This window comes from Crotalus tigris, unplaced genomic scaffold (genome assembly GCF_016545835.1).
Source record: "Crotalus tigris isolate CLP2741 ecotype Arizona unplaced genomic scaffold, ASM1654583v1 scf7180000017950.1190679, whole genome shotgun sequence".
Lineage (NCBI taxonomy): Eukaryota > Metazoa > Chordata > Lepidosauria > Squamata > Viperidae > Crotalus > Crotalus tigris.
In genome coordinates, this window is record NW_024096740.1 from 902281 (window position 1) to 1190638 (window position 288358).

The window sequence follows — 288358 nt, forward strand, 5'->3', positions numbered from 1 at the left end:
TACTAGCTTTCTAAAAGAATACAAATTGCACAGTAAGGTAAAAGAAATAGAATTCAGAGTGCCACTCCTTTACTATTTTTTATTTGGCGGGAAAATGACTCGTGAACAAGGAACTTTTTTTTATAATACGTCTCCATATCAAGATTTTATTGTAGGCACCCCTGTAGTTATCTCTGAAACCTAATTCTGTCTGGAAAGGGGAATGTCAGGTTCGAAATTCCAGGGCCACCCGTTAAGTTCCAATTAAATTGATTTATTGCTCATGCCTATGCAGAGGAATCTAGTCAAGTAACAGGATAGCACTATTTTGGCACTAGATAAGGGTTGGAGGGTCCTCAGATGGGGACTACAGCCAAGAAATTAAAAGACGCTTGATCCTGGGGAGGAAAGCTATGGCAAATCTAGACAGCGTACTAAAAAGCAGAGACATCACCCTGCCAACAAAAGTGCCTATAGTCCAGGCCATGGTTTTCCCAGTTGCAATGTATGGCTGTGAAAGTTGGACCATAAGAAAGGCTGAGCGCCAAAGAACTGAGGCCTTTGAACTATGGTGCTGGAGAAGACTCCTGCGAGTCCCTTGGACTGCAAGGCGTTCAAACCGGTCAGTCCTAGAAGAGATCAACCCCGACTGCTCTTTAGAAGGCCAGATCCTGAAGTTGAAACTCAAATACTTTGGCCACCTAATGAGAAGGAAGGACTCACTGGAGAAGGGCCTAATGCTGGGAAAGATTGAGGGCAATAGAAGAAGAGGACGACAGAGAATGAGATGGCTGGATGGAGTCACTGAAGCAGTAGGTGTGAACTTAAATGGACTCCAGAAGATGGTAGAGGACAGGAAGACCTGGAGGAACGTTGGCCATGGAGTCGCGATGGGTCGGACACAACTTCGCAATTAACAACAACAACAACAAGGGTTGGAGGAGAAGAGTTGGACTTGAGACTATTTGTGGCAATATAGAGATTCTAGGCTGATTCCTCTTTTGGCTCCGTCCTCACATTCTGCCATTCCTTCTCCAACAGGGGAAAAAAATCTAAGTCAGTTAGTTCTGGGTAGGAACAGGGATTCTTCATTCCCCCAAACTCCTGGATTTTAAGAGTATGTTCAGAAAGCTTGCTCACCAAACAGGACAACACTTAGCTCAGTGATGGCGAACTTTTTAGAGACCGAGTGCCCAAAACCTCCCCCCTGCCCCTGCTCTGCCTCCCGCCCTGCCTGCCCCAGCCCTGCCCTACCTGCCCAGCCCCGCCCGCCCCCTGCCTCGCCCGCCCACCCACCTGCAGGACCACCCACCACCTCCATGGCCCACCACAGATCACCCAGGCGGCTCTGCAGCGCCATGCAACCACACCCTCCGCCCACACCCCGCAACATCATCTGCACATGATGGGGCACGAGGGTGGAGTCTTGTCCCTGCTGTCCGGCCTGCCATGTCCTTGGCTGCGCTGCTCCATGCAGGATGGGGCCACGGGGGGAGGCGGGGCTGGGGCGACAGCGCGCGTGCCCACAGAGTGGGCTCCAAGTGCCGCCTCTGGCACGCGTGCCATAGGTTCGCCACCACTGACTTAGCTCATTCGGAAAGAGGTGGAAAAACATGGCAAGGACTCCCGGTAAATCCGATGAAGAAGGGCTGAAAAAAGCAAAAGCTACAGAGAGACATCAGTCTTGCAATATTCGATGGGAAGAAGGTTGGGGTTAATTTTCCACCGTGCCCAAGGACAAACTTGGCTAAAAGGTTGGACCAGAAAACCCTTAAGGTCTCTTCGAATCGTAGGATTCTGCTGAGCAACTTCCAGGATATTACATCAGCCAATTAGATGGCTAGGAAAGGAGCTGTAACCCAACAGATCTGGAAGCAGAAGAAACAAAACCCAGAGATTCTTACCGAGAGAGGTCACATGTTCATAATTCTCCTGCATCACCTCCTTGTACAAGACTCTCTGACTGGGATCCAAGAGGGACCATTCTCCTTCGGAGAAGCAGACAGCGACCTCCTCAAAGGAAACGGGCTAGAAGGAAACAACCAGAAGCTTATTCAACCAGGGGAGAAACCAGGCAAAAATGAGTCATTCCATCAAAAGAAGCACCAATGTGGCGGATTGAGAGAGGTGGCCAATTAGAGACAAGCACTCACTGCATTCCCAAGCTTGCTGATAGGTCTACCTGGGAAATCAACTAGACTAGAGAGCTCCATGTTCAGGCAAGTGGGGGCAGCAAGACTTCCTGAAAATAGAAAAGGGACCACCCACAAACCTTCTGCAGTTCCAGCCATCCCATCTTTTGTCCTTTGAGTTGCCCGGAAGTTGAGATGGGAGAAAAGTCAATCTGGAGAGCAGATGTTGGAGCAGCACTAAAGCCTCCCTGGGGGAAAGGTACATAGAGTCCTCAAAGCAAAACAGCATGAGGGGGCCCAGCAATCTGGTGGCTCCAAGGATGCTCTCCAAGCGATACTTGACGAGGCAGCTGGAGAGTGTGGAAATGAAGAGAAGGCTCTCATAATAACAATAATAATAAAAGTTGGAACTTGGAGGTCATCTAGTCCAACCCCCTGCTCAGGCAGGAAACCCTACACCATTTCAGACAAATGGCTGTCCAGTCTCTTCTTAAAAACTTCCAGTGTTGGAGCATTCACAGCTTCTGGAGGCAGGTTGTTCCACTGGTTACTTGTTCTAACTGTCAGGAAGTTTCTCCTTAGTTCTAGGTTGCTTCTCTCTCCTTGATTAGTTTCCATCCAAAGTTTTTAGGAAGAGACTGGACAGCCATAATAATAATGTCCGAAAAGTTGTAGGGTTTCCTGCCTGAGCAGGGGGTTGGACTCGATGACCTCCAAGGAACCTTCCAACTTTTTCCTTCTTCTTCTTCTTCTTCTTCTTCTTCTTCTTCTTCTTCTTCTTCTTCTTCTTCTTCTTCTTCTTCTTCTTCTTCTTCTTCTTCTTCTTCTTCTTCTTCTTCTTCTTCTTCTTCTTCTTCTTCTTCTTCTTCTTCTTCTTCTTCTTCTTCTTCTTCTTCTTCTTCTTCTTCTTCTTCTTCTTCTTCTTCTTCTTCTTCTTCTTCTTCTTCTTCTTCTTCTTCTTCTTCTTCTTCTTCTTCTTCTTCTTCTTCTTCTTCTTCTTCTTCTTCTTCTTCTTCTTCTTCTTCTTCTTCTTCTTCTTCTTCTCCTTCTTCTTTCTTCTTCTTCTTCTTCTTCTTCTTCTTCTTCTTCTTCTTCTTCTTCTTCTTCTTCTTCTTCTTCTTCTTCTTCTTCTTCTTCTTCTTCTTCTTCTTCTTCTTCTTCTTCTTCTTCTTCTTCTTATTCTTCTTCTTCTTCTTCTTATTCTTCTTATTCTTCTTCTTCTTCTTCTTCTTCTTCTTCTTCTTCTTCTTCTTCTTCTTCTTCTTCTTCTTCTTCTTCTTCTTCTTCTTCTTCTTCTTCTTCTTCTTCTTCTTCTTCTTCTTCTTCTTCTTCTTCTTCTTCTTCTTCTTCTTCTTCTTCTTCTTCTTCTTCTTCTTCTTCTTCTTCTTCTTCTTCTCCTCCTCCCCTTCTTCTTCTTCTTCTTCTTCTTTTTCTTCTTCTTCCCCTTCTTCTTCTTCTTCTTCTTCTTCTTCTTCTTCTTCTTCTTCTTCTTCTTCTTCTTCTTCTTCTTCTTCTTCTTCTTCTTCTTCTTCTCCTTCTCCCCCTCCTCCTTCTCCCCCTCCTCCTTCTCCTTCTTCCTCCTTCTCCTTCTTTTTCTCCTCCTCCTCCTCCTCCTCATTATTATTATTATTACTACTACTACTACTACTACTACTACTACTATGGTTCATCGCACAGTCAGCCAGATGTTCAGACTGGATTTGGCATTTTGTCTACCTATTGAGTCCTTACCAAGAACCTGGGATATGCAGATGTGGATGTTTGATGTTATTACAGATATCATCATCATTATCATCATCATCATTACCTGGAGTGTCCCTCACCTGAGCCTGCTGGGTCAAAGCCAGCCCCCCTCCAGTCCTTCTGCAGGATTGGAGAAAGCGAAAGTACCCTGTGGATTTTTCTTGGACTCCTCAGGAAAAAAGAGAAAATATTGTTCAGAAGGTCATTCCATTCATCTCTCTCTTGCACTCATCCACCCAGAAGGTTCCCGTTGCAGCAAAAGGGGCAGAAGAGACAAAATTAAAAGAAAAGGTCAGATGCTTGCAGATTGGTAGGGAGAAGGGGAGCTGGGGGGGGGGGAGATGAGGAAATAAGAAATGGGAAAAAAAAAAATCATAAAAAAAAACAGTCCGGGCGAAAAGGAATGATATAGCAGAAAATGAAAGTGAATGAAAGCACCATCCTCTCAACTTTCCATCCGAACCGGCGTTTTCTCAATCTAGCAACGTTAAGATGGATAGACTTCAACTCCCAGAATTCCACCGTCAACTGAGGAATTCTGGGAACTGAAGTCCACCCACATGAAAGCTGCTAAGGCTGAGAACCGCTGACATAAAAAAAAAAAAATTCCAACTTTATTTTTCAGTAAGCTCTGTCTGAAACTTAGCCTTTCATTTGATAAGAGATGCAGGCAACAAAGTAAAATTAATTGCTCCTGGTCTCTAAAAATCTTTAACTCCAATAAATCTCACGGTCTAGAATTATTTACCTTCTTGGTTTTGGTTTCCTATGGAATTAATCGATCCATAGAACCCATTAAAGTAAATACGTAGATATTTAAATATTTTGATAACTGGTTTGAGCATAATTGGTCTCCCTTGTAACACAAGGTAAGCCTGTGTTATCTTACTTTATGCCTTTAAAATATATTTTCTCTGAGGAGGGGGCCTCAAATTTCAGCAGATTCTCAAGAAGATTTATGACACAGAAAGGTTTATAAATGCTTCATCTAAGCCAAGCTGTATCTGGAATGGCACAAATTATTTCAAGTTCTAAAACAGTGGTTCTCAACCTGTGGGTCGGGACCCCATTTGGGGTCGAACGACCATTTCACGGGGGTCGCCAAACAACGCTGTCCACCATTTTTTCCCCCTTTTCCTTAGCTGTGCTACTCCCTTTTATTCTATCGGCTTTTGAAAGCCAATAGAATAGACTCTCTTGAATAGAGTCTAAATCTATTGGCTTTCAAAAGCCAATAGGAATTGTCCAGGCTGTCTCTGCCCTGCTGAGCCCGCCAAAAGTCCCATTCTGCAAACGGTGCTGCATCAGTTGAGCAGTCCTCGACTTACGACCGGTTGAGTAGGCCTCGACTTACGACCGGTTGGGGGTCGCAGCATTAAAAAGGTTGAGAACCACTGTTCTAAAAGGTTTTGATTACACTAAAAGAAAAAAACTGGCTCTGAAATGTTCAGCTTTGCGTGGTTTTTTTGGGGGGGGGGAAAGAACTTTTCTGGTGCTTTTCACTTTCTGACCTGCCTATACCAGCAAAACCATGACAAGAAAGATATATATATATATATATATATAGGTTCATATGGTTTTACCAGGTAAAACGTATGTGTCTGCCTCTTCCTCCATTTCCAACTTCAGCAATTCTGAAAGGGGAGAAAGATGAGAGGAGAGAGATCAGAATCCCATCACCCCCAATTCGAGCTTATAAGAGTTTACAGGTAGTCCTCGACTTACAACCGTCGTTCGAAGTTACAACGCAAGGGTAGGCCACCTTGGCTCTTTTATGACTCGTGGACTTCAACTCCCAGAATTCCTGAGCCAGCCTGGCTCAGCTTGGAAACCTCTCCCTTTCCCCTCAGCATGGCTGGCTCAGGAATTCTGGGAGTTGAAGTCCACGAGTCACAAAAGAGCCAAGGTGGCCTACCCTGCCCTAGGCTATATAAATAACACTTAGAATAGCCCTTAGACCAGGGGTAGGCAACCTTGGCTCTTTTATGACTCATGGACTTCAACTCCCAGAATTCCTGAGCCAGCCTGGCTCAGCTTGGAAACCTCTCCCTTTCCCTCAGCATGGCTGGCTGAGGAATTCTGGGAGTTGAAGTCCACGAGTCAAAAAGAGCCACCTACCCCTGCCCTAGTCACTTAGAATAGAGACCAGGGGTAGGCACCTTGGCTCTTTTATGACTCGTGGACTTCAACTCCCAGAATTCCTGAGCCAGCCTGGCTCAGCTTGGAAACCTCTCCCTTTCCCCTCAGCATGGCTGGCTGAGGAATTCTGGGAGTTGAAGGCCACGAGTCATAAAAGAGCCAAGGTGGCCTACCCCTGGTCTAAGGGCTATTCTAAGTGTTATTTATATAGCCTAGGGCAGGGGTAGGCCACCTTGGCTCTTTTATGACTCGTGGACTTCAACTCCCAGAATTCCTGAGCCAGCCTGGCTCAGCTTGGAAACCTCTCCCTTTCCCCTCAGCATGGCTGGCTCAGGAATTCTGGGAGTCATAAAAGAGCCAAGGTTGCCTACCCCTGTTATAACAGCACTGAAAAAATGACTTATGAGCATTTTTCACACTTAACGACCGTTGCAGCATCCCCATGTTCACGTGATCAAAATTCAGACGCTCGGTAACTGACTCGTACTTGTGACGCTTGCAGTGTCCCGGGATCACATCGTCACGTTTTGCAACCATCTGACCAGCAAAGTCAATGGGGTAACTGGACTCGCTTAACAACCGGGTTCCTAATTTAACAACTTGCAGTGAGTCACTTAATAACTATGCAAAGTAGGTGGTAAAAATGGAACAAAACATCCTTAACAAGAGAAAATGTGGGCTCAGTTGTGGTCGTAAGCTGAGGACTAGCTGCAATGCCAGTGCTCCTGGGCTTAGATGGAGGGAACCAGTCCTAATCCCTCTTGCAGTTTCAATGGCTGAGGGGGGAACCAGGGCCTGGGTCTCCCAACTCTTAGCCCAGCCCTCTTCCTCACTACCCCAAAAAGCTAATACAATCCTGGGTTGTGTAAACATAGAATCAAGATCACGCGAGGTATTAGTACCGCTTTATAAAATCCCTAGTAAGACCACACCTGGAATACGGCAGCCAATTTTGGTCACCCTATCACAAAAAAGATGTCGAGAGTTTGGAAAAAATTCAGAGAAGAGCAACTAAGATGATCAAAGGCCTGGAGACTAAAACATACGAAGAACGGCCGTGAGACTTTGGCTAGTCTAGAGAAAAGAAGAAATAGGGGAGACATGATAGCAGGGTTCCCATATCTGAGGGGCAAGAGGGGGCCAGTTTGTTCACCAGAGCACCAGAGGGAAGGACGAGAAACAATTCAAGGAGAGAAGGAGAGAAGCAATCTGGAATTAAGGAGAAATTTCCTGACAGTGAGGACAATTAAACAGTGGAACAGTTTTGCCTCCAGAAATCGTGGGCACTCCATCACTGGAGATTTTCAGGAAGAGGCTAGAGCTAGACAGTATAGGTTCTCTTGCTTGAGCAGGGGGCTGGACTAGAAGACCTCCAAGGTCCCTTCCAGCTCTATTCTATTCTATTCTATTCTATTCTATTCTATTCTATTCTGTTCTATTCTATTCTATTCTATTCTATATTCTATATTCTATTATATTCTATTCCCTTCTATATTCTATTCTATTCCATTCTATATTCTATTCTGTTCTATTCTATTTTATATTCTACTCTATATTCTATATTCTATATTCTGTATTCTGTATTCTATATTCTATTCTATTCCATTCTATATTCTATTCTATTCTATTCTATTCTATTCTATTCTATTCTATTCTATTCTATATTCTATTCTATTCCATTCTATATTCTATTCTATTCTATTTTATATTCTATTCTATATTCTATATTCTATATTCTATTATATTCCATTCTATATTCTATTCTATTCTATTCTATTCTATTCTATTCTATATTCTATTCTATTCTATTCTATATTCTATTCTATTCCATTCTATATTCCATTCTATTCTATTTTATATTCTATTCTATATTCTATATTCTATATTCTATTCTATTCTATTCTATTCTATTCTATTCTATTCTATTCTATTCTATTCTACCCCACCCTTAATTTTTGGACTGGAAGGGAGGGGTTGGGCCCATATTCCCCAGCGGTTTCTGTGGCTGCGAAGGGACCAAACCCGGGTCTTTCTGCTCCTAGACCAATATCTCCATTGCTGGCCTGAACTCACCTTTAAACGTACATAAAACCTCTTTTAGTTCAATCCTCTTTCTCGAAAAACGGTTGAACCTGTATTCCAGCTCCTTGAAATCTCTCTTCCACTTAAAATGCAGCCCATTCTTCCTGCTGATGAAGGGGGGGACAAAAGACGTGTGGGCCTTTTAAAGTTCAAACCACGGTTCTTGTCTGATTTCCAAGCTCTTATACAGCTACTCCTCCACTTACAACCGTTCTCTTAGTGACCGTTCAATGTTACATCACTGAAAAAAGCGAGTTATGACCGTTTTTCACACTTAAGACCTTCGCAGCATGCCCAGGGTAACGTGATCAAAATTCAGACGCTTGGCAACCGACTCATACTAGTGATGGTTCCCATGTCCCGGGATCTTCTGATTAGCAAAGTCAGTGGGGAAAAGCCAGATTCACTTAACAACCGGGTTACTAACAGTTGCAGGGGTTCACTTAACCAATTGTAGTGAAAAAGGTTGTATAATGGGACAAATTGACTTAACAACTGTCTCGCTTAGCAACAGACATTTTCAGCTCAATTGTGGTCGTAAGTCGAAGAAGGCCTGTATACGGGTCATTAGGTTTACTTAATGGCGGAGGCCTAAAGTGAAAAGGTTTTATAAAACCCAGCTGAAGGCCTAGGGCTGGGGCAACAGCGTGCGTGCCCACAGAAAGGGCTCTGAGTGCCACCTCTGACACCCGTGGTATATGGTTTTCTTCCACTGGTATATGGTTTTCTTCCTGAGCAGGGAGTTGGACTAGAAGACCTCCAAGGTCCCTTCCAACTCTGTTATTCTGTTCTGTTAAAATAAACTTCTAATATTGATTGCAGGAATTACTCCGACAATCATGTGTTTTTCCTTCCCTCAGGCAATACCAATTTGTTTGTTTATATGATTAAAAATGGCTGCCCATTCAGAGCAAAGACTCTGGACAGCATTTGATACTGAATATTTTTTCAGCCTTCTTACCTTCCTCTAATCCAGGGGTAGGCAACCTTGGCTCTTTTATGACTCGTGGACTTCAACTCCCAGAATTCCTGAGCCAGCATGGCTCAGCTTGGAAATCTCTCCCTTTCCCCTCAGCGTGGCTGGGTCAGGAATTCTGGGAGTTGAAGTCCACAAGCCAAAAAAGGGCCAAGTTTGAAGAACACTTTCCTAGACAGTCACGTCTCTGAAATGGTATAGGGCAGGGGTAGGCAACCTTGGCTCTTTTATGACTTGTGGGCTTCAACTCCCAGAATTCCTGAGCTAGCCTGGCTCAGCTTGGAAACCTCTCCCTTTCCCCTCAGCATGGCTGGCTCAGGAATTCTGGGAGTTGAAATCCACCAGTCATAAAAGAGCCAAGGTGGTCTACCCCTGCTCTAATCCTTGTTTACTTATTTGATTTGATTTATGAAATTTACATCATTGCCTATCCAAAGCAAATGATCTCCAGGCTGCTAAGCTAACAATACAAGACTAAACAAGAAAAATACAGTTAAAGCAGACCGTATAAATCAATGCCAATTACACAACAGAAGAGTTAAAGAATCCTTCCGCAGGTGAACCCAATGAATACAACACATTGACAATGATATAAACGTACCGCTTGGTTGGTCTTCTGAGATTCTGCAGCAAAAAAGAAAGAAAAGAGAAGAAAAATGTATCAGGCGTGAATGTTTTCTGGGAACAATTTAAGATTATTTCTGTAACCATTTCCCCCTAAAAAATTACTGAAGGGCATTAATCATTTTCCCCTTAAGTAAAAATGAATATTTGATACAAACATAGGACTAGTTTTCATTAAAGCAACAACAACAGAGCAATATGATTAATTATTCCCATAATTAATGAAATTAATCAGTGGAACAACCTGCCTCCAGAAGCGGTGAATGCTCCAACACTGGAAGTTTTTAAGAAGAGACTGGACAGCCATTTGTCCGAAATGGTATAGGGTTTCCTGCCTGAGCAGGAGGTTGGACTAGATGACCTCCAAGGTCCCTTCCAACTGTATTATTATTATTATTATTATTATTAAATAATCCAATAATTTTCAAAATACTTTCCTGATAAATGCTCCAGCAAACTCATTTTGATCAGTAGACCTATAGAGGTGGTCCTTGACTTACGACCACAACTGAGCCATACGACCTTTCGTGCCACAGGGGTTAAGTGAATCACTGCAGTTGTTAAGTTAGGAACAACACGACTGTTCACTGAATCTGACTTCCTCATGGACTTGGCTCGTCAGAAGGCTGCAAAAGGGGATCACGTGACCCTAGGACACTGCGATGGTCACAAATAGGAGTTAGTGGCCAAGCATCCGAATGTAAATCATTTGACCCTGGGGATGCAGCAACAGTCAGCTTGACTCTATGTGTTGTGATTCTGTGCCAGCCTGTGCTCCCAACAGCTGAGTCTGAGGGATCTGAGGAGGAGTGGAAGAGGCATTTGAAGGGCCATCAGGGGCAGAGGGAGGCTCGGATGAATTACAGGACTCACAGTTTGATGCAGAGCCTGGGCCCTCCAGTCGTGTTCCTGATGAAGCTCAGCTGTGTGAGGAGAATGAGTCAGACTCAGAGGGCTCACACCTGATGGACTTGCTAATTGATGCTCGCACACGTCGTCAATTAGCGAGAGTAAATCAGCAGCAGTCAATACGGCAACTCCAGAGTAAAAGGAGAAGGCAATGAGAGGCAACGCCTTGGGACTGCTGTAGAAAAAGAGGAGGTGTGGGCGGTGCTGGTTGCAGAAGGCAACCGTTTGCAAAGTGCTTCTTGGAATCCCGGTCTGTTCGTCTTGCTTGTGACTACTCTTCTCTTTGCATCGTGTTTCCTGTGGACTATTTCCTTCCTTTGGACTTGAGTTTTGCTGTTTGTGTTTTGGACTATTTGACAGGTTTGTCACCCATATTAAAAGGGGTTTGTTTTGTTTTAAAGTCTCCAGCCTATTGTATCAGCAGGGGTTTGGTCCTTGTGCCTTTAACAAGGATGGCAATAGGCTGGAATAGAACACTATGTAGGGATTTGAAGTCAGATACAGTTGGCTAAATCAGAGGTCCCCGACCTTTTGGGCAACAGGGACCAGTTCCGTGGAGAGAGGTTTTTCCACAGACTGGAGGGGGCGTGGTTTCGTGTTCTACCTGCATCCCAAGGGTGGGGCTTTGCTTGTTTGCGCGGTCTCAACGCTGCTAACATTGGATGTTCTTGCTTTGACAGCATATGAAGATGCCGCCTTTTTCTTTCTCATGCTTTACTCTTAGAATTAGATGATGCTGGGGGAGGAGGTGGAATGTGGTGGGAGTTAGTTAGACCAGTGGTTCTTAACCTGGGCGATATTGCCCCCCAGGGGGCGATTTCACTTTTCAGGGGGGCAATGGAACGAAAAGGGGCGACACGGGGGCGAAGGAACGAAAAGGGGGCGATATGGAGGCGATGGAGCAAGAGGTTTTGGGGACACTTTTGAGACTTTTTCATACAATGAATCGCTTTATATCTGTCGTACAAAAACATCAGAACGCTCGCTATTAGTGGATTGAATTGTGTTTTCAAATGTTCCTCCAGCTAGCTTCAGTACAGAATGCCGTACATATGTGAATACGCATCGCTTATCTTCGTGCGCGCTACGCAGCAGCCTCTACCCATACAGTGGCACGCCATTGGCCAGAATATGGGAGATATGGGGAAAAGACTGGAAATAAATTATTTGCATCGATATGTCCTGATGACAATTTTAAAGCAAACAAAAAAAAGGTGTTTGCATAAATTGAAGAATTATTTCCTGTGTTGTGATTGAGAGGTTATGTTGGGGGAGGGGGGTGATGACAACTTCCTCACTGGCTCAAGGGGGTGATTTGTTCAAAAAGCTTAAGAACCACTGAGTTAGACAGAACAATATTGTACCAGTGTGTGAAATAAGAGATGATAAGAATTGGCTGGTAGCAGAACAGCAGGGAAAGCCTGCATTTCAAACTAATTGGGGAATGTGATTTATGACAGTTAATTGGAGGAGGGAATTGTGCTTTGATACTATGTGCTCAGGGGAGGGTAATTCAGATTTTGGCTTTGCCAATGTTAGTGCCCGAAGCTATGCTACTCCCATATAGATTCTTTAAGGAAAACAATGCCTCGAAGTTCTTTGAAGAGTTTCATCTGTCGGAACCATGACATGCGGACCGGTTGCTGGCATGCTGCGGTCCGTTACTGGTCCATGGACTGAAGGTTGGGGACCCCTGGGCTAAATGATGCCTCTGAAGAATTATTTTGAAGAAGGCATTTTTATAACTAGCCCAGGGTTACAAGCAGTCCTCAATCTGCAATTATTCCTTTAGTGACTGTTCCAAGTTACAACAGCACTGAAAAAAATGGTGGGGATCAGCAATGGAACTTGCAGCTATGTTTTCCTCTGCTCTCAGCAAAGAGGTGGAGTAATATGGTACAGGTAGGCCTCAACGTACAACCGTTTATTTTAGTGACCGTTCAAAGTCATAACGGCACCGAAAAAAGGTGACTTAAGGCTCTTTTTCACACATACGACCGTGGCGGCATCCGCAGGGTCATGTGATCAAAATGCAGACGCTTGGCCACTGACTCACATTTATGATGGTTGCAGTGCCGTGAGGTCACACAAACCACCTTCTCATCAGCAAAGTCAATGGGGGAATCAGATTCACTTGACGACTGTGTGACTAATAACTGCAGTGATTCACTTAACAACTGCGGTGAGAAAGGTCGTAAAATGGTGCAAAACTCACTTAACATCTGCCTTGCTTAGTAATGTAAATTTTGGGCTCAATTGTGATCGTACGTTGAGGACAACCCGTATATGTTGAGAAGCATCAGATTGATCTTTTCAAGTTTGAAATGAGCAGGGGGTTGGACTAGATCAGGGGTGTCAAACTCAATTTCATTGAGGGCCGCATCAGCATTGCGGTTGGCCTCAAGGGGGCCGGGTGGGTGTGGCCTACTGGGTGGGCGTGGATGGAGTGGGTGTGGCCTACTGGGTGGGCGTGGCCAGCTCTACATCATTCGCGTCAAGGGTACCTGTGGAGGCCTGGCAGGAGTGGGACAGATCTGAGGGTCTCTGGCAGAAAGGGGTGGGACCAGGGCAGAGCCCATCAAGCCGGATATGTGAAGTAGGTGAGGGCCATTTGCTGGCCACTTCTAGGCAATGATGCATTTCTTCATTCCTCACAAAGAGTGACACCTCCCCAGCATGCACCCAGGGGGTGGGGCCGACACAGCAGGGGCTGGTTCTTCGCTGTTTCCAGGCGGCCTTGTGGAGCTAAGACTGAATGCGTTTCAGCATAGATGGCCACCACAAATTTGTACATTGGCTCCCGGCCGGCCTGGGCCAGGGCCAAGGCAGCGGGGGCCGTTCCCTCACTGTTTTCAGGATGGCTTCGCTAAAGTGGGAAAGAAATAGAATAACATAGAATAAAGAAGAATAAAGTATAATAATAATAATAATAATGAAAAATCACTAAAAGCAAAAATCATGTGTCTGCATAATCTCTGAAAGAAAGCTGTGTTAGCCAAAAGCTGTATTAACAGTACGTGAATGACCTAATGCATATTTAGAAACATTGTATAAAAGTAAAAACTGCCTTCATTGTATTCCCATGAGAAATGGACCTAACGTGTGAGAAACTATCTGAATGTTACACAAAGTAGATTCCATATACAATGTAAGATTCCATCTATGCTTCCTTTGTTCCTGAGAAAAAGAAACCTATAAAGCTTTAGTTTAGACCCTCCCCCTTGTTCAGAAATTTGTTGATTGTTAAATCACTTCTGAACCTTTTTGCGCAAAAATAAAAATCTCTCTTTCACCCATGGAATTTCGTAAAAGCCCTTTATTTTTTTTAAGGCTTTATTTTTCCACAAGATTTATGGCAACTCCACCGGGACATTTTTAAGGGCTTTTAAGAAAAAGGATTTAACCTTCCAAGACGGATTGCCCTGGTGGGCCCCCCCCTCTCCTAAACAACGACAGCTCCAAAAGCCGGCTCTGTAGCTCTTGACTACGAGGAGACCTCGACGGAAGGAAAGGGAATTAACCCATCAGCGAAGCATTCCTGTCTAAGGATCCGTGAGGGTGACAGACAGATCTTAAATCAACAAAGGAGTCTGGAAAACGCCTGCAGGGAAGTATTGTAAAACAGGGGAAACCTGATCCCTTTTGGATTGGAAGAAGGGATTGATCACCCTTTAGAAGGCAAAGGTGTTGTCCTTAAGCCTTCAATAGGCAGGATTGTGTGGGAGGTTAAACCATTGTAGCTCATGCTTGAGTGATCAATGGTAGTGTATTAGAGAGATGGGTGGGAAAAAGTCAAAGGAGAGCGTTGACCAGACGCCACTCCAGTGCATGTTAAAGAATTTCAAAAAAAGGGGTTTTCTAGGGATTATGGAGATCCAAAACCAAATCCAGCCATGTTAAAAAGATTCTGTGAATCTGAGTGGACTGCCCTGGGTGTAGGGTGGCCAAAAATGGGATCGGCGAACCCCTATATTGACCAATGGAAAATCAACATTGCACAGAGACCCAGATGGTTAGCAAAATGTCAGATAGAGTATGCAAAGATATATTTGGCAAGCCAAAAAGCCAAGCCTCAAACAAAAGCTAAGATTTTCAGCCAGGAAGATAGGGAGGAAATTGCCAGACCACCCCCCTATTTCCTAGAAGACAAAAAGGGAGAATAAATCAGCAAATTCCACCCCCTCTGCCTGAAAGAGAAGCCCAATTTCAGCCAGAAGCTGGTGAGGAAGGAAAATTAGCAACAGCTGGATCCCTTCAAGAAACAGATAAAAGCTTGAATAACTTTGAAGAAAACAAAACAGTTTCTAGCCGAACCAGGACTAAGGCAGAAATAAAAACAGAAGAAAATATAGCCCCTCTAAGAGAGGTGTTGGTTTCTGGACCAGATAACAGTAATATTTCAATGCTTTCAAAAAGAAAAAAAGAAAGTTGAAATGTTAGCCGTGGCTTTGGGAGGAACATGCCTAGGACCCAATCAGTGTGCCATCTGTAAACAAGAAGGACACTGGCAAAGGGAGTGCCCCCAGAGGAATGGCCAACCCAGGGGACAATCTCGCCAGTATGGAAGAGGAAGAGGATTTAGAGGGACTTTCCAGAGAGGCTTCAGAAAGAGCTTCAAAGGAAGAGGGCATCCAGTTTATCCCAATCAGACAGAGGAAAGAGAAGAAAACATGATCGGCTTAGCTGACATGGAATGGGAAGACTGAAGAGGACAGGGTTCTATCGCCCCCCCCCAGAGCCCATTGTTAAAATAATGGTGGGAGGACAGGTTGTCCCGATGCTAGTTGACACGGAAGCCACCAGATCTGTCCTAAATAAATCTATTGGCAAGCAATCAAAGCAGACTATTCAAATTCAGGGAGTATCTGGAGAAACTCAAATCAGACCACTCCTGGAACCCCTAACATGCCAAGTGGGACAAGGAGTCATTAAACATCAGTTTCTTTATGCTCCAGAATGCCCCGTCCCGTTATTAGGCAGGGATCTACTCACAAAACTTAAAGAGACCATTTCTTTTGACCACGGAAAACAATTAATGCAAGTGCGCCACCCAGTGGAAGAAATATGGCGTTTAATGATTGTAACAGAAACAGGAAAGGAAATGGGAAATTCTAATTGGCAACAATTTAATGTCCCACTCCTGTGGGCCGAGGATAATCCCCCTGGATTTGCAAAATTTGCCACGCCCATTATGGTAAAGCTAAAGCCACAGGCATATCCTGTTAGGGTGCCAACGATATTGTACTCCAGAGGCTGCCACTGCCATTCAAGAATTAATCCAAAAATACTTGGTAGCAAAAATCATTAGAACAATTCAGTCTCCCTGGAATACTGCAATTCTACCTGTTCGTAAGCCTGACAGACAGTGGAGACCAGCACAGGATTTACGCCCCGTCAATAACTTGACCCTAACCCTACACGCAACTGTTCCTAATCCATATATTCTTTTGAGCACAATACCTGCATCTGCTAAATGGTTTTCAGTTGTAGACTTAAAAGATTCATTCTTCACAATACCTTTAGCTGAATGTTGTCAGCCAATCTTTGCATTTGAATGGGCTAATCCAAAAACACAGGTTAAAACGCAATACACCTGGACCAGGCTACCACAAGGATTTAAAAATTCGCCAAAGTGCTTTAGTCAAGCCCTAGCCCAAGATCTTGCTTATCTGAAGTTATTCAGACAAGAGGATTGTTGCCCTCAATATGTCGATGATGTCTTAGTAACTGGCCAAAGCAGGGAGGATTGCTTTGAAAACACGTCCAGACTGCTCCAATTGTTACAAGACTGTGCTTATAGAGCATCCAAAAAGAAAGCACAATTAATTCAAGAGACTGTAATGTATTTAGGCTATGAACTTTCACAAGGACAAAGAACTTTGGGCCCCCAGAGAAAGCAAGCTGTGTTACAGATTCCCATCCCACAAACAAAACAGGAAGTTAGAGCCTTTTTGGGAATTACAGGCTTCTGTAGAATTTGGATTCCTAACTTCGCTCTCACAGCTAAACCATTGTACCAAGTTTTAAGGGGACCAGAAAAAGAACCTCTTTTGTGGCAAGAGGAACAAACCCAAGCAATGAGACTATTGCAACAGGCTCTCACCACAGCCCCCGCCCTAGGACTACCTGATATATCTAAGCCTTTTTCACTTTATGTGGATGTAAGACAAAATGTAGCTTTAGGGGTCCTTACCCAAAAACAGGGAAGTTGGAACCGCCCTGTCGCTTATCTGTCAAAACACCTGGACATTTCTTCACAAGGCTGGCCCCAATGTTTAAAAATTCTAGCAGCAGTTATGCTATTACTGCAGGAGGCAAACAAGTTAACCTTTTCAGCTCCAGTGACTGTTTATACTCGTCATGCCTTGCAGACAATCATTGACAATAAAGGACATTTATGGATAAGTAATCAACGAATGCATAAAATACAGGCTCTTTTATTAGAAAATCCACAAGTTACACTGCAACAATGCTCAACTTTAAACCCAGCAACTCTAATGCCAATTCCTGATTCAACCAAACCTGTTGTCAGAATCCAATTATATTTCATCTTTAATTATCAAACATAGAAACTCCCAATTCTGCCTTCTCTGGATTCTGCCATAAGAGGGAGAAAAGGGGGAGAGCAAAGGGGCTTTATGGCCCTCACTTCCTTCAGCACACTTCAAAGGACTGAATGTGTGTTTATTGTGGCCTCTAAGCTTTAACATATCAAAGAAGAGTAATTGCCTTTCATGTAGTTATCTGAAGTCTCCATCCAGACGGAAGAAGAAAGGGGATGGAATTGTGATACTTGAAACTATCACTGGAAGGGGGGTTGATTGGGTGGGACTACTGGGGAACCCCTTAAAACCTTGAATGGGAGAGCTTGAACCCCAAGTCCTGTCTAGCATGCCTGCAACCATTTTCTCTTAATAAAGGATTCCTGTTGGAAGAGCTATTCCAAGAGTTCTGTCTTCTTAAGATGCAAAGTGGGGTGGGTCCTTACATTAGACAGGACTTGCAAAATTAATCCACCTGGAAGGTAGACCCTTGCCGGGGGATTTTGCAAAAATTTACCATGTCAGACAACGAAGCAAGAGAGGGAGAAAACTCCCTGGAAAGAGAGCCGCTGACCCAGTTGGAACCTTGCCAGATGTTGGGATCCGAGAGGCCAGATTTCTCAGAAGAAGAAGTGGTGGAGACACAGGACCACAAGCCTCGCTGGTCGATGGGCGTTGGAAAGAAAAGCGAGTGGGGAAAGGAATCAAGAAAAGTGACCCTGAGACGGGGGACCAAGCAACCAGAATGGAAGCAGGAGATGGAGAAATCCCTGCACGCAAGTGAAGAGGGAGGAAGCTGTATGCCGTACTCAGACTGGATCCTAGAGAGAGCTATTGACCTGATGAAGAGAACTCTCAGCTCCCTAGGAGAGGAGATTCCTGAGCCCTACGCCCGCCCCAGTTCCTGGAGCCACAAAGGGAGAGACACCGAGGGGGACGTGGAACCTGCAACCCCAGGGACATTTACTGATCCAGGAGCTCCCACCCCCTACCGGACCACAGATGGAAATCTGGACGGAAGACACTACCACCCACAATGGAGGCACCGATCCATTCCAAGACGTCCACCGTTGGAGGTGAAATTCAAAGGGGAGCCAACACGCTTGGGGTTTTTCCTAACCCAAGTCCTCAGCTACATGGAGGAATATGGGCAGGACATCCCCAGCGACAAAGCCCGCATCCGGATCGTGCAATCTGCCCTGGATGGACCAGCTGCAGATTGGGTGGTGAACCTGCATGACTCCAATGCCCCAGAACTCAGTAACTTCAACCGTTTCATGTCCTCGTTGAGAAGACGATTTGAAGACCCCCTGGCTGATCGCAAAGCCCGTGAAAGAATAACAACGATGAGGCAGGGCAAACGCCCAGTGGCTGAGTATACACAAGAATTCCGAGCCATTGCCAGCAAACTGAATTGGCCAGAAGACATCCTCCTTGGCCGTTTCAAAGACGGACTAAACTATGATCTATATGATGCTTGCCTGCCCCGAGGAGACCCACATCGACTTGAGGAATGGTACGTCTTGGCAGAGGAAGCAGAGATCGACATATTGAAGAGGCATCGCCGAGGAAAACAATGGAGCCGCCCCCCGCCTGAGCTGACACACCAACCGGTGAAATCATCGGATACAGCCAAGAAGCAGATGGGGTGTTTCAAGTGCGGAAGAGAAGGGCATCGAGCTGTAGAATGCCGCTCAAAGGCCCCCCAGCACAACCCAGACAGATCCCCAATCAACAAACCCAGAGGGTATTCAGCTAAGCCAAAAGAAACAGCCATGAAAATGATGGAAATTGCAGAAAACCCCACCTCTGCTCACCAAGGGGAAAGAACTCCAGCCTACACCACAGGGACGGTGGATGCCTCAGATGACAGCTCGGAAGGCGAACCCCTGGTAAGTGGACGCATCACACCCATCTTCAAAACAGTGACTATATTAATCCCCCCCATGCCCGAAGCTGTGAAGGTGAAAGCCTTAATAGACTCTGGCTGCACCCGCTGCCTCATTAGCCCAACACTAGTGGGGAATCTGGGCATCCCATCCAGGAGACTGGAACAACCAATCTCATTTGGCCAGCTAGATGGATCCATAGCAGGGGGGGTGCCAGCTACCCTAGCCACTTTGCCAATACATCTCTCCCTGGGCAACCATGAAGAGGACTTAACGTTTGTGGTGACCCCAGGTATGGAATGCCCAATGATTCTAGGGATGGAATGGTTGAAAAAATGGAACCCCTGGGTAAATTGGAGGACGACAGAAATCAAATTCCCGAAGGGGGACCCTATGGACTTAAAACCCCAAGGGAGGCTACCAGAATCAAGAATAGAAAAAGCATCCATAGGAGAGGAAAAAAGATTAACAGAAATACCAGAGGAATATAGGGACCTTGCTGAAGTCTTCAGTGAGGAGAGGGCGAATGAGCTTCCCCCCCACCGACCCACAGACTGTACCATTGAATTCAAGCCTGGGGCAAAACTCCCGAAGCCCAGATTATACTCCATGAGCCCAAAGGAGAAGGAGGAAATGGAAAGATTTATAAAAAAAAACCTGGAGAGAGGTTTCATTGAACCAGCTAAGCCTAAAGTGGCTGCCCCGGTCCTTTTTAGAGAGAAGAAGGATGGCTCTTTACGTTTATGCGTGGATTATAGGGCCCTGAACACAATCAGTGAAAGCAACCTATACCCGCTGCCCCTCATGAAAGACATGCTGTCACACCTATCGAAAGGGAAAATTTTTTCTAAACTAGACTTAAGGGAAGCTTACTATCGCGTGAGAATCAAGGAAGGGGACGAATGGAAGACTGCATTTAACTGCCCCATGGGGTGCTATCAATTCAAAGTCTTGCCATTTGGATTACAAGGGGGCCCTGCAGTCTTTATGCAATTAATCAATGACGTTCTAAGGGAGCACCTGTTTAAGGGGGTCCTTGTTTACTTGGACGACATTCTTATCTTTACTGAAACAAAAGAAGAACACGTCAAACTTGTCAGAGCGGTTTTAAAGAAGCTGCGAGCCGCTCACCTATATGCCAAACTCTCAAAATGCGAATTCCACCAGGAAAGGATAGACTACCTAGGCTATCGCATATCCCCACAGGGCATTGAAATGGACCCAGAGAAGGTCAGAGCAGTATTAGAATGGGCACCACCCCGCACAAGAAAGCAACTACAAAGTTTCCTGGGCTTTGCAAATTTTTACCGCCAATTCATCCCCTCATTTGCACAGATAGCCTTGCCCCTCACCAACTTACTAAAAACGAAGGGAACATCCTCAGTAAAACCTAGCCAGCCACTAACATGGACAATGGAGTGCCAAGCAGCGTTTGAGAGACTAAAGAGACTTTTTTCTGCCGAACCAGTACTAAGGCACCCAGATATGGACAAGCCCTTCATAATACAGGCAGATGCAAGTGATGTGGCAGTGGGGGCTGTGCTATTACAAGAAAATGATGATGCAGTATTGCAACCCTGTGCATATACATCTAAGAAACTCACGGAAACAGAACAGCGCTGGCCCGTATGGGAGAAGGAGGCTTATGGGATACGTTGGGCATTACTCACGTGGCGACAGTTCCTGGAAGGCAACAAAATCCCCTTCCAGGTATGGACTGATCACAAAAATTTAGAAGCCCTGAAAACTTCCAGGAAACTCAATCCCAAACAAGCCCGCTGGTCCCAGCATTTTCACCAATTCCAATTTAAGCTCAAACATTTACCAGGAAGAAAGAACTTCCTGGCAGATGCACTATCTCGCATGCCCCAATATAACAGCGCACGAACCACAGACTCTAGACCAATAATGGCAGAATCACAACTGGCAGCGCCAGTAACCACAAGAACCCAAGCCAAAATAAAACCACAACTGGACAGCCAAACTGGGATTGAATTCAGAAAAAGTTTGGAAACAGATGATTGGTTCCAGAAAAACAAACATGTGTGCACAATGAGAGACGGATTGCCTTGGGTAGGGGAAAAGTTATATATACCAACAACTCAAAGACTAACTTTCATGCAACTTTGCCATGACACAAAATCAGCAGGGCATTTTGGATTTGTAAAAACTTTACACTTAATTAAACGGCAATTTTGGTGGCCATCAATAAAAAAGGACATAGAAAGTTATGTTGCCAGCTGCCCAACCTGTGCATCAGCAAAGAGGTTGCAAGGGAAATCGCCAGGGCTGTTACAACCAGTGGCAAGTCCCTCAGCCCCCTGGAGGGAAATAGCCATGGATTTTATAGTGGAATTGCCTGAAAGCAATGGGAATACTGTTATCTGGACAGTCACGGACCTATTTTCCAAACAGGTGCACTTTATCCCTTGCCAAAAAATTCCCACTGCAAAGGCCTTAGCAAAACTTTTTATCCAGCACATTTACAGATTGCACGGGGCACCCCAACGCATCATCTCTGATAGGGGAGTGCAATTTACGTCTACATTTGGGAAGGAATTTTTATCCCTCTTAGGGACCACTCAGGGACTGACATCTAGCCATCACCCTCAGACAGATGGACAAGCGGAACGCTGCCAGTCGGTACTTGAGCAATATTTGAGATGTTTTTTAAATTTCCAACAGAGTGATTGGACGGACTTACTTCCTTTTGCAGAAGTTGCCTACAATAATGCAGTCCACTCCAGCACAGGCTACACTCCTTTTCAAATAGCCAACGGCCAAAGTTTCAACCCTATGCCAGAGTTAACCCCAAAAGAACCAACGATCCCTTCACTGAAAGAATGGATGGAAAACCTACAAAACACCTGGCCAATAGTCAGAAAATCACTAGATGAAGCTAGGCGGGCATACAAAGCACAAGCCGATAAAAAAAGGGTTGAGCCTACACCATTCATTATAGGAGAAATGGTGTACTTATCTACAAAATACCTAAAGTCCCTACAGCCCTGTAAAAAACTTGGACAAAAATATATAGGACCTTTTCCAATTAAAAGGATCATAAATCCAGTAACAGTAGAATTAGAATTACCCAAAAACCTCAGGCAAATACACCCATTTTTTCATTGCAGCTTGCTGAAAAGAGAGCATCAGTCACCTCTACGGCCAAAAATCCCCCCCCCACCACCTCCAATCATGGTGGAGGGGGAACAACACTTCGAAATAAAAGAGATCCTTGACTCTAGGAGATATCATGGAACAACTCAGTACCTAGTTGCCTGGAAACACCTCCCTGCCTCACAAAATGAGTGGGTCCATAAACGTCACGTCAGAGCCCCGAAGCTATTGAAGAAGTTTCACACAGAGTATCCTAACAAGCCTAACTAAATTTTTACTTGTGTTTTCTTTCAGGTGGATCTCTCTTATTGTTAAGAGGGGCCGGATGTCAGAATCCAATTATATTTCATCTTTAATTATCAAACATAGAAACTCCCAATTCTGCCTTCTCTGGATTCTGCCATAAGAGGGAGAAAAGGGGGAGAGCAAAGGGGCTTTATGGCCCTCACTTCCTTCAGCACACTTCAAAGGACTGAATGTGTGTTTATTGTGGCCTCTAAGCTTTAACATATCAAAGAAGAGTAATTGCCTTTCATGTAGTTATCTGAAGTCTCCATCCAGACGGAAGAAGAAAGGGGATGGAATTGTGATACTTGAAACTATCACTGGAAGGGGGGTTGATTGGGTGGGACTACTGGGGAACCCCTTAAAACCTTGAATGGGAGAGCTTGAACCCCAAGTCCTGTCTAGCATGCCTGCAACCATTTTCTCTTAATAAAGGATTCCTGTTGGAAGAGCTATTCCAAGAGTTCTGTCTTCTTAAGATGCAAAGTGGGGTGGGTCCTTACATATATTTCTTTTCATTTATTAGGATTATCTTTTGCTGAGCCACAGACTTGATAAAGCAAGAAAAAAAAGAGTGAATTTCCCATTTAACATTGTAATTATGTTATCCATTATTACAGTTCTTTCCAAATTTGCTTAAACATATGCTATAACTTGACTCCAAAATAGAGCTACAGTTGGACAGGACTAAATCACAGGAGTTAAAAAAAATCCTAACACCAAAAAGTTCATATGCAGATGTTTGAAAAACATTCTTTGAGAGATGCATTAAACACAGATAAGCATTATCCATTTTTAAATCACAATAAACATATATTTCTTAAGACTTGAATCCATTTATTTTACAAGACTGGATAACTGTATTCTTAATTCCCAATTTTAAACCTGGGACTGAAGGAAGACCACCTTAGCGTATCACCTTTCTCCACTTCAGCACATACATATTTTCTGTTTTACCTGAGATCTCTCCTAGTTCATGAAAGACAAATATTTTTTCATCTGGACAAAAAAGATCTGTGTAGAATCTTTTCCTGATCACATGAAAAGCATAACATATCTTGGGATATTAAATGCAGCAGATGTTTGGTATTTGACCTAGTGTGTTAGAAACAATCTTACAACTGCTCTTCCAATGAATGAGTGAAACTTTATGCCTGAATTTGGAAATCTCCTTATTCTGAATCCTGAAACATAAGACTTAAGCCTCGAATCTTATACTTACCTTCTTGGGAGTTACCCCCACGAGTTCAGCAGGACTCTCTTTTGAAAGAACTATGCACAGAATAATACTGTGGCTGCATTTAAATCATCAATCAAACTGTCAGTAGAGGCTCATCAATAAATGCTTTCAAACACCTCTGAAAACAGTGAATTATTCATTCATGATTGGTTCACATGAAATCACTGTGAGATGAGACATCTTAATTGCCTTTACCTTAGTGATGGATTCGTGCAGGCGAAAGGAAGAATCAGGCTTTGTGGATATTGTCGAAGACACAGGAAAAACAGCTTCAGAAAGAAAGCTTGCTGTCTGTGTAAGTGAGAGAGAGGGAGAGAAACCTTTAAGACTTCATATTGATTTTCTTCCTTAGAAGCTTTATTGGCTTTTGTCTATGGTTTAAAGGATTTCAAATTCTTTTAAAGATTGTGTTGGTGATTAGACTTCATTTCAGTGATCCAGTTTACTCATTTCAACACAGTTTCAGAAACAATGAACTATATTTTTATTTTTTAAAACAAATAAACAAACAAGACATTGTTCTAATGGCATCCATTTTCATGTGTGCATGTCACTTGTTGAATCCATTAACTATATTCTTTCACCTCAAGGAGAAAACAATTTGTATTAATAATCCAAAATTTTGAAAGGCAGAGATTACATATGTTTAAACAGAATTACAAAAGCCAGAAGTATATTTGTGGTTTAGTTTGTAATATATAGAGATTTTTATATACTGTATAAACAGGTCAATATTTAGCACTGGGCTTTTGAATTAAGCATTGTGTTTATTGGCTATTTATTTATGTACTTATTTACGATGTTTGTAGTCTATACCAATCAAGACAGACTCTGAGTGAAAAATAAAGTTAAAAAAAATTCTACTGAAAAAAAGCTAACAATAAAATAAAAACTAAAATTAGTAATGCAACAACACAGGAATTTCCAACAATTAGTCAAGCATGATTGACTAGTAAGGTAGTCTTGAGAGCTTTGCAAATTATGAGAGGAAAGGCAGTAATGTATCCTAGGGCCTAGGACTACAAATACTCAGTGCATCTTAAGTATGCAATTAGTGTTCCTCAGCCTTCTCTGTAGCAGCTCTGTCCTCCTCCTTCCTTCTCTCTTCTTTAATATAGCTTTTATTCATGTGAGCAGACTGAAACATACCCAAAAGGATAAACATAATGGGGAAAACAAGACATTTTGATTGTAATTGATAGTTGTGAACCAGCTACAGATACTGATGCAGAAATCCTTTTCTGGGGCAAAATTTTTACAAAAGGAGCTTAGCATGGATAAAATTAATATTAAATTCATACAGAAAGAAGACCATCAAAACCAATATATACTGTATTTGTTGGTTTTTAGCAATTATAAATGCATGCTAAATAAAACTAATGGAGTCAATTCAGCCCAAATTTTTTATTCACCTACACAGCCAAACTAATACACATATTAATGCGTATAAAATTCTTGGAACAGCTAACTTAAATTACTGAGCCTTCATTGTTTTCTCTCATTAAAATTTTATATTTGCACTCATCTCCTTGATTTTACTCACAAATAAACTTTAAGATTAAGATCTTCTCTAGCTATAATATATATTTTAGTTACCAAGCATGTTTGTTTATAAGATCCTGTTGAAATGCTCAACATTAAGAATTTGATTAAATTTCCTTTTGAATTTGCTTTTAATGGGTTACATTTTCTCTCCTTTTTTTCCACATTATGGATAGCTGCATGCCTGTTTACCACATGTGTGAAATTTCACTTCTTTTCAAACTAAAAAATAGATATAATAACAACAACAACAACAACAACAACAACAACAATAATAACAACAACAATAATAATAGTTGGAAGGGACTTTGGAGATCATTTAGTCCAACCCCCTGCTCAGGCAGGAAACCCTATAGCAGGCAGGAAACTCTATACCATTTCAAACAAATGGCTGTCCAGTCTCTTCTTAAAAACTTCCAGTTTTGGAGCATTCACCGCTTCTGGAGGCAGGTTGTTCCACTGGTTAATTGTTCTAACAGGAAGTTTCCTAAGTTTCCTTAGTTCTAGGTTACTTCTCTCCAATGCTTTTTTTCTAAAAAAAAAAAAAATGTGCTGGAACTCACACTTGTCACACAACCTGCCTTGCCTACCCTACAAGGTTCCATCCAAAAAAGGTGCCGGAACTCCGTTCTGGGAATTCTATGACAAAAAAGCCCTGCTTCTCTCCTTGATTAGTTTCCATCCATTGCTTCTTGTCCTGCCTTCAGGCGCTTTGGAGAATAGCTTGACTCCCTCTTCTTTGTGGCAGCCCCTGAGATACTGGAACATTGCTATCATGTCCCCCCTTGTCCTTCTCTTCATTAAACTAGACATACTCAATTCCCGTAGCCGTTCCCATTAAACTCCTAATTTATTCATGATGAAACAATATTCTTGAAGCTGCTTTCTGAAGCTTTCTTAGGTTGGTAATATCTTTAAAAGAAAAAGGAAAAACAGTGACTGGATCTGAACTAACATTCTGAATTTATACTTATGGGGCATTAACATTTTTATCTTGGAGTCATTTCTGAATTAACTTGGTGTGGAATCTGACCTTTTTATTGCAGTTATGTAGTAGATCAATGCTTTTACTGCTCTAATGCTAAACCTCACTCTCTCTTGAAGTCTTTTGGTGTGTATGTGGGGGGGTAAATATTCAACAGAATTCTCCACTTTAACTTCTATATCTACTATGTGACACCAGCATATTTTCATAACTTACTGCAGTCAGAAAAAGGAGAAGGAGTACCAGTAATTGAGCTGGATTGTGATTGGAGAATGTTACTTTATTTACTTATTTAAAACATTTACTCAACCATCCATCTTCCAAGCCACTTTAGATGGCTCCCAATCAAAAGTTAAAACATGTAAAATCACATTAAAACTATCAAACTAAACCGATCAAACCATTAAAAACAACAGCAAACTGGCGCCAAGTCAAGCTTCTAGTGTGCAATTATCCAATCTACTCCCAGTGCTTAGGGGAATATATTCTGCTGGAGAGGCTGCTTATTGTTCTTCCCAAAGTAAGAACATTGTCCCTATGTAATAAGCACCTGTATTTGGGGAACACATTTCTGAAAGTCTCCTGACAAAAGCCAGCTGTCAGATGTTAAACTCCTTATATTCACATTTACTTGAGACCTGAATTTAGGGGATGATTAATGTCAAAATGATGATTAATTCATTCTTTACTTGCCAGAAAGCTCTTTACTTTGCTGTGAAGTGTAGAAATGAAAGCTTTGGGGTTTAAAAGTAATATTCATGCTGCCTGAAAATTTAACAGGATTGATTTGTCATGCCTGGCATCTCATAATGTGCCTGCTTGCTTCTGAGATCTTGGACTCTACCCTGGGGCTTTGATTGCTTTATGTTTTGCTAGCTGAAAGAGACAGAAAAGTTTTAAAAAATGCCTTCTTCTTGAGGCATCTTATCTCTTTTTTATAAAGAGTCTGGCTTGACTAAACATGTTTAGACAATTGTGACATTTCAAGAGAAATATACATTTGGCAAAGGTCTGGGCAGGCTTTCAGACTCACCAATAATAATATTGTATAATGCAAGCTACCACCCACCAAATTGGGCAGTTTAACATTAGTTAAACCCATGTTCTCAAAACCGAGTCAATTTCTAAGGCCTTTCTTGATGTTTCCCTCCATTACTTCAGTCTTCTCCATTATCCACACCACTGGGCATTTAGAAAAGGGTTGCTTATCTAATAGGATCAATCATTGAAAGTTCTAAGATATCTTTTTGACCAAGACTGCATGACAAGGCTTTAAAGATCTGCATATAAATGGGGAGAAATTTCTTTTGCTTTACTTCTTAGAGTGATGGAGTGATAAGTTGGAATACAAAATGGATTACTTAAATTGAGGTTCAAATATAACATGTTATTAATAGATGCATTTGTGAAACATGCCAAACTGGCTTTATATTAACCTTGGTTAGATTTCTATTTGGTCTATAGCAGTGTTTCTCTACCAGTGGTTCACGGACCACTGGAGGGCCATGATTTCATCACAGGGGTCTGCAAAGGCTTGAAAAAAATGTTATGATTTAAATCTTGAGTTAAGTCTTGGTGGTCCATGGTCATGGTCCGGGGCACAAAAGGGATCCACAATGAAGAAAAAGTTGAGAATCACTGGTCTGTGGTGTTCTAATACTGTAGATTTTTTATTTATGCTCTGAGAGATACCGAACACCAGAAAGTGATTAACTCAGTAACTAAGTTGAATGCTTCATAAAAGCACATTCTACAAGTTTCTCAAGTAACTCAATGACTTCTCTCTAAAGAAAACTTCCTTCCTTCCTTCCTTCCTTCCTTCCTTCCTTCCTTCCTTCCTTCCTTCCTTCCTTCCTTCCTTCCTTTATTTTAATAAGTAGTAAATATTCCATGTTCCTATTTGCATACTGGGAATATTCATTCCCTGTCCTTGGTGCTGAAAAATTCCACTTATCTGTTAAACCCAGGAATAACTAATGACCATCATCCTGAAGCTGAATGTATGTGTCTTTTGTATGCTGTATTCTATGGTGAATACTCCTACAATTTCCTCCTTGCTCACTTAAGTGCTGTAATCATCTCTATAGATATACCTTTTGTTCCACCACCTTATCCTAGTGAGATACTGTTTTGTCAAATGTCAGGGCAGTGATCAGGTGCCCAGGCAATTTGTTATTTTGGATCCAGAGACTTATACTATATTTATTTGGCCAAGTGTGATTAGACACACAAGGAATTTGTCTCCAGTACAGAAGCACTCAGTGTACCAGAGACAAATTCCCTGTGTGTCTAACCACACTTGACCAAATAAATAATATAATATAATAAATAAATAAGAGAATAAAGTAATAAAATCAAATCAAAGAAAGAGACAATGAATACTCAAATAAATAAAGGAATTTTAAGCTTGATTATTAGCTCAAGCAAACAGATTTCAAGACATAACATAAAAAGCATACATATCATATAAGATAATACCCAAATCACAGAAGCAACTTAATAATGACAGCAAGATTTCCCAAGAGCAGCCAATTTACACAGTATCCAGGTTTCATGCAGTATCTCCAAATAAACAACAACCCCAAGGATTTTAGCACCATGACCTCATGGCTCTGTTATGGTCAGGAGATTGCAAGACCTGATCTTGACAGGGTAGCATATCATTCAGGAATGGAAATGGAATATCTTTGACTTTCACAGTGAAAAAAGCTTTGAAGCTACATGAATGTTTCTTCCTCCCCCCCACCACCCATTTCTCCTTTATTCAGTAAACAAAAGGGAAAAGGGAAAAGGTTAGCTCAGAATAAGCTCTAAACTTTTAGATTGTTTTTAGTATGAAGAAGAAATCAAAACATGTCACTAAACTCTTTAAAATAATAATGGCCCTCCACTTTGCCATTCAAGGTACATGATAATTCTAGTAATCTCTAGAAAAATTGAAACTTCCCAGCACTTCCACTGTGTTTTTGAAAAGAGAAGAACTTTACAAAGAAACAGAAAAAAAACTGAGGTTGCAAAAGAAGACCTTCTTATGCGTTATGCAAAGCAGTTGCAACATTTCTGTGGTTTACTGTGTTTTGAGGGATATGGGTTGATCATAGATTATCTAAACTTCACTTATAACTTATGTGTTCTACTAACATTTTCTCTTTGGTGGAAATCCACACTACACCTAAGGTTATCATGACCGGCTTGCAGAAACCTGTCCATTTTGGGGTTTAATTAGGTGTCCAAATACTCCTCTTAAATCACAGAGCCCTCATTTGAATTCACAACTGGAGAGAGGGATCAGTGGTGAATAAAGTTTTTGAAAGGACTCCTCACTGCATTTGCTTTGAGGGAAATAGTTGCATGCAACAGGTGAAATAGATTTGTATCAATGTAAACAATAATTCAAATCATACATCAACTATATGTTTAAGACATTTGGGAACTAGGTAGACTTATGTTCTGAAGACTGCAACAACATTCCTTGGAAACATGGAAATATGATATATTTGAAAGTTTCCTAATTAATCTTTATCAGAAGAATTAATGAGGTTATATATTCTGTAAAACGATTCTTCCTCTGCAAGCCCTCTGCATGTGTGGTATTTATGCAAGTAATATTTCAGGAGAAAGAATACTAATATAATTCATTATTAGAATAATTCTGCACATCTCAAAGATGAGTCATTGTAACTATTCATCTTTATTTCAAATGTTTGTCTAGACTTGGTGGGCTGAATTGATTTATTTATGAGAAAAATCAGAAATAAAATATTGCTGGGTTAATCACAATTGCAGACAAATTGTCAGCACTGAATAGATAATAGTCCATGTAGAACTTGAACTTGCCTTTTAAAGATCTAAGTGCTAATTTATTGCTAATATTTAGATCCTGCTTCAGTCCTAATGGATAACTAACAGTCCAATTTTTTAAAAAAACCACAATATGAAAAACAAAGAAAAAAAGTAAAAAAAGTAGCATAAATAAGCCACCAAAAACAACTAAGGGGAAAAACATGCTCAAACAATATATTTCAAGTTGTTTACAACATTCACAATGGCAACCAAGCACTGCTTCTTTCCAGAAATCTACAAATGCTTCTCCTGGAGTTTATTCAGAGGAAAAATATAATCCCTCTCTATGATTTCTATAATTTTTGCACCAGATATTGTGGTAGCCTTTTACAGCACACTTTGGGCAGTTTACAATGGCAGCATATTGCTCCCTTTTACTAATCTCAGAAGGATGGAAGGCTGAGTCAATCTTGAACCCTAACAGGATCGAATTCCAGGCTGTGGACAGAGTTTGCCTGAAATATGGCATTCTAACCACTGCACCACCAAGACTCGTAATGGAAGGATGCTATCAGCAAAGGGGTGTTATGGATCATCTGGAGCCCCTTCTGTGGAACATCATCTTCCTAAACCTTAGATTATCTCTAACCTTCCTGGCCTTCAGAATAACTCTGAAGACATGACTCTACTGTTGTGCCTTGTGTGTGTGTGTGTGTGTGTGTGTGTGTGTGTGTGTGTGTGAGCAGAAAAGCTTTTTCAATGTCTATATTGAGCTGATATAGGAGGACATCTATAGCCTATCATCATTTTTCTATATTTTTATGATTATGAATAGGTTTTTTATGTTAGTGCATTGGTTTTTAACTTGTTTTTATTGGATTTTAATCTGTTATAAGTTACACAGAGATGCTTAGGTGAGATGGGCAGCCAAATAAATAAATAAATCCTGAGTGAGGTACTACTTTGATACGGTTGTGTGCTCTGACATATGCCAAAGATTCAACTATATGAATGGACAGGTCTGATTCAGAAGAGCCAGATGAATGAAATGGAATGGAATGGAATAGAGCTAGAAGGTACCTTGGAGGTCTTCTAGTCCAGCCCCCTGTTCAAGCAGGAGGACTTATACCATCTCAGATAGGTGATTGTCCAGTCTCTTTTTAAAAACTTCCAGCGATGGAGCACCTACGATTTCCAGGGCTAAGCTGTTCCACTGGTTGATTGAGATACAGTTCATCACTAGAATCAACAAGAACGTCCTGTACATTTGGTTAAAAAAAATGGGCTACAGGACTTAGGACTATTGGCTGAGCGACCAGACCAAGAGAGCAACGGAACAACTGGAAGAAGAGTTATATATCCATCGCAAATATATAAAGATTAAAAATATTAGTCAAAAATATACAAAGACTGGAAACAGAGATAATGATATGTTACTACAAATCCATCAAGAAGAGATTATCTGAAAAGAATGCACCACTTCTGGAAATAGCAACATCCAGAATCAGAAATAACAGAACAGAGACTAGCAGATCAAAGTTGATTTATATTACTGTGCTGTCTCCTATACCTCTGTAATCCACCTCCTACCGCCTGGGGATCCAGTTTACTACATTCCATCACATCTATGGCGATAGCCCTAATGTTTTGTTTTTCCAAATAATTTTATTAAAGATTATAATTACAGTAATATAAACAAATACAACCTAAAGGAAAAATAGAAAAATGGAAAGAAAGTATAAAAAGTGCAAAAAGCAAGCACATAGAAAATAAATATTTCCAACCTTCATCACAGAAATAAATAATTTTATTATCATAATAAATAAATAATTTTTCACCTCTTAAATTACAACAAATGTTCTCTTTTTTTCATATCCCATCTCTTATCAATAAACAGATCCATAAAGCATCATCATTTCGGTCCTGTTAATTTATTTGATTGAGCTTAAAATAGTTATCAGATCCAATCTGGTATACTGATTAAGACATCATGTTAGAAACTGAGAAAGTATGAGTTCTAGTCCTGCCTTAGGCACAAAGCCAGCGAGGTGACTTTGAGCCAGTCATGTTCTCTCGGCTCTAGGAAGGAAGCAATGGCAAAGCACTTCTGAAAAACATTGCTAAGAAAACTGCAGGGATCTATCCAGGCAGTTACTAGGAATTAAACATGATGGAATGGAAAAAAATTAGAATATGGATAGGTTATTATTTGTTGATAACCCAGTTGTTTTACCCTGTATTTCAGATCTATAATGGGCTGAACATGAAGCAAACTCCATAGATTAAATCACATCTTCCTAATTAGCACAGTCTTCCCACAAAAGCTGTATTGACTAAGCATCTACAACAGGGGTGTCAAACTGCTGGCCGATTGGCCGGATGCATCATAGCGAAACCGCACCCACCCCATTGCCGGCAATGGCAAAAAAGTTGTGATACATCGCGACATGTCACATGACGTTGCAAGTTTGACATCCCTGATCTACAATGTCTTGAATCCAAATGGAAAAACATGCTCTGAAAATAGTATGTTGGTTCAAATAACTAAAAGACAGGCTACAACTTGAATCTCCCCTTCAGAATTTCTTATAATTTAATCCCAAGCAAGAATAATGACTCAAAGAAGTTCTATTATTCATCCAAGCAATATAAACAATTGCAGAGCTATTACAGTGGAGCTATTCAAACAGATGTAGCCTTCCCCAGATTCCTCTACTTGGGATTTTGGACAGGCAGAGAATGAAATTAATCTCCGGTTTTCCCCATTCCAAAGCAGTTCTGCCTGCACATTTAGTTAAATGAGGGCCTCTTCAGTCTTAATGCATAATTTTGCTTTTGCAAGTCCTGAATATTTTTCACAAATACAGAACATTGGAGTAATGTTGAGTAATCAAGGAAAAGGTTTTTCCTGCAGAAAGCAGCCTGAAGTGTATTTTGGTGGCACAGTTCAATTTATACAATGTTTTATTAAACTTTCCTACAGACAGTTTGCCAACTTTCAGGGATTATTTTAAAAACATCTCAAGAGTTAGCTAATAGCAGACTGGAAAACTGCCCAACATAATCTGGCTGATAAGACAAAGGTTTTCCTTCCTGCTTCTGGGCTCCTAAACTGACATCAGCTGACGTTGATCAATGTTTCTCTCCCTTCAAACAAATGCCTGAAAATAAACCCCTGTCACCTAACAGCTGAAGTGAAACACTGAAGGGCTGCAAGACAGATAGGAGCAAATCCAAAAACTTCATTGACAGATGTCACAGTACCCTGGAAGCAGAACCACCCACTTTGCCTTATTGATAAGAAACAGCTTCAACAAGAGCAGGGCAAAGGAAAGGAATGCAAGTTAGGCTAATAAGCTGATACAAACATTTCAGGGGACCTGATGGCTCAGTGGTTAAAGATGCTGAGCTCCCATTCCTGCCCATCTAACAGTCTGAAAGCATTTAAACGTGAGTAGATTAATAGATACCACTTTGGTGGGAAGGTAACAGTATTCAGTGCACCTTTGGTGTATAGCCATGCTGGTAGAATAGAATAGAATAGAATAGAATAGAATAGAATAGAATAGAATAGAATAGAATAGAATAGAATAGAATAGAATCTGGAAGGGACTTTGGAGGTCTTCTAGTCCAGCCCCCTGCTCTAGGAGGAGAACCTATACCATCTCAGACAAGTGACTGACCAGTCTCTTCTTTAAAAACCTCCAGTGATGAAGCACCCACAAGTCACGCTGTTCCACTGGTTAATTGTTCTCACTATTAAGAAGTTTCTCCTTGATTCCAGGTTGCTTCTCTCTTTGGTCAGTTTCCAATCATTGTTTCTTGTCCTGCCCTCTGGTGCTTTGGAAAATAGTTTGATCCTCTCTTCTTTGTGGCAGCCCCTCAAATACTGGAATACTGCTATCATGTCACCCCTGTTTCTTCTTTTTGGGCAACACTGGCTCCCTCAGCCAAGAAATGGAGATGAGCACCATGCCCTACAATCAAACTCAACTGGACAGGGAAACCTTTACCTTTTTACAAAAAAATTGCCATAGAAGCAGAGCTCCTTTTAATGTAAGTGATCCTGTAGCACTGATATTTTTCATCAAAAACAACCACTGCTCACTGGACATAAAAAAAGCCAGGGATATATATGGAGTTTAATATGTGAGCACAAAGTACACTTTAAAGTCAGGAGTCACATCATTGTGGGCCTTTCTTCATGACTGCATTGAAAGAAACAAAAGTAAGGTGAGCTTTGGTCTGCCCTTCTGATGTCAAGAATGACAGAATGGTGAAATTCCTAAGGTTAAAAGCGGGGTAAGATCAAAGAGGCAAAAATTATACACATTTCACCAAGATATCTTTAATGCTAGTCTGGAATAAAATCAGAATCTTGGAAACTGTTAGAGTAATTTTCCACCTGCATTTATAATTGTGTTCATTAACACAGATTCCATGTTTGTGAAATGCTTCCTTGTTACCTGGATTAAGTATGAGATAAAGGGGACATCAGACCTGTCTTATATCTATTGATTGTTTATGTCTACCCAGACTTTCATTCCTTTCCCAGCTTCCCTACCATTTTTCACACACTAAGCCTTATTCTTCTCCTGCTTTGAACAGGGAGTTGGACTAGAACAGGGGTCCCCAACCCCAGGTCTGGGACCAGTACCGGGCCACAGCATGCCAGCAACCGGTCCTCACAAACAAGGAAAGCCCCATGCTCAGGATGCAGGCAGTACACAAAACCACACCCCTTCCAGTCCATGGAAAAACCTCTCTCCAGGTAACTGGTCCCTGGTGCCTAAAAGATTGGGGACCTCTGGACTAGAAGATGTCCAAGGTGCCTTCCAGCCCTACCGCTCTGTTCTCTGTAATGAATTCACTGAATGACATTGCCTTTACAGTGTTAATGGAAGAGAAATTAAGGCAATCAGTTGGTGAAGTTTCCTGACTTCATTTATTTTCCCATCAAATATCACAAGCCAGCAGTAAAAATATTCACCAATTGCTGTCATTTATGTGAAGTGTGACTAGGCAGGATATGAGTACTGGGTAGTGAGTACTAGGTAATGTAGTGGGTTTTGCCATCTGTCAAAACCTGGTCAAATTTAGTACCCATGTTTTTCCAAGGTGTACAAAAGCCTTTTGGACACAAATTACCACTATTCATTTTCCCACTATGTAGTATTTTTCCCCCCACTATTTTGGAAAAAATACTACATCTGTGCTTGAAAGCAGTCCTGCCCTGACTTTTTCTTCATGTATCAGAGTGGAGAGAGTTTCCTATTCTCTCCTTCCTTTCTCTCACATTTTCTTGTCAAGATCGGGGTGGTAAAGGTAGATATGTGGTCTCACAAACAACTGTAGAAAAAATCATCACAGAGGGAAGTGCCAAGCAACGAGAAATGAGGGGGGAGGCCAGAATCATAGATACAATTGCTTATTAATCAGTCACAAAAGAGGGGAAAAAGACAATAATCTAGTACAATAAATAATAACACAAAAGCAGGAATTGAGAAGGGAGGAAAACAAGGTGGATTAATACATATTGTGTCATCATCTTTACTGAATGAAGTGCCATAGATTTTGTTCATTGCAAGAGTTGCATCAGAAGAGGGATAGCTCCATGGTGGAAAATCCAGGGGCTTAAGGACACTGGATTTGCTGAGCTATGGTGGCACTGAAGGGTGGGGTTAGCTCCCATCACTTGCCTCTAGCTCCTGCCCTACTGTAACTACCTGGAACTTGGAAGGCATTATTGCAAGTAGATAAATAGGTACCACTCTGGTGGGAAAGGCTAATTGCATGAGGAATGTGAGCCGGTGCTGATTTACCCAGCCACGAGTTGAGATTGGTGGAAGAAGCCCTGGAAGATCTCACCATTTGAGCACCACTAGCTGATGGTGTAAACTAGTTCACACTCTGTGGTGTGCTGTGGATAAGAGCAGAGATATAAAACTGAACAAACTAGCAATTAGGCTGTCACAACTACTCTATAAAGTGTAGATCTCCCTGACAAATGTATGCCATATGAGATATATAAACAATAACTCTTTATCCAGCTAAAGGCAAGTGGGTTTTAGTTACTACTACATGTACAATATTTCTCTGAAATTTTAACATTTCCATTCCATTCCACTTCTTCACCTATGAAGTGCCTTTAAAAAACTAACAGGAACCTCTTTCTTCCTACTGTTATATTTTCTTCCCTAAGATGTTTGTGACTTTGAGTCATGTTCATATACCATGATTAATTGGATTTCTGCATTAACCTATTTTCTGCAAAATACATTGAACCAGAAACTAACCTAACAGGCTGTTCCTGCAGAGCACACTCAGTTATTACCTAGGATACTAAACTATTATCCGGAGCTAACAATAATTGAACTGGGGATGTTGTGGAAATTCATTTGCTAGGTTTTTACCTAATCCTACTCAGAAATATCATGGCTCACTATGTTGATCTGGTTCCTGCGTTTGTACAATATATTTAACCATTGAAACAAAATTAAACAGAAAGGATTGCACCACATATAAAGCCACATTATATGAACATGCACGCATATAGAAATCTAAGGAAACATAATGAGCATATTCTGTTATTTGCCATGTTGAATATGTTATGTGATTACAGATTTTATAGGTTTATTAATTTATAAATAATCCTTGCTTAGAAATTGCAACTGGAGCCAGCAACTCTGTTGCTAAGTGCAGAGGTCACCAAATGAATCATCATGTGACTGTGATGGGCTTATGACCCTCCAGTCATTAAGCGAATCACCATGGATGTTGAACAAAACAATGCATGACTTACATATGACTACTACTTAAATTTTGCACTTAGTGACAATTCAAAATTATGATGGACTGCCTCCAAGTTCTGAACTTTTGAGATTCTGATGGTTGCCCCTCCCCCCCATCACATAGATTTTGTGATATGGGTAGTTGGCAACTGGTCCACATTTATGGCTTTTTGCAGCATCCTGCAAATTTATTTTGCAATTTATAACATTTTTTGCCAAAACCCTTACATTGTTTTTGGCAAAAAAAAAAATTCTGATAGCAAATAATGAGTTCAATACTATAATTAACTAGTTCGGGTGATCTCAGTGTTATCTACATTTTTTGCTGCCAAATCAAAAAAAAAAAAAAAATCTTGGACAGCAGTTAAAAAACCCACACATAGACAAAATTTCCATCTCTCAGTTACAAAAGGCCACACTGCTTGGATCTGCATATAAGCTATATTGATACATTATGACAGCCTAGTTCTTTGGAAAAACTAAATGCATCTGAAGGATCAACAACAGATAAAGAAGTGGCAGGTGTGATTTCACATTGGTTTGTACATAACAATAATAAATAATATTTTAATAATTAAACATTAATACAGGTAGTCCTTGACTTAAAACAGCTTCTGTAGTGACGATTCAAAGTTACAATAGCATTGAAAAAGTGGTGTATGACCATTTTTCACACTTACAGTCGTTGCAGCATCTGCATGGTGACGTGATCAAAATTCAGACACTTGGCAACTGACTCATACTTATGATGGTTACAGTGATCCTGAGTCATGTGATTACCTTTCTGAAATTTCTGGCAAGCAAAGTCAGTAGGGAAGCTAGATTCATTTAAACAACCATGCTACTAACTTAACTGCAGTGATTCACTTAACAACTGTGGCAAGTAAGGTCGTAAAACTGGGCAAAATTCACTCACAAACTGTTTTGCTTAATAACAGAAATTTTGGCTCAATTGTGGTCATACGTTGAGGACTACCTGTAATTGTACCAGGACCTTAGCCATTAACCACTCTAAGGTATTAAAACTCTTTGTTGAAACCTTTTGAAATACCCTGAATCCTTTTGATGTGTTGTTTCAGGATACCAAACTCTGCAAATCACAAAGTGAACATTTGTAGATTTAACATCATTGCTGAGTCCACCTGCAGCTCCTGCTGTCTCTGAACTCTATTACCAAATCCCACAAGGCCAAAAAAATAAATCTTTATACAACAAAGCTTTAAAACTGCATATATGTAGCAAGCTAACTCTTCACTCTATTTTCCTTATTGTAATGCGTTTCAAAAGATGATCTTGGATGAAAAAAAATACATGCCTTAAATGGAGGCAGTAATGATAGTGAGCATTAACATTTTTACCCTGCCTTTCTTTTAGCTTTTTAAGTTATGACACATGGGGTTTTTTCCTTTTATTTTACCTTCACAGCAACAACTCTGGGAAGAAGGGTCAGATGAAAAGTAATGATTTTGCCAAAATTACTCAGAGAGCTAGATGTTTCCATTCCCACTCTAATACCTCTGTCACTACATCACATTATATCTGATTGGAAGATCAACCGTCAGATCTCACTTGGAAGACAATTTGCCTGAAGGCAAATTTTCAGTGAATATGAATGAAAACAAAAGTTCAGGATGCATTCATGCAAGCAAAACTACAAAAATGTGATGCAGTTTAAGAATATCAACTTTGAATTAGAGTCACTTCCAGCAATAATCCATTGTCTCCCTAAGGATATTTTAGCAATTTCTTGGATCTAGCCCAGTATTTAATGAAGAGAAGGACGAGGGGTGACAGGAAAGCAGTGTTCCAATATCTCAGGGGCTGCCACAAAGAAGAAGGAGTCAACCTATTCTCCAAAGCAGCTAAAAGGCAGGACAAGAAGCAATGGATGGAAAGTAATCAAGGAGAGAAGCAACCTAGAATTAAGGAGAAATGTCCTGATAGCTAGAACAATGTGTAGAAATCAGAACAATCAGTGGAAAGCTTACCTCCAGAAGCTGTGGGTACTCCAACACAAGAGGTTTTTAAGAAGAGATTGGACAACCATATGCCTGAAATTGTATAGGGTTTCCTGCTTGAGCCGGGGGTTGGACTAGAAGACCTCAAAGTCCCTTCTAATTCTTCTATTCAGCGTCTTCTGATTATTCTTTATCAACCTTTCCAAAGAGAATAATTTCTATTATCCCATAAGATCATTGGTATAGGCACTGGCTGTGAGGGGAGCAAATATGAAATGTGCATCGCAATATGACAGTGAAAACTTTTGTACTTGCATTGTGACATCACCACACACATTCCATCATTTTGCTTTGTTTCTGATTGCATGCCACAAATATATTATCTTCTTTTTGTTGAACATTGCTTCAGGAGAGCAGGCACTCTTTATTTATTCCAGGAATTCACTGATGGATTCTTCTTGCATTTCCTGGTCCCCTTAGTAAGCATCTTCAGATCTATAATTCAAAGACGTCGTTCTCTTCAGTTTGCAATTTTCACAGGCGTATAATCCCTCTAGAAAGGCTATAGCTTTAACCATTCTTATCTTTATAGTCATTGAAATGTTCTTATTCTTTGTGATTGTGTAAGTTTGTCATTGTTTATTTCTCTGGAATTCATCCCCTCTTTACCTTTTGCAACAAGGAGGGCAGTAATAAAATAAAACTCTATTCCAAAGAGAAAAGGATATATGCCTTAAATAGATTGTTTATTCACTAATGCAAAAAGAAGATTTTTTTCGCCCTGATATTATACAAAAATAATACCCATTGTTTTTCAAGCAGGTTCTTTGCCAACAAAAAGTTAGAAAATATCAATATCACTATGATCATCATCATGATTATTTCTCTCTGTGGCTAGCGTAAGCCCTAGCAAAAGCCAGATATTTATACCAAAGAGCAGTATAAAACCACAAGGCTTCTGGAGACACAATTTTGTACTTAGCAAGAATATCAACTTAAGTAGCAAAGTAAACAAATAACATTACATTACAGGTTACATTGGACAACAAAGATTTTACTTCCTGTATTTTTGAGTGTATCTTATAGATCTGTAGTTTTACCTATCACATACCCCTTTATAGAAACCTTATGCTCTTACAAAATGGCAATGTCCAGGTACATTTTTAATACCTGTTGGCTATGCTGCACACATGAAAGTAACATACAAAAACATGGAACTGTTTTTGAACTACATCCTGTACACCAAATACAACTGGAACATCTAAAAGATCTAAAAGATTTGGCTCTGCTGCTTGGAATCCAGCTTGGATATATCAAGTATTGTTGTTACATGTATAGCCATGCAAAAGAATTGCATTATATTAAAAAGAATTAGCCATCTGAATAAATTTGGTTCTAGGACAGAAAAATGTGGCACACAAACTACTTGTTGACCCAACAAAGATATTTTTGCCTCCACTTCACATAAAACTTGGACTAATAAATTTTTTTTGTGAAAGTGATAAACGGAGAAGGTGAAGGTTTTTGTTATTTGAGATCATGTTTTTAAGATCATGAAGGCATTTGTGTTGATCCACAGATCAGATATATCATCAATGATAAGCAATCCAAGTATTCTGTTAGTGGGGCCCCAAAAAAAAGTCATCTGGAAAACATTCAAGGATGTCATTTAGAATTTTCTTGGCAACTTTTGTTGTTAGTTGCGAAGTCATGTCCAACCCATCGCAACCCCACCTTCCTCCAGGCCTTCCTGTCCTCTACCATCTTCTGGAGTCCATTTAAGCTCAAACCTACTGTTTCAGTGACTCCATCCAGCCACCTCATTCTCTGTCATCCCATTCTTCTATTGCCCTCAATCTTTCCCAGCATCAAGCTCTTCTCCAGTGAGTCCTTCCTTCTCATTAGGTGGCCAAAGTATTTGAGTTTCAACTTCAGGATCTGACAGAGCGTCAAACCACATTCAGCTAGTTGACAAACTTCTTACAGCATACACAATCATGTCACTATCGGACACTGCAGTGAGATGCATCAGACAGTGAATACAAAGGAAAAACAGCAGCAAAACACTTTTAGCCCTGTTGAACTAATGCAGTGTGTTGGAAACGTGCAATTAAATACATAAAATGTTAATTTCATATTTCTCAAGATTACTATGTGTTACAGTCATTCTGAATCTATATTTGTGTTCAGTTTGAAAGGATATATCACCAAAAGTTTTTCAGAAAGAAAGACTTCTGGGGAAAAAAGTGTCCAGTGTTATAAGAGCAAACCTATTTTTATTGGAAATATAATTGCTAAAAGTGTTCTGGTCAGCAGGCTCAGCCTAAGTGGGCCTTCCATTGCTAACGTTCCCCCTATTTTTAGTGAAAATGACTCATCTACCCATTTCTTTCATTCTATTCTTCAGGGTATCTGAAGAGTGAGGGGAAGAGGGAAGAAAACAACCTCATTGATTGACCTCTTTTCTTCTCTATTCCCATTCATACTGCTGTTACAAAATGTCCTTCTCAAACATTATATTGGGCATTGGACACTTGCCTTTTTCATTCCATCTCCCACAAGATTTTATCCATTATAACACCAGCTACCTCAAGCCAATCAATCTAATGAAGCTACACTGATTTTATTGTATAGTGATGACATCAAACTTTGAAACTCCGGAGTGAAGAGGCTGGTAATGAACAAATTAAGGGTTTGCTGTCCCCAAGCATTAGGAGCCTAATACAAACTGCTAATGAGCTTTCTGGTCCTCCTGGTTGCAAATCCCTTTCCTCCCTTCCTCGGGAGTTAACTGAAAGCAGCTAGAATCCAGGAAAAAAATGTAGCTATGGAGCTACATACTCTGAAGAAACGGAGCTCAACTCCTAAGCATCAAAGACCCTAGGTTATATGAATTTATTTCTAAAATTATGGTTTTTGCTGTTAATTAATCCAGTAATAAAGCCCTACTTGTAAAACTGCAAGAGTTTAAAAGAGAATAAGCATAAGAGAGACACACAACAATGCACACATGAAGTGACACAGCTGCCTGAGTTCCACTGACATCATTATTCATCAAGGATAATAGAATTGTCACATTCTTCATTCTGCCATAGATATCATACCAGTGCTACATACACACAGGTAGTTCTTGACTTACGACCACAATTGAGCCCAAAATTTCTATTGCTAAGTGAAACTTGTCAAGTGAATTTTGCCCCATTTCTTGCCAGAGTTCTTAAATGAATCACTGCAGTTGTTAAATTAGTCAACCTGTTGTTAAGTGAATCTGGCTTCCCCGTTGACTTTGTTTGTCAGAAGGTCGCCAAAAGTGATCACATGATCCTAGGATGCTGCAACCGTCACAAATACATGCCAGTTGCCAAGCATCTGAATTTTGATCACATGACCATGGGGAAGCTACAACAGCCATAAGTGTGAAAAATAGGTCATGAGCCACTTTTTTCACTGTCATCGTAACTTTGAATGATCACTAAGTGAACTGTTGCAAGTTGACGACTATCTGTAATCAGTTACAATGGTTGAATACAGTAATTGCCTTATGTCGCAGAAGCTGACATGAGTCAGTTGCCAAGCATTTGACTTTTGATCATGTGACCACAGGGATGCTGCAAAGGTTGTTTGAAAAATAGTGCTGTTTAACTACAAACGGTCACTAAATGTACTCTTGTAAGTCAAGGATTGCCTATACAGTGTCTCCTTTTCCAACATCCTGACACAAAGAAAAGATGCACAAGGTGTATAACACATGCCTTTCTTTATCTTCCCTTAAGGATATCTCTCCCCCAACCCCTGATTCATTCAAGTGTTCACATAATGAAATGTTTTGTGAAATGAAAAAGTCATTGATGTTCTTCTCTCCCAACAGTGGTTTGCTTCTGATTAGTCTTCGATTGAGCATCCAATTTCCAGGTCTGAAAACGAATTCTCTTCTTCTTTTAATTTGAACACAATTTTCTGATGCCCTAAGGCCTCCTGGCAGTAATGAATTGACATATGAATCAATTAAATTTGGCCTCCAGATTTATGGGGAGTGGGGACGGATTGTCTTTGATTTATTTATGGCATGTGTCAAAATGTAGTTCTGGTTCCTTTGTGGCACGGTATCCAAAATTTAATCATTTCCCGTACAATTAGCTTCATCTTTGCTGGTCTATTCATGTACATCTCATAAAGCAGTATTCTTCATAGGTCCATTATATTCCAGAGGAAAAAAACTGAAGGATATAAATAACCAGAACAGTAATTTTGAATTCCTCTTTTTCTAATAAATTGCTTTAATAATCATTAGCCAATTATGTCCCAATCTAACTTTTTCATTTGTAAAACAGTATTACACAGAATAAGCTATTGAGATCATGTAATAATATAGCCCATACAATAATAAAGATAAGAATATATGTTAGAAAGACTATTGAAGTTATTACTATTGTTATATATTATGCAAGAGATAATCATCATCATCATCATCATCATCAAGGCTTAAGTGCTAAAAAGTCAACATTTTGATCCAGCTTTGGAATGGACTGAAAGCCAATCTAGACCATAAAGTCCTAGCATAATATGATCCTATCTACATTACAAGTCCTTCATTACAAGAGATAAGACATAAGAGGTATAAAATCAGATTAACTAGATCTCATTTCTATTGATACACTAAGGCAGGGGTCCTCAACCTTGACAACTTTAAGACTTGTGGACTTCAAGTCCCAGAATTCCTCCTCCAGCTTTGAAGTCCATAAGTCTCAAAGTTGCCAAGGTTCAGGATCCCTGCACTAAGGCACAGGTTTGTCCACCCCAATGATAAAATACCAATGAGCAATGTGATATATGCAATACAATGCAGTGAGACCTGCAGATCTGTACATTGGTGAAACAAAACAACCACTTCCACTTCCATGGCATAACATAGGAGAACAAACCCATCAGGACAAGATTCAGCAGTCCACCTGCATTTGAAAGACAAAGATCACTCATCTAAACACAGCAAAGTCCATATTTTTTGATAGAGAGACCATTGATTTGAAAAAAGGGCAAAAGAGGCCATCTATGTTAACACTGAGCAGCCCTCTTTCAACGGGGGGGGGGGAGGGAGAGGGATAAAACACCACTTATCTATTATCTACAATACAGTTCTTTCAGCAGTTTCAAGAAGGTTGAACACCTATTTGTACTCTGATTCAGGTGACCCTGAGGGCACTTACAAACCTCAACACCCTCAGAGGGAATGCTAAAGACCACATGACTGCAAAGAAATATGATATTGCCATTCCCTCCCCTACACACACACACACACACACACACACACACACACTATCCTCTCATAACCCATGAAGCTTCTTGGCTGAGAAGCAAAATGCCTTCAAAGAAAGTCCAGTTGCCTTTGGAAAAAGCACCTTTGAGATTCCCACGCTCTTCCTTCATACAATCTCATTACTGGGTCAGTTAAACATATAGCAGATGGATCCACAGGACCATGTAATCTTGGTTTTTAGGTCTCTGGGGGAATGGTGGCTTTTTGGGAGGAAGGTGGCTTAGTGTATTTGTGATCCAGTCCCCTTTGGTTACTTTCTGAAATAGTGTCTTGTGTGAGCTGGCAAAACAGGCTACTATAAGCCTAAGGGAATTTGCCTTAAGGCAGTGGTTCTCAACCTGTGGGTCGGGACCCCATTTGGGGTCGAACTACCATTTCACGGGGGGCGCCAAACAAGGCTGTCTGCCATTTTTCCCCCTTTTCTTTGGCCACACCCCTGGCACCCGGTGATGTATAATGGTTGGGGGTCACCACAACATGGGGAACTGTATTATGGGGTTGCGGCATTAGAAAGGTTGAGAACCACTGCCTTAAGGTATGAAGGGCAGAGTTCTTGTATATACTTTTCTACTTTTATAACTTTATTTCAGACCGCCCACTCGAACTGGAAATCAAGTTGGTCTGCATGCATGCATGCTTTCCCCCCCCCCTTCTTGTCCTGTACTGGAGCTTTTAGAGAAGTTACTTTGATATCTACTCCCAGTGAACGGCAATGAGCAATTATGAACATCTGTCATGATAGCTGTTATTTGGAAAATGAGCATCGCTGAAACCTTTTGGGGGGGGGGCTGTTTGATTTTTAAGTAGTGTTGAAAGCATACTCTTTCATAGAAAGAGAAAGGGAGCTGCTGCCAAATCCCTCATTTTCTCCCAGAAGGCACTGGCATCGCTTTCTGCCAAGAAATAGCATTTTTGCTGCCTGGATGAAAAAGTGCCATAATGTGATCATATTACATTATGAAAAAGAGGCACATCTTTGAGACCGAATGAGTGGAGCCATTTAATGTCAGACACTTTCAATGTGATTATAATAAGATCCCTTCCTGGTGAGGCTTTCTACACAGGCCGCACTACAATTCTGAGTCATTTTACCTGCACTTTCCCATTGGCTAAATGCCAGGGGTTAGCCATTTTAGGGAGAAAGCTCTAGATTTAGCAAAGGCTATGATAATGTTACAAAGAATTGATCCACAAACATAACACATAACAAGATGTAACGTTCTTATAAGCATAGAAAAATAAGCCAGTTACAAGGTCTTGTTTTTCTTGTCCTTTTTGTGGACAGGCATTCACTGCTAAGGATATGCACAGACTTGTGAAATCACACTGGCACAAGACAAAGTTCTGCAAAATAAAAGATCTAGAAGTTGGCAGACTCAGAAGCACCTGAAAATAGCAGGTGTTATAGGGGTTAATGGCACTGGACTAGAAGTCCTGTTTTGGGCATGAAAGCCACTTAGCTGTCTTTGGGACTATCATTCCATTTGGGACTATCGTTCCTTTTCAGGCTTGCAAATGGTCAATCAAATGTTGCTACATAGATTTGTCTAGGCCAGGGGTAGGCAACCTTGGCTCTTTTATGACTCCAACTCCCAGAATTCCTGAGCCAGCTGTGCTCAGGAATTCTGGGAGTTGAAGTCCATGAGTCATAAAAGAGCCAAGGTTACCTACCTTTGGTCTAGGCAATCACCAGGACATAACAATGATCTGAAGGCACAAACAAACAACATGACTATGTTGTTATTCATACTATATTGTTATTTCATATCATGGTATAATAGATATAATATTCATTACGATATATTTTATAATAGATTATCATCAATGTAACATTAACTATAATTAGATAAGGAGAGCTTGATTGGTCTACTATAATGGGATGCATACATCTAGCATGCTCCCAGCTAGTCTGGTTTATAACTGATACTTTATGACTTAGTGTATTATGTCAACCAAACCGAAATGGTGTAGGGTTTCTGCCTGAGCAGGGGGTTGGACTCGATGACCTCCAATGTCCCTTTCAACTTTATTATTACTATTATTATTATTATTATTATTATTATTATTATTATTTTATTAACATTGCTTAGTGTGATATGGTTTAGGGAGAAGAATGAGCACATCAACAATTTAATTCTGATCTTCCATTTATTTAATTATTCTCTTATATGAGGAAGGACTTATAAAAACAATTAGAAAGACTTCTTAGCTACAGGGGAAGATTTTAAAATAAGCTGAGCTCAACTCCTAGTGAGTAACACAGACACCTCTGCACATCCCATTGGCATGATACAGGAGTGATTTGTCATTAACTTTAGGGAGATGTGTTTTACTTCCTACTTCAGTCTGCAGCCCAACTGCCTTCATTTTTTTCTCTTCCAATAAATTAAATATTTGATGTGGATGACATGGCATTTTATTCCCAATGTTTAATCAATCCATGGCTTTATAAAGGGAAGGAATCCATACACATACACAGATACATGTTGAAAATGACCAATTTTGCCATTTCTCATAGGAGGTATTTATGTGAGTAACTCAACCATCCCAATTTTACTAGAAATATTGTTCCCATAGACACAAAGTGTTCTTGTTGGCTTGTTTACTGGTATTTTAAACCTTCCTTTATATTTTAACTTTAACAAGCAGCATATTTTATAGTTGCTGCCGTTTATGTCTACAGGGGTAAAGCCTATAAAATAACTTCTCTGATCTGTATAACTGCAGTCAGAGCTTCTTTTTCTATCTGTTCCTCCCAAGTGTACGTGAATGAAATTGACTAAGCTGCAGAACCCTTCTTCTTTTTTTACTGGAAATATTCCATTTATTTTTTCCATTTTATCATTTATAACAGACAAGATTAGATTTACAAGTAGAAGCTAAGAATATGCTGCCACTCTTGATGTTTCGCGTTTTGGTTTCTAAAAGGGGGGGGGAACCCATACGTACAGTATAGAAGCAAAAGCAAAAATAATGAGAGTTTTTGAACTGAAGCTACCATCAGGACCAAATGAAATGCACTCTTTATTTTTGCAATGTGGCACTCACTCTAAAAAATCTGAAATGAAGTAACTGCAGTGTAATATCATACTGTAATTTCTGGAGCTTAAGGCTTCACCAGTCTGTCAGCCTCACATATTAACAATGCACACAGAGTCTGACATGTCCAGTTTTGAGAATAATGCCTACATCAGAGAATAATGGCTTTCTGGTGTTGTTGCAAAATGGAACCTCTAGCTGGCTAGCTGTTACAGGTAGTCCTTGATTTACAATCACAGTTTTATGTTGCTGAGACATTTGTTAAGTGAGTTTTGCCCAATTTTACAACTTTCCTTGCCACAGTGGTTAAGTGAATCACTTCAGTTGTTAAGTTAGTAAACCGGTTGTTAAGTGAATCTGGCTTCCCACACCAACATTATTTGTCAGAAGGTCGCCAAAGTTGATGACATCACCCTGGGACATCACAACCATCATAAATATGAACCAATTGCCAAGCATCTGAATTCTGTTCACATGACTACAGGGATGCTGCAACAGCCATGTGAAAAATGATCATAAGTCACTTTTTCTTCAGTGCCGTTGTAACTTTGAACAGTCACTAAATGAACTGTTGTAAGTCAAGGATATTCTGTATCTGAGCTTGCTTTTTATCCACTTCACACTGCTTTTTGAACTTGCTTTTAGCTTCCGATTAATGTGGCAGGGAGAAATATTTCTCTCTGATAATTTGAGGTCTCTTTCAAGACTAGTGATATCTTCTTAGATGTTGTTTATTGTTTATTTATTTGCCACCAATCTCGTTTCAAAGTGATTCTGGCCAGCTTACAGTATTAAAATCATAAAGACCATTAAAAAGACACATATTTCTAAAATAATAAAAATAGAATAACAATCAAAGATAAAGTTATAATTAAAAGATGGAGAGGGAGGGAGGGAGGGAGCAGGATGCATGCAGTATGGAGGAGGTGCAATTGTCTCTTAATTCATCAACCACCTCCAGTGTGATGCTCTCTCCTTAGGGCCACAAACCATCTGGCAGAGCCAGGTCTTCAGGCCCTAGGAACATCAGAAGGGTGGGAGAAGATCTCACCTCAAAGGGTAAGATGTTCAAAAAGGGCAAGGTCACAGCAGAGAAGACTTGCAGAGTCTTCACAATACTCAAAGTTCATGAATACTGTCCAATCTCATTACAATCTTCAAGACATTAGAAAGAGCAGGAACAACAGGGTTTCTTTGCCCAAATTTCTTATGGCTAGAAGAAAGGAGAGCTTAATGCAGAAGTCTTTTTTATTTGTGATATTTTTTTTAAAAAAAATCCCTTCTTGAAGTAATTTAGGGTTCCCGTCCCACAAAAAATTACCCTTATTCTCCATGATCTTTCCCATAACAAAATCTAATGCAAAGGATCATGATGTTATCACATTCACCATGTGAACATCAAATGATTTAGGTACACAGCATAATTATTCCCCCCCCCCAAAAAAAGATTTCAGAATAGAATTAAACATCAACATACTGTGATTGCTCAGTAAATAATATGAGTTTGTATTGTATAGCAAAGTAGAGGAAAGTATTCCAGGAAATTCTTACTCTACCATCACAGATATTCTTTTTATGAGTAATTGATACAAACCTTAGAGCTTTGCTGAAAGCTCTACATGGTATTTCAGAAGTATGATTAACTCACAGTTTAGGCTGATAACCTTCAAAGATTCTTTACTGATGTACCATTTTTTTGCAAGGCATATACTCACCATAGGTCAGCTTCTGTTGTAAATCCAAAGCATATCCGAAATGATCAATTACAGTTTGGGAATGCATTTAGCCCTGAGCATAAAGCTGATTCAAGCATTATTTCTGCAGTGGGCATGTGTCCCGTCTTGGAGCTGCCCCAGGAATACTTCTAAAGCAGGGTCTCCAACCTTTGCAACTTTAAGACTTGTGGACTGCAACTCCCAGAATACCTCAGCCATCACAGATAAAAGTTGAAGTCCACAAGTCTTAAAGCTGCCAAGGTTGGGGACCCTGCTTTAGGACCACCATATAGATGGAAAAATAAATCAACTTTCTCTGCCACCTTTGGAAAGTAGAACTGTTTTTTCTATGAAGTAGGGGGAAAATTTTCCTAATGCTGAATGTTGAATCTGAAAAGAAATGTTACATTTCTTTGAACTTAAGACCATTTCTGGACTTGTAGTTGTCTTGGTTCTAGTTTATCTAAACCAGGGGTCTTCAAATTTGGCCCTTTTATGACTTGTGGACTTCAACTCCCAGAATTCCTCAGCCAGGCACTTTGAAGACCCCTGATCTAACCCTTCTAAAGCTTACTTTTACAGTAGGATGTATCCAATGCAAAGTAGACTAGAATTACAATTGTCTATGACTTGAAAGATGTACAGGTAGTCCCCAACTGAAGACCACAGTTGGAACCATTTCCATTGCCAAGCAAGGCGATTGTTAAGTGAGTTGTGCCTGATTTTACAATCTTTTTTTCCACAGTTGTTAAGTGAATCACTGCAACTGATTTGTGAATCACACAGTAATTGAGCAGATCCCGCTTCCCCCATTGACTTTGCTTGCCAAAAGGGAGCTAGGAAGATTGTCAATGGTGATTGCATGATTCATGGAGGCTTGCAATAGTCCTAAATACACAGCAGCTGCCAATCACTGGAGCTTTGATCTTGTGACCATGACAGATCAAGGTCCTTAGTGTGAAAATTAGTCATCACTTTTTTCAGTGCTGCTGTAACTTGGAATGAACATTAAGCAAATGGTTGTAAATCAAGCACTACATGTACTTTTGTTGCTGCAACCATATCACATGAAACAGCATTCAGGTTTGGCTTATAATTAACTACAATTTGAGGATTATTTTCATACATGCCACCACCAATCCCGCAATATATATGAGAAGAAATTTGGATTTAATGCAAAATGCAAGCTGAATATTGTTATTGGAGTAAAGTGAGAACAGATGCTAACAAACACAAACTTTAACACGCTTCAAAGATTAAAAGTGAATTAGGCCCCAAGGGTATTTATAGTTTCTGGGAAGATTTTAGGCCTGACTTTATTTTATGGTATCAGGAAATATAAGTATCTAAATCTATTTTATTATGCTAATCTATTGCATATTCCTGTCTGGTCCTGGAGATGATAATACTTGTCACAAGGAACCAGGAGAGAACAGTTACATTGTCAAGTTAATTCATGTAAGCTCATAAGAATACCTTGAACCTCCAACATTCCAAATATCTTCTTATTTAAAATGCCTCCTTGCTGAAAGTCTCTGCATGACAATTGATTAAACTGAATTTTAATGTCACAATGTATTCTCATTATCCAAACAATTAGGAGGAGACAATGAATGGAATCGCTAGTTATGCTCTGAATTTTCCCGTTCGATTAGGAGGTGGATTTAACAGACAGCAGAAAACCTAACTGAACCTAAAAGATAAAAATCAGAAAATTGTTTATATGGACTGTGACACACGTATATGTGTATGTGTATGTGTATGTGTGTATATAGAATAGAGCTGGAAGGGATCTTGGAGGTCTTCTAGTCCAGCCCCCCCCCCCCCAAGCAGGAGAACCTATACCATCTCAGACAAGTGACTGTCCAGTCTCTTCTTAAAAACCTCCAGTGATGGAGCACTCACACACACACACACACACACACACACACACGTACGTGTGTGTGTGTGTGTGTGTGTGTGTTTGAAAGTGGGGATCAGAGTTTCATTTGTTAATATACGCCAGTGTATTCACAGAAAAAAATGATAATAAAGGTTATTTTATATTCTTTTTCTTTCTGATAGTGGAATTCATATTTAACTGAATCTTAATGAAATACAAATGAACTGTTGCTACCTTTTTACCTTCCCTTTGCAATGCAAACCTGACCAAAACAGTAGTAGTAGTAGTAGTAGTAGTAGTAATAGTAGTAGTAGTAGTAAAAGAAGTAGTTATTTCTTTTTTCATTCATAACACCTGGAACATTGAGATAGTGAGAGAATTACACTTTCAGACTTGCAAGACTCTGTTAATATAGGTTTAGTAAATCAGAATTAGGCCATCTGATTGTGATTCCTATCCTATTTGCCCTGCAAGGGCAACACCTTTCCACAATTGGGTTTGGGGTAAGGTCCCCCCCCTTCTTTTGATTTCTTTTCATTTTACTATTATATTATTGTAGGCTGCTCAGAATGTTTTTGGAAATGAGCACCATATAAACTGCAGAAGTAACTAGTTAACACAGCCTGATTCTCCACCATTCATTCTGCTCAAAAGAATAAGCTGTAATTGCTTTGGTCTATAATATTACTGATCGGTAAACAATGAGCAGGGTTACATTGCAAACTTTTAAAAATGCTACTCATCACAAACAATTTAGAAGATCAGATATGGAAGTTTAACAATATCAAGATACTTTCAGAATTCATCATGTGGCCAAGTCTTAAGTAAGACTAGCAATAGTAAGTGGTAATAGTCTGTTGATTTATTTTAAAATAAAATAGATTTTCAAGTAAATTTCAGCGTATGTGAACTCCTTAGCATTTAAGGAAGGAAGATAAATATGTGGAAGCTGAGTCCACAACTAGTAGTCACAACTAAAAATGGAACTAGTGAATTTGACTTTGGCAGACCACTGATGACCTCATACTAGAGATCACATTGGAATAACTATCCTGAGCAGAGTTGCAATAAGCTCAATGGCTCGTGCAAATCTGAATTGTCTTCTTTACAGTTAGCTTTAGCCCAGAGATAGAAAAGTTTCTGCCCTCCACTTATTTTGGACTTAGTTTCCCTAATGTAACCAACATGACTAATAAAATATGAATATGTGAGCTGAAGTGCAGTGCTTTCAAAGGTATCATTTGCAGCCAGAATCATGTAATGGTAGATATTTCAATTAAAACTAGACAGATACAGATTTAAATTTCCATTTTTCAGTAAATCCCTTAGGGTGACAATGTCTCTGTCTCAATCTAACCTGCTCCACAGGGTTGTTTTGAGGATAATATGGAAGAATAAATCATAGGCACTGCTTAATTCCTAGAGGGGGAAAATCTATATGCTGTAAATGTAACAAATGTTATCTAACCCAGAAGTGTGCCCATTTCTTCAAAGTTTATGATCTGCCACACTGTCCTGCTCTTTGAGTACTAATCTACATAATATTATGATTCATTTGGTGGCACAGTGGTTAGAATGCAGTATTACAAGCTAATTCTGCCCACTGCCAGGAGTTCAATTCTAACTGGCTCAAGGCTGACTCTGCCTTCCATCCTTCTGAGGTTGGTAAAACGAGTACCCAGATTGTTGGGGGTTAACATGCTGACTCTGCAAACTGCTCAGAGAGGGTTGTAAAGCACTGTGAAGCGGTATATAAGTCTAAGTGCTATTGCTATTTTTCAAAACTCTTTAAAAGTAAAAAAAAAAAAAGGTTAAAGGTTTCCCCCGTCTAGTTGTGACCAACTCAAGTGAGCAGTGTTCATCTCCGATTCTCAGCCTAGGGAGCCTGTGTTATCTAAGAGACATTTATGTCATCATGCTGTCAGCATAAAAGTACAGAATGCGGTCATCTTTCCTGCCAAAGTGATACCTATTTATCTACTCACAACTGCATGCTTTTGGACTGCTGGGTGAACAGGAAGTAGGGCAAGAATGGGACTCATCTCATTGTGCGACACTCAGGTCTCAAACTTAGGCTGTCAGCTTTCCAGTTGACAATCCCAGCATCTTAACCATTGACCCATTGCGCCGCTCATAAGAAAAGATCAAACCTTGATCAAATATTGCTAAAAACAGATGAAAAGTTGATTAAGAAACTTTATAAATTTCTGCTAAATTTAAAGATGGAAGAAGAACAAGTAAAAGAAACAATGATAACATGGGCAAAGAACTTTGGATATTCTATAGACTTGGAAAACTGGCAAAAACTATGGGATGGAAATATTATAAGCAGTGGCATATAAAGAAAACCTGTACAAAATGTTTTATAGATGGCATATGACACCAGTGAGATTAGCGAAAATGTTTAAAAATACTTTGAGTAACTGTTGGAAATGTAAACACAGGCCAGGTACTTATTATCATATCTGGTGTACATGCCCTAAAGCAAAAAAGTTTTGGCTTAAGATACATACATGGCTAGAAAAGATGACTAAAAAACAGATAGATTTTAAACCAGAACTGTTTTTGTTAGGGATATTAGGAGCTAATTATGAGAAGGAGAGTGAATATTTAATATTACATGTATTAACAGCAGTGAGAATTGCATTTGCCCAATATTGGAAAAATGAAAATTTACCAACAACAACAACAATAATAATAATAATTAAACTGCTCTGGGACTTCAGAATTCAAACAGACAAGCACCTGCAACATAACATCCCAGACTTAACAATTGTCGATAAGAAAGACAAAAAAGTCTGGATAGTGAACGTGGCAGTGCCTGGAGACAGCAGAATAGACGAGAAAGAACTGGAGAAGATAACAAAATACAAAGACCTACAAATAGAAATAGAAAGACTGTGGCAAAAGCAACCAAGGGTAGTACCAATAGTAATAGGCTCCTTGAGTGCAATCCCAAAACAACTGGAGTACCACTTGAACTCCATTAGCATTGACAAATTTGCTATTAGTCAATTGCAAAAGGCGGTCTTACTAGGAACTGCTTCCATCATGTGACGATATCTGTAATACCATCAAACATCCACATCTGCCTATCCCAGGTCCTAGGTAAGGACTCGATAGGTAGACAAAATGCCAAATCCACTCTGAACATCTGGCTGACTGTGCGATGATCCAATAATAATAATAATAGTAAAGTTGGAAGGTACCTTGGAAGTCTTCTAGTCCAACCCCCTGCTCAGGCAGGAAACCCTATACCATTTCGGACAAATGGCTGTCCAGTCTCTTCTTAAAAACTTCCAATGTTGGAGCATTCACCACTTCTGGAGGCAGGCTGTTTCACTGGTTAATTGTTCTGTCAGGAAGTTTCTCTTTAGTTCTAGGTTGCTTCTCTCCTTGATTAATTTCCACCCATTGCTTCTTGTCCTCCCTTCAGGTGTTTTGAAAAATAGCTTGACTCCCTCTTCTTTGTGGCAGCCCCTGAGATATTAGAACACTGCTATCATGACCCCCCTAGTCCTTCTCTTCATTAAACTGAAGAAGTATTAATCAAGAAAATTTTAGAATGTGCAGAAATGGATAGATTGACTTTAGAAATTAAAGAGAAAGAAGATTCAGTTTATTTTAGAACATGGGATAATTTCTATCAATGATTAGGAAAACAAATTAGGGAGAAAGGAATGTAACATGTTACTTTCAATACATACAGTATTAGTAAGAAGAATGTTATGGATTGATTAATTAATACTGTTTATGATGATAACCAATTATACTCACTACTGTTATCTATTACTATATTAATTATTGTTATATACATGTATGTATGTATGTATGTGTGTATGTATGTATGTATGTATGTATCCAGACAATATTCTGTTTGCGAAATATTGAAAATGTTACTAGGGGATAACCTCAATGTTGACCCTAACCCTATCCTAATCCCAAAGCCTACCCCAACCCCAGTTTAAACCCTAACCCCATTCCCGGCTACATTTTATTCCTATCCTATAAAATCCAATAAAATTCTTTAAAAAAAATCAGACTTAAACAATTCCTGTCACTTAATGTCACTGTAATGAAGGAAAATGCAAAAATATCTGGAAATGGAATAAAGTAAAACAAAACTTCTGTGCTGACAAGGGCATGCTAATTAACAAGTTGAAATAGAACAGGTTGCAAAATTATCATATACCTAGAGTGGTGATTGTAGTGGGAATAAACATTTACAGGTGAGAGGTGAAACAATTTGATTATGAAAATGTCAAAAATGCACAACTAGAAAGCATTCTTTAAATTAAAAGATTTATTGATTGTAATGAAAATGCTAAATATCAATAGTGGTATGGACTGAATGCACCCGTTTTCCTTTCCCATTCAAGCATTCCTAATAATAGAATAGAAATGGGAAGGAGAAGGGCATGAAGAACAAAATTATGAACTCTAATTTGTAAAATTCACAAAACTAATCTAAATAATCTAAACCCATAAATTCTACTAATCTAAGTTTAAAAAAAAACATTTATTCTTGTGTATTGAAACTTACATTTATATTAAGGTGGAATAAAATATAGTATGTAAATTATAAGACCTAGTCATAGATAATCTAATAGATATAAAATACCAGGGCACAGATTCTATGCTATTACAGGCAATTAAGCAATATCTATAGGCAATGGGAAAGTATTTAGAGACATTTTAGGAGATGGTATCGGTTCTATCGATCAATAGATAACAAAGGTAAAATTAATCTGGATGGCCTGAAAAATTTGCTAATGTAGTGTTAATTAGCATGCATGAATATTACTGCCAAGGAGGAAGAGGAGGAGGAGGAAGAGGCCCTAGTAAAGGCCTTCTACTAACTAGAGCAAAGCTGTAAATTTTTGTTACAACTCCCTTTCAAGACAGCATCTGGTTAAACAATCAATCAGAATAGAGTTGGAAGGGACCTTAGAGGTTTTCTAGTCCAACCCCCCCGCACAAGCAGAAGATCCTATATCATTTCAGACAGGTGCCTGTCCAGTCTTTTTTAAAAAACCTCCAGTGATGAAGCACCCACAACTTCTGAAGGCAAGCTGTTCCACTGGTTAATTGTCCTCACTGTTAGGAAGTTTCTCCTTAATTCCAGGTTGCTTCTCCCTTTGATTAGTTTCCATCCATTGTTTCTTGTCCTACCCTCTGAACCTTTGGAGAATAATTTGACCTCCTCTTTTTTGTGGCAGCTCCTCAAATACTGGAATATTTCTATCATATCACCCCTGTTTCTTTTTTTTCTTTAGACTAGCCAAACCTAAACCCTGCAGCCATTCTTCATGTTTTAGTCAACAAAATTAAAAGCTTCACTAGCACTTTTTAAAAAGAAATTGGACAACCATTTATCTGAAATGGTATAGGATCTCCTGCTTGAACAGGGGGTTAGACTAACAGACCCCTAACATCCCTTACAACTCTGTTATTCTGTTATTATGAATTCAAGGGAATTGGATTTAGTTGTGGCTACACAGGGATTCTAGGCTTACCCCTCTTTTAACCCCACCCTCAGGTTTTGCCACTCCTTCTCCTACCTAAATTTTGAAGCCCTTTTGTGGACACTTTTGTAAAATGATTGCTTGGAAATAAGAGCTTTCCATAAACTCATTATACTGAAAGATATAACCAGTAAGACTGCAATGTTTTGATTCCAGAGATTCAATGTGGAAATGATTTGCTGAATGAAACCAGTGAGATGTGTCTTATTCAAAACAACTTTTCAATTTGACGATCTGTTTGAATGAACTAAATTGATTTCATAATTATGAAGATTGATTTACATCAGCCTACTGATCATAAATCATAAAGATTGTGAGTTAGAAGTAAGAGAAAAAGGGGTGATTAATGGAATGTATATTAAATTGATTAAGAGTGTGTTCTTTTTTCTTTTTTAGGACAATAGGGTTATTTGTAAAAAAATATTATGTAATGTTGAGTTAATCTAATAAGATGATTTGTTTGTTTGATAACACGGATGTTATTAGTTATCACAATTAATTGGATGTAATTTGAATTCTGTTTAATGGATTGAAATGACTTAAGGTCTGATTTTCTTCTGTCAGCTTAAAGAGATTGATTAATTGATGAATTAGATATGTATAGGATAGATTAATATTTTATTTTAATTAAGGGATATTAGTGGAAGAAGAATTAAATAAGATTTATGATAAAATTAAGGAACTAGAATATATTTAGAAGGGATACCTGAATTGATAATGTTTGTATTTAAAGTTAATTTGATTATGGTAGTGTAAATTTCTAAAGCTTTAAAAACAGGTATAGGTTGAATACATTTAAGCCAGAATTGGACTATTTTAAATAAATTATGTTACCTAAGGGAAAAAGAGGGAATACCAGATGTATTGATTGAATTATGTATATATGTTTTGTCTTTGGATGTTTGACTACCCTAACACCATGGTGTGTCTTGAGCACTTTGTTTTAAAAACTAAAAACCCAATAAAATTTCTTCTTAAAAAATCAATCAATCATTGATTCATTTATCAAGATCATGTCATGGCTTCTTATCCCATATTTAGATCTTTTTCTTTCTTTCTTTCTTTCTTTCTTTCTTTCTTTCTTTCTTTCTTTCTTTCTTTCTTTCTTTCTTTCTTCCTTCCTTCCTTCCTTCCTTCCTTCCTCTTTCCTTCTTTCTTTCTTTCTTTCTTTCTTTCTTTCTTTCTTTCTTTCTTTCTTTCTTTCTTTCACATTGGCCAACAAAACACAAGGCTGAAGCTAATGCAGAAAATTCTTAAAGTGAACATAAAGATTAAACTAGAAACTTTCTGAAAAGAGAAATGGAAAAAAAATTAGAACTCTGATTTTATATATGGTGACGGCAGCAGGATTGCTCTATGCACAAAAGTGGAAGGATGCCTCAATTCCTACCATGGACAAATGGTTACAAAAGCTGATGGAATTAGCAGAGATGGGCAAATTGACTGTGCTGATAAAAGAAAAAGGCATAAATACTTTTGTTTCTACTTGGAAACCGCTTCTGGACTTTGTGCTTGAGGTGGAAAAAAAATGATATCATGATTTTGGGTTTTACCTATTAGACTGATTTGCTGATACAGAAATGGTTAGTGCACACTACTATAGAAAAGTAAACAGTTGAGATTTGATTTTAATGTCTGATTTTACTGCAACAGAAAGAGTTGGAAGTCAATTCCTTTTATTTCTTCCCCTCCCCTTCTTCACACCTTTTTTGTTTTCCCTTTTTTGATTGTTGTCCCCTATTATTTGCTTTTGTATTTTCACATTTAATGTTATAAATGAATAAAACTAATAAAAATTCATTAAAAAATCCACAAGGCTGAAGCTACTGATGAGATATATGGGATTTGCCTGACATTCCAAAGTTTTTTGATGTCTTTTTTGGATTCCCTGATTCACTGGAAACTGGAATTTACTTTGCTATATTTTATTGATTTTTTTCCATATGGGCATGAAGTATGGTGAATACCATATAAGATAGCTTTAGCCAGGCTTGCTATTCTTGCTAAAGGTAATTTCTGCTTAGATGAATGGAGCACAGAAGGGAAGTACATGACTTGTTCACTGTAGAAAGATGACAACATCTGAAATTTCTGTAAAATTGCTTAAATTAATTCTCTCAATTGCATATTAAAAAGTCTGCAGTAAATAAGAGGGAGCCTGCAGGGTGTAAGAAGATTGGGAGTGAAATGGATGTGTTAAGCTTCATTGTGATTTAAGGCACTCATATTGTCAAACTTCACAGCAGGACTTGGCAGTAAATTTCAGCTTTTCAGGAATTGGTTTACTTGAGAGAAGACTCACAGACACCACTCAGCTAAATTAGTCTCTTCTTGTATACAAGACTGAAGCAACAAACATATAGACAATTTGCCTCTAGTAGGCAAAGAAGTCAATGCTTGTATAGAAATCTGTGTTCTATAATTTATTTTTTTACATTTTTCCAAGTTCAAAGATGTTTGATAGTTTGCCTAATAGCTCAGTGGTGTACAGTATGTATAATGGATCTCTATAACCAAATAAATGTTGGTTATTACCCATTTCATATAATTGAGGGTGTATATGGCCATCCAACTCAGACATCTGGATCCTATAAGATGACATTTTCACTGAAGATACAGTGTGAGATGGGAGACCTTCCTGAAAGCAGATGGTATCCTAAGTAAACCAGTTATTTATAGGCTTTATAGGTGATAACCACTACATGTGACCTCTTTAAAATCTTGGAATCCTCAGATTTCAGAAATCAGACCATTTTTTCTCTTTGGGAAAATTAAGGACAAGTGTCTCCGTATTTTGCTTGTTCTTTCAATTATTTCCAAAAATAAACATCAATGGTTTAGGCCTTCTGTAGCCTAATTTATGGTGTCACATAAATTAAAAAGAACATTTCTGGCCAAAAGAAAGTCATTCACCTTTGCACCCTTGTTTTGTGACTTAGCTCAGGCATAAGCGAGTTGAGCTCCAGTGTTTTAAATAAAGAAAAACCCATGTACCCATCACCCTGACATTACTTTGATGCTTCCGACAGACTGAAAAGAACTGAGAACTTTTTAAAAGAAAGTGGTGGCACTTTTCAGAATTTTACAGGCTGGCCAAAAAATAAAAAGAGAACAAAGTCTACAGATAATTCCAAATAAAATCAGTTAGCAATTTAGGTCAATTGCTACCTATGTATTTGAAGGAGTGGAACTCTGCTATGAGATGGACCTATGGACAGATGCATCCAATTTTTTCCCTCAGTTAAACATTGTTTACTGCCTATTATCGGTGCTGTGGCTGCATTCAGCCCCTTCTTGATTCAGAGAGAAAAAAAGCCCATCTCTCAAAAGAAAGATTAACAATAGGGCAGCAGAACTGCCATAGAGATTGTGGCAGCCGGCTCCTAGGTGGTCCCTGGTTTTTCTTTCATCCTGTAGTGCTTTTCTGAATCTAGGAACTGGCAGTGATTCTTTCAGTGAAATTTTGAAAAAGGACATGGGGAGATGCCAAAAAGAAAAAGAAAAGAAAAAAAAATTAATATGATGGAGCTTGTTTTAATGATCAGCTTTAGTTGTCATAGCAAGCTCTCTTTCCTCTCCATTTGGAGAGCTCTTAAATGACTTCTAAATTTAGGAGCCAGCGACCAAACTCATGATTCACTGAGTCTAACAATAGTTCTATTTGTTTAACTGGCTTGCTGGTTGTGAATTGGCACAAGCCAGCAGTCATCCAGTAGGTCTTGCTGGGATGGCACTTCATGTGTTTAACTCAATGCTCTGAACCCCATGCATTTTGGAGGGAGAAAAAAAGGATGGAGCTGAACGATTCAAGTTGTGTCTTTGTTAAATTCTTTGTTCATTTTTTGAAGGGAAGGGGAGGGTCCTGAACAGTCATAGTTTCTTCCCATGATACATACAGTCGGTGGTACAAAAAGCCAGCGTTTGAAGAAAATTTAAAAGATCTAATCCAGCGGGATCTTTTGGCTGAATTCTGCAAACTGTAAAAGTCTGTCTGCTAGTCCATCAAAACTCTGATACAAATCTACTTATTGTAAAAAAAAGTTAATCATTAATCTACCAATCTATCAGCTGGTAGTCTACATTTAACTAGGTACTTGGTGAGCACCAGCCTGCTTTGAAGAAAAAAAGGCAAATGCGTAGAAAAAAAGAAAGGGTAAAAAAAAAAAATCTCCTCTTGATCTAAAGATAGTTCAGCAATATCTTGAGTTTGGTTTTTCATTTTCTGCTTAGGGTCTCAATAACATGGCCAAAATCAGCCCTAAAGGTAGTGAAGATGGAACCAAGCAATGTTCATCATTTGGTTAGCAAGACAAAATTGCACTGTCACAGTATTATATTTCATTAGAATGTTGCCATTAATGTTGGAAGGGGGAGGAACAATAATCATGATTTCATCTTAGCAATGCATTGGGGAGGAGTGGCAGAGAGACTGAATTGCTGGAATAGACATGATCTTCATGAAAGTTTCTATAATTACAATTACCTGCTGTTTCTCATTCATTACTATTAAAAGCTGTCAGTTATTATGTGCTGCTAGAAGTGCCAGTGTGTGTTCCCTTATGGCTTTTCCTCCTTTTTAAAAGTATGTTTAAACAGATATGTTTCAATCTGCAGCATACCATGTCTATTTTCACTTTAAGGTTTTAGCATCAACCCCTTGCTCAGAAGTCATAAGAAAATTCAAACTCTTCAATAATTAAAAATATTCAGCAATCCTGTCCATGCATTCAGACATTTGGGATTTTTGTGTATGAATCCAGTCTCCTGTGTGTTTAATGCTACCAGATCTGAGACACAAAAATGCAGATGACCACTAAATGGTACCAAAAGGAAAATGGCTCTTTGCTACCATATATTAGTTGCTTAGATTTTTTGCAATCCAGATCTGGGTTATTGTATGAATGTAACAAATGAAGCAGCATTATCCATAAAGATTTGCTGCCCCACATTTGCTGTAACTGCTGTGGTTCTGTTCATAACCCATTGGCTGGTCCAATGAGATAATAGCATTCAGGAAAGATTCAAGTTGAGAGACAGCTGTATGGTTTGTCTAATACAGGGGTGGGGAATTCATTTTCCCAAAGGACCACATGAAAACTTGGACTGTTGTGGAGGGCCAAACCAATAGTGCTGTGAAGATGTGTAGGCATGCATGCACATAAATACATAAATAGGGGAAAAAATAGCAGTTGCCTTCAAAATAAAAGCAATCCATGTGGGTTGGACCAGGACAGCCAAATGGATGTGGCCAAGGGGCTATAAAATGCCCAGATTTTGTCTAATATATATGTTGCAATAATCTTTTGGAACCAGCCCTGGTTCTAGACTGAATCTAGAAAGATGATCACATAGGAAACTATCTCATAGTTTCTACAGATGACAGGAAAAAAATGTGAAGCCTTTAAGGAAAAGGGTGGATGCTCAACATGAATGAGTTTTATTTTAGGATGCTGCAGTTCTCTTTTTCAGTCTTAATTAATTTGAGTCAGAAATCATATATTATTTTTATGATTAGCTCTTTCATGGCTACATCCTTATCCCCTCTTGTAAGTCTGATTAATTGTTGCATAGATTAAATGTTTAATGTTTAAAAAGTGCTGCACTGCAAGGGCACTTCATTGCTTTGTCAAGCCACCAAGAGGCTAAGGCTTCAGTCGTTCCTGTGGTGCAAATTTATGTTATCTGATCACAGCAAGCATTCCTTTGGGTCTGGGCTGTGAGCTTTGTTTAGCCTGGGAAACATTCTGGGTTGAAGTTTTCAGATCCTTTACACAAAGTAGCAGCCTTGGCTTTCATTTGATCCAAGTGAGAAAATAGTGAAATACGTGTTCAAAAAACCTGTTAATCCTACTGAGGGTTCATTTTGCATTCAGATGAGATGAGGGTGAGACAACCAGCTCTAAGCCTCCTTGTTCAGTGCAGCCACAAAGAAGGCCAGGATCTTTGTGTTAGCCAAATGTAGACTGACTGACTCACATGCTTGGATCATTTTTACCATATTGCAAAGGAGCCAATTATCACATAAGGCAAGAAATTATGTATAGCAACAAAGAGGTGCTCTTGGGACCCATGTCACAAATCAGAATAACAGAATAACAAAGTCAGATGGGACATTGGAGGTCTTCTAGTCCAATTACCAAAAGCCTTCATACACAATTTAGCATGGCTTTTATACACTTCCCCCCCCCCCAAAAAAAAGTATGACCATCAACAAGCAATAGACAACAAGCAGTAAATGATTTACTGTAGGAGATGACCAAGCTAAACCCAAGGGAGAGATCAAATGCATCCTCAGTCTCAAATGCCTTCATGCCCACAAGAGATCTAAGTCGAGCACAACTGAAATTCTGTTGACTCTTATCTACCACCAAATTGCTTTGACTGTTAGTAGTTCAGATTCTTGTAGACAGCTTTAGCATACAATAAACCTATGTATTCATTTGAACAACCCAGAGTCCTGATTTCCTGCGCTTGATATGAACATCCCTAGTAGAGGACAGCCCTTCCAGAAGATGGGTTCATTACCAAAATATTATGGCCTATTTTGTTTCTAACTGACAAGGATGGCAGCTGAGTTTGCAAAACTTTCTAGCTAATTTATCTACAATTGGAAAAGGAAGTCAACCTTGAACCTATCCATAGGAGACAGGAATGTATTTTTCATTGATAACAACAGCCACATGATCCCTCCAGGAATGTGCAAGGCAGAGTGAGAGCCCAAAAGGAGAACGACCAAGAACAAGAAGAGACAAATAAAGTTTTCTAATAAAACAGGGTTTGTGGGGTTCCTGATGCTCTCTGAGTTTAGTTGTTTTCCTGCAGACCTTTCATTACCCAACAAGGTAACATCATTAGTGCTAACAGTTGGATAATGAAAGGTCTGTAGGAAAGCAACCAACCTCAGAGAGCACCAAGGACCCCACAGTTCAACCCTGAGCTACAAATATTCTTCTTTATTGGAAAAACTGGGTTTCTCTAGCTGAAACTAGCTATATCATCATGTGCACAACATCTTCCTTCTTCACCTCACACAGTTTTAGGGGTTTTTTTAATGTACAAGCAAGATATTTGCATAAGATTCCCATCTTTCCAATAAAAGCAAGTTACAGATGGGAGAAGGCAAAGCCTCATTTAATATATCCAACTGACTGGAACTGCTGACAGCGTACTTCTATGGGCCATGCTTTGCATTCTAGCAGCTATGCACTACTAAAACTGTATTCATGTAAGGCATTTACCTTGCTTTTTGGTATAATCCATTTTGTGGATTTGCACATTATAGTGAACCATACATTGATCAAAGTGGCTGGATGTTTGCAGCATGTTAAACAAGAAAAAAAAAGCTTAACTAAAATTTAACCTATCATTTGAATGAATCAGCCAGATGTTTAATTCGCCTGTTTAAACCTATTACATGAAGAATGCATGCAGTATTTTTAAAAGAAGTCCTCGGGTCAGCTTTTCTCACCACTAAAATTAGCATAAAAATACTCTCCCTGTATCAATATAATTAATGAAAAAAATAACAATTTAAATCTAGAGGGCAACAAAACACCACAAGGTAGAACGTGAATAATCACCCTTCAAATTAAAATTCGATTTGCTCAACACAGGTTGCATGACAAAATGTGTCTTAGTCCACTTCTGGAAGGTAAGCTGGAAATGTTAGAATCAGGACACAGTTTTGCTCTGAAAAATGAGCCATGTCTAATCAAAAGCATGTAGGACTAGGAGTTTTCTCTAAGAGTTCTTGAAAGAATACAAGGTCCTTGCAAGATTTCAAAAGGAGGCCTTAGCCAAGACATATATAGGAGTGGCCAAAATTATGGAAACCTTTTGGAAAAAGTATATTTTTGAGATTTGATGGCTAATAACACCACTTTTTTTGGAGTAGTACCATAAAATTATATATCAATGGAAAGATAATTTAATCAAAAATGTAATGCAACAAAGTTTGTTCAATTATCTGTACTGTATTCTATGAAAAGTTATAGCCAAATAATCAGAAAAAGGAAGCACAACTTGCTTAGGTGGATATCAGGTAGCTTTCCTTCATCTGACTGTAGCCAATGAGCATGAATGTTTAGAGAGCCAATCAGGTGTCATCTTGTTTTGGCAATGAGCCAATCAGATCACAGTAGGGTTCAGTTATTGATGTCATGTATTGAAGCTGAGAGGAGGACATTTGTCAGTGTGTTATGTGATCACTATCAAGTTGGTTGGGGGTTTTTTGTGTTCTTTCATTTAGTGAACTTGTAAAACGTAATAAAATTAAAGTAATGGTACAAAGAGTTGACTGGTTGCCCAGAAAGCGATGTAAAATAGTATTATTAAGTGAACAAAGCTACAGTTATAACAAAATTAGAAGAAAAATTGGTGGAAACTTAACCGAAGGTGGCATTTCTACTGTACATTTTCCCCAAAAGGTTTCCACAATTTTGGCCACTACTGTACCTACACATACACACATACATAGACATTTTTGCAGTGACTATTGAATTAAATTAATGGGGCATGGTGGCTTAGCAGTTAAAGTTGCTAAGCTAGTCAGTTGGAAAGCTGATGGATCAGATTCAAGACCCCAGGGCCGCATAACGGGGTGAGCTCCCATTACTTGCTCCAGCTCCTATTCACCTAGCAGTTCAAAAGCATGCAAATGCAAGTAGATAAATAGGTACTACTTTGGTGGGAAGGTAACAGTGTTCTATGAGCCTTGCCTTTTAGTCACGCTGGTCACAGAAATGTTTTCAGAAATGGAGATAAGCATTGCCCCCAAGAATCAGATATTTTTGTTCATGTATTTAAATGTTGGGTGAATTGCAACCTAGGTAAATAGTATTTCTAGATAATTCTTGAGAAGGTACATCCAACTTTACTTCTCCTACTATTCCAACTTTACTTCTATTACTATTCATACTTTACCCCTCCCAGTTAATATTCCCAACTCCTTCTAATGGATGGGCTGTTTACACAATGTCTTAACTAGATCAGCTATGGACTTAACAGCTACTTTCACATAATAAGGTAGACATGGTTAGTGTTAAACTTTATTAGGTTTTTCTCTAGCTTAGTATACAGTACAAACCAAACTATTTGGTTAATTTATAGCTCAGTGTATTTCATAGACATTCAGAATGGTGTGTAACTAGCTGCAGTATGCATTAATTCATTGTTTTGTCACAAAGAAAACATGTTCACAATTGGATATGAGTGAAGAATCTAAATAAGATGACTAAAACATATATAGCACATTTTATATAAAAAGCCATGTTTGCTTTGTTTTTTGTAAACTGGCTATTGACGGTTATTAAATCCTTAGGTGGCAATAAAATTTCCATAGTTTTCTGGAAGAGAAAGGTGTGAATAGGACAGACAATGCACAGGAAGTTGAAAAGTTACTTTCATAACAAATAAAATCATTCTGGATTTCTTCTGAAAAAGATGTAATTTCCAATAATCAAAATTCTTCAAAGCATTTTAATCTAAGAATCCTCCTTTTTAATGGGATTTTTAAAATGCTGATCTCTGATTTTTAAAACTCCTGATCTCATGACATTACAGAATTTGCCAGCAGCCCTGGAATAGGGAAATTTTTATGCCTTGTTTTAGAGGGAACAGCACATGTTTAACAGAAGATATGGAAAAACAACTTTTATTGTTTGGATGGTAAAAATAAATGTCCTGAAAACTATATATAGTCAGAATTTAGATAGCTGCTATAAAATTCTTCATCTTCATCTTAAATGCATTAATAAATAACAAAAATGGAGGAAATGCACCTTCATTTTTAGAGATTGCATTTTCTAAAAACAAACTAATAACAGCAGCTGTAATCTTGATCTAGCAGTCTTTCTAAGAAGAAAATATGTCATCTTATGAACTAAATACTGTTATAAATGGATAGAATAAAAATGATGAACAGTGAAGAGATAATTTTTGAGAAAAATTATTGGTTATTTTGCAAGCCAGATCCTTCTTTAGATTATGGAAGACTATAACAATGACAACTATAATAATGGACATGAAGTTCTTCTTTACTTTATATCAGGGGTGTCAAACTCAATTTCACTGAGGGCTGCATCAGCATTGCGGTTGTCCTCGGCGGGCTGGGTAGGTATGGCCAGGGTGGGCGTGGCCTACTGGGTGGGTATGGCTGGAGTGGGTGTGGCCTACTAGGTGGGCATGGCATCATTTGCATCAAGGGTGCTGTGGGGGCCTGGGCAGGAGTGGGACAGATCTGAGGGTCTCTGGTAGAAAGGGGTGGGACCAGGGCAAGCACCAAGGCATGGTCCATTGGAAGAGACTGCTGAAACCCCTCCCCTGGAGCCCATCAAGCTGGATATATGAAGTAGGTGAGGGCCATTTGCTGGCCACTTCCAGGCAATGGTGCATTTCTTCATTCCTCACAAAGGGTGATACCTCCCCAGCATGCACCCAGGAGACGGGGCTGATGCGGCAGGGGCTGGTTCCTCGCTGTTTCCAGACAGCCTTGTGGAGCTAAGACTGAATGCATTTCAGCATAGATAGCCACCACAAAATTGTACATTGGCTCCCAGCCGGCCTGGACCGGGGCCAAAGCAGCGGGGGCCATTCCCTCACTATTTCCAGGATGGCTTTGCGGGCCATATGAAACCATGTCGTGGGCTGCATCCAGCCCCCGGGCCTTGTGTTTGACTTTGTCTGCTTTATATATACCAAGCATTACTTTAGAAATAGGAATAGTAAAACTACAAATTCAGTTTGGATCACCTTTCACTGAAAAAGAGCAAAGCATGGCAATGGGTGCACTATTGGGGCTCTAGGTCATCTAGGAGAAAGTGTACTTTGTGGTTGCTAAGATTCAACAACCACTTGATGTTACATAATCATACAATACAGGTCATTCTCGACATACAACCACAGTTGAGCCCAAAATTTCTATCGCTAAGTGAAACATTTGTTAAGTATGTTTGCCCCATTTTACGACCTTCCTTGCCACAGTTGCTGAGTGAATCATGGTAGTTGTTAACTTAGTCAACCTGTTGTTAAGTGAATCTGGCTTCCCCATTGACTTTGCTTGTCAGAAGATCGCTAAAAGTGACCATATGACCCCAAGATACTGCAACCGTCACAAATACATGCCAGTTGCCAAGCATCTGAATTTTGATCACATGACCATGGGGATGCTGCAATGGTCATTAAGTGTGAAAAACAGGTCATAGGTCACTTTTTTCACTGCCATTTTGAACCGTCACTAAGCAAGCTGTTGTAAGTTGAAGACTGCCTGTAATCAGTTACAATGGTTAAATAATTGCCTTAAGTTTCTATGTCTCCAATCCCTACATTCTCTAAACATTTCTTTGCACTTAAAAAAAAGTGTCTGTATTTATCTGTGTGTTTGATTTTGGAATTTTATGAGATTTGGGGCTTGGTGAGATTAAAGAAAGAGAAGCCAACATAATCTCTGAAGCAATTCATTCCAGAGTAGATAAATAAATACAATACTCCGTAACCTATTAAAATGATGCTATCTATATGCTATATTAATTTGGGAGGACAGGTCTATTTGCTATTTAATATATTAAAATGTGCACTTAACAGATCTCTCTGTGAGAAAGATGCTGCTTTTTTGATAAAATTCCATATTCTGTTAATGCCTGGTAGAATTTCAGTCAAGTGATGATTTTATGCTTGTTCTGCCACAGATATTTTGATAATTATTCTTTTTTAACTAAGCAACCAATAATGTTTTCTTAATCTTTCCAAATACTTCCTCTGCCTAAAAGGCCACCGTAATTCCAGGAAATCAGATATGAGCAAGAAAGCAACATACATTTGAAAAGTTTCTAAATCCTCTATAAATGACATACAGTATTTGATTAAGGGCCACATTTTTAACTGATTAAACCTTCTTAAATCTGAATCTTATACTGCTGTGTCAATATCTAAATGCCAAACAGTACTTGAGTGGAAGTCGGTGTATTTTAAAGGCTTCACAAGCTTTTGTCATCAGACTTTTTATTTCTGATGTTTAGATGGTATGGGCCAATGGTTTTGCAAACAAAATGACACAACGTTTTGCTAAAGGTCTGTAGAAGGTTATTGTTGCCTAAATAAATGAAATAAGCAATATTAAATCAGTCCAAAGACTTATCTAAGCTGACAAATATGTACAGAGATGGGAGTATTCTCTTCCACTGTTGCTCCATAGCAGCTAGTATTCAAATTGATTCCTTGCAAATATTGAGGTAGTAAACAGTCATCATGAATATCAGTCAAGATCCTCCATCATCCAGGACTTGGTGGGCCCAAAGTATTTTTCCAAAAGGCCTTGATTTATTTTTCCTTGAAAATGTTTCATATCTCATCTAAGAAGCTTATTCCATTCGGAACTGAAGAAACATCTTGGATGAGAAGTGAAACATTTTCAAGGAAAAAAAATAAGAAAGTCCAAATGCCTTTTTGAAAGACATCTTTGGGTCATCGTGAACAGTGATTATAAATGGCTTATTTTCCATAATTTTTTCCTTACCCTTTAAGTGGTAGCCACCTGTACATTCAATGTCAATATATTCTGATGTTTCCTCCTCTTTCTCAAGATAATAAAATCATAAGGAGCTCTCCCATTTCAGCTATTCATCAGTGCATTAACCTCAAGAAGAGGGACAGAATTCCAGTTCAAAAGAGAAATACATCTTTAATTCCAATGTGAGGCAATTAAAATTTTACAATTCTTCCAAGAAATCCATGCCTTTCCTATTCCCCTCCTCAACAAGTCAGGGATAAGAGGAAATATAAGAATAGTTTTCTCCCAAATGTGCTTTCTGAAAAGGCAATTGGACTTTGTTTTTCCTTGAAGGTATTTCACTTCTCATCCAGGAAGCTTCTTCAGTTCTGATTCATTCCTTACTAATTAACTGCTTGGAGAAAGCTGGTATTGGCATGGCCACATTATTTTATCATTCTGAACAGCTGCAGATACAATTGCAGAAATAAGATATCCAGGCCTTATAGTAAGAGAAACTGAAGTTATATTCTTAAATAACAAATGCTGAAAAGATCTTTCTTGGCATACCACAATATATTTGTTTATTAAGCTTTTATGGGAGAGATGTACTATTCTCCCAGGACTGAGTTTCTTGTTATTATCATTAAATTGATCACAAGCTATGGTATTTCCATTCTGCTAAAAATCTACTGCACTGATCTACTGCACCTGCCAGCATGATGGCCTGTGTTATATTTACTCATTTTTATCTTACCTCAGGTTGAAAATAACTGCCCTATTTATTCAAATCCTAAGTGAGATCATTTATGGTGGCAGGAAGTAGACTCACCTGAATAATCCAGAACAATTGAAGAATAAATGAACAGTACATGTACTTTTCCACACTGGTGTTCCAACACAGCTTTCATTAATCCCCAGCCCTCCGAATCTATTTAACTTCAAGACAACGCTAGCTGGGGATTATGAAAATTGAATCCAACCATCTTTTGTAATCTTCATGCATTCCAGATAAAGAAACTTCTTGCCAAAGTTAGCTGCCACCAGAAACATTAAGCCCTTCTTTGAGGAACTGATATCATATGGAGGTGATGATAGATAGATAGATAGATAGATAGATAGATAGATAGATAGATAGATAGATAGATAGATAGATAGGTAGGTAGGTAGGTAGGTAGGTAGGTAGGTAGGTAGGTAGGTAGGTAGGTAGATAGATAGACAGACAGATGATAAATGATGGAGAGAGAGAGAGAGAGAGAGAGAGAGAGAGAGAGAGAGAGAGAGAGAGAAATAGATAGGCAGATAGATAGATTTTTTTAAAAACAAAAACATTTACATAGCTCCCATATTATAAAACTGGGCGGCTCTGAACAAATGAATGAATGATTACCCCAGAGAAACGATATATTACTTTTAGAATTCTTCAATGTACTATTTTATGTTATAAAAGCCCTGTTTGCTTCTGTCATGTCAATCAAGATAGATGCTACAGAAAACCTCTTCCTCTGATGCAGTTGGAGCCTTTCAACTCTCTCCTATGCCCTGCACAGTATCCAATTCAGAACACAGAAGCTGTGTAGAGCAGCTGTTAAGTGACAGAAGAAATGAGCCTTGGACCACAAGCCTGTCATAAACATTGCACACTTAATCATGGAACATCTGCTTTTCCATTTCTTTTATGACAACCTTTGCCTTGTATTTAATCTAAAGCAGAATGGTTTTTCTAATAGGTGCAACAATGTTTCACAAATTAAAAAGTCTTCTTGCTAAAAATAAAATACACCAACGACAGGACAATTCAATTAGCAGAACTATTTCTTATTAAAAAATGCGGACGGGGGGGGGGAGAAATAAAAGAAAGAATCACTGTAATTTTTGGCAAATCCAGAGACTGCTCTGCCTTTGTGAAATTTAATTATTAGCAAATTAGTAGTGCTAATAACACAGAAGGGATTCCAAGATCCTGCTTCATTTTGGCAGATAATGAAAGCACCTCCCTCCCCCCCAAAAAACCCTCCCTATTTTCCTTAAGGCAATGACAGGACTTAAACACATTATCAAAGATATATTCCTAATTTTGATTTTTATTCATGACACCTATTTACACAAGGGAGTACCTTAAAATTAAATAATGCCAAATTATATATAGTGCTAAACTTTGTTGAATGGGAGCAACTTCTCTGAACTTCAAGAAGGTTTTTGTTTTGTTTTGCAAGAAGTTTATCTAGAAGTGCCAGCAATTGACTTGACAACTTATGCTAAGAAAGTAAATTATAGACTTTCCTTTTAATATTGTAAGAAATATGGATAGAGCAATAGACATTCCAAGGATGCAGGTTAATAACTAAAGTCTAGTGATCTCCTTCTGGCTATCCTCCAGATCTGTGGACTTTAACTTCCAAAATTCTCCAGACAATGTGGCCATTACTGCAAAATTTTAGAAGTCTACGCATGTACAGAAGGCCTATGTTGAAAAAATTGTTGATGCTTCTGGGTTAAGTGACTTTAAGGAAACATCTTTAAGCAGATTTCCATTTATACTGTGAATTTCAAGCGCTATGTGCTGAATGCCTTATTTATTTCCATCATGCTAACCTCTCTGGATGGCTATTTGTTTGTGTGGCACTCTTGAGTCCTGAAATGTGGTCTTGAATATTAAAATAAAATTTGCTTTTTGTACTGGGACCATATCTTTCCTCAAATATATACCTTTACTAACACTAAAGCAAAAGTTAGATCTTTTAATGTTTTTTTTATTGCTTTAATGGTTTTACATTTTTGTTGGTTTAAAACATTTTTAATATTTTAAGTGTAATATATATTTTTGATTGTAAGCTGCACAGAGTTGTTTGCTGAGATGGGCTTCTATAGAAATCAATCAATCAATCAACCAATCAAATAAATAAATAATTCATTTAATTGGATGAGAAATATTTTCGGATTTCACACTGAACTGTACTTTGTTTATTTATTGGATTTTTATCCCCCTTTATTACTTTATAAGCAACTAAAGACAGTAAATATATCTAATATTCTTTGCTCCTCCTATTTTCTCTATAATAACCCCATGAGATGAGTTGGGTTGAAAGATAATGAAAGTCACCCAGCCAATTTTCATGCCAAAAATGGGACTAAGAATTCTAAATTTGTTGGTGATTGGCCCAAAATCACTCTTCCAGTTTTCATGCCTAAGGCAGGCCTACAACTCATAGTCTACTGGTTTCTAGGCCAATACATCAAATTGATTCTCATTACCAAGAGCCTTAAACAACACTACCTAAAATTCTTTAGATAGATAGATAGATAGATAGATAGATAGATAGATAGATAGATAGATAGATAGATAGATAGATGATGGATACCTAATATTTTCCTGCAAATACAGGGTCTAGTTTTTTGGTTTGATTTTTGATCAACCAAGTATTGATTCATTGGTTGCAACAAGAACTGATTAACCAGCTTGTCACCTGCACCTGATGTCATACTTCTAATAGTCCGTATCAAACAAAGCCACATTGTCTTTAAGGCAAATTGAATTACTTTTATTTTGGCTCCATTTAGATTTATCCTTCATTTCTAAAGGGGCTAAATGAAATAGGACATCGAGACATCCTTGATTAGCTTTTTACACATTATTAAATATACAGACGAAAACTTCTTGATCACCTCTCCTAGTTGCTGGGAAGGCAAGAGAGAGATCAAGGTCTGCTGGTAATCCCAACAGATTATTCAGATTATGACCCAAGTGATTTCCTCTTTACAAAAAGTCACCTGACCTTGGCAACTCATGCCTCTTATCATCACCCAACTGGACTACTGCAATGTTCTCTAGATGGATTTTGTTTGCAGGTGACCTGAAGTTAAAACCAATCATAAACACAAAGGCCACATACCTGGAGAGAAAACCTATCTACATGGAAACATATCTATATTAGAGTTATAGCACTGCTCTTTAATCTCTTTCTCCTTTTTCCGTTTTTTTTAACTGTTTTTGTTCTGGGGATGATGGTCTCTGTTTAATTAAATAAGTAAAGTGGTGAAGGGAAAACTGTTTGGAGGTAAAGCCTTAAACCTTTGCTATTATTGTTCTAATCTTAATCACACAGAATTGCTTATTATTAAAAGTTTTTTAAGGTTTGGACTAGGCCAGTGATGGCGAACCTTTTAGAGACCGAGTGCCCAAAAACCACCCTGCCCTGCCCCCCCGTCCCTGCCCCCACCTGCCTGCAGGACCACCCACTGCCTCCACGGCCCGCCGCAGCACCATGGCAGCCACACCCTCCACCCATGCCCTGCATCATCTGCATGTGACAGCAAGAGAGGGCGGAGTCTTGTCCCCACTGCCCAGCTCCCATATCTTTGGCTGTGCTGCTCCACGTGGACCGCACCTGGCAGCGACTCTCCTCCAGGGAACTGCTGATGAGGATGGGGCCACGAGTGGAGGCAGGGCTGGGGGAATAGCAGGCGTGCCCACAAAAAGGGTTCTGAGTGCCACCTCTGGCTTGCATGCCATAGGTTTGCCACTACTGGTCTAGGCAAATGCTGATACCATGAAACTGTTTGATCTTAGAAACACAAGAGCAGAAAAAACCCCTTGAAAATTGTTGCCTTCTGGAGAGTAGTGGATTGAAATAGGCTCTTTTAACTTGTTGTAATCATTATCATCATTATCATGTTGTAATATACTACCCAAATGACTTAGGTATTTAAATATTTCTGTATTGCATTTTTTTTCTTCTTATTTAAACTAAATTCTCAATGCTAGTAGCATGCATCCTTTTCTCTTTTCCCATCAGTTTTTTTTTCTTCCTCATTCATTTTCCAGGCAGCGTGTAATTTGTACATTCATTATCCCTTACATTTAATTTGAAGGACAACCAGCCATCTTTCAAAGCAAAAAAGCAAAAAATCCACTATGCACACCTCATGTTATTGTGAATATCACAATGATGCTTCAGCATTAATCCTCCTGCTGCAATTTCCTTGCTATGCAGGAGACAACAAGCATACATTTTCCTTTTCAATGGAAACATGACATGCACTTGGAGAGGACTGATGTATCCAAATACTGTGCCAAAAACTTCTTGTTTCCCCTTGTTTCCCGCAAGAAATAAGAACATGAGTCAGCAGCTTTTGATGGCTACCCTCTTAATGTACAAGAATCTGCAGTTTAAAGCAGATTTTGTTTTCTGATTTGCCAATCTAACCTAGCAACTTCATTTACAATTACCTCTAACATGGTTGAATCCTGGTATGAAAATTGCAAAGCCGGGACTCCAAGATGGTTGATGAAATAATCAGAATCCCCTTGCATTTGAATTGAACTAGCATTGGATTCCATGCATTTCTCTGGCCCAAGACAGGTGAACTTGTAGTTCTGGAACACACAAAATGCAATGTAAGATTAGGATCAGAAAGCGCAGGTACAAAAAAGAAAAAAAAAATTGCCAGTATTGCAAAGGAAAAAAAAAAATAAGACAAATGAATGTAAAACATCCCCAAGCCAGGATCATCCGACACAAGGTTAATTGTGATGCTTAAGCTGCAAAATTGGAGGAAAAGATAAATTTGGACATCAGTAATGGCAATGGAACTAGTTAGTTGAACTTGCCTCTGTGGTCCTGCTCATAAATGTGCCAGTGAGCTGAGGAGGGACTATAGCAGTGGTAGCGAACCTATGGCACGGGTGCCAGAGGCAACACTCAGAACCCCCTCTGTGGGCACATGTGCTGTTGCCCCAGTCCTAGGCTTTCAGCTGGGTTTTATAAAACCTTTTCGCTTTAGGCCTCCGCCACCGTGTGCAAAAAAAAAAAAAAAGGTTCAATCAGTCAATTTCAACTTCCCGCGGGGAAAAAAAAGATCTTGCAAAGTTGGAATTGATTGATTGAACATTTTAGTCCCACCCAGTCTGCCATTATCACCGCAACCATGGGCCACGCCCAACCAATGGGCCACGCCCAACCAATTGGCCATACCCACTCGGCACTCGATGATGCATAAGTAGGTTTTGGGTTGCAGTTTGGGCACTCGATCTCTAAAAGGTTTGCCATCACTGGAATATAAAGAAGAAACAGAATATTTGTAATTCAAGATTGAACTGGGGATCCTTGGTGCCCTCTGATGGTTTTCTTGCAGATGTGTCATTGCACTATTGCTAGCACTGCCGATGTTACCTAGTTGGTGATGAAACATCTGCAAGAAAACCACCTAAGCTCAGAGAGCATCAAATACACCCAGAGAAGAAACAAGATTTGGGAGATTTAGTGATAGACAATATAATCTCAAATGCAGCAATGATTCTTTCTTTCTTTCTTTCTTTCTTTCTTTCTTTCTTTCTTTCTTTCTTTCTTTCTTTCTTTCTTTCTTTCTTTCTTTCTTTCTCTTTCCCCAGTCTCTAATAAAAACATTAAGTTTGTGATTGAAAAGTTGCATCTTAAGGCTCTGTGGTGGCGTAGTGGTTAGAATGCAGTATTGCAGGCTAACTCTGCCCATTGCCAGAAGTTCAATCCCGATGGATTCAAGGTTGATTTAGCTTTCCATCCTTCCACGGTTGGTAATAAACCACTCAAAATGTGCTGTAAAGCACTGTGGAGTGATACATAAGTCTAAGTCATGGGTGTCAAACTGCCGGCCTATGGGCCGGTTGCATCATATGGAGGCCATGCCCGCCCCAGCTTCGGCAATGCAAAAAAAGTTGCGATATGTTGCAACACATCATGTGATATGGCGAGTTTGACACCCGTGGTCTAAGTGCTATTGTTATTGCCTTCTGAAAAATTGTCAAGATCACTGTTCCCTAAATCTTTCCTCATGACCCAAGAGAATCCAGCAGCTTTTGATGCACCAGGTCAGAAGCTTGGGTGGTGTGCTCATCATTTATTTATGTATGTTTTTGTAGACCAGCTCATTTATCAAGTAAGCTAAGATAGGATAGGTCAGCCTATGAGAAAGAAGCCATTCAAAATCAGGGCTTTATACTGAATATTAGCATCACACTGTTCTGTCCTTGCCCCACCAGAAATATTCATTAAAAAGAATTGCAGGCCTCAGTTAGCCCCAAAGGACATAGAGCTGACTAAAAAAATGAAGGCATTTGTTTAGGAACCAGCTTTAACTCTTTGGCTTAAGATGTCCATCTTTTTGAATGCCGGTTCAACAGCAGGAAAATAAATTCCTAACACTAAATTATTTGCCTCTGTGTTTTGCAGGACATTTTCTCCAGCTTTTGCTACTCAATCTTCCAATTACTGTAACACTGCCAGATTTTATCAGGCATATGTATGGCATTTCTGGTAGCTACAACCCATCTTTTAAAGGATGTTCTCAGAGAGAACACTACTACTATGGGAATTCATTTTAATTAGAAATTGCTGCTTACAAGTCTCTTCTTGACAGCAATTTGGTCAGCTTTAATTAAAGGCTCTAGTTCTCATTCTATTCTTCAGTAAACAAGCTTGATGAATGCATTGTGATACAATGGCCATACTACTAATTATGGGTGGCAAAATTTAATGGCTTTATCATGTACCCTCTGGCTCTGGGAGGTGCTCTTGTTACTTTTCTTTCTTCCTTCAAAATGAAAGCATAATCCCATTAATCCAAGGATTTATGGTTTTGGCTGATAACACCAAACTTTTCTGAGTTAATTTCTTCTGCTTCTCAATTTCTTCGATATATTTGAGGTTACATGAATAGCAGGAACATGAAAATGATATAGAGCAGGCATGTCAAACTCGCAATGTCACGTGACGTCACACGACGTATCGTGACTTTTTCCCCATTGCCAAGACACTTCCAATTTTACACGGGAGAAAACCCGAATAACCAAAGACCTACATACAAACACCCACGAAAACCTAAGAAAACATATATATATATATATATATATATATATATATATATATATATATATACACACACACACACACACATACACACACATTAAATCCATCCGTGTGTGTGTGTGTGTGTGTGTAAGCACCAGCGATTTAAAAAATGTATTTTCTTTGCATCGCCACAGTAGGTCTTTAACAGTTGACATGATGAATATTTGCACTTTTCTTAGGGCACCCTATTGCTAAGAAATATAAAAGAGGATGGAGCCTGAATTCACTATTATACATTGCCTTTTCTAGTACATTCATATTTTTACACAGATATAAAAACAGCCTCAAATGTAAGATCATATGTTAAAACATAATTGTTTAAATTTAAGTTATAAATATATATCTTGCTCAAAAAAGTTAAGACACTTTTTATATTTACTTTATTTATTTATTTATTTATTTATTTATTTATTTATTTATTTATGAGACTTATATACCGCTTTAAGTGCAAGCACTCTCTAAGCAGTGTACACCAGTAAGCAATGTATATATATATTTACATTGCCCCCAACAATCTGGGTCCTCATTTTACCTACCCCGGAAGGATGGAAGGCTGAGTCAACCTTGAGCCGGTGAGATTTGAACCGCTGACCTGCTGAACACAGTCAGCTAAAGTGGCCTACAGTACTGCACTCTAACTGCTGCGCCACCTCGGCTCATATATTTGAAAAAATATTGATTATGAGTAGCAAGATAAAAAATATATGTAATCCAAAAATGAATTTTCAGGAACCACAAAGAGTATTTAATTTTTTTATTATGCAGTTATGTAGTAATGAGTAGATTTTTTTTAAAAAAAAATTATTTCATAGATATGAAATTGTAATATTGTAAGCAATATTGATGTGTTTGTGATAGTGATAGAGATATAAATGATCAATATTACTTGTAACACAATGATTAACCACGCAGTTCAACTTTTACTGCATTATGTATTGGAATATAAATAGCCCTATAAAAAAAGTTGAGAAATACTGCCTAACTCTGACAACATTATAAAACAAAGAGAGCTAAGCAAATTCCAGTAATGGAGAGATACACTAGACAGTGGGTTCCTTCAGCGTGCTAAGCAACAGTTCATTTAGCCATCATGTAGGCTTGTTTCGGGATACAAAACAAATCTTTTTGTACAGGTTTATCGCCAATCACAACTTGGGAATCCAATTATTGTGGCTTCTACAAATAATAGTTAAAAACAAGTCATAACTTACCAAGATGTATCCCCTATCCCTCCACAGCACTTTTGCCCTTCAACAACTCATGAAACAATAAAAGGTTGATTCTGCTCAACATATTCCTAATTTGTTGCTGCTGGCAAAGAAAAACCATGGTCCCAATTCCATCTTCCACACTACTATACTTTCACCTTCATTCTCAGTCCAGAACTTACAGAAGGCAAACTATCTCTAGACCAGTGGTTCTCAACCTGTGGGTCGGGACCCCATTTGGGGTCGAATGACCATTTCACGGGGGTCGGCAAACAAGGCTGTCCGCCATTTTTCCCCCTTTTCTTTGGCCACGCCCCTGGCACCCGGTGATGTATAAGTGGTTGGGGGTCACCACAACATGGGGAACTGTATTATGGGGTCACGGCATTAGAAAGGTTGAGAACCACTGCTCTAGACGACTTGTTGTGTAACTTCATATCTTCTCTTGTTCAGATAACTCTGTGCACTCATTTAGATTCCCTAGAATTAAAGGACCTTCCATGGCATCAAAGGAGTAGATCTGGAGAACACCAGATTGCAAAAGACTATCAAGAGCATTATTGCAATATTAACAAATGAATATTGTGCCTCTCAATATTCCTTAACAAGTTGGAAGTCGAAATAGAGTTAATTTACCATAGCAGAAGGTTGTCTTAGCTTGTATTACTCATATACAGATGGGAAATGCTTGTGAAATAGAAAAGTGGCTGCCAAGCTGTCCAGTCCTTTGAGTAGTTGTTACAGCTGCCCTACAGACAGATCTGGCTTTTCTGAGCTATTATCTGTATTCCTGAGTATTTCAGATGCATTAATGTCTGTACTGAACATTCCTCCCACCTTGGATGGTATGAATTGCAGGATGTAAACTCTTATTGGAAACAGCTTAATGGCAATAAACTTAAGTGAGCAATAATAATGGGTGATATATGCTTATTTATTCAATTTATATAGCCACTCATCTCACATATTGTGACTAGGGCTGGCTCACAATTGTTAAAACTGCACCAAAGAACGATATGCAAATTACACATAAAACAGCCAAAAAAGAGTATATAACCATGCTTAAAACCAAGTTAAAAACCAATGAATATAATCAGTGACAAAGACACAATCCATAACGTCCAATACAAACACTGAAGAGCTTTTAGACTAGGGGTCTTCAAACTTGGTCCTTTTATGACTTGTGGACTTCAGCTCCCAGAATTCCTCAGCCAGGCACGCTGGCTGAGGAATTCTGGGAGTTGAAGTCCACAAGTCATAAAAGGGCCAAGTTGGAAGACCCCTGTTTTAGACTATAGCCAGATTCCCCAAGAACGATGGCAAAGCCATATCTTCAGAGCCTTCAAAAAAGCCTGTAGAGCCATGGCCAATCTAATTCCCAGAGGTATGATATTCAAAAGGGTGGGCACCATGACAGAAAAGGCTCTCTCCCTTCTATACAATGCCTCTTCTATTGAACCTGCTGGACATAAAGGGATGGGTATCTAGTACTAGGGAGAGGCAGTTCCTCAAACAACTCAGACCCATATCATAGGTCATTATTCATTAAATTGCACCCCAAAGCATATTGGCAACCAAAGTTACCTCACAAAGCAGAGATATAATATGCACTAATCAAGGAACACACATAACTGCCCATGCAAACTGTAATAAAGTTTTGGTACATATTTGCTACATTATGATGTGTTCAGTTCTTGAAAAGCAAAGAAACCTCACTGGAGATGTGATGGTGAACCTTTAAGAGACTGAGTGCCCAAATTGCAACCCAAAACCCAATTATGCATCGTCGAGTGCCGGGTGGGTGTGGCCAATTGGTTGGTTGTGGCCAATTGGGTGGGCGTGGCTACGGTGGTAACACGGACTGGGTGGGACTAAAAAGTTCAATCAATCATTTCCAACTTTGCAAGATCTTTTTTTTCCCCTGCGAGAAGTTGAAATTGACTGATTGAATCTTTTTTTTTTTTTTTTTGCACACGGCAGCAGAGGCCTAAAGTGAAAAGGTTTTATAAAACCCAGCTGAAAGCCTAGGACTGGGGCGACGGCAAGCGTGCCCACAGAGACGGCTCTGAGTGCCGCCTCTGGCACTCGTGCCATAGGTTCACCACCACTGGAATAGAGTATGCACTTAATTCCTTTCTCCTAGGAGTTAATTATCATAAATTAACCAATAACAACTACCTTTATTTAATGAACATGTGGCTATCCTATGGTTAATGTATTTCACAGTACTGTAAATTTATGCATCCTAAGCTAAGAGAGATTTTACATCTAAAATTGATAACTGTGGCATGCAATAGAAACACTTAATGTGTAAATAATAATAATAATAATAATAATAATAATAATAATAATAATAATAAAAGTTGGAAGGGACCTTGGAGGTCATCAAGTCCACCCCCCTGCTCAGGCAGGTAACCTTATACCATTTTGGAAAAATGGCTGTCCAGTTTCTTCTTAAAAACTTCCAGTGTTGGAGCATTCACCGCTTCTGGAGGCAGGTTGTTCCACTGGCTAATTGTTCTAACTGTCAGGAAATTTCTCCTTAGTTCTAGGTTGCTTCTCTCCTTGATTAGTTTCCACCCGTTGCTTCTTGTCCTGCCTTCAGGCACTTTGGAAAATAATTTGAATGTAGGGAATGATAATATTGCAGCAAGCCTCAGGTTTTCTGAGATCATCAAACACACAGTTAAGTGAGGGTGAAGGTTATTGTCTGAGCTTGTGGGTTGGTTTCCGAACATTTTGTTATCAGACTGGGTAACATCTTCAGCAGAGTTTAGGGCAGGGGCCTTCAAACCTGGCTCTTATATGACTTGTGGACTTCAACTCCCAGAATTTCTCAGCCAGGCACAATGACGTCAATGCAATTGAAGTCCACAAGTCATAAAAGGGCCAAGTTTGAAGACCCCTAGTTTAGGGGATGTCAATGTCAGTGTTCTACTGTTTATAAGGGCTTCAGGTATTGTCAAGTGAGGGTCTTGTGATAATTCTTATGATGGATCAGTGTGAGTCATCAGTGAGAGGCTTGTAATGGGACTTGTGATCGGGAGATTACATCAGATCATCGGGAAGTGAACTGCTGGTGGGGGGGGCTTGCGTGGATTGGTTGAGGGTCAGTGCTGTCTCTGGTTGCTTGTGTGGTTGATTTGGATTCTGAGGGGTTCATAGGCCCCCTCACAAGACTCATCACAAGACCCTCACTTGACATACCCACACCTGAAGCCCTTATAAACAGTAGAACACTGACAGTGACACCCCTTAAATTCTGCTCAAGATATTACCTAGCCTAGTAACAAAACATTTGGAAACCAACCCACAAACTCGGACAATAAACCTTCACCCTTATGCTACATCTGAGCTACATATATTCACCACTATTGCAAACAGAGCTAAGTCTTATCAGAAACCAGGTAAATGCCAGGACTAAGAAAAAGATCTCAGTAACCAGACTATTCTGAGAAATAATAATTATTAATTCTATGTTTATCCTCCCTTTTACTTTTACAACTCAAGGAGGGTATATAATGCTCTTTTTAATCTATTTTCCCTATAAAACTACCTAGTGAATGGATTGGGTTGACCCAAATTCACTCAGCCTGCTTTAAAATAAAGCTTACTTTTAGCATAAAATTAGTCATTAGTAAGCAAAATGAATTCCAAATGTATTTTTTTTCTCAGTAGTACTATTCTCAATTCATTGTATATAATTCACAACCCATATATGATGGATTCCATTTAATGAGTCTCTATAATAATATATTGATAGAAAACTTGGAACTTTTCTTTATGAAATCCCTCTGTCGTAGAGATGATTTCAGTGGAGGCAAAGCATCAGTTACAAAGCAGATTATGATTAACTCCCTAGAATATTCCCCAGGCTTAAGTTTTTCAAATATTTCATTAAAAGTAAATAATATTTTCTATTTAAAAGAGAGAGCATAGCTATAAATCTCATACTGGAGAGATTCCTGTATGGGTGAGAAGAAAAGTAGCATTAAGACAACAGTGCTTCTGAACATAGAAAAAGTCAAGGAGATGGAGATTTACATCTGTGGCTTAAAGTATATTGTAGTTTAAATCAACTGGCAAAATCTAGGTTTATATTCTTGGTATTATTTTCTTTCTTTCTTTCTTTCTTTCTTTCTTTCTTTCTTTCTTTCTTTCTTTCTTTCTTTCTTTCTTTCTTTTGCATTTATTTATTTATTAAATTTATATGCTGCCCACCTCACTGTCAGGCAACTCTGGCCAGCTTGTAACATCATAAAAGCAAAAATACAAAATATTAAAATATTAAAAATTAAAATTAACACAAATTAAATCAGTTAGTAACCTGAATACAACAAATTGGGAGTGGGATCTTCTTCCTAGTCTCCTGAGTGGGGCCCCAGATTAATCAAAAGAGACAGGTTTTGAGGTTCTTTTAGATGAAGATTATTATTTATATCCTGCTTTTCTTGCAAGAGTTCAGTGGGTATTCAATTTATCTTCCCAGCAGATAGGTTAAATAAGTTGCAAATCACCTAGTAATTTTATATTAAAGAAGAATTTGAACTTGGTCTCTTTCATGATGCCAAATTCTGTGTTCTGATGTTCTGTACGGAATAGATCATAACAGAATAAAAGAATTGGAAGGGACCTTGGAGATCCCTTCTAGTCCAACCCTCTGCTCAAGCAGGAAACCCTGTACCATTTCAGACAAATGGTTGTCCAAGCTCTTAAAAACCACCAGTGTAGGACCTCCTACAGCTTCTGGAGGCAAGTCGGTCCGTTCATTAATTGTTCTTACTGTCAGGAAATTTCTCCTGCACTGGCACTCTCCTGCATTACTCACTGGCCCAAATTCAAACTGGAATCTGCACACATTGGATTGTGGAACCTCTCATAGATATATTAAGTATTAGGTTGCCATCAATATTGGCAGCATATATAACCAACTTCTTCTTTATTCATAGTGCTCTATCCTTTTCTATCAAACACAGCATCCAGCATCATTTATGTTCATTGTTAAGGCTTCAATCCTTTGCACACCTGTCTAAAAACAAGTCCAATTGACTTGAAAGGACTGTAATTTCAGGCAGGCATGTGTAGATGCACAGTAACTGTTTGGTTTTCTTCATAAATCAGGAAATTTAAATCAGGGAGCAACTTTGAGAATTTTCTACCAATCCTTCCCAGCATCTTAGCTGGTAAGCCCTTTATTTGCTTACTTGTTTTGTTTTGTTTTTTTGCAAATTCACCTACACTGCTGTGCATTTTTTTTCTAACCTGTCTCCTCTGAAAAAAATAGATTGATCTCCTGTCCTTCTACCCATACCAGTTGGTGCTTTCACTTTGGAGCAGAAAAAGCAGGACAAATTTGCACATCAAAGCATTGTGTTGAGCTTTTTCATAAGCCTGATCTGGAATGGATGCATCAACCAAATGACAATCCATGGCTCTTTCAACCTTTCAGTAAACTGAAATACCACACTGAGGCTGCCAAACTCTGACTGCTCAGCAAATTCGTCACAAACTAACTGATATCTTAAAGAACAATAGAAATTAGAAAAGCCTAACAATGAAGACAAAATAATGTCCAGTAGTTGATGTGGCCAGAGACAAAGGAAACTTTAATGCTACAAAAATATGTACACCATTTATAGGTGGAATGTCAGAACTATGAATCAAGGCAAACTTAATGTTGGTAGGACCAAAATGTCAAGTCTGAACATTGACATTCTAGCAATCAGCAAATTGAAACAAACTGGAACTGGTTACTTTATATCTGAGGAGCAACCAATCCTTTTTTTCAGACAAGAAAATCATAAAAGAAATGGAGAAGCAATCATTTTTAATAAAAGTCTGTGCTCAGATACAAAACAAACAAATGATAAATGATCCCAGTTCCCTTATGCCTATCATTATTACAGTGATATATGTCTGTCAACTAACCACAGATAAATACAAAATAGAAGTTAATTCTCTGGCAATTAACAATACTTTGTCAGCATTAAAATAAACTGGAATGCTAAAATAAGAAATAAAATCTCATCTTGAATAATGGGAAAGTTAGTTTTAGTGTACAGAATAAAGAAAACTATAGAAAATATCTAGAGGATTACAGATGAATAATCTGCAGTACAGATAACTAAAATTAACTTGGCTATATAGTATATTGCAGAACATAAGCAAGCAGTCAGGTGAGGAGACCCAAACTCATTGGTAGCCTCACATTGCAATGAACAATGTTTATGTTGTATATAGTATGTTTAAATGTATGTTATGTATGTGTACACTTTGAGAGCAAGCAACTAAATTTTATTTTTAATGTGTGCCATTGTGCATGCAATGACAATAAAGGTTATCTATCTAACAAGGACATACATTCAATTTTGCAGCTACTGAGATTGTTGGTCAAGCAGGTACAAAGATAGACAGGGAAATAATTGAAGCCTGGGAAAGGTGCCACTTATCAGTCAACAGATGTGATGATTTACTACCAGCCTATCAGGCACTTAGGATTTGGTAGTACAAGGAAACAGTAGCCAATGACTTAATAGCCAGAAATCAATCAACCAATAACAAACCATACCTAACTAGGCACCACATAAATATGATGCATAGAAGAGCCCAAAGCACACATTCCAGTAGAGAAAAATTCCCTGAGCACAAGTCCAAGATCTTGGAAAACTAAACCTCTGGTCCCAGTGATGGACCCAGATTGGATCCTGCAACATTTTACTGGGACAAGTATATTTGCCTTCACTCATGACTATATACTCTGCAAGTGAAGTAAAGTAATATAAAGATGGAGAAACTCTATTCAGTCAATAAAAATAATGTTGAATGATGACTGCTGGTCAGATTATGAATTCACTATAAGTCCTATACTGAAGGAAACACAACTGTCAGTTGACATATCAACAAAATATGATCTTAGCAATACTCCATATGATTGTGTGGTGAAGGTAAAATACACTACATTGATTTCCTTAGATTTGATCAATAAATTCATGAAGAACTCTGAACTGTAATTCATGACTTCATTAAAAATTAAGCAAACAAAAATATTCCAAATGCAAAAAGCATAAGAAGCTGAAGTTTCTGTCCAGTGACACTTAGAAATTATTTGAAGAACACAGAAGCAAGAAGAAAGGCAACAGAGAAGAAAGAAAGGTCAGCAAAATGCTGAGTTCAAGAGTAAGAAAAGAAGGAGATAGATCTAAATATGCAATGCAAATATTTATTTATAAAAATTGCAGCAATCAAAGGGAATTTTTTGTGCAAAGAGAGGCATAAGAAGAAACAAAGAATGCAAAGGTCTACTGGAAAACGGAGAGAAAAAGAAGAGATGTGCAAATATTTGAAAGAACTATACCAAAAAAAAAAAAAAATCCCAAATCAATAATACATGCAAAGTTCCATCATGGAATAAGTCATAATATTAAATGTACCCTTAAAATATTGCTAACAGCAACTGCAGAGGTTAATGAAATGCCAGGATAAGATGATGTAGATGATATTGTAAGCTGGTATGGAAAAACAGTGCTGATGACTGGAAATTTATATTCCAATTTTAAAAAAGCACATTGGTAAACAATGCTCGAAGTACTAAAGAATAACACTTATTCTACAAGCTAACACATTTATGTGTACCAATGGATCTGGGTGAGGCAGAAGCACACAATACCAGATCTAGGAAATGTCTCTGTGGCCAACTCACCACAGCCAACTTGACATGGCCAGCTGGCCTGACTGATTCGCCATAGTCAACTTTCCACAGGACAACTGGCCACATCCAACTTGCCACAGGACAATTCGCTGTGGGACAATTCAATTCAATAATAATAACACAGTGCTAGGCTGCATTAACAGAGGGATAGAATCAAGATCATGTGAAGTATTAATATCACTTTACAATTCCTTGGTAAGGTCACACTTGGAATACTGCATCCAGTTTTGGTCACCACGAAGTAAAAAAGATGCTGAGACTCTAGAAAGAGTACAGAGAAGAGCAGCAAAGTTGATTAGGGGACTGGAGACTAAAGCATATAAGGAACGGTTGCTAGAATTGAGTATGTCTAATTTAATAAAGAGAAGGACAAGGGGGGAAATGATAGCAGTGTTCCAATATCTCAGGGGCTGGGTGTCAAGCTATTTTCCAAGGCGCCTGAAGGCAGGATAAGAAGTAACGGGTGGAAACTAAGCAAGGAGAGAAGCAACCTAGAACTAAGGAGAAACTTCCTGACAGTTAGAACAATTAACCAGTGGAACAACCTGCCTCCAGAAGTAGTGAATGCTCCAACACTGGAAGTTTTTAAGAAGAGACTGGACAGCCATTTTTCTGAAATGGTATAGGTTTCCTGCCTGAGCAGGGGGTTGGACTAGATGACTTCCAAGGTCCCTTCCAACTTTATAAGTCTTTCACAATACCCTTTTCAAACTTGGAAACTGTCCTATCTATAAACAAATCACTACTCTACAAGGACAGATTATTTGTCTAGGGTCTGTAATCTGTGCTCTTCAGGCAGAAAGAAGTTCAGTCCCACTACTCTACTGAGCCTCCGCGCTATCAGCCCCCTCTACCACAAATATTCTGCAGGAGAAGGGCAGTGTGGACAACCGTGGGATCTGGCAGGGTGAGAGCTGTAAACCATAAACGTAATAATAATAATAATAATAATAATAATAATAATAATAATAATAATAATAATAATAGGAACTGCTTCCATCCTGCGACGATATCTGTAATACCATCAAACATCCAGATCTGCCTATCCCAGGTCCTGGGTAAGGACTCGATAGGTAGACAAAATGCCAAATCCAGTCTGAACATCTGGCTGACTGTGCGATGATCGATAATAATAATAATAATACCATCAAACATCCATATCTGCCTATCCCAGGTCCTGGGTAAGGACTCAATAGGTAGACAAAATGCCAAATCCAGTCTGAACATCTGGCTGACTGTGTGATGATCCATAATGATGATGATGATGATGATGATGATGATCATGATGATGATGAAAGGGACCTTGGAGTCATCTAGTCCAACCCCCTGCTCAGGAAGGAAGCCCTATACCATTTCAGACAAATGGCTATCCAGTCTCTTCTTAAAAACTTCCAGTCTTGGAGCATTCACAGCTTCTGGAGGCAGTTGTTCCACTGGTTAATTGTTCTAACCGTCAGGAAGTTTCTCCTTAGTTCTAGGTTGCTTCTCTCCTTGATTAGTTTCCATTCATTGCCTTCAGGCACTTTGGAGAATAGTTTGACTCCCTCTTCTTTGTGGCCCCTGAGATATTGGAAAACTGCTATCACGTCACCCCTTATCCTTCTCTTCATTAAATGAGACATACCCAATTCCAGCAACCGTTCCTTATATGTTTTAGCCTCTAGTTCCCTAAATATCTTTGTTGCTCTTCTCTGTACTCTTTCTAGAGTTTCAACATCTTTTATATTTTAATATTTATGACCATATTTTCCACAAAATTATTGTATTTCTGGATTGACTTTCTTTATGTTACTATTCTTGGCCATGGTTACATTGAAATTAATTTAACTTTTGCATTTGTTGAATTGTCCCCTGGCAAGTTGGCCGTGGCAAGTTGGCCATGGAGAATTGACATGGAGAGTTGGCCATGGTGAATAGTCCCATTCTGCACAAGAACATATGGATTGAATAATGAGAAACACAAGGCATCTTAAAACAGACACCTGTTTTCATTTTTATTGTATTTTATTTATTCATTTATCTTGCTGATTATAGCAATAGCTGATCAATAATTCTGAGTATGTAGCATAGTCTTTTAAAATATGAGTGTGCCAGACCATCTCATCGGCCTAAGGAAAAAAATATATGATAGACTGGTACACATAAATGTGTTAGCTTGTAGAATAAGTGTTATTCTTTAGTACTTTGAGCATTGTTTACCAGACTGGAGATAGGCTTGATAAGTTATTTGTAAGGAGGAGGAGGAGGAGAAATTTCTTTGAGCATACATCAAACTTTTATTAAAATATAGCTGAGCAGAGAGAATGCCGTCCTGCAAGCAGTGAAAGAAGCGGTTGAATGGAGAGATCAAGGGGATACTGCAGAATTATAGTTCTGTACCATCTGAATTATTGCATGGATTTGCCTTCGTACATGTTTAACAGCAAAAATCATAAATTTCAACCCGCTGGCATTTTCTCTCAAACATCACATCCAATAAGGAACTTCTTATCTCTCTCAACAGTCTGCTGCACCAGATAATTACAGTGCTGTAATATTTATGAAGCCTGTCTTTCAGCCAAAGCACTTAGCAAAGCTTAATTGAGATTCATAATGCCCTTGCAGAATTGGTGTTAGGATTTAACATGTGAGAACATATGACATGAAAACCTCCCATCATTTTATGAGTAGGCTTTGTTGTTGCCTTTATTGATTTGCCTACCTTGCAAGAGTAGCCAACATTTGTGTTTTCAAATGAGCCAAATGGTATGATTGGCCTGATTTAAAGGACCATTTCTAAGGAAAAGAAGCATGCAATGAAGTCATCACACATTAAGGTTGTCATTTCCAACACAAGTCTGTTATCTAGTTGACTTCTCAAATAAACCAAGAATATCTTGCACCAAAATATGTTTTATCTTGGACAATTCTTTGGGTTTTTGTATCTCTTTTCAATAGTTGGGAAGAGACTTTTCTTTTACAAAAAAGAAAAAGAAATCAAAGAATTACCAAGGAGAAAAACACACTTCCACCAATACTAGGAGGGCAAACCACTATACAGTATCTATAAACTGGGAGAAGATCCTGCACTAATACAGATGATATTACCTAGTTGGATAATGAGAGGGACTGTGAGAGGGACCTTGGAATCCTAGTGGACGATCACTTGACATGAGCCAGCAGTGTGCGGCAGCAGTCAAAAAAGCTAATACAATCCTGGGTTTTATAAACAGAAGCCTAGAATCAAGGTCACACAAAGTATTAGTACCACTTTATAAAACCCTAGTAAGACCACACCTGGAATACTGCAACCAATTTTGGTCACCATACTACAAAAAAGATGTTGAGACTTTGAAGAAAATTCAGAGAAGAGCAACTAAGATGACCAAAGGCCTGGAGCTGAAACATATGAAGAACGGCTGCAGGAATTCGGTTTGCTACTCTAAAGAAAAGAAGAAATAGTGGTGACATGATAGCAGTATTTGAGAGGCTACCATAAAGAAGAGGGGGTCAAATTATTCTCCAAAGCACCAGAAGGCAGGACAAGAAACAATGGTTGGAAACTGATCAAAGAGAGAAGCAATCTAGAATTAAGGAGAAATTTCCTAACAGTGAGGACAATGAACTAGTGGAACAGCTTTCCTCCAGAAATCATGGGTGCTTCATCACTGGAGATTTTAAAGAAAAGACTAGACAGTCACCTGTCTGAGGTGGTATAGGTTTCCTGCTTGAGCAGGGGGCTGGACTAGAAGACTTCCAAGTTCCCTTCCAGCTCTATTCTATTCTATTCTATTCTATTCTATTCTATTCTATTCTATTCTATTCTATTCTATTCTATTCTATTCTATTCTAATGACAGCCAGAAAACACTCAACCTTAGATGGAACTCCATAATTCAACCCTGAGCTACATGCATTATTTTCTATTGGAATTATGTTCTATGAATTTCAATTCCAATATATTATCATATCTTTCTATTCTATATCTTTAATATATTTCATATATTACTGATCTCTAAATTCCTTTTGTCTTAATACCTGACTGTCGCTCTCTTTAGAATTATACCCTTTTTTTCTATGGTTTGATCTGTCTTTTATCTTTTATTATTTTTTGTTTTCTGTTTCTAAACCGTCAAAGTCTTGGCTTTTTCTTCACTTTTTCAGCTTGTTCGCTCCTGGCTGATTCTCTTAACATTTTTTCTCTTCTAAATTTTGGTTCCATGTGAGGAAAATGGCTTGAAGGGCTTTTCCCTCATGCCAGTCTGAAGAGGGAAGAGAAAAACACCTCATTTTTCAGTTTTCTTTGCAGCTTTTTCTCGTTCTCATCAGGGCTCCCTATCTTTTAGGTTGCTTATTCACTTTGACACTTGAGCCCTGGCTATGTTATTCATGCAGAGGTCCCAGAAGCCATCTTGTGTTCCATCCTCTTACCCTTCTGTCTGACTGGCATCTGCCATTTGATTGGCAAGTAGGTCATCCTCATAATGGGGGGGGGCAGCTCAAAAAAAGAGAGGAAGAGAGAGAGAGGAAAAAGCACAGGTGGTCACAACCTTGCTGAGGCAGGCTATCCTTTCAAAGTGAGGAAGCATCATTTTTAATTTCTCAAAAAGTAATGAAGTGTAATGGAGAATCAAATACAGTTTTCTTTCCAATGAGGTTCTTCCAATTCAGCCTTCTACATCTTGGGTGCCTTTCAAATGTGAAAATTTCAATTCCCAGCATTCCTTTGTCCGACTAGCCAATGCCAAGAATTCTGGGAGTTGAAGTCCACATGTCTGAAGGGTACCCAGGTTGGAAGTGGCTGATCTGCATTTTATGGAGTCCAAATCATATTTGTTAGGACTAATGGGAATAATGGGTCCAATAATCAGTAACAAATCAGATGAGGAAAGGCCTTAAAGTTCTGATCCTATAAGAGTCTTAGTGGTAAGGTAAGAATTCATTGTTTCTCTGCTGTCCTAGAAAAATATCTCTAAGAAGTTTCACTGGGGTGTCACATATCAACTCAACACAATTTGAGTATATATTGTCAGATACGCCTAATTCATACATTCTTACATAGATATCCATTTTCTTTCTATTTCCCACAAAAACTCTACTTTATCTCTGACATCTGCTACAAAGGCTTCTGAGCATGCAAATTGACAAGAAAAAAACCCCATGCATCTTAAAATGATAATGATAAAAATAATAATCCAAATCAAACAGGATTAATGCAGTGTCTAAAGTCTAAATAGATAATAAAAGCAATCATTTTAAAATAAAGCCGTACCAGGAAAACCACAAGTCATTTCACCCTGTTTCTCTTTCTTTCTCTCTGTCTCTAGAGTATAGTCTCTTAAAGGTCACATTCTTTCTACTTCAGCTTCTTCTTAATATCGTTCAATCCCCCCTTTTAAAAGGTCACAAATAGGATCTTCAAGAAAAATTCTCCCTCTTTCAGCATTGCAGACGAATGAAGAAACAGAGAAGTGGGGAAAAATAGCATTCATTCTGCTCCCATCACTCTTTATTCCACCTAACATGGTCAAAAAGATGTGCAGTTAAACTATGAAACATCTTCTACAGAAGTTAGTTTTAGTGCTTGGCATAACTTGAAACCTGCATCTACATCTATGAAGATTTTCAACGATCCAAGTCATAGTTGTCCCAAAGGCACTGTTCAAAAGGCAACTGGATTTCCTTGGTTTCTTCCCTAAAAATGTTTAGTTTCTCCTCCAAGAAACTTCTTCAATTCTGGATGAATGGTGGGAAATAAAAGGATTTCTGTTCTTTGCAGTCATCTGCTCATTAGCAACCTCTGAAGGTGCTCTCTGAGAGTTGTAGAGATCAGTTGGAGTTTATCTGTACCCTCAGGATCTCCTGAATCAGAGTGAAAATTGGTGTGGAATGTCTTGGTACTGCTGAAAGGATTGTGAGTCCATTCTAAAGTTCTAAAGAAACACTACTGATAGAATGAAACAGATTCAAAGGATATGAGTCTTGCCAACTCCCAGTGAAATGAAACTGTATCCTGAATTATTGCATTCTGCCTTAGGACCTGGGGTTTGGCCAAATCCAGTGCATGAGTTACCAAATTTCCATTTTTATGTTTGCAAGAAATGTCCTTTAAGTATCACTGGTCACTGGTATTACGCCCCTTATTCTTCTTGCTATATTTTATGCTACTGTAAGCCTATTGAAAAAAGTTATCTGAAGAATGAGGTGCCTGAAGTGATAATATCCCAAAAGACTGCACTTAATGAGGCATGATCTCTTACTTACTTGAGTTAAATTAATCCATTTGAAACATTAAACTTCATACTTCCTTCTATATGATTGCATAGATTCTTGGTGACACTCATACCCAATTTATGGGAGGGAAAAACCTCTTTTTGATTTAATCTAAATGCTTCAAGGTTTCCCAGCTGCCCATAACCCTTGGTAATCAGAAGTAGCTTGCTTTGTTAATTCTTCTGAAATTAGTTACATTTTTATGGTTTTTCAGGATTAGCAGCAAAATAGCAACAGCCCTCAGAACTATATGACCCTAAGGAAGACAGGGAGAGAATCTGGAGGTAAGGTAACTGAGATATGACTACGCAAAAGTGTGATACTGTGGATTGCAAAGACAAGATTATGCAAAAACAAGATTATTATTTCATTAAATTCATGGGGCAAGTATCATATAAGTCCATAAAGAATAAGCATATTCTGTCATTAGGACAAAAAAGGATATCCTGTTTGTTGATTGGTTTAGCAGCAACATACTCCCAAGAAATAACAAGGAAAACACTATAAGATGGGCAATTGTTTTAAGAATGTTTTGTTGATGCACTAAAAAATAATAATAATAATTTCTATTGGAAATTTACTTATTCATAGAATATGTTCCTTGGTCATTCTCAGAATACTCTTCGCTCTTTTTACCAGTAGGATCTTGGTCAGGCTCAAATCTATTTTTACAAACAAATATAAATGGTAGCACTTTCTACTCTGCAGGATGTTTTTCTTTGATTGTTTGATTGTTTTATGGATATGTTGCTGTTAATTGCGAAGTCGTGTCCGACCCATCGCGACCCCATGGACAACGTTCCTCCAGGTCTTCCTGTCCTCTACCATCTTCTGGAGTCCATTTAAGTTCATACCTACTGCTTCAGTGACTCCATCCAGCCATCTCATTTTCTGTTGTCCCATTCTTCTATTGCCCTCAATCTTTCCCAGCATTAGGCCCTTCTCCAGTGAGTCCTTCCTTCTCATTAGGTGGCCAAAGTATTTGAATTTCAACTTCAGGATCTGGCCTTCTAAAGAGCAGTCGGGGTTGATCTCTTCTAGGACTGACCGGTTTGAACGCCTTGCAGTCCAAGGGACTCGCAGGAGTCTTCTCCAGCACCATAGTTCAAAGGCCTCAATTCTTTTGCGCTCAGCCTTTCTTATGGTCCAACTTTCACAGCCATACATTGCAACTGGGAAAACCATGGCCTGGACTATACGCACTTTTGTTGGCAGGGTGATGTCTCTGCTTTTTAGTATGCTGTCTAGATTTGCCATAGCTTTCCTCCCCAGGAGCAAGCGTCTTTTAATTTCTTGGCTGCAGTCCCCATCTGAGGTGATCTTGGAGCCCAGGAAAATAAAATCTGTCATTACCTCCATTTCTTCCATCTGCCAGGAATTGAGAGGGCCGGATGCCCTGATTTTGGTTTTCTTAATGTTGAGTTTCAAGCCAACTTTTGCACTCTCCTTCTTCACCCGCATCAAGAAGATATAGTTTATAGTTAATGGTTTCATTGATGTTGAGTCATCCAGAATTGTTTAAGATAGGTGTCCATATAAATTGTTTAAATAAATAAATAAATAAATAAATAATGCCATTTTTTTAAAAAAAATAAAAATTTTAAAAGTAGGACAGATTTATTTTTATTTATTTATTTATTTTCAAATATTTATATGCCGCCCAATCCCAAAGGACTCAGATAGTCTTATTAGTGCCCATTGACTTCATATGGCCACTACATATTAAATCTAAGGATTTAAAACAGGCATGTCAAACTCGTAAAGTCACATGACGTCGCACGATGTATCGGAGCTTTTTCACTGGCACTGGGGTGGGCGCGGCTCTGGTATGATGAAACCGGCCCGCGGGCCGGCAGTTTGACATCCCTGGTTTAAAACAAATCCAAAAGGACATTGTGCCCGGATTGCCCAGAGCCACTCTCTGAAGGAGATGGGAAGTTAAGAAAATGGAAATATAAACCAACAAATAAATAGACAAACCTATTTATGTATTAGATTTTTCAGATTGACTAATTTCAAAGTATTCAAGGTAATTTACAAGGCAAGTTAAAAACTATAATATAACAATAAAGGAGTAAAATAGCAAAATATTGTCCAAAGAATACAAAATGAAAAACAGTATGAGCACCCTAGGGAGTTCATTAAACCTCATAGCCCAGGTTCTCCTAAAAATGCCGGATTTTTTTCAGCCTTCCTGAAGGATGGCCAGGTCCACATGGATCTTTGAAGGAATGTTATATTACTGGAGCAATGACGCTGCTCAATGTTTCAAGCTAATTTCAAACTCCCACAAAATTACATCTCAGATTACTAACAATAGGTCTGCTGGAGAAGGAGTGGCAGAACCTGGACTGGAGTTAAAGAAGGGACCAGCCTAGAATGGCTATGTAGCATTGACCATTAGTTGAAAAGATTCCTGTGCATCGGTAGTTTAGTAATAAATCTATTTAATTGCACCTTCTGGTTTTTCATGCATGACAAAGTCTACTGGTTAGGAAGGAAAATATGAGAGAAAAGAGGATGATAAAAAAGGATAATTCTACTTTTCTTCCTTCATTTTTTTCTTTTTTTCCCCTTTTTCTATGATCTCCATATGCAACTCTAAATAAATTATCTCAGAGGAGGTAGCCTTCAGTAGAAAAGAGTTTTCCATCACCTCAAAAGATATGTGCAGTTCCATATTAATAAAATAAAATGAGCAAACTAACATATACAAAGGAAAAATGGTATCACTCCAGGAAATAGGAACTTTGGGAAAACTAAAATGTAAATGATCTGCACACTGTAGTGATAAAAGTTAAGAGATAGGGGGAAAATAAAGGTATTAAGTGTAAATATAGGAAAGAACAAACTACAGTAATGGCAACAGATAGAGTCACCAATTTTAGGACTTACAATGAAAATATTGAATTATTGAATAGTTTCTCCTCTTTGAAATCAACTTTTAACAACAAAGGAAGAAATATGCCATAACAGACCATCACTTGGTAGAAATGAATGGGAAAAATATTCAGATGTTGTGATATGTCTATATCTATAAAGATCAGAGTGATACAGATAATGGATTTTCCTGTGAAGTTATAGAAATGAAAGTTACAAGCAAGCTAGAAAGCGTATTTGTGCTTTTGAACTTTGAGATTGGATAGAAGGCTTGTGAATACAGTGGAGAACTAAGAAAACAAGCAATTGGATAATTGAACAAATTAACCCAGAGTTCTCTCACTCAAAGTTGCAGGCTGAAATTACCATATTTTGGATACATTATGCAAACTCCTAGCACTCTGGAGTAGTTTACAATGCTGAGGAAGGCATAAAGAAATAGAAAAAGAGGAGAACAAGCACCAGGGTTGGTGAATTTAATTGTAGCAGCAATGGGAACAACATTGGAAGATTTGAAGGTTCAGTTTTAGGAGAAAATATCCTGGAAAAAAAAGAAAAACAATACCAGCTTGATGATATATAATCATGCTCCCTTTCAGTTTTCATTCTTTTTCAACAATAAATTTATTTCATTCTTTTTCTGAGTTATTGCAATATGCAATAAGATGCAATATACACAATCTGCAAATTGTGTGAGCATAGGGCACATCACAGATTAGATGAAATCAGTCTTTAAAACATTATTCCACTTTAAAGAAACAGTCTATGTGGTATACTTGATTTATGTATTTATCTGCAGACTTCCAAACATACAATAGGGTAGTTAGCACTGCTGCCTGGTAAACTTTAAGCTTGGTAGCAAGACTTATTCCACGGCGGATATAACTTTTGACACAGTTAGTCATGAAGGACTATGGCGCATTATGTCGAAGTTTGGGTGCCCTGACAGGTTTATTCTGATGGTACGACAGTTCCATGATGGCATGGCGGCTCGTGTTCTGAGTAACGATGGAGCCTCAGAGGCCTTCCCTGTTACTAATGGCATTAAGCAAGGCTGCGTGCTGGCACCAACCCTGTTCAGCATGATGTTCTCAGCCATGCTGTCAGACGCCTTTCAGAACAGCTCAGTGGGAGTTAATCTGAGGTACAGAACCAATGGGAAACTGTTCAACCTGTGAAGACTTCAGGCTGTCACCAAGGTAAAGGAGACTGTGCTATGAGATCTCCTCTTTGCTGATGACTGTGCCCTTAATGCAGGATCAGAGCAGGAAATGCAAGCCAGCATGGACAAATTTGCAGCCGCTTGTGACAACTTTGGCCTCTTCATCAACATGAAGAAAACTGAAGTGATGTACCAGCCAGCTCCAAAAGCCCAATATCAAGAGCCTACCATCACAGTAAAGGGACAAAAGCTGCAAGCAGTGGACCAATTTATGTATCTTGGTGGTACCCTCTCCCGTGCAGTGACAATTGACATCGAGGTCAACTGTAGAATTGCCAAGGCAAGTTCTGCATTTGGCAGATTGTGGACTAACGTGTGGGATCGCCGTGGAATTGTAATGCTAATATTGGCAGGAATACTCACATGTGTACTACAACACAGTGGTTTAGATTTATTTTTCTGAGGTTAGCTCTTTGAGCTTGATTGTTTTCGTGCAGATGTTTCATTATTTAACTAAGTAACATCATGAATGCTAGAAGAGAGTGGAATTTGAGAGCAAACACTACTATGCTCTAGCACTGATAATGTTCCCTTTGTGGGTAATGAACTGTCTGCAAGCAAACAACTAAGCTCAGAGAGTACAAGGACCCAACAGTTCAACCCTGAGCTACAAATATTCTCTTCTAGGAGTAAGCTCCACATCAAATTATACAGATTTGTATAACCTGAGGCATGATTATTTCCCTCTAACGAAAGTGAAACTCTAAGTCCACATATCCTAAAGTGGTATGTACCAAACTCCTATCAATAATTCAAATTGTGCAAAGAGAGGGGGATGATGTTTTCTGTTCCAGGTGGTCCCTCCCTTACTTTCTTCAAATTCAACAGAACCACCACAGGTATCATATCCATCCATCCATCCATCCATCAATCAATCAATTAAAATAGAGCTAGAAGGAGGTCTTCTAGTACAACCCCCTGCTCAAGCAGGAGACCCTTTACAATTTCAGACAGGTGGCTATTGAGTCTTTTCTTAAAAACCTCCTGTGAGGAAGCACCTACAACTTCTGAAGGCAAGCTGTCTGATTGTTCTCACTGTTAGGAATTCCTCCTTAATTCCAGGTTGCTTCTCTCCTTAATTAGTTTCCATCCATTTTTTACTTGTCTTGCCTTCTGGTCCTTTGGAAAATAAGTTGACCCCCTCCTTCTTTGTGGCAACCTCACAATTACTTAATAATATATTAACAAATAATACTCAATAATAAATTAATAAATAATACATACTCAAGTAAATCCTCTTAATATCATTCCACTGAGATGCAAATGGAAAATTGAGGAAGTATAGCCATGCTTGTCTCCCTCCAAATCTCTGTGCATTATTCAACTGATTTGTATGCCCTAACAGATTGGTGGTTTGGGAACCATATAAAGCTAGGCATGAGTTAGCGCTGGATCTCCATCTGAAATTCTACTCGTAAGATCAGCTGAGAACACAGGGATGCTTAGATCACATAGCTTCCAGCTTTTCAAACACTACCTCACTGATGTTTGCTTGGATTGTCTAATCCTACTGGCAGGTACCTTTTGAAAAACTACCTTTCATGTAGCAGACTGAAATATGCTAAAGGACTTTTCTGTATGAAAGAGAGAGAAAGAAAAAAGGAAACAGTTTTGTTTGGCATTGGAAATCATACCTGAAGTCCCTTGGGAATCTTAGTAATGTCATGATGTTATGAATTATTTCCCATAATTTCTGCAGAGAGGTTTAGCCTCTAGAACAGTGGTTCTCAACCTGTGGGTCGGGACCCCATTTGGGGTCGAACGGCCATTTCACAGGGGTCACCAAACAACGCAGTCCGCCATTTTTTTCCCCTTTTCCTTAGCTGTGCTACTCCCTTTTATTCTATTGGCTTTTGAAAGCCAATAGAATAGACTCTCTTGAATAGAGTCTAATTCTATTGGCTTTCAAAAGCCAATAGGAATTGTCCAGGCTGTCTCTGCCCTGCTGAGCCCGCCAAAAGTCCCATTCTGCAAACGGTGCTGCACCAATTGAGTAGTCCTCGACTTACGACCGGTTGAGTAGTCCTCGACTTACGACGGGTTGGGGGTCGTGGCATTAAAAAGGTTGAGAACCACTGCTCTAGAAAATAACTCGCAAAAAAAGATTTTCCAACAAAGGACTTAAGAAGCAGGATAACTGCCTGCAAATATTCAGAAGGGCCTCAAAAAGACCCTAAGTAATAGATCTTTTAAAATAGATTGTGACAAAAACAGATTTTGAAGTTGCCACAGCAGTTATATTTCAAAAGAAAAAAAAAGGTTTGAAGAGTCTGACCTTTGAATTCTGAAAGGCTTTTTAGAGGGAAACTTTGAAAAATATAAACCCTGTTCTTTCTAGTTTTGGTTTTGGCACTCAGAAAATTGAGCTTGAAATGCATCCCTAGGAACATACCAAAATCAATTTTAATTGTAATGTCACGTAGGCAATGATATCATTCAAGACAACCAAACTTTTCCTTTTTAAAACTAAGGAACAAAAAAAGAAGAAGCTTTGTGTGACATTATTATGAATAGTGACAGCTTCTCCTATTTAAATTTTCTTTTTAATAAAAAATATGACTAATAACTGTGAAGATATATAGGAAAAACCTGTTAAAATACAGTCTTTTCTAAGCAATGGAATGAATTTTTAAAAATAAATAGCAATATCAAATAAATTGCTCTGGCACATAGATTATTAGTTTTGATTTTTCAGATGAGAGTGGAAATAGCACAGTGGCATTAAGGAGTGAAATAATGTGTGTATGTGTGTTTGTAAAAAAAAACATCTAGATGGCAGCAGCATCGCAATCATCATTTGTTACTATCTTTGCAGGCTTCCTACAAGCAATTTCAGAGAGGCACACAATGTCCTTGTATAACGACATATGATGTTCAATTAATAAGGCAATCAGAACTGATGGAATTTCTGTGAATAAGTGGCATAGTCACATACACGACAATTTACAACCAGGTTGTTTAGTGATGGAACGTCTGGTCCCAATTACCATCATTAAGTGATGACTATCTGTATAAGGTTTTCATGAGCACAAGAGCTTGGTCAAATAAATTCAAATTCTTCCCAGGATTTAATTAGTTACTGATTCAAATTGTAGAATCCAGAGATTGTCGGTAGAGAAAATAAAGAAATTTTTTATATTGTTCTAATTATGATTATTGCAGCCTAACTTACCATTGATTGTGAATTGCAGTTTCAGTGAACTGTTACGAAATTAGTTGCCACTCATCTCACTCATTGTTTGGATATTTTCTTGGTTTGAATTTAAGGAAAAAATGTTCTCACATGATTAAAAACTACTTCATCCCCAGTTACTAGGGTATCATTCTGTTGAGTGTATCCTGTTAGGACTGCAGAGACAGACAATATATTGGGAAAGAGTGGCTACAAAAGCTGATGGAGATGGCAGAGATGGTTAAATTGACTGTTTTGATCAAAGCAAAGAATACAAGTACCTTTGCTTCTACATAGAGACTGCTTCTGGACTTTGTGCTTGAGGTGGAAAAAAATAAAACTTTGATTTTGGGTTTCATAGCTTAGATTGTTTTGTTGTTACAAAAATGGCTAGCAGGTGGATAAATGGGAAAAGCAGGGGGGAGCAGCAATGGAAAGGCACCTACAATGCCGGGGGGGGGGAGCCAGAAAATACACCAACAGCAACAACATTAGGAAAGATGGGATTGACAAGGATGGGAAGGATGGAAAAAGAAACAATGGGAAGAAAGAAGGCTGTGAAATTGGAAAATGCAAACGAGGGGGGTGGGACAACTGAGGCAATTATGGTCAATTAGGATGGACAGCCCTATCACACAGTCAATGGGCAAGAAACTGAGTTAGCAAGGTTTATAAGAAAACTGCCCACGCCCCAGACACTCAGTCTGATGACGCTGGCAGTGGACCAGCGAAAGCTTAGGTTGTTTTTAGTATTGTAAACAGTTGTTTTTATTGTTTTAGTTTTTTAACAATAAACAGCTGATTTATATTATTTCCAGAGTTCAAGGATTTTCTATCATTGTACAGATAAGCCTAGGATTTGTATTTTTATAGTTATTAGCAATATATATATATATATATATATTTGCTTCTTTGTTTGTGAATATATATATATATATATATATATATATATATATATATATATATAATCACAAACAAACAAGCAAATAAATGGATGTTTTCACCTTGTTTATGTTGTACATACTAATACAAATCATACTCCTATTTCTGAGTTTATATACTTGGATTCAAATCTACACTGAAGACTCATCATGAATTGTGACAAGGATATGGTAAATGAGGTTCATATCTACATGTTACAGTTTTTGTGCATTCCTTAAACACATATTTCCAGATCTAATTGCCACAGCTTTAATTAGCACAATCATTTATGAAAAATATCAAGCACTGAGACTACCAGTAGGAAGTAACACAGATCACTTACACATGTGCCCAGAAACCCCTGTCAAGATTAGCTCAGTGCATATGATCTGGCATAAAACAAAATCTGTTACGTTATTTGGAGATTTCATTTATGAAAGCTGTACAGAACACACTAAAAGCTCTTGTATTTTTTGTGCAGGTAGATAAAGGTCACTGTAGCTGAAAGGAAATATTACATACCAGATGGGCTTGGAATGGGATAACTCATTGTGGCCAACTCACCATGGGACCATTCAACAGTTCGATTTAATTATTTAAAATAATTTAAAAATATTTTAATTTTTGTCTTTCACATTTCATTTTGTCCTTTCTATGGCATCTTTTCTTTAATGATTCTATTCTCCCATTTCTTCAATATTAGCGTGACTCTTGCCCCATATTTAGTTGTCCTGTGGCAAGTTGGCCATGGTGAATTGGCTGAGATAAGTTGGCCTAGAGCCTACGGGCTAGCTCTGCAGCATTTGTTTTATGGAATGGAAAAAGTAACTTTTCTTTTTTTAACTGTGGATCTTGAATGTTTGTTTCAAAGTTTATTTTTCAATATATTAGTAAGATGTCAAAGTTCCCTAAGATTCTTTCTTGTTTTTGCTTTACCAAAGCCAACCCTACTGGCATATAAATTAATGGCTCAGTCAGAGTAACTTTTGTGCTTCTGAAATGTAAATTTGAGACTAATGAATTAATGGTCTTATTTAGTGGATTTAATTTCCTCCCCAGCCAACATAAACTTTTCCATTATAAGATGCCAAATAAATGGTGATTCATTAATGCAGCAAGCTGACAATGGCACCTTCATTTACAGAACACTCAGACACAGAAATACAACTTGGCAGAATCTCCCTCCCATAAAATGGGCTGTAATTAGCATGGCTGAACAGAGTTCACACATGCTCACAAAGATCTCAGAATGTTTGAATTACAATTTGGCTTTACAACCTAAATATTTAAATCTGCTTTCTTTGTTTATTCAAGGTTTCAGTCAGAATCCTCTAGCAAGCCCAGAAAAAAAGAACTTCTAAATTGTTTCTATGCCAAGACACAATATTAGTTGTAACTAATTAAAGAAATGAAGATTACATGAAGGATATGCAATAACTTGGTTTTTGAGAATAGTCAAGTGTTTATTTCAGATGATTACTGTAAATGTCCTATTTTATTTCTTTTTATAGATAGTGCTAGTAGCTAGAGTACAAGAGTGCTCTAGGCTTCAGACATCCTCCAAATAGAAATGTTTAAAACAAAGCTGAAAAAAAAAATAATTATAAAGGAACTCAGTTAACAGAAACAGGACATAGGTAGATATTTATCTGAGTTCTCTAGTTGTTTGACATATCTTATTAAACCTTCCATTAAGTAACAAGAGATACAGTGCTAATATTGTTACAGATTTATGATTTTATTACCCTGTATTTACTTACAGCTTATTTTTAATGATTTTTTTTTTTGGAGTTTTATGATTTTCCTTTTAAAAAAGGAATACAGCTAACATTTAAATATGGGGAGACCAGGAATTCTAGTCCTGTATTAGCCACAAAGTCAGCCAAATGACCCAGGGTAGTTTTTTTTTTTTTTTTCCTCAACCAAGGAGAAAGGCAGTAGCAAACAACTACTGAAATCTTGCCAAGAAAACTGAGGTGACTAGTTCAGGCAGTCACCAGTCAAATCCACAAAAAGTAAAGAAAGGAGAGGAGAGGAGAGGAGAGGAGAGAAGAGAACCAATATTTTTTTTTAAATATTACACTGTAAATGGAAATAACCTGTTGGAAAATAAATGTCTTCAAATATCAATATAATGGAACATGGAGAAAGATGCAGGTCCAGGTTTGTGGACTTCAGCTCCCAGAATTCTGTCCAATGGCCATGGTGGCTGGGAAATTCTGGGATTTGAAGTTCCCATGTCCGGAAGTGGCCATGGTTGGGAACAATACTTTAAAAAATAGAAAATTGACTGAGATTACCAGCCTGGGTAGACTAGAGGACAGTACAAGATTAAATAACCGGAACTCCTATCAGGCAATTTACTATGTTTGTACAGGCATTCTTACAAATGTGTCCTCCCCTATAAGCTTTGTGAGAAATGAAGGACAATCCACCTTATCCCCTATTTTATTAAGTTCCAAATAATACATTTTTCTATCATCCCCAACAAACAATATAATTTGGTATAGATTACTGCTTTTTCTATTAATATAGTTGAGCAGAAACTTTTTTTTTATAGGAATCCAGCATGGTTCCCATATTGTTATTTTGCAATTGCTTCTATTGAGGTCTTTTTTCATTGTATTTTAGAAAGAAAAATGATGGATGGATACTGTTATGTCCTGGGCCTGTGATTGACAGAGCAGGTGCAGGAAGCTGCAGAGAGACCCGGGCAGACCATGTGGCTCCCCGGGCCAGACAGGCTGTCTCCAGCCTATTGCGCACGCACAAAGCGGGAAAATACATTGCATTTATTGGCTGACGCTGTTCCCTGCAAAAGGTATAAAAGAGATCCGTGCCATTTTGTGTTGGTTCTGTTGAAGCTTAAATAAACTAGTAACTGTTGTTACACCTGCCTCCTCTCAATGCCTTACCAACACAGAGAACAGAACAGATACAACAACCCTGATGGCATCACCATTTCCACTTCTCATTGGTATTACACAGAAGAATTTTTTCCCTCTTTTATTTCTTATGCAATTCCCTGTTGCCCTAAATCAGGGGTCTTCAAACTCGGCCCTTTTATGTCTCATGGACTTCAACTCCCAGAATTCCTCAGACAAGTATGCTGGCTGAGGAATTCTGGGAGTTGAAGTCCATGAGACATAAAAGGGCCGAGTTTGAAGACCCCTGCCCTAAATCGAAAAAGAAAATTGTTGTCTTATTAGGGTTGTTCCTTTCTGAAAGGTCCAGATTTCAGAAGTGAGTTTTTCTTTTCTGTTTTCTCTAAGAAATATTAACTTGAGGATATGATACCCAATTATTTAATATCATGGCATATTGATTTTACCATGGAATTTATAGCATTCCACAGTTTAAATATCTAATTTATGAATCATTTATCATTGGACCTGTCCTGAAGACTTATATAATGCCAATTAAATTTGAATTATCATATCAAATGTACTGCATATTAGAAACATCATACAAGAATATACTCACCTTTGTAATTTCAATTGCTAGTTGCTGAACAGAAGGAGATGCTATGGAGTATAAAATGCCTTTGCCTCTTATTGGATCATGGAGATTCACATATGCCACAGTGTTCCTCTGGAGAACTGTCCTGAAGCCCTAAAACACAAACGTGATTAATAAGTCAGATCCTAATTAAGACCTGCATTCTTATTATAGTCCTTTGAAATGTAGAAAAGGGAGAACACAAGTCATGTTTTTCCACCTACTTCAATTCCCCAAGTAATGTTTAATTCAATTTTTATAGAATATCATTTTAGGAACTTGAAAGGAAGTCTTTATTTAATTTCTCTCTTGTGGTGTTATAATTCTATTTCTCAAATGAACAAAATGAAAAATGAGGCCAGAAGGATTTAAGAATGACTACAGTTCTAAGCAGCGAATCAAAACATTACATCCTCTGAAATAATAGGAAGACTGTTTTGTTTTGTTTTTTTGAAAAAAAAAATGCTCCTGTTCCACATCACACTTTAAATATAAGAAAGCAAACAAAGTGCTTGATTGTTTCCAACCAAGCACCCATATTGTAGATGTGAGTGGCAACATTTCTCCAATGTTGTCATTTTGTTATCTTTTTGAAAGCAAAAGCATATTTCAATTATTTCCCACTGCCTACCTAGTAATGAAGTGTTTATTCCACAAAGAGGATCTTTGCATTGAGCAAAAGGGGTATAATGCAATTAGGTTTGATGCAAGGATGATTTGAAGTGGAACTAAAGAAATTTTGCTCTCAGGCAATTGCAAGAAACCTTTTGAAACCTGGTTCCTTCATTCCGAATTTTTCACAGCTTATTGTAATCCCATAATTCAGTTACAAGAATAAGGCTTTGGTAATGCTTTCATGTTGTTTACACTCAGGCCTAAGAATATCTGCACATTGCCAAGGTAACTTCAATTTCAGAGCAGTTCAGCTTTATAGAAGGTGGCAGGTCTTTAAAATCCTGCCATTAGAATTTGCAACCTAAGCAGAAAGTATGTCTTTCATGATTACAGGGGATGTTATTAATTTATAAAGTATCTACTTAGAAAAAGCAATCCCTGCCCATAGGGCAGTGATGGCGAACCTATGGCACGGGTGCCAGAGGTGGCACTCAGAGTCCTCTCTGTGGGCACGCACGCCGTCGCCCCAGTCCTAGGCCTTCAGCTGGGTTTTATAAAACCTTTTTGCTTTAGGCCTCTGCCGCCATGTACAAAAAAAGAGAGGTCCAATCAATCAGTCAATTTCAACTTCTTGTGGGGAAAAAAAGATCTTGCAAAGTTGGAATTGATTGATTGAACTTTTTAGTCCCACCCAGTCTGCTGTTAGCACCACAACCACGCCAACCCAATGGGCCACACCCAGCCGGCACCCAACGATGCATAAGTGGCTTTTGGGTTGCAGTTTGGGCACTCGGTCTCTAAAAGATTCGCCATCCCTGCCATAGGGCAAAAGGGAAAGGAAAGCGTTCAGTTCCAGTTTAGTTGTAAATTTTCTTTAAATCTCTATGAAAATATGTATCTACTGTGTTTCCTTAGATATTCCTTTGTCATTGACAGGTCAGGCCTTGATTTATATCTTCCTGCCTGGAGACTGGATCCATTAGATTTGTATATCCCTGGTGAATGATGGATCCAGAGAGGTTTCCAAATGAGATGGGTTGTCCCTGTTGGTCTGCTGTATGGTCCAACTGAAGCCTTGGTTGCCACTTGGAACAAGGTGGCAAATGAAGCCTTTGGATTGGATTGCACCTATCTGATCTCTCTTCTTGTGTGGATCCCATCACTCCCTCTGGTTTCCAATGGATTGAGGAAGATGAAATGGGAAGAGGAACATCTAGAGTCTAGACCATTACTGCTGTTCAACAAAAAGCGAACTTGACCGAACATCAGTTAGAGTTGCTATTAAGGCCTACATTAGCATGGAAAGGGTATTGAACTGTTAGTACCTCTCCACCATTTTTGCATCTGCAGCTTGCTACCCCGCAGTCTTGTTTCAGGTGACATGTGCCAATTTGCGGGGTGCGTGGAGGAATTTGCACAGCATCTATTGGAAGACGTTCCTCAAATTCATTCCCATTTGGATCCTGCTCTTATCACAAGTCCAAAGAAGATGCTTGGGAAGAAGTCTCACACAACTATCTGGGAATGTTCTGAACTTCTGGGACCTGAAGAAATGGACAGGTTCCTCAATACCATGAGCTTGGCTACCTGCTCTTTTGATCCATGCCCCTACTGGCTTGTCAAAGAGGACTGGGGGTGTTGTGTGAGTGAGTTCTGGTAGTGGTTAATTCTTTTAGTAAGGTGGATGTTCCTTTACCTCTGAACCAAGATGGTTTACCATCCCTGAAGTCTATCATACAAAACCATTTTTAATCCAGTATCTCACCTCCCTTGGGGAAAATGATGGAGAAAGTGGTTTAAAAACAGCTTTGGGAAACCTTGAAAGAAGCAGATTGTCTGGATCCTTTTTAATCAGGATTCAGAGCTGGATATAGGATGAAAACACATTGGTCATGCTTTTGGATGACCTCTGGCATGGGCAGGATAGGAATAGTGCATCTATCCTTTTGCTACCAACCTTTCAGTGGATTTCAATACCATGGATCATGGTATCCTTCTGTATAAGCTCAGAGGATTGGAAGTGAGCAGCACAGTTTTATGCTGGCTCATCATCTTCTTGCAGGGTTGATTCTGGTCACTGATGATTAGGGAGGAGATGTCCTACCTTTGTCCTCTACTATGTGGAGTGCCACAGGATTTGGTGCTTTTCTTCTCCTCTTTAATATCTGCATAAGTCACTAGTAAAGTCATCAGTCACCATGGGGTGAGGTATCAAATATAATTAATATATTAAATATAGTGTAATATATTTAATTAAATATTTTTTCTGCCCCTGCAATATAAGTGATCTCATAGTAAATGTCTTTACCTTATCAATTTCTTATATACTTTCAAGGCTGTGAGGATCTGGTTGGGAAACAACAAGCTTCAGCTGATCCCTGGTAAAATTGAGTAGCTCCAGATTTTGGGGGCCTCTGGTTTCAAAACTATGCCATCTTTGGTGCTGGATGGGATTACACTGCCCAGCCAGACAGTGTTCAGTCTTGGGGTCCTCCTAGACTCACAACTCCTACTTGGTGAGGAGGCAAAAGTGATGGCTAGGACAGCTTTTGCACGCTTTGTCATATATTGCAGTTGTACTTATAGTCACTCATGCTCTAGTCACTCCAGATTGGACTATTGCAATGAGCTCTACTTGGGGTTGCCTAGAAGAGTATCCAGAATGCAGCAGTACAGGTTGTTATATGTGCTCCGTAAGCTGAACTGGCTGCCCAAACAGAAGTACATTTGTAGTTTATTTTCTATATTATGAGAATTTTTTTAAATAAAACACCGTATTACTAAAATTCTAAATATCTGGGGGTTAATAAATAGTCCTATCTCAGGTTTTTTTTCCCCCAGTTAATCTGAGAAATAGAAAAGTATACTAATTTTCAGTTGACAAACCTTTTACTAAGTAAACATGAAAAGATTGATACGAACACTGATTTTATACTTTAAGGCAGATATGTCAAACCCACGACGTCACGTGACATCACGAGACGTATCAGGACAGTTTTGCCATTGCTAGCAATGGGGTGGGCGCGGCTTCCGGATGACGCATCCGGCCCACGGGCTGGCAGTTGATACCCCTACTTTAAGGTAAAGGTTCCCCTGTCCAGACGTATCTGACTCTAGAGGGCAGTACTCATCCCTGTTTCTTAGCCAGAGGTGCCAGTGTTGTCCAAAGACTTTTCCATGTTTATGTAGCCAGCATGACTATACACTGAGGCACATGGAACACCGTTACCTTCCGATTGAAAGTGGTACCTATTTATCTACTTACATTTTCATGCTTTTGAACTGCTAGGTGGGTAGGAGTTGGGGCAAGTAACAGAAGCTTCTCTTGTTGCATCGTATTCGAGCCTCAAACCCAAACTATCAGATTTCCAGCTGAGAAGCTTAGCATCTTTATCCAGTGAGCTACCGTGCCCCCTTTATACTTTAAAACCCTTATTTAGAGCCGAGGTGGCGCAGCAGTTAGAGTGTAGTACTGCAGGCCACTTTAGCTGATTGTGTTCAGCAGGTCAGAGGTTCAAATCTTACCGGCTCAAGGTTGACTCAGCCTTCCATCCTTCCGAGGTAGGTAAAATGAGGACCCAGATTGTTGGGGGCAATGTAAATATATATATATATACATTGCTTACTGGTGTACACCGCTTAGAGAGTGCTTGCACTTAAAGCGGTATATAAGTCTCATAAATAAATAAATAAATAAATAAATAAATTTACTCATTATTTACTTACATCAGCAGCTCAGAAACTTTTAGAGGAGTTCCTGGTTTTGCATACTGTTTTCTAATATTAATTTATGCCATGGAGAAAAACTTCATCTAAAGTTCTCCTGTTTTGTGGAACTAGCCGTCCTCTGAGATACACTAGATACCTATAATGCTGATGTCTTTCAGGCATCTTTTAAAGATTCATCTTTTTATTTCCCTCTGCAACCACTTTCCTTTGCATTTTCTAATGGAATGCTTTTAATTTTTTTTATTCTTTGTAAACTCTTTTTTAAAGTCTGCTTTTATCTTCCTTTTATCTTTATTATTTTGATAAAGAGCTTTGAGTGTTTTTTTTAAATGGCAAACAGAACATTCTTTTGAATTTAAAAACTAGTGCATGGAATAAAAACAGGCTAAATTACTAGGTTAGTCTGTGGAAAGAAAAAAGATATATAGATGATTATCTGATTGATTTCTGCAAAACTTCTGCCAATAACAATTCTTTTATCAGAGTCTATTATGAATGTTGCATCATAAAAGCAAGAGAGGATTAAGAAAGGGACCCTGTTTGTATCTTCTTTTAATATGTAAATTCTGAACCTCCGAACATATGGTTTTATGTATTTGTTCAATGTTTTAGCTTTGTTGTACACCACTCAGAGTCACTTTTGGTGAAATATTCAATAAATAAATATAGTATTGACTCAAAGCTACTAAATTGAACCAATAAATGTCCATTAAAACTGAATCGCTTGGCTTCTTTACAATAGAGATGGAATTTATTTTTATTCTGCTTACATTACTCAAACCCAACAGGCTGGTATATATTTGACTTAAATTTTAATATTGTCCATCTCGTTTTTCTCTCCTGAAAGTTTTATTGTTTGATCTGACCAACAGGCATGTACCAATTAGCCCCTTACCTCGATTATCCTTATTGCTTATTTAGCTAGATCCTTCTAGTCACTGATTGACTGACAGACTGTCTTATTAACCATTTTTGTACTCTTAGTGCAGACATGTCAAACACAAGGCCCAGGGGCTGGATGTGGCCCACGAAGTGGTTTCATTGTGACCCGCAAAGCCTCCTGGAAACAGTGAGGGAACAGCCCCCTCTGCTTGGCCCTGGCCAGGCCAGCCGGGAGCCAATGTACAATTTTGTGGTGGCCATCTATGCTAAAACACATTCAGCCTTAGCTCCACAAGGCTGTCTGGAAACAGTGAGGAACCAGGAAAACCTTGAGCAGCAGCCTTGAGGAAGTGGGGCTGGGCCTGGTGCTGCGGGTGCTCAAAGGCCAGGCTGGGCATTTGACCTCTGCTGCCCAGGGCTCCAGGCAGCCCGCACCACCATCCAGCCCCCCCCCCGCATGGCCTGAGAGGAACAGTGAGGCTCCTCCAGTGGACCATGCCTTGGCACTTGCCCTGGTCCCACCCCCTTCTGCCAGAGACCCTCAGATCTGTCCTACTCCTGCCCAGGCCCCCACAGGCACCCTTGATGCAAATGATGTAGAGCTGGCCACACCCACTCCATCCACGCCCACCCACTAGGCCGCACCCAGCCTATCCACACCCACTCAGCCCCCTGAGGGGAACTGCAATGTTGATGCAGCCCTCAATGAAATTGAGTTTGACATCCCTGTCTTAGTGGATTCCACGATGCATCTAGAAAATAATTTCCTTTTGCTAAATTCAACATTCAGTTGGCATAACTTAGTGTCTGTTTGCTGTTAAAGAATACTTTAATTGACTACAAATTAGAAGAGGATGCTCCAAAAATACTGATTAATTACCTGAATTGTTATGAAATAATAGCTCTAAAATGATCAGTTTTTATCTACATGTGTTTCAATATCTTTATTCTTTTTTGTGGTGATAATTACTTTTGCTGCTAAATAAATTGATAGGGCCAGAAAACTGCCTACAGTAGATTACTAATCAAACACCTTATTTTTATTACAAGTAGTCCTTGACTTATTACCACAACTGAGCCCAAAGTTTTTGTTGCTAAAGGAGACAAATGTTTGCCTCATTTTATGACCTTTCTTCTCATGCTGTTAAGTGAATCACTGCAATTTGTTAAATTAGTAACATAGTTGTTAAGTGAATCTGCCCTCCCCATTGATTTTGCTTATATGAAGAACACCATTAATTTTGCAAAAGATGACCCTACTTATAGCAGCTTACATTTTTAAGTGACACTAACATGACTATAGGTCAGGGGTCTTCAAACTTGGCAATTTTAAGACTTGTGGACTTCAACTCCCAGAATTCCTCAGCCAGCCGGGGCTGGCTGAGGAATTCTGGGAGCTGAAGTCCATAAGTCTTAAAGTTGCCAAGTTTGAAGACCCTTGCTATAGGTAAAAAGCATCTAAAAAAGGCTAAATCATGGCAACTGGATCAAAGTTTATCAAAACTGACACATTTTGTTACTTATCCAAGTAACTTCCTCAGTCAAAATAAATATTTGGTTAGGCAAAATGTAGTAACTCTTACTATAACGACTGCAGGGGTTTGTCCCTAAAATGCAATATGTAAATGAAGACTCAATAATCCAGGCAAAAAGCTGCCATGATCTTTTTAGATACCAATATGACTCTTCAGTTCTTGGCTCAAATAAGAATCATTGGAATCATCCTTCAATTAATTAAATAATGATATTGATTTAGATCAGTGGTTCTCAACCTTTTTAATGCCACGACCCCCAACCGGTCATAAGTCAAGGACTTTCCCTTCCTGGGAGCGCCGTGCATGCGTGGTGCCGCCCCCTGTGCCAGCCGAGACGTAGCTGGCAAGCGGCAGAGACGGCGCAGGCCGACCACCGGCTGGGCCACCAGCTGGCCCTGCCCAAGGGAGATAAGGCAGCCACCAGGCCCCACGTGCGCCAGCAACCCTCCCTGCACCCGCCGGCCTCCCACCTCCCACCCTTGGCCCTCTTTTACTTACATTTTTAGTAGTTGCTCAGCAGGGAGGGGTGGAAGCTTCCAGACAGCTCACCTTCGCTGCAGACAACTTGCAGCACCGTTTGCAGAATGGGACTTTTGGCGGGCTCAGCAGGGCAGAGACAGCCTGGACAATTCCTATTGGCTTTTGAAAGCCAATAGAATTAGACTCTATTCAAGAGAGTCTATTCTATTGGCTTTCAAAAGCCAATAGAATAAAAGGGAGTAGCACAGCTAAGGAAAAGGGGAAAAAAATGGCGGACTGCATTGTTTGGCGGCCCCTGTGAAATGGTCGTTCGACCCCAAATGGGGTCCCGACCCACAGGTTGAGAACCGCTGATTTAGATGATAATCATAAAGGCAATTGATAACAGCTATACATCTGGGGAATATTCAGATATCATGGCCCTCTCTTTTTTCTTCACAGATACCACTGCTTACTCATTCATCCTTCTGGGTACAATCACTGAACACATAAAGCAAACAGGAGATGCAGCTTAGACTTAGTTTTCACTCAACTGCATGTTTAGAAAACATGTCTGAGAAGTTAGAAAAGAACACATTCAGAGGATAATATTTAGCAACAGGAGACCAGGAAGATCCATAGGACATATCAAATAATAATTCTTATCCTTGATATTGGCAACTCTAGATCAGTGGTTAGAATGCATTACTGCAGGTGATTTCTGCTGACTGCTGGCTGCCAGCAGTTCGGCAGTTCGAGTCTCACCAGCTCAAGGTTGACTCAGCCTTCCATCCTTCTGAGATCGATAAAATGAGGATCCAGATTGTTGGAGCCAATAGGCTGACTCTGTAAACAGGTCTGTAAAGCACTGTGAAGCGGTATATAAGTCTAAGTGCAATTGCTATTGCTATTGTATGAAGAAAGAAACCTGTAAAGATTCTTTACCTCTGCCCATTCGTAGGAACCAATCTTGCCAAACATGGTTCCTCCCCATGAACAGAAAATGATGGTCCGCTCAGGCCTCCAACCTTTCTTCACCTTCCTCATCAAGGCTTGGATAAGTGCAGTCATTACTGCTGTGCCGTGAGCCCACTGCTCATTACTGTAGCCAGGCAAACTGCTGTGGTGGCTGCCAACTATGACATATCTATCTGAAAAACATAAAGCAAGCCAATACTTTTATTAATGAAGCAATGCAATCCAAAGTCCTTCCAAACACAGATTGTATCGTTACCTTTCCCATTCTTGTCACCTATGTAACAGCTATAGTTTGCCACAATAGTCAGCTGGGTTCAAGAGTCACTTTTATCTGAAAGACCTCAACTTTATTTGCTTGTAATCCCAAGCTTACAACATAATTTATAATGCAGAATGCTTTATAATGAATCATCCAATTAACCTATCTGGAAAGACATAAGACTGAATAGTTATTGCAAACAACTAAAATGTATGTAAACTGTCTTAAGGGGTTAGATTTGTTTTGCTTGGTTTTCAGTAATTACTATATTTTTGGAATCCCAAAGGTGCTTTTTCAGGAGGCAACTGGACTTTCTTGTTTTTTTTTTTTTTTTGAAGACATTTCACTTTTCATCTAAGAAGCTTCTTCAGCTCTGACTGGATGGTGGGGAATGGAAGGATTTATACCTCTTGCAGACAGCTGGTTATTTGCATTCTTTTGCTGTCTGCAAGGAGTATAAATCCTTCCATTCCCCACCATCCAGTCAGAGTTGGAGAAGCTTCTTGGATAAGAAGTGAAAAGTCTTTAAAGAAAAACAGTAGTCCAGTTGCTTCTTGAAAAAAGCACCTTTGGGACAGCCATGACCTGGATGACTAAGAATCTCCATAGACATATATTTCTGGAAGTAACTCAAATAGCTCACTATATTTAAAGCGAGTTGAAATAACTGGTGATCATAGTCTACTGCTTTCTATTTGCTAAAGGTCTGTAGTATAAGGTATCTTCTCTGGCAAATATGACTCCTACCAGAGATCTTACTCAGATATGAATGGTTAAACTAAATAACAGTAAACTAAAGTACATCATGTGGAATGTGCTAAGAAGATGTCTACATCAGGTTGTTTTTCAGCCTTAGTATCTTTAATGTGTGGATTTCACTCCCATAATTATTTTTCAGACAGGTGTAAATGCTCAGTCTGGGTAACTATATAGAACAAACTCTAAAAATAACATGCTGTTGTGTATAGTTTGAAGGTTAAGTGCAATACACTGCCCAGAATAAGTTATGAAATTCTGTTCTTGTTCAGTAATATGACAAGTGACTTGCAGAGGTTAGCAGATAGAGAAATAAAAATAGACCTACCAGGAACTGTGGCTCCTTTTAAATAACCAACAACACTGGATATTGCTTTATATGTTGGCTGAGTTTGAATATTCAAAGTCACAATTTTCCTTTCTGCTAAGAGCAAAAGAAAACATTTTATTTTGGATCCATCTGCAAAGTCTTTAAGAAACCATATACAACTTTGTCTACCCAAAGTTATCACCTGAATTTCCAAAACTGACAAGAATTTTCTCCATTTTTTATTATTTTATTTTCTTAATACACTTTAATCACCTGGAGTACGTTATAATAAAAGACATCTTTATTAATCAACATCTAAGGAAAAATAGAATGGGAAAGTATTCTTTTATTTAGTGATTTTTTCCTTTTACCACATAATTCAGGGATTTAATATTTTGTTTATTTGTTTTAGAAAATTTATATAGCTGCCTACTCACTCACAGCGACTCTGACAATTACTTGAAAGTTATCAAAACTATGCAATATTCTGAAAATGTAAACAGTATGAAAGAACATGAAATGGATAAAATGCACATATTACAGTAAAACCTTGTTTAACAAAAGGAATATAGATCACTTAAGTAGATATATAAGTGTAAACAGTTTTAAATTACTGAATGGAGCAGTTCTATCAGTTCTATCATTTTGGCATAAATTCTTTCAGTAGCACTTTATCTGTAAAAACATATTACTAATCAAACTGAAGCAATTTCACCTTATTACATGGGTTTGAGGGACTCAAAATATGTCCTTTTATCCAGGGCATTAGTATTTTAATCATTTGATATAATGACTGATGATTTCTTTTTTAATGCTATTTTTATAATTATAATTGCTTCACTACATTTTATAAGCTTCCTAGAATTATCAGGGTTTGGAGCATCATACACATTTTAAATATTTTAAAACTTACAAATGAGTAATATCAATAGCAGAGACCTAATCAAACATCATAAATATAATATTGAATAAATTCTTGTGCTGGTATATCTAAATAAGAATTTTTGTAAGAAATACAATACTATCCATAAGAATCAAAATTTAAATTTCAAGCTACATGAGCCAATTGTACTCTGAACATAAATGGAATCCTTTTTAGTTTTAAAATAGGGTTGGATAATCTGAATAGTGGTTGCACTTTAAAGTTTCTTTCAGCTACTTTATCCTGCAAGAACAGGATGATTTATGATTTATGATTTTATCAGAATGGCTATTTAGAACTGAGGGGAGCTTAAGATGAGGTAATTGAATTCACCATTAATGCCCCAGTTTGTATTAAGTTGACCGAAACATGCAAAACATTGTAGTTTTACTTCTAAATCCTTGTAACAAATCTTGTGGTGTTCCAACAGACAAAAATGGATCTGGGAAGCTAAAATAGTTTAAGAGTTATTTTGTGTGTGTGGAGGGAGAAATACAGCAAATATGTCCCAGAGCAAGCTTAACAGAAACATAGGAAGAATTGATATCCACAAAAGCAGACTAGGAAAGGAAGAATTGTAGTGATGATAGCTAAAATTTAACCACTCTACATATATTCTTGGTTGTAGGGGACATGATGACACAGTGGTTAAAAATGCTGAGCTTGTCAGCTGGAAATCTGATAACCTGCATTCGAGACCCAAGTTCTATATGATGGGGTGAGCTCCCGTTATTTGTCACACTTCCTGCTCACCTAGCAGTTCAAAAGCATGCAAGTGCAAGTAGATAAATAGGTACCACTTTGGTGGTAAAGTAATAGTGTTTCATGTGCCTCAGCATATAGTCACATGAACACAGAAATGTCTTTGGGCAATGTTGGCTCCCTTGACTAAGAAACAAAGATAAAGCACCGTTCCCTAGAGACGGATAAGACTGGATAGGGGAAACCTTTAACTTTTGGTTAGCAAAAAAGTCAGGCCAGAACTTTTCTCTGTCCTGTTTTCTTGATCTGCTAGGGTTGCTTTGAGTGTTGAACATTACCTTGCCTAATGGAAGCATCCCTTTTGTACTTAAAGCAGTGTTTCCAGTAACATTTATTACTAAGATCACCTAAAAGCAAAGGCTACTGAAAGGCCAATAAAAAGGATCTGGAATAAGAACTTAGAGCTGATGATGAAAGTAGCTGTACATCAATTATTCTCTGGTTCATTTCTGCTTTCCAGTTGGAGGTCTGCATTCCAGATCTACTCATTACCCATATTTTAGCTAATTTTAGATGACTTTCCTCCCCTTAATACATTCTTTCCAGAGCTCTTTTTGAAGTTCTGTAAAACGTGGATACTATTTCATCTCCCTAATCAATATCACTCATAGCCTGAACATCAGAAATAATTATACTCACATCATTAAGCCAAAATGATACTTTACGGGAACATTATTTCATCTTTAGTCTCAGAGACAATTATCCCTCTCATAGTTCCTTTCCCGCCAATAGTTTTGTTTTTTGGTCTCATCCAACAAACATGCAGGACTGATTAATTGGGAAAGACTTACAAGGAAAATAACCTGCCTGTTTATCTTTATCAAAACAACACAACAACAACTTTCAAGTTCATGTTCCTAACATCTGATAATGATTTGTTTTAAATACTAATTGAACCTTCCTTCCTTCCTTCCTTCCTTCCTTCCTTCCTTCCTTCCTTCCTTCCTTCCTTCCTTCCTTCCTTCCTTCCTTCCTTCCTTTCTCTGTCCCTTTCTCTTTCTTAGGCTAAGAAAAACAAATAGCCTTATTAGACATTGAAAGAGGAGCAACAACAGATAGAGTTTTGTCCTTTTTTCTCAGCAAAATATTACCAATAATACAACTTGATGTAAATCATGGAATCATCAGAAGAATATCAGTAACTTTAACCAATATTTTACGTATTCAGCATCACCCCTGTTTGGACTGGAAAGGCAAGGCAGTAATAATCAATCTGAAATTCAAGATTATATATCCGTGGATATGTGTTTATGGAAGAGATGCCTTTGGATTTTGCATCTTTGATGGTAGCTTTACTTTTTCAACCTATTTTGAATGTTTTTCTATATTTCTGTTCCACATCCCTGACTTCTAGTGGCAGGAAAATCAGTGATATCATAAGAAGGCCATGAAAAAAAATAGAGAATATATTTCAATCTGGTACAATAAATTATGGAATCATCATGTCAACAGTGTGTCTTCTGTAATGACTAGTCCTAATCCCTCCTTTGATGGACAATATTGGAAGAAACTGCTCCTCACCAGCAACCAGATCAGGTAATAAAACACAAAGGCATATTGTACAGTGACATGACTTCATTTAAAAGCTTAGTATGCCTAACAAAGACTCAAAAGCTCTCAGTGGAGTATGGAGAAAAAATAAAGTTTAATTTTCTTTAAATTGTTCTGACAGCCAATCTCATGTTCCTACATTAGACATCTGATGAAAGTCTTGATAACTTTATCTCTTTATGTTCCAGGAACTGTCAGGGAAACTTCAAGTTAATACAACTTGAAATATTCTCTTTATCTAAGCCATAAAGCTACTGCACCATAAAAGGACAAAAATGAATCGTTGTTGGGTGTTAACAGTTATAGTTTAGCTCCATGATTTGGGGAGCCTTTAATTCCAAACCCACAATATATTATACATCCAATACGTATAATCTGTGTTCCCCTTGGAATTGTTGAACTCAACTCAAGGCTGTGCATAGATATGAAAGTATGTGAACAGCTAAACACAGAAAGACAACATAATTTAAAAATTCTCTATTATGACTTATTTAGCATATGATGAGAACATGAAAAAGAGAAGTAAATATATACACACAATCCACATAAGTATATACAAAACTTCTGTGGGGATACAGCAATGGCCTGATAACCAATTCAGCCATCCAGGAAATCGCCTCTGGTATTGTTTCATGCAGAACTTCTAAGGAACTAGAGAACACATGGTGTGGGCAGTCTTACACAATAAGTTTAATAATTTAATAAAAGTCTCAATGATAACAGCTTAATATACTGACTACTAAGACAGTTTTATATATTGATACTACATGAAAATATTGCATATATGTGTCTGTCTCGTGTCTGTCTCTGAGTTTAATATTAAATCTAATTTTTAAAAAATTGTATTATATATTTGGAATAGCACTAGCAATAGCATTTAGGCTTATATACCACTTCATAGTTCTTTTTATAGCACTCTCTAAGTGATTTACAGAGTCAGCATATTGCCCCCAACAATCTGGGTCCTCATTTCACTGACCTCAACAGGATGGAAGGCTAAGTCAACTTTGAGCGGGTCAGGATCGAACTCCTGGCAGTGGGCAAAGTCAGTGTAATACTGCATTCTAATCACTGCACCACCACAGCTCCTCTGATGCCCTCTGGAGCATCTTGCCACAAAAGGTGAGATCTTTCTCCATCCTTACGACCTTCTGGAGGGGCCTTAAATCTTCTCTGCTAATTGACTGTGGTCCGATGAAGGCATGCTATACTAGAGGTCATTGAGAAGACAAAAGCCCAACCCCGTACCATTTCTAGTCTTTATTTAATTGTTGCTAATTTTAATACTTTTATATTTAAGTTTTTATGACACTATAAGCAACCCATATTCACTTTAGATAGTGAGATGGGCAGCGTACAAATTTGATAGATAAATTTAAAGTAATAAATAAATATTTAACCCACTGAAGTTTGATCCACACATGGATTGTTTTCTTCCTGCCCAGACAGTATCTGGTAGTTGAGTTCCATCTTTTAGGATGGGGAAACGAGTAGAGCTAGAGAAAGCCATAGAGCAGAGGAGACAGGACACTATATTGTTACTGACAATACGGTTCCTCAGGTGAATGATGATGTCCTTAGCAAAACACCAGGAGCAAGCCTGTAGCTGTGGCTGCTTAAAGAGATTCACAAGATTCCTAGGGGAATCCTTTATAAATAATGTATAGATTATTCCCAGGGAGCCTCAATGCAAAGATTTATCTGCCTGGTGTTCTCACTGTGCTAATTGAGAATGCAGTCTATTGCTCTGCCAAGCCCATAACTAGTGGTGGGATTCAGCCGGTTCACACCACTTCAGCAGAACCGGTAGCTAATTTTTTGTTTCCCAGGCCCAGAATGGACTTCCGGAGGCGGCATCCACACCGAGAACCAGTTGTTCACATATTTGAATCCCACCAATGCCACAAACTAATAACCAAGCTAGCTTGGGAAGAGAGTTACTAAAAAAAACCTCAAAAGTGTTAGGAAGGATATACATTTAAGTAGGACATTTTTGAGACCAGGCATCCATAAATGTATTGTGTGCCAAAGATTATGATTTTGAATGTTCTCTCTGCCTTTCCACAATTCAGAACAGTGGAAATTCCATCAAGCTGAATTTCAGGTGAGAAATACAAGGAGTCCTTGACTCACAACAGTTTGTTTAATGACCATTCAAAGTTACAACAGACTGAAAAAAAAAAGTGACTGATGACTATTTTTCACACTTACGACAGATATTGCAGCATCCCTGTGGTCATGTGATCAAACTTCAGAAGCTTAGCAACTGACTCGTAATTATGACCATTGCAGTGCCCTGGGGTCACATGATCACCTTTTACAACTTTCCGAAAAGCAAAGTCAATGGGAAAGACAGATTCACTTAACAACAGTGTTACTAACTTAACAACTGCAGTGATCCCCTGGCAAGAAAGTTTGTAAAATGGGGCAAAATTCACTTAACAAATGTATCACTTAGCAAGAGAAATCTGGGGCTCAACTGTTGTCATAAGTCGAGGAGACCAGTGCAAACTCTCATATAGCAATGGGTGAGCCTTCTCAGCCTACCTAACATATTCTGAGATGAAATAAAAAACATTATTGAGGAATGAGTCTAAAATGACCTAATTGCTCTTCTGCAGAAAATGTTATACATGGATTCTTAACAGAATTTGCTCTCCCCTCTGAAGCTCATGCTGTGGGAGTTATATTCTGATGTGATGAACATATACTTCTGAAAAGCATGGCTTTAGCCATGCTAAATTGCTCTTATTCTCAGCTATCTGGTAACTATGAAAAGTATGAATGTCATATGGAAATTTAAAACACTAAACTATTAGCCCTCTTGTTAATTCCGAGGAACACAGGGAATCTTCAGCTTATAATCAGTTCTTGCACTTAGGTCTGTTGCAGCATTCCCACAGTCTCGGGATCAAAATGTGGACCCTGGGAAAACGGCATGTATTTACAATGATTATGGCATCCCAAATTCCAATGACTGAAATTTGCAACCTTCCCAGCCATCTTTTGACAAGCAAAGTCAATGGAGAAAGCAGGATTTGCTTAACATTGGCATGGTTCACTTAACAGTTGCAGGGTTTCACTTATCAGCCATGGCAAAAAAAAAGATCATAAAATCAGGCATGCCTCACTGCCTTGCTTAATAATGTAAATTCTGATCATAGTTGTGGTGGTAAGTCAGGGACTACTAGTTACTAAGACTAGTGAAGGAGTTCTATACTATTTAAAATGCACAACTCGGTTAAATATTACTGGTTATTTTGTGTGCGTGTTTTTCCATTTCAGAACTTGATTTCTTCCACATTAGTTCAACTCCAAAGAGTAGAGAATACAAGGCTTGTGTAGGAGATGACCAGGCTGAGCCTGAGGCAGGGCGTCAAACATGTCATCAGGCTCAACTCCCTTCTCATCCACAGGAGATCTAAGCCCAGCCCACCTTGAATTCCATTGACCCTTATCTACCCCTAATTTGCTTGGGCCATTAGTAGTTCAGATTCTTGTGGAGAGCTTACGCTTGCAATAAATCTTTATATTCATTTGAACTGTCTGAATTTCCTGATTTCCTGCACTTGACAGCTATCAATTTATCCCAACATGTTCTTCACAAAGACACTCTCTGTACAGCAGGCCAGAAAGGCAGGAAAATATTTCTCACCACATCATTTATATGGTGTATTTATTTCTGCAAAATTAATTCTTGCCTACTAATGTGTCAAATAGCCTATGAAGACAATTAGCTGCAAATCAATGGCCGCAGAGAGAATGTTGAATGTATTGTAAACTTTCATATCCAATGCTTTTGTCAGCATAGTTTATGGGAAAGATAGAACTCTTATTACAGACATATTCTACTACTTTTCTTTTTTTCATGATTCCTCATGTAATTTGCTGGATTTAATGAAGTTTTTCTTCCCACCTCCAAATATATTTTGATTGATTAAAAAGAAATCAATGATAAAAAAAGCTTTATTCCCCCTAGGGCCATTCCAAATGGAACAGAATCTTTAAAAAGACAGCAAAGCTCTTTTTTATCTTAGGGAAATGATTTCTGTAATGATGCTATCTGAGGCAATGAATATGTGCTGACATTTTGCTAGCCCTGTTGGTAGCTTTGTCAAAGCAGATTTGAAACCAGACGTGGCAGTACAAATCTCATCTTTAGTATCTGTGAAAATCTAGACTAACAATTCAATCCACTGTTTGCTTTCATAGAGGTCCACAATTGTGGAAAAAAGGGACTGAAAGACCCCAGATGACATTAAGACATAGGAGTTTAGAAGAATGGTCTTGGTGGGTCAAATCAATTATGCAACCTAGTCCAAGAAATTTGGAGAGCACATTACTATAAAGGTTTTAGTGACTGTATGACAGAGATGACAAATATGTTAGAAGAACATACTACTAACTCTGTAAGTGAATACATTTACGCAGATAAAAATACCAAAATCAGTTTTCAAATTCTCCTTCTACAAAAATCACAGCTACTAACTAAAAAGTAAAGTCTCTTTCAAATCAAGCTTAACTTCTGGTGTGTGTGTGTGTGTGTGTGTGTGTGTGTGTGTGTGTGTGTGTGTGTATAGATAGATAGATAGATAGATAGATAGATAGATAGATAGATAGATAGATAGATAGATAGATAGATAGATAGATAGATGCATATAATTTTTTCAGGCAATGATGTGCAAATGATTCATTATTGCTTTCTTTCAGGATAGTCTGTAGACTTCCAATTTGGGGGCTTTCTGATAGTTTCCCATCCAAATGCTGATCAGGTATGACCATCTTCAGTTTTGGTTCACTCAAGAAATAATTCTTCTCAGAGTTTTTCAAGACCTGCCACCTATTAGGATGATAATAGGAATTCAATATAATGCATGCATTAGAATTAAAAGTTATTTGTCAATGGCAGCCTTGAGAAAGGATGGATCTTCTTGTTTGATAAAGTTGGGATGGACAGGGAGAGATTATATATTTCTTGACCATTCATCATTTACAACCTGCAGCTATGCCAAAAGGAAATAATGTTTGTTTTTCAAGCCTAGCTCTGTCCTACATATGTCTGGAAGCTATAAGTGATCTTCTAGCCATCAAATGTTGATCTAAAATGGTTTAGCAGGCATAGGAATAAAATTGTTTATTGTTTTGCATGTTTTCTGCATAAGTCCCCTCCTTCTTAATCTGTAGACATTACTTTTTCATTAGAAACTGTATAGTGCTAGCACAGTAGAGTCTTTCCTGTCCCAATTCCTAATATATACTTTACATTGATTCTCAAATCTTCATTTTTTTCTCTCTCTGAAGAATGAAGACCAAGATTGTTTCCAATTTGGCAGAATAATCTGATAAACAGATAATCATGTCCTTCAAAAGTTCCTAAATGAAAATAATTTATTATTTCTTATTATTGATATTATTGCACATGATAACACACACACACACACATATATGCATATGCTTACACACACACACACAAACACACACACACACACACACACACACATATATATATATTAAAAATTACATTAAAAATTGAAGAATAGCGATTCCTGGGTACATACATTTCAGTAAAAAAGGAAGCGATCACCAGGAAATAAAACACCAAGGTTTTAATAAATAAAATCAAGCTTTCGATGGCTAACATCTGCCATCATCGTCAGGATACAAGCCAGTTAGTGAGGAAACCTGCTTATAAGCATAGCCACAGAATCACTGAAGGCTGTAAGTGAAGTAAGGATTAGTTGGCTTGGACCTGTTACAAGGTCCATGCGTAGAGTTTAGGTGTGGCTATGCTTATAAGCAGGTTTCCTCACTAACTGGCTTGTATCCTGACAATGATGGCAGATGTTAGCCATCGAAAGCTTGATTTTTTTAATTAAAACCTTGGTGTTTTATTTCCTGGTGATCGCTTCCTTTTTTACTGAAATTTTTTACTGAAATATATATATATATATATATATATATATATATATATATATATATATATATATATATTAGTAGATGATATTATTTTATTGTTTTCCATTCTTAGGTTGTTGTAGCTGAATCAACCAAGTTACTGTAGTTGAATCACTCCATATATCTTCTAGGAGTTAAACTCGATTTCTAAGAGACTTTACTTTTTAGCTACCACTTGAGATTTTTGTAGAAGGAGAATTTGAAGACTGATTTTGGTGTTTTGATCTGCATAAGTGTACAGAGTTAGTGGTATGTTCTTCTAACATACGTGTCACCTCTGTCATACAATCACTAAAATCTTTATACTTACTGTACTCTCCAAATTTCTTGCTCTAGGTTGCATAGATGATTTGGTTAGTTTTTCAATATTTAAGCCTATCAAAGTATTCTTAAGGTGGTCCTACTATACAAAATAAATATTTCCTTCCAGTCTTCTCTACTTCTAAATTAGGTTTTTTAAAAAAAAAGAACTGAGGAACTTCAGGGAATTTTGTTCCCGTTTCAGTCTTTGAGATGGTTTCCTTTCTAACCCGTTCTCTAATTGAGCAAATTAAACTGGGCTGAAAATCTAATCCCTGCATTAGTCACCATGAAGAATGTAATATAAGCAGTGCTACAAGGAATATAACTTAATCTCCAGGGTGTGCTCATGATAAAGTAATCATAGCCATCTACGACATGTATAACTTATTCACATTTGTTCTCATCATCCTTCTTAGATCTTGCCAACTGGCTCTTAACAAAAGAAATCATTGTCCCACAGCACAGAGTGGAATCACAAATGAGCAATGGGAAAAACTTACTGGCACAAGTGAATATGGTAATAAATATAAATGGCAACAGGTGAACAACTCTGCGTTTGATCTTTTTTTTAAGGAGAACAATGTCATACTTCCCACTGCATCTGAAATAATTACATGCAAAGTGTTTTAAAACACATGATATAACTAATAAGTAAAGCTGTCATATAATTAGATATTTTCTTGATTAAAGGGTATGTGGAAGCAGTGTGAAGTAAAAAAAAGAATGGTGTGCTTTTAAATAATAGGCATATCTATTACCTAAGACTTTGTCTTCAAAGTTGGATCAGATGTAGCAATGCTAAGAACACTGGTAATCCCTTCCCTTTGTCATAAATGCAACATTTGAACAATGTGACATATTCTGCTCTCTTTGGTAAGTGGCATATATGAGATGCTATTTTAAAATAATAACCTACCTTTTTTTCAAAAGAAATCATTCCCTTTTCCCTCACAGAAGCAGAATTTTAGTATATGGAATATGTTTAAATTTTTGTCCAATATCTAGCTGGTTTATTTATTTATTTATTTATTTAAAAAAGAAGCAGTTTTAACAGTGTTATATCATCATTACTTTCATTTTAATAAGAATGATTAACATTCTTATTTTAATTTATTAAATAAGTTGGTTTATACATATTGCCTGCCCACTGTTCAGAATGGATGCATTAAATAATCCAGATGCTAAAAATATAGCAAAATAAATTTAGAAACAGCCTTTCATGGCATTGATTCTGAGATAAAACATTAAACAGTACAAGCTTTAGCAAACAATTTGCTAAAGCTCAGAATATACTCTCTTTCTCTCTCTTTTCCTCTCTCTCTCTCTCTTGTTCTCTGTCATTAATTGAATAAATATTACTACTACTCTCGCTTTCTATCACTGCGTGTGAGAGAGAGAGACAGAGAAAGAGAGAGAGAGAGAGAGAGAGAGAGAGAGAGAGAGAGAGAGAGAGAGAGAGAGAGAGTTGATTGGAACAGTTCTATTACATTTTTTCTACCTAAAGCAGAACAAAAAATGTCATCCCAAATATTTTTTCAAATAAATGATATGGCCCTGAGCACTATAGATTATGTGGCATGCTAGATCCTGTGTGAGGTTGCAACTCCCATACACCCAACAAGATCGGTGGTTGTAGTTTGTGACAGCTGTAATCCAAAATGTTTGGAGGATAGCAGCATAAGATGCACTGCAGAGCATTCAGATCAGAATGTCTTTCCCTAAAATCCTCCAAAGGTTCAAAATAGTTGAGATTAGAAAACTAAGGAAAAACTGAGAACAAGCTAGATGTAGTGGTTAAGGTTTCAAGCTAGAATCTGAGAGGCTGTGAGCTCTAGTCTTGTCTTAGGCAGGAAGTCAGCTGGATGACCTTAATTCAGTCACTTTCTCTCAATCCTAGAGAAAGTCTTTGTCCCAGTGGCAAACCACTTCTGGAAAACCTTGCCAAGAAGACTTCAGGCAGTCAGGCAGTCTCTGAGATTCACATATTAGGATTAGAATGCAATAAAGCTGGAAGGGACCTTGGAGATCTTCTAATCCAACCCCCTGCTCAAGCAGGAGACCCTATACCATTTCAGATAAGTGGCTGTCCAGTCTCTTCTTAAAAACCTCCAGTGACAAAGCATCCACAACATCTGAAGGGAAGCTATTCCACTGGTTAATTGTTCTCTCTGTTACTGTAGAAACTTTCTCCTTAATTCCAGGTTGCTTCTCGCCTTCATTAGTTTCCATCCATTGTTTCAAGTCCTGCCCTCTGGCTCTTTAGAAAATAAGTTAATTCTTTTTGGCAGCCCCTCAAATACTTTTTTCCTTCCATTCAAATATGATTAAATGGAAAGAAAACAAAAACTAAGCAGCAGGAAGATTCAAGTTACAGAATATACATATACAGAGATTTATATAGACTTTAAGTAGATGCCCAAGACTATGCTTTGATGTTCTCCTGCTACTTTAAATGTTTCCTTGATATTGTGTACTGTCCAGAAAGTCTTATCAAACCATATTGTAGTTACCCAAGCATATTTATCATGAAAGTGCTTACTATCAGGGGCTTTTTAGTCAATGTCATGCATTAGACTTTAATGCTTGGTATTAAGAGATTTGCTACTCCTGATATTTGATTTCCCGTCAGCTAGATCAGTGGTTCTCAACCTATGGGTCGGGACCCCATTTGGGGTCGAACGACCATTTCACGGTGGTCGCCAAACAATGCAGTCTGCCATTTTTTCCCCTTTTCCTTAGCTGTGCTACTCCCTTTTATTCTATTGGCTTTTGAAAGCCAATAGAATAGACTCTCTTGAATAGAGTCTAATTCTATTGGCTTTCAAAAGCCAATAGGAATTGTCCAGGCTGTCTCTGCCCTGCTGAGCCCGCCAAAAGTCCCATTCTGCAAACGGTGCTGCACCAGTTGAGTAGTCCTCGACTTACGACGGGTTGAGTAGTCCTCGACTTACGACCGGTTGGGGGTCATGGCATTAAAAAGGTTGAGAACCACTGAGCTAGATCATGGCAGATATAGCACCCACTGGTTATAAGTGACAGCTCTATGAGGCTATTTTGTTTGTTTCTTTTTGTGTTAAACTAGCCTCTGAAATATGATATGCACAACATGCACACATATTAAAATGGGTTTTTCATATGGTGTGCTTCACATCATTTGCCCCCTTACTTAGGCAAGCTCCCCCATTGTGTCTCCTCACTGTTTCCTAATGAATAGGGTTGCAATTGGTTAAAAATGCAACATAAATCTTTTGGAGGCCTTAAAGAACACCCAACATTTAACAAAGGAAATAAAATTAAGAAATAGAGTGTGAGAGAAAGAAGGTGATACCTGCAAAAGGCAATCTCAGTGGCTGGCAAATTTCATTTTCACCGGCTTCCTCGAGGGAAATGAACAGCTTCCTGACCAGTGCCACTGAAATAGTCTGCACTAATAGAGAAGTGAGGTTTGATCGGTGTTGTTTATAGCTTCCATCTGCAAAAAGTTGGGGGGGGGGGGAGAGAGAGAGAGAGAAAGAAAAGGGGGGAAAAAGAGTAAGTGACAATTATCAAAATCTTTGTTCCATTTTCCTGTATTTGCATAGTACAATTACAGGTAAACCCCAACTTATGACCAAATTGAGACCAACATTTATGTTGCTAAATGAGACATTTGTTAAGTGAATTTTGCCGCATTTTATGACCTTTCTGGCCACAGTTGTTAAGTGAAGCACTGCAGATGTTAAATTAGGAACATGGTTGTTAAGTGACTCTGGCTTCCCCATTGACTTTTTTGTAAGAAGATTGCAAAAGGGGATCACATGACCCGGGACACTGCAGCCGTCATAAATATGAGTCAGTTGCCAAGCGTCTGAATTTTGATCACATGATCATGGGGATGCTGCAACAGTCGTAAGTATGAAAAATGTCACTTTTTTCAATGCCGTTGTAACTTTGAATGGTCAGTAAATGAACACATACACCTCAATCACATCATAACTAAAATAATTGCCACAAGCCCACATTTTAGAAATGCACCTTAGACATTTTTTTTCCCTCAAACACAAACACCTGAAAATGGTTTCCCTCATAAATATTTTATCGGTCTCTGTCTGAACACATTTGGTGAAGGCAAGTCCAACACATGGGCTGGTTCCGCTGTTGAAGTGCTCTGTGAGGAAATTTGTCCTAGAACAGCTGGAATGGGCCCTTTTGTGATTTAAGTTCACTGTTCTGCACTTTGCCATCTAAGATGACATTGGTTCTCCTCTGCTGTATCCTTCAAAAGGGCTACCCTATTCCCCTTCCACCTTTTCTTCTGAATGCCAAATATTGTCCATCTGGGGAGGACACAATTTCCACTCTACATATCGCCTTTGTTGTCCTTTTCAGAAGCTCTTCCAATATGGTATGTCAATCTAAAGCAGGGGTGTCAAACTGGTGGCCCACAGGCCAGATGCATCACATGCAGGCCATGCCCATGCCAGCTCCGCAAAGACAAAAAACATTGTGCTACATCACGATACATCACGTGACACGATTGAGTTTAATACCTGTTATCTAAAGTAAAGGTAAGACTTCTATCTGAATAATTTCTCCCAGGGTTTAACACTCATGCTAAATAGGAAGGCACATTCAATGCATCTTAATCTCCCATAGCTCCATTAGCATGGAGTAGAGCAGAAGTCTTACAACATGACATCCCTGAATAAATGCTGTGACCTTGATGGATTCTCCACCCCACATTATTAACTTCAAAGGATAGTTGTTTAAATAGCATGATGGGTTTAAAAAGGGATCTTCAGGACTGGAGAAAAAAGAATCAGAGACTGCAAATAGAGAAAACAGCAGTCACATTTTTTTTTTAGATCTCGCCAAGAAACATTCAACAGACAGATTTTAAAGCTTTATTTTCCAGCTGTATAACCTATGCATAATGAAAAGAAAATTTAGATGTGTATGTCATTGTTGAATAAAGTGAACCATGTATAAACAAGGCTGAAAAGGGGTTTTTTTTCACATTTGTGTTAAACCTTTTAAATCCTCCCTTATTATGTTTGCCCTAGAACAGTATTTTAATGATCTCCTTCCCTCCACATTTTTAGAAAAGAAAAAAAAATGACTAATATAGAACTGACTTTTAACTACATTGCTAATAGAATTGTATTACTTTTGAAATAACAGAACTGAGTGGTTCATTAATTTATCACCTTAAGCATAATGGAAATTTGTCAGTTTTATGGTTTGAATAGCTACTCCAAAGAACCTTATTCTGTGTACTAGGAAAGTATAAATTATAATAGAAAATATAACGTGTTTAGTAGAATAAAATGTATACAGCTTTATTTTAGGAAACTATAACCTATCACAGCAAATCATGAATAAAGAATGTTTGGTGGAATAAAAATTCAACAAGCTCAGTCAGTAATCTCCTGGATATCTTCAATTTATGCTTAAAAGGAATACACTACAGTAGCCTAGAGGTGAAGATGTTCACCTCCAAGTCAGAAGGTTGAGAGTTCAGTCCTAGACAGCGATAGATGTTTCTCTATCAGGGTGCAAAGAGAAAAGATCTGCTGCAAACTCCATATAGGTGTCAGGAAGACTCAGCTCCATTCAGTTGCTCTAACTCCATCTTGATAAAAGGGATTACAGGGTCTTAAAAAGAATATATATATATACACAAACACACACACATATATATATATATATATATATATATATATATATATATATATATATATATATATATATATATATGTATATGTATATATATATACACATTACTAATGTAACTGGGGATACTAAACATGTTTTTTATTTTTTATTTTTTTGCTCCTGTCCTATGCACAATGAACTTATAATTATTGAAAAGTATATGTCACAGAAGAAAACATGAAGATACATCCAGTGAAATATAAGTTGTATACTAACTCATATAGATTCTGTTACTTTTTGAGGAAACTGTGGATAAGGTACAAATACCCCCCCCAAAAAAAACAACCCACACACTAAATAATCAAAGAAATGGTGGATAACCTCTCTTTCCAACGCATAAGTCTTCTTAGCCATGATTTTATAGCAACCAATTTCATTTGCCAAAACTCGGGAGTACTGAGTTTCATAGTTTTGAAGTGTATATCTTTGTGTGTATTTAAAGCCCTTCAAAATTGAATGAAACAACAAAAAATGAAAAATGAAACAACAAAAAATAAAAAGCAAAATGAAATACTACTGTTTCCCTATGTGACATGACATATATTTTTAATAATTATAAGTACTGTTGCCTACTCATTTCATGCATCTCTGTCAATTGTATTTTTACATTATTTGATCCAATTGAACTTAAAATAAACCCATTCTTCTTCTTCTTCTTCTTCTTCTTCTTCTTCTTCTTCTTCTTCTTCTTCTTCTTCTTCTTCTTCTTCTTCTTCTTCTTCTTCTTCTTCTTCTTCTTCTTCTCCTTCTCCTTCTCCTTCTCCTTCTCCTCCTTCTCCTTCTCCTTCTTCTTCATCTTCTTCTTTTGTAAAGTATATACAAGTGATTGAGTTGGAATTAATATTCTGTCACGAGGATTAGAGATTCTTTTTAAGATTCTGCTTTGAGTCAGGCACTCTCTATCAGCAGAATACATCTATCAGGATTGTTGTGAGGGAAATAGATGGAGGAAGGAGTATTATGTATGTTCACTGCCTTGGGTTCCTTATAGAGTAATAAAGGCAAGATAAAAATATAATAAAATAAATAATAAATTTTCTGTGATTCCAATGTGCATATAACTAGAACAGTATGCTGCCAATATGCTGCTTCTTTAGTTAATTAATAAGCAAAAGTAAGAATAACATTATTAAAATATTTTAGTACAAAAGTCAATCTTGCAGAAGGTAAAATAATAGCCTCTTTTAACAGAGCTGTTTTAAGGGCACTTTCAAAAGTTGTTTTACGGGTAACTTAAAATGGCTCATCCTGCTTCTGTAATAGCAGAAAGATTTTCCCTGGGTGAGCCAGTGTGATGTGCAATTTTCAAATGCACAAAGATCAAGAGTGAATTTAAGAAGAAGAAAAGAAAAAAAAAACCACCTTTGTATTGATTTGAGGCATGGCAGAATGAAATGGGCACTTTTCCTAGGGTGTTCGGTACTTTTATGGCAGACTTAAACATTTATCCCAATGTTTCTTGAGGTTTTTTTTTTTTTTAAATGATTTGTTTAAAAAGTATTGGATGTTGGCCTTTCTATTTTCTTTTCATATTTCCATTATTATTTTTTTCAACCACAACAGAGAAACAGTATAGTCGGGGTGTGTGTGTGTGAAAGTGACATCTCCTTCAGAACTAGTTTCTGAAATAAACTATTTGAGCTTCATGTCTTTAAGTCTTCCATGACTTAAAATTACAAAAGTGATAAAATAAGACTATGTGTTAGCTTTGGACCCAGAGCCTCTTGTTAATAAAAAAAAGTCCCCAGGGGGAAGGGTACATTAAATTATGCTAGTTAACCATATCAGTTGATATCTCTCCTAAGTTTGGTTTATGTAATTTAAATTCAAGTTCTTGGTTGTCTCCTTGAAAGTCCTTCATGGCATGAAGCCAGGATAACTGATTTCTCATCCCAAATACATGGCCCTGTCCCACCTGGTCAAGAATCCTGCATATCCCTTCCATCACGGAATTTTGACTGATGGGATCTAGGAAGAGAGTCTTCTCAGCTGCTGACCCCACCTTATGGAACATCTTACCTTCAGAGGTGAGGTGAACCCCTACATTTCTAGTGTTCTAAAAGAGTATTAAGGCCTGGCTTTCTGATTAACATGGGGGCCTAAAAGTATGATGCAGCTCGAAGGATGGCTGATGGCCTAAGAATATTCCCATTTCCTTGTAAATTTCCTTATTTTTGAATTTGAACTTGATTTATTTTTACTTGTAAGTTTTAATTTGTTTTTAACCTTGCTTTTAAGTTGTGGTTTTAGTCATATATCTATAGGGTTTTATTACATTATTGTAAACTGCCTAAAAAGTCATTTAGATGAGAAATTTAATAAATACAAAATAAAATAAAGTCAGGATCTAAGGTTGTTATGGTGTTTCTACTGAATGAATTGAAAACTCATATGAAGATCTACAGAAGACACAATAATATATCCCTTCCTAACATATTCCTTGGAAATGTTCTTAATTGAATCCATTAAATAATCCAATGGGACTGTCCTGGAATAAAAAATGCAATGTTTGTTTCAATGTGGCATATATAGAGTTCTTGCATATCAAGTCCTTCTGAGATATGATTTCTAAAATCTTTTAGAAGAAAGTCATCATCTTTCCTAGCTTTGTTTATTCAAGTGTTTATTCAAGTGTTTTCCATATAACTTTTGCTTTCATCCCTGTATATATTATTAAATGTATAATTATTCCTGAAAAGGAACCATTGTGATATCCAGGAGGGATTATCTCTTTCTGTATGCTTTGCATACATGGTGAATTTGACATTCACAATTTCAGTATGGAATGAAATTAATTTCTCTAAGGGGATGCTCAGCAGATGGCAGTCAAAAGTGGAAATAAAGCACTTGTATCCATCTTTTGCCATCTAAATGCTAGCTAAATATCAAGCATTTAGTAGCAAATAAATGCAGGTTTGTTGGAGTGTTTTGTTTTTTTTTTTAAAAAAATCAAGCACCATAATTGTACCCTAAGCAGCAAAATAGTACTTCACTGAAAACTCAGAATAAAGTTAGAGATAAATCTTACACTAGCAAATATGTGTCATTGGTTAAAGCAAACCTTTGAGGATGTGGGGAACTGATTTCAAGGGATTACTTTTAGATCATTGATATTTCCTATACCAGGGATAGACAACCTTGGCTCTTTTATGACTCGTGGACTTCAACTCCCAGAATTTCTGAGCCAGCCAAGCTGGCTCAGGAATTCTGGGAGTTGAAGTCCACGAGTCATAAAAGAGCCAAAGTTGCCTACCCCTGTCCTATACCTTTACTTTTCATTGCATTTAGGATTATGCTGATGCCAATCTGGCTATGGACAGAAAATGATTTACTGGAAACATCAGAAAGGAAAAAATAAAGGACAAGGAAAAATTGGTAGCAGACAAAGGATTAAATATAACCTACTAACTATAATTCCCTGCATTTAGCCGCCACTCTATCTTGTAGCTATAAGAGAGAAAAAATGACAGTTAGGAATACTGCATTATAAATGATTTAGTATTATATCCTGTTTGCTGATTTTCATCTGGAAATACATTAATCAAGTCCACTCCCACTAAATCATAAAGAAAATAAAAAAGGAGTGAATGGCAGAAATAAACTGTTGAGACTGAAAATAGTAGACCTAATCTCCCATTGAGGAATGTGATCTACAATAAATTAGAACTGCAAACATAAAATAAGTTGGGGAATGCTGAGGTTGCCTATGTAAAGGGTAGATTATTTCATAATTTCATAATTTGTACCTTAAATGAACAATTTTTGCTTTTCATATTTGGCACTAAAACAATTTTTAAAAGAGTGATACTAGGGATAATAAACACCAATATTAGAAAAAATACCTCTGCTTTTTATGTAGGTACCATATTTGTAGCTATAATTTTGTGACTAAAGACACACACTGTAAAGGACACACAGGAGAGTTGCTTCAATCCTGCTTTTTTAGACATTGTTTTCTGTATGTTCAGTTTGGAATTCCTGAAATAAATCACTTAGTTCTGAATGTTGCTTCTTATTTCTCTGATGCTTTTAGATAACAGCAATTTATGGAGGTGGTAGTTTGAGAAAGACTCTTTGTGAAGGTGTTCAAAAATTGCATGACAGTAACTGGAATATACTTTGAACCAAAAGATGTTTTCTGAATTTAGTACAATAACCACAACCTGTCAAGAATCTCTCTTTAGCTGACTTGTACAGCATGCTCAGTTACAAAAAATGGCTGAGTTAATTCATTAAGCCATATTGTAGTTTTGCTTAATTTTGACTTTGTGCAATGTGAGAAGTCAGTCTCTTTTAAAGGTACAATGCCCAACATCTACTACATCTAATGTTTGTGGTTAAATACATTTAAAAAAAAACTCTTCTTGAATTGTGTGTATTGAATTCTTTTTGATTCAGTGCCATCCACGATACTAGAATTCAATACTGGATTGGATACTATTCATAATATACTATTCATATAATTTACTTGGACGTCAGTAAGGCATTTGATAAAGTAGACCACAATCTACTACTTGATAAGATAGAAAAATGTGAGTTAGACACCCTCACCACCAGATGGATTTGTAACTGGCTGACCAACCACACTCAACATGTATTCCTCAATGGAACTGCATCTACATGGAGGGAGGTATGTAGTGGGGTACTCTAAGGCTCTGTCTTACGCCCAGTACTCTTCAATAGCTTCATGAATGATTATGAGGAAGGGATAAATAAGGAACTCATCAGATTTGCAGACAACATCAGGCTGGCAGGCATAGCCAACACTCCAGAATATAGTCTTTAAGATACAGAAAGATCTTGACAGACTTGAAATTGGCCCCTATCTAACAAAATGAAATTCAATGGTGAAAAAAGTAAGGTTCTACAATTAGGCAAGAAAAAGCAAATGCACAGATATAGTAGGTGGTACCTGGCTCAATAGTAGTAATTGTGAGAGGGATCTTGGAGTCCTAGTGGACAATTATTTAAATATGAGCCAGCAGTGTGCTGCAGCTGATGAAAAGGCCAACACAGTCATAGGATGCATTAATAGAGGGATAGAATCAAGATCACATGAAGTTAATACTACTTTATAATGCCTTGGTAAGATCACATTTGGAATACTGTAACCTGCCAGTTTTGGTCGCCACAATGTAAAAAAGATGTTGTGACTCTAGAAAGAGTGCAGAGAAGAGCAACAAACATGATGAGGGGACTGGAGGCTAAAACATATAAAGAATGGTTGCTGGAATTTTGTATGTCTAGTTTAATGAAAAGAAGAACTAGAGGTAATGTTGAGTCCTCGAGTCAACGGCGAAAGAAGAGCACACATTCTGTTGATTCTAACAGCCTTTATTCTCAGCAGCTTTCTCCGACACAACTCAGAGGCTTGCAGGCCTCTCTGTCTCCTTTAATAGAATTCCCGGGCAAAAAGGTAACAAACTGGTACGCTTCCGCGCCTTGTGCATACGCGCAGGCCGGAGCCACTCAGTCTGGTCCCGGGCAGCTTGCAACAGCCCGGGACCATTGCAACATCCCGTGCCTGCTTTTGCAGGCTCAGGACACAACACCCCTTCCCCCCGGATGAAACTTTATTAATCTATATGGATAGATATATGGACCTCAACACGAGCGTGGTGTGCTATCCAATGGAACCTGCACATCTGTTGCGGCTATTTACTAGCCACACTATAGCATGGTACTATGCTATTGTTTTGGAATTAAGTGCCCAATACCTGCACTTCCAAGTTCCCCCAACAGCAGGTACCCTCTTTACCTCCCTTGCTTTGACAGCAATGTTACAAAATCTTCCAGGTATTTGGAAGATCTTTTAACTCTCTGTGACCTCCTCAGATTTTGAGAACTCCCTAAATCATCCTGTGCATAGATTGTAGTGGGGTTGCCCCCTCTTTTAAACCCTGGTGGTCCCCGTGAACTGGGTCCTGTTGTCTGGTCTGCTTGCTTGCCCATCGGGCTTGTCAGACCAGGACTTTGCTCCCCACTGTACCTGGTTGATCTGCCTAACTGCAGGCTCTCGGGCCCCACTGTGTGCCCGCCAGTGTTTGGCATTTCTGTGGTACTCTCCAAGTCCACAATGGACCTATCAAGGGAACGCATCCCTTCACTCCCAAGCCCCGTAATGGGATTGTCTGGGGTTTCTGTGGTGCCCCAGTACTTGGTTGCCCCCCCCATTCTATGCCGGAGATACCAGAATCAGGATTTGCCTCTCTGACTACCTCCCTGTGTGTAGACTTCCTTTTGGAAGCAGTAGCAGCATTGGGCCAGCTTATTGGTTTGTATGCCAGTTCTCTAGTGTTGTTTGGGTTGTTTGGATGCTCCCGGTTATTCTCCCTGCTTGGAGTGCTGAATTGTGGTTGTGAATAAAGAGTATGCCCCCTGGATGACTCCCTGGCTGGAATAAGCATTGGTGCCTGTATTGTTTCTTGTTCCCCTGAATTCCTGTTAGGAACACTTGCGGAACTTTGGGATAGGCCTTCTTCAGCCTCTCCGTTTGGCCCCTGTTGCTGCCAATACCCTTTCCTTTGCCCACAGTGGTCACCCTCCTCCCCGGAGAAAACCCAGGAGTTGCAGAGGGTGAGTCCAGTCTCGTACGCAGCTGATCAATATGCTACCGAAGGACACGACCGTCGTCCAGGGAAACCTCGTAGGACAATGGACCAGTGACCTTGCATACTACTGCCGGAACCCACAGGTGACCGGGCCCATAGTTCCGGGTCCATACCAGAGCACCCACTTGCAGACATCGTGGTGCCCTAGGTTGGGTGACCCGAGGAGCCAGTCTGTCCAGATGCAGCCTGTCAAGTTTGGTGATCAGTTTGCGCCCCCAGCAAAGTTCAGCCAGGCTCTTCCCAGTGGAAGTGGAAGGTGTGGTGTGGTAAGCAAGAAAAAAGTCTGCCAACCTGTGGTGCCAGTCCCCATAGGTCAGTTTCTTTAAAGCAACCTTGGTGATGCAAACCATCCGTTCAGCCATACCATTGGTGGAAGGGTGGAATGGAGCCAAAGTTGCATGACGAATCATGTTGACCTGCAAGAAAGCCTGAAACTCGAAAGAAGTGAATTGAGGACCATTGTCAGAAACCAGAACATCTGGAAGGCCATGTGCAGCAAAAATCCCTCTCAGTAGTGGGATTTTGGCAGCAGTAGTGGAAGAGACAGGAACAACCTCAAGCCACTTTGAATGGCTGTCAACAAGGACCAAGAAGAATTGTCCCTGAAAAGGCCCAGCGTAATCTACATGCACCCTAGACCAAGGTGACTGTGTCTCCTCCCATCTATGCACAGGAGCCTGAGGCATTTCAGGGCGTGAACGCTGGCACAAGTGGCATCCATGCACTTGGGCCTCTATTTCCCTGTCTAATCCTGGCCACCATAAATGGCTGCGTGCAAGCACTTTCATCCTGACAATGCCAGGATGACCCTCATGGAGGGAAGCTAAGACTCTAGGTCACATCCCTGGCATTTAGGGGAGACTCAGGCAATGCCTGAATGGAAAGAATATTGATGGCAGGGGCAGGGTCAGCCTCTACCATTTGCAAAGGTAATCTACTTAGGCCATCTGCGTGGCCCATTTCCTTGCCAGGTTTGTGAATCAATGAAAAATCATAGGCTGACAAAAAGATAGACAATCTCAGCATTCTAGGAGAGATGATATGGGGAGTTTGTTTGTTAGTGGTAAACAACCCCAACAGAGGCTTATGGTCAGTATAGACCGTGAAATATCTGCCATATAGAAAATCATGGAATTTTTTAATTCCAGTGACAATGGCTAAGGCTTCTCTATCTATCTGGGCGTAGTTTCGCTCAGCAGAGGACAAGGTTCTGGAGTAATATGCAACAGGAACCTGAGTTTCATCAGCTTTTAAATGGCTAAGTACAGCCCACACCCCATAAGGGGAAGCATCACAAATGATGCAGACAGGAAGAGTTTCATTAAAATGTGCAAGCACATCATTTGATGTAAGTAAGGCCTTGACCTCATTGAAACTTTTTTCATGTACTTGGGACCACTGCCACACTGCCTGCTTGTCTAAAAGCCTATGAAGTGGTTCTGCTACATTAGCTTTGTTAGGTAGGAAAGCATTGTAAAAATTCAAGAAGCCTAGGAAAGCTTGTAACTCAGCTTTAGACTTAGGCCTAGGAGCCTGCTGTATGGCCTTCAATTTAGACTCAGCAGGGTGAATACCCCTGGCATCTATTCTGAATCCCAGGAAATCTGTAGAAGACACTCCTATCTTGCATTTGTCTTTTTTAAGTTTTAGGCCTGTTTTTCTGAAACGCAGCAGAACAGCCCTCAATCTTTCAGCTAAATTCTGAGTGGATTCTCCAGCAATAAGGACATCATCAAAATAGGAGCAAACCCCTGGTATACCTTTCAGGGTGTTTTCCATAACACTTTGGAAAATTCCAGGAGCTACATTTACTCCAAATTGTAGTCTCTTGACTTTGAATGCCCCCTTATGAGTTACAATAGTCTGTGCTTCAGCAGCAGCTTCATCAACAGGTAACTGTTGATAAGCCTGTGCCAAATCTAGCTTTGCAAAAACACGCCCCCTTTGAGGGAAGCCAAAATATGGCTGACTACAGGTACAGGATACGCATGCTGTTGCAAAGCCTTATTTAGTGTGCATTTGTAGTCTGCACAGATGTAAATGTCCCCATTAGCCTTGAGAGGCGTGACTATGGGGGTTTCCCATGGACTTGAATCAACAGGTTCTAAAATACCTTGCTGAATCAATTTGTCCAATTCAGCATCAATTTTCCCTTTAAGAGCAAAGGGTACTCTTCTTGCTTTCACCCTAATGGGAGTGACAGTGGGGTCAAGTTTCAAAGAAACTGGGGGGCCTTTGTAAGCTCCAAGCTGGGGGCTGAAGACATCTGCAAACTCTCTGCAGACTTCTGCTAGGCCTAGCATTTGCAAACTGTGTAGCCCTGTAACTTGGATTCCCAAGGCCTCAAACCAATGAGACTCGTTTGTTACCCCCAACTACCAATACATCTAATGGACGTTCAAAATTGTTGTATTGTACTGTAAGGGTGGCCTCCCCCTTTACACACACCTTGGAATTTTGGAAATCTGTTAAGATTATATTAAATGGCCTAAATTTGGCCTGGAACCCACTGCTAGTGCAAATCTTCCTGAAAGTGTGGATAGAAATGATTGAAAGGGCAGACCCAGTGTCCAGCTCCATGACCAAGGGAACTCCTTGCAACCTCACCTTAAGTGACAGTTTATTTTTAAGTGGCCTGTGTGTGCCTGTTCTATAGATACTTTTGTGTGATGCACAGAAACCCACCCTGTTTTGGCTGGGGATCCTGGTACCTTTCAGGCGCAATTCTTCTCGAGGTTGTGCCTTTTGACGGCCCAGACAAACAGCTGCTATGTGGCCTTGCTTGCCACATGCTCTACAGATTGCAGAATGGAACCTGCAGTCGGTCCTCTTGTGGCGACCTCTTGAACACAGCTGGAGACTTTTCTTTGCCTTCCTTCTGCTTCCTTTCTTTGGATGGGTAGAGATGATCCACCTCATCTTCAGGATCTTCCTCCAAGCACTCTTGAACTCCCTCATGGTGCATAGAAATTGCTTCTCGGTTGTTCCTGATAGGCCTCATATTCTTGACCGCCCCACCTGCTGCCTCTTCTGCAGTGACCTCTCTCAAGGCATCTTGGAAGGAAAGTCTTCTTTTGCAAAGAGTCTCTGTTGCAAGTCCCTGTTCCTTAGCCCGCATACAAAACGGTCTCTCAGCCTTTCTTCTAAATCTTTAAAGTCACTGGGCTTAGCTGCTCTTCTCAAGGCTGCAATGTATTCTTTGGCTGATTCACCAGCTCTTTGATCCCTCTGTTCAAACGTGTGTCTCCACGCAATAACAGACAACTTGGGCTGGAAATGTTCCTTCAATAACTTCTTTAAGTCTGTATAAATGACAGACTCAAGAGGAGCAGGGGCTGCCAAATTTTCTGCAATTTCAAATGCATCTTGACCACAGACACACAGCCTTCAAGCCATCTTCTCTAACTTGATTCACTCTAAAGTAATTTTCTACTCTAGCGACATAAGACTCCCATCTTTCTGGGTGAGTAACGTCGAATTCAGACAATCTCCCTATCTTCGCCATCCTTGCTACTTACTTTAGGAAGGGGTCTATCAGCCAGCTTATCTCCAGTGACGCTGTACTGGCAGGCCAGATGCTGAGTTTAACGCCATCTTCCTCTCTCCAGGACTCTTGGGGTAAGCTTACAAGTCTTCTTCCTTAATCTTGCAAGCTATCCCACCTTCATCGCCAGTGTTGAGTCCTCGAGTCAACGGCAAAAGAAGAGCACATATTCTGTTGATTCTAACAGCCTTTATTCTCAGCAGCACTCTCAGACACAACTCAGAGGCTCGCAGGCCTCTCTGCCTCCTTTAATACGATCCCCGGGCAAAAAGGTAACAAACTGGTGCGCTTCCGCGCCTTGCGCATGCGTGCAGGCCGGAGCCACTCAGTCTGGTCCCGGGCAGCTTGCAACAGCCCAGGACCATTTCAACATCCCGAGCCTGCTTTTGCAGGCTCAGGACACAACAGGTAATATGATAGCAGTGGAACAACCTGCCTTCAGAAGTTGTAAATACTCCAACATTGGAAGTTTTTAAGAAGTGATTTGACAACCATTTGTCTGAAATGGTTTAGGGCTTCCTGCCTGAACAGGGCTTGGACTAGAAGATCTGCAAGGTCCCTTCCAACTCTGTTATTCTGTTATATTAATTCCAACTGAGCTGAAAAAAAAACAGAGTTGAAAATGGATGTAAAGATTTCCAGACTAGACTCTTTATTCAGTACAGAACTATGAAGTCTCAGATTAAATATCTCCAGAACCTTGACTGCCTGCCTGCTTGCCAGCCAGCCAGTTTTTGTTAGTGTAAGATCCTACCAGAAGAAATAGTTTCTTTATCCTGTATTCATTTTCTTATTCTTTTAAAGATGGTCCAAATAATCCTACCTTCTTTCTGAGATACACCAACATTTATAAAGCTATGATGGACTTTTTCTAATGGATTGTTAATAAGGAGAAAGAGATATTTGTTTCTTTCCCCCATTCCCTTATATGTTTTATAAGCAATGGAAAACATATTAGTTCTAGGCTGACATAAATTAAATATTTGTTTGTTTGTTTGCTTATTTGTTTGTGTATGTTCTGATAATCAATGATAGAACATCTTTGGACACATAAGGTTTTTAAATGGTTCAAAGCATGTAAAACAAATGACAAATATGAACTGTGGGTGCAGGGGCTCTGTTTTAGAGTTAATTTTTCTAGACTGCAAAAAATTGTGATAAGCAAAGAATTTGAGGGAAGTGTTGGTACCTCTCTTTCACTATTTAGTGGCTGTTTAGATGTCCTTATTCAATACCATCATCATCATTTCATCCATTGTCTATTCATTGCAGGATGAAGGCCTCTTTCACATGTTTCCAACCAATATGGTTCTGAGTTTTCTTTTGAGAACTGGGCCCACAATACTTGCTAATGTCATTGATCCATCTTGTTTTAGATCTCTTCCTTGGATGTTTTTTATCAAGTGGGATCCATTCTATGACTGCCTTGGCCATCAGTTTTTCTTGCTATATGACCAGTCCATTTTCATTTCAATTCTTTTACTCTCTTGAGGATAACATATACAAAGTCTCCAAACTTTCTCAGTGGACAGACTGGAGGGAAAGGGAGGGGCAAGCATTCATGCACACATATGCATGCGCACACAAACGAGGCCTCGGGCAAGCGCAATCCAAATGGGGCCGTGTTAGTGACCACGTGACACTCACTAGCATCACCCAGGTTTTGCCGCACAGGTGCTAGCGCCACCCCATTTTCACCATGTGGGTGCCCTGTTTTTGCCGCGTGGCACCCCGTTTGCCTAGCGGTGGCTCTAGCACGCACGGGGGTGAGTGCATTAATTCAGTATTAACAAAGAATAAATAAATACATGCTAAGTTTCAATGTTCAATTCGTTTTAAAATGCTAGGTCCAATTTCAAATAGGAACTAAATTACATTTTGAGTATTTCTCTCTGATTCTTGTTCTGTAGGCTTGGAAGGACAGATACAAATTCTCTCAGTCTGAGCTTAAATAGAGCATCATGTTTTCAACAACAAACATAATCTTGTAGCAATTACTTCCCATTTTATAAAAAACATGATCAGGTTTTGTTTTACCATATTTCTTAATGCACAGTCCTTTGAAATACAGATTGAAATAAGAACAGGGTTTGGTAATAGTGGAGTTATAAATCTTAGGCATGGGGGAAATTAAATTTAATGGGAATTACCAAGAAGTTATTTTCCTTTTAAAATAAATTGTATAAAGTTTACTCTCAATTAGCTTCAGTTTCTGTTGAATCCTCTTGTGATCATATACTATTTGTGAATCCACTTATTTTTTAAAAAAAAAAAACCTGTATCATCTAAAGTAGCTGAAGATCAGCCTGAAATCTTTCCTTCTTTCCAAACCAAAGAGAATTTTTTTTCATTTAATACTAATCAGAACAAACACAGTTATGAACCTTAGGTCTTTGGCTACAATAATTTTGAATTAGAAAACCTGACAGTTAATGCAATTTGTGTAGGTTTTTCCCCCTCTATGGACTATTACTGAACAGAATAAATTATTGTGCGAAATTAATTGGACTCATTATGGTCATTTTGAAATATATTCAATCTACTTCTCTTACAAATTTCTCTAGTTATTAATTGTATTAGCTGTAATTAGATTCAGAACTCCTCCTTGGCACCTTCAGAGGGAAGGAGAAGTTGTTTATGTTAAGACATAATGAAGTTGTTTTAGGGTTAAGGATTATCATCCACCCTTGTCACAAATGCTAATACTTATATTCATTCTGGATTTCAACATGAAAAAAATGAAATTTTAACTTTGGGATTTGACGATTAGAAATGTTGAGGACTACAGCAACACTGTGTGTTATGTTTATTCTTAGAGCAAAAGGTTATATTGTATTGTGAGAAGTCAGCCCCCCCAGAGCAGAAAAGAGCAGAAAAATATACTTTCTCAAAAGATCTTAAAGAGGCAGAAAAGCACTCCCTACACGTGCTCTCTCTCTTTTCTTCCAGAGCCATCCTTCTGTCTGGCTCTCCTCTTCAATAAACTGCAACCTTCTTTCTAAAGCAGTCGCCATGTTGTTTATTCCCAGCTTGGACTGAACCATAATGAAGACTTTTCCTTCAACCATTTGGCACCCCAGATGGAACTCCAAGCTAATCTCTCCAAGGGACTGAGACTGGTAAGCCCCATCTTGCTGGCAGCACACCCCTTGTGTCTGTGGATGGGTTTCCCAGGACTTGCCCATGTGGAGCCAGGGTAGTAAAGGGAGTTTTGGGTTTGAGCTCAAGGGCTGCTTTGGAAAGAAGGTGAAGGCGAATACCTCTAAATTTTAACTTTAAAGCCCATGGGAATGAGAGAAATGTGTGTATGTCTCTGTGTGTGTGAGTGAAAAGACCCTTTTCCCAATCACAGTTGGATTTTCCTCCCTCTGGCCTTTCCTAACCGCAGAAAGGATCTGTTCAAGTGTTAGACAAAGTATAACAAAGAAAGTTGGAGATTATTATTTTCTATATTTTTTCTGCATTCCCAATTTTGCTCCCCCCCACACACGTTTTCCTTTTTTCTTTTTCTATTTCTTCTTATAAAATTTAATAAAGTTCAGGAGAGAAAAATGAAACTTACTAAAATAGGATACAAGGCTATACAGAGCTTCAAAACTGACTCCAGGAAAACACAATGGAGTATCCAAGGACACAAATACAGAATTCTATGTGCATAGAATAAGCATATTCTGATATTATCATAGTTGTTACAGTGGTCAGAACTTGTTATTCATGTATAATATATTTTGATGCTCTGCCTTTTGTAACCTACCATTGCATTAACAGAGATATTAATGGGAATGGTTGTTTGATGCCACAGGCAGAACTTTTTCTTAATAAAAGAAATCTATTTTTCTATAAATCATCTAAATAAAAGAAAATGTTCCACTTTTGTCATGCTGGCTACTCCTTTACCACATGCTTGAAGTCCAGGAAACATAATTATATTATATTATACAATTTTAAAAAAAATAATATTACTATTTAAGCAAAACTTATAGCAGGATTATTATATCAGAGCTGATAAAATCAAGATGATCCTGAGTTGGCAGCAATGAGTTCTTTGTCTCCATCTCACTGCTATCATCTAGTTGTAATCCATTGTTACTATTTCTAGCACATAGGGTAGGCATATTTATCACTATCTTATAGGCTCTAACATCAGCAAAAAAATTAGAAATATGCCGGTGCAAAATCAGTTATCAGGCTACTGTACAAAGTAATTGGCTATTTTCACAGAATACTCTTATTCGGTTTAGGCTAAGTCCTAACAGTTCTATTTGCACAGTATTTGCATTAAACTTGATTTTTGTACCTTACTACCTTATGGGTAGGCTCAGACTTGTGGTTAGATTATTCAATGTTTTGCACAAACCCAAAAACTGAGTTTTACAATACATTAAGAAGACAGTGGGAATATAATTTTTCTTCTGCTTATTGCCATCACACCGCATCACTGTGCTGTCCTTTCCTAGCTATTTTCTGCACAATGACAAATTGATCATCTGATTTGTGTTAACAAAGGACAAAATCATACGTGATGTGCAGTACTGTTGCACTGCCTGAAATGTCACGCTCAGCTTCTCTCCCGCTTGAGGAACAGAAAACATGCTGGGTGAAGAAACTGAGACAACATTGATAGGTTCCATTAGTGACGCAAGACTTCAGGGGGAGGGGAACATATTTTTGAATACCTACCCACAGGTTTGTCTTAATGTCAGAGTGCTATTCAAACAGGAAGGGAAAGGAGAAGAGTTTTATTTCTATTGAACAATTAGCTGAACTGCCTTGAGAAACAGTAACAAGCCGGTGTTTGTGTGTGTATACGCATACAGGGTGCTGTTAAGAACACTCATTTTATCCTACCAATGTGAAATTTTCATTTTCCTTGTGTTTATAATTTTTGTTGAGGAATTATATACTTTTCCATCACCTTTTCCTTTGGCTCCCATGAGCAGCAGGTGGAGATGGCCAATGTCCTTGTTGTCTATTGTAATCTCTGCCACCTTCCCTCCCCCAATATCTGGAAGGGGTTTGTGTAGTTCAGTGGTTCTCAACCTTTTTAATGCCGCAACCCCCAACCGGTCGTAAGTAGAGGACTACTCAACAGGTCGTAAGTCGAGGACTACTCAACTGGTGCAGCACCGTTTGCAGAATGGGACTTTTGGCGGGCTCAGCAGGGCAGAGACAGCCTGGACAATTCCTATTGGCTTTTGAAAGCCAATAGAATTAGACTCTATTCAAGAGAGTCTATTCTATTGGCTTTCAAAAGCCAATAGAATAAAAGGGAGTAGCACAGCTAAGGAAAAGGGGGGAAAAATGGCGGATTGCGTTGTTTGGCAACCCCAGTTAAATGGTCGTTCAACCCCAAATGGAGTCCCGACCCACAGGTTGAGAACCACTGGTGTAGTTACTTCTGATAGGACATGGATTGCAGTGTTTTCCACCAACAGTGAGCAGCCTCCTTCAGAGTTGTTGGACAAAGTACCATCTGAGGATCTGCAGACAATTGAGGTGGGACTGCTCAGTAATTAATGGGAGCAGCTGTTATTTGTGTCTGAAGACAAGGAATCTGAGCTGCCATGTTTTCCCTGCACAAGAGCTTACTGGGTAGAAGGGAGAACAGGATGAGGGCATTCCAGAGGTTTCTCTCTAATGAGTAACACCAGTGCCATCCTAAGACAACAGTGATTTCAAGCTTCTCTACTGGCATCTGCTAACCTAGCTTCTGCATGTCCTGACTCCTAGCCTTGATTGTATGTATGTATGTATGTATGTATGTATGTATGTATGTGTATATGCATGTATGTATTTATTTATTTAACAAATTTATATAGCCACCCAACTGACACATAGGTGAAACAAAGTAACAAAGAAATTAATAAATTAAGTTGCACATGAAGGTATGCCATCACTGACTATGCTTAACATGGTAGGTGCACACAGCTCCAAAGTCTTTAGCTGATCTAGTTAGGAAAGTTGCCTTAACCCAGTGTGTAAGTTACAGCTTAAAAAAACTACTTCAAATGTGTCCACTTAGTTATGCAAATGCTACAACCCTTTGCAAAATGAATTGGTGTCACAAGAATTCAGCCCACATTTTGTGTCTGCTCAACAGAGTCTCTTTTCAAGTGGGAAGGAGCTAAGGAAATTAAGTTATATTAATTAATCCAAAGCATGCTTAACCTAATATTAGAAAATGAGATGAAAAATATCAAGTGCAAAGTAACTGAGTCATCTCTTTACTAAGAAAGCTGTTTCAGTGAGCAATGGTTTTCAATAAGACTTAGACTGGCAAATTAATCAAAATGATTGGTGATGGTACACAGAATTCTTAAAGTCTGTCAGTGGTCTGCTCATGGATCAATTAATACCCCAAGTTCCTCTTCTAATCAGAAATGTAGCCCTTAACCTGTGTTCATCTTCTATCTGTTTACACCTCGTGCTGTTGGCATTACAAATAGACCAAATTGGATGAAAAGGAAAAAAAATGTATGACTATGAATTGTTCTTAACCAATTCACTCCCAAAATCTGGGATCTAAACTGTTCATTTGAAATTTTAAAAATCTGCTGTTGTTTTTAAGTACATACAAGATACAGTGTCCAGCCTAGACGAGTTCAAATCACCAGGACCAGATGGATTACACCCCAGGGTTTTTAAGGAACTGGCAGATGTGATCTCAGAACCATTAAACTATATTTTTCAAAGATCCTGGAGCACTGGGGAACTACCGGAGGACTGGAAAAGAGCTGATGTAGTTTCCATCTTCAAAAAAGGAAAAAAAATGGACCCAAGAAATTACAGAACTATCAGCCTGACCTCGATACCTGGGAAGATTCTGGAAAAGATAATCAAACAACGAATCAGTGAACAGCTACAGGCAAACCAAGTCATTACTAAAGGCCAACATGGTTTGTCAAAAACAGATCATGCCAGACAAATCTTATTGTATTCTTTCACCAAGTGACAAAATTAGTGGATCAGAGGAATGCTGTGGATATAATTTACTTGGACTTCAGTAAGGCATTTGATAAAGTAGATCACAACCTACTACTTGATAAAATAGAAAAATGTGGGTTAGTCAGCATCACCACCAAATGGATCCGTAGCTGGCTGACCAGCTATACTCAGCGTTTTGTCCTCAATGGAACTGCATCTACATGGAGGGAAGTGTGTAGTGGGGTGCCCCAGAGCTCTGTTCTGGGCTCAGTGCTCTTCAACATCTTCATCAATGATTTGGACGAGGGGATAGATGGGGAAATCACCAAATTTGAAGATGACACCAAGCTGGCAGGAATAGCCAATGCTCCAGAAGACAGGCTTAGGACACTGGAGGATCGGGATAGACTTGAACACTGGGCGCTATCTAACAAAATGAAATTCAATGGTGAAAAAAGTAAGGTTCTACATTTAGGCAAGAAAAATCAAATGTACAGGTATAGTACAGGGGGTACTTTGCTCAATAGTAGTAACTGTGAGAGGGACCTCGGAGTCCTAGTGGACAATCACTTAAATATGAGCCAGGAGTGTGCTGCATCTGCCAAAAAGGCCAACACAGTGCTAGGCTGCATTAACAGAGGGATAGAATCAAGATCATGTGAAGTATTAATACCACTTTACAATGCCTTGGTAAGGCCACACTCAGAATACTGCATCCAGTTTTGGTCACCACAATATAAAAAAGAGGTTGAGACTCTAGAAAGAGTATAGAGAAGAGCAACAAAGACGATTAGGGGACTGGAGGTTAAAACATATAAGGAAAGTTTGATGGAATTGGGTATGTCTAGTTTAATGAAGAGAAGGACGAGGGGGGACATGATAGCAGTATTCCAATATCTCAGGGGCTGCCACAAAGAAGACGGAGTCAAGCTATTTTCCAAGGCACCTGAAGGTAGGATAAGAAGCAATGGATGGAAACTAATCAGGGAGAGAAGCAGCCTAGAACGAAGGAGAAACTTCCTGACAGTTAGAACAATTAACCAGTGGAACAACCTGCCTCCAGAAGCGGTGAATGCTCCAACACTGGAAGTTTTTAAGAAGAGACTGGACAGCCATTTGTCTGAAATGGTATAGGGTTTCCTGCCTGAGCAGGGGGTTGGACTAGATGACCTCCAAGATCCCTTCCAACATTATTATTATTATCGATCATCGCACAGTCAGCCAGATGTTCAGACTGGATTTGGCATTTTGTCTACCTATCGAGTCCTTACCCAGGACCTGGGATAGGCAGATGTGCATGTTTGATGGTATTACAGATATCGTCGCAGGATGGAAGCAGTTCCTAATAAGGCCGCCTTTTGCAATTGACTAATAGCGAATTTGTCAATGCCAATTGTGTTCAAGTGGTGCTTCAGTTGTTTTGGGATTGCACCCAAGGAGCCTATGACTAAACTTTTCATCCAGCACATTTACAGATTGCATGGGGCACTCCAACGCATCATCTCTGATAGGGGAGTGCAATTTACATCTGCATTTTGGAAGGAATTTTTATCCCTCTTAGGGACCACTCAGGGACTGACATCTAGCCATCATCCACAAGGAGATGGACAAACAGAACGCTGTCACTCAGTACTTGAGCAATATTTAAGATGCTTTATTAATTTTCAGCAAACAAATTGGACGGACCTACTCCCTTTCGCAGAAGTTGCCTATAATAATGCAGTCCACTCCAGCACCGGTTACCCTTCTTTTCAAATAGCCACCGGTCATAGTTTCAACCCCATGCCAGAATTAACCCCAAACGAACCAACAATCCCATCACTGAAAGAATGGATGGAACAATTACAAAACACCTGGCCAATAGTTAGAAAAGCACTAGATAAAGCTAGGCAGGCATACAAAGTGCAAGCCGATAAAAAAAGGGTTGAGCCTACACCATTCATTATAGGAGAAATGGTGTACTTATCTACAAAATACCTATTATTATTATTATCGATCATCGCACAGTCAGCCAGATGTTCAGACTGGATTTGGCATTTTGTCTACCTATCGAGTCCTTACCCAGGACCTGGGATAGGCAGATGTGGATGTTTGATGGTATTACAGATATCGTCGCAGGATGGAAGCAGTTCCTAATAAGGCTGCCTTTTGCAATTGACTAATAGCGAATTTGTCAATGCCAATGGTGTTCAAGTGGTGCTCCAGTTGTTTTGGGATTACACCCAAGGAGCCTATGACTATTGGTACTACCCTTGCTTGCTTTTGCCACAGTCTTTCTATTTCTATTTGTAGGTCTTTGTATTTTGTTATCTTCTCCAGTTCTTTCTCTTCTATTCTGCTATCTCCAGGCACTGCCACATCCACTATCCAGACTTTTTTGTCTTTCTTATCGACAATTGTTAAGTCTGGGGTGTTATGTTGCAGGTGCTTGTCTGTTTGAATTCTGAAGTCCCAGAGCAGTTTAATTTTATCATTTTCTATGACTTTCTCTATTTTATGATCCCACCAGTTTTTGCTTACAGGCAAATGATATTTTTTGCAGATCTTCCAATGCACCATTGTTGCTACTTTGTCATGCCGCTGCTTGTAATCAGTCTGTGCAATCTTCTTGCAACAGCTTACCAAGTGGTCCACTGTTTCTTCAGCTTCTTTGCATAGGCGGCACTTACTGTCTGTTGCTGTCTTCTCAATTTTGACTTTGTATGCATTTGTCCTTAAGGCTTGGTCTTGTGCAGCCAGAATTAGTCCCTCGGTCTCTTTCTTCAATTTTCCTGCTCTTAGCCATTGCCAGGTTTTATTATTATCTGCTTTCCCAGCTATTTTTTTCATGTATTGGCCATGTAGTGCTTTGTCTTCCCATGCCTCTATTCTGTTCTTCATTTGGTCTTTCTTGTAGGCCAGTTTGGTCTCTCCAGTAGTTAGTAAGCCTTCCTGATATACTAATTTCAGTGCATCTTCATCATTGTTCTTCAGATATTCTTCCAAAGCCATTTTTTCTTCTTCAACCATCTGATGTACTTGTAGCATTCCACGCCCACCTATTTGCCTTGGTAGATAAAGTCTATCAATGTCACTGCGTGGATGAAGGGCATGATTCATTGTCATTATTTTTCTGGTCTGCCTATCCATTGCTTTTAGTTCTGCTTGAGTCCAGTCCACTATTCCAGCTGTGTACCTAATGACTGGGATTGCCCAGGTGTTGATTGCCTTTATGGTATTTCCTCCATTGAGTTTGGACTTTAAGATCTTCTTCACTCTCTTGATGTATTCACCTCTAATCTTTTTCTTGACTTCAGTGTGCTTGATGTTGTCAGCTTGAAGGATACCCAAGTATTTGTAGTACTCTTCCTCATCCAGACTCTTAATGTTATTTTCGTGGGGCATCTTGATTCCTTCAGTTTTCATTATTTTTCCTTGTTTGATAGTAAGTGTGGCACATTTGTCCAAGCCAAACTCCATTACAATATCTTGGCTATATATACGGACAGTGTTGAGCAGCGATTCTATTTCAGATGATGTTTTTCCATACAGCTTCAGATCATCCATGTAAAGGAGGTGGGATAGTCTGGCAGATGTTTTTGATGTTTGATAGCCATGTCCTGAGTTATTCAGTATTGTTGACAGAGGAAACAGTGCAATAACAAATAGTAATGGTGATAATGAATCTCCTTGAAATATTCCTCTCTTGATATTAACCTCTCCCAGCCTCTCACCATTGATCTGCAACTGTGTCTTCCATTGTGCCATCGATCTTTGCACAAATTTTCTGATGTTTCTACTGACTCCTGTTATTTCTAGGCACTTTATTATCCAATCATGTGGCAGAGAGTCAAATGCCTTTTTGTAGTCAATCCATGCCACATTCAGGTTGGTCTTCCTTCTCTTGCAGTTTTCCAAGATCATTTTGTCTATTAGGAGTTGATCTTTTGTTCCTCTGCTATTGGGGCGGTTTCCTTTCTGCTCAGGTGGAAAGAGATTGTTTTCAACTAGATGCTGTTGTACTGCATCAGCTACCACACCAGTTAGTAATTTGAAGTTGTTGGTAAGCAGGTAATTGGCCTGTAGTTACCTGGTGTTGCCCCTTTTGCTGGATTTTTCATTATTAGGTAGGTTTTCCCAGTTGTTAGCCACTTTTCAATTTCTCCTCCTTGTAGTATATTGTTGAACTGCTTGGCAATGAGTGGGTGTATAACAGTTAGATGTTTCAACCAAAACCCATGCAGTTCATCTTCACCTGGTGCTGACCAATTTTTGATTTTCTTTGCTCTTTTTTCTACCATTTTTGTTGTTATTACTAGTTCTTTCATTTCAACTTCTGTTTTATTTGCATCCACCTCTTTTAACCAAGCCGCATCCTTGTTGTATTTCTTTGGGTTATCCCATATCTGCTTCCAGAACTGCACTGTTTCTTCCTTGTCAGGTACTGACTGATTCCTTGCAGTTTCTCCATTGATGGATTGGTAGAAACGTTTCTGATTGGATTGAAATTGGAGGTTCTGCCTATAGTTTGCAATTCGAGCTTCATATCTACTGATTTTCCTGGCTATAGCTGTTATTTGTTGCTTTATTATTTCCAGTGCTTCCTTGATCTTCCTTGTTTCTAAGTGGTATTTCTTGATTAGGTATTCTTTGGTCTTCTTGTTCTTCAGCTTCTTTTCTTTCATCTGTTCTAGCTTGCTTGCATGTGATCTTAACTTGCTGATCTTATTTTCTAGTCTAACCTTCCATTTTTCTGGTGCACTGTTTGTTTGTTTTTCTTTTTTGTTGATTTTGCATCCCAGGTATTCTGTTATAACTGCAGCTGTGCTGTACATTAGTTGGTTTGTTTCTTGCAGTGAATTGGTGCTTATACTTGATATTGCAATATTTGCATCTTTTAATGCTTGTGCTAGCTGTTTCTTTGGAACAAGCTTCAATGCAGGTAGCCTTATTCTGTTGTTTTTGTGCTGTTCTAGATGCTCAGTTATTCTTTGTTTCAATTCTTTTATTTCTTTAGTTAGAGGGTTTTGTTCTTCCTGAGGAGAGGTGCCTGGTTTCCAAATGAGAACAGTTGTATATCTCTGCTGGATTCCTTCACTGCCAACTCCCCCTGGTTTGCCTCTACATTCTGAATTACTTCTGGTAAGGCTTTGATTTCTTTGCCCTGGGTAAACCTTTGCAGTTCGTCCAATTCTGTTTCTGTGAATACTTTATTTCGTGTTATAAATCGGCGTTGATCTGCTAGTCTCTGTTCTGTTATTTCTGATTCTGGATGTTGTTCTTTCCAGAACTGGTGCATTCGTTTTAGATATCCTCTTCTTGTTGGACTTGATCTGTAGTAACAGATCATTATTTCTTTGTTTTCCATCACTGTGTATCTGCGACGGGTAAACACCTTTTCTTCCAGTAGTTCTGCAGCTGCTGGCCCTGGTTGCTCAGCCAACAGTCCTGAGTCCTGTAACCCATTTTTCACCAGATATCCAGGAACTCCAATATCTAGCGCGGACCTTGTTAACCCGGGCGACGTCCGAGCCGGTATGGCATTCTGAAATTTACGTCTCACCATATTTTTTATGGGAGAGACACTCTTTGTCTGACTCCTCTGATGAGACCTGTCCAGTATGGTTGAACCTCTGGCATAGCTCTCATCTTCCTCAGAGTACACAAGCTCCACAACCACGTCAAGGTAGTGCCTCACTGGGGGATTATTATTATTATTATTATTATTATTATTATTATTATTATTATTTTCTGCTTATAAGGGCTTCAGGTGTGAGTATGTCAACTGAGGGTCTTGTGATGGGTCAGGTGTGAGTCATCAGAAAGAGGCTTGTGATGAGGGGGTTACACCAGGCCAGGGTCATTGGCCCTGACCTGATATAGCCTCCCCATCACAAGGCCCATCACAACCTCTCTCTGATGACTCACACTGATCCATCACAAGACCCTCACTTGACACACCCACACCTGAAGACCTTATAAACAAAAAAGCACTGACACAGATATCCCCTTAAACAGGTGTGTCAAACTGCCGGTCGCATGTGTCATCCAGAAGCCGCACCCACCCCATTGCCAGCAATGGCAAAACCGTCCTGATACGTTGTGTGACATCATGTGACATCACAGGTTTGACATGTCTGCCCTAAAAGTTGCTGAAGATGTTACTTATCCTGGTAACAAAACATTTGAAAACCAACCCACAAGCTCGGAGAACAAACCTTCACCCTGAATTGAATGTCTACCAAAATAATTATTTTTATGTAATCTACATTGAAAAGTTTACAGAATAAATTAGATGCATTAATTTTCCACAATTTTTCCGATCCAAAAACTCTGAGAGTATAGCACTAAATATCATTAAATCTCTTGCAGCACAATTCTTAACAATCAAATGTTAATCTAAAGTTATAACAATATGCTATCCCCCCCTCACATTTTTATTGACCTTGTTATGCAGATACAGTATCATAGGTATTTTATTGCATTTCATTTCCACCAAAAGCAGAACAACTACAAAATGGCACTCCAAAAATAAAACAACTGTTAATGGTATGCATCTCTTTTCAACACAAGATGCCTGAATGTCTATTGCAAAATAACAACATTGAGCTACAAACTGTTTGAAGAACTTCACAGCCAAGCAGCTAGCATGCATTTAATAATAAGCTGAAGAAAAGGACATAGAAAATGTAACTATATTTATTGTAATAAAGAAAAAGCAACTAAAGTCACTGAGTTATTTCTTGCCACACAAGTATAATTCACATGACCTTTAGCTATGATAGCCATGGAAGGCAAGTTGCTCTTTTCTCAGATTTCAAAAATAAGGGAATTGGCAAGTCAGCTGTACATAAATATCTCTCAGGATATTCACAATGAAATTGCTTTTTGCAGTGCTTCAGATGTAGGAAACTAAGTCAGCTATCACATACAAGGAGGTTGGCACTGTGTCATCTCCAAATTCATTGCTCTTGACAAACACACTGAATATTATTTAAAGATGTTTTTCTAATCCATGCCATAGTTTAACATGAAAGCTAAGGGGAAAAATGAAATTACAATAGGTTTGTTTTCTATAGGCTGGTACCATTTTCATCATTTCCATAGATATGGCTTGTCTTTTCATGCAAGTCTTGACTTCTGGCAACCAAATGGATAAGCCCTTGCAGTTTTCTTGGCAACGTTTTTGGAAGAGTGTCTCAGATTCTTTTTTAAAACTATGCTGAATTACATTGACCTAGACTCCAGATACGTGCAAAACCATTGGACCCAGGAGTAGATGGTTTCTTTATAACTCCCTATAAGGGATGAGAATTTCTTCTATATTTTTTTCGTCTCTAATATGGCCAGCATGTAGAATTCTTGTGCTGTTCACATTGTGTTTTGCCTCAGTGGGCTGCTGCTACTAGTACTATTACTATTATTACTTCCTCTTCTTCCTCCTCCTCCTCCTCCTCCTCCTCCTCCTCCTCCTCCTCCTCTCTCTCTCTCTCTCTCTGAGGGGAAAATATCTTCTTTCTTTGGACTGCTGCACATCTTTATTTGCTGGTGGCTGTGGAGCTTCTAAACATGTGCCCCCTCCCTATTCCTCACACAGTCTGTAAAGATTGTAGCTTTATTGGCAACTCTGTTGTGCTAACACTGATGGAGAAGGCTCATACGGGTGGGGGCAAAACAGCACAGGTGCCTGCAATTCTGATTCATGCCTTCCAACCTCTCTGTGAACTGGATCATAACGTTCCATTAAATTAGCAGAACAAAATAAAATTTCCAGAGAGTGCTTCACAAAGTATATTAGAATAAACAAGCTGCCTCTCCTGCAAATGTTAAAGCAGATATTAGGAGAACAATGTGGCTTATGCAGCATCCCCATCATAAGCATTGCTGGCCTGTGTAGATAACCAGAGACAGATCCTGAAGCAGCCATGATATCTTTGCAAAAATCATGACTGTGCTAGCTAATGACTTCAATAATGATTGATTGTATCTGTTAACCAATAGAGTTGTTTTAACATTCTGAATAAGAGTGTTTTGCTAGTGTTATCTCAATTTGCTAATAGCCCCTTCTAAATGCTTTGTGCAAGAGAAAAGAGCCCCTTGGGACTCTCTTTGTTAATGGCATTTAAACAGGGGTTAGATGGCTATTTGTTAAGAATTCCTGCAACAGACAGAGGATTGGACTAGATCAGGGGTAGGCAACTTTGGCTCTTTTATGACTCGTGGACTTCAATTCCCAGAATTCCTGAGTCAGCATGGCTCAGCTTGGAAACCTCTCCCTTTCCCTTCAGCATGGCTGGCTCATGAATTCTGGGAGTTGAAGTCCATGAGTCATAAAAGAGCCAAGGTTGCCTACCCCTGGACTAGATGATATCCAAAGATACTAGCAGCTCTTACATTCTAAGATTTATCTAAGACCTACAGATCACTGGTATCAGAATCTTGTGATATGGCTCACCATACAAAAACGTGCATTCAAACGTATGTATTTAGGAAAAGTGTGTCCAAATGTTCATCATCATCTCAAGTCATGTCATCTGGTACAGTATGCGTAAAATGTGCCAAAATCCTTTTCCTAGGTTCCCTAACTTTTCCCTTGGGAGGAGTTAATTTGCAAATTGCACATGAGTCTTTGATCCTAGACTGATCCCTGTTAGTCATGTGGCTTCAGTAGGAGATTAGTATAGATCAAAATGGGCCCTTATCTGTACTTTGCTATGCCAGTCAATCTTTTAGAGTGTTAATGCCCTAATTTAGCCCATTAAAGACTTAGTGGTAATTAAATCTTCTCTATGTTGCATCTATCATTTTCTACCGATAAATATATAAAAGGGGGGGAGAGGAAGAGAGAGAGACTTAGCAGTCTTTCAAAGGGTTGTTGGGAGTTGAATGACATATAAATTAGAACTAAGAGGAAGAGGAAGAATTTGAGCCAGTGATTTATAGTGTTTCACCCATACTCCTAGATATTCTTGGGTCAAAGCTTAACACTGATTTTTAATTTTTGTAAAGCAATATATTTAATCTATGTGTTATGAAAATTGCAATCACTGTGTTTTAGATCCATTGATTACTACTTCTATTTTACTAAAATACTATTTATATTTTACTCCTTTGTTCTTTTGTTTTTGTGTTTGTGTTTTATTTCTCTTAGTCGACAATCTTTTTTTAAATGCCTAATAGGAAAAATAAAAATTCTCTTCTATTACCTTTCTTCCATGAAAAGCAAGAAAGCCAAGCTTGTCACTATGATCACAGAAGATTTCACCACCAATACTCATAGTCCAATCTACTTTTGCACAAAGACTCTACTACTTCATTTCCACCTCATTTTTCTACATGCTAATCTATTAACAACTGGCTATCTTTGCCACTTCCTGCAGAGCATCCAAGTGGAGGAATCAGGACTATGAGTTAAATTAATCTACAGGATCTCTCTTTAGCTTACATTTCCTGGCACACAAGATTAATAATATTTTTTCTCTTAGAGAACAGTTAACTTTTCTATTGAAGAGCCACATAAATCTCCAAAGTCGATGGAACCCCACAACACCACAAAGAACACAAGTGATGGTCCCATTAACCAAATCAAGCACTGAGAAATTATTTAGAGACATCCTGCCTCTTTTATAACCCTTATGCCCAAACTCAGGCAATAAATATAAATCATTTAAATACATATTGCTACTCTTATAGGAAATTAACTGTTTCCTTCCAGCAGATATCCCTAATAGCAGAGCTGGCTTTATCCATTCAGCTTACTGGATTTTAACCTGAATTCACACGTTTTTGCAACCAAAAAAAGATGGTAACCTTGGGTAATGACCACAATAGCCTTATGGATCTGTGAAAAATTGACCTCAAAGTCTTAAGGAAGCCCAGATTACCTCTGAATCCGTTTTGGAAATTAAACTCCTAATCCAACATATTTAAGTAACAGACTTTTGTTCATTTGATTCTGAATGACATCTACAAACCTACTGAAACCATTAAGGCAGTTATTATAAGGCTACAAAATTGCAAACTTAATAACCAGAGGTGACAAATGAGGAAGGAGATTCACTTAAATGTACGGATTGCAAAAGTTTCATGCAGCTGTACGAGGAGGCCTGCAATGCACTGATTGAATCTGAACAAGAGAAGAAGGAGAAAGTGCAAAGTGACCTTTATGATTTTTTTCTGCTGAGCCTTTACTTCAATGTCAAAGCAGTTTGTTGTAGACGTAAATGCTGATCAATTCACCATTCACCTCAACATTCATACCCCTTCATGATTTTTAGGAAAAGCAACTTTGATGCAAGTTAAAGGAATATACAGTATATCTCAAAGGAAGAATTTCTTTCATGTTACAAAAATGAAATACAATGGAAGAAATTATCATCGTAATAGAAAATATAGCAGACTATCATTTATTTATTTCTCAAATTTATATAGCCACCTATCTATCTGAAGAATTACTGGCAGCAAGTAAGCAAAACCAGAGAATTACATTAAAACAAAAACAAGCTAAAACCTCTACACGCCTCTACATTCAACCCTAGCTTAATAGTAGCCATTTCAAAGGTATAGCCACCACAGCACCTCCTGAAGTCATTCACCTTTATGGCAGATCTCAGATGTGCTACAGTGGCCTCCTTCTTCTCTCCTCTCCCCTCCCATCCCACTGAGTAGATTCCCCACAGTCCTTGGGCCTGCTTCCCATCTCACCTCTATCACCCATCACCCATTTAACTTTTGGAGATCTCCAGATGTCCTGTTGGGGAAGAAGGACAGGACACTCATCCTTGGGCCATGGGGCTACCTCCCAGATCTGGTCATTAGGAGTTTCCCCACAATTCCTTATGATTATGCTAAAATGGTGGCCACTTTTGGAAGCCACCACACAGCCCAGCACAGACTGCTCCATTCTGATTCCCTGATGAAGTCTGTGCAATGCTGAGGAAAGTGCTGGAGCTTTCAGAAGGTAAGTGCATGATAGGTGACTAGGGGTAGGGAGAAGACCCAAGCCCTGTGGGCCCAAGTGGGATGAGATATGCTTGCAGGGACCCAGTGGAGGGCAAAAGCAGTCCTAAGGGCTGTAGGTACCCCAAGGGTTGGGAAGCAGTACATGGGGTGTCTCAGAAAGTGGGGGACAGCAGAAGGTGGAGTCATTAAGTGAGGCTTTTTCACTTACTGTAACAGCCATCACCACTTGCAACCATAATGGGAAGGCTCCATTATGGTTGTAGGTCAAGGACAACCTGTATAAAAACAGAAACTACTGCGCACAAACCCATGTCAACTGCCAAACTAATACTTCACTCCCCAAATCTGGGGAAATATGGATGGAGTCTATTAGATTCTTATCAACCAAGTTTCTATCTATTTAATTATCCCTCTTCTTAGCTATTGTCACTGGTAACTGAAATTTTGCAATTTGCAATAAAGAAGGCATCTGCTTGCAGATCATTAAAGTACCCATATCTTGCTTCCGGGATCACATGGCTGTTCTGATGAAGCTTTTGCACATTCTGAAGCATTTCTGAGCTAAAGCTGAAAGATTAATATGTACCTATTGATCCTTCCATGCCCCTCCATAAATTATAGAATATAAGAATGACTTTTTCTTCTTTCCAACATATTTTAAAGAAAACTCTTCCCTTTCCATAAAGCCTGAGCCTTTAAGAAAGAGTGTCTCACTGATATCAAAAAGAATGTACTCTCTTTTGCATGTGCTAGTTATATAAAAAATTGTTTTGCTTCAGAATACCTAGGAGAAATAAGAATTCTTTTCTCTGCACAGTATAATTTCAAAGGATTGTTTTCTCTTTGTGCACACCTCTATAATTTATTAAGGAAAAAAAGCAACTTCAAAATATGTATCTAGTATGGCTGTGGAGTGTTTTATACTTGACCTCCAAAAGATGCTTTGCAACATGTAATAACTTAGGTACTATTTGTGTTTTCCTAGATCAGTGGTGGCGAACCTATGGCATGGGTGCCAGAGGCAGCACTCAGAGCCCTCTCTGTGGGCACACGTGCCGTCACCCCAGTCCTAGGCCTTCAGCTGGATTTTATAAAACCTTTTTGCTTTAGGCCTCCGCAAAAAAAAAAAAAAAAGGTTCAATCAGTCAATTTCAACTTCTTGCGGGAAAAAAAAGATCTTGCAAAGTTGAAATTGATTGATTGAACTTTTTAGTCCCACCCAGTCTTCCGTTACCACTGCAGCCATGCCCACTCAATGGGCCACACCCACCCAATGGGCCACACCTACCCAATGGGCCACACCCACCCGGCACTCGACGATGCATAAGTGGGTTTTGGGTTGCAGTTTGGGCACTCGGTCTCTAAAAGGTTTGCCATCACTGTCCTAGATCATGGAAAACAACCTAAAGGAAAGATACAACACCTTTAAAGTATTGAAGATATGTGATGCTTGCATCGCCACGTGTTGCAAAGCAGACCTTTTAAATTAAATCCAAAATTATACCCTATCCTAGGTTCTAGTTCAGTGTTTCTCAACCTTGACAATTTTAAGGCATGTGGACTTCAACTCCCAGAATTCCACAGCCAGCATTGCTGGCTGTGGAATTCTGGGAGTTGAAATCCACATGCCTAAAAATTGTCAAGGTTGAGAAACACTGTTCTAGTTGCAGGCTCAGTAACATATGTCTAGATCATAGGACAGCCTTTTGACTAAAAGATCTACCAAATTGCCATATCAGGAGAAGTAGCTATCCTCTGTTTTTGAAAAATGTACCATCCCTTTCTATACAACCATGAGCTTAGTAATCTCCAGTCTAGGCTTCTTAGAACATCCATAGTGAGTTGGTTATTATGCAGCTGGAAGCAAACAACTCTCAGTTGAATTTGTTGGTAGAGATATTGAACAGTGTTGCTTCATATTCTGTAGATATTGTTAATTGTTAGTACTGAATAGCAGTGAAATTACCGTTGTCCAATTCCAGTTCTTTGGAATGACCTTGAATTTCTTTTATGATTTGAAGGAGATAGAAAATGATAGTTAACAATGTAGACTTTGAAGGTATGATACATTTAATAGGAAAATAAATTACTAGAAATGTAAGATGGGCAAATCAGCTCTAAATATGATTATTTCTTCCTTGTGGATTTATGCTAACGGCCATTAATCTATTTAATAATAATTTGATGTCAAAAGTGATTAAAAATGATAGGGAAACAATATGTTGGGCAACATACCTAGAAATACAAAAGGAAGGAAGGAAGGAAGGAAGGAAGGAAGGAAGGAAGGAAGGAAGGAAGGAAGGAAGGGAGGGAGGAAGGAGTGATAATGGATATGATAATATATGGATAGAGGGGCTTTGAAGAGGATACAAGGACTACTGATACTTTTGAATTTCATTGTGGAAGAAAACTCCTGAAAATGCCATGGATAGCTAAAAAAACCAAATGGATAATTGAACAGATTAATTCAAGAATTCTCAATTGAGACACAAAAGGCCAAACTCAGCTTACAACTTCGGGGACATATTTTACTCCAGACACATAATATGATACCTAGCTCTCTGAAAAAGTCTATAATGTTGGGAAAGGTGAAAGAAAAAAGAGGAGTGGGTGGACTCAATTACCACACCAGTGGGTACATTTTCTGGGAGACCTGAAAGACTAGGTTGAGAATGTCATGTAGAAAATCTATCTATATGGTTGTTCAGAATTGACACCAATGTAGGGGCATGTAATCAATCCCTATGAAGCATACCTTCCTGTTTCAATCAAAGCTTTAAGAAAATATTCTATGAAGATGTCTTCAAAGGAATCAAGCCATACATTCCTTGATTCAAAGGAACTAAGCCATCCCTACAGGAAAGGGAAGGAGGGATGGGGGGAGAGAGGGGGAGAGAGAGGGAGAGGGAGAGGGGGAGAGAGAGAGAGAGAGAGGGAGGGAGGGAGAGAGAGAGAGAGAGAGAGAGAGAGAGATGAAGAGATGATTGGGCTTTACAATTGCCAGGACAATTATTGAAATATTTGATATCTTGCCAAACATTTGTGATATTCTAAACTGGAATCTGAAAGTGTGCCCTGCTACAGAAGCCTTATTTAGAGAATCATTTGCATTGAAAATTGGAGCCTGATCAGATTTTTTGTTTGTTTGTTTGACTCTGTTTCCTTACTTTATCCAATTCCATGTCTCTTTCAAGAGTCATAATCAATTTATTTGGGGTAACTGGACAAGACAGTACAATGGCCGTCAGAATGCCTTTGAATCTATACACTTATCAGATGTTGCATGTTGCATTTTCATGGCTCAGCCAAACTTTAAATAGTTTACCATTGCTTCTTTGACTCAGTGGCTGGGATAACTGTACACCATCTTACAGACCCTACTAGTGCCAAATGAATTCAGTCTATATCTTACTTTGGTGTATACCTACATGCTGACTCTGGGTGCTATCTTTGTGTACCTAGAGAAACATTGTTTTGTGAAAAGGTTTTCTCTGTTTAGTATTATTTGTATTGTTTAATTAGTTTAGCCTGGTCATTAATTACCAGAGGAGGAAGTGGTATAGCAATCTTTGCAACATTGTATTGACTTTGTTTGCAACATAGTTTTCTAGTTTCAGTTATTTATAGATCATACTACTGATCAAAAGGAAGGTCAGCAATAGTATAGGAATACATTTAATTTTGAATTATTATTTTTTCTACAATTATTAAAATTCTTTCCACATCTCCATATGACAGTCACTCTAAACAGCAAACATCATGACCCAAAACATTTGGTCTGGTTTTCTAATTTTTCTGCTTCTTATCCATCCATGATCTTTAGATCAAGTTACAAGCTATAAAGAAACTGGAAATTTGAAGGTTTTTTGAATCAGCTTAATTAGTGCTGATAAAAACATTGTACAATTGTGGTTTTGAGAATATTTCTAGTTTTCACTCTTTGCTAAGTGATAGGATTTCTTCTTGGCTCACGATCTGTCCTATGTGTCAATCTGTGTACTGTATATTTTAAGCAAAAGACATAGAAAAATATATTATTTTGGAATGAATATGTATAATAATTATTAATTTTATGATCAATTAAGTTATTAGCCCCTCTTTAGAATTAGCAAATAGGTCCCATGTGAGCCACCAATGTGTATTTATGGGTAAAAACCTTGTAAATAGCCACTTTATATGTAAACCATCAAAAGTAATATTTTCTTTTAAAAATGTGATCATATTAGTTTCAGGTTAATGCATAAATAAGAAGAAATGGAGTGCAATGAACAACCTGAGAAGGATTTGAAACAAAATGAACAATCATATTTGAGCTGTAAGTGCAATCCAATTTGGAAAGGAGTTTTCTATTCCTTCCTCTCATGATGAACAAAGTGGTGGCAGGGACTCTTTTTCTCAAAATATAAAAACAACTTGAAAGGACTAGATTAAAGGAGTTGCAACAATCCTTGTCCTTTGTCTCTTCAATAACTGAGCTCTGGTTATAAACAGGTATTTTGCAGAAAATATACTGGAACTTTGCACATCAACTACTTGGCAAACAGTTTGTTCTTCAGCCATTTCAGTTCCAGAGGGACAATAAAGAAATAGATTCATCCCAACAAGATTCATAAAATATTTCTAAAACAATCCCCATGGATATGTTTATTTTTATTGCTGAGAATTTCTCTGGACCACTTCCCGCTTTTGTAAAAATTATATGTCTTTGTCCTAGAGAATATAACAGCTCTTTAATCCACTACATTGCTCTTCTCCTCTGGTGCTGACATCCTAAATGAAGAAGGCTCTTCCACAATCACTGGGCAGACAAGGCAAATCACAACTGTCAAACCAAGAGAAAGGCTTGGGAGCAATATGGCAGAAAGTGGATTCATCACAACATGAGACAAGCTGCAGAATGTTCATCATAGCAAGGTAATTTAATCAAATAATAGACGGGTAATCAAGAGATTTAGACCATTGACAGTTGCTAATCTTCCAGATCTCATACATATTGCCACTCTTAGGACCGTTGTTTAGCACTGGCAGCTGATCACTAGAGATACATGTTCCTATCTAAAGTGTTTATACAGTCCAAAGAGAAAGAAATTAATAGCAATAGATAATATGATAGACCAGGGGATGCACTGTAGGCACAGATACTAAGGAAGACCTCTATGAAGGCAAATACTTCCTCTGGAAGATTAAGACCATTTCCCACATTCACCAGGGAGGCCACACTTAATGAACCACCTAGAGTCAAGGTTTTAGGAGTTGGAACATTTACATTCCAATGACTTTCTGCCGACTCGCCTAATGAGCCTATCCAGATTAGGTGAAACATGAGGAATGAAACCTTCCTGGAGGACATATATGGGGTCCCCCAAGCCAACTTGCTCAGACCAACTCTGTTTTCCTAAAAGACAACTGGATTTCCTTTTGTGTTTTTTTTTTTTCTTGAAAACATTTCACTTCTCATCCAAGAAGCTTTCTCAAAACTGAAGAAGTTTCTTGGATAAGAAGTGAAACGTTTTCAAAGAAAACAACAACAACAACAACAAGAAAGTCCAGGTGCCTTTTGAAAAAGCACTTTGGGACAACCATGACTAGGATGATTGAAAGTCTCCATAGACAACTTGCTTATATTATTTTTTTATTATTGTTGTCGCTGACCTATAGACAGAAATCTTGCCTGACCAAAGTACTTATCTGGATAATGATTAGATATATCCTATGAATTGCTAGGGGGAATCTGTTACACCTTCTTTCTGCATACCAAAATTTGTCTCTTTGTTCCCTGGAAAAAGGCCCCTCCATCCTGCAACCCTGGCCCATATTCCACCACATTAGTATTATTATAAATATTATGTCAAATCTGTCAATTTTCTGAAAGCTACAATTCTACAGTCACAAAAATGTGCTTCAATACTTTTATCTCATTCTCAAGAGTCTCTTGAACGTCATTTAAGCTTTTCTTTAGTTTCAGATATCAAATTAACTATATACCCTGCAAGTAAAGATGTCAAAGCTCTATTCGCTCAGGAAAAAAACAAGACCTTGTGCTGACTACCCGATATGTCATCTTACAATGTGACAGATTAAACTAAAGAAAACAAATAAAGTCATCAGACCAACAAGATACAAGTCAGCAATATTTCTTGTGATTACATGGTGAAAGGAAAGAATAGATGTAATGGATTGGCCGAAGAACTCTGAACTAAAATGTGTGGCACTGATAAAGATGAATCCAACAAAAAAAGATCCCGCAATGCATAAAGCAAGAAAAATGTCTACTGATGCACTGAAAATAGATGAAGGCAGAAAGCTGGAAAAAATACTGGAAAAAATGTTTAAAATTTTATAAGTAAACTCTTGTAAAATTTTGAGCAAGTATGGGAAACTCAGTAGTGGCCAAGAGACTAGAAACAATCAGTTTATATTTCAGAACCAGCAAGGACAGTGATGAAGAGTGCTTAAACAATCAAACATCTGCACATACCTCCTATACCAGTAAGATAATGCTCAAAGTTTAAAGTGCAGACTTCAACAATATAGAGAACAAGATCACCCAGATGTACAAACTTGTTTCAGAAGAAATAGGGGCACTGAATTTCACATTGCTAAAATCTAAGGGATAATAAAAAGACAAGGGAATTCTCATGCTTGCTTTTTTCCTATATTTATTATGTAAAGGCTTTTGACTGTGCATATACAATAAATTATGGATAGACGTGTTCGCTCTATACTGAAAAATTGTAAGGAGATGGGAAACAATAGTTAGAATGGAATATGAAGTAATTAAATAGTCAAAAATTGGACTAGGAGTGCCCCTAAGTTGTAAATCACCACCTTGTTTAATTGATATTCAACCTATATAATAATAAATGATGGGTTAGCAAAAAAAAAAAAGTAATTTCAACTACTGATACCAGACAGACTGCAATGTAAGAAGATTTAAGGAATGTCTTGCTGAAAGTGAAAGAATGAAAAAGCTGGTCTGCTGCTTGATATCTTTATGTTAAGAAGGAAAAGCCGCCCCCCAGTACAAACAGGTAGAGAAAACATTAAAGTACTAGCATACTTTATTTTTCTAAACTCCCCAGGGATGGTGACCTTAAGCTGTGAAAAAAGAGAGAGATAATCCTTGACTTGCAACAATATGTTTAGTGACTGTTCAAAATTACAGTGACAGTGAAAAAAGTGATTTATTTATTTATTTATTCATTTTTCACAATTATGACCATTGCAGCATTCCCATGGTCACATGATCAAAATTCAGACGTTTGGCAACTGGCTCATATTTATGACGGTTGCAGTATTCCAAGGTCTTGTGATCCCCTTTTGCGGCCTTCTGACAATGGGGGAAGCCAGATTCACTTCATAGCCATGTTACTACTTAACAACTGCAGTAATTCACATAACAACTGTGGCAACAAAGGTCGTAAAATGGGGCAAAATTCACTTAACAACTGCCTCACTTAGCAACAGAAATTTTGGGCTCCATTGTGGTCATACGTCGAGGACTACCTGGACTTAGGAAAAGAATTATTACAAATCTGAACAACAGGTTGAAAGTTGAATATTTTTGTTTTAACTCATTTTAACACAAGGCTACCAGACCAGAAATTAACTGGCACAGCGAGAGAGAAAAAGAGGAAGAATACCAGAGTCGCAAAATAACAGAGTTGGAAGGGACCTTGGAGGTCTTCTAGTCCAACCCCCTGCTCAAGCAGGAAACCCTATACCATTTCAGACAAGTGACTGTCCAGTCTCTTCTTAAAAACTTCCAGTATTTGGAGCATCTACAAGGGAGAGGAAGAGAGAAAGAGAATCAAAAAAAGACTGCAACAAATAAACTCATTGGCCTTAAAAAGCTTAAAAGTAATAAAAATATCAAGATATTTCCTCATGAAATTGTAAACTTCTGAACTATGCCCTCTTTCATCAGTTCCATTACCAACTGCTAAAATAATTATACATCAACAACTGCTAAAACAATTATACATATAAATCAGTAAAATCATGATTCAATCTGTAAAGTCTTTCATATTTACTGCTCAGTCCATTAGAGTTGGGTGGCTAATAATTTGAATATTGAGATTGCCCCACTAGTTGTCTATGGAGACTATCCGAACTGAAGAAGCTTCTTGGATGGGATGCAAAACCTTTTCAAGGAAAAACCAAGGAAGTCCAGTTGCCTTTTGGAAATGCACCTTTGGGCACTATGTAAAGCACTATATAAGTCTAAGTGCTATTACTATTGTTTGGCTGATGTAACAATAGCGAAGTCAGGCTTTAAATTGCTGTAATGATGCCTACATGATGCTAGAAAATGATATACATCTATTAGAGAGATGGAATAAGAGGCTATAGCAACCGTTAGTCATTCTACCTGACAGACTTGGTCCTACCAGTCTGATTTTAGAATCATTACAATGGGAGGGAAAGTGTAATGTTTCTACTTGTCTTATGTGAAAGCATAAGTTGCTTTCTTTAAAAAATATAATCAATTGTCATTTTTAAAGTATCTAAATCAGGATGTTATATAACCCTTCTGATATTCCAGACATGTAACAAACCATGCACTTCTAACCAATCATTTTGATCCTTTTGAGCTTAAGTTAAAAATGTAAGAATCTGTTTAGACTTTGCATAAGAAAAGTGCTAATAAAGTCAGGGCATAATTAATTTGAGAGCCATCACTAGTACTCCCTGTATCAAACAGCCATAGTTATGTCTTTCAGAAAGCCAGCTGAAATAGCTTGAACAATTTCTTTATTTTCCTTTATTTTTATTTTTGTATACACTCCGCATTTTAAAGGTCACAGGGCATTTAGATAGTAGAGAATGGAACAGAATAGAATAGAGGATTTTCAATCCTCATAGATATCTGATAAATTTTAAAGGGCACCTAAGATACATTAACTTATCAACTTCTACCCAAGCAGAAGAACTCATTTTGCTTTGGCATATGGCTTCAGACTTCTAACTTATATTCTCAAAGAATTATATTTTTTTTTGGGGGGGGGGGGCAATGTCTTTTTTTTTTTCATTAAAAGGGTTTTGTCTGCTCCCTCTGGAGTGCCCAGCTGGGACAGAACTTATAAAAAATTAATACAGTTGTCACAATTTCTGCAATAAAAAATGCCAATTTATTTACATCAACCAAAGAAGGATTCATCTTTGGGGCTCTGGTTTTTTCTAGAATGGAATAGGATAGAATAGAATAGAATAGAATAGAATAGAATAGAATAGAATAGAATAGAATAGAATAGAATAGAATAGAATAGAAAGGGACCTTGGAGGTCTTCTACTCCAGATACCTGCTTGAGCAGGAGAACCTATAACAAAATGAGTTTCAATGTGGAGAAAAGCAAAGTTTTACATTTAGGCAGGAAAAATCAAAGGTACAAGTACAGACTGGGCGAGACCTGGCTTAAAAACAGTAACTGTGAGAGGGACCTTGGAATCCTAGTGGATGATCACTTGACCATGAGCCAGCAGTGTGCACCAGCAGCCAAAAAAGCTAATATAATCCTGGGTTGTATAAACAGAGGCATAGAATCAAGATCATATGAAATATTAATACTGCTTTATAAAACCCTAGTAAGACCACACCTTGAAAACTGCAGCCAATTTTGGTCACCATATCACAAAATAGATGTTGAGAGTTTAGAAAAAAAAATCAAAGAAGAGCAACAAAGATGATCAAAGGCCTGGAGACTAAAACATACCAAGAATGGCTGCAGGACCTGGGTCGGGCTAGTCTAAAGAAAAGAAGAAATAGGAGAGACATGATAGCAGTATTCCAGTACTTGAGGAGCTGCCACAAAGAAGAGGTCACGTTATTCACCAAAGCACCAGAGGGCAAGACAAGAAACAATGGCTGGAAACTGAACAAAGAGAAAAGCAACCTAGAATTAAGGAGAAACTTCCTGACAGTGAGGACAATTAACCAGTGGAACAGCTTGCCTTCAGAAATCATGGATGTCCATCACTGGAGTTCTTTAAGAAGAGGCTAGATAGTCACCTGTCTGAGATGGTATAGGTTCTCCTACTTAAATGGGGGACTGAACTAGAAGACCTCCAATGTCCTTTCCAGCTCTATTCTATTCTATTCTGCTATGAATTGCATCTTAATCAAAGCAGCATGGCAGTTTGAGTCCTTCCATTCTTTTAAGGAAGAGCAATTAAACAAAATACAGAATCCAAAAATATTTTTTGGCTGGCAACAGACTTATTTCATTTTCCAGTCAGCCAGATCAACATTAGAATGGAATGACAGATATTGCCACCAGATCACTCTCTATCTGTTGTCATTATGGATGTAATACATGTTTGGTTTGATTTGAAACACAGTACAAAACTCAGCCAACAACTTCAAGCAGGCAGAAAGATTTTCTAAGCACATTGTTAGCTGATTTTCTTTCATTGGAAAGAAAAATCCTCTTGGAAGCTTTCTACATTTCTATAGGTAATCTTTAATTCTTCATCTTTGTTCAGCTTCAGTCTTGATACTTTAAATCGTCAAAGTACTCAAATCCTATATTCTAAACAAGTCTATAATATTATGCTGTAGCTATGAATCCTTGGGCTTCTCAGTAGCTGGATTCACATAACATACTGTATTTGGTTATTGATTTAACACATGTCTAGATTGCCTTACAGGATGGGTCCTGAAAATATTCTATGACTGTAAAACGTAGGGCCACCCCATTGGAACTACAATCACAAGATACAGAAAACTTTATCTTTCCATTAAGTCTTTTCTAGTTTTTAGGACACCACAAATGGCAGCCATATCTAAACAATAAGTCAAGCTTATAAAGCATGGTTTACAAATAACAGTGGTTGATTGATCTATATAATAAATGATTAGGGAAGATTCATATCAAAGTATATGGAAGATAACATCTGAATTTTCAGTTTGATGTCATGCAATACACATGCAGCTCCACTGTCCAGCAATTTTATTCCCCACTTCTGAAGCTGGGCCAGTCAGACTGTCCTATTTAAGAAATGGCATTTCTGCGGGGATTTCCTTTGGACGAGTCTCATCCTCTCAAAATCAACAATGCTATCATTAGCCGTAGCAGATTCAGTGGCTAAGGACACATTATTGTATCCCAGAAAATCAATGTTGGAAGCAATTGTAACATTACCAGGTTTAAAGTCATTAGTAGTTAAATGAATATTGTCAATTTAAATGAATGTTGGTCTGATACCAGGTGCTAATTCCTCTTTGTGCCTCTTTCAGCCCCATTAATGGTAGCATTAATCCATAGAGCCATCACCTGATATCAGCTGTGTTCTAAACCATCAAATTGTCTTCTTTTGTTTCTCACTAGACCAGCTACAGAATCTTAAGATCCACTTGCTGCAGGAGAAGTGTTGGCCAGGAAAGAATGCAGGAAGGCAAATTCTTGTTGAATGCTAGGGAATACAACATTTCCAATAGGATAAACACTTCAGCCCGTTACTCAGAATAATGCACTTTATTGGATGTGTACAAGTAGAGATTGGACTGTCAACTACTGCTGACTTCCAACTCTGCAATTCTATAAATGACAATAATGCCTCCTCACTATATTTCACACATGATCTCTTGCTCAATAAACACAGTGTTTTTCAGGATCTCATCAACTCTATTCAGCCATGGAAGCATCATATTCTTTCATATTGGTCAGTTAGCTTTGTACTCAGTCTACTTTCATTCAGGATCGAGTCATCTATTATCCTACATGTATTTCTTATTTCTTCATAAATAAAAGGACATCACACATGTGCATGTGACAATTTCTTATTTCTGGTGTTCTTGGTGTTTTTTGAGCTTGCTTGCAGATGTTGGATAATGAAGCATCTGCAATCAAAAAGCCAAGCACAGAGAGCATTAAGATATCTGCAGTTCAATCCAAAGCTACATATCTTTTGTCCAGAACTCTTACTTGCTCTATGGCAGTGGTTCTCAACCTTTTTAATGCCCTGACCCCCAACCGGTTGTAAGTCGAGGACTACTCAACCGGTTGTAAGTCGAGGACTACTCAACTGGTGCAGCACCATTTGCAGGCTCAAATTTTGGCGGGCTCAGTAGGGCAGAGACAGCCTGGACAATTCCTACTGGCTTTTGAAAGCCAATAGAATTAGACTTTGTTCAAGAGAGTCTATTCTATTGGCTTTCAAAAGCCAATAGAATAAAAGGGAGTAGCACAGCTAGGGAGAAGGGGAAAAAAATGGTGGACTGCGTTGTTTGGCGACCCCCGTGAAATGGTCATTCGACCCCAAATGGGGTCCTGACCCACAGGCTGAGAACCACTGATCTATGGTTTCCCAGAAGAAATGGGTAATCAAGTAAAAAAGATAAACAGTGTTGATCCAGTCTGTCATATTTATCTTATGCCCTCCTCGGTGCTAACCATTCACCAAGCTTTTTATGTTTTCTCTCTTATGCTTCACTTTCATCTTATAGCCTTCTTATCACATTTAACAACCCACTTGCAACTTAATACTTAAAGATATACTCAAGCTCCATCACTTTATTAGACAAATCTCTTTTTTTATTGAAAATTTTTAAAAGTTTTTACAAATAACAACACAAAAAAAAAACAAAACAAAACAACCCTCACCCAACCCCTCCCCAACCACCCCCTCCATCCCCCCCCCAGCTTCCCAGAACTGAATATAGGCTTAATTAAAATTTTAAGAAAACTAAACAAATTTTAACAATTTATAAAATAATTAATAATAAGATATATATAACGTAGACATTAAGAAAAAAATATTTAAAAAGAGAAAAAAAAGAAAAGTAAGAAAATGAAAAAGAAATAAAAAAGAAGAAAGAAGAAAGAAAGAAAGAAAGAAAGAAAAAAAGAGAAAACAATCTATAAAATATCAAAAATTACGTACAAGTTACAAAAAAGCTAAATAATATTTTTTTAAATCCAATTTATATTGTGTAAAACTTATCCATTTTTCCCATACAGCAATAAACTTCTCTTGCGATTGCTCCTTTAAAAAAGCCGAAATCTTTGCCATTTCTGCCAAATAAAAAACTTTAAAAAACCACTCTTGCAAAGTAGGCAAAGATTCCTTCTTCCAATATTGCCCTACTAACAGCCTTGCGGCTGTAATCAAATTTAACATTAAAATAACCTCCTTAGCATCACAATCAGTAACAATACCTAACAAAAATAACTGCGGAGTGAATATTACGCTCCTTCTAAAAATTCTTTGAATATTTCACCATATCTTAATCCAAAAAGCTTTTATGTTTTTACACGTCCACCAAGTATGATAATAAGTGGCATCCAAACAGCCACATCTCCAACACTTAGGCTGTAAATCAGGGTACATAATAGACATTTTTTGTGGATCAAGGTGGACAAATCTCTGAATCAACAACTTTACTATAAATTTCCCCTTTATGAGATTTCCTCCTACAACTTTTCAAGGGGTTTCTGCAGCACCCATAGATACCTTTCTCTATGTTATTCATAAAACAATGTTGTTTTTCGACATAAAGATTACATACAGTTACATACTTTGGCAACATAACTGTTTCCAATTGTACCCAGTTAGGTTTTGTGTCTAATGTCTCCCATACTTTTCCCCCTTTCTGGCTATAAGGATAGAAGCTTTATTTCTTCCAATCTATCTTGTTTGAAAGTGGAACGATGCACTTTTAACAACACTTCTAAAGAATTCCTTTTCTTATTTGTCCTCTATTCATTATAAGTATAGCTGAAACACGATTGTGCATTGTAAATCACATTATTGGTAATGTTCCCAAAAGAGTGTGGAAAGAAAGCATTGGTTAATGAGTCATTGCTCCACATATTCCTTTTCCTAAATACTGCTTTAAAAATTGCCTTTTACATAATTCCATAATAGACTGCCATGATTGCTTTGCCTTGCTTCTATCTGTTAATAGCCTTTCAATGTTGCTTTTATTATATATAAGTGGACAGAACATTATTAAATTCTATGGTAGTTCTGTATTGTAGGTTGGAACTTAGGTATATAGGAGGAAGGAAGGAAGGAAGGAAGGAAGGAAGGAAGGAAGGAAGGAAGGAAGGAAGGAAGGAAGGAAAGAAAGAAAGAAAGAAAGAAAGAAAGAAAGAAAGAAAGAAAGAAAGAAAGAAAGAAAGAGTTTTAAAATCATGTAGGTAAGTAGGAGGAAGGAAGGAAGGTTTAAAAAATCATGTTAAAGAGAAATCAGGAAGTGGTCTGGCTTCTGAAAATTAAAAAAAATGACTCAAACTGTGACCCTCCCTCTATGAATGTTACATCAGAAAGTAATAGACTTTGAAAGAAGTGGAGTTTTATACTGACATAAAATAAACTTAGTTCTTCAATGGCCTTTCACTTACAGCTTTCCATATTTTCCTTCTGTGATTATGCCTCTGGTTGATAATAATTGTACAGGAAGTCCTTCAGTTAAGACAGCAGTTAGGCCTGGAATTCCCATTACTAAATGATGTGGTTGTAAAGAGTGACATCATGTGACTACATCACTTAGTGATGGCAATCTCTATGGTCCCTGTTGTAGTGGTAACTGAAGATCAAGGGTTATTAAGCAAGCAGCTCTTTGTAAATTTCTGCTGGCTTCCAACAATCAAAATCAGTGGGGAAGCCAGCAGGAAATTGCAAGTCCTGGGCAGCTCATAAGCAATAGCAATAGGATTTAGACTTATATACCGCTTCACAGTGCTTTGCAGCCCTCTCTAAGCAATTTATAGAGTCAGCATATTGCCCCCAACAATCTGGCTCCTCATTTTACCAACCTCGGAAGGATGGAAGACTGAGTCAATCTTGAGCCTGTCAGGATCGAGCTGCTGGCAGTCGGCAGAATTAGCCTGCAATACTGCATTCTAAGCACTGTGCCACCACAGCTTGTAAATAAGTGGCTGCTGCTGGGTGGGGAAAGGTGCATGAGGATGGCAGGAAGGCAAGGCACAATTGCTGCAGGGCTTGGGGTGGCTGTTGCTAGGTAGGAGAATGTGTACAAGGATGTCTGAGTGGCTAGTCAGATGCGGTACATGTGCAGAGTGGCTGAGGGAGGTGCACAGGTTGGAGAGGCTTTACCTGAGCAACTTGTAACCTTTCCTGCTGGCTTCCCCATCCATTCTGATTATGGGAAGCTGGCAGGGAAGGTTGCAAATTGCAAATATGTATCTGCAAGACACTGCAGCTGTTGTAAGTTTGAGCCCGTTGCCAAGCACCCAGGTTGCAATCACATGATCATATGGGTGCTGGGTTGGCCAGAACTTCGAGGACCACCACTTGTTCAGTGCCATCATAATTTCAAATGGTCACTGAATGAGTGGCCATTACCCAAGGATGACCTGTGTTTACTTAGGCCATCCTCTTTTGTTCAATGCTTTACTTACAAATTACTCTTTCCTTTTGTATTTTTTGAAGGCTGCAAAATGTGTGATTTATCCTAAAGTGGGTGCTGGACAGACTTGTACTTCACAGAGGGTTGTGTGTGTGTGTGTGTGTGTGTGTGTGTGTGTGTGTGTGTGTGTGCTTTTAAGCCAGTCTTGATTCCTGGTGACTGTCTAGACAAGTTCCTGCAATTTTCTTGGCAAGATTTTCAGAAGCCATTGCTTCCTTCCTAGGACTAAAAGTAATTGGCCCAAAGTCACCTAACTGGCTCCATGTGTAAGGCAAGATTAGAATTCAACAGACATCTGATCCCTGGTGTTTTAAACCATTATACAAAACTTGCTCTCAGGGATTCTCTTGTTTTAAAAATATTTATTAACTAGTCACTCATGTACCAGCCCCTGCTCCATCACCAAGCAACCTTCTTGCTTGGAAAGCCATGTCTGTATTTAGACTCTGGTTTCTAATTCATTTCTTTGACTTTGCATCTATTTTCCTAATTTGTCTATCTATTTTCTGCCTGGTTTCCAAATCTTTCTCCCCAAATCCCACTTGACACTTGAAGAAGTCTTGAAAATATTATTCTGACATGAATGCACTGCTTTGGACAATTGTGGAAAGTCGCATACCTATGGCTATCTCAGCTGTTAGTCTAAATATCTTCAATATCTCACCTGAATATATTTTAGCTTGCTTGTAATTGTTATCTTCTGCCAATTCATGTGTAGACAAGGACAGAAATCAGAAATATGTATTTTGGAACTTCCTCATGCTAGCCTACCAAAACAGACCATCTAAATTTTATTTAGAGTACAATTCAGTGGCAATTCATTGTCAGCACTTTGAAAAATATAGATATTGATAAGAATAGTCACAGTGGCAACACTGGCTCCAGAGAGGCTAGTCCTACACTGAGATGGCCAAATGGAATATGATTTATGATTCAGTCAATCAATTTTGATGTTCTCCTGAAAAAAAGAAAAATAGCACTTTTCATTTTTAAAAAAATTCTGCCATCTCCATCTGGCCTTTGGATATACAAGTGATATTTTCTAGTTTTAGAAATTCAAAGGCAATTGCATCAATTCTTTTGTAAAGAGAAAATGACAGACTGACATCTCTCTTTTGAATAAGGGGGAAAGTGCCAGTTCAAGACATCATCCTGTCCAAAACATAGGACTAATTATACTAGGGGGGATAATTGACAAGGGGATGATTATCAATTTTCATTTCACTTAGTTTTCTTCTAATTTTCCCAATGTACACTTTTTTTCCTGAAATGCTGCCAGGCTCCCAAAACCAAGAAGGACATATTGTGCTTCTTCTAAGCATATTTCTTTATTGTTCCTCACCTATAGACAGAATCTTGCCAAACCAAAGCAGGCTACTAGCCCCATAAAGCATATGTTTTGGGAAGAGAGAATATTCACCCTCTTTTTCTCATACAGATTATATAAACTGTGTTGACTCTTGGTTCTCTGGAATGCAATCCTTCCCTCCTGATAATCCAGACAACATTCCATGACAGATGCAAATATTTTTAATCATACTTTCCCAATCTACATGAGCTGGGAAATTTGAATCTGATAGCTTCACAATGCTCTGAAAACCAAACTGATTTCTCACCAACTCTAAATAAAATAAAATAAATCTAAATTAAATAAACACCATTCCATGCTACAACTGTGACCATCAATTCCTCTCGTCGTCAATCACCTATATACACAGGCACACATACAAACATTTCCTGGGGGCTAGGAGTCATTTTACCATGTTAGATTACCGTGGATAGATTAGTCTTGGCACGATACTTTGCTGGACAGTAGCAGCCAAATTACCATTGGCTGTCTAAGGTTTCCTGAAACAAATAACACATTTTCACTGGAATAGCCCCTCTAGACCTCTGAAAAATGGCAACCATCACAATGAGAAACAATAAGAATGCTAAACATTTTCTACATTGCCACAATGCAGCCTGAAAATGGTTGAACTCATGCAAAAGTTTTCCAATTGCAGTGAAGCATCAAGTATCACATCATCTTCTGCTAGAAAGTATAGCAGACATAACTACCATGTTTCCCCCAAAACAAGACTGGGTGTTATATTAATCTTTGCTCCGAAAGATGAATTTAGGGCTTATTTTCCAGTTAGGTCTTATTTTTGGGGAAATGCAGTAATAAGTGCATCCACCTGGCTGACGATCTTAACTGGGGCTTATTTTTGGGGTGGGACTTATATTATGAGCATCCTGAAAAATCATGCTAGGGCTTATTTTCCCATTGGGTTTTATTTTTGGGGAAACAGCAAGAAGCCTTGCAGAAGATAATATGGCCATTAAGGGCCTGCCCGTTGGAATAGGAAAATCGTGAGTCATTTGAAAGGCTTGAAGACTTTCTAAATCCCAGATAGATAATCTGAGTCAGAAAAGTTGTGGAGGGAGTGTGGGGGAGGTTCTCCATAGGACCAGAGATCTGCAATAATGGTAAGAGGCAGTGGTGGGATTCAGCCAGTTCACACCGGTTTGGCAGAACCGATACCTAATTTTTTGTTGAGTTTGGCGAACCGGTTATGATAAATCTGTGCAGCATGTCACGCTGGTGCTGCTGCCTCCACAAGGCATGTCGCACAGGTAATGATGTCAATGTGACATGCATAGCACCAGTGATGACATTATGTGATGTGTGTTGCACCGGTGATGACATCAATGCAATGCACATCGCACTGGTGATGACGACAATGCAGTGATGACAAATATGTGAGGGGCATCGCACTGGTAATGACAACAAACAGAATCAGTTGTTAAATTATTTGAATCCCATCACTGGTAAGAGGCAACATATCCTGCTTTTACCTTTATCGGAGCAGAGTGTTATACACTGCAAGATCTTGTTATTGTCACCTCATGTGCACACCAATGAAAGGAAATATGACAGAAGAAGAAAAACACAGAAACTGAAAGAACAAACTCATAAAGGAGAGTATTTGCAGTTCAGGGTTGAAATGAACAGCAAAATAGAAACAGAAGCAAAGAACAAAGAAAACACCTACGGTGCTATTCTCCAGCTAATGCGAAGGTATGACCCACCAAATGTATCTCTCTCTCCCTCTCCTATTCACTATCAAATTACAAGAAGTTTAAGGCTAGCTAGCAGTATTTTGGAGTAGATGGTAGGTTTTCTTGCTTGGCTGATTCAGAATGCATATCAGCAAATAGGTCAGTTATAAACCTAATTACAAATTTAATTGCTTAAACAACCAGTCAACTGACTTTTTAACACTTCAATGCTTTCTCCTCCTTCGGATACAGATGTGATCACAAGTATTTAGTAGTCTCCATCTTTGAACCATATTTATTGAGCATCTATACAATGTCTATAAAAGTTTTGCCAGACTCTGAACTTTATGATACATTGAAGGCTTCTTAAAATAAATATTAAAGAGTTCAGAAGTTCATAAAGATGTCATAAAATGTATGCAGTCTGAGGAAGAGTGGCATATAGAATGTGAGAAGCAATTTCACTATTTTGTATTGCCATTATAAGGAATATAACCCCCAATTTTTTTTACAACATTTTGTAGAGATGCATGAGCTTTCTGAGGTTTGCTTTGCAATACATTAGAAATTGCATGAGATCCTTCAGATCCAAAATTTTGATATGAGTCAGAGAAGAATCTGAGGACTCCATATCTCATATGTCACACTGAGGTCAATTTTATGAGCCCCCCACTGTTTGTACAGAGAAGCTAACCAGCATCCCAGATATTTTCGGAATTAACTAGGTGACATTGTAGTGCCTGTTAACACTCATGAATTTATATTAATAAATGCTTGCCATTAACTATATTTTTTTCTTTTTTCATATTGTGCAGTTTGTGATCACTGCAAGTATTTCAGCACTTATTCATTTATTCTTGAATCCTTCAAATGTCTTGTATTTATCTTGAGCTAACCTTTACATTTCCTTCCCTTCTTTGAAGCAGAGGTCCTCTTACATATTGTTTTATTTAAAGTACACTATGACATAAAATTGGTTCATTACATTTAATTTATAGTTTAAGGTTTTTAATTTACCCTTGGTCCTCAAGCATTTCTACCCTCGGGATCTTCCTGAATGAACACCAGGAATTCTTAGTTCTTTGGCTTGTGGGCATTAGACAACAAACATTATGTAGATTTTTCTAATTAGGCCCACCCTGAATGGATTCTTCAATTCTGTTTCCTTGTTGTTTTACTTGATTCTAGTTCGACACACCCCTAAGTCATTCTTCTCAACTCTTGGTTCTTCTATGCTTTATGTGAATAAGACTTAACATGCATCAGAAATGCATCATACGGTCTCCATTCATATATCATGACATAATTAAAAAGAAATGCACATTACTTAACAGATTACACAAAAAAGTAGGAAAAAACTCTACTTTATAGAGGCTGCATCAGTCCAGAAAATACCAGTGGGACCTGGGAAAAGGGCTTTTTCTATGGTGACTCACACTGTTGGGAACAATCTTTCCTCAGAGATAAAATTGCTTGCTTGTTGGTTTTCTGCAAGTTAGGCATTGAAAACATGGTTTTGTCAAGGGCTTTGGGACCCATTTGGAGCTGATCAAGGGCCTTGTTTGATTCTGTTGTTGCCACCATGGGGTGGGGGTGGGGGCTTAAGGAGCCCTTGTGGGGCAGTGGTTAAGTGCAGTATTGCAGGCAAGCTCTGCCCACAACCTGGAGTTCGATCCTGTTGGAGCTCAAAGTTGACTCAGCCTTCTATCCTTCCAAGGTTGGTAAAATGAGGACCCAGATTGTTGGGGGCAATATGCAAATAATGCTAACATTATAAACCACCCAGAGAGTGCTGTAGAGCATTCCTTTTTACAACCCTGTAATCCCTTAATTCAGGGTAGAGTCAGGGCAACTGGATGGAGCTGAGTGTTTACTGGCTGAATGTCACGTGGAGTTTGCAGCAGATTTTTTTTTCTTTGCGCCCTAAGAGAGAAATATCTCCCACTACATAGGATTGAACTTTCAACTTCTGAGTGGGAGGTGAGCATTATCACTACTAGGCCACCACATCATTCAAAGTGCTGTCAAGCACTACGGGGACAGTGTATAAGTCTAACTACAATTGCTATTGCTATTAAATTGAACATGTTTAACTGTGGATTTTTAATGCCACCTGGAATCACTGTGGGTGAGTTGGGCACTATCTAAATTTGTTTAATAAATAAATAAAGGCATTATCTCTCCAGCAATGGGCATTTCACATACATATTATAGTCAGCAATCTGCAAACCTCCAGTATTCATATATCATTCAACTCCCCTTTCTGATCCATTCTCAGTCTATAAAAGTACCACTCAGAGTTAGAGACAAATCCTTCACATCAAGTAGAGTGAGTGAGAGAGTGTTTCCAGTATGATAAATGCACTGCAGTAATTAAGTACCTTCATCCTTGTATACATATATCAAACACACACAGAGAGAAATCTCCCATTCTTTGCTAACGGCAGAGCAGCTTAATAAGCTTACATACTCAAGATACTGATGTATTAAGGATATGTAGGTGAGGATATAAAGAAAATATCTTAGGTTCCAGACAGCTTGCATATTTTCTCTGGAATAGCACCCACCAATATACACATATCTATTTAGTTTCCACATAATAATTTCACACAGTCTGAAGAAAAAAAGCATTGATACAGTCTGAAAGAAAAGAAATTGGAAACAAACATATATAGGCTCCTTCTAAGATCCCCACTCCACTTTTATGTTCCTGAAGGTTATTTCCACCCCCAACCCACCCCCATGAATAAGTGCCATTGAAATCTATTTGCCTCATGTAAGCCCATGGAAACTCAAGGGGAATATCTATTTAATTGGGTTTTAGACAGATAAAATGAGAAAATACAGTATGGAAGTCTAGAGGGGATGTGAAGGAAAGCTAGGAAATATGGATGGATCTGATTGACAGGAATCTAACAAAAGAAGAGCTGGGAGCCTTTGGAATTGGACTAATAATATAGAGGACCACAGAAGACTACATGCTATGACCCAGAAAGTGATTTACTGAACATGTTATAGAGTCAGACTATTTGAAGGAACTCCTCTCTCCACTTGCTTCTGTCTGTCCAGTGAAATTGGACAACATAGATACCTTAAATTTCCTGGGCAGTGTTATTGATCAGCCTCCAAAAGCACACCTTCCCTAACACAGTTTCTGCCCTCTGGAAAAGCATCACTCAGAAATCTGAGCACTGACGTCCAGAAAGTCATTGAAAACCTGAATGTTTTTTCCAGGTTTTGGGGGCAGACTTGTTGTAAACCCCAATAGGATGCTTTATTGTAGTCCAAATTTGCCTCCTGAATGCTTGTGATGGAATTTCTCTCATTTAGTTGCCATCCAGAATCATGGAGTTTGATACATTATGACATTCTAGGTCCTTGGGAAGAACTTGGTGCATATATGAAGGTCCAACAGCAGCAAAAAAAAAAAAAACACTGGAAGCTGTAATTTCACACTGATGTCTATATAACAGCAAATATCTCCACTGCAAAGAAGTTTAAGAAATAGTGGACAGACTGACTACAAACAATGGCATGATAAAATAGCAACAATGGTGCACTGGAAGAACTGATTGACAGGAATCTGCAAGAAATACCATTTGCCTGCAAGCAAGAACTCATTGGTCTGTAAAATAGAAAAATCCATAGAAAATGAAGAAGCTAGAGTGCTCTGGGTTTTTAGAATTCAAGAGACGAGCACCTGCCTCATAATACCCACACTTAACAACTGTCAGTAAGAAACACAAAAAGGTCTGGCTAGTGGATGTGGCAATACCTGGACACAGCAGAAGAGAAGAGAAAGAACTGGAGAAGATAACCAAATATAAAGACCTGCAAATAGAAGTTGAACAATTGTGGCAAAAGAAAGCAATGGCAGTACCAATAGTAATAGATGCACTACTTGAACACCATAGACATTGACAAATTCACCATCAATCAACTGCAACAACTTTCATCCTACCACAATACCTTTAACACTATCAAAGATCAACCATCTGTCTGGCCCAGGTTCTTGAGAAGGAGTCAAAAGACAGATAAAAATGCCAAACCCAGTCTAAACAATTGGCTGAATGCATGAAAAACCATAATAAATAATAATAAATGATGCATGAAAAGGATGCAGCTTTCTATGGTTGCATCCAACCATAAAAAACAAAGATCTGCCAATAGAAATAGAATGACTGTGGCAAAAGAAAGCAAAAATACCAATAGTGATAGGTGCTTTTGGTACAATCCCAAACACCATCAGTCAACTGCAAAAGGCAGCTTTACTTGGAACATTATTACATCTTGTGCAATATCTTTTAAATCATCATACAGTAGCATCTGCCTATCTCAGATGCTTGGGAAGAACACGATAGGTAAAAAAAATATTACAAATCCAGTCTAAATATCTGGCTGAATGCATGACAAAATCATAAATAATAATGATAAAGGATGCATGAAAAGGATGCAGCTTCTAAAATCCAACTTTTGTGTTACATACTGCTGTGAAACAGTACACCAATAAAATTTATAGAAATATTAGGAAATTCAAAATCATTCACCAAAGAAGATCTGATGTCATAGAGCACATGCTTGATTAAACTGCTATACAACATTTATTTATTCCCATTCTGAAGATGCCCCAATCCTCAATAACTCTGGGCAGTTTACAACCAACAAAAACAACTAAACTGAACTAAAAAGGTTTATAACCACTCTATTGCAAAACTTGGGAAAATAACCAGGTTGAATTTCCAGGGAATTCTGACTGTACAGTTCGGTCCCTTAAAAGAATAAAGGATCATAAAAAAATTAAGCACAAAAGACCATTTTTAATGAGAAGCAGGATATGTCAAAAACAAATTAATGGCCTTATTACTGTAAAAGGAAGTGGATATATATTTAAATCACAATATGTGTGCTTAGGTAAATTGCACATGATCTTCTCAAATTTTGCAGAATAATTGACTACTCTCAATTAAAAAGAAATATGTGAAGGTAATGCTAAACCTGAGTTGACTCAAAACCTGATGATTATATGTCTATAGTCTTGTGAAGTTCCATTACTGACTAAGAGCCAACTTTTCTTATGTTCCAAGCCTACTGGAGGCAGATGTGGTGTCTCCTTGTTAAAATAATATAGTTAAGCATTGTTGGAAATCTGTGATAAGGTTTAAATGCATTTTAAAATTGTCTTAAAATTTATATCTCTCTCCCCTCAAATCATGGGTTAGGATGAGTGGTGAGCCTCTTTCTAAGGTTTTGTATGTTAGACTAAAAGTTTTCTCTTATGGACAGTCACTGTCTTGTCAGGCAAATCTACTTGACAAGGTTATTGTTTGGAAATATAAGAATAAGGAGCAGTAAATATATTACTTGAGAGCTCCTATACAAAAAACAGGCAGAATATGTATTTTAAACAAATAACTAATAGCTGTGTTGAGTGATGCAGTGGCCTAGAGATGAAGGCTCTCATCTCCCACTTGGAAGGTTAAGAGTTCAACTCTAGGCAGTGGCAGATATTTTTCTATCAGGGCGCAAAGAGAAAATATTGTATGTGCTGCGAACTCCATGTAGGCATTAGGAAGGGCATCTGGCCAGTAAATGATCAGCTCCACTCAATTACTTCATCCAAATAAAAGGGATTAAAGGGTTATTAAAAAGAAAAAAAAACCTAATAGCTATACTGATGCCATGCATGTTTTTTACATTATCATATAAAGAATACATAATAATATAATTTTGTCTGTCTGTCTGTCTGTCTGTCTGTCTGTCTGTCTATCTATCTATCTATCTATCTATCTATCTATCTATCTATCTATCTATCTATCTATCATCCTTCGATAAGGCGAGTTATCCATGCCATTTGTCTGGTGACATTATGATACAAATAATGTCACTTGACCCTCTTCATGAACGCTTATGACCGGCCTTGAAATTCAGCAATTCACATCTTAACAAAATCCTGAGGCTCTGGAATCTGGAATGAATAATATGCATATTTCCAATGCATAGGACTGATAAAAAGAGACAAAGTGGTTATTTTCTCTTAGAGCATCCTCTTCCTATTTTTATTAGATTATTTCTTCAATAACGTATTTTATTGGAAACATTTGGCAAGAGGATGAGGTATATCTTGGATTGAGATGTTGCATTTTTAGCATTTTAAAAACTGATAAAGAGTTGCCACATCTTCAACGCTGCTTGAGAATTTTCTCATTTTTCTGTCCTCTTCCAAATAGGGTGAAAGAAACCCTATTACCAAGTGGCTTATCTTAGGAATAGAGCTCTTCTCATAGCACAGATGTTTTGCTATTTACATGCTAGGGAGTCTGGCAGTCTGGATATAGCTTTTCTTCATATCTTCATTTACCAAGTCATTTTCCTATCAGATGAAGATTTTAGCTTAAAAAATAAACGTGGAACTACAATATTCATGTGAAGCTCAACAATTCCTTGCTGGCAGCAGACCAAGTAAATGGGAAGATAGCAAACTGCCAAAACAGGCACATCTGTTTCTCTCTCTCTCTCTCTCTCTCTCTGTACATCCATATACAATTTTTATATCATTTATTTTTATGGGGTGGCAGCGGACTCTTAAGTAACATACAATAAAAAAAACATTTTTTTCTTGCTATACTACTTGCCTATTTTCAGGTGCAAGCTTTGATTCATCCTGCTGAAATAAAAAATAATTTTATACCTAATTAAATTATCACCTTAATCAAAACTATTTAGATCTAATTTGGGATTTTCCTCATTTTCTAAAACAATTAAATGTGTTACTTTTTTAAAGGCCTGATTACATTTACTTAAGGTATGATGATAAAGTTCAAATTTATTTATTTATGAGACTTATATACCGCTTTAAGTGCAAGCACTCTCTAAGCGGTGTACACCAGTAAGAAATGTATATATATATATATATATATATATATATATATATATATATATATATATATATTTACATTGCCCCCAGCAATCTGGGTCCTCATTTTACCTACCTCGGAAGGATGGAAGGCTGAATCAACCTTGAGCCGGTGAGATTTGAACCGCTGACCTGCTGAACACAGTCAGCTAAAGTGGCCTGCAGTACTGTACTCTAACTGCTGCACCACCTCGGCTCTTTGACTGACTGATTGCAGTCTTAATGATTCTTGTTAGCTTACAGAATTAAAACTGGTAAAACATCCATGGTAAGGTTAAAATAAATAATGGCATTAAAATCCCTCAGTGAAAACAGAATAAGAATAAACAACAACCCAATACATCTGTATGTATGCATGCATGTATGTACGTATGGTATGTATGTATGTGTGTATGTATATATATATATATATATATGTAGGTCTTTGGTTGTTCGGATTTTCTCCCGCGTAAAATTGGAAGTGTCTTGGTGACATATCGACGAAGTCCCATTCGTCATCTTCAGGCTGGTGTTTTCAGCTGTGCTTCGAAGCACGAAGCTGAAAACACCAGCCTGAAGATGACGAATGGGACTTCGTCGAAACGCCGCCAAGACACTTCCAATTTTACGCGGGAGAAAACCGAAAACCAAAGACCTACATACAAACACCCGCGAAAAACCTCAGAAAAACATATATATATATATATATATATATATATTTTCTGAGGTTTTCGCGCGTGTTTGTATGTGGGTCTTTGGTTATTCGGGTTTCTCCCACGTAAAATTGGAACTGTCTTGACGACGTTTCGACGAAATCTCATTCGTCAATCTTCAGGCTGGTGCTTTCGGCTTCGTGCTCCTAGAAGCACGAAGCCGAAAGCACCAGCCTGAAGATGACGAATGAGACTTCATCGAAACGTCGCCAAGACACTTCCAATTTTACGTGGGAGAAAACCCGAATAACCGAAGACCTATATATATATATAGCCACACCGATGACGAGGCACGACCACAAACCAGAAGCCAGACCACAGCTGCATCATTAGCCACTTTAAACCCCTCCAATCCATACTTGAAGCAAACTGACACCCTCCATGAAGAGGAGGCATGACCACAAACGCGAGGCCAAAAAATAGCAAGGCAGCCCAAAATCTTAAACCCCTCTGCAACTCAGACTAACCTGAGCACAACCAAACAGAACACTCCCCCAGCCAATCAGAGCACAGCCAAGCCCCTAACCATTCAGAACACACCTCCACCCAATCAGAACACAGCCAAGCTCCCACCCAATCAGTTCATACCCCCACTGGCAGTTAAAAGGAAGAAACAGCTAAGACCACACATTGCTGCTCAAAGCACGAAGCTGAAAACACCAGCCTGAAGATGACGAATGGGACTCATCGAAACGTCGCCAAGACACTTCCAATTTTACGTGGGAGAAAACTCGAATAACCAAAGACCTATATATATATATAGTCACACCGATGAGAGGCACGACCACAAACCAGAAGCCAGACCACAGCTGCATCATTAGCCACTTTAAACCCCTCCAATCCATACATGAAGCAAACTGACACCCTCCATGAAGATGAGGCACGACCACGAACGCGAAGCCAAAAAATAGCAAGGCAGCCCAAAATCTTAAACCCCTCTGCAACTCAGACTAACCTGAGCACAACCAAACAGAACACTCCCCCAGCCAATCAGAGCACAGCCAAGCCCCTAACCATTCAGAACACACCTCCACCCAATCAGAACACAGCCAAGCTCCCACCCAATCAGTTCATACCCCCACTGGCAGTTAAAAGGAAGAAACAGCTAAGACCACACATTGCTGCTCAAAGCACGAAGCTGAAAACACCAGCCTGAAGATGACGAATGGGACTTTGTCGAAACGTCGCCAAGACACTTCCAATTTTACATGGGAGAAAACCTGAACAACCAAAGACCTACTACATATATATATATATATATATATATATATATATATATATATATATTCTGAGGTTTTCGCGGGTGTTTGTATGTAGGTCTTTGGTTGTTTGGGTTTTCTCCCGCGTAAAATTGGAAGGTCTTGGCGACGAGAAATTTGGCTAGGTTTTGTAGAGGTGAGCCTATGGAGCTGACTATAGGTCTGAGTGGGGACTTTAAAAATACCAGAACCATTGCCAAAAGTGAACATTTTAATAACAGAATAATCAGAGAAGCCATCGAGATAGAAAAACGCCCGCACAGCATGAACAAGCGAGATGATACCTCCCGCCCACCAGCCATTTGGAAACCCGCCCTTATTGACAAACGACTCCCTAATACAAAAAATGATACCAGACCCACACTCACAAAAACCACACAGGATGTCACCACCACACACCCACGCAAAAAACAAACCCAAAGCCACACCGATGATGAGGCACGACCACAAACCAGAAGCCAGACCAGAGCTGCATCATTAGCCACTTTAAAGCCCTCCAATCCATACATGAAGCAAACTGACATCCTCCATGAAAATGAGGCACGACCACAAACGCAAAGCCAATCAGAACACAGCCAAGCTCCCACCCAATCAGTTCATACCCCCACTGGCAGTTAAAAGGAAGAAACAGCTAAGACCACACATTGCTGCTCGAAGCACGAAGCTGAAAACACCAGCCTGAAGATGACGAATAGGACTTCGTCGAAACGTCGCCAAGACACTTCCAATTTTACGCGGGAGAAAACCCGAACAACCAAAGACCTACATACAAACACACGCGAAAACCTCAGAAAACAAATATCGAACCTCTACGGGGAGGAAATCCACCATCTGACCAGGACCTATGAAAAACTTGAAGTCCAAAGAGCTTCCATTTTATGCGACCTCACATTCCTACGCAACTGCCGAGATCAAAATCTAATCCCCACATGTTTCCAACTGAAATTCCACTCCAACTCTGCAGCCACCAAACGGATCCTGAAAAGAACAGAATTGGCCCTAATCAGAAATGAACTTCACACAAAATGATTCCTCCTAGACCGAATTAACAAAGATCTCCTCACACTCCACCTCAAACTCAGCAACAAGATCCACCCCGCACTTTGGGACAAATCCAAACAACTCGCCGTCTGGAGAGCCGAAACACAGACCACCCTCAAGACAGATACACACACCAACAAACTCCGAAGACTACAAGAACGCCAGAAACAAACCCCTCCTCCCTCACAGCCACACATGAAACAAACAGTGCATAACATCTCAGATAGGATCCTCACCAAAGCCGAAACCAATGTCCTTTCCAAAGGATTCAACTTTGCAGTCACTCCCAAACACATCCCCACTGAAACCATTATATGTGGAGTTGAAACCAGCCTGACCAAAATCAACCCCGACGATGCTAACAGAATCAGACTCGAAATCACCAACATCCTCTGTACCAGCAAGCCACCCAAAAGCAACTTACCCAAAGAGGAACAGACAGCACTACGTAACCTGAAAGAAGACACCAGCATAATAATCCTACCAGCAGACAAGGGCAACGCCACGGTGGTTATGAACACATCTGACTACCAAACCAAATTAACCAACCTACTCCAAGACTCCACATACAAACCCCTAAATACAGATCCCACCACCTACCTGGAAAAAACACCAGATCCAAAATAAAAGCCTCCCCCATTAGCGAAGAGATCCAGCAAAGAATCATTCCCAGAGAGAAATCATCCAGATGCCCCAAACTCTATGGTCTCCCCAAGATACACAAGGAAGTGCACGCATTGAAGAACATAAGAACTCAGTCAAAAAAGAGGAACTGACATCTTCCCTGGTCCAACACCTTAAAGCCACAGGACATGAAATTGACTTTAAAAATACCAGAACCATTGCCAAAAGTGAACATTTTAATAACAGAATAATCAGAGAAGCCATCGAGATAGAAAAACGCCCACACAGCATGAACAAGCGAGATGATACCTCCCGCCTACCAGCCATTTGGAAACCCGCCCTTATTGACAAACGACTCCCTAACACAAAAAATGATACCAGACCACACTCACAAAAACCACACAGGATGTCACCACCACACATCCACGCAAAAAACAAACCTGAAGCCACACCGATGACGAGGCACGACCACAAACCAGAAGCCAGACCACAGCTGCATCATTAGCCACTTTAAACCCCTCCAATCCATACATGAAGCAAACTGACACCCTCCATGAAGAGGAGGCACGACCACGAACGCGAAGCCAAAAAATAGCAAGGCAGCCCAAAATCTTAAACCCCTCTGCAACTCAGACTAACCTGAGCACAACCAAACAGAACACTCCCCCAGCCAATCAGAGCACAGCCAAGCCCCTAACCATTCAGAACACACCTCCACCCAATCAGAACACAGCCAAGCTCCCACCCAATCAGTTCATACCCCCACTGGCAGTTAAAAGGAAGAAACAGCTAAGACCACACATTGCTGCTCAAAGCACGAAGCTGAAAGCACCAGCCTGAAGATGACGAATGGGACTTCGTCGAAACGTCGCCAAGACACTTCCAATTTTACGTGGGAGAAAACCCGAACAACCAAAGACCTACATACAAATACCCGCAAAAAACCTCAGAAAACATATATAATATATATATATATATATATTATATATATATATAATATATATATATATGTGTGTGTGTGTGTGTGTGTGTGTGTGTGTGTGTGTGTGTGTGTGTGTGTGTGTAATTATATTAAAAATATGAATCCTGGGTAAAGCCATGTGATAAAATAAATAAATTCGAACACCAGGATAATATCAAACTAAAAGCTGTTTAATAAAAATGTTGAGCTTTCATCGGCCAGCACTGCCGACATCATCAGAGCATAAAAGCAAGTTAATGGGAGTTCTCTTTATGTTACTAGCCAGCTTTGTGCCCAGCTTTTCGACCTCTAATTCGATGTCTCTAATTGTTTTATTTTTAAAGGTCACATGTTTACTGCTCCCTTGGTAGTTTCCAAAACTGCTGTTCCCTTTTCCCCTTTCCTTCCTCCAATCCCTTTCTTCGTATGCACCCAGCTGTCCGCTGTCACACCGTTGGTTTCCAAAGTTGCTGTTCTCCCTTTCCCCTTTCTCCCCCCCCCCGGTCGCTTTCCTCATATGCATCCAGCTGTCTGCTGCCACTCCGTTGGTTTCTGAAGTTTCTGTTCTCCCTTCCCCCTTTCTCCTCCCCCCTGATCGATTTTCTTGTATGCATACAGTTATCTGCTGCTACGCCATTGGTTTCCGAAGTTGCTGTTCTCTCTTCCCCGTTTCTCCCCCCCCCCCAATCCATGTGTGCCTTGATATTGTGGTGAAATATAGTTTAGAGTCCATTAAGCAGAAACTTCTACCCAGAGGGCAAAAAGGGAGTGAAATTTGGAATGTCTGGTAGGCAGAAAGAGGGAAAAGATGACCCATTCCTATCAGTTCACAGAAAATATCTATAGTTATGCAGATAGTTGCTTTAGTCTGGCAAGATTCTATCTGTAGGCAAACAATAATGAAGAAAGTACTCAGAACTCCATGTGTTGTGTCAAGGTAATGATTTAACAGTTAACCAGCTGATGTAATGTAAGATATAATGATGGGAATGACTCAGCAGGGTCTGTGTCTCTTTAAGAGCAAGCAGGATCTGTGTCTCTTTAAAAGCTTTGTATGAAAGGGAAGGCTCTGCAGATGTGTTCTCTCTCTTCCGTTTTCCTGCTGTAACTGCTCTTTGTTGGATCCTGTTGTATTAACACGTGTATGTATATTGTTCCTGGTTTCTTTTTCTGACAAAGAATTAAAGAATTAAATTGGGAGACTAAGATGGCCATTTCGAGCTCATTCTGCTCTCGTCAGTTAGCCACACCCTTTATGGGATTCGAACCTGGGCAGTTTACATACTAGGCAATGATTTAACCACCAAGCCACAGGCTCTCCTCCCTCTTTGCCTCTTTGTTCCTGGTGTACGATAAACCACCATTTAATATAGACCCCTGTTTACTGTTTACTCCTGGGTTATCTCATGCAATAAGACTGTGTATGCTCTGACATGTTGTACATGGTTTGTAGGGCCTGATAGAAATAAACTATATTTTTCACACAATCCCATGCACGTACACCATACCTACACATCACGTTCACCTCTCTTTAATTTTCCTTCCTGCAAAAAAAATCTACCTGGAACCTATGGAATCCCCTCACAAGCCTTCATGAGAAAGTCAGCATGTCAAATCAAGGTCTGTGACCTGTGAAACATTTCACAGGTTCGCTGTAAGCACTTTCAATTAACTTTACTTTTCATAGAGAATACATAAAGCACTGCAGAGTTGAGCAAAACAATAAACAGAAACCCATTTTTCAAACATCCCTGTGAAATAAGCAAGAATTAAGCTGGCGAATGTTACATTTACTTCTGTCACTCCTCAGGGCAATACTGGAAACACTAGGTCAGGTAGTCTGAGATGCTGAGAAATTGCTCAATTCCATTCCACTGAGCTGTCACGGCATTTCATGCTGTGAATAGCTAACACCCATCCATGACGAGGAGGCAAATACTTCTCGTTTGCTTGCTTTCCTTATGCCATTCCAGTCATGTCACATCACAGTACTGTCACTTCAGCTGATTTAGTGACAATTCAAGAAAAGGTTTTCAGGGTCTGGACACACCACTGCAGCAAATGTTCTTGATGGTACCTTGTTACAATTTCACAGTTTGATCCTTAATGTCCCCCCTCCCTCCTTGTATAGCTAGAAGGCAAAAAGATGCTGTAAGATAGAGAAAAGAGCACAAAGTGTGAAACACTTTTCGCATTGTAACCTGGGATCTTGTACACTGCATCAGTACAATAATCTGCATCAACTAGTGTCTTAACTCTTCACCTATAGATTTCAGCTATACCTCCACCAAGAAACAATAAATATTCAGCAAATCCTATTCCCTTCTAGCATTGAGGATGTTACCTAGTTGGGTAATGAAATGTCTGCACAATTCAAGCATGCTTGGAGTGTGCCAAGGACTCCAGTTTTTAACCCTCAGCTAATATATTCTCTTGTATTGGTGCCACATATGGCATCAAATATTTCAGACAGCATGCAAATGGAAGAATAACCCTAGAAATAAGGAGGAATTTTCTGACAGTGAGAACAATTAAGCAATGGAATAGCTTGCCTCCCAGAGTTGTGCGTGCTCCACCACTGGAGGTTTTCAAAAACAGACTGGACATCTATTTGACAGGGATGGTGCAAAGCTGCCTGCCTTGAGCAGGAGGTCAGACTAGAAGATCTCCCATGTCCCTTCCAGTCCTATGATTCTATATTCTATGCTCTAAATGTGCACGCAGACAAACCTCCATCAAGGAATAATAAACAAAGAACAAAACCTACTTCCTTCAGCCACTGAACACATTATTTAGTCAGGTAATAAATACCTACATGAAAACAACCAAGTTTAGAGAACACCAAGGAGAAACCATCTGTTTTTTTTTAAAAAAAAATCCTGCTATTTTCACATACTGTATCTTTAGTCAAATTTCTGCTTCATTCCTTTTCTAACTTCATTTGCACAGTAAAATAAAACATCTTGCCAAATGAGGTGTTTAGTTAGGTTGCTATCAACTCAAATTTTGTTTCTGAGGTTGCATATCAAAATGCCATCCATCTCAACTTGTCTGCCCGGACAAAATATAGCACCCCCAAAGACATTTCAACACTATTTCTGAACTGGTAAATCCTTTTTTTTTTTTTTTGCATTTATTTTCTTTCTGTCTATGGAGATTCTCAGTAATCCAGGTCATGGTTGTCTCAAAGATGCTTTTTCAAAAGGCAACTGGATTTTCTTTGTTTTTCCTTGAAGATGTTTCGCTTCTCATCTAAGAAGCTTCATCGGTTCTGGAAAGATGGGGGGGAATGCAAGCATTATTCTCTCTTTTTTTTACTTCCTTCAAATTTCCCATAGTATCTTTTTCCAGTAGATCATACAGTCACATCACATGCCCAAGGTTAACTGCTTGCTAATCTTTGCCTCAGAGGAACAGTCACTCTTTACTTCATACAAATTTGACTAATGAGTTCTTTTGGAATCCATGGTACTATTAATAACTGTCTTTAAACCCATAATTTAAAGATATATTCCTTCCTTCTTTTGCTCCTTCTGAATGTCCAGCTTTGATCACCATAAATTACTATAGGCAATGCTACTTCTTCAGCTGTTCCAGTATTTATTGTCATAAAAATATATTTTTTCAAGCTCTTTTCCAAGTACCAAATGCTTAGTACTATTGTCTAGTACTAGCACTGATGATGTTATCTACTTTGGGTAAGCTCAAAGTTTTCCAAGTTTGATGTTCTCTTCCTCTCTAGAATTAAAGTCTTCCTCAACTCCTCCAGAATCTTGCCCTTTTCTCTACTCTTGAGACCAAGACAACAAATTATTATTTTCACTTATTTGCCATCAAGAATACATTCATTAAGAATTGTCTTTTCAATATTTTCACTTTCTTCATGTCTTGAGTCTTGAGTCTTCTTCACTTTGATTAATAGTGGCATTGTCTGCATCCTGTATGTCAAATTATTAATTTGAATTGCCTATTTTAAAATACACATTTTAAAAATGTAGCTTTAAGCACACTAATAATTAATACATGCACTGCCAGTTATACGTGGGAATAGTTTTATTTCTTTTAACCACCATCAACTGTGAATTCATGAAGTATTAACTTCCTCTTCTCAATATTTAGCATTCAGTCAGAAAATTCACATTTCCTTTGGACTTCCATAATGAGCTCTTCTAAGTTTTCTTTACCTTCATCTAAGAGATTAGAGTTAGCTGTATAACTCAGTTTGTGAGTGTCTGAAGAACATATTTTAAAATATGTGGTTTTTAAAATTGTAACTTTAAACATGTATGAATGCAGGTCCTATCAAGTATATATTGGAAAGAACATATGAGGTGCAATCCATTTGATTGTTTCACTTTGGAAAGGCATCTTCTGCTGTTGAGGAAAGTATCTTTCTACTGCTGTCCTTTTCTATCACTATCATAATGTTTTGGGCAGAAGTCCCAGTTCCACTAGAACAGTGTTTCTTAACCTTGGCAACTTTAAGATATGTGAACTTGAATTCCCAGAATTCCCCAGTTAACCTAGATGGCTGGAGAATTCTCAGAGTTCAAGTACATGTATCTTAAATTTGCCATGATTGAGAAACATTACTCCAGAACAATTTTAAGGGCATGCAAAGCTAAGAAAAAGGAGAAAAGTTGCAGAAAATCCTGTCGTGTATCACAATAGAATCCACTATGATGTTAGCTATCTTTATATTGCTGATACCTGTGTTACAACATTCAAAACTGTACAACACCAGGTCAATCATTTAAGTTCTGGTCCATATACTAGTCTACATTTTAGTCTATAATAAAAAAATAATAAAACAACTAATATTATTATTATTGGTCCAACTTGATTGGCCTGGCTGAAAAGGAATGCTGTAATACTTTTTAAAAAATGGAAAATATGGGCAATAAACACAATGCTTAAAAATGGGGAAAGAGCAAAGGAAAGCCATCAATGACATGCCTAACAGATGAACCTTTGAAAACACAGACATTTTAAACAAATCTTTTGCTGCCAGCATTACCAATCTGAGAAATTCATAGTAAGTTATATATATCTAGGAAATGACCAGGCTGAGCCTGAGGAAAGGGTCAGATGCATCATCAGTCATGAATCCCTGCATACCCATAAGAGATCAAATTCCAGCCCACCTTGAATGCCTCCTTAATTCCTGCTCATTTCCCTTGACAGTTAGTAGCTCAAATTCTTGTAGAGAGCTTAAGCTTTAAATCTTTATACTCATTTGAACTGCTTGAATCTCCTGATTTTCCTGGCACTTGACAATATCTTCACAGAAAGTAACAAAAGATGCCACCTTAAAGTCACATTTCACAGATTGCATTCACCACCCATACCAACATTCAATATTCCTTAGAAAGTCATACTTCTATCCAAAGAGGATCTAGGAAGGTGTCTCGCCTTCATGCTACAAGTTGTCTTTCTTGTTTATGCACATTCAGTATTTGTATGACAGATGTTGAGTCATGATGACACATGGATGGTTTCATCATTTGCTCCCTTGACTCTTCCCTGCAGACATCTCAAGATCATGAACAAGATTCATAACAGTAGCTCTACCAAGTTCTTCTGTAAAGCATTTTGCCAATAATTTACCAGCAAAACAGTCAATACTTAAAAGGGATATCTTCATCTCTAGTGGCAAAGAGCTACATTACAACCTGCTGCTTGTCCTTTTCAATTAACTACAACTGTAAAAAGATGACTAAATGTTTTCCAAGTCTCAATCCAGGGATAATCCATGATGACATTTTCCATGCAGCTAAAGTTAGACAAGAAAGAGCTTTACCATAAAATCCATAGACAAAGAGGTTGTTTTGTTTCACAAAAACAAAGCCTTATCATAGTGTACTATGTATGAAATTGTCTCATGTATCTGAACTGCAGCAGATAGATTCTTTCAGAAACTGAAAGTAATATTATTTTTGAGCCTTTTGTTTCTAGCAATATTGAACAACAGTGGACATTCAGACTCTCAGTTTTGTAGCAAGGAAAAGGCAGTGTGGAAATAATTTACTTATTGGAGACGACATATCTGGCCAAATCTTCTTCATAACTTTCAGTATGGAGGAACATCTGCTTTTAAAGAATGAAACAAAAATATCATTTTTCCAATTTCAATTTGGTTTGGAATCACTTGTGCTACAATCTACATTTTCTTTAAAGACTGCATTACCATATGTTTTCATATATGTTTCTACAGTCCTTCAGTTGGCAGAACATGGGAAATATAATTAGAACTCATGTAAATTTCTGCTTTAGTTGGTTTGGAATGCTGTACACAGAAACCTAAAAAAAGATTGGTTGTTTTCACGAATCACACAGAACATGTTACATTCGTGAAAAGTCCAAAACTCCTCTAAATCGTGCTTAAAATGATTTAAACCCTAACAATTTTGATTTATGTCATCACAGTCTACCTACGTCTAAGATACACAGAGCCCTGAGAAGCATGAAGGAATAACATAGAAATGATCCTTGGTTCCATTTGTTGAAAAAGGTATAGTTTATTAGAGATCAAGCATATTTCAATATTGCAAAGCCAGAACTGAGAATCATGTGCCAAAATCCCTAAATTCTATTCCCCTCACTTAACTGTCTCTCACTGCCCATTCTGTGTAGCCAATTAGATTCAAGCAAGATGTTTTCATAACGGTTAGTCCAAGCACAGTAAGATATGCAGCTCCCTCTTGCTTCCAGCTGAGTGACCTTGAGGCAGCATCTCGAGAAGACACAAAACTTACTTTTATTTCCCCAAGCATTCCTCCTTTATTCCCTCTCCCACAGTTCATGGCAGTCTGTCACTGCATAGCAATGAAGCACAAGCGAGCACAAGATGGCAGCTGACACAGAGAGTTATGGATAGCAGAACCCTTATATCACTTTTGCTTTATGTTTTCAACTAACCATTTTGCAATAAGGAGCTTACTGTTTATTTCATGTAAAAAAGTACTCTTAGAAAAGTACTCACCAACACTTGGATATCCAGGTGTCGAAGGATCACCACCACTGTTCAATGATACCATAAAGGCTTTATTGCTCAGGTTTTGAAACTTTGGTAAATTGCAAGGGTCAATGTAAAGAAGAGCACCTTTGAAGCCTGCCTCTTCTAGCAGTGAAAGCTGAAAAAGCATAAAAGTAAAAAGGAAAAATTAGAAATATCTTCTCATGTTTTTCTCTCTCTTCTTCCCTAAGTGTCAAAAACTTGCAAAACATTACCATTTAAAGAGTTTGAGGACATTGGTAAACAGTCATATTTATGCTTAAATCCAAAAGCCATATGTATTTTAGATTCATAATCAAAATTATAATCACCCCAACGCCCATTATTCAGTATCTCTCTGCTATAATTATTAGAAATAGTATGTTTGACCACGTGTTAGAAAATAAATATACCGGTAGCTATCAAGCTGTTTCACTCTGCTATAATGTACTTGCTTGTGTGTGTTTGTATATTTAAATATTTGGGGGGGGGGAACATCCACAAGCCAAATAAAGATAAAGCATAGTTTGAACACTTTTCAGTGGCTCTCAAAAGTTCACTGGTACATTAAATCTTCCAGGAGACAAGCCAGAATCCTAAGATAGTTAGAAGCTAAATGCACTCTTCTAGCAGTTTACTTTGGCACCAGAATAAACCAATGCAGCCCAATATCTTAGATCAAACATTCCCCTTATACATGAAATGGTCATGAGCAAAGGCCTTAGTTGTGTTTTTATATGTAAATTGACACAACATAACATAACACAACATAATATAACATAACATAACATCAACACCAGTATAATATAATATGCCACATATGTTAAAAGGCAATAAATAATACAATAAGCAAAATATATATTGAGATCCTTTTTACATAGCTGTCCTCTGTTGCATGACTTTTGTTTTGCCTTCCTTAATAGACTTCAGGAACCAAGAAACAAAGAATATAACCTGCTGTTCTGTGATTACACAATCCCTTTAAAGAAGATGTTCAATTGCTGAAATTACTGCATGGCCTTAAAAGACAAATCCTGTACCTTGGCAACAAACACTGCAACATTCTTTCAAACCTATGTGCCCAGTCCTATAAAATTGATGCACTTTTATGTTAAATAAAGAAAAAAATATTCCTGTCCAACTAATTTAAACTCCTTATGAAATGGGAACTTGCAGCCAAATTTCCAGAATCAATTATGTTGGGTAAAAAGGAAACCAGGCTGCCAAAGAACCCAGTGGCTGGACACCATCAAAGCTGACACCAGCCAAAGCATAGAAAAACTCAAAGAAACAGTTCAAAATTGGAAGATGTGGAGAGACCTGGCCCATAAAATCGCCAAGAGTTAGACATTACTGAATCATCAATTATGGGTAGTTTATTTCCAGTTAGTGATGTTTGTGGAAAGAGAGGGTAATGAAAATGGGGGAATCTATCAATTCTGATCCTTAAAATCCCTTGTACAATATAAATAAGAACAACAACATTTGTTGATATGATGCCTTGGGTAATAAAGAATCTCCGGTGGGAGCAGTAAATGTTATGCTGATATACAGTACTTACCTGCCAGCTCAAGGAAATGGTGGACAGCACTAGCTCAGCAACACATTATCAAATATCAACAATGTCAGAGTTACACATAGCCAGATTTACTATGCTACTATTTTAAGACGCTACTATTGTTTTGAACCAGGGTTTACATACTATAGCCCAGAATTTTGCTACTTTGAGTGTTACACTTGAATGCCCTTCTGATAATAATAAAGAGACGCAGAAGTCATCTGGATGACCTAACTTTCCCAGACAATGAGATACTTGTAGTGCAGTAAGATACGACCAACTGCTTTGACAGCATCTGACATGTAAAAACATATTAAATGTTATAGTTTAAAGAGTCAACCTCTGAAACATGTCATCATACTGTCTAATGCTGAATAACTCAGCACACATAAAGAAATCTAACTGCTTTTCAAGTCAGACGCCTTTCTTCTCAAGTGGCAGCTGTTTTGAAAGACCAATAGAATATAGTAGTCCTATAGGTATTTTACCACTCTCTTCTAATTTGACATTTATACTGAAAACAAAACAATTTTGTAGGCTATTTTAGTCAATAAAATTCATCGTTCAGACATATGATCATTCTCCTAGGAGCAATGCTAGGTATACATAGCCAATAATTTGATTTGTTTTTGAGGAAAAGCCAAGCTGATTAATCTACAAATTCTATTTTCTATGTGATAGGAGAAAATGTTAAGTTTTAAACTACAAGTATAACTGTGCCTTGAGTCACTAGCTATTGACACTTGAGCCAGTCTTCCCATTGTCCATTCCCAAATTTTGCATCTAAAAAAAACATTTCAAATTTCTTCCCAATATTGCCAAAATCAGCCATTCTTTAGGAATCACAGTATTGTCATTCTATCTACATCTCTGGCCATTACACATGCTCTGAACCAAATAAAGGTAAAGGTTTCCCATGTCCAATCATGTCTGACTCTAGGGCATGGTGCTCATCTCCATTTTTTTACCCAAGGGAGCCATAGTTGTCCAAAGACATTTCCATGGTCATATGGCCAGCATGACTATACACCAAAGCACATGGAACACTGTTACCTTCCCACTGAAATGGTACCTATTTATCTACTCACATTCAGTGCTTTTTTTCTAAAAAAAAAAAGTGCCAGAACTCACACACGTCATACAACCCGCCTTGCCTACCCTACAAGGTTCCATCAAAAAAGGTGCCGGAACTCCATTCTGGGCATTCTATAATAAAAAAAGCCCTGCTCGCATTTGCATACTTTCGAACTGCTGGGCTTCAGGAGCCAGAGCAAGTAATGGGAACTTACCTCCTTGTACTTATCCCAGACTTGAACACAGGTTGTCAGCTTTCCAACGGACAAGCTCAGCATCTTTAACAACTAAGCCATCTTGTCCCCTCTGTACCAAATAGAAGACACTTCTTTTTGGTATTCTTTGCCACCTAAAAGTGTCACTGCTAGTGTTTGAACTTCCAGAGTTTTCCAACCAGGCATGTTATCAGGGGAATTTAAAGTTCCCAAAGTTGAGAGACACTGGTCACAGCTATAATTATTTGGTAGTGATAATGAGACCTGCTGTGATTTAAGTCTTTTTTATGCTTTGGAAACAAAATCATTACTAAGAGAAAATATGGGCACATAACTGAATCTACTCTCTCAACTTTCTTATAATAAAGGTCTGAAAGTTTCTTCACAGCATATTCAGGGTTGTCCATAAAACTGAAAATTGAGAATATGCAGTTAAGTTGCCAAGGGCATCAAAACACTTCTGTTTCTTCATAGAAATATGTCGTGAACAAGGATACATTGAGAGCAGAGGATGTAGTCCATGTATATGAGTCCCAATGTCCCTTTCCCTTGCGGACATTAAAACAATAGCAACAACAATAACATAGTGAACTGGGCTGCAAAGTAAATTCATTATTCACTTTCAGTTTTGTTAGCCACTCTGAAAAGACATTGTTAGGAAAGGTGCATTAATAGAAAATGTAGTCCTTTTATGTGAGTCTTTTCTTGGGGGCATTAAAAAAAAAACACTGAGTTGTACTATAAAATAAATCCATTATTCAGTTTTGTTAGCCAGTTTGAAAATGCCAATGGGAAGGAAAAGGTATTTCTATTATTTGTATCCCACTTGTTTATATATAACTGAAGGAGGCAGGCATGCCTAATACTCCTTCTTTCTTTTTTTCATTCGGCAACAAAACTATGAAGTAGGTTTGGATGAGAAATACTGACTGGCCCAAAGTCACCCAGTTATCTTTCAAACCTAAAGAGGCCTAGAAATCACATTTTCCTGGTTTCTAGGACACCACATTTACCCCTATACCAAACTGGATCTTAATAATAATAATAATAATAATAATAATAATAATAATAATAATAATAATAATAATAAAGTTGGAAGGGACCTTGGAGGTCATCTAGTCCATCCCCTGCTCAGGCAGGAAACCCTATACCATTTCAGACAAATGGCTGTCCAGTCTCTTCTTAAAAACTTCCAGTGTTGGAGCATTCACCACTTCTGGTTGTTCCACTGGTTAATTGTTCTAACTGTCAGGAAGTTTCTCCTTAGTTCTAGGTTGCTTCTCTCTTTGATTAGTTTCCACCCGTTGCTTCTTGTCCTGCCTTCAAGTGCTTTGGAAAATAGCTTCACTTCCTCTTCTTTGTGGCAGCCCCTGAGATATTGGAACATCACTATCATGTCCCCCCTCATCCTTCTTTTCATTAAACTAGACATAACCAATTCCAGCAGCCATTCCTTATATGCTTTAGCCTCCAGTCCCCTAATCATCTTTGTTGCTCTTCTCTGTACTCTTTCTAGAATCTCAACATCTTTTTTACATTGCGGTAACCAAAACTGGATGCAGTATTCCAAGTGTGGCCTTACCAAGGCATTGTAAAGTGGTATTAATACTTCATGTGATCTTGATTCTATCCCTCTGTTATTGCAGCCTAGCACTGTGTTGGTTTTTTGGGCAGCTGCAGCACACTCCTGGCTCATATTTAAGTGATTGTCCACTAGGAGTCCGAGATCCCTCTCACAGTTACTACTATTGAGCAAGGTTCCCCTATACTATACCCGTACAATTGGTTTTTCTTGCCTAAATGTAGAACCTTACTTTTTTCACCATTGAAAAGTGTTCAAGTCTGTCCTGGACAAATGTAATTTGTAATTTTTTTCTGTTTGAAAATCCTGAAGCCCCTATCACTTCAACCTTTTTTTTAAAAAAAAAAAAGTATGTGCATGAAAATTGTGCAAAATTAAGAACTATCTCACCCTGCCTCCCAAATAATCCAAAAGAATATGGCACAAGCACTTGTCTCAGTTTATAGATAGCCAGATTACTAATAATAATGAACCAAGGTATATCTTCCTTAGTAGGATAAAAGATGAGTTCCTGGATATTTATTCTGAATTCATGCTGAAGTCCCAATTAGAGCCATAAGGATCTGTTAGCAATCACTTTTTTCACTGTACTAATTGGCAATGCATAAAATTACCTATGGGAACCAAAGTGCCACTTATGCTATGGGTAACAAAGAGAGAAAGAGAGAGGAGTAACTGCCTTGCCTTGCAAGAATTTAATTAGGTGACACCTGCTCTTGTTCTGTTGTTACAAAGCACTGCACTTGTGTGAGCTGTTATATCAATAGATTCTGAAAAAGAGGAAAGCAATGTACACCTCTCTGTTCTTATAGAAATCATGTGCTATTTTAGTAGCCCATTTTGGCAAAGGCTTAATTTGGAGCACTACATTAGATGTTTAATCATGCTGTCACTCTTCTCACTAGAGATGCTAGAGGGAGCAAAGTTCAGTGAGATCTTATAGAAAAAAATAGGCTGTGTTACTTAATGATTCACAGACTAGCACTTGGTATAGTAGCCACGAAGGCCTGAGAAAAGATAATAAGTGCCAGAATTTATCTGTTCTTAGAAAGATCAGAATGGTGCAAATCATGATATTCTTTGTGACACTCTATAGAAGCAAAAGTTGGACTTTGAAGAAGCTAGATACAAAGTGTATTGGCACTTTTGATATCTGGAGTTGGAGAAGACTTCTGAGATAGAATGGACGGCCAAAGAAGACAAACACATGGATCATCAAATAAGTGAACTCAGTTCTAACTAAATGACCAATGATGAGGCTCAGATTATCATACTTTGGACATCTTATGTGAAAACCTAGGTCTTTGTAACCTAGGTCTTTCCATCTAGGAAAGGTGGAAAGAAAGAGAAGAGACCAACAATGTAATGATTGAAACATCTTGAAAGTATGACATTCAGGAAGCCAGGCAGAGCTAGTTTAATGTTCAACAGCTCAAGATGATAGGGAAATCCGCATGCGTCATCCTGTTCATCTTTTTATATCAGGGAAAATTATTGCATTATGCATAATGGTGATAGGAATAAGAATTAGGGATAGGATTTTTCAACTACAATTCTCACCTGCCCAAATATATGGCAAGAATTTGTGATAACTGGAATTGAAATAATGCTGTATAATCCAATAGAATACATAATAACGTTTTCAGTTCTTCATTTTCACTTATTATATGGATTTCATCAATAAATTCTTTTTGTAGATTTTTTATAAAATGAAAAAAAAATAGTATTAACAAAGGTATAAAATCAAGATCACGTGAAGTGGACTTCTGGTTTGATGTTGTGGCATAAAAGGTGCAGGAAGATGGGGCTCCATCTTCCACGTTCAATTTCTTCCTGCTGGGGACCCTAAAAAGGGTTGAAAGTCACCCCGAAGAGGTGATAAAGAAGGAGGGGACCCTTGTCAATTGCAGAGGGGTGGCAGCCCTTCTGCTGGATCTGAGGAAGCCCTCAGAAAGGGGAAAGACTGGCTACATTCTTGTGGCCAGTCAGAAGCTGCTAACAACCAAAGAAAAGCACTAACTAGCAATTTCTGAGCAACGTGGATGGAACTGGTTGAGACTTTATCCTCTTTTTATGGCCCTAACACTACTTTCCTAGAAAAAAGAATACCGAAAGCAAAGAATCCTCCTCAATGAGAAAGGGAAGGGAAGTTATTGCCCTGCTCCCTCAGGAACAGAAGAGCAGCAAATTAATTACTTTGGGGGGAAATAGAGGAAACTATAAGATCAATTTGGAACTAATACAGATCTATAACTTTGAAATTTGGACACTAAAAGTTCCTTTGAGACTTTTTTTAGAAAAAAATATTTAAAAGTTTGCAAAATAATTTTGAAGGCTGGAAGAAGGTGTCAATGACATCTAGTGGAGAATTATGGCACTACAATTTATTATGGTTAAGGGAAGCTTGGCTTGAAGCCCAGACTCATATAAGACTCTTTGTTGTTCCTGGACACTTTCACTTTTACAGACTGCAGCTGGGAAAAGGGAAAAACAAAAACTCTTGGGCTGCTTATCTGGGTTGGGGACCCTATTGGACTATAAAGACTACATAAAAGACAAAATGAGTGTTCCATACTTAAATGGTATCTTCAACACCTGTCTCCAAATTTCCCAGCTTGATATATCAACAAGAAAATGTTAATGAATCTCAGAAAAAAATTCTTTCCATGTTGAAAATCCAAGAGACAATTGTTTTATTTCAGGATGAAACTAAAAATAATGCAAATGAGATAAAAGAACAATTTTCTAACCTAAACTTAAAAATTCAGACAATGACTACAAAGAAGGAACTAGTAACCCAGAAAACAGAAGGAAAATTAGAAGAAACGGATCCAAAGATGGAGGACCTAAAGGAAGGAATTAACAGACAGATACAGACAAATGAAAACTAGAAGATGCAGTGATAACACCAGAAATGAAAAAGACATTGTACTTGTCAAGATCTCAGAACACATTTGAGGATAAGAAAGAAGAGCTGAGTGAATGAATGATAAAGCTGTTAGGAGAAATGCTGAATATTGACAAACAAGAAATGAAAAGAAAAACTGAAGGAGAAGAATGGAGGCTGTTTAATGAATATAAATGGGTTGAGTGTTCTTCCAAAAACACTTCAAGCAAATTATTTTCCTCATTCCAAATAATATGTACAAAAACAGAGAAAGAACTACTTGATGATTTAAATGTAATGACCTCTAAAGTTATTTGGCAAAGGAAGAAAGCTAGAGTAAGATTGAAGAAAATTGAGGTTCTGACCTATTAGATGGGATATTATACTACTAAACAGATGTTTGACTATGGCTAAGAAAATAGATAACTGTTAGAAATAAAAGTATTATTATAATTAGAAGGATAAGATTTCTAACTAGAATATTATACTTTGTTATGAGATGGGAAATATGAAAAATTCTAAAATGGTTTTAACAAGGGAAGCTTATGGTTGCCCAAATATAATTTATTATGAGAAAATTATAAGTTATAGAGATATTTTGAACATTGATGGGGAATTAAAATTTTAAAAAAGTGGGAAAATAGGATATTGATTGAATAAATGGATTTTAAGTGCAAATGCAATTGAGATATATTTTAGCTAGAAAAGAAATTATAAATTGATATTATCGATATTATGTATAATACCAGAAAAATGTGATGAAGATGTTTATATTTAATTGTATATGTATTAACAGTAACAAGAATAGTATTTGCCCAGTGTAGAAAAATGCATACCACCAGAAGAAGAGAGGACCAAGGAAGCATTGGATGGTGTAGTATTGGACTAGCCTGAGAAAGCTAATATATACCATTGAATTACTAATAGACTCAGATAACACATTGCTTGTTAAGTACTTATAATTGTAAAATTAGAAAATTAATTAAACCTTTATATATATATAAAAGATCATGTTAAGTGTTAATACCACTTTATAATGCATTGGCAAGACCACACTTGTAATATTGCATCCAGTTTGGTCATCATGATATAAAAAAGATGTTAAAATTGTAGAAAAAGTGCAGGAAAGAGCAACAAAGATAATTAGGAGACTGGAGGCTAAAACATATGAAGAATGTTTGCTAGAACTGGGTATGCCTAGTTTAATTAAAAGAAGGACTAAGAGAGACATGGTGTCAACGCTGCAAATATTGTATATTCTTGCTTTTGACAATATGCAGAATTGTCTGGTAATTATGGGGTTAATACAGAGCAGAAAGGGGGGGTTGGGGGTAAAGCCTGGGAAAGAAAGAGGAAGAAAACATTTGACCTTCACACTAATTGGATAATGTGAGATATGACGGCTAATTTAGGGAGAGAACATGCTGATAATTTAACTGCTCAGAGGAAGAGAACTTAGATCCTAGCATCCCTCCATTGTGCCTGTGCCGACATTTTGTAACAATAAAAAAACTTTTAGGAAAATAATGCCTGGAAGTTCTTTGAAATGTTTCATTAGCCAGAACCACAACACATGGAAGCAGTGTTCCAATATCTCAGGGGTTGCCATAAAGAAGAGCACCAAAGCATCCAAAGGCAGGACCCAATGCAATGGATGGAAATTAACAAGGAGAGAAGCAACCCAGAAGAAATTTCCTGACAGTGAGAACAATTGATCAGTGAAACAATTTGACTCCAGAAGTTTTGAATGCTCCACACTGGACGTTTTTAAGAAGAGACTGGGCAACCATTTGTCTGAAATGATATAGGGTTTCCTGCCTAAGCAGGACTAGAAGACCTCCAAGGTCTGTTATTCTATTAAAACCATCCCAAGCTACAAAATTTCTTGAAAATCCCTTCAGTTGACTTCCAATTGAATCATCACCATGTATCTAAAAGTCTCTGAAGATTTTTTTTCATAAAAAATAAACAATCCTCTTCCCCATGGAGTAGGCAATATAGATATAGTAGACCATCAGTATGACCATTATAAGACCAATGCTCAATCTTAGTATTTAAGAAGAGATCTTTGTTGTCCTTTTTTTGTGGTACTTGTAACAGATTGCACATTTTCCTAATATTTCAGCAACATTAAAATTGTTACTGTATCTGGCTTTGCTAAAACATTTTCAGGCAAAAGTTTTATGAATAGAGAACCATTCTTTTGCTATTAAAGGAGACAGATATTTATCTTGATGCCAATAAAATAGCACAAAAAAGCAATCAATCAATCATCAATATAAACTCCACAATTTTTCATCTTAGCTATGGTGAAATGAAAAATTCCTCCTCCTCCAGTTTATTGCCTATTCTCAAAGTAACTGTAATCTTAAACTACAAAGTTAATGTGGTTACTTAACATAATTAGAACTGGAATAATAATAGCAGCAACAAGATTTCTTAGAAAATTAAACATATATGCTGCCAGCTTTCTGCAGTTATTTTTCAGGGACTTTAATATATCTCAATGTGCCAGTTTTATGGCTGGATCTTATTTATGAATCTGAAAAAGTCCAAAACATTCAATTCCAATTAAAAATAAAATTGAACTACAATTCCCCATAAAGAAAAGTTGTTTGCACTTAATGTGTTCTACATAATTTCTCTCAGTACTAAAATAATTTACTTCCTGATATAATTTAGGAGAAAAAAAACCCTTTATGTTGCATCCATACATAACGCAAAGTCTTTCACTCAGCTATTGCTTCATGTCATACTATATATATATATATATATATTGAATACCTGTGAAAGGGAGCATATTTTAAGTAATTATAATTCTTTTTTTTTCCTTTGAAGAGGTTATTTTTTCCTTTGAAAGTATTCAAAAAGCAAATTCTCTGTCATCAAAATGAATGAGAACCGGTAGTAAAAATGGGAAAGAATTTAATCAATCAACACTAACCTAATAATTAACTTCCTGTCATAAGACAGGTACAAAATAATAGATAATGTGTACTGTACACACGTTTATTTTTCCTATCTTCTCTGAAACTTCACCAAATAAACTCCTTTGCTTAAACGCTTTTGGTTAGGACACTTTTCACAGGTGCTCACTGGATAATTTTACAGTCATCAATGATGCATGGACATAAATACCATTTGTTACAGTTTTCACTCTGAAGAAATTTACACCAATCAATACTCTGTCTACCCCTACATGAAGCGAAACCCTGTTTTCACCATGATTCTTAAGAATGATGGCTGAAAATAACACATGCAAAAAAAAAAAAAAACAGCACAAATTAATCACAATCAACATGAGGTCAAAAGTGGGTTGGTGCTTGAAGAGATGAGAAACCCACACCCACACATGGCCTTTTTGATTGTGTCCTGATATTTGAATGAGACATAAGATTCAGCCAGGAAGCATATGCTCATCCAGCTGCTATGCATACTGTGTGGGTGACGCTAAAGCAGAGAACAGTCTGAAGAGAAAGCTGTACAAAAAATGGGTTTTTAGAGATGGGAAACACAGTATGTGCCCTTTGCATAATGGAACATAGAGTATCTCAGTTATTATCTGGCTAGAAAGATAGACCTGGATACTACACTGGGAATATAGTGACCCAAGCTAAAATCAACCATAGAACTTCCTGGTAATTTGAGGTTATTCTCTTTTTACCAATTCAATCTAAAACATATGGTTGTGGTGGGAACATCATTAGGTAAGCCTCCAGGAGAAGCAATTTATAGCATGCTAGCATTAACTAAATAGACAACAGAGGGAAGAAGGCAAAAAACAACTTTGCATGTAACCATAAAGCATTATAGAAGATCTCAGGCCAATCTTTCCAAGGATGTCTGTCTGTCTTTCTGTCTGTTTGTCTGTCTATCAATCCAATCCAATCTAGGTATCTAAAACTCTCATTGCCATGAACCTTAACTGGCCATAACAATGCATCTTAAGGCAACAATTTTTGAACCAAACTACCTCAATGGTAACTTTCAGAATGTGTCTAGCATCTGGGATCCATGACTCCTAATGGAATGAAATTTGGAAAATTGTAATTGTGACTGCATTTCTACTGCTACTGTGGTCATATGATCTGTATTTTCAACATTCCATGATAGTTTCCCAGCCAATTTTGCAATCCCTCACTCTGTCCCCCATCCATCAGCAGCCATTTACCTGCAGGGCAGGGCAGAGCAGGGCAGGGAGAAACTGTAGTGTACTTTTCCTTGATTATGCCATTCCTCTACTGCACACTTCTCTGATTTGTGCTGCCCCCCTGCATGTCTTTCCTTATCAGCACAATACCTCTTGGGCACCCCAATGCATCATCCTGACCCATGCCATTCCCTCTCATGCACTTCCCCAACTCACATGGCATTGCTGGGCACCCATATGCACTTTTCTTGACCCACACCATACCCCCCACATGCTCTCCTTGACCTGCATGGCACCCCTTCAGAACTGTGGTCTGAAAAATTCCAAGCTCAGAAAAGCTCCTAACATTCCAGAAGAATGATAAAATGCAACAGGGAAGAAGATGAATAATTTGTTATCTGATTTGTTTGGGTGCATATCTATGTGCCCGTGTACAGTGGTGGGATTGAGCCAGTTTGCACCACTTTGGCAGAACTGGTAGCTAATCTTTTGTTGCCCAGGCCCAGAATGGACTTCCAGAAGTGGTATCCACACAGATAACTGGTTGTTCACATATTTGAATCCCACCACTGTCCATGTATTTGCATGTATGAGTACACACACAAACACACACACACACACACACACACACACAGAGAGAGAGAGAGAGAGAGAGAGAGAGAGAGAATTGAAATATCCATCAGAAATTCTCAGCATAAGCATTAATCATGACATGATTATAAGTTAATTAAAATAAATTAGTTCCAATTATAAGGTGCCTTTTATTTCAAATTAGAAACTCATATCCTGTTTTTCAGTGGCTGCTTTCTTTGTGTCTGCCATTATAATTATGGCAATATAAATAACTGACATTTAAAAATTGTTCTGTTCTTTTCAAATGTGCTATTCTATGTAAAAGACAGAAATATAAATAATATAATAAGTAAATATATAAATGTAGAAGACCAGTTTTGACTGTACTCTTTAATTCATGCTTATTCTTTAAAAACTCCTATGTGTATTACTTGGCTGTATGTTGTTTTTCCTTTTCATCAAAACCACAACAGTTTACCACAGTGATGGCAACTATGACTCTTACAGTGGTTTTTCTAAAAAATGAGCATGAATTGAAGTAAACAATATTTTGTAACTCCTAATGTAGTCCATAATTGGCTTCAGCCATTGACTGAAGCAATAAACACTAATCCAGAGCAAAATAAAAGTACAAAAACAATATACAGTGCATTAGATAAGCAAATCAAGGAATACATCATATCCCATTTGCAATCAATTATATGTTCAACAAGAAAGAAATATTCTACAGCAACCAACGTCATTGTTCCATTAAGCATGTTCTGATTCTGATTCCTCTTGATTAACCAGCTCACACAAGTCCATGCTGTTTACAAAGACCCCTTGGACTTTACTAGGATCTCCTAGCTTTGAGGAGCTTGCAGAGAGGAACTGAGGACAAGAAAAGAAAGTTCAGCCATATATTATGTACCCTTAAAAGGCATTTTACTTCTATTTCTAACTTCCTTGCCTGGGAAGAGAATTTGAAGCAGAATTAGAATGTTCATATTGATATTTCTTTAATGTTGACATAGGCAAAGGAAGGTATCAGTCATGGTTCATCTAACAGGAAGCTGGATAGTGGAAGCACCAACCAGCTTCCACACTCTGTACTAATAGCCTTGGTTGTGTGTTCTTCTAAATGAAACCTATTCACTTAAATTACGTCTGCTGAAATTAGCAGTGGGTATACTCTTGGTCCATTTCATCTCATGGTTTTTTTTTTCCAATTTTACATCATTTTTTTTTTAAAAAAAATGTGCACCCATGGGTTGCCTTGTTAAGACAATGATTTGACTTTTTTTGCAGCATTGGTGAGACTTTTCCACACACAGTTCTGCTTTGTTTTTCTACATTTCTTGGTGGTCAACCACCATAATTCAGAGGCATAACTCTTGAGAGGCAGATAACCATATAAAGGAGGATAAAGTGTGAAATGGCCCCAGAAATGGCCCATTATAAATAGACTGACCTTTTTTGATCTAGGTTAATAGTTCTGACTGGCAACAGATCTTGGGACTTGAACCCAAGATTTTTCACATTTGCTGGCTGAGATTTGTGTAACTGGAGACAACTGGATTAAATATGAACTTGTCACCCTTTAAATCAAGTATTCCAGCTCTGAACTACAGTTTCTTGGCAAATGTAGTTTCCAGCAAAAAAGTCTTTGCATATTCTATGAGTGTTGGTATTGATTGTATTTTCCTCAGGGCTTCTTTATTTGCAGCTTGACCACGGCCCATATGCTCAGTTTGGAGTGAGCTCCCATACAATTTTTACTCTGCCATTTTGCGGCAGATGAACTGCTCTGGAAAAATGATTGCTTAAAGCTAGGAAAGTATGAAAGCCTTTAGTATAGTAACTTCATCTCCCTCCTTATATCTGTTTTATACAAGAAATAAGAGGGATGGTGTTATACTCTCAAAGCACATTCAGTGCTGATTTAATCATTTCATGTTTGACAATTCTCTAAAGGTTGAAAATTGTAAATGGCTGTTATATTTTAACTAATGTTTGTAATGGTAATATGATGCAGGATTTGAGGTGAGCGACACAGATGCACGGCGTGTTCTTCATTATGCCAAAAAGCATATTAAAAAAGTGTTACTTGCATTTACACATGAGTGATTACACTCCAATCCATTTCCCTCCCAGCGTACATTAGTTAGTTATTTTTTAATTATATACAGTGTAAATTGATAAAAATGAATGCAAGTTTCAGTGAATTAATCTGGAAATATTGTTGAGGCCAAGGAATGGAGATATTTATTTAATTCAGGAAACAAAGTTTTAAAACAAATCTTATTAATTAAGTTTTATCCTCTCTTCCAAGTTCTTGCCCCACCACTGTCAATATTAGATACTATCTTGGGGTTGAGAAATTATTCTGAATTTTGATTAGGAAATCGAGCTATAAATATACCAAATCATAAAAAGATTGATGTGTGTGTGTGTGTGTGTGTGTGTGTATGTGTAAGAAGTGAGGCATAAGATTGGACAACATTTATATTTAGAGCAAGGTAATTCAGAACAGTACAGAATAACAGAGTTGGAAGGGATCTTGGGGGGTTCTTCTAATCCAACTCCCTGGTCAAGCAGGAAACCCTATACTAGGTTTCTAGCTGTCTAATCTCTTCTTAAAAACCTCTGATGATGGAGCACCTATGCCTTCTGAAGGGAAGATTGAGATGTCAATCCCACATTGGAAGTCTTCTCAATCACAATCAGAGAGAGATTGTGAGACAGTGACATTCACTCGGTTTATTTTTGCCCTGTTTCTTCTGATTATTTGTATGACATGACTGGCCTACATAATCACAGATTCATCTTATAACAAATAAACATGCAAAAATGTCAAGTATGTCAGCTTTAAGAGTAAAGTCTACTGCATATCGTAGGATGAGAGTAGTATAGGTTTAGCTTGGCAAGATTCTGTCTACTGTATATGGGGGAAGCAAATAAAGAATAGAACTTGGCTGCATTGTTCTATATCAGCAGTAGGCAACCTTAGCTCTTTTATGACTTGTGGACTTCAACTCCCAGAATTCATGAGCCAGCCATGCTGGCTAAGGAATTCTGGGAGTTGAAGTCCACAAGTCATAAAAGAGCCAAGGTTGCCTACTCCTGTTCTATATCATTCTTTGGCTGGGCCTGACACTCTGTCACATTCTTTCTGAAATTTGACATGGTGTCCCTACCATATTGTTGCAAAATTTAACTTATTCTATCCCAAGCACCTAAATTACAAGCACTTACCTAAAACAGAAGAATAGATCATAAGCCAGTACAATTAAAAACGAAATCTTTCTCCAGATTTACCAGATAGCAGTGCTCCAATATTTTGAGGGGCTGCCACAAAGATGAAGGGGGCAAACTATTTTCCAAAGCACCAAAAGGCAAGACAAGAAGCAATGGGTGGAAACTAATCAAGAAGAGAAGCAACCTAGAACTAAGGAGAAATTTCCTAATGCTGAGAACACTCAATCAGTGGAATAGCTTGCCTTCAGAAGTTGTGGATGCTCCATCACTGGAGGCTTTCAAGAAGAGACTGGATTCCATTTGTCTGAAATGGTATAGACTGTCCTGCTCAAGCAGGGGATTGGACTAGATGACCTATAAGGTCCCTTCCAACTCTATTCTATGTTCTATGTTCTGTAGGTTTAGTTTTCATATTATAATAGAATATCTTTATTGTCACTGTGTATCCCACAACGAAATTAAGTGCTGTCCACAGTGCACACAACACACAAGTAAAAGCCAGAAGTAAAAACATACATTATATACACACATCCTTCACATTCTATTCACCATTGCACTGCCCCTAATATTAATGAGATTTACTGGTTTTCTGTGAAAATAAATTAGGCGAGAGAATATGTATGGTTTAGAAGCATTCTGATCCTGCTTTCAAACAGAAATGGAATACATATTTTCTCTCGATGCATACTCTTCTCTCAAAAATTCTGTTGATTGCTAGATTCCAAGTATTTATTATACTTGAAACTTGCACTATTTTAAATAAATATTGCTTTCTGAAGTAGTCCAAGACCGCAAATTCCTTCATTGGTGATAAGAATTTCCTTGCATACCAATGTTGTTATAAAAAGATGTACACAATCAGTTCTAAATATCATTTCTGAAATGTATAACTTTTCCTTTTAATGGCATATAAAAACAAGCTTTTTATACTTTTAGAGTGAAACTAAAATATCTGCTTATAAAAACTGGGATGTATCTTGGGAGGTGACAGTGAAGATACTTTACTAAAGCCTCATAATTCTAGGCATATAGAACTGCGTTTAAAATGGTGTCAGTTATGGAAACCTGTGTACAACAGTGTAGATCTTTTATTTTAGAGATAATACTGAAAATTGGATGTTGTAAGATAAATGTGATTCTGCTGTGCAGTGGATTTAGACTACATAATCTATTTAAGTAGGTTTAAGAACTGTTAAGTGAGCTCTATGTGCCTAAATCCTTCTTCACATTATCATAGTCACAGTGACAAGATAATTCAGTGTGTTACTATTTTCATACTATTCATGTTAATTTGTTGCCGCAAAAATAACCATCCCACTGTATCATAAAATAAACAAAATAACAGAGGGAGGTGCTTTTCTCAGTTACAGTCTATTTCATTGGATAAATGGGGAATTTATTATTCTAATAAGTAATTTCTGAAAGAGAGAAGAATTATTTTATATCAGAGAGAGATGGAAGACTTATACTTGTTTTGATTTTTGTCATTCACAAAATGTTTTTTCTCTCAGCTATGTTTCTCACTTTTTTTTTTCTTACATCATTGTTTATTAGAGCCCTAGTGGCACAATGGTTAGAAGGCAGTACTGCAGGCTATTTCTGCTGACTGCTGATTGCCAGCAGTTTGGCAGTTTGAGTCTCACCAGCTCAAGGTTGACTCAGCCTTGCATCCTTCTGAGGTCAGTACAATGAGGACCCTGATTGTGGGGGGGGGGATATGCTGACTCTGTAAACCACTTAGAGAGGGCTGTAAAACACTGTGAAGCAGTATATAAGTTTAAGTGCTATTGCTATTGTTTCCTGACTGTGTGTGTGTGTGTGTGTGCGTGTGTGTATAGGTTATATTCTACTCAGTTTTCCAGTTTTTCAAAATAACAAAAAATTATTTGCTTGTAAACATTACTGGTCACTTCAGCTAAGTGGAATTTTATATGTATATGTATGTACCGTATATTCTGGCATATAAGGCGACCTGGTGTATAAGACGACCCCTGACTTCGGTGCCGAGTTGCATGCCTAGAAAGTCATCTTATACGCCGAAAACTACCATTATTTCCGGCGTATAAGACAACTCGGCGTATAAGACGACCCCCGACTTCGGCGCCGATTTTAACGCTTGCAAAAGTCGTCTTATACGCCGGAAAGTACGGTATATGTTCATGTGTTTTTGTGTGAGTATGTAAAGGTTTTCCCTATCCAGTTGTGTCCAATTCTAGGAGTCAATGCTCTTTTCTGTCTCTTAGATGAGGGAGCCAGCATTATCTGACATTTCCATGGTCATGTGCTGGCATGACTATAGGCCAAGACACACATAATACTCTTATCTTCCCATCAAACTGGTACCTATTTATCTATTTGCTTTTGAACTGATAGGTTGGCAAGACCTGGGGCAAGAATAGAAACTTACCCCATTGTAATAGGTATATGTATATCTTTTTTTATATGTATATGTGGTACCAATGAAGGAGAATATTTGTAGTTCAGGACTGAAATGAGGGCACCTTGATGCTCTCTGAGCTTGGATATTTTCTTGTAGACGTTTCATTACCCAAACATCTGATGATTTTACTAATTAGGGTAATGAAACATCTGCAACAAAACAAGCAAGCTCACCTTTGTTAGTATGGTCTCCCCTCAAGTATATAAAATACTCTTGTAACAAATTTGGACTAAATTTCCTTCTTCTCAATCTCTCCATTTCCAGTGCACTGATCAAATTTGGTCCTTCTCTGAACCTTTTTCAAAGTGCTTCTGCCAATTTACCAGATATAACTGGTAGACTGGATCCAGCCTATTGGTTCATAGGTTTTGAAAGCTTAATCTAAAGAAAACAAGATGGAAAACAGTGAAATTTCCAAGATACAGATCTGGCATGCTGTCAAGTATTTCAACCCACTTATCTTTCCTCCTTAATAGATGTCAGGATGGTTTCTCCAATATCTGCCTCAATAGGAACTGATAGAGCCAGTTTGATCTAGTGGTTAAGGCATCATCCTAGAAAAAGGGAAACACTGAGTTCAAGTCCTGCCTGAACTGTGAAAGCCAGCTGGGTGACTTTGAGCCAATCTCTCTCAGTCCAATTTACCTCACCGAATTGCTGTTGTGGGGAAAAACAGGAGGAGGAAGGTGGTGGATATGTTCTCTGCCTTGAATTTATTTGTATGTATAAACAAACAAACAAACAAACACAATCCTCCAGTTAGAAATCCAACTACTCAGCTGCCACTAAGTACTAATAAGGATGCCTTGAGTCCTAACTCATAATAGTAATTCTGAATGTTATTTCACGCATTATGCAATGCAAATTTAAGTTTGCCCTCAAGTATACATCCAGCAGGAGACTGGAGCTAGTTGTGATGTCCTGATGTATTTATCAACAGGAGGCATGTAAATACTGAATTCATGTTTTATTTTTAAGTATTCACTGGTCCTAAATTATACATGACAGAGATATGGGTGGAAGAAAGCAAGTTTCCTTGCAAAAGTTTTTAAAAGAAAATTCCCCCCAGTAAACTTACACTTTGTCTTTTTTTTTCTTTTTGTAGCTACTCCCCTTAAATATTGATTCTTTATTCTGCAATTAAATTTCCATATCCATATGGTTTTAATGCTCATATACAGCTTATGTTGTTCAATTATATTTATGGCACATGCTAATATGCATAGGAATTATATTCAGAGATTATAGTGAAATTTGCATTGTGTTTGTCCCTGCTGATATTGTCATTTCATATCATTCTGCCCTTTCTTTAAAAACTGAGAATAATAAAATATTCTGTGTAATATCCAGGGATAGAAAGAACTAAATGACTGAAGCTATTTGGGGGGGAGACACAGAGTGTTCTTGGAAACTCATGCCTTGAATATGCACCCAGTGGGCTGCCACAATACACCCCTTGAAGAATATTTGGGAGCTTCAGGTGATCCAGAATGTGGGTACGGAGTCCTTGGTGCTCTCTGAGATCATTCTTTGGGAGGGAAGAAAGGAAGGAAGGAAGGAAGGAAGGAAGGAAGGAAGGAAGGAAGGAAGGAAGGAAGGAAGGAAGGAAGGAAGGAAGGATGGAAGTTTTTAGTTTTCTTGAAATGCTAAACTAATATGAGTTGCTAAGATCTCTATTATGCCTTGTTCAGAAAATGGGATCCCACCATGCCATTTTGTTTCTGCTGCTTAAGGAATTTGCTTTTTTACAGATTGTTCTGCCTAATTTCCATTGTTCCAAAATTAGAAGTCCAGGTGGATGTGAATTTTGTAAAATGTGTGTGGCTAAGTATACAAAGAATTATATGCAGAATGGTAAGTAATGAACTATGGGCTTCAACAGACTTTTCTTTTCTCATTGGGACCATTTGGAGGAATAAAGAGGAAGGGTGAGAACTTGTATCCAGAAACTGATTGATCTGTAAGATTTGAAGCTCTGAGACACACTTGTACCCAGAAGGGACATGATTTTCCAAAACATAAGTGTTTGGAGGAGAGCCAGATAAAATCCAAAACAGATAAGACTGCAATGTTGTTGTTCCTTTAGTAAGGAAAAGTTATGAAAGGTAGTGAGTTTTTTTTTTCTTCACTGTCTTTTTAATTGTTTCAATACTTTTTAGGTTTCATGTGATTGTTTCTATATACATCCATCTTTAACTTTTGATAATAAAGTCCAGAAGGAGCTTCAGAGACTGAAAAATAGCAGATTCAAGTTGGCCTGTTGGCTGTTTATCTTACTACTGGCACGTACAGTATAGGGAATGCTTTTATAGGATTTATTTATGGGATTTGTGTGCCTGCATTTCTCCCATAGTTGTTTTCCTGCATATATTATTCATTTCCCACAATTGTGAAATCTAAACTTTCAAATGGTGCAATAATTAGACCCTTTTGATTGGCTTCTTTCTCCTTTAATTGGATTGTGGCTTTAGGTTGCTGCAAGCTGCCATATTAATTTTTCCAACCGGTCAAGTGGATTTCACTCTATGGAAAATGTAAATGGCAGGTCTTGTGGCTAAATATATGTCATAAGTCACACACTGGGAGGTTGCCATTGCAATCTAAATTTAATGTAGTTGTCAGCATACCTCCAGGAGGTCAAGAAAATAATGTGGAAGCTAGCATATTATTTTTACACTGCTTCCCGTTTTACATCTGAGACTGAGGCTTTGGTCCTTATGGGGACCAGTGGAAAAAAAGGGAGAATTTTAATATCCAGAAAAGTCCCCTGGAAGGCCTTCATCTTCTAAGGAAATAAAGCCGAGGTCCCAGAGCAAGTAGCATTAAATTTCTTTGCTGTAGTATTCAATCAAGCTATCACTCACCTATGCACATAAACTGTTTGTGCTGTGGGCATCTCAGCCCTTGCAAAGAAACAAAATCAATATATAATTTTCTTTAAGGGAAGGACAATGCAATTACACAGAATAACATAATGTACAGTTTTAAACCAAACAACTGTTTAATCCCAGACAAATAGCAGTGCTACCTAATGTGCAATTAGGATTTAAATCTTTAAAAGTTGGCTGATTAATCAGTTTTTAAAAAAGAAGAAAACTAAGAAAATTGAATTTTGGTCTCCATGATATAAAAAAAGATGTTGAGACTCTAGAAAGAGTGCAAAGAAGAGCAATAAAGATGATTAAGGGACCAGAGGCCAAAAATGGTTTCAGGAATTGCGTATATCTAGTTTAATGAAGAGAAGGACTAGGGATGATATGATAGCAGTGTTCCAATATCTCAGGGGTTGCCACAAAGAAGAGGGAGTCAAGCTATTCTCCAAAGCACCTGAAGGCAGGACAAGAAGCAATGGATGGAAACCAATCAAGGAGAGAAACAATCTAGAACTAAGGAGAAATTTCCTAACAGAACAATTAATCAGTGGAACAACCTGCCTCCAGAAGTTGTGGGTGCTCCAATACTGGAGGTTTTAAAGAAGAGATTGGACAGCCATTTGTCTGAAATGGTGTAGGTTTTCCTGCTTGAGCAGGGGGTTGGACTAGAAAATCTCTAAGGTCCTTTCCAACTCTGTTATTCCATGAAACTACAAAATGTCTCAGATTCACCAATCTGTGGATTTTAAACCAGTGACAGGTAGCAGGTTCTCCTCCTGTCTTGACTGCAGATGTTGAGGAACAAGAAATCAGTATAAACAGGAGCAATTACTGTACCAATAGCAACTGGCCATCATCAAAATTGGCACCTTGATCTGGTATAAGATTTTGAGGTTAAATTCTCCTCAGCCATTCTGCTAGTTGAAATCCAATGCAGCTTTAAATTAGTAAGCTATTAGTGTATCAAACGGATAAGAATTTTGAAGTTATCTCAGATTTACATACTGAGAGCTGCTTTTTCTTCTAATCCTAACTGTTTTTGAGACAGGATTAATTGTCATTTTAATTAAATGCATTTTATTTTAGTGCTGCATGGAAATTTTTTCCTATGTTTCTACCAGCTTTTATTCAATCTGATGAACAAGAATTTGCATTTGAAGTTTCTTCTCAAGTAGAAGACAGTTTTGGATGAAATAATATGGTTAAAGTATGGTATTTGTTGTGTTCTTTTTATACTGTTCTTGATATAGACTGAGTGTAAGTTGAAACTACCAGTTATTTTTAGTGGTTGCTAGGGTGGCCAAAGAATAACATATTTAAGTACACCTTGAGAACTCTGCAGATGCCCTTCTATTCTTCCATGAAATTACCTTGAAAAGGAATCATGAACAAAATGCCTTCCACTGCGTTTCTTTTTTTTTTATTTGGATTGGAAAGTATTGTTGACTGGGGTTGGAAATGATGAAAAAAAAATGTTTAACAGAAGAAAACTTTACCAGAAAGCATATTCTTTGCTGCTACCAAATATCAATATATATATATAAAAAAAGAGAATCTCAAAATAAATCTTGAAGTACCTCAAGAATAAAGTTAAGAAAGAAATGTCTCTTTTATAGGTGGGCAATATGGTTGAAAACATGCAAGAATGATTAATGTATCTCACTGGCACAAAAAAAAAAAGTGGGTGGCTATGTGAACTGAAAAATTCTAAAGTTAAGGTTACCCAAGTAAGCAACCTGAAGCATTCTTGGGGTCTTTTCAGCAAACAAACTTCCAAAATTAGATGATAGGAATGGATATGGAGCCTGGACAACCTTGAGCAAAGTGGTTTACTCTTGTGCAGTTATCATCCCAGAAATAAACATTCCATGCTGATTGGCAGTAGTTACTGGCATATAATGTGCAGCGGTACCTGTAGATGCTTAATGCAGTCTTATAATGTGCTGACTACTTTGCCAATGGCTACTGTTTAATATTATGTGGAAAACAGATATGCAACGGTCAAGAGCAAACCAATGTCCCAATCAATCACTGGGAATCCTTGATAGTATTGAACATCTCAGCTGCAAACCCTTGGTAGGTGATTAACAGAATAATAGAGTTGGAAGTAATCTTGAATATCTTCTAGTCCAACCGCCTGCTCAAGCAGGAATTCCTATACCATTTTAGACAAACGGTTTTCCAATCACTTCTTAAAAACCTCCAGTGTGAGCACCCACAACTTCTGGAGACAAGTAGTTCCACTGATTAATTGTTCTAACTGTCAGGAAATTTCTCCTTAGTTTTAGATTGTTTCTCTCCTTTATTAGTTTCCATCCATTGCTTCTATTCTGCCTTCAGGTGCTTTGGAGAATTGGTTGACCCCCCCTCTTCTTTGTGGCAGCCCTTTAGATATTAGAATACTGCTCTCATGTCATCCCTAGTCCTTTTTTTTTTTTCCATTAAACTAGGCATACCCAATTCCTGGCACCATTTTTAGCCTCTGGTCCACTAATCATCTTTATTGCTCTTCTCTGCACTCTTTCTAGATTCTCAACATCTTTTTTTTATATCTTGGAGACCAAAGCTAGATGCAATATTACAAGTGTGGTTTTACCAAGGCATTATAAAGTGATATTAATTCTTCATTGTTGATTCTATCCCTCTGTTAATGAAACCTAGGACTGAGTTGAGATTTGGTCTATGCTGATGCTCATCCAGAGGGTTTCCAGCAGTTACTTTTATATTTTAGCTTCCCCATATTATCATCTAGCATGCAACCTAGTACAAAGCAGAACTGTTAACTGTATAAAAAATATATAAACAAGGATGAGGCCGAGAGGGCAGGGTAAAGTTATCCAGTAATGAATCAATTAAGATTGCCTTAAAGGAGATAGATAAAAAAGAACAAAAAGAAACAGAGACCAAACCAAAAAGTTAACTAATTTTCTATCAATCAAGCCTGATGAAATGTTATTTACTTACTTACTTAAATGTACATGGCTGCTCATCTCATCATAGTAACTCTGGGAGGCTATATCATTTAAAACATAACATAGCAGGCAATGAATACATAATTGGCAGCCATGATGAAACAACCATCAACATAGCTATCTTATGGACTCTGTCTGATGTTCTGACTCCTATGCCCAGGAACACAGCTACATCTTTGGGACTTTAGAAAGTTCCAGCAGGGCAAAGCCAATCTAAGTTCCATAAGACAATGTTTAAAAAAGGTTCTTTAATAGTGCTTCTTTAATAAAGGATTTCTTTAAAGATAAACTCTTTAATTGATAAGACCCATAGCATGCCTCTTATGCTGGTTTTGTTGGGATGGTGCTCTGATGATGCAGTGGTTAAATTGCAGTATTGCAGGCAAACTCTGTCCAGAGCCTGGAGTTTGATCTTAATGAGGTTTAAGTTTGACTCAGCATTCCATTCTTCCAAGGTCAGTAAAATGAGGATCCAGATAGTTGGAGACAATATACTTACATTGTAAACTGCCTAGAGAGTGCTGTAAAACACTATGGGGTAGTATATAAGCCTAAATGCTATTGTTAATGCTATGACAGGGACAATCAAGGACAGGTAAACCCACAAACAGCCCAGCCCCAAGCCATGAAAACCACCAGCATTTTGAATTAAACTGAACAAAGAAAAATTGTGATCAGTGTTGGTTAGAAAGCACAGTTCTAATATGTACAAATTAAGAAACTCTAATAATTGCCCAATTTCACCAAGATACAGCATCCAGATGTTCTTCAAAGGCATTCCAGTGTAAAGCATATACACTATGATCTGGGATTTGATTTGGTGCTTCAGGAAAGAGCTTGTCTGGTTCAGGATAGAATGCTGAGTCAACCTTGAACCTCATTAAGATCAAACTCCAGGCATTTTGACTAAGTATCCAGAATAAGATTCACAACACACCATTGACTGGAATATGAGACTATTTCTTTGTCATTTTTTTAAAAATATTGTTACCTTTCAAAAAGAATTAAAATTTGGGAACATTAGTTCAGTTTTGAGATTAATTAAAAGTTCTCATTTAGAGAAATTGATACAGCAATTTGGAATGAAGGCTGATTTAAATTCATGATATGCAGTGGAAGACATTGCCTTCAGGTTTCTGAATATTTATTTATCACATTTATATAGCCATCCATCTCACTAAACGTGACTCTGAGCAACATACAACTAATATTTAAAACAATGTCACAGCTATCAAAACACATTTTGAAAACAAATATAAGCAAGATAAATAAGACACTATATATAAGATACTCATCTAAACAAAATAGGACTATCGTAAAGACATCCAACAAGCTAGAAGCTAATAGGGATGGGGGTAACTTGGGAGAAAGAATGGTGTTCTAGATTCTAGGAGCCACAGAAGAAAGGCTGTGTTATCTGGCTCCCATAAAATGAAGCTCTTTAGTAGGTGGAACCTGCAATATATGCCTCTTACTGGACCTAATGGAATGGGTACATATCATTAGAAAGAGGCAGTCCCTTAAGTAAACTGGACCCATTCTATGTAGGGCTTTATTTATTTATTTATTTATTTATTTATGAGACTTATATACCGCTTTAAGTGCAAGCACTCTCTAAGCGGTATACACCAGTAAGCAATGTATGTATATATTTACATTGCCCCCAACAATCTGGGTCCTCATTTTACCTACCCCGGAAGGATGGAAGGCTGAGTCAACCTTGAGCCGGTGAGATTTGAACCGCTGACCTGCTGAACACAGTCAGCTAAAGTGGCCTGCAGTACTGCACTCTAACTGCTGTGCCACCTCGGCTGGTAAAGATTAAAGCCAGCACTAATACAGATCATGGAACAGAGGTCTAACATGTGCAGTTGTAGAGGCACAAAGAGTATCTGTGCAACTGCATTCTGCACCAGTTGAAGTTTTTGGATACTTTTCAGAGACAGTTCCATATAGAGTGCATTACAGTAAAATATCTTGGAGGTGACCAGAGTGTCAGAGACTGACACTCATGGCCCAAGAAAGGGCACAACTGGTGCCTGGTTCAAAGCCCCCCACCACCCACACTTGCTACTTGCTCGTAGAGCAGCACTTGTGAGTATAGAAGGACTTTCAGATTTCACAAAGCATCTGTTTGGAGTATTCCCATCCCATCTAGAACCAAAGATGGTGAAGTCCCTTATCCCAAAGGCCCCCAACACCCAAAGTCAGTCAATTCTCCCAGGATTCAGTAGTTGTTCCCCTTCTAGAACTTCATAGCCTTCAGGCATCAGGACAAGACATCAACAGCATCACTTATTTCACTAAGGATAGAGATGTACAACTGAGGATCATCAACATTACAATGATACCTCACTCCATGATAATGAATGATCTCACCCAACATGGGTATAGATGTTAAACAGATGTTCATGTAGATGTTAAATAGAAATGAAGAGGGTACTAACCATTCAGAATCCCACATAGTAAGGGCCAAACCTGCTATTCCCAATCAACACTGTCAGGTACCAGCCCTATAGGAAGGAAGACAACCAACCCAATACTGTGCTGCCTACTTCCAACCCATGAAGAGGTCAGTGATATCAAGGAGATCAAGGAGAACAAGGACAGATGGAAGGACTGCCTCTCTTCTGCTCCCAGCAGAGGTCACCCAAGGGTGCAACCAATGCTATTTCCATCCAGTGTCCAGGCCTGAATCCTGCCTGGAAGGGGTTCAAATAATCCACTTCATCTAGAGCCCACTGAAGCTGCTGCATAACCAACGCTGTTTCCATCCTAGTTTTTAAAAGGATTTATATGGATAGGATGCCTTTGGGAAAGAACTCCACTTAAAAGATCTCTTTGCTGTGGGAAGACCCAGCAAATACCAATATATATATTTTTGCAGACCTTAAAACTTGTCTGATGCCTAAAGCAGCAGGTCTAGTTCACCACACATCAATATGATTCAACTAGGAAGCAAATTTGACATTAAGATGATAAATATGGTTATTGAAGAAGAAGAAAAGCAATTTCTCTAGCCATCAGTTTCCCTTGACTAATTAATCTTGGATTTGTCATAAAGAAGTCTTAAAAATGGAATCGGGGTATCTCTTAAATCAGCACATCTGAGTTCAGCAAACATTTCACTACCAGTTCTAATATGACACGAGACAAGTTCAGGTTGTACAGCAAATTAAATTTTACCCTTTTCTTTTCTTGAAGGCTATGATACAAACTATGGGAGAAATTACTCCAGAAATTCCCAGTAAGGTACTTTTTTGTGGGAGATAAAAATCACTTACTGATATTGCATCTCTTATAACTAGTACATGCTGCTATGAAATGCGATGTAAACAACTTACCAAGAGAGAAAAGTTAAGATTAGATTGAAGATAAAAGATATGCTTGAGAAATTATTAAAGGGATATGTGGAATATATGTGTGCTAGATATATGTCTTTTGAGGACGTTAAAATATCTTTTTTCATCTCCGAGAAAATGCAATATAATAATCTTTGGGGAAATGCTGTAAGTAATACATTAAAAGTTGTTGAATTAAGTTTGACTCCTGGTTACTATGAGGCCATGAAGTTTTATTGACAGTAAAATGGAAATGAAATGTTCAGGGAATTTATTTCCTTAAGATTTGGTGATGATCAATATGAAGCAGAACTATCAATTTCAACTATTTCATGATCTGCCAAATTCAGCTATCTGGACAATATGTTAATTGTTACCAAATAATTCAGTGAACTAAAATATGATGTCCATGAAATTTAATTATTCATCATTAAAGTAAAGTATATATGCCCACAATCCTATACTGATGTTCTATATAAGCCTCTATAAAACCAATTTTCAAATCAGAGTTCCTTCGTGATTATTCATTTCTATGAGATGATTAAGATAAGATAAGATAAGATAAGATAACCTTTATTGTCATTTTTATACTGTGGGAATGATGGCACACATCAAAAATGAAATTTAGTTGCCCGCTCTCAAAGTGAAACACATATATGACACACACCTAAACATACTATGAACAACATATGTATAGACCCACATCCCTACATGTACATAGCAAATAAATATTAAATATTGTCCATCTTAAATATATAACGGAAGGAGGAAGCTTGAACATACAGTATTTGTAGATTCTATTCAGAAAGTAGAGCAATTTCTGACAAAAGAATGATACTCTGAAACTTCTAATATTTGTGATGTCACACCCATATTTGAAGATTGTCTTCACATTGACTAAAATCATGTGTAGCAGGATTTTTTTTAATAGTTATTTTCTATGCGCACAGTTTCCCAGTTGAAACTATGGTTGAGTGTGTCCATGTGTTGTGAAATTAAAGAATCTTCATTCATCTCTTCTGACTGCTAGTTGGTATTCATGAATGTGCTCTGTTAGTCTGCTGGTTTGTCCTACATGGTGGCTTGCATTGAAAGCTATAGATAACTCTGTTTTTTTCCCTTCTGGGGCTGCCGGATTACTTAGGCTATTTGGAAGGCTTTAATTGATTTGTGTGCTACATAATGTCATGTGGTTGTAGTAGTTTGTAGGTAATTTCTGAGATATTTTTTATGTATGTTATACATTTTACAGTGTAGGCCTAACCCTACTCCTAACCCCAGAGGACTTTTTCAATGGAATTTTCCCAGAGGACATCTTGGGGGCTGACTGGAAATCATACTGACCCCTAGCCATAAGGATAAGCTCAATCTTGAATTACAACATTGGTTGTGGGGCCAGACCTCATGGAGGGCTAACCCTAACCCTAACCCTAGAGGACTTTCCCCATTTCCAATGGAGTTTTCTCATGCAATGTACCTAGAAGCCCTTGGGGGGCTGACAGGAAAGCAAACTGGTCCCCTAAGCCTAAGGAAGCACTCTAAGTTGTACCACAATGTTTGTTTTGGGCTCAGACTTCATGGACCCTAACCCGAAACCCAACCCTAACCCCAGAGGACTTTTCCATTTCCAGTGGGGTTTTCATTCCCATGCAATGTGCCCAGGATGTCTCAGGGGAACCCAATCCAAAAGCAAACTGGTCCCCTAGACATAAGGAGGTGCTCTGCATCTATATACCACACAAAAGAAACAATCAAAAAGCCGCAAAGGAAACAAAAAGACCAAACACCTCCTTACCAGCAATTAACACCCATATGAGCAGAGATTGATGCCAAGATTCACACTAGACCAGAAATCAAGTGAACAATAACTCAATGAAGGAATTACCAATGCAGACAAACAAGCTAATATTAAATAACCAAGGAACCACCAAGGACAGTCCCATCAATACTGACAGGGTAAGCCACTAATAAACCCTACTCCCTTCTAGCACTGATGATGTTAGCTAGTTTGGTAATAAAATGTCTGCAAGAAAACCATCAAGCTCAAAGAGGACCAAAGATCCCCTCAGTTCCAACCTGAGCTACAACTGTTTTCTTCTATCAGTAGTGTTATGATTTTAAGATAAGATAACCTTTATTGTCATTTTTTTACTTTGGGCACAACAGCACACATCAAAAATGAAATTTAGTTGCCCCCTCTCAAAGTGAAACAAATACATGACACACACCTAAACATACTATGAACAACATATGTATAGACCCACATCCCTACGTATACGTAGCAAATAAATATTAAATACTGTCCATCTTGAATATATAACAGAAGGAGGAAGCTTGAGAGTTCCACAAGGTTAATGCTGTATGGAATGAAACTATGGCTGAATCTGGATGCTCTGTTATGGATACCACGAAGCCTCCTCCCAGAAGGTAACAAAGAAAACAGGTCATGAAGAGGATGTGTAGTGTCCCAGATAATCTTACGGACCCTGCTCAAACAACGCTTCTGTGCTATGTCCTGGATGGGAGGGAGGTAATTGCCAATGATCTTTTGGGCCATTCTCACCACTCTCTGCATGCCTTCCTATTTGAAGCAGTGATGCCTCCAAACCAGACTGGGATGCTATATGACAGGATGCTCTCGATTGTCCCCCTGTAGAAAGTGGTTAGGACAGGGGAAGGAAAATGTGCTTTCCTCATGCGACACAGAAAATGCAGGCGCTGCTGTGCCCGCTTCATCAGTTTCTCACTATTGACCGAATAAGTCAGCCTATTTGTTAGCTGCACACCTAAGAATTTGATGCTGGTAACCATCTCCACAGGTGAATCATTTATGCACAGAGAAGTGTGGCTGTGCCTGCCTTTTCTGAAATCAACAATGATCTCTTTGTTTTTTCTGGTATTTAAAACTAGGCTGTTTTCCTTACACCAGTTCACCAACCCCTCAACCTCTTTGCAGTAAACTTCCACCTTGTCATCCTGAATAAGGCCCACTACTGTTGTATCACCTGTGAACTTCACAATATGGTGGGTGGCAAACCTAGCACAACAGTCATGGGTCAACAGGGTGAACAGCAGTGGACTTAAGATGCAGCCCTGAGGAGAATCTATGCTCAAGAAAATGGTATTAGAGGTATTTGTTCCAACTCGCACATATTGGGCCTGTTGGTAAGAAAATCAAGAATCCAGTTGCACAAAGGAATGTTTAAGCCTAAAAGGCCCAGTTTGTCTATTAGATGCTGGGGAATGATTGTGTTAAACACCGAACTGAAGTCGACAAACAGCAAATGCACATGAGTATTTCTTTCCTCCAAGTGCTTCAGGCTCAGATGGAGAATGGAAGAAATAGCATCCCTCCTAGAGCGATTTAGTCAGTAGGCAAACTGAAGCAGGTCAAATGCTGGCGGGAGGCTAGATACAACAGTGTCCTTTATCAGCTTCTCAAAGCATTTCATGATGGTGGATGTCACTGCAACCGGATGGTAATCATTGAGGCCTGTAATTGTGGATTTTTTTGGCACTGGCAAGATGATGACCATCTTAAAACATGATGGGACCACTGCCTGCTGCAATGAGAGATTGAAAATATCTGTGAGAACACAAGCCAGCTCCTCCACGCATTCCCTGGGGACACATCCAGGGATGTTATCTGGGCCTGCTGCTTTCCGAATGTTAACTGTCTGCAGTGTTTTTCGGACAGAGGTGACATCAAAGCTTGGCACTTGCTCAACAGGATGGGGCACAGCTTTCCTAGAAGGAGTGCTATTTGATGCCTCAAATCTACCAAAAAATATAGCAGCATAGTAGCTTAGTGGTCACCTCCCATTCGGAAGGTTGAGAGTTCGATTCAAGGTAAGGACACAAAGAGAAAAATATCTGCTGCAAACTCTACATAGTCAGGAAAGGCATCCAGCTCAGTTCCACTCAGTTGCCCCGACTGTATCCTGAATTAAGGGGTTGCAGGGTATATGTATGTATGTATGTATGTATGTATGTGTATATGTATGTATGTGTATATGTATATGTATATGTATATGTATATGTATACGTATATATGTTTTCTGAGATTTTCGCGGGTGTTTGTATGTAGGTCTTTGGTTGTTCGGGTTTTCTCCTGCGTAAAATCGGAAGTGTCTTGGTGACGTTTCGACTAAGTCCCATTCGTCATCTTCAGGCTGGTGTTTTCAGCTTGCTGCTCGAAGCACGAAGCTGAAAACACCAGCCTGAAGATGACAAATGGGACTTCGTCGAAACGTCGCCAAGACACTTCCATTTTTACGCAGGAGAAAATCCAAACAACCAAAGACCTACATATGTATATATGTATATATGTAGTGTTTGGCAGAGACCTGAAAGCCAAGCAAGTTCCCTTACACCAATGAACGATGATATAGGTTAAAAGGGACAGCAGTGAGTATCTTTAAATGGCTTTAAAAGTACACAATGCATTGTCTATCTATTGCTTTTCTGCTCCACTTTATTCCAATACACTTTTATTATAGCTTTTATTCTCAGTACAGCTGGAAGCGGCGACTTTTGGAGACAATCCAACAAACCTAGTAAGATCTTGAAACTTGAGGAGGTTAGACAGACAACATATTATGTTGAGCTTCTCCTTGGGGCATGTTTAAATCTCCAACAGGATAAGTAATGATGTTGAAGAATCTGATCTCCCATCACATAACAATAGAAAACAGCATGGCTAGCTGTTAAAAAAAAAGATTCTTTGCTATTTTTGTTTTCTACTCCTGTGGACTTTATAAAATGATGCCACTTGAGACCAAGATGTGGGGGAAAATGGATTTGTTTCAATTGTGCAATGTCCTGAAATCATAACTCTGAAAGGCAAGGAATTTTTTAGCGGGGGGGGGGGGAATGCACAGCTACCTGAAATTGCTCTCAAATAGGAACTGAGGATAAATTTATTTGGGTCATCATGTAATACTCATAAAATTACACATTTCCAGACCAATAGGTACCCCAAAATTCAATACTGTCCAAAACTTCTCTGAACTTTGCATGTAACATGTTGTGGTTCTCAAGTATATGAAATTGTTGTTACTAGAGAAAAGTGCATACAATCACATTTGCGTGAAAATAACACAGAATAATATAATGCATTAAGAAAAAAACAATGTATAATTGCAGATATAAAAATGCAAAACAAGATGGTTCCTTAGAAATAGAAGCACCAGGATATGAAGACATTCCTGTTTCACCTTTTTATGATTATTTTTTTTTATTTTCAAATGAATGCAAACTTATGACTGGGAAAATGAAAAGCTGACAAAAATTGAGATTGAGCCCTATCAAAAAATGCTTTGTTCAGTGCTAATATTCCCCAGATCAGTTTCCTCCCTTGCTCCTATTTATGGAGTGCGTTGGATGTTTCAATTCCTAGTGTGATCAATCAAACTACGTTGTGCAGCTCTTCCATTTTTGCTTCCTTAACATTTATTTTATGGAAAGAAAACAGATGGAAGAAGCAGTGGGATGCAAAAAAAATTGAAATGGAAGATAAGCCCTCTATGAGTCCATGTTTGAAGAAAGACAAATGTGCAATAAAAACATCATCTGCTATTGCTGCATCTCTCATTTGTAGCATAGATTTTCTTATCATTTTACCATAGATTTTCTTATTATTCTGCACCATCATGCAGACATGAAGAACTTAGGGTTCAATACCTTTCCTAAAGCTTAATTGGCATTTTAGCGCCTTAAAGCTATTATCCCGCTTTTGATTCCATCCATGGCAGTGGTGCCTGAAATCAGAGGTATCTATGTGGGGAGGACAGTCAGAAAAGTCAAGATAGCTGTTGTGATGTAATGACTAAACTCACAGTTTAGATTTCTTGGTGTATCCTTTAGGAAGTTTAGCCAGGTAGAACACAGACATTTTTGACAAGCAGCAAAGTCATATTGAAATGTTATGGATTTCAACCCCAAATCTAGAAGCGCACTGGAGATGGTCTCTTCTCCAGTGGTTCAAGTCCTAGAACTGTGTGGCGGATGAGCTCCCATCACTCACCTCAACTTCTACTCATCTTGCAGTTCAAAAGCATGTTCTATGCGAGAAGATAAATAGGTACTACTTCGGTAAGGAGGCGAGCCAGCACTTCTTACAATGGTTAAGATATTGCTGGCTGTGAACCTTCCTGGTTGCGGCACCCGTTTGCAAGGCGGCTTCAGTGGAGGGAAAAGGTCCTTGGATGGCACTGCAGGAAAAGCCGCTCATATTTCTTTCTGGTGTGAAGCTAGCTCGCCCTCCTGCAGTGGATCTTGGAAAGCATGCAAGTGTGTATTTAACAGAACTTGTAAACAGGTAGCCAAACTACTACTCTGCATTAGCATTATAGTCTCCTGGCAAATGTAACAATGCCATATTGCTAAATAAAAAAGGCAAATATGGCAATAATAGAACTATAAATAAAGTGACTTATTGTCTAATCTCCAGAAATGGATTTCTAACATTCTTTCTGGGCTATAGAACATATACGAAATAAACATTTGAAGGTTTTAAAACAAAGATTAATTGCACATGTTTGAAGCAAAATTTCACTGGGATAGAAAATGAGATAGTCATAAGTGTTATTCAAAAATCTATGTAAATAATAAATAGTGATTCCTTGCAATTCTGACACAGATTATTGGTTTAGTTCATTCTCTGAGGGCTCCAGAAAGCTTCCAATGTCTAATTCTAAAATCTAATTCTAAAATCTAAAATCTCTTCTATAGGGAGAATATTTACTACAGACAGGAGGCAAATGTTTCATCTTGGTTAATAATATGCCAAAGTACCTTTGCATGGTTAGAATACTGTATTATGATACTCAATGTACTCAATCTACCAAAGATACAATGCTAACAGGTACCATTTGATAACTTTCTGCTATCCACCAAAGTCAGTTGAACTGTTACTGTCTCTTCTTTAAATTCTTGATCAACAGATTAAATATAGTAAAATGATTAAGGTATCAGAGGTATATAAATGAGGTATACATTGAAGCCTCCATTTGATCATAGGAATCATTTGATAAATTAGAGCCAAGCCCTCTTCTATCTTTTTTTTCCTTTTTCAAAAATAAAATCAGTTCATTAGAGAAAAGGTTTATAACATTTATAACTTTGGGGACTAAAGAAACAAGAAACAATTAAATGCAGCTTTACAAGATCACACCATAGATTGCAAGTTATTACTTGCAATTCAAAAACCAGAAAGAAAAAAATGCACTGGGAAAAATCCAGTACTAACCTTATATAGCAAAGGCATGTGTCCAAGTTTCAAAAGAGCAATTTTGCTGGACACATTAGTAAACTGTTTAATCCTGAGCAAATCTTCTGGACTTCCATATTGTACATCAAAGACTTCAGCCTAGAAAAACAAAAAGATGAATAATTGATTAGCATATTCTTTTTTCTATATATTAGGAATGAATAGGCAGATGGTATCCATCGATGTCTGGCTTATTTGCATTACTTGGTGTGAGAATCACCTGTTTGTCTTTACATGTGACTAAACCCATGTCCATGAATATTATTTTGCCATTTATATGTGTTCACAATGTTTTGTTCCCATGGACTCCACTTGCATTCATCAGCTTATGCATATACATGTTAAGTAGTATGCATACAAGCTACAATGATACCACTACATTGTTATGATTGCATTGTTACTGATCTGCAGTTTTATTTCTGTAAATGGAAATGTTCTTCCACTTCAAACAGAAGACAATTCATAGCTCATTGATCAAACCCTAGAAGGGTAATACAGAACAGCATATAGATTTTCCATCTCCTCTCTATAAATTCCTTTGATTCTCACCCATGTAGTGTTAGAGTCTCTCTCCATTCATTAAGCATCTATGTAGTCATAAATACACAGCCCTTATCTACCTGCAAAACACAGTCATATATCATACATAAGAATAGTGCTTAAAGTCCATTACAGATAGGTGATATTTTATTACACTCTATAAGATATTGGGAAAATATGGTAGATGTTTCATTAGTGGATAGAGACAATGTGTTGACTTTTTATAGCAATAGCACTTAAACTTATATACTGCTTCATAATGCTTTACCAGCCTTTCTAAGCAGTTTACAGAGTCTTCCTATTGCCCCCAATAATTTGGTTCCTCATTTTATCAACCTCGGAAGGATGGAAGCTGAATCAACCTGGAGCCGGTGAGAATCGAACTGCTGACAGTCAGCAGAATTAGCCTGCAATACTGCATTCTAACCACGGCATCACCACGGCTCCTTTTATGGCAAGAATACCCACTTGCTATCCCACAGAATTCTTCCGCTTGATATATAACTGTGTTTCAAAGGCTAGATGAGGGTTGTACAAATTATTTTAATGCAATGTTTTTAAAATATTTGCTTAATAGGTTTCCTGTGAATAGGGTTTTATTTCTGTTAATTATGTTTGTATTCACACTATGTTAATACATTTTACATACATACATGCATACCTACTTCCAGATCAAACTATTCATTTTCAGGGTAAAAACCCATGAAAGCAGACAGAAGAAATAGTAAACTAAAGAAATTAACAGTGTGATAAGAAAGGTCAAAGGAAATAGGACTAATTGTAACTATTTAAAAAAATATATATTATTGTGCCTTCGAGTCAGTGTAGTGTAGTGTAGCAAGATTTCAGAAATAGTTTACAATTGCCTGTTTTCTAGGGCTGAGAGAAAGTGACTGGCCCAAGGTCACCTAGCTGATTTGGTGCTTAAAGCAGAGCTAGAATTTGCATTTTCTAGCCTGAAGCCTTCATTACTATACCAATTAGGCTCTCAAAATGTAGTATATTTTAACATTATTCCAATATCAGCCTCATTATATTAAAACCAAGGGTAACATGGTGGCTCAATGTTTAAGATGGGGGGTTTGTTGGCTGGAAAGCTGGCAGCCCAAGTTCAAGACATGAGCATTACCTGACAGAATGAGCTCCCGTCCTTGCCCCAGCTCCTGCCAGCCTAGTAGTTCGAAAGCATGCAAATGTGAGTAGATTGGAAAATAACAGTGCTGGCTACATGACCATGGAAATGTCTTCAGACAGCACTGTCTTGAAATGAAGATGAGCACCATCCCTTTTGGTTGGCAGTAAAATCTTCAGGGACCCCCTTATACTAAAACAGTGTTTCTCAACCTTGACCATTTTAAGGCATGTGGACTTCAACTCCCAGAATTCCACAGTCAGCATTGCTGGCTGTGGAATTCTGGGAGTTGAAGTCCACATGCCTTAAAATGGTCAAGGTTGAGAAACACTGTACTAAAACCTTCTCTATACCTTTCTGTTCTCATGCACCATCTTTGCTTTTTTTTTTTAGTACAATCCAACCATGAATTTCTCAGTCTTTTCTTTTCTCTCCACTGATTTACGTTTCCTTCATATATTTGTTTTGTGATTCGTTCATTCTCTTTAAATAATCAAATTCATTTAATTTACTTTTCCATCCTGAATCATTCATTTTTCTTCACTGCCGCCATTGTCGGCCGTTTCCCCTTCTCCGCTTGACTTGTCAAAGCTTCTCCTGGGTTCGTGGCTCCTGGCTGCCGCCTGAATCCACTCCCCAGGGCGCCTTGTTGTTCCCAGTCCCCCTCCAGGGAACTAGGGATCACAAAGGATCTGTCAAACAGTCGGGAACGGGGTTAGATGCTTCAGAGAATCATCCAACACACCCGTTCTTCCTGGCAGCTGGCCCCGCCCCCTCCCCACATTTATTCTTGATCCAATTGCTTTTTGTTATACATACATGCTCCTTATGTATACCATACCCACTGCCTACATACTACTATATGTCTACCCCATGTCCCATGTACTACTACATTTATACCAGCATTTGCACACACTAAATGCAGTTTTGTTTCTATTCATTTGTAACTTGCACTTTCCCTACTAACGCAACTCTTTCCTCTGTGATACATTAGTTTTCAGATCCATTGTCCTCATTGCCCCATAATATCTGCTTAATATTCTCTGCAAATCATTTGGGTTCTCAACCAACAAGAAAGCATTATCTGCACACAAAAGTACACCTACATTCACATCCCCAAGCATCTTAGTTCTAACATTACCATATGCATTCTGTTCATTATGCCTGAGGGGACAAGGGAAGATTACTTGGGCTTGTGTTATACCTGGAGGAACTTCCTTCTGGCTCAGCTGCTGCTATGTGAAACTGAGAGATATGCTTGTGAAAAATATCCAGGTATTCTCCTGTGAAAATACATGGCAGATTGTCTGGCTCTCCCCATTTCAACCATTTGGAAGAGGAGCAGAGTTAAAAAGATTGTGGTTGTCATTTTGGAGATGGAGTTCTCACAGCCACTGAACACACAAACCCCTGATTAGAACCTTCAGCTGTTCAAGTAACTGAAGCAAACTTATATATTCCCATGTGCTCCCCAAAATAAACAAACAACAATACACAAAGGGAAACGCAGTCAGGGCTTGAAAGAAACATTCCCAAATGCATCTTGAGAAATCATACCAGGATCTGTCAGACTTGCTTGGGAAAATTATTCCATCCCATAAAATATTCTCAGGCACTGTTACTGCCATAGGAACCAAAGGGATGAGATTTTTTTTTTAAAAAAAATGTTTTTCTGCTTTAAGAATTAGTCAAAGAATGTATGATTAAATGGGCACAAAATTTTGGTGAACCAGTTCTACTAGATACCTGGGAAACTATTTGGGTGAGGAATGTCAAATTCACACAAGCCCAAAACTTAAGGGAGAATTTTTACAAAATGTTTTATAGATGGCACCTTGATCCACAAAAAATGTCTCGTATGTATTCTGACTTACAGCCTAAATGTTGGAGATGTGGATGTTTGGACGCTACTTACTATCATATCTGGTGGTCGTGTAAACATATAAAAGCTTTTTGGATTAAGATATGGTGGAATAGTCAAAGAATTTTTAGAAGGAGGGTAAAATTTACCCCACAATTGTTCTTGTTAGGTATTGTTACTGATTGTGATACCAAAGAGACTACATTGATGTTAAATTTAATTACAGCCGCAAGGTTGTTAGTAGGGCAATGTTGGAAGAAGGAATTTTTGCCTACTTTGCAAGAGTGGTTTTTTAAAGTTTCTTATTTGGCGGAAATGGGAAAGATTTCGGCTTTCTTGAAGGATCAATCGCAAGAGAAGTATTTTGCGGTATGGAAAAAATGGATAGATTTTATACAATATAAGTTGGATATAAAAATATTATTTAGTTTTTCAATAACTTATATTTAAAATTTAATATTTTATAGATTTTATTTTTTTTATTTTTATTTTATTTTCTTATATCTTTTTTCTTTTTTCCTTTTTTTATTCTTTTTCTTTTTAAGCATTTTTTTCTAATATTTATCTTTTTTATACATACATTATTGTTAATTATCTTATAATTTGTTTAAGTAATGTATTTAGATTTATTTATGGTTTATATCTTTTTAAAGATTTTTTGAAGAAATTTCAATTAAGCCTATATTCAGCTCTGGGAAGGTCGGGGGAGGGAATGGGAGGGTCGGGGAGGTTTGGGCAAGGGTTGTTTTGTTTTTGTAAAATTTTAAAAAATTTCAATAAAAAAAAATGATTTTCTGCTTTAAGAAATCACGACACATTTTGCAACTGTTTAGATTCACAATGCCTAGTGCCATATGGAGACTTAGTATGCAACTTCACATGACTGTTAATGTAATTTGTCCAAGAACTCTTTTTTGAAAGCGAGAGCATTCTGATATGCACATGTTCCTTAGTAGACTTTTACAGTGCAAATTCTTGTGTGTTAATCTCTTTTAAGGAATAGTGGACCTTTGATATAATGGAATTTAATTTAGCAGACTTCAATGCAATGGACAAAGTCTGTCTGTGTATATTTTATGTGTCTATACATTGGTAAAATACCATTTGTCATTTCTCATTAAGATATGTAAAAGACTCATGAATATGCTCAAATATTTAACATACACCTTCATGAAAGTTTATGAAATGGATACCTGTCCATCCATAACATATCTGCCCTATTAGAGTTAATTCTGCTAGTTTTTAATTACATTGCAGAAAGAGCCAGTTTCTAAACCAGAGCCCAAGTAGCATACTGATTAGAATGCGTTATTGCAGACAAACTCTGCCCACAGCCTGGAGTTCGATCCTGATGGGGGCTCAAGGTTGACTCAGACTTCCCTCCTTCCGCGATCGGTAAAATGAAGACATAGATCATTGGGGCCATATGCAAGTACAGATAGTTTTCAATCACAACTGAGCCTCACATTTCAGTTATTAAGTGAGAATTTGTTAAGTGTGTTTTGCTCCATTTTACGACCTTTCTTGCCACAGTTGTTAAGTGAATCACTGCAGTTGTTAAGTTAGCAACATGGTTATTAAGTGAATCTGGCTTCCCCATTCACTTTGCTTGACCCTGGGTGACCCTAGGACACCGCAACCATCATAAATCCATGCCATTTGCCAAGCATCTGAATTTTGATCACATGTCTATGGAGATGCCACAATGGTCATAAGTGTAAAAAATAGTCATAAGTCACTTTTTCCAGTGCTGTTGTAACTTTGAACAGTCACTAAATGAACTATTGTAAGTCGAGGACTACCTGTAATGCTTTTACACAGTAAACCACTCAGAGAGTCATGTAAAATTAGAACAATTAGCTAGTGGAACAACTTGCCACCAGAAGTTATGATTAATCCAACACTGGAAGTTTTTGCGAAGAAACTGGACAGCTATTTGTCTGGAATGGTATAGGGTTTCCTGCCTGAGCAGGGGGTTAGACTAGAAGACCTCCAAGGACCTATTCTATTCTATTCTATTCTATTCTATTCTATTGCTATGGGTTGGTATTTAAGCCTAAATGTTACTGCTATTGCTATTGGATGTGACTTTTTAATGTCTTCATAAAAGCAAGGCAGAACTAATTAAAGGCTTGGGGGAAAGGCAAAGGCTATTGAAACAAAAGAAGACCCTATTCCCATCTCTAGATGTTATTCAGGGTTATGGAAGTTCAAGGAAAGGAAAAAGTCCCTTTGGGAGTTAAATTGAGTCATATATTTATATATTGCTAGAGAAAAAAGATAAACACCTTCAATATTGAAAGGCATGGCTAAAACCATATGGATTCTGGGCATTTTAGGCTCATTCTCATTTAATCAGCAAGGAAAATCTGCATTATTTCAGAGCCTAGATATCATCTGTCTGGCAAAGCGTATGAAGATGTGGTCCTTATTAATCATGGATCTCACTTCATTATGTCCAACTGAGTTTACAGGTTTGGAATTCAAATCTGTTGTCATCCATTTCAATCAATTTCAGATCTCTGTTTTAAAAATTGTTTGAGATTTCAAATATCAATGAGGTATTATCAATTAATTATCAATGAAACAATGGATGGAAATTAATCAAAGAGAAAAGCAACCTAGAACTAAGGAGAAATTTCCTAACAGTGAGAACAATAAACTGGTGAAATGCTTGCTTTCAGAAGTTGTGGGTGCTCTATCTAGAGGCTTTTAAGAAGATACTGGACAGCCACTTGTCTGGAATGGTATAGGGTCTCCTGCTTGAGCAGGGGGCTAGACTAGAAGAACCCTGAGGTCCCTTCCAACTTTGTAATTCTGTTATCAGGTGTAAAATAATCAAAATACTAAATTTTGTTCTTTGACATTTTGGGAAACCTTATGAGGTGGCAGCATCTATCCATTCTTGCATGAACTTGAAAAACTACGCAAAGTTTAGGCATCAGGAATGCCCAGATGATTTAGGAAAAAGTCCTAGGAGGAGGCAATGCACATCTGTTATCTATAGCTGCCAAGAAATACAACATGGATGTTCATGAAGTCACCAGGAAGTAGAGTCAGTTCAAAAAAGCATTGACTTTACTTTAAACTTTGAAAAAGATATGTAGAAAAATCTATTCCATTCATCATGTTTTAAGTATCCCTCTGGTTGTTTCAAGAAATAGAGCTAACCATGTTCTACTTAGTGTTTAGATCATTAACTTTTCCCTCAATAATCTGTTCTATAGGATATGGCTGTCTGAGCTCAATATGATGATCAAGGTGATAGATTAGGATGGGAGACATCCACATTCAAGGCTACCTTCAGCCATGAAACTTATTCAGATGACTTTGGGACAGTCACTATCTCTCAGACCAACCAATCTCCCAGGTTAATTGTAGGTGTGAAAGGAAAGCACGGTGCTCTAGAAACTTGAGAAGGAAAGGTAGACTATGAATCTAATAAGTAACATTTGTACGCAGATTTCAATCTTGATTTGTTTCATGCTGGACAAATTAAATTCCTAATAAATGAAAATAGGAGGTAGTGATTAAAATTCAAATCAACATCACAGTCTGGGATATTGTGCTAGACTATTAAGAATGTTGCATATTCCCCCTATTAAAGGCTGCTACCCTCATTTAGAAACAGCATATGTAGGCATCTGGAAGATAACATTCTGATTATGGCATCAGTTTCCATTAGTCGAGTCATAATGTTAATAAATAAATTATGTACACAAAGTACTTTGCATAATCATGATGCAGATGAAGTCATCTAGACCAGGGGTGTCAAACTGCCAGGCCACGGGCCGAATGCGTCATGCCGAAACCGCGCCCACCCCATTGCCAGCAATGGAAAAAAGTCATGATATATGGCGACACATCACGTGACGTTGTGAGTTTGACACCCCTGACCTAGATCCTTTGTCTCCTCTTTGTAGACATTTATGCAAATAGAGATATAGGGTTTATAATATCCAATAGCTGCATTCCTAGTCTCTATTTCAGAAGCACACAGTTTATATTCTTATAGAGATGTTCTTCCTCATGCCTGTACAGACTGTGTTAAAAATGCTACATTATTTCATTCTATATGTGGAATATACAAACCTATGCTATATAAATATATTTAGTAAGTGTATATTGGTCTGTTATCTTTGATGTATAGAGAAGAGAGTCAGATTAGCACTTTCATTTACAAAATGGTTCATTTTCAATTTCCCATTAGAACAGTAAGATAAAAGAAGAGAAGAAGCAGACCTATATTTTCCATAGGTCTCTCTGGAACTGAAAACAGCAGCTATGTTTTTTGCCTATTACCTTTAGTCATCTTTGTATCCTGCTAATCAAAGCACCTGAAGGCAGGACAAGATGCAACTGATGGAAACTAATCAAGAAGAGAACCAACCTAGAACTAAGAAGAAATTTCCTGACAGTTAGAACAATTAATCAGTGGAACAACTTTCCTCCAGAAGTTGTGAGTGCTCCAATACTGGAGGTTTTTAAGAAGAGATCGGACAACCATTTGTCTGAAATGGTATAGGGTTTCCTGCTTGAGCAGGGGGTTGAACTAGAAGACCTCCAAAGTCCCTTGCAACTCTATTCTGTTATTATTGTATACAGACACCACTGATGGTTGGAAGCATAGGACTAGGATATCATGAATATAACAAAATGTTGATAACATGATCCTGAGGCAAACTTGTCCTTCCAAACATGTAAGCCGTGTGCTTTGTGTTTTTGCTTTACAATAAACATTTTTTTCATTTGTCTCTCTTTCCCCATAGTATACTTATGATACGAGATTAATTTCTCCTCACACATATACCTATGATTCAACATGAAACTAGGGACAATGGAACCACAGATGCTAACATCATCAATGTGATATATAAGGATTGCAAATTATATGTAATCAGGCCATGGTTTTCAAAAGGAAATCTTACTATTGGAATTAGCCTCTTTATCTTAAAGATATAAGTAGTTGTGGCATCTTGTAGAAAATTTGCACCATCACAGCACTGATTACATTAACTCAGATGGTGGAGATGCATAATTAGGTAAACTTAATAGGCCTTTGTGTCTAGCAAAAGCCTTAATTCTTTTTACATTTGCAGGTGGCTAAGTTTAATTATACAGTATGAACACCAGATGGATCTTCAGTTTTTGAGGCCTACATATATCCAGATCAGGCATTGCTCAAAAGCAGGTGGGGATGTTTGTAAATTTATCTCCCCATATGCTCCTGTTCTATGCACAAATATAGATCACAAATTCCTTTGGGCTTAGATTATTCACACCGATGCTCGGTTCTCACCTAAGACAAAATAAACGTTAAATACAAGTAGCAGGAAAGGTTCGGTATGTATAATCATGCAGCAGTTTCAGATGAAACATTGTTCTGTGTGTTCTACTCTGTACAGTTTGAGAACAAATAATCTCATATAAATAAGGATATCTTAAATATGTGCTCTATCTAGTCAATACTGATGATGAAACTAGATATATTAATGAAACATTAATAAATATATGTGGATTTCTTCCTTTTTATTAAAAAGGTTACTTCATAAATGAATTTACTTCATAAATTACTTCATAAATGAATTGTCTTACAGTTTAAGACTCCAGAAAATGACAATGATAATTGATCTATCCAAGCAATAAAATTAAGTATATAAAATTTTTATGTTTTAATCCTCTCATGTTGTATTCAGCCATGTTGGCCTAAGAGGAGTTTTTTGGGGTTTTTTTGGAGGGGGAGGGGGAAATTAGACTGCTTCTAATTAATAACCCCATTAGTAGATGTCTCCTTATTAAGAGTGCATTATGCTCTTTGTCAGGAAAAGCCATGCATTGATTCTGGCTGAAACCTAAATGAGATTTTTTTTTTAATTCAATGATACATAGATATCTTTTCTTTGATGGACAATTTCCAATTTTAAACAAGCAAAATAGTCATTATTATGTATAACTGATCCATAAACTACAAAGTGGTTGAGAACACTTAAAATGATAAGATAAGGTAAGGTAAGGTAAGGTAAGGTAAGATAAGATAAGATGGCAAGGCAAGGCAAGGCAGGATAGGATAGGATAGGATAGGATAGGAAAAGAAACTTTCTTGTCATTTTTTACTGTGGGCACACTGGAATATCTTAAAAATGAAATTCTGTTGCCTGGTCTCAAAAGAAAGTATATATATATATATATATATATATATATATATATATAGGTCTTTGGTTGTTCGGGTTTTCTCCCGCGTAAAATTGGAAGTGTCTTGGCAACGTTTCGACGAAGTCCCATTCGTCATCTTCAGGCTGGTGTTTTCAGCTTCGTGCTTTGAGCAGCAATGTGTGGTCTTAGCTGTTTCTTCCTTTTAACTGCCAGTGGGGGTATGAACTGATTGGGTGGGAGCTTGGCTGTGTTCTGATTGGGTGGAGGTGTGTTCTGATTGGTTAGGGGTGGCTGTGCTCTGATTGGCTGTGCTGTGCTGATTGGCTGGGGGGTTGGCTGTGCTCTGATTGGCTGGGGGAGTGTTCTGTTTGGTTGTGCTCAGGTTAGTCTGAGTTGCAGAGGGGTTTAAGATTTTGGGCTGCCTTGCTATTTTTTGGCTTCGCGTTTGTGGTCGTGCCTCATTTTCATGGAGGGTGTCAGTTTGCTTCATGTATGGATTGGAGGGCTTTAAAGTGGCTAATGATGCAGCTCTGGTCTGGCTTCTGGTTTGTGGTCGTGCCTCATCATCGGTGTGGCTTTGGGTTTGCTTTTTGCGTGGATGTGTGGTGGTGACATCCTGTGTGGTTTTTGTGAGTGTGGGTCTGGTATCATTTTTTGTGTTAGGGAGTCGTTTGTCAATAAGGGCGGGTTTCCAAATGGCTGGTAGGCGGGAGGTATCATCTCGCTTGTTCATGCTGTGTGGGCGTTTTTCTATCTCGATGGCTTCTCTGATTATTCTGTTATTAAAATGTTCACTTTTGGCAATGGTTCTGGTATTTTTAAAGTCAATTTCATGTCCTGTGGCTTTAAGGTGTTGGACCAGGGAAGATGTTGGTTCCTCTTTTTTGACTGAGTTCTTATGTTCTTCAATGCGTGCACTTATTCTTCTGTTGGTTTGTCCGATGTATGTGGTGGGACAAGTGGTGCATGGGATTTCGTATACTCCTTGATTTTCTAATTCAATTTTATCTTTGGGGTTTCTAAGGATGGTGGATATTTTTCTGTTTGTGCAGAATGCTGTTTTGATGTTGTGTTTATGGAGGATCTTACTGATTCTGTCTGTGGTGCCTTTTATGTATGGGAGGAGGGCTTTGCCGTTTTCTTGTTCTTCGTCTTGGATTTTAGTGGGGGTTTCTTTTTGGATTAGGTTTGTAATCTTATTTCTTTGGAATCCATTGGATGTTAGTACATTGGTGAGAGTGTGTAGTTCGGTTTTTAGGTGTTGTTCGTCAGCTAAGCGTTTTGTTCTGGAGATGAGTGTCTTGGCTACAGAGTTGATCTGTGCTGGGTGGTGGTGTGAGAGAGCGTGCAGATAGCGGTTTGTGTGTGTTTTCTTCTGGTAGATGGTGTGTCCTAGGGAGCCATTGGATTTCTTGTAGACTAAGACATCCAGGAAGGGAAGTTGGTTGTTAGCTTCTGTTTCCATGGTGAACTGTATTTTGGGGTGTAGGCTGTTGAGGTGTGTGAGGAAGTTGTCCAGTTTTTCTTTCCCATGTGGCCAGATTATGAAGGTGTCGTCTACGTATCTGAGCCAGAGTTTGGGTTTGTGATCCGATTTTTCTAGAGCTTGGGTTTCAAAGTGTTCCATGTAGAGGTTGGCAATGACAGGTGAGAGGGGTGATCCCATGGGTGCTCCTTCTGTTTGTTTGTATTTTTGTCCATTATAGATGAAGTATGTGTTGGATAGGCAGTGGTTGGTCAGATCTAAGATGTGTTTGGGGGGGTTATATTTGTTTTGGATAGCTGTCAAGGCTTCTTTGATAGGCACTTGGGTGAAGAGGGATATGACATCGAAGCTCACTAGTAGGTCGCTGGGCTGTAAGTTTTGTTTCTTTATGATCTCTATAAACTGGAATGAGTTTTTTACGTGTGAGGTGATGGATTCTGCATAGGGCTGTAGTTGTTTGGCGAGAAATTTGGCTAGGTTTTGTAGAGGTGAGCCTATGGAGCTGACTATAGGTCTGAGTGGGGTTCCTTCCTTGTGTATCTTGGGGAGACCATAGAGTTTGGGGCATCTGGATGATTTCTCTCTGGGAATGATTCTTTGCTGGATCTCTTCGCTAATGGGGGAGGCTTTTATTTTGGATCTGGTGGTTTTTTCCAGGTAGGTGGTGGGATCTGTATTTAGGGGTTTGTATGTGGAGTCTTGGAGTAGGTTGGTTAATTTGGTTTGGTAGTCAGATGTGTTCATAACCACCGTGGCGTTGCCCTTGTCTGCTGGTAGGATTATTATGCTGGTGTCTTCTTTCAGGTTACGTAGTGCTGTCTGTTCCTCTTTGGGTAAGTTGCTTTTGGGTGGCTTGCTGGTACAGAGGATGTTGGTGATTTCGAGTCTGATTCTGTTAGCGTCGTCGGGGTTGATTTTGGTCAGGCTTGTTTCAACTCCACATATAATGGTTTCAGTGGGGATGTGTCACTCCCAAACACAAGGGCAACGCCACGGTGGTTATGAACACATCTGACTACCAAACCAAATTAACCAAATTCAAAGTAATTCCCAAACTGAACAGCCTTATATGTGTGTGTGTGTGTGTGTGTGTTTATGATGCACCTGAATCTCAGAAGGGTGTAGCTGGCTGTGTGTGTGTGTGTGTGTGTGTGTGTAAAAAAGAAGACATATTGATGTATGTATGTGTATATGTATATAAACACACACACAGAGAGAGAGAAAAAACTTGAGAGTTCAGAGGGATTGATGCTATTTGGAACAAAACTGAATCTAGAAGTTCTGCTTTGGATACCACAAAGCCTCCTCCCAGAAGGTAACAAGGAAAACAGATTGTGGAGAGGATGTGTAGCATCCCAGACAATCCTGTGGACCTTGCTCAAGCATCGCTCATATGCAATGTCCTGGATAGAAGAAGTGAACTATCAATAATCTTTTCTACCATCCTCACCACTCTCTGTACCGCCTTCCTGTCTGAAGCTGCACTTTTTTAGAAAGTCCTGATTGGTGTTCAGGTAGTCCTCATTTAACAAGGGTAATTGGGACAAGTAACTCCATCATTACGTGATGGTGTTGTAAAGCATGATGTCATGTAACCATTTGTGACAGCAGTTGCAATAGCAACTAGCAGCAATTGGTTTAGTCCATCTGCATCTGAAAGACAAAGGTCACTCTTCTGAAGACAGCAAAGTTCACATTTTTGGACAGAGAGGACCACTGATTTAAGGGGTTAAAAAAAGCCATTTTGTCAAAACTTAACAAAGAGACAGGGATACAATACTACTTATCTCCTGTTTACAATACAGTCCTTTCAGCAATTCCAAGAAGGTTCCACACACATTTGCATTCTGATTCTGAGGATACAGATAATCCCCCCCAAGTGGTCTGAACGACCCTCAGAGAGCTAATAATCAGATGACTGCAAAGAATATAAATCCTTTCCCACCAGTCAGTTAGAACTGAAAAAGCTTCTTGGATGAGAAGCAAAACTTTTTCAAAGAAAAAAACCCAAGAAAGTCCAGTTACCTTTGGAAAAGCACCTTTGGGACAACCATGACATGGATCATTGAGAATATCCATAGACATGGTCACAGTGTTCCATGATTGCTATTTGTAACCTCCATAAGTTATCTGGCTATTGTAACAGAATACAGTATATCATTCAACAGGCTTACATCTACATGAATTTTTTCCCCCCTTTCTGCTTGATTTTTACACCAATATAACATATACAAATGGGTCATATTACCGTGAGAGTTCCTTTGGCAGAGTAAGCAGCATAGGAGTACAGAAGGTCTTGACTGTGGTGAGGTTGGGTCTCTTTGTTACATGGCTGTCCATTAGGATAATAGCATTCCCCAGTGTTATTCAGAGTCACTGTATTTGGAGAAGAGTCTGGCAAGTCAAGCAAGACAGTGTAGTTGATAAGCTGGACATCTTCAAGACCTAAGGATGTCCACTGACCCAGAAGTTTTGTTGCAACATCTCTATCTTCTTTTCCATTCTGCTGTATCAAAGCTCTACAAGAAACAATATCAAATACAAATTATGTGTACAGATTGGCTTTTCCAATAAAAATTAAACTTTTGATTATGTACATAGGTAACTTGGGATCTATTTTTTTATAAAACAAGGAAACAAAGGAAATGTTGCTCTATGAATATCTACTAGATGAGTTTACTTATTGCATTAAGTCATTGTTTACCTAAGCATAATTGGGTAATAAATCACAATTATCTGAGTTTGCACAATAGCATGTTAAAGCCATAGCTTAAAAACCACATTAGGTAGTTTCAACCAGCATATTAACCAAGACCTGAGCCAAAAAGTGACGACACTTTGAGTTTTATATATATACCTGGCTTTTTTAAAAAAAATTGTCTATATACACACACATACAAAGTAATAAAGGCAGGATAAAAATAGAAAAAAAATAGAATTGAGCGCCATAAAACTATTGTGAAGGAAGACATTTGTTCATGGTTTTCCCAAGGATTTTAATTTAGGAACCATGGTGGTGCAGTGGTTAGAATGCAGTATTGCAGGCTAGCTCTGTCCACTGCCAGGAGTTCAGTCTTGATTGGCTTGAGGTTGACTTAGCCTTCCATCCTTCCGAGATGGATGAAATGAGGATTCAGATTCTTGGAGGGGGGGCAATATGCTGACTCTTAGAGAGGGCTGTAAAGCACTGTGAAGTGATATGTAAGTCCAGGGCTTTTTTTCTCATAGAATGCCCAGAACGGAGTTCCAGCACCTTTTTGGGATGGAACCTTGTAGGGGAGGCAAGGTGGGTTGTATGATGTGTGAGTTTCGGCACCTTTTTTTTTTAAAGAAAAAAAGCACTGTATAAGTCTAAGTGCTATTGCTATTTCTATTTGTGTGAATTTACTCAATGGAAAATAACAATTATGTCAAACCATATCATTAATTGCCTAAGCTTGATTTCTCCATCAAAGTTACTATAAAGTTTACTATAAAGTTTATAATCCTTTTTTATTTCTATATCACATTTACCGTGTTGTTAAGAAATATGCAAAGCTATAGTAGAAACTATATCTCACATTGTCACAATCTGAGGAGGATTTGTTTTCCCATATGTCTCTATTGTCAATTGTCATTTATATGTTGATCCAGGAAAGGCATAATAAGCATCTGTTCTCATTGGAGGTCATCTGTCTCCCATTTCAATTCCTACTTTCTCTTTCTTAGAAGGTTACTTTTTCTTTTTTTCTTTTTGTATACAATTAATTAAAAGTTTTAAAAAGAAGATAAAAACTAACAAAAACTAATACAAAGTAAAAAAAAGGGAAAGAAGGGAAAAAGAAAAACAAAGATGCAAAAGGAAAAGTTAAAATAGAAAAAAGAAGCTTCCAATTTCCTTTGCAAGCAAATATAAGTATGATTTCATGGTAATCTTTTACTCTATGCTTACAAAAAAATACTCTCTTTTTCAATTATTGAATATTTTTGAATCATCAAAACCCAAAATTAAAAATTTAATTTTTCTGTTTCGTGAAAAAAGTTTATAAGGGTTTTTCAGTCAGCAGTAAACATAGATGTCTGTTCTGTAAGCAAGGAAGTCAATTTAGCCATCTCTGTAAATTCCATCATCTTCACCAACCATTCTCCCATTATGGGTAGGGCTGAACCTTTCCACTTTAGAGCAAATAATAATCTTGCTGCAATTATCATACAGTATACAAGAATTCAATGTTCCATATTTTTTTTTCCTAATTGTCTCTCCTTTAATCCCAAAAGAAAAGTCTCTGTTGATTACTTTACCAAAGTGCTATGATTCTTCAAATAACACAATGTTATTTGGGCAGTACAGAATGATGAAGTAAAGGTTAGAGGTCAAGCTTAGAGGAATCACAAATTTGGTCATGTTGGACTTTGCATCTGTCTTGTGGTGCCCATTTAATTGGAAAAAAAAGGCAAACAGAGATTAATTTTAAACAAATTAGCAAGACATTTATCACCTCTGATATATTCTAACACCACACAGTTTTCAAGAGTAGTAGGCTTGCTAAGGGCTTGTGAGCTCTTTTCAAGAGGAATAATAGCCAAAGGTCAGCTCTTTGGACATAATCTTTTCACTTTATCTCCAATAAGTCTTCAAATAGTCTGCACAAAATAGACAAGTTAATCCAATCACTAGTACATTACAAGCCAGTGATTTCATCGGCTGTGCCCTTTAATGCAATGACATGAACTTGGACAGTCCCAATACGTGCCAAGTCATTTGATTAACACAAAAGCTCCAGGAGTATCCACATAGCCCATCAGAATTGGAAGCATTAATAGATTAAATAATGAAAGAAAAACCATCTCTTTACAAACAAAATCGAGGTACTTCCCCATCATAAGCACATTCTTCATTGCAGGGGGTAATTTTAAATGAAGATTACAATTACAGAATCATTCTTTTCATTGCAAAATGAAAGATGCTCTCTTACTCCATAATTAAATGAAAATGGTTTTAAAACTTTAGGGACAATATACTTGATTGAATTTTAAAAAGCATTGCATTACTTATTTGCTTCATAATTTATTTTCGGAATATTAAAATGCAGGTGCAAATCATGCCTTAAGCTTTATTAGAGCCCATCAGCAGATATGACGTGTTTTTAATTAGTCTTGTGAATAATGCAATCTTCCAAAAAACATGCTAGTAAAATATCTAGCAAGATTAGGTCAGTGAACTTAAGTTATACTTTAGTAGGAAATATATTTGATCAGTCTACATGGAGTTACTTTCAAGCAAACATGTTCAGGTTGATACCCTATAATTAATAAAATTTCTAAGCAGTTCCCAAACTAGAGCAGAGTTTTCTTGAAATTTAAAGTCTTTATGTCCTTCAATTCTTAATCCTGCAAAAGTAAAATTTAAGTAGATTCTTTAGAAAGCACCAAAGTCACAATTTGTTTCAATCTTTTAAATGGAAACTGCTGAGTTTCCCAACTGCATACACATATCTCTGCTTTCTCACTACTTACTATTTAGCATTTGATGGATGAATTTAAACATTGCTCGCCCGTGTTTAATTCAGCTTTTGTTACAGAGTTTGGACAAATCAACCACTACACAAAGCACAGAAATCTTAATCTAAAGTTAAGAAGACAAACAAAAAAGACAAAAAGGCTCTGAAATGGTATAGGGTCTCCTGCTTGAGCAGAGGGTTATATTAGAAGACCTCAAAGGTCCCTTCCAATTCTGTTATTCTATCTATCTGACTTTTAAACTATGGAAGGATGTTAATACTTTTTCATAATGTTTTTAAGTGTGATAAATAGCTATGTAGTGATAATAGATAGGTAAACAGAAAGACAGAAAGATGAATGGAGAGAGAGTGAGATGGGTAGTCAAACAGACATCTACCTCTCTCTTTTTTCTTAAAGTAGACCCAAATAAAGCCGTTCTCTAAATGAATAGGTCACATACAAAGTAATAATCCTTTATGTATGTCAGGACATTTTAAGATGGAAAGGTGACATCACCATTTTAAAGGACTATACTGTATATGGAACAAAGTGCCTTTGTATGTGTCTGTCTGTCTCTTAACCATATGAGGAAAAACCATATTAAATCAATGTCAAATCCTTTGCTATAAATTGTGCTTGACATGTTTATAAATAGCATAACCATCCCAATGTAGGTATTTCCTACTGTGGAAGAGATCCAATTATCACCGCTGAATAATTTTTTCCTCTTTACCTGTTGGCCTTAATTACTCATTGGCCATGGAATCACATTCTACCAACAAGCATGTATTGAACGATTCTACCCAATCTTCTGCTCCAATGCCTTGGCCTATACATTCACATATAAGATGCTTTTATAAGAGAAGGCAGTTGAAAACACAAGGTATCATTGTTCACAATTTATACTATAAAGCTCAAGCAATCTGACTGCAGTTGTGTGAGTCAGAAAAGAAGCTGCAAAGTTCCTGAAGGGGAAAAAGCAATGTGTCTATACAGCTCATTAGCTCACAACAATCATAATGCTAGTATTTATTTTCAGCACAGTAGTATTACAGTCCCTAATGGTGGAAGGATACAACTTGTTTCTATAGAAAAAATGAACGCTCATAGAAACCAGCATTTAAAATAGGCATGAATGGAAAGTATGATATGGATCAATCAGCATGGCTGGTAAAAGCTGATTATTGGCACAGAGGTTGAACAAATTCTGTCAATTTCATTTTTGTAGAGCTTCTAAGGATGCATTTTTGCTACCATATACACTCAGTGTCAGTATCCCCCCCCCCAAAAGATGTGGGATAGAAACCTGAATTTTCAATATGCAAAGGATTATCCTGCACTATTATTTCATAAAAGAGTCAAATCACATATGGCAAACAAAGGCAATTCTTGTTAGAAAGGCTTAGCTGTGTCGTGGTTCAGTGGTTCAGTGTAAGCCAGGGATAAACAACATGGTGACTGCTTTAGAAAGAAGGTTGCAGTTTATTGAAAAGGAGAATCAGACAGAAAGTTGGCTCTGGCAGAAAAAAGAGGGAAAAAGGGCTGAGCACATGTGGAGAGTGGGTTTTTATACCCTCTGGAGCATTTTGTTTGGAGTTGCTTCCTGTGGCATGAACTTTGGCCTGAGTCTGAGTGTGCCATTTGGCATCTCTGTATTAATTCTATTATGTCCTGTCTTAGAGTTTGGGTGGGGTATGTAGATTTTAGGTGTCTTTGTCTTCTTGATCTTCTAGCTGGTTTGCATTTCTACAGAACTGGTTTCTGCTTGGGGGACAGAGACCTGGAGCTATTAAGAAAAACTGGGCATGCTTTTCTGCCTCTTTAAGATCCTTTGAGGAAATATATTTTTCTGCCCTTTTAATATTTCCTTCTGGGGGGGGGGCTGATTTCCTACAGCTGTAACAAACAAAACCATCACCTGTAGTAAAACTCATAGATCAAATATAGAATCAGAATTGCTCAGAACTAAATTACAGACAGTGCCTGAATGTGAGTTAGCAATCATTTTGGGAGTCAGTGCTGCAGATTAAGGGAAGATTCTTTCTGGGAGTAGCAGGAAACAGGAAACTTTCTTGATGAGGATCAATGAACCCCAAAGGACCATTTCTGCATGAATGGACATACTCCATTCCCAAAAGATCTGTTCCAATCTGAACAGGAAATTAAACTTTATTCTGGGAATCTCAACTCTACACTCAACTCTAACTGCAGTTCGAGGACAGGAGTAGAGTGAATCTTGTCAGATTGTGCAAAATGTCACTAGCCACTACTAAAAAGAGTCCTTATTTTGACTTTTAGACAAATGTCTAAAATGTTTCTTATCTGGTACACCTCTGTGTACCTATCTCAGAACTTCAAGTCCCAAAATTCTCAGCAATGGCCTTGTTGCCTATAAAATTCTGGAAGTTGAAGTTAACATATCAAGGAGAGGTCGAAATCGAGACCCACCTATGTACATTCATTACAGTTCCTGGGTTCTTTAGGGCTCCTAGTCTGAAAAGGCTGCACAGAACTTACTATCCATGCCCATGTGTAGAAAAATCTTCTTTGCTTAAGGTTACCTATCTAGGCTGCAAACCCCAGATAAGTATCCTTTCTTCCCCATATAGCAAGAAAACCCAACTCTTTGGTGCCATCTCCTAGTCATCTGGATTTTGCAGACCGCATCTATAGCTGTAATAAATTTTACCCTCTACCTTAGAAATACTGAAATCAACACCTCCAAATTTTAATACAAAGTGACAAATCCAATCAGTAGATTAGAAAAGAGCTGTGCATTCGATTCCACAATTCTTTGAACGTTGATAAAAATATATTCAGAAATATATGCTTTGAAAGAAAATTGCATTCAGAAATAGATACATCATCATAATTGCATAGGAATATGAGAAATAATTAACTAACCAACTGCTTAGGCAGCTTTTTAAATGCACAAATTGATCAGAAATTGATGTATGGGGAAAACATGCAAAGGTGACGCGCTCTAAAAACATTCTGACTTGAACCAACATTGAAAGCTAATTTGTTGATTTTAGTCTGACAATACAGCCCTCCCCTCAGTGAAATGAGGAATCATTTAATAACTAGAATAACCACAATCATTTGGATGGGCTGAATCACACATCCAATAACAGTGTGTGGTTCCACTTATCCATTTAAATATTTTACATGAATGTTACTTCAGGAAATCCTTGTGTGGTGGAGTGGATGGGTAGATGACATTGACACAAACCTATCATAGTCATTTGATTTATAATACTATATCCGATTTCCACCTAATGGCAATGTAATATGTGAATTCACTGTATCTTAGCAATAATACCTAGTGGTGAACTCTATAAGTCTACTGCTCTGAAAATGTATTTATGGATTTTTGTCTGAGTGGAGTAGGGAAAGACCTTGGTGAAAACATTTGCAACCAACCACGGAGCTATTGTTTTCCTATAAAGGAGCCTTATGGGCAGAAATTCCATCACCAGCTGTCATCCTGGGGTGAAATACACACATGCAGTTGTGTGCCTGCTTTTCAAATATTACTTTGTGTTTTAATTCCCTCCCCACTTTTCCATAGGGCCCACAACTTAAATTGGTGTTTTCCATTTACCTCTTCCCGAAGTCTAATTGCTCAAAAAATAACAGTAGGGAATTAGTGTGCCTATGTGTTGCAAATGAACTAATCTTTATTTGGTGGAGGGAGGGGGAAGTGACAGCATGCTGTTCCAGAAAGAGAGAATGCAAATATCTTCAGCATTCATTCCTATCATGTCAAACTCCTCTGGCACCAAAAAAGATGGCTCTTTTTCTTTCTGTTTTTTTTTTTTTTTTCACCATCTCTTCCTTGTACATTTTTGTTCCAGGCAAAAGATACACAAGACAGATGATAAGCAATATCTTAATTCTCCTCCAACACAAAAAAGTACACAGCCTGATCCATCTAAAGCCGGTAACTGACATTTGAACAACGCATTGCAATTAATCCACAGAATTGCCATTTAGAAACATAAATCTCTATCAGTGAATAGCCCCATGCAAATGCATTATTCTTCCGTCCAGACAGATCTGAACGTCTATAATGGCACAAATCCATAAAGCTTTTAATCTAAATATAGTTACTTGGATTTCAGAGTGTTTTCCCTTTAATATCAGCCGTTTTTGGTGCTTTATCATTCCTGTGGTTCTAAGCACACTACAGTCAGCCCAACTATACTGGATACTAGTTGTCCTGGATCTCATCAATGAAAAGGACCGAGATTATTTTACAACGAATAGCCATTCTGTTTCTAAAAGTAGGATAGAATTATAAAATTTGCTCCATTGGGCATCAAAATGCCCTGGAAAAACTCTCAAATTTGCTGTGCTAAGTCAGGCCAATATACATCAAAATGTGTCCCTTGAAAAGTTTCAAAGCACAGCTTAATATGCCAGACATCTCTTTTCTCTCAACTGGAGGATACAGAAAATAGTAATTATCACATGTCACTTTTTCTCAATATTCTACCACATGCTATCAAGAGATAACCTGACTTTGTACATGTCTTTTTTTTTTAAAGAAAATTTTAAGAAAATATTATTGGAGCTTGGGGAATAGGGGAAGATGCTATAATCTAACACAACCTTTACAAAAAGTTCTTAAGTCAAACATGACAACAACATGAATTTCAAGTGTGTGTTTCTTGATCATTTATCCTGAATCTTTAAAGCTTTTCCATTATATTTTCTTTGTTATAATTAGATTATATTACCATAGGAACCAATTGGTAAGACCAGGAATATTGACTACTGTTGATAGGTAATTATTATTCTGGTGCAAGCAATTTTTAAATAATTTACAGCTGACTAAGCGTGTTTGATGAATGATATCTCATATGGACCAAGGCTCTTAGGCAGAAGTGACACAAAGGATCTTTTGGCACTTGTAAGTCTACAAAATTTATCACAGCATTAGAATTTTGGGATAACATTCCACCTTATTAGATGTAGTTACTAAACTGCCTAGTTCACAAAAGCTTATGCCAAAATCAACCTCTTGGCCATTCAGAAAATATTAGAATGGTATTTGAAGATGTGTGAACTCTTCTGAAACATTATTGGTTGATGTGATAGGGTTTGCAATGTGACATTTGTATAATTTTTGACATTCCCATATGAAATGGGTGAGTGGAGCTACAACCAAACACCTCCCCTATATTTTACTTCCTAGCAATCTATTTCTCTTGGACTCTTAATCTAACCAACATGATCAAGCACATTTTAACCCACAACCTCAATCAATTTGCATTCTTGGGCAATAGGTCTATGATATTTATTTACACCTCATATAGTAAAGGGAGAATAGGCTGCCCTTTGGAGGCTGAAGGCTACAAATGGGGTATTTTTCTGCTGAAAGGACACATTCTAGGAGAGAGCAGGTTTAAAACTGAAAAGTTGGTGGAATGGAAGCATGTCATGGAATCGCGCAGCAGCTGTCCAGATAAAATTGGAGACATTAACACAAACATGTAGTATTTTACATATATAAATATATTAACATTCTACATACAGAAAAAAAACAACACAAGATAGTCGGAATACAGGAACATCATGAGCAAAAATAATCAGTATACAGAACACGCAGAAAAGAAAAAAAGAAAAGAAAAAAGTAGGGAAAAAAGAAAAACTCATCCTTTATACTTAACAGCAATCAATCATAGTGTAGACTGCATCATGCATGAGTCAACATGTCCTAACTACAGTTACGTGTTCTGGCCTATTTATTGTTCCAGCTAGTAAAATTAATATGCTAACAAAGCACAAAAGTGGGTGTAAATGATGTAGGTAGGTAGGTAGGTAGGTAGGTAGGTAGGTAGGTAGGTAGGTAGGAAGGAAGGAAGGAAGGAAGGAAGGAAGGAAGGAAGGAAGGAAGGAAGGAAGAAGCTGTTGTCTAGTCAATTGGAGCAGAGATTAAAGAGGTAGAGTAATTGCACAAATCATTTTGGGTTGGATTAAAACACAAAGAGCAATAGATTGCAAGGAAGTAAAATATGGGACAGGTATTTTGTTGTATTTCTACTCATCTATTTCAAACTTAAGACAGGGACCTTCAAAAATTATACAAAATGCATTGCCATTTCTGCTTCTTTGCAAGACCAAAGGGAACATGGCAATCATTTGATTAAAAAAATGAAATGGCATGATTTTATTGCATCTTTTGTTTCCAAGACAAAAGGAACTCAGAACTAATTTTTCAAATATCCAAAAAGTGGTGGCAGTCTTTTCTATTTAAATGCAGAAATAGCTGGGACAGGAAGAATTATTGTAAGTATAGCCACTAATCATAAAAGCCCTAGTTTCCGTAGTGGCATGCTTTGTCAATTTCAATTCCTCATCATTTCCTCATTTCACTGGGAAGGAAAGGTTGATTAGATTGCATTGCTAAGTCTAAATGCATGTGATGTTATGCTGTTAGCTAATGGCCATGTATTTTTGGAGAGGGATTGTTAAATTGTATGATTTTGCTATTTCTTGTTTTCAAATAGCATCCTGGTTATTGATAAATGTTAATGGAATTAATAAGGCCAGTCTAGTAGTTGGAATTTTAAAAAGAGAGAGGAATTGGGAAAAAGAATTTAAAATATGTCATTTTAGTTCCTGACGCATTGCAAGAAATTCAGTGACATCAATATTTGTGTACTTAGGAAGCATTCCTAGCTGCCTAGGAAATATTTTAGGATTTGTGACTACAGTATACAAAAATATAAATTCATATATATCAGGCTATGGGTAACGTTTACAAATACATAGGGAATGAAGATGATCCTAATTCAGACTTTTATTGTATGTATTAAGTTAAAGTATGGCAAATATAGAACATCCTGATTTTCTACCCCGATGACTTCTGTATAAACTCCTTCTCATTCTCCTTTTTTTCTATGGCACATTGCTGATGGCTTATTACTGCTGTAACTACATTGTATTCATTCACTCTACAATAGCTTCCCTTTTGGAATTTAAAACCCAATTATGCCTTTTCAAAAGGTAGTTTAAGAACCTTATGGTCTGATAGGATATTGTTAATAGTTCAAAATACACTTTACTCTACACTACATTGTATATGAAATAGCATCATGTAATCCATGTATATGCACTTACATATGTGCCCTCATGCCATTATATGCATGCGCAGGGCAGGGAACAGTTTCTGGTTAATCTCATCTGGGTTTCGAAGTTAAGCAGGTGTGAGATGGATGCTGTTGTCTAGGTCTAAGAGAGGAAAGGAGGGAGGGAGGGGGGAGGGAGGGAGGGAAGGAAGGAAGGAAGGAAGGAAGGAAGGAAGGAAGGAAGGAAGGAAGGAAGGAAGGAAGGAAGGAAGGAAGGAAGGAAGGAAGGAAGGAAGGAAGGAAGGACCACATTCTCTGAGATTCAAGCTTCAGTAGAAAAATATAGGCCATTCAGAAATTTATGTTCTAGTGATATTAGACAACAAAGCAAAAGTCAGAGAAATCATCTAACAAAATTTATATTCACAATTGTACAAATCAGGTCAACCCTTAGCAGAATTCACAAAGATTATGCAACTATTCTGTAGTTTGTGTGTGTGTGTTTGAATGTGTGTGTGTGTACACACATACATACACATACACATTAGTTGTTATTGGATGGATTTTACAAATTGGCCAGACTTCTTCATTTATGGATGTGCCAAATGGTCCTAAAATAATAATTATTATTATTATTACTGACCATTGCACAGTCAACCAGATGTTCAGACTGGGTTTGGCATTTTTGTCTACCTATCGAAGGACCTGTGGTAGGCAGATCTGGGTGTTTGATGGTATTACAGGATGGAAGCTGTTCGCACTAAAGCCACCTTTTGCAATTGACTGATGGCGAATTTGTCAATGCCAATGGTGTTCAAGTAGTGCTCCAGTTGTTTTGGGATTACACCCAAGGAACCTATTATTATTGGTGCTATATTTGCCTTCTATCATTCTATTTCGATTTGCAGGACTTTTTATTTTGTTATCTTCTCCAGTTCTTTCTCTTCTATTCTGCTGTCTCCAGGCACTGCCATGTCCATTCTCCAAATGTTTTTGTCTTTCTTATCGATAATTGTTAAGTCTGGGGTGTTACGTGGCAGGTGCCTGTCTGTGTGAATTCTACAATCCCAGAGCAATTTAACTTTTTCATTTTCTCTCCTCCTCCTCCTCCTCCTCCTCCTCCTCCTCCTTTCAAAATGACATCAGAATAACATACAAAAGCAATACAAAATTACAGCACAGAAGATGAATTAGTTAAAAGAGATGTGAATATCATCACAATGTCTGTTAGCTACTGTAAAATCCTTTTTAATTTGTTTGAATTTCTCCAGCCATTTTGAATTTAGGATTATAGTTTGAGTAATATTTGGTGGAATACTTAATTATGTTGCCATTATATTCATATGTTTTTTTAATTCATTCAACTGGTATAATTTGATTTTTGTATTGCTTTTGGGGTTATTCTGATATCATTTTGGATATTGCTTGCTTATTTATTTATGAAAGATAAAAATTAATAGTTGAGGGCAACAGTAGAAAGGTACTGTCAGAATATCAGATGTACTCTCAAAATTAGAATGAGAGGCAAAGAGGGATTATATACAACTAGAGTAATGAGACATATCCAAAGATAATATTTTCAGGAGGCCCTATAGTATTAAATATATTCTAATGTGCAATCACTGGAATTGCTCTATCTAAACAAGAAACAGGTCAACGTAGAATGTGAATGTTTGATTTTATAGGCCAGATAATAGTAGCAGTTGCTAGGCATTGAAGAGAAAACAGAGTTACTCAGAAAATGCAGTATCAGTTATGCCTTTGGAAAAAGAAAGCAACACCATTGAGGGGATAGATGGGGAACTCATCAAACTTGCAGACGACACCAAGCTGGCAAGAATAGCCAACACTCCAAAAGACAGGCTTAAAATACAGAAGGATCTGGACAAACTTGAACACTGGGCACTTTCTAACAAAATGAAATTCAGTGGTGAAAAAAGTAAAGTTCTACATTTAGGAAAGAAAAACCAAATGTACAGGTATAGTATGCTCAATAGTAGTATTGAGCATACTAGGAATCTCAAAGTCCTAGTGGACGATCATTTAAATACGTGTGCTGCAGCTGCCAAAAAAGCCAACACAGTGCTAGGCTGCATTAACAGAGGGATAGAATCAAGATCACGTGAAGTATAATACCACTTTACAATGCCTTGGTAAGGCCACACTTGGAATACTGCATCCAGTTTTGGTCACCACAATGTAAAAAAGATGTTGAGACTCTAGAAAGAGTACAGAGAAGAGCAACAAAGATGATTAGGGGACTGGAGGCTAAAACATATATGGAACGGTTGCTGGAATTGGATATGTCTAGTTTAACAAAAAGAAGGACGAGGGGGGACATGATGGCAGTGTTCCAATATCTCAGGGGCTGTCACAAAGAAGAGGGAGTCAAGCTACTTTCCAAAGCGCCTGAAGGCAGGACAAGAAGCAACGAATGGAAATTAACCAAAGAGAGAAGCAACCTAGAACTAAGGAGAAACTTCCTGACAGCTAGAACAATTAACCAATGGAACAACCTGTCTCCAGAAGCAGTGAATGCGTCAACACTGGAAGTTTTTAAGAAGAAACTGGACAGCCATTTATCCAAAACGGTATAGGGTTACCTGCCTGAGCAGGGGGTTGGACTAGATGACCTCCAAGGTCCCTTCCAACTTTATTACTATTATTATTATCAATCATCGCACAGTCAGCCAGATGTTCAGAGTGGATTTGGCATTTTGTCTACCTATTGAGTCCTTACCCAGGACCTGGGATAGGCAGAAGTAGATGTTTGATGGTATTACAGGTATCGTCGCAGGATGGAAGCAGTTCCTAATAAGGCCGCCTTTTGCAATTGACTAATAGCAAATTTGTCAATGCCAATGGTGTTCAAGTGGTGCTCCAGTTGTTTTGGGATTGCGCCCAAGGAGCCTATGACTATTGGTACTACCCTTGCTTGCTTTTGCCACAGTCTTTCTATTTCTATTTGTAGGTCTTTGTATTTTGTTATCTTCTCCAGTTCTTTCTCTTCTATTCTGCTGTCTCCAGGCACTGCCACGTCCACTATCCAGACTTTTTTGTCTTTCTTATCGACAATTGTTAAGTCTGGGGTGTTATGTTGCAGGTGCTTGTCTGTTTGAATTCTGAAGTCCCAGAGCAGTTTAATTTTATCATTTTCTATGACTTTCTCTATTTTATGATCCCACCAGTTTTTGCTTACAGGCAAATGATATTTTTTGCAGATCTTCCAATGCACCATTGTTGCTACTTTGTCATGCCGCTGCTTGTAATCAGTCTGTGCAATCTTCTTGCAACAGCTTACCAAGTGGTCCACTGTTTCTTCAGCTTCTTTGCATAGGCGGCACTTACTGTCTGTTGCTGTCTTCTCAATTTTGACTTTGTATGCATTTGTCCTTAAGGCTTGGTCTTGTGCAGCCAGAATTAGTCCCTCGGTCTCTTTCTTCAATTTTCCTGCTCTTAGCCATTGCCAGGTTTTATTATTATCTGCTTTCCCAGCTATTTTTTTAATGTATTGGCCATGTAGTGCTTTGTCTTCCCATGCCTCTATTCTGTTCTTCATTTGGTCTTTCTTGTAGGCCAGTTTGGTCTCTCCAGTAGTTAGTAAGCCTTCCTGATATACTAATTTCAGTGCATCTTCATCATTGTTCTTCAGATATTCTTCCAAAGCCATTTTTTCTTCTTCAACCATCTGATGTACTTGTAGCATTCCACGCCCACCTATTTGCCTTGGTAGATAAAGTCTATCAATGTCACTGCGTGGATGAAGGGCGTGATTCATTGTCATTATTTTTCTGGTCTGCCTATCCATTGCTTTTAGTTCTGCTTGAGTCCAGTCCACTATTCCAGCTGTGTACCTAATTACTGGAATTGCCCAGGTGTTGATTGCCTTTATGGTATTTCCTCCATTGAGTTTGGACTTTAAGATCTTCTTCACTCTCTTGATGTATTCACCTCTAATCTTTTTCTTGACTTCAGTGTGCTTGATGTTGTCAGCTTGAAGGATACCCAAGTATTTGTAGTACTCTTCCTCATCCAGACTCTTAATGTTATTTTCGTGGGGCATCTTGATTCCTTCAGTTTTCACTATTTTTCCTTGTTTGATAGTAAGTGTGGCACATTTGTCCAAGCCAAACTCCATTACAATATCTTGGCTATATATACGGACAGTGTTGAGCAGCGATTCTATTTCAGATGATGTTTTTCCATACAGCTTCAGATCATCCATGTAAAGGAGGTGGGATAGTCTGGCAGATGTTTTTGATGTTTGATAGCCATGTCCTGAGTTATTCAGTATTGTTGACAGAGGAAACAGTGCAATAACAAATAGTAATGGTGATAATGAATCTCCTTGAAATATTCCTCTCTTGATATTAACCTCTCCCAGCTTCTCACCATTGATCTGCAACTGTGTCTTCCATTGTGCCATCGATCTTTGCACAAATTTTCTGATGTTTCTACTGACTCCTGTTATTTCTAGGCACTTGATTATCCAATCATGTGGCAGAGAGTCAAATGCCTTTTTGTAGTCAATCCATGCCACATTCAGGTTGGTCTTCCTTCTCTTGCAGTTTTCCAAGATCATTTTGTCTATTAGGAGTTGATCTTTTGTTCCTCTGCTATTGGGGCGGTTTCCTTTCTGCTCAGGTGGAAAGAGATTGTTTTCAACTAGATGCTGTTGTACTGCATCAGCTACCACACCAGTTAGTAATTTGAAAGTTGTTGGTAAGCAGGTAATTGGCCTGTAGTTACCTGGTGTTGCCCCTTTTGCTGGATTTTTCATTATTAGGTAGGTTTTCCCAGTTGTTAGCCACTTTTCAATTTCTCCTCCTTGTAGTATATTGTTGAACTGCTTGGCAATGAGTGGGTGTATAACAGTTAGATGTTTCAACCAAAACCCATGCAGTTCATCTTCACCTGGTGCTGACCAATTTTTGATTTTCTTTGCTCTTTTTTCTACCATTTTTGTTGTTATTACTAGTTCTTTCATTTCAACTTCTGTTTTATTTGCATCCACCTCTTTTAACCAAGCCGCATCCTTGTTGTATTTCTTTGGGTTATCCCATATCTGCTTCCAGAACTGCACTGTTTCTTCCTTGTCAGGTACTGACTGATTCCTTGCAGTTTCTCCATTGATGGATTGGTAGAAACGTTTCTGATTGGATTGAAATTGGAGGTTCTGCCTATAGTTTGCAATTCGAGCTTCATATCTACTGATTTTCCTGGCTATAGCTGTTATTTGTTGCTTTATTATTTCCAGTGCTTCCTTGATCTTCCTTGTTTCTAAGTGGTATTTCTTGATTAGGTATTCTTTGGTCTTCTTGTTCTTCAGCTTCTTTTCTTTCATCTGTTCTAGCTTGCTTGCATGTGATCTTAACTTGCTGATCTTATTTTCTAGTCTAACCTTCCATTTTTGTGGTGCACTGTTTGTTTGTTTTTCTTCTTTGTTGATTTTGCATCCCAGGTATTCTGTTATAACTGCAGCTGTGCTGTACATTAGTTGGTTTGTTTCTTGCAGTGAATTGGTGCTTATACTTGATATTGCAGTATTTGCATCTTTTAATGCTTGTGCTAGCTGTTTCTTTGGAACAAGCTTCAATGCAGGCAGCCTTATTCTGTTGTTTTTGTGCTGTTCTAGATGCTCAGTTATTCTTTGTTTCAATTCTTTTATTTCTTTAGTTAGAGAGTTTTGTTCTTCCTGAGGAAGAGGTGCCTGGTTTCCAAATGAGAACAGTTGTATATCTCTGCTGGATTCCTTCACTGCCAACTCCTCCTGGTTTGCCTCTACATTCTGAATTACTTCTGGTAAGGCTTTGATTTCTTTGCCCTGGGTAAACCTTTGCAGTTCGTCCAATTCTGTTTCTGTGAATACTTTATTTCGTGTTATAAATCGGCGTTGATCTGCTAGTCTCTGTTCTGTTATTTCTGATTCTGGATGTTGTTCTTTCCAGAATTGGTGCATTCGTTTTAGATATCCTCGCCTTGTTGGACTTGATCTGTAGTAACAGATCATTATTTCTTTGTTTTCCATCACTGTTATTATTATTATTATTATTATTATTATTATTATTATGGATCATCGCACAGTCAGCCAGATGTTCAGAGTGGATTTGGCATTTTGTCTACCTATTGAGTCCTTACCCAGGACCTGGGATAGGCAGATGTAGATGTTTGATGGTATTACAGATATCGTCGCAGGATGGAAGGAGTTCCTAATAAGGCCGCCTTTTGCAATTGACTAATAGCGAATTTGTCAATGCCAATGGTGTTCAAGTGGTGCTCCAGTTGTTTTGGGATTGCACCCAAGGAGCCTATCACCATTGGTACTACCCTTGCTTGCTTTTGCCACAGTCTTTCTATTTCTATTTGTAGGTCTTTGTATTTTGTTATCTTCTCCAGTTTTTTCTCTTCTATTCTGCTATCTCCAGGCACTGCCACGTCCACTATCCAGACTTTTTTGTCTTTCTTATCGACAATTGTTAAGTCTGGGGTGTTATGTTGCAGGTGCTTGTCTGTTTGAATTCTGAAGTCCCAGAGCAGTTTAATTTTATCATTTTCTATGACTTTCTCTATTTTATGATCCCACCAGTTTTTGCTTACAGGCAAATGATATTTTTTGCAGATCTTCCAATGCACCATTGTTGCTACTTTGTCATGCCGCTGCTTGTAATCAGTTTGTGCAATCTTCTTGCAACAGCTTACCAGGTGGTCCACTGTTTCTTCAGCTTCTTTGCATAGGCGGCACTTACTGTCTGTTGCTGTCTTCTCAATTTTGACTTTGTATGCATTTGTCCTTAAGGCTTGGTCTTGTGCAGCCAGAATTAGTCCCTCGGTCTCTTTCTTCAATTTTCCTGCTCTTAGCCATTGCCAGGTTTTATTATTATCTGCTTTCCCAGCTATTTTTTTCATGTATTGGCCATGTAGTGCTTTGTCTTCCCATGCCTCTATTCTGTTCTTCATTTGGTCTTTCTTGTAGGCCAGTTTGGTCTCTCCAGTAGTTAGTAAGCCTTCCTGATATACTAATTTCAGTGCATCTTCATCATTGTTCTTCAGATATTCTTCCAAAGCCATTTTTTCTTCTTCAACCATCTGATGTACTTGTAGCATTACACGCCCACCTATTTGCCTTGGTAGATAAAGTCTGTCATGTCACTGTGTGGATGAAGGGCATGATTCATTGTCATTATTTTTCTGGTCTTTCTATCCATTGCTTTTAGTTCTGCTTGAGTCCAGTCCACTATTCCAGCTGTGTACCTAATAACTGGAATTGCCCATAATTTTTTATTATTATTATTATTATTATTATTATTATTATTATTATTATTATTATTACTACTACTACTACTACTACTACTACTACTACTACTACTATTATACTATCATTTCTCAAAGCTAAATGTAACCTTAATCCAATGGTGCTTACAGAGACACTTTTGAAAACATACAGGGACAAAGGAGAGAGAAACGAGGAACATCCACACAAGTGATATTCCATGAAGGGCAGATTTACAAGGAAGTTGTATGTCTCTATTGCAGATAGTAAACAACATTGATCTGGGTCTCTTATTACTTTTCTACCTTCCTTAAGGCAGAAAATTCCTCTAGAGGGGAATGGATATTCCTTTAATGGCCATTGTATTCTGAATACTATAGAGTGACTGTAATGCTTTGCTATAATTTAATATTGTCTTTTCCTGTCCTTTCAAGCTCAGTGAATCAGTGAATAAAACCCAAGGTATGAAACAATCAATAGTCTTTCAGACTCCTAATAGGGAATTTAAGGGAAGGGTGTATAAACAAAAAGAGATCTCTAAAAAAAAAAAAGATGCTAAAAAAAGCATATAATGCACCGATCACTCCAGTTTATCTTTGTTACAGAAAAGCTTTCCTCTCCTTCCCATATTTATTTTCATAGTTCTACTTATTTCAGGAGGGCTCACTCTCCCAAGCAATGAAACTAGTAAGCTGACTATGCAAAGAGGAATACATTCATTCACATTAAGACCCAGTGCAAGATCTGGCCCAAACTGAGTAGACAAGATAGATTGAAAGGTTGACTCAGGACAATGAGTTCTGGTTTCTCCTACTGAAAACATAATAGAATAGAATAGAATAGAATAGAATAGAATAGAATAGAATAGGATAGGATAGGATAGGATAGGATAGGATAGGATAGGATAGGATAGGATAGGAGCTGGAAGGGACCTTGGAGGTCTTCTAATCCAGCCCGCTGCTCAAGCATTGAGCAGAAACAAGTCTTAGCAAATCACTGCAGTAATGTTCCATCCACTCCAATCCCCAAAGTCATCCTAATAAGAAAAAAGATTTACCCTTTGGGAAACTTGGAGAACTTCATTTGAGTAGGAATATTTAGGAACTGCATAGGGTGTTAGTGTAACCAAAATTGCTATTACAGCCTGTATATCCTACTCTGTCAGTACAATGCAGTATTTGGCAAAGTATTTCTTCCTTAAGGGTCCAAAGCATGGCAGTCTTTATTTCTTTGTTTGCTGTTTTTCATCTGACATTTCATCATCACAATGTTCATGATGATGCATTCTTAAAAAATCTATACTTTAAAAATTACAGGATCCAGCTTTTGGTAGGAAGAGTACCACTATTATTTTTTCCTCTCTTTTTCAAACTAAGTTCCCAAAGATTGGCCTGATTTTTCCCTCCAATAATTATGTTAGAAAGGCTGGATACAAATGTCAATAATTTTATTTTTTACCTTTACCTAATAATAAGAAAAATAAAGTTGGAAAGGACCTTGGTGATCATCAAGTCCAACCCCCTGCTCAGGCAGGTAATCCTATACCATTTTGGACAAATGGCTGTCCAGTTTCTTCTTAAAAACCTCCAGTGTTGCAGCATTCACCACTTCTGGACATAGGTTGTTCCACTGGTTAATTGTTCTAACTGTCAGGAAGTTTCTCCTTAGTTCTAGGTTGCTTCTCTCCTTGATTAGTTTCCATTCATTGCTTCTTGTCCTGCATTTAGGCCAGTGGTTCTCAACCTGTGGGTCACGACCCTTTTGGGGTTGAACGACCATTTCACGGGGGTCGCCAAACAACGCAGTCCGCCATTTTTTCCCCTTTTCCTTAGCTGTGCTACTCCCTTTTATTCTATTGGCTTTTGAAAGCCAATAGAATAAACTCTCTTGAATAGAGTCTAATTCTATTGGCTTTCAAAAGCCAATAAGAATTGTACAGGCTGTCTCTGCCCTGCTGAGCCTGCCAAAAGTCCCATTCTGCAAACAGTGCTGCAAGTTGTCTGCAGTGAAGGCGAGCTGTCTGGAAGTTTCCACCCCTCCCTGCTGAGCAACTATTAAAAATGTAAGTAAAAGAGGGCCAGGGATGGGAGGTGGGAGGCCGGCGGGTGCAGGGAGGGTTGCTGGCGTGCGTGGGGCCCGGCGGGTGCCTTACCTCCCTTGGGCTGGCCAGCTGGTGGCCCAGCCGGTGGTTGCCCTGTGCCGTCGCTGCCCCTTGCCAGCTACGCCTCGGCCAGTGCAGGGGGAGGCACCATGCATGCGCGGCGCTCCCGGGCAGGGAAAGTTCTCGACTTACGACTGGTTGGGTAGTCCTCGACTTACGACTGGTTGGGGTGACATGGCATTAAAAAGGTTGAGAACCACTGGTTTAGACACTTTGGAAAATAGCTTGACTCCCTCTTCTCTGTGGCAGCCCCTGAGATATTGGAACACTGCTATCATGTCCCCCCTCATTCTTCTCTTCATTAAACTAGACATACCCAATTCCATCAACCTTTCCTTATATGTTTTAACCTCCAGTCCCCTAATCAACTTTGTTGCTCTTCTCTGTACTCTTTCTAAAGTCTCAACATCTTTTTTACATCATGGTGACCAAAACTGGATGCAATATTCCAAGTGTGGCCTTACCAAGGCATTGTTAAAGTGGTGTTTACTTCATGTGATCTTGATTCTATCCCTCTGTTAATACAGCCTAGCACTGTGTTGGCTTTTTTGGCAGCTGCAGCACACTGCTGGCTCATATTTAAATTATTGTCCATTAGGACTCCGAGATCCCTCTCACAGTTACTACTATTGAGCAAGGCACCCCCTACACTATACCTGTACATTTGGTTTTCCTTGCCTAAATGTAAAACCTTACTTTTTTCACCATTGAATTTCATTTTGTTAGATAGCGCCCAGTGTTCAAGTCTGTCCAGATCCTCCTGTATCCTAAGCCTGTCTTCTGGAGTGTTGGCTATTCCTGGTGTCATCTGCAAATTTGATGAGTTCCCCATCTATCCCCTTGTCCAAATCATTGATGAAGATGTTAAAGAGCACTGGGCCCAGAACAGAGCCCTGGGGCACCCCACTACACACTTCCCTCCATTTAGATGTGGTTCCATTGAGGACCACATGCTGAGTACGGCCGGTCAGCCAGCTAAGGATCCATCTGGCGGCAATGCTGTCTAACCTGCATTTTTCTATCTTGTCAAGTAGTAGGTTGTGATCTACTTTGTCAAATGCCTTACTGAAGTCCAAGTAAATTATATCCACAGCATTCCTCTGGTCCACTAATTTTGTCACTTGGTCAAAGAATGCAATAAGGTTTGTCTGGCATGATCTGTTTTTGACAAACCCGTGTTGGCGTTAAGTAATGACTTGGTTTGCCTGTAGCTGTTCGCTGATTCATTGTTTGATTATCTTTTCCAGAATCTTCCCAGGTATTGAGGTCAGGCTGATAGGTCTGTAATTTCCTGGATCCATTTGTTTTCCCTTTTTTGAAGATGGGAACTACATCAGCTCTTTTCCAGTCCTCTGGTAGTTCCCCAGTGCTCCAGGATCTTTGAAAAATATAGTTCAGTGGTTCTGAGATCACATCTGCCAGTTCCTTGAGAACCTTGGAATGTAATCCATCTGGTCCTGGTGATTTGAACTCATCTAGGCTGGACAGGTGCTCACTTACCATTTTCTTGCCTATCTTAACTTGTGTTTCTATTCTGTTTTTTTATGGCACTATTTTTGATAGGTTGGTCTGCTTTTTCCCTTTGTGTAAAGACAGATGCAAAAAATGAGTTAAATAGTTCTGCTTTCTCCCTGTTGCTTGTCACCTTCTTGCCACTTTCACCCACTAATAGACCAATCGTTTCCTTCACTTTTTTCTTGTTTTTTACATGTTGAAAGAAGCTTTTTTTGTTATTTTTGACTTGGTCGCAAGCCTTAGTTTATTTTGAGCCTTAGCTTTCCTCACTTCATCTTTGCAGGCTCGGGCTATTTGCTGATATTCTGATTTAGTTATGTGTCCCTCTTTCCACTATCTATACTTGTCCTTTTTATCTTTCAATTGATCAGAGAGTTCTTCGTGCAGTCATGCTGGTTTCTTTTGAGAGCTGTTATTTTTCCTCTTTGTTGGCATTGTGCTAGACTGGGCTTTTATTATCTCACTTTTCAAAATTTCCCAAGCATCTTGAGTTGTTTTCCCCTGGAGGATTCTCATCCATGGAATCCTTCCCAACCCTCTCTAAGTTTATTGAAATTAGCTCTCTTGAAATCCAAGACTCTAGTTTGACTGTGTTCTAGTGCTTGTGCTTCCATAACGTTGAATTCCAATATTGCATGATCACTTCCTCCCAAGGTTCCTTATGGCTTCAACACCTTCTATCATTTCATCTCTGTTAGTTAGAATTAGATCCAAAATGGCTAATCCCCTAGTTCCCTTCTCTACTTTTGGGGAGACAAAGTTGTCTGCTAGGTTTGTCAACCATGTTATATTTATGGCTGTTTGCAGTCTCCCACAGTTATGTGGTTATGTTTTATGATTATTTTGACAAAAATGGACATTTATTTCTGATTTTCAGCAAAACCATCCCTTATTAAACTATGAGTTCACTTAACAACTATGGCAGTCACTTTATGTCTAAGGTATTTGCTAATGACCACTGCAAAAAAAGTTCATAAGATTGAGCTTGTCACATTGGTGATCTGATTTACAAGTCTCATGTGTTTTAAGCATGATTGGCATGCTCCATCATGGTGATTTAGTCAGATGCAGAGAAAGGTCTGTTTGTTGGGAACAACCGTTTCCTTCGGTGTGCACTTCCCTGGCCCTCATAAACCCTGCCTTATGGACTTCTGGTTGTGTTTCTTGTGGATTTCAGACTTCTCCTTGCCTTATGGATTGGCTCTGATGACATTAAACCCAGTTTGTGGGACTGGGTGGCATTGATTTTGGATGACTTCCTTTGAGAAGAATTGGCATGGAGCTTTACCAGCACAGTTGGAGGGCCATCCGTTGCAATGTAGCTGTGTAATAAATACACTTTATAGTTACCTGTACCTGCCAGTTAACTCAGGTCAGAATACACATGTTGTATAAACACAATATAATGGATCAGCCCCTGGCAGATGAAGCTAAGAAATTACACCATTGTTATTATACTTTCACAAATTGTGAAAGAAACAATGCAAACATTCACCCTCAGGTTTGTTTAGTTAGTAAATTTCTATGCCATCTATCTCACAGACTACAGGTTCCAGGTTCAACAAAGGTAACTCATTTGTCATGTCCAATAGGGGTTGATAGTTTCATATATTTCTAGATAAAAGAAATATATTAGTCTAATAAGGGGTGCAGTTAAAAAAAAGTTAAGCTGGTGTTATCAAAATTTCACAATTTTTATATGTGTCATACAAAATTGGCCACTATCTTTCCTGCAGCCCTGCAGAAACTTCTGAGTATAATAAATTAGAGGTCAGCAATTAGGTGCTTTAGCTATCCAGACTGCAAGTGTTTTTATCGTCAGTGATTTTTAATTGTGTTCCAAGAACCTGTATAATTTGATGGAAATTCTTCAGAAGAGTTTTAAAGATCAGACCTTCAACCACAGATGAAATTCCCAATCATTTTCTTCATATTCAGGCCCACTGAATAAGTGGCATGACCTTTTCAGTTAGAAATCCAGCATCCTGATTCACTTTGACAATTCCCTGCTGTGCATCCAAGATTAAATATATACATGTCTCTAACCATTTGGGGAAAACAAATGTATTTATTTATTGGTTTTATTTATTTTGAGTTATTTAATTAGATATATGTACCCTCTCATCTCATCTAAAGGAGAGTCTGGACAGCTCACAAACATTAAAACCGGTAGATATTAAAATGATAAAACAATAAGTACAATTAAAAGATGGGGAGAAAGGGAGCATGAAGTACACAAGGAGAGATAGAGGCTTTTCTTAATCCAATAGTCATCTCCAGAATAGTCCACCCCCATTGAAGGCCAGGCCCACTGGCAGATGCTTCAGGCCCTTATGGAACCTCAGTAAGCTGAGCATAGATCTCACCTTGTGGGGTATGATGTTCCAGCGGGTAGAAACCACAGCAAAAAGGGCTCTTGTCCTGGACTCTGCCAGTCAAAATTCCTTAACCGATGGGGCCTTCTGCCAGCATGGATGTGGTGGGCCAATTCCATTGAGATGAGATAGTTCTTCAAATAACCTGAACCTATGCCATGAAGGACTTTAAAAGTGATAACCAACACCTTGAATTGCACCCAGAAGCAAATTGGTAGTCAATGCAACTCAGAGAAAAGTGATGTACATGGGCCACCCTGGGGCCTCAAGAACTGACCATGCCACTGCATTTTGCACCAATTGTAGCTTCCAAATACTCTTCAGGGGTAGCCCCATGCAAAGAACATTGCAATAAATTAAATATACATGCTGCCCATCTTACTGTCAAGGGACTTTGGGTGGCTTACAATAATAAAAAAAGGTACAAAATATTTTAAAAAATAAATTAAATGACTAGAGAATAAATAAGGTTTTTTTACAGTATTAATTTTCTATTATTACAATTCATTAATGCTTAATGAACAGTGTGTTGTCTGGGTTGATTTGCTTTGTTTAGTAATACAAGTTAAGTTCTTACTCTCTATCTTTTTCCAGCCATTGATAAAATAAGTTCCATGTTTGAAAACATTCTGTATTTTCTTTTTCTTTGATTCTCAATGTAAGTCTATCCGTTCAGCAGAGTCCAGTATTTTCTTGATTATCTCTTCATCCAATGGTGTTTTTTTTTTTTCATTTTTCCAGTGCTGGGCAAATACAATCCTCACAACTGTGAGAATAAATAAGTTTTTTAAAAGCCGAGAACACTACAGTGTGGAGGTGGGATCTTCTTCGTAGTCCATTGACCATCTCCAACATGGAATGCCCACTTAGGGCCTCAGGCCAATCGTCAGAGCCAGGTTTATTAAATTACTTAAGATTTTATCTGAACCTTGATCTGGATTTGAATCTGTGACTGGGTTCCAATGTGGTTTAAAGGTTTAAAGTCAGCTTTTCAAGAAGCTGATTTTTTTTTTTTTTGCTTTAAAGAATCAGTATTTTGGGAGGTTTAAAGAGTCAGTTTGATCTGATAACCAAACATATTCAGATTGATTTAACAGCTGCCGATTCAATCTGCTGCATTGAAACAACTCAGTAAGTCAAACAGCTTTCAAATGAAACCTTCAGACAGTCCTAAGCTTTGAAGAAACAAATTTTACCTCTACCTAGTACCTGATTGAATAAAATTGAATCCACAAAGCAACTACCAATAAACCTCCCTTAAAAGTCACATACCTTGCCCCTGAGGTAAATGAAATGACTCTGTTCTCTACTGTAAGTACAGAACTATCTGTAATGCAGGTTGTATTTTATTATATATATGCTGATGCTTTTGAAAATATTCTATAAAAATAACTTTGAAAAAAACCCACAGCCATCAGACTGGAATAAAAAAAAAACAGTATTTTGATTGCATATAAAAGTCACTGTGAATGTTTGGGTTTTTATATTTGTTTCTCCTATTTGAATTTCTCCATTACATCCTCTCCATCTGACAATGATGAATGATGATGTGGAGTTCCCACAATAAGCCTCAAACACAAAATAAATGCCAAATCTCAATATGAATCAGGAAACCTGCGCTTCTTGAAAAGCTGACCTTTCAACGTGGCTTGACCCAAATGTCAGTCTCTTTGGTGCTTTCAAAATTCTCTACATGTCTGACAGGCAACTGCCAATCAAAGATTTCCTATTATCTAGCTGTTCAGGCTCAAAGGCCTTTGAGGTGGCTTCAAAAGCACATTTCAAATCTTCCTTCTGTTTCCAGGCCACTTGAAACAGATCGGCCCTGGGCTGATCTAAATAAAATTTATCCTAAACACTCATGCAGACAATAGCAACAAAATAGGCCCAATGTAAGTCAGAGACTACCATTCCAGTTTGCCAAAAGCATGGGAATTCTTCTTACTTCTCAAAGTGTTAGCCTTGTGAGGTAGTCCAGGCAAGAAGCACATCCAGGCACTAGCTCTATTTTTATTGTAAGGTTTCATAAAAGAATCTTGCAAGTTTGAAAGTACCCCTCCTGTCTCTCACTTTTACTCTTTGAAAAACTAGGGAGGATCCCCTTATGGTACACTGTCACCACCCCATCTCCTTTAGATTCAATTTTCATTTATCAAACCATTGTCTAAGCTGCAACTCTGCCTCCTATCTCTGCTATATACAATTCCCACATGCCATTACACAGGCCTCAGAAACAGAGTAGCGTCAAGGTTAGGGAGTAATGGGATGGATAATCACCCTCTCCAAGGTTATAGGGTAGTTTGGGAGATTTAATAAATATATCTGAAAAAGCCAAGGACAATCCACTTCTACACTGTTGAAAAAAAAAGTTTATAACAAGGCCATTTAGACATTCTTTTTATTTCCACTTTCACATAACTGTCCTGAGATATTTTACTACCCTTATTAAAATTTGTACTTCAAGTCACCAGGCATAGAATAGAATGATATAAAAACCGTTTTGTGTTTTTTTTTCTTCCTTCCATTCAATCATGTTCGATTTTCGGAGACTACCTGGAAAAGTCCCTGCAGTTTTCTTGGCATGGTTTCAGAATTGGTTTACCATTGCATTGCATTGCAGAGTTGAAAGAAAGTGGCTGTTCCAAGATCACCCAGCTGACTTTGTGGCTAGGATGGGACTAGAACTCATGATCTCCCTGTTTCTAGCCTGATGCCTTATCTATCTTACTTCATTCTTCGATAAAGTGACTGAACTAGTAGACCAGCAAAATGCTGTGGATGTAGTATACTTAGATTTCAGTAAAGCATTTGATAAAGTAGACCATAACTTACTCCTTGGTAAGCTGGAAAAAGGTGGAATAGACAACATCACCACCAGATGGATCTGTAGTTGGCTGGCAAATAGTACTCAACAAGTAATACTCAAGGGCACCACATCCACATGGAGAAAAGTAAGCAGAGGAGTACCACAAGCTTCTGTCTTGGGCCCAGTACTCTCCTATATCTTAATAAATGACTTAGATGGGGGAACTGAAGGGAAACTCATCAAATTTGTAGATGACACCAAACTAACAGAAGTAACCAACATCCCAGAAGACAATCTCAGGATCCAAAAACAACTTGACAAACTTGAACAATGGGCCCTGTCCAACAAAATGAGTTTCAATGTGAAGAAAAGCAAAATTTTACATGTAGGCAGGAAAAATCAAAGGTACAAATACAGATTGGGCAATACCTGGCTCAAAAACAGTAACTGTGAGAGGGACCTTGGAGTCCTAGTGGACGATCACTTGACCATGAGCCAGCAGTGTGCAGCAGCAAAAAAAAAACTAATACAATCCTGAGTTGTATAAACAGAGGCATAGAATCAAGATCACGCGAAGCAATAGTACTGCTTTATAAAACCCTAGTAAGACCACAGGACCCCTGCATACATCGTATAGCTCTTGTTTGTAGCTGTATATGCCTACATTATTAAACTATAGCTGTTGTGTTTAGCAATAAAATGGATTATATCAATGGTTCTGTTGCAAACTATTCTCCACTGTCACGGTCTACAGACAAAAAGTTAATAAATTATTGTATTAGACCACATTCTAACATTATTTCTTGAGTAAATTGCTGATGTTTGAGCACAGGGGAAGTATAATGACAGCAGAGAGAACTTGTGCTGACTTCAATGTGATCTTTTAAACACATAAAAGTCACATTATATGACTGTACTCTTTTTATCCTGCATGGAATAGAATGAATTGATGTTTGTCACTCTGAATAATCTCTGTTTGGGAATAAGTACAATCCATCTCTGTACACATTTAACTGGCATTTGTTATTTTTGCAAAATTTGTAAAAGCTATCAGCACCTCCTGATGAAAGCATAAAAAACACAACCTGTGGAACACAGCCTGATTTTCCTACCCTTCAACATGCATAGTTGTGAAATATGAACCCCAGAAGACCCAGCTGTTTACAGCTTCTTCTTTGAATAGGTATTCATTCCGCATTCCATATCAGCAAGAAAGCTGGAGGGAAAAGATCTGTAATAGGATTCAGCTGTTGTTAAGACTAATTTTCTCACTGCCTTCCTGTATTTGCAAACCAGTCCAGGGCACATCTTGTCAGGCATGAATTAGCTCCATCAGGGTTTGTTTACTTCACTATTTTTATGTTTATATGGCTATGCTGATGGAAGAGAAGAAATCTCACAGCAAGGCTCCAAAAAGTGATGAATTGCCATTGGTCTTTAATATATATAAAAAAACTTTAAACTTCTTCCCTTGATTCTTTCTTCTATGTTAAAAGTTTTGTTGGTCTATGCTTGGTTGCTTTCCCTTCCCAGAATTTGCAGCTAGCTATCTTTCAAAAGCAGTCATTCAAATTTTATAGTAAAAAGAGAGGTAACAAATAGTAACTTTATGTACAGCGTATATTAGATTTCCTATTTTCCTAGAGAAAGTCAAGACAGACTAGAGTTCTCGTCCTTCCAATTTTTTCTCTCCGATAAGTACAGTATAGATCAGACATGTCAAACTCATCACATCACACGATGTCACGCAACGTATCAGGATGGTTTTGCCATTGCCGGCAATGGGGTGGGTGCTACTTCCGGATGATGCATCTGGCCCGCGGGCTGACAGTTTGACACCCCTGGTATAGATGGTACCTTGCTCAATAGTAGTAACCGTGAGAGGGATCTCGGAGTCCTAGTGGGCAATCACTTAAATATGAGCCAGCAGTGTGCTGCAGCTGCCAAAAAAGCCAACACAGTGCTAGGCTGCATTAATAAAGGGATAGAATCAAGATCATGTGAAGTATTAATACCCCTTCACAATGCCTTGGTAAGGCCACACTTGGAATACTGCATCCAGTTTTTGATCCCATGATGTAAAAAAAGATGTTGAGAGTCTAGAAAGTACAGAGAAGAGCAACAAAGATGATTAGGGGACTGGAGGCTAAAATATATAAGGAACAGTTTCTGGAATTGAGAATGTCTAGTCTAATGAAGAGAAGGATGAGGGGTGACATGATAGCAGTGTTCCAATATCTCAGGGGTTGCCCCAAAGAAAAGATAGTCAAGATATTCTCCAAAACACCTGAAGGCAGGACAAGAAGCAATGAATGGAAACTAATCAAGAAGAGAACCAACCTAGAACTAAGGAGAAATTTCCTGACCATTAGAACAATTAATCAGTGGAACAATTTGCCTGTAGAAGTTGTGAATGCTCTAACACTGGAAGTTTTTAAGAAGAGACTGGACAGCCAGTTGTCTGAAATAGTATAAGGTTTCCTGCCTGAGCAGGGGTTGGACTAGAAGACCTATAAGGTCCCTTCCAATATTATTATTATTATGATGATGAAGATAATATAATAATAATAATAATAATAATAATAATAATAATAATAATAATAATAATAATAATAATAATAGTAATAATACAAATGCATATAAAGTCAAAATTGAGAAGACAGCAACAGACAGTAAGTGCTGCCTATGCAAAGAAGCTGAAGAAACAGTGGACCACCTGGTAAGCTGTTGCAAGAAGATTGCACAGACTGACTACAAGCAGCGGCATGACAAAGTAGCAACAATGGTGCATTGGAAGATCTGCAAAAAATATCATTTGCCTGTAAGCAAAAACTGGTGGGATCATAAAATAGAGAAAGTCATAGAAAATGATAAAATTAAACTGCTCTGGGACTTCAGAATTCAAACAGACAAGCACCTGCAACATAAAACCCCAGACTTAACAATTGTCGATAAGAAAGACAAAAAAGTCTGGATAGTGGATGTGGCAGTGCCTGGAGACAGCAGAAAAGATGAGAAAGAACTGGAGAAGATAACAAAATACAAAGACCTACAAATAGAAATAGAAAGACTGTGGCAAAAATAAGCAAGGGTAGTACCAATAGTAATAGGCTCCTTGGGTGCAATCCCAAAACAACTGGAGCACCACTTGAACACCATTGGCATTGACAAATTCGCTATTAGTCAATTGCAAAAGGCGGCCTTAATAGGAACTGCTTCCATCCTGCGACGATATCTGTAATACCATCAAACATCCACATCTGCCTATCCCAGGTCCTGGGTAAGGACTCGATAGGTAGACAAAATGCCAAATCCAGTCTGAACATCTGGCTGACTGTGCGATGATCCATAATAATAATAATAATAATAATAATAATAATAATAATAATAATAACCCCCAGTGAGGCACTACCTTGACGTGGTTGTGGGGCTTGTGTACTCTGAGGAAGATGAGAGCTATGCCAGAGGTTCAACCATACTGGACAGGTCTCATCAGAGGAGTCAGACAAAGAGTGTCTCTCCCATAAAAAATATGGTGAGACGTAAATTTCAGAATGCCATACCGGCTCGGATGTCGCCCGGGTTAACAAGGTCCGCGCTAGATATTGGAGTTCCTGGATATCTGGTGAAAAATGGGTTACAGGACTCAGGACTGTTGGCTGAGCAACCAGGGCCAGCAGCTGCAGAACTACTGGAAGAAAAGGTGTTTACCCGTCGCAGATACACAGTGATGGAAAACAAAGAAATAATGATCTGTTACTACAGATCAAGTCCAACAAGAAGAGGATATCTAAAACGAATGCACCAGTTCTGGAAAGAACAACATCCAGAATCAGAAATAACAGAACAGAGACTAGCAGATCAACGCCGATTTATAACACGAAATAAAGTATTCACAGAAACAGAATTGGACGAACTGCAAAGGTTTACCCAGGGCAAAGAAATCAAAGCCTTACCAGAAGTAATTCAGAATGTAGAGGCAAACCAGGGGGAGTTGGCAGTGAAGGAATCCAGCAGAGATATACAACTGTTCTCATTTGGAAACCAGGCACCTCTTCCTCAGGAAGAACAAAACCCTCTAACTAAAGAAATAAAAGAATTGAAACAAAGAATAACTGAGCATCTAGAACAGCACAAAAACAACAGAATAAGGCTACCTGCATTGAAGCTTGTTCCAAAGAAACAGCTAGCACAAGCATTAAAAGATGCAAATACTGCAATATCAAGTATAAGCACCAATTCACTGCAAGAAACAAACCAACTAATGTACAGCACAGCTGCAGTTATAACAGAATACCTGGGATGCAAAATCAACAAAGAAGAAAAACAAACAAACAGTGCACCAGAAAAATGGAAGGTTAGACTAGAAAATAAGATCAGCAAGTTAAGATCACATGCAAGCAAGCTAGAACAGATGAAAGAAAAGAAGCTGAAGAACAAGAAGACCAAAGAATACCTAATCAAGAAATACCACTTAGAAACAAGGAAGATCAAGGAAGCACTGGAAATAATAAAGCAACAAATAACAGCTATAGCCAGGAAAATCAGTAGATATGAAGCTCGAATTGCAAACTATAGGCAGAACCTCCAATTTCAATCCAATCAGAAACGTTTCTACCAATCCATCAATGGAGAAACTGCAAGGAATCAGTCAGTACCTGACAAGGAAGAAACAGTGCAATTCTGGAAGCAGATATGGGATAACCCAAAGAAATACAACAAGGATGCAGCTTGGTTAAAAGAGGTGGATGCAAATAAAACAGAAGTTGAAATGAAAGAACTAGTAATAACAACAAAAATGGTAGAAAAAAGAGCAAAGAAAATCAAAAATTGGTCAGCACCAGGTGAAGATGAACTGCATGGGTTTTGGTTGAAACATCTAACTGTTATACACCCACTCATTGCCAAGCAGTTCAACAATATACTACAAGGAGGAGAAATTGAAAAGTGGCTAACAACTGGGAAAACCTACCTAATAATGAAAAATCCAGCAAAAGGGGCAACACCAGGTAACTACAGGCCAATTACCTGCTTACCAACAACTTTCAAATTACTAACTGGTGTGGTAGCTGATGCAGTACAACAGCATCTAGTTGAAAACAATCTCTTTCCACCTGAGCAGAAAGGAAACCGCCCCAATAGCAGAGGAACAAAAGATCAACTCCTAATAGACAAAATGATCTTGGAAAACTGCAAGAGAAGGAAGACCAACCTGAATGTGGCATGGATTGACTACAAAAAGGCATTTGACTCTCTGCCACATGATTGGATAATAAAGTGCCTAGAAATAACAGGAGTCAGTAGAAACATCAGAAAATTTGTGCAAAGATCGATGGCACAATGGAAGACACAGTTGCAGATCAATGGTGAGAGGCTGGGAGAGGTTAATATCAAGAGAGGAATATTTCAAGGAGATTCATTATCACCATTACTATTTGTTATTGCACTGTTTCCTCTGTCAACAATACTGAATAACTCAGGACATGGCTATCAAACATCAAAAACATCTGCCAGACTATCCCACCTCCTTTATATGGATGATCTGAAGCTGTATGGAAAAACATCATCTGAAATAGAATCGCTGCTCAACACTGTCCGTATATATAGCCAAGATATTGTAATGGAGTTTGGCTTGGACAAATGTGCCACACTTACTATCAAACAAGGAAAAATAGTGAAAACTGAAGGAATCAAGATGCCCCACGAAAATAACATTAAGAGTCTGGATGAGGAAGAGTACTACAAATACTTGGGTATCCTTCAAGCTGACAACATCAAGCACACTGAAGTCAAGAAAAAGATTAGAGGTGAATACATCAAGAGAGTGAAGAAGATCTTAAAATCCAAACTCAATGGAGGAAATACCATAAAGGCAATCAACACCTGGGCAATCCCAGTCATTAGGTACACAGCTGGAATAGTGGACTGGACTCAAGCAGAACTAAAAGCAATGGATAGGCAGACCAGAAAAATAATGACAATGAATCATGCCCTTCATCCACGCAGTGACATTGATAGACTTTATCTACCAAGGCAAATAGGTGGGCGTGGAATGCTACAAGTACATCAGATGGTTGAAGAAGAAAAAATGGCTTTGGAAGAATATCTGAAGAACAATGATGAAGATGCACTGAAATTAGTATATCAGGAAGGCTTACTAACTACTGGAGAGACCAAACTGGCCTACAAGAAAGACCAAATGAAGAACAGAATAGAGGCATGGGAAGACAAAGCACTACATGGCCAATACATGAAAAAAATAGCTGGGAAAGCAGATAATAACAAACCTGGCAATGGCTAAGAGCAGGAAAATTGAAGAAAGAGACCGAGGGACTAATTCTGGCTGCACAAGACCAAGCCTTAAGGACAAATGCATATAAAGTCAAAATTGAGAAGACAGCAACAGACAGTAAGTGCCGCCTATGCAAAGAAGCTGAAGAAACAGTGGACCACTTGGTAAGCTGTTGCAAGAAGATTGCACAAACTGATTACAAGCAGCGGCATGACAAAGTAGCAACAATGGTGCATTGGAAGATCTGCAAAAAATATCATTTGCCTGTAAGCAAAAACTGGTGGGATCATAAAATAGAGAAAGTCATAGAAAATGATAAAATTAAACTGCTCTGGGACTTCAGAATTCAAACAGACAAGCACCTGCAACATAACACCCCAGACTTAACAATTGTCGATAAGAAAGACAAAAAAGTCTGGATAGTGGATGTGGCAGTGCCTGGAGATAGCAGAATAGAAGAGAAAGAACTGGAGAAGATAACAAAATACAAAGACCTACAAATAGAAATAGAAAGACTGTGGCAAAAGCAAGCAAGGGTAGTACCAATAGTCATAGGCTCCTTGGGTGCAATCCCAAAACAACTGGAGCACCACTTGAACACCATTGGCATTGACAAATTCGCTATTAGTCAATTGCAAAAGGCGGCCTTACTAGGAACTGCTTCCATCCTGCGACGATATCTGTAATACCATCAAACATCCACATCTGCCTATCCCAGGTCCTGGGTAAGGACTCGATAGGTAGACAAAATGCCAAATCCAGTCTGAACATCTGGCTGACTGTGCGATGATCGGTAATAATAATAATAATAATAATAATAGTAAAGTTGGAAGGGACCTTGGAGGTCATCTAGTCCAACCTCCTGCTCAGGGAGGAAACCCTATACCATTTCAGACAAATGCCTGTCCAGTCTCTTCTTAAAAACTTTGGAGCATTCACTGCTTCTGGAGGCACGTTGTTCCACTGGTTAATTGTTCTAACTGTCAGGAAGTTTCTCCTTAGTTCTAGGTTGCTTTTCTCTTTGGTTAGTTTTCACCCGTTGCTTCTTGTCCTGCCTTCAGGTGCTTTGGAAAATAGCTTGACTCCCTCTTCTTTGAGCAGCCCCTGAGATATTGGAACACTGCTATCATGTCCCCCCTCATCCTTCTCTTCATTAAACTAGACATACCTAATTCCAGCATCCATTCCTTATATGCTTTAGCCTCCAGTCCCCTAATCATCTTTGTTGGTCTTCTCTGCACTCTTTCTAGAGGCTTAACATCTTTTTTACATTGTGTTGGCCAAAACTGGATGAAGAATTCCAAGTATGGCCTCACCAAGGCATTGTAAAGTGGTATTAACACTTCACATGATCTTGATTCTATCCCTCTGTTAATGGAGCCTAGCACTATGTTGGTTTTTTTGGCAGCTGCAGCACAGTGCTTGCTCATATTTAGGTGATTGTCCACTTGGACTCCGAGGTCCCTCTCACAATTACTACTATTGAGCAAGTTACCCCCTATACTATCCTTGTGCATTTGGTTTTTCTTGCCTAAATGTAAAACCTTGCTTTTTTTCACCATTGAATTTCATTTTGTTAGAAAGTGCCCAGTGTTCAAGTTTGTCCAGATCCTTCTGTATTTTAAGCCTGTCTTTTGGAGTGTTGGCTATTCCTGCCAGCTTGGTGTTGCCTGCAAATTTGATGAGTTTCCCATCTATCCCCTTATCTAAATCATTGATGAAGATGTTAAAGAGCACTGGGCCCAGAATAGTGCCCTGGGGCGCCCCACTACACAGTTCCCTCCATGTAGATGCGGTTCCATTGAGGACCACACGCTGAGTACAGCCTGTCAGCCAGCTATGGATTCATCTGGTGGTGATGCTGTCTACCCCACATTTTTCTATCTTGTCAAGTAGTAGGCTGTGATCTACTTTATCAAATGCCTTATTGAAGTCCAAGTAAATTATATTCACAGCATTCCTCTGATCCACTAATTTTGTCACTTGGTCAAAAAATGCAATACGATTTGTCTGGCATGATCTGTTTTTGACAAACCCGTGTTGGCTTTAAGTAATGACTTGGTTTGCCTGTAGCTGTTCGCTGATTCATTGTTTGATTATCTTTTCCAGAATCTTCCCAGGTATTGAGTTCCCAGGCTGATAGGTCTGTAATTTCCTTTTTTGAAGATGGGAACTACATCAGCTCTTTCCCAGTCCTCTGGTAGTTCCCCAGTGCTCCAGGATCTTTGAAAAATATAGTTCAGTGGTTCTGAGATCACATCTGCCAGTTCCTTGAGAATCTTGGGGTATAATCCATCTGGTCCTGGCGATTTGAACTCATCTAGGCTGGACAGGTGCTCACTTACCATTTTTTTGCCTATCTTAACTTGTGTTTCTATTCTGTTTTTTATGGCACTATTTTTGATAGGTTGGTCTGCTTTTTCCCTTTGTGTAAAGACAGATGCAAAAAACGAGTTAAATAGTTCTGCTTTCTCCCTGTTGCTTGTCACCTTCTTGCCACTTTCACCCACTAATGGACCAATCATTTCCTTCACTTTTTTCTTGTTTTTTTACATGTTGAAAGAAGCTTGATGATGATGTTGATGATGTCCCAACCTATATGGTGGATTCAAAGAAGAATTGATGCCTTTGAACTGTGATGCTGGCATAAATTATTGTGTATTCCTTGGGCAGTTAGAGCAACTAACCAAGAGGTGCTGAATTGTATAAAACCAGAAATATTATTAGAAACTAAAATCACAAGTCTACATGTGATTTACTTTGGCCATGCCATGTGTGCAAATTGATTGGAGAACTCAATGATGCAAGGAATGGTTAGTGGATCAAGAAGAAGGGACAAACGAAGAACTCATTGCCTTAATACCATCATAGTTGATACAAAAGTGAACAACAACTGAAAGACGCTATGCTTGACAGGGTAGCACAGAAGAGTCAGTTATGGTTGAGTGATTAAAACTACTACTATTTGGTGGGTTAGACTAAGAAAGAATAACTGATCCCAAACCACTCAGTAATATTCCATAGTTAAGATAGAATAAGAATTTGAAAGTAGTCTAACACTTTCATTGCTATTCAGCATTGGCCATGATCATATTATGTTGCTCAGTGTTCTACTCTACTTTGTGATAAGTATTTTGTGTTTTTCTGATTTAGAACATGGCTTCTGAATCTGACTGCCTGTACAATGGTAATCCCTTAATTTCAGGATTAGAAACTGCATTAAGAATCTAAAAAATTATAAAAGATCCCCAAGATCTTAAGACCATCCCTGAATTCATGGAGGATAGTGTGACCCCGCCTTTTTAACTTTAATTATTTTATTCCTGTTTTAATTGCCTCCTATAAGTACACAATATTTATGTGGTTTCTATTATTCTATTCTTTGTGTTTTAATTTCTGTGAGTGAAATGGGAGGTCTCCAAATTGTATAACCCAGAGTGGTGGCAGGCAAACTCTGCCCACAGCTTGGAGTTTGATCCTGATGGGGCTCAAGTTTTATTCAGCCTTCTCAGATCAATCAAATTTCATTGTTGGATGAAATATGCAAACAATGCATCTACATTGTAAACCACCCAGAGAGTGCAGTAAATGCTTTTGCTGTATCTCTATATCTCTATCTATCTGTTAATAAACAAAAAGTGAGCAAGGTTAATATGCTAAGAGGATAAAGCAGGACCTACACATATTTAGCCAATGGAAACTATTATTTGAAAGTAGTTTGGGTCCTTAAGGATGCTAGTTTCCAAACAAACATGGCTCAGCTTGAATTCAACGGCCATGGTTAATCCACATCAACAATGTGTTTCAGCTCCCATATGCTAACACATCAAGAGGGATTTTACAATCTTTTGTTGCACTTAGGCAAGGTCATTTGCAGCTTCGTGTTCACAGAAATGGCTTCTGACCATGTACCAAACATGCACAGAAGCCACTTTTCGGAGGCCAAGCAAGGAACTGGGATAATGCTGTTCCTCTGGTTGAAAGCAGAGGACCCTGGAGGTTTGACAAGTTAAGTTAAAGGAGCACTTTGCTTTAAAACTTCACTGAAGTGAAATGTCCCTTTGAAACATAGTTCCAGACTGATAAAATAAGATTTACATGCACAAAAAGCTTGGCAAGCAGTTTCTTCACAGCATGATTTCTTTTTTGTTAGAAATACATGAATAATAGAAAAAAAATTAAACAAAATATACTTTACTTGTTTTACTAAGGAAAAGTTTATTTGGCAATTATTATACTACTGTTTGATAAAACATTTTCTTGTAATTGTGAAGCCAACATCAATATCAGCATTCTACAAGGTAGAATTTATTTTGAATCAAGCTCAACTACACTTGAGAATATAGGAATGTTATTGGAATCCTTTGCCAACTATAAGGAAGTGGTTTACTGTTGCCTTGATTACTTTTTTTCAATTTTGGAAAAGCTTGTTTTCAAATTCCCAATCAGGATTTTCTGGTGTCTGCTATTTAAGTACAGACCTGCTTAGATTTTTGGATTAATCCAAGTTCGACAAAGTACCAGCTATGATTCCAATGAGCTATATTTTGCCTGAAAATGAGGTATTCTTATTTTACCCAACTTATCATGACCACTGCAGATCATATATTTGAAAATCTGCATCTGCTTGACTGCTTTTTAAATCCAACTAATTCCATTTTTTTCTTAATTAGATTAATTAAGCAATATAATCAGGATTATTTTTCCCTTGGAAGAATTGTTATTTTGAGTTGAAAAGCTTCATTGATGCATTACTATAATCTAAAGAATGTTACAAAGGAAATTAATATATTATACTTCTGACTAGTGTGTTAGATTTGGTGAAATTCTGGATTTAATTTTTAGCATGTACTATAAATCTTACTGGATTACATTTGATTAATCATATACAGTGGCTGGAGTCACCCTTCATACTAAGCCATGGTTCATTTTAATTATGCTTTGTTGACTAAGCCACAGTAATAGTGTTTGTATTGAGCCAGAATAAAATCAAATATGTCTAGTGTGATATCTCAGTGTTATAATTACCTTTCAAAAAGTCTAAACCTCATTATCAGCAAGAGTTTCAGATGACAGATTTTTCTCACATAATTTTGAATATAGTCATGGGCACCTCAAAAGAAAATATAATATGTATAAATAACATTTTAACTAATTAAAAGTGGAACTTAAAATCTCATGCAAAATGACATAGTTTTCCTAATCTACTGTATGACTTTGAGGTTCACAAAAGATAGCAATCACATTTTTAGGCAGTTCAAACTGGCCAGACTTACTTACTAGTAAATATGAGGTTTCCCAAAAATTAGTCCATAGACATAAGAATTTACTACTGTGTGTTGATGACACAGTAATTCTAATTTCCATTGGCCTTAAAAGAGCCTTGAGATTACTTATTCATTACTGCATTGATGACAAATTATTAATACAATATTTTAAAATCAAAGCAGAGAAGCTGGAACTTGTTATGATCTTTAAGTATTTGTGGATAATTTTTCAAGCTTCAGGAAGCAAAAATACCCACCTGGATCTCATAATGCACAGCTATTCAAACTTATTATTTTGCCAGAGGAACACAGTTATCGTTGCTGCAATTAAAGTATTTGGAGCTAAAACCGCAGCACAACTATAAGGAGTTTGAAACTATTTCTTTCCAATGAAAGAGGCATCACTTTATCTACTTCATTTGTAAAGTGTTTTAGAACTTCTTTGGGGAGGAGATTTTTGAGCTTATCATATCATCATGAGATCCCATTGCTCTCTCTATATAATTGTGTACCTTTGACACACTGATCCTTAAAGAAACTACAAAGGATGGTCTTGAACAACAAACTAGTCTAAAATGAGATTGGTTAATGTTCAGTGTTATCAAGCAAATACAAGCATTGTGTTCTGTATTGTATAGCTGTCCATCACTGTGAAGCCTTCTTGCAGAAAAAAACCCTGAGGGAAGTCATCCTTTGGGCTATAGTTTCATCAACAGAAGTTGATTACTGTGCAATGAAATACACTCAGCAAATATCTTTTGGGCAACTCATTATCTAAACTAAGTTCAAAAACGCTAGGGAATTCTTGGAAGTCTAGCATTCAGACAAATCAGCCATCAACAGGCACATAGAGATAAACAACATTATACACCATTCAAAGAGACAATTAAAAGGCTAAAAGGGGGAGGTAGGAAAGGATGAAAACACCTCATTCCCAGCAGTCAACACCCAAATAAAAGGGATTAACACCAGGATTAATACCAGACCAACAGTCAAATAGTAAGCAATATCCCAATCAAAGAACTGCCAATTCAGACAGGCAAACATAAACAACAGCCTAATCAAGAAACTACCAAGAAACAATATCTGCAAGATAACAACCAAGGACATCTCATCATCAAATGAAAGACCCCTACATTCATAAATTTTCCTGCAGTTTTCTTCTCTTCTGATTTAGTTTCAAAAAAATAAATTATCTTTCGCCAAACTGGTGGAATTCACCAGCTTAATGAAATTGTTTAAAAATAAATAAATAAACATTTTGAGCATTGGATTAAAAAAACTCAATGGGTAATGAGATGAACACTTTCGAGAAACATTGTAATTAAGATAATCTGATTTTCGCTTCCTTTAGTTGTTTTTGCTTGAAAAAAAAACCAGTGCAATCAGTTACCTTTTCTCAGTCAAAGCACATTAAGTTTGGCTTCTTTTTATTTCTCTATATGTTAGACTTAAATCTTGCTTTTTCCACTTAAGACACTACACATAATAATCACTTCTCCATTTTTTTCATGCAAAAGCAGCCTTATGATCTAAGTTGGACTGAGCAATAATGACCTTGCCTAGTCCAGAGTGAGTAAAGAGGGACTTGAATTTCGATCTTCTGACCCAAATGGTGTAGCTGTGGTTTGGCTTTGATCTATAGGCAAGAAATTTCTGAGTAACATTGATTTTGATCCACTGGGAATATTGTGACTCATGGATCTTCCACATAAAATGCTTATATAGTTATTTCAGAGCTCACAAAATTTATAGATGGATAGTTTCACAAGGAATAAAATAGTAGCCATCATATTTTGCTTTGCAGTACAAGGACCAGGATTGCCTCATCAGATTTTGCTATCGGACATGAGTTGAGAAGCACTCTAGAAAGAGTACAGAGAAGCGCAACAAAGATGATTAGGGGACTGGAGGGTAAAGCATATAAGGAATGGTTGCTGGAATTAGGTATGTCTAGTTTAATGAAGAGAAGGACGAGGAGGGATATGATAGCAGTGTTCCAATATCTCAGGGGCTGCCACAAAGAAAGGGAATCAAGCTATTTTCCAAAGTGCCTGAAGGCAGGACAAGAAGCAATGAATGGAAACTAATCAAGGAGAAAACCAGCCTAGAACTAAGGAGAAACTTCCTGACAGTTAGAACAATTAACCAGTGGAACAACCTGCCTCCAGAAGCGGTGAATGCTCCAATACTGGAAGGTTTTAAGAAGAGGCTGGACAGCCATTTGTCCAAAATGGTATAGGGTTTTCTGCCTGAGCAGGGGGTTGGACTAGATGACCTCCAAGGTCCCTTCCAACTTTTTATTATTATTATTATGGATCATCGCACAGTCAGCCAGATGTTCAGACTGGATTTGGCATTTTGTCTACCTATCGAGTCCTTACCCAGGACCTGGGATAGGCAGATGTGGATGTTTGATGGTATTACAGATATCGTCGCAGGATGGAAGCAGTTCCTAGTAAGGCCGCCTTTTGCAATTGACTAATAGCGAATTTGTCAATGCCAATGGTGTTCAAGTGGTGCTCCAGTTGTTTTGGGATTGCACCCAAGGAGCCTATCACTATTGGTACTACCTTTGCTTGCTTTTGCCACAGTCTTTCTATTTCTATTTGTAGGTCTTTGTATTTTGTTATCTTCCCCAGTTCTTTCTCATCTTTTCTGCTGTCTCCAGGCACTGCCACGTCCACTATCCAGACTTTTTTGTCTTTCTTGTCGACACTTGTTAAGTCTGGGGTGTTATGTTGGAGGTGCTTGTCTGTTTGAATTCTGAAGTCCCAGAGCAGTTTAATTTTATCATTTTCTTTGACTTTCTCTATTTTATGATCCCACCAGTTTTTGCTTATAGGCAAATGATATTTTTTGCAGATCTTCCAATGCACCATTGTTGCTACTTTGTCATGCCACTGTTTGTAGTCAGTCTGTGCAATCTTCTTGCAACAGCTTACCAGGTGGTCCATTGTTTCTTCAGCTTCTTTGCATAGGCAGCACTTACTGTCTGTTGCTGTCTTCTCAATTTTGACTTTATATGCATTTGTCCTTAAGGCTTGGTCTTGTGCAGCCAAAATTAGTCCCTCAGTCTCTTTCTTCAATTTTCCTGCTCTTAGCCATTGCCAGGTCTTGTTATTATCTGCTTTCTCAGCTATTTTTTTTAATGTATTGGCCATGTAGTGCTTTGTCTTCCCATGCCTCTATTCTGTTCTTCATTTGGTCTTTCTTGTAGGCCTGTTTGGTCTCTCCAGTAGTCAGTAAGCCTCCCTGATATACTAATTTCAGTGCATATTCATCATTGTTCTATTATTATTATTATTATCGATCATCGCACAGTCAGCCAGATGTTCAGACTGGATTTGGCATTTTGTCTACCTATCGAGTCCTTACCCAGGACCTGGGATAGGCAGATGTGGATGTTTGATGGTATTACAGATATCGTCGCAGGATGGAAGCAGTTCCTAATAAGGCCGCCTTTTGCAATTGACTAATAGCGAATTTGTCAATGCCAATGGTGTTCAAGTGGTGCTCCAGTTGTTTTGGGATTGCACCCAAGGAGCCTATGACTATTGGTACTACCCTTGCTTGCTTTTGCCACAGTCTTTCTATTTCTATTTGTAGGTCTTTGTATTTTGTTATCTTCTCCAGTTCTTTCTCTTCTATTCTGCTATCTCCAGGCACTGCCACGTCCACTATCCAGACTTTTTTGTCTTTCTTATCGACAATTGTTAAGTCTGGGGTGTTATGTTGCAGGTGCTTGTCTGTTTGAATTCTGAAGTCCCAGAGCAGTTTAATTTTATCATTTTCTATGACTTTCTCTATTTTATGATCCCACCAGTTTTTGCTTACAGGCAAATGATATTTTTTGCAGATCTTCCAATGCACCATTGTTGCTACTTTGTCATGCCGCTGCTTGTAATCAGTCTGTGCAATCTTCTTGCAACAGCTTACCAGTGGTCCACTGTTTCTTCAGCTTCTTTGCATAGGCGGCACTTACTGTCTGTTGCTGTCTTCTCAATTTTGACTTTGTATGCATTTGTCCTTAAGGCTTGGTCTTGTGCAGCCAGAATTAGTCCCTCGGTCTCTTTCTTCAATTTTCCTGCTCTTAGCCATTGCCAGGTTTTATTATTATCTGCTTTCCCAGCTATTTTTTTCATGTATTGGCCATGTAGTGCTTTGTCTTCCCATGCCTCTATTCTGTTCTTCATTTGGTCTTTCTTGAAGGCCAGTTTGGTCTCTCCAGTAGTTAGTAAGCCTTCCTGATATACTAATTTCAGTGCATCTTCATCATTGTTCTTCAGATATTCTTCCAAAGCCATTTTTCTTCTTCAACCATCTGATGTACTTGTAGCATTCCACGCCCACCTATTTGCCTTGGTAGATAAAGTCTATCAATGTCACTGCGTGGATGAAGGGCATGATTCATTGTCATTATTTTTCTGGTCTGCCTATCCATTGCTTTTAGTTCTGCTTGAGTCCAGTCCACTATTCCAGCTGTGTACCTAATGACTGGGATTGCCCAGGTGTTGATTGCCTTTATGGTATTTCCTCCATTGAGTTTGGATTTTAAGATCTTCTTCACTCTCTTGATGTATTCACCTCTAATCTTTTTCTTGACTTCAGTGTGCTTGATGTTGTCAGCTTGAAGGATACCCAAGTATTTGTAGTATTCTTCCTCATCCAGACTCTTAATGTTATTTTCGTGGGGCATCTTGATTCCTTCAGTTTTCACTATTTTTCCTTGTTTGATAGTAAGTGTGGCACATTTGTCCAAGCCAAACTCCATTACAATATCTTGGCTATATATACGGACAGTGTTGAGCAGCGATTCTATTTCAGATGATGTTTTTCCATACAGCTTCAGATCATTATTATTATTACTAGAGAGGCATTGCACCTAAGATTTACCAATTTTTACAGAAACTCTCACAAACTTTCCCTATTATGTTTGTGAACATGCCTATGTGATTTATGCATTATACTAAACTGCCCTGGGCTTTGATTATAACTCAAGGTGGTACATGAACTTAGAAACTGTACTTTATATACCAAGTTTAATGGGTTAACATATGATATGGAGCTGAAATTGTATTTTAGTCAACAACCCAAGGGTCAACATGAAGTGTGAACTATGGGTTGGAATGACATAGGTATCTCAAGCTTCCTTGTAGATTGCCTCTTGTGACCAAAATTGATCCATCTTATGGGAAAGATGAAGTAGGAATAATCATGTATAATTCCATTTTATTGTAACATAGAGAAAATATGTGTCAAGTCCCAGTTGAGAATGTAAGAATTACAAAATTGGAGTAAATATGGCTTTTGGAAAGCTGGAGAACTGTTAACACAAACTCATTTGTAATAAGTTCATTAAGGTAGAATCATTTATCTGATTCTATTACATTTATCTGTAATGTTTTTTTTTCCAGGTTTCTGGCAACTTGGGATTGATTGCTGTTCATAATATAGGCTTTCAACAAATTTACCTTCTGTCTCTTGATTGTTTCCCTTCCCTTCCTTTTCCTTCCTTTCCCTTCCTTTCCTTTCCCTTCCCTTCCCTTCCCTTCCCTTCCCTTCCCTTTTCAATTGCCCACAGTCTTTCACAAGATGTTTCTTGACTGCAGTCTACATTTTCAGAATAGTTTTCCACAGGAAGTGCAGCATAACCCACCCCTCCTGAATTTCTACAAGCTGGTCAAAATAGAACAATTCAGGAACACTTTAAGAACCTAATTGACCAACAATATCAAATTGTTAATTGTTCCTGGAATGCTGTTTCAAGTTGAAATTCATTCTAATAATTTTATGGGTTTCCAATTTTAGTTTTTTATTCACATATTGTAGATGTTCCAATTTTTGAAAATTGATAAGAGTCTTGGAATTGTGGTAGTCTAGAAAGATAATAAAATTACGCCTATTAGTAATGCATTATATGTGTTTATTGGAGGTGATCTCTCTGCCTAATACTAGGATCAGCCTGAACTGCCTATGTACTTGTCCTTGAGGACATTGATGGATAAATTTAAATCAAAAACCCAATACATACCTGGCTTATGCACAGATACAGGTTTCTTTTATCTTGTAGATAAATGAATGTTCATTGCATCTTTTATTTTGGAAAAAAACAAAACAAAAAAAACAAACCCAGAAGGATTTATATATGAAAAATTATAGCACAAATAGAAGCTTGGAATAATGAAATAATCAAGATGAAAAATTCCTTTGATCTCCATGGGTGAGAGGAAAAAGAAGTTTAACCAGATGTTTAAGCATCATTTATTTTAGCTGTAAAAAATACTGTTCTTAACAACAAATGATCTGCTCTCTCTGTATAAGAGAAAAATCAGAGAAACAAATAACAAAATAACTCCTTAAGGCTATCAATTTAATTTGTGAATAGACATATTATCTTGTTAATTCAACAGTCAGAGTTTTATATCTGCCTCTAGGTATTATTAATCCTTGGGTTATTTTCCACTTCTTTATAAATAAATTTTTGCCAACAGATGGAGTATATCTCTTGCTATTTTTTTTTGTTATTATTATGATGCCAACATTCAATCACCAACACTACATGATTCAGAGATGGATCATTGATCCCAAACAACACCATTGTCAAATTACAAGGACCAACTAACTGCCAAACTGATTTTCATGCAGAGAAATTATATGTGGTAGGAGTCTTCCTAAATTATGCTACTGCATAATTTACTGTAGATAGAAGGTCACCAGTGGTTCTCCCCATGTTCTCTCAAGTAGTCAGGTACACTGATTAAACCTGGAGGAATTCACAAAGCATCTTCCTGATATCAATGAAGCTCATATTATGTCAAATTCAAACTTTGTTTGTATTGAAGTTTACTCATCTCCCTCCTGTACCTTTATAAAAAAAAATATTTGAGTACCTTATCTGAAAATATTTGCATCATCATTGTCATCATCATCATCGTCATCATCATCATCCAAAATAGTCAGAAGCAAGACAGTTCCTTGCATTTTTAATATCGTGCAATATGTGACAAACTACATCCATTGAACTTCCCTCTTCTGTGTACTTATTAAAGGTGCAAAATCCTCACCCTCCATTGCATTTGTTTATGGAAAAAGAATTACAATCCTGAGATAATGTATGTTGTTTATCTTTTCTTACATACAGTAATTAATAGAATAGAATAGAATTCTTTACTGGCGAATTGTGATTGGACACACATGGAATTTGTCTTCAGTGCATAAGCTCTCAGTGTACATACAAACAACAAAGTGAAGGTCATAGATCACAAGATTACCGTCATTAATCATAAGATACAAACAACAAGTGATAAATCATAAGATACCAATAAGAGAAGATAGTAGGAAAGATGAGAAGATGAGAAAGGATGAGAAATGAGAAGATGAGAACAATAACAAGATGAGAAGGATAATAGCAAGTATTCCTATCTCTATAGTAATTAAGTATACCTGTAGGTATAGCTAGGGGTGCGATGGCTCAATGATTAAAGGCATTGAGCTTATTAGTTGGAAAGCTGATAGCCCAGGTTCAAGACCAAAGTGCCACACAACAGGGTGAGATCATGTTACTTGCCCCAGCTCCTGCCCACCAAACAGTTCAAAAGCATGCAAATGAAAGTAGATAAATAGGCACCACATCGGGAAGAAGGTAACAGCATTATGTGCACCTTGGCATATAGTCATACTGGCCATATGACCACGGAAATATCTTTGGACAACGCTGGTTCCCTTGGCTAAGAAACAGAAATTAGCACTGCCCCTAGAATCAGATACAAGGGAAACCTTTACCTTTATATCTATAGCTAAAACCATGGGAGGTTCTGATAATGGAGGAAATGAAAGAGGACAACAGAAGAGAATATTTATAGCACTGGGTTGAATTGTGGAATCCTTAGTGCTCTCGGAATTTGGTGGATTTTTTTTTCAGACATTTCATGGATTGCTTTCATTTTATATTCTAGTATGCCAGTGTGATACCACAAGCCAAACAACCAATTTCAGTGAGCACCAAAGACTCCAAAGAGAACAAAATAATGTTAGTTTGGAAGTTATAAAGAGCAACAAAAATTATGCCAATCTAGCTATTCCTCTGTATAATAAATGCAATGCTGTAAGCATCATCCCACCCTTCTAAACAATGGCTTTTATTTTTAAGCCAGCAAGCCAGGAATTTCTGTCTGAAAGATACACCACACCTGTCTTTTGTATCAAGTAAGAGTTTCTGTCTCCAAGGACAACTTTTCCCTCTAAGGTAGCCCCCTATTGCTTATAAATTAATAAAAGTTGCAAGCATCCAGAACTTTTTAGTGGGCAAAAATATGCTCACAAATGAGGGAGGTAGAAAGGAAAGGCAGAACCTCCCACAAGGGTCATATCAAAATATTAAGGATGATGTAAATGAGTCCACTGTAGGAAGGGAAGGGAATTCAAATCAGCTTTCTGTGTTAAGAGCATCGCTTAATTATCAACCACAAAGCCATAATTATTCAAAGCCCTGACCTGGAGCTCTGTAATAGGCAAAGTTCCAGTTGACTGCAGTGAGCCTTTCTGAATATTATATTGATGCAAACTCGAACTGGGATTCCTTTATGGATTGCTTATTCAGTATTATTTCTTTGATACAAGGGGATGCTTTCGATATTGCACAAGTGCAACATCTCTCTGTAGACACTAAAGCAGAATACAGAATAACAGAGTTGGAAGACACTTGGAGGTCTTCTAGTCCTATCACAGAAAAAAATGGAAAGAAAGAAAGAAAGAAAGGAAGGAAGGAAGGAAGGAAGAAAGGAAGGAAGGAAGGAAGGAAGGAAGGAAGGAAGGAAGGAAGGAAGGAAGGAAGGAAGGAAGAAAGAAAGAAAGAGCGAGCCATTATTCATCCTTTCCAAAGGCCTGGGTGAAGAGCCAGGTCTTTAGGGCCCTTTGAAATACCAGTTGGGTGGGAACTATTCAAATTTCAGTGGAAATCCCATTCCAGAGGGATGTTGTAAAATATTTTCTATACTAGATGCATTCATAGTATACTCAAGCAGTGCAAAATGAGAAACTTCCAGAAATGCAATACCAAAAGGGGATTAAGCTTTGCCTGATACTAACAACAGGAAATGGAAAGATAGAAGACTTAGCTCTGTCCCTGTAATAAGAAAGAAAACCGTGATTGAAGTATAGATAATATGGAATGATGGAGATTGATGTGATTTCTTGCTAAATCACATCCTGATCCTGAAGAATAAAGCTTCAGAGAGAACATGGTAACCTTTTGTCTCATTACAAGAATCTGAGATCTACTCCAGCCAACAAATTACTAACTTTCATTCCTGATATGGAGATATAACAGCAAAATTTGAAACTACTGAGAATTCTTTTGACCTCTCTTGAAAATCTTGTAGATACTCTACCCTTCATTAGACTGATTGAACGCTAATAGGAAAATTGTTGTTTTGTTTGTTTTTGCATAGTACTATGACTATGCAGGTGTCCAAAGCATGGAGAGAAAAATCTACACATTGAGAAAGATCTTATTGCACTGTCACTTGTACACTTGTGTAATGGATGACGTGGGTATTGAGAGAAGAGTGACTGGTCTGGTTGTAGATCCTGCAATTCCTCATCACAGATAGAATTCATAAAGACTACAGCATGCTTCTTGGTGAACAAAAATCAACCTGCATTGATAGAGAATATCAAATCAATCCTATATACAGTAAGTAGAAGTATGCCATGG

The 288358-nt window shown here is 38.3% G+C and overlaps 2 protein-coding genes across 2 annotated transcripts in view; both read right to left on the reverse strand.

The window, feature by feature from the left end:
• The window catches only part of LOC120308830, a gene marked incomplete at its 3' end in the record, with an annotated part of 13553 nt that extends 3027 nt beyond the window's left edge, over positions 1-10526 (reverse strand). The window contains exons 1-5 of the mRNA XM_039345370.1: positions 9653-10526; positions 8067-8182; positions 5438-5488; positions 3935-4023; positions 1884-2007 (exon numbers count right to left, since the gene is read on the reverse strand). Of these exons, the coding sequence (XP_039201304.1) occupies positions 1884-2007; positions 3935-4023; positions 5438-5488; positions 8067-8182; positions 9653-9762 (490 nt within the window). The remainder of the gene's footprint in view (positions 1-1883; positions 2008-3934; positions 4024-5437; positions 5489-8066; positions 8183-9652) is intronic.
• A 13263-nt stretch (positions 10527-23789) lies between these two features.
• Positions 23790-240936, reverse strand: LOC120308837 (inactive N-acetylated-alpha-linked acidic dipeptidase-like protein 2; the record flags this gene model as incomplete). Its single annotated transcript, XM_039345376.1, has 9 exons — positions 23790-23948; positions 73906-74052; positions 103407-103535; positions 111587-111792; positions 112963-113055; positions 125766-125909; positions 193042-193192; positions 227205-227324; positions 240646-240936. Coding segments are annotated over 9 exons (1440 nt in total), but the record flags the coding sequence as incomplete, so codon positions are not given.
• Between the last annotated feature and the right edge of the window lie 47422 nt (positions 240937-288358).